Source organism: Tympanuchus pallidicinctus, unplaced genomic scaffold, assembly GCF_026119805.1.
Source record: "Tympanuchus pallidicinctus isolate F22 unplaced genomic scaffold, pur_lepc_1.0 scaffold31, whole genome shotgun sequence".
NCBI classification, from domain to species: Eukaryota; Metazoa; Chordata; class Aves; order Galliformes; family Phasianidae; genus Tympanuchus; species Tympanuchus pallidicinctus.
This window is the reverse complement of record NW_026294749.1, coordinates 668,492-956,849: the sequence shown is the minus strand read 5'-3', so window position 1 is coordinate 956,849 and position 288,358 is coordinate 668,492. Positions and strand designations below refer to the sequence as shown.

The following is a 288,358-nucleotide window of genomic DNA, read 5'->3' as shown; positions in this document are numbered from 1 at the left end:
TAAGGATCTCTTCCAATGCGGGATATTCTATGGTAACATGATGTGGGAAATAACATTCAAGGAAAGGGAAAAATAAATCTTCCTATAAATTTCAAGTGAGTGCTGCAGTACCTCTCAGATTTTGTCTATGCACAAAAGTTCGTACCACATCAATTCAGAGTGGAGAGTTTTAAGCATTGATTTAAACTGGAATAAATCCCTACAAAAGCATCGTTTAAAACTGGAATGTAATGCTTCTGTTTAATTCAGTGAGCTACGGAGCTCAGCTTAGTCAATATTTTATTTATTTTGATTTAAATACCTAAAGACACCTCTCCAGCATGTTCAGAGCCTAATATACTAATAATGGCACATTTTAAAATTCAGCAGCATGAAACAATCAGTTCAGGGGAACTTACCCTGCCTATTGAAAACTGCTTTTTCCTTTTTGTCAGTTCAGAAGGAGACCGCAGCACGCCTTAAGAGCCACTTTCTGAAAGGGATTTTGCAGCAGGTCAGAAGCTCACAGAGAAACGCAATCTAAGACAGATGTGTCAGCAGCAATTTAATTCCAGTTAATTAGAAGCTGCAAAAATGAAACGGTCTCGGCTGAACTTGTTAAACTTGTATATTTGGCTTTTGAGAGCAAATGTATCTAGAGTAGGATAATACACCAACTTTTTACCAAAATGTGAGTGGCTTTTAGATAGTGTGCAGCCAGCTAATGAATAATCGAGCTTATCAGAGAATTTAAATTGGCTTTAGTGATATCATTCAAACTAAATAGATAATTCGCTTTACGTGTGAGCTTGATATTGTAAGACACCATAGTGACATATTCATGCAATAGTAAGTTGGAAGCGCAAGGTTTGTAATTACCCATCTTAATTATGTCTTCATAATCAAAGTGAATGTGTAAGTTATACAAATGAATTAAAAACCTGCAGTTTTATCTCTTTGCCTATTAATAATGAAATATGAGCACTTGTTTTAACATTTGTTATATATCTTGAAGACAACAGCATATAAAGAAAAAATGTTAATGCTATCTTAAGTCTTCTCAGCATCTTGAAACAGAAGGAATAACTTCTCAGTAGTCATGGCAGTGAGAGGACAGTGTTTATGCTATGAGGTCTGGCACCCAAAACTCAGCTATTGCTTGAAGAGATTATTTCTCCCCCTGCACAACTGCCCTACATTATCATCTCAGTGTCTTCTGCAGATTCCAGAGGAGTGAAGCTTCTCATCCTAACATCAAATGTTAAGTGCTGCAAGTCTGGTTTTTTTGTTTTTTTTTTTTCTTATTAGGAAAGCAGAGATGCAGGTGGGCCAAAGCTGAAGTTTTCAATCTCACCTTAAGGATCTGCAAGCCCAAATACCATTTACTTTTGATAAAAATCACATCTTCAAGCCCCTCAGGCAGCTATGAACCAATTCCAGCCTACATAGCAGAAGCATCAACACCTATTCCTGTTCTGCAGAAATAAACAGGTCATGAACTCACCAGAAATCAATCTTTTTCCTATTGTCACATGAGTTAACTGCGATCTTGCTGTCTGAGTCACACAAAAAGCAGTTCATGTTTGTAGCACAGAGGGATCACAGCAATAACCAACATGTTACTCAGACAATTTAGTTGTTTTTTTTCACAGCTCAGTGGGGTAAGCAACCAGCAACACCCATTGTGCATTGCTGGAGGAAGGCCAATGCTTTTCAATCATATTATTTATATCGAAGAAGTATCCCAATAGAGTTAGTTTTCTTCCAGAATGTTATTTATCACTCTTCTACCTCATCAACATGCAATATTTAACTTTGGCTAAATCCAGATCTCCCTCTCACGGTGGGTTGAAAGATACTCACTTTAAGAAACACGCTCAATAATCAATAAACCATTCTGAGCACACAGTTCTCACAGTTCTCTACATCACATTAAATGTTGAGTTCCTTTTGCAGCTCCCACCTCCATCATGTAACTCTTCTTGTCACTCAATGCAACACATCTCCCTAGGGCTTCCTGGTTCAAACCTCATAGTACAGTGCTATTACTAAGAAAAAAGTAAAACAACATTCCCCAAATCCTGGACTCAGAGTTAAGCCTGAAGGGGAAAATCAGCTGTGGTCATTTCACACTCAGATTTTCCACCAAACATTACCTACTCCTCCTGGTGGAGTTTAACATTATGCTGTATTTTAACTGGCAGGGTTTACCTTTGGTTTGTCAACCTTTCAAGCCATCAGCTCATCTTTTATTCTGAAATCTTTGAGATTTGGTGCACAGAAGCCTTTTACTTCTTTTTTGCATTCTGTATTTCTTCTAACCATCTCTTATGAGTCCTAATTCTTTTTCATTAGAACCAGTCATAGAACATACGTCTCTTCCATTAAGATGCATTCTAAACTTCCACAGGTTAGACTGGTTACATCAATATATTGCCCACTTTCAATGCACTTTATTTCAGAGAGTTTTGTGGTTTTGAACCGGACAAACACAAACTGAAATGTTCATTATTGATTTAATGTTGATGTGGTAAAGGAAAAGGGCATACTAATGAAAAATGTACTCCTAGCAAGTGCTTTGCAGAGCTGGATTCTTTGAAGACATGAGTACCATGGCAGCAGGATGCACTGGACTCTTGGGAAATTAATGTGATATCTATGCACACCTCCTACGTGCTCTTTTAAAACAGCAGCCCGAGTTCATTTGTGGGACAAATTAAAATTTTCTATGCTATACCAACAAATAAGTTTATGAGTTATGACTCACTCCTATTACATGCCCCAGATTCTTCAATTTTAAGCTAACTTCACTTTTCTAGTATTTTAATGAAGAATATAAGCTATGGAAAGCATTATTTTGCTGTTGAATAACAAACATTCACTGGCCATTTTGGACTTGTATCTTTTCTAATCAAAATATACCACACGTCAGAAAACTGTTAAGATGGGCAGTAGAAGTGATTTGTGACAAAGCCATTAGCTTTAGAGAAGGCCTCATTAGGCATGAGCACTGAGTGAAAACTGGACGGTCTTTACTGAGACCACGTAAAAAGGAGTGGCGCAGTTAGATCCCTTCCTTTTACAGTGCTGGGCAAATATAAGTAAGTTGTTAACCTTGAATTACATTTACAGAAGTTAAAACAGATTTTTTTTTTTTTTTTTTACATAGCTCATGTGTGGTTACAAAACTCTTTTAGGTAGTAGTACTCCGTGAGGATGTTAAGAGACACTTGATAATTAGGTGATCTCATTAATGCTGTACACAAGTTTGCAAACAAAATTATTTCCTACCACGGTTGAAAGCATCAGTAGATTGCCTCCTGAGACAACAAAGAATGCTGCTTCTTGTCTTCAGAAAGCATAAGCAGGTTCAGTTTTTTTTTTCTTAAAGCATTCACCAAAGGTAATGAGAAGTTATAACATGTGACTTGACAAAACAACTCAAGAGAATATATGGGCCAACTTCAGGTATTCCCCTTTTAGAGAAGACCAACACATCATCAGGATGGTCAATCACTACAACAGCAACAAAAAATCTTTTTCTTCCGTCATTTAGCAGAGCTCCTTAATTGAGCAGAACCACTGAAAACAATGTTTGCTACAGTGGTGAAGTCACTTTTCTGAAGTGACAATGCTCAATATGATAGCTGGTAAGAAGATGAGATGTAAGCAAGTATTATCACTTGTTTTGGTCAGATCTTATCTCACTGGCAGACTCATCAGTGGAAGTTTTTCTACAGGAAGAACTTAAGCAGTAGCTAGTGCAGAAGGTATCACTACTGTCATGCTATCAATTTTGAGAAGTCTTCCAGAGCTCCTCTTAAACTGCCACCTTTTTTCTCCCCTCCAATTTCTTAAGTTTTTTCCTTAGTTCCTCACATGACCTAGTCAACCCGGTAAGAAATACACGCAATTTCACTAGTTTTGATAGGGACTTAAAGCCCAGCTTAAAGGATGATTCAACAGGTATAGATGAAAAAGATTAGGTCAATTTGATGTGATAAAGAGTATAACCTGATAGCAGTCTGAATATTTTGTAAGTTGGGTAGATTATATAGTTTATACCAAAATTCTGGAGCGCACAAACACAATAAGAATAAGCCAATAATTTCTTTCATAATTATCTACTTAACAGCAAAAAAAAAAAAAAAAAAAAAAAAAAAAAAAAAAAAAAAACTTCCCAAAACTCCCACTGAATTCGCATTCACATATCTCTGAAATAAAAAACTTTCATTAATCAAAGGAAAGTATGAGAAATTACATGCATAAATCTGAAAACATCTCCAACTCCCAAAAACCAAACCAAATGCCAACTAAGACAGACAGATCAACAGTGATTGAAAGTGTCAGATATTTTCTTATGCTATCAGCCAAGGTGGCATTTTAAACAGCATTTTTTGCCTCTAAAGTCAAGTTTCTTTGTTGTTGAAAAGAAATTTGAAATGCTGAGGCATCTAAATATCCTAGTTTTGAATTGTACAGGCATAAAAGATTGCGTTTAACAGTTATTGTAATCTCAAAGTCACCAAAATTTCAGGAAATCTCACCTGCCCTGGTTGTGTTATTTATCAAGCAGCAGTTTCCATGTTTGCATGCAAAAGCTAAAATGGGATATATAAATCAAACACATTGCATATCTAATCTTCAGAAGTTTACATACAGAGAACCACAGAGATGTAGGTATCCCAGAGAAATTGCAGCCATAGGAGAGCATAAACCTATAAGGAGCAAATTAACTAGTCATGCTGCAGTGCTAAATAGTAAATAATGCCAGACTGCTGGATAAAGAGAAAAAAGGACTAAGACATTCAGCTGGAAGACCACCAAATGGAAGAGAAGACAATTTAAATACTAACTTGAAGAATGACAAGTAAAAGTACAAACATAATATATGAGTAAGGAAGTGAAAAAAGACATGAATATTTCATCTGCAATCAAGGAAAGAAATTAGACAATCTTGGCATAAAGAGACCTTTTAAAGGCAACGGATATCAACTAGAGCTGTTCGAAGGAAGGGCATGCACCGTTAAAGAGTACTAAGCAAGTGAATGGTAATATAGGGAGTATACTATGCTTTGATTTTGTTATAGAACAAAAAGAAAGATGAGAGACTAATAAAAAAAACAAATATAAGAACAGAATTAAAAAAGATTGTGAAGTGGAAAAAAAAAAAATTGACAATATATGCAAATGCAAATTAAGAAGAAATAAAGAATTTCTAAAGTCCTAAGATATTTCAAAGTGAAGTCAGGTTATTAGTATAAGCAAATTAGAGGATATATTGTACTTCAACAGGTATATTTGTATAGATCTGCTTTCCTGAAAGAAGCAGAGACAACATACACAGAAATATTTTAGTAATTCTCCACTAATTACAAAGTCTCTTCATAATAAAGGAAAAGGAATAATTATTTGGCTATGAGTACATCTAGAGCAGTTGTTCAATTAGATCAGCAGCTGAACAAACTACATGGGTGAAGTGTCTCCTCTACTGTGGGAAAGGGAAGGGAAAATGCATTCTAACCTTGTTCGATATCTCTGACACACAGCCATGTAAATAAGCAGTAATTGACATCTCCTCCCCAAAAATCAACTAGAAAAAGAGAAGCTGCTTTTCTGAAACCAAACATAATCATCTCAGGATAAGTGATCATTTTCTGTTTTCTTTCATTATTTACAATAGCATGTGGTAATAGTTAGTTATGGAATATGCTTCCATAGGAAACCTTGCAGAAAAATCCATTCGAAGTGATGCAAGGTTTTGTTCATTGATGTAGCTTTTCCAAGTCAAATCCACTCAGATCAGATTCCTGCGTTGTTGTTCTCCACCTTATACCTTCCTTCCAGAAGCTGCTTCAATTAGATGAATAAATCATCAGCAGCAACTTACCGCTGTTCAAATGTTTGTTTCCTAAGAAGCCTCAAGCAGCTGCTAATTTAAAATATAAATTCCTGCTTCAAAAGAGTAGCACAACTTCTGTGCAACTTCTCCATGCTCAGTACATTTGTCTTGTCCTGTCCACAGCAACAAAACTCCCTATCAATTTATCTATCAGACTTCCTGAGTTACACATCAGGTAGATTCAGTTCAAGTTTCTTCCCGTATGAGATGGTTCTAATATCAAACACTCATCCCTTCTGCAAGTTTTGTGCTACACTTGAGGAAAATGCTAGTGCTGGCATTTCACATTGCAAACCTGATCAACACTTGATGCCTCTTTGCTAATAACATCCCAACTTCATGATAGACACAGCTACTTGAAAAATCCTACATCCCACTCCTTATTTGTGAATTTTCTTAACGTAGTGCAAAGTTTGTGCCTGTTCTTCATCAGCTTCATTATTAATAGACATACCCATGGTCACTGAAGAAATAACGTTATGAAATGCTAATCCTGCTTTTTCTTCCTTAATTTAAACAAGGATTAAATTAGTCCAAGTTTAGCTTCCGTCCCCCATGAAACAGAACAGTTAAACATTCAATACTTTCTACTTCACACTGATCTGATAATTGGCCTAGACCCCATTTAATGGAGCTGCAAGTTTTAAAGATATTTTTATTTTCCAATGTAGTAACCCCAAATTTCTAAGAAGTTAGAAAATATCTTAAAGCATGCGTGACATTTGATATTTTAATGATTGATTTGTTAACTCTTTGAGACTTGAGAAGCAAAAAACAATGAATCTGGTAGGAAGGAAATGCCTCTGATGCTTGCTGTAGTAGATGACATAGACATTTTCTCCCCATTTTTCATGTCATCAGAGGCATGAAAGGCCAATCAAAAACATAGGAGGTATATGCTGGCAATGAATGCAACAGAATTTTAAGAGGCTGATGCAAATGGAAGAAAAAAACAACTCAAGGGAAAAGGTTATGACATTTTTTGTGATACTGCATTCTATAGCCAATGGAACCAAGCCATGAACTGATTTAAAATGATGTAAGGTAACTTCATAGGTAGCTTGGACTTCTTTCAGACTCATTAGAGGAAAAAAAAGAAGGTAAAATCTTCTTAAAGCAGAGAAGTAGTATAATCTCAGGACAAAAAAATGCCAGATTAAAATATATATGTATCAATAGCCAATGCAACTAAGATAATAAAATGTTATCTAGAACTAATTAAAGAATGGGTGGGACCAACTGGACATTTTGGTCACTTTCAGATTCTGAAACTTTTTTTTCAAGTTGTTGATTATAAGATGCCATTTCTAGAGGTGGAAAGAATTGGTTGACAAAAATTTATATTGCAGAATATGGTAGCAGATGAGTTTCATTCCTGGAGGGGGATTGATGGAACGTTTGACATAGCTCCCTTCACAGATTACCTGGGTTAAACACATCAGGGAAATTGTTCCTGTGGTTAGTGGCCATACAAAGAAGGTGTTTATTTTTTCCAATCTCTGTGCTAAAACACTTCAGCAATTCTCTCTGCAGAACAACCTGCTTTTATTTTTTGTTTTGTAGCAGCTGAATAAGAAGTAACACACTAGTTTGGTAAAATAAAAAAATCCTTTACGTAAGGTATACTGCAGTTCATTTTAAAAAGAGATAAACATGTAACAATTTCATTACTTGCAGTAATTTATAATTTATTATGGTACTGTGTGGTCAGTTGAGGTGAAAATGCAATATAGAAAGCATAATAATATTAGTTATTCTTAAACATTAAGTCCCCTTATACTTAATGTATACTTTCTATTGTATTTTGCACAGTAAATTATTTTATCACAGTAAAATATTTTTTGTGTGTATGTATGCAAATAGAACAGTTAGAGGCAACAGAAGATTTGCTGTCTGCACGGTGTAACATTTTTGTTAAAACTTTGAGATACCATTTTGAATATACTTTGAAATTAAGCAAAATGTAGCATAATGCAGAGATTAAAATGCATTTTCAATTGATTCACATTTCCCATTAAATTTATGGGCAGCAAAAACATAATGACATTATCCACAAAATTGTACCAGATATGATAATAGCACCCAACTGCATCTGTGCAGTAAAAAGTGAAACTATAGTGCAATATCCCTGGTTCTAATTACCTCCTACTCTTGAGAGAGTGGCAGGTGGCCAATGAAATGTAGAAATAAAACCAGAATATAATCAGATGAAGGAAGATGAAGCTGTTATTGACTTTTAGTTATGTAAATTAAGGATTTTACTCAACAAGTTATTTAGTCATTCTGATGAGTGGAAAACATTCATTCGGAAGACTAATTATACAGTAGTTACTATGATTAGAACACCCAGTTGTACTTTATACTTTTAGCAATGAAATCATCTTGAATTATATTAAGTTTATGGTGAGAATTAATGCTATTTAATTCCTCCCTCCCCCACCCCAGGAAATCTCCAAAGAAAACAGAGTACAGACAAAAAATAGTTGTTGTAGTGGTGAACTTGTAGGAAATGCACTCCTTTTTAAATTCAATCTCTTTTACTCTGCCTTTCAGAGCTAGTCTGAGTCAACATCTTACATGCAGACATGCTCAACTATTATTAAGTCTTTCAAATGAAGCATACAAGTGATCAAGACCTCTGATGTCTTGAAATGGCACATCTGCAAGGACAGCAACATTATCATGTATCATACTAAGATTTCTTCTTGGATATTTGCTCAGCCTCTATTTCCACAATAAATACTTGAGTGATGCATAAAATAAACTTGTACTGTGCCAGTGACCATATCATGTTTACTTTATATGAACATGATTGTTTCCTACCAGAAATACTCACTGATAGGACAATTTTCACTCAGATTGCACCAAAGGGGAAAAAGACTATATTTTGCTCATTTCTAAAAAATTTTGGTATGTGCCACTGACCTTGCCATCTTCTTATTGGATTTCAAGTATCCCTATCTGCATTCAAGACTGGCTGTAGCCCTTTGCAGCCACACACCTCCAAGCACTCAGGCTGCTTTCTAGCCATTGCCTTGCACCCCATTACTTTGTCACTCCTACTGCTTGAGAGGCAGAGATGAGGTTTGCAATTCTATAGTATGTCTTATATCTATGCTATCGGCCCATAACAAGCCACAGTCAGAAGGGAGAAAGAAGGAAAGCTAAAGAGGGCTATCTTACTGCATGTACAGTTAACACAGTAGTGTGAGCAAAGAGTGAATACAGGGTAGGAGTACAATCACTAGTTTCTGACTTACAGGAGATCTCTCACAGAGTCCCAGGGAACAGCTTTAGAAAGTACTATAGCTCTAGCAGTCAACAGACTGATAATATATATATACTCACATGCGTCCCGTGTTTCTTCCATTATGCATTTAAAGAATAGCATTTTTGCTACCAAGATAGCAATGCAGAAGTTCTCCACAGGAAGCACGCAGCATCGATTGGAGAAGAAACTAAACCAGAAGACTGTTCCTGCATGTATCTGCACAGCGGTCTTCTACCAGGTTCCACAACATGCTGGCTCTTCTGAACTGACCAATAGAAAAGCTCTGGGATCCAGAGAGGCCAAGTAGGTTAGGCAGCACATGTCCATCTAAACAGCAGTTGAAGGTCTCTGTAATGGAGCACACCTACTGCATCTCACACGTCAGCATAGCTAACACAGGCATCTAAATGGTCTTCACCTCCTCACACCCCTGGCATTGCTTGCAATTCCTCTTCCACCTAGTAGCAACTGTAAAATTAAGAGCATTCTGACTCTTCCACAGAGTTCTCTACCACTGGAGAGACTTCTCATTCAAAATGTTTTTGAAATTCTCAAGAGTAGCAAGAGACAAACAAGTACTTTTACAGGGTAGCCTAGGCCAGGACTAATTGCCTCCAGCTGAGTTGAAATGGGGCTGCTGGTCTCAGGTGTAGGCCCCAGGTGAAACTAGTCACAGCATTAAGGTCCATCAGTGTTCTCAAGGCCCTGACAAAGGGGATTAACCCCAAAACCAAACCACTGCCTTGAAACAAAACACTAATGTAAACACAGGTGTTATGGATAGTTGCAGAGCTATATATAGAAGAAGGGCAAAACAAGATAGCTGCAATCTGCCTTGCAGCTCTGTAAAAAAAAAAAAAAAAAAAAAAAAGTATATATATATACATTTAGCGTTTTCCTTTTTTAAATAGAAGTAGAAAAAAAACAAAACAAAACAAAACTCAGAAAACCCTCTATTGAATCATGTCATTTAACAGTAATTTCATCAGACACAACAAGTGTGATACTTGTCTATTGAACTCACATTCTGCCTTAAAAAATAACTTTAGGGTGAATAGGCTAAAACTAAATCTCAAAGATTTTCCAGTTCAGTGGCACAAGACTTGCACTGAGATTACATCCCTTAACTTTCATGTTGCTCTGTACAATAAGTACCAGGCCATCTGCTTGCTAGAACTTTTCTTTGTTTCGTAACACGAGAAAACATTTTTGAAGATGCATAAAAATCACGTCCTTTTTGAATCAAAAATACAAAAGACACAAATAAGTTGACTTATCTTTTTTTTGCCATGCATTTCTTTCTTGTCAGTTTATTCATTTTTTGTATAGCAAAGAGGGGAATCTGAAGCCAACCTAAGAAATTATTTCATTTTCCAAGTTGAAAGTTATTTAAATGATGAGTCAGAATAAGATTTTGCTTCTGAAGTCTCAAAATCCATGATAAAGCCCAGAGTCAGACCCCATACTTGCAGGAGGTCTCCAGACATGACAGAAAAAATCTAATATTACCTAATTGAACATTGGGATTTTTTTATTCAAATCAAGACCAAAATGTTGTAGTGTAGGTTACAGTCTAACAATCACTTAGGAAGACTATTTTTATCTACTAAATCTTAGAAATATCTTTTGTAGCCAACAGGACAACACATTCCTTTTCTGAAGTTCCCTCTATTTAAAATACTATTCCACTCTCCCTTTCAGGTTGGCAAAATGAGTGTTCTACTGACATCAGCAGGTAAAAATAAGAAAGAAACCACATGTCTTTGCAGAGAACAGGAAAACAATCTGCAACCTGCTTCTTAATAATATATTTGTTTAAATCTCTGTGCATAGTTTGTGCTTTGTTGGTAGGAAGAAGAGGAGAAAAATAAGAATAAGCATTCAGTAGGTCAACTATTGATATAGGAGTCTGAGCAAGCAGCTGCAAACTTCAGTGCGGTAGTTTATCTGCACGGGTCAATGGCCATTGACTGACTGAAAATAAAGGTTGATCGCAGTGATAGATTTCAATGCCATTACTATGAGCATATATTAATAAGCACAGCACGGAAGTGATTTTTGGCTCTGTGGTGGGAAGGACAGGTAATCAATATTTTTGTGTCCTTGATGAGGCTGAACTTTGTATTTGGATTATGCTAATTAAAGATTAAATAAAGTTCTGATGTTTTCATATAATTAAGAGATGGTGGAAAATAAAAAAATGGTAAATGGCTTCTGTTGGCAATTTCACTCTGAAACAAGCAAACGAAACACTGAAGCCATCAGAGAAAAGCAACATTTGTTGTTTCCAAGTATTCCCTTCTGTCTTAGATATTATTTACCCTACATGTTTGTCACAAGAGCAGGTACAACATTTTATGCTGCAAGCAGACGTGGACTAGTGGTGTGGATGTTATTTTATGCAAGAACCCAGCAGATCTGGGCCACTTTTTGTTCAGATAGGCGGCCACGCTGTATAGCTCCACTCAGCCCTGCATGTTTCAGCCAGACCAAGCACTGTTTCTCAGACACGTGAAGTTCTTCTCCATGTGGGAGCAATTAAGAGGATTCCTGGCAGCGCGTGAATGCTGTGGTCCCCTTTGCTTTGCTCATATCCCCTTACTTCCAGCACAGCTGAGCAGAACCTCACCATGTGACTTGTCAGGACTGGATGCTGCTGGAGCAACTGTCCTCTCCCCACGAGTGCTCACCAAATTCACGAGGCTGACAGTGGGACTGGAAAACTGGGGCAGAGCTCAGCAGGTTAGGCATAAGCAAGCATGAAATATGGTGGATCCACCTTTGCAAATTGCAAAGGTCTGAAGATAAACATGCATCTTGTCATGTGTAACCCGTTGTTCTGTGAAATTATTGAGTTTCGATCACTCAGCACAATGACTGACACAACAGGTATCCTGCAGAATCGTTTGCTCTATCTGGGCCTTATGTGAAATGCCTACATTATTCAGGTATTTCATGAAATACCTGGCATTGTTATTACAGTCATGCTGTGAAACCAGTCACTGAGTGAAATGACTAAAATTTCCATTCATTTGGAGTACAGATCCACTGTAGAAATCAGTCCTAATTTTCTGAAATGGTATATAGCATTCAAGGAGGATAGGAGTGTAAAAGACTACAGATCATTTTAAACATGTATAGTAGAAATAGTTTTACTTTTCTTTTTCTACTTTGAAATTCAAAATAATCAGAAACTTGATGTTTTACACAATACCTACTAATTCTTTTCAATATTTCCTTGATACATAATTACAAAGTTTTGGCAATTCTCAAAATGCTTAGGCTTACAGATGAACAGTAACATAATTCTTTTTCTTCTTCTTCTTTTTTTAAATTGGTATCCTATATATATGTCCTAAAATTACCTTTCATGCAAAATAAGCAGTTTGATTACATATGGATACCTATGGCAAAAACTGGAGGATCCTAGGTGATCCTGGATGAACCTGTCTTTCAAAGTACATAAAAGCACACAGAAAGTGGCAACTGCTATTAAACTTTGGCATCCCTTAAAACAAGATGTTTGAAATGTGGATGCACTTGGATAAGCTGCACCTAGGCAGCAGCAATAACCAAGCAGTCAATGTGGCAATAACCACGTGCTCAAAGTGCCATCCCTTACACAGAACAAGGTCATTTTGTATTTGCATTGTGCTCCGTCTTGTTTTTTTTCTTCGCTTACTCTTTCACTGTGCACAGAACAATGCCTATGCTATACTGCCATTTCAAAAACACTGACAGAGATGTGACAACAATATTGGCCACAAAATAAATCGGAAGCAAATCCATTACCTATTTCTCCCTTAATCCTTTTCTTTTCTGACACCTCTCTACACTGAAGTTCTAAACTTTTTTTTCCCTTTTTTTTCCTCTGAACAGAACCACAGTATCAGGCTGATAGGCTTCCTAGTGGCCATTGCTGAGTTTTAATTCAGTTGCTGAACGAAAAAGAAATTCTTAGCAATGTACTGAGGATACTCCTCTACTTCAGAAAAGATTGAATTTTTCCTGAATTTTAGTCTTCATATTATCGGATAAGTTGAATGCAACATTTCAATATCTCTTCTGCTTTTAATTTCTGTGGTAAATTTAGCTGTGTTTGAACTTCAAGCTCTTAATTTAACATTTAAAAATCTGCATTTTCCAAATGTTTTTCAACTCTCTTTTTCACTGAAACTAAAGGTCAAATTTTTACTGATTTAATGAACAGTTTTCGTTGTTTTTTTTAGGGAACTTAGTAGTCTCAAAAAAAAACCACCTCACAAAAAAAACCTCAAAACAAACAAACAGAAAAAACCAGACCCTTTTCCTTGCATGAGCAGAAATGTCTACTTTGAAATGAACATTTTAATCCTTGCTACTTGGTAACTGATCATTTCCCCCAAAGCACTCCCAATAGTTGAATGAGGTTTTGTGAACAGCTGCATTGCACAAGTTATAAAACATTTATCTCCTCTGCATTAGCCAGTGAGGTTGGATTTAAACCTGTGCTTAGAGACTTGATTTTTGTCTTTACATTTACCCTGAATTAAAAATTCAAAGTCTGTGGTAGGTGCTCTTTAATATTTGCGGTTTCTTCTCCTGTCAAGTGACTGCCTATGTATCAGCTTACACTATAAAGCCTGAATACAATATGACATTGTCTTTCTGTGTACTAAGGACCCTGTATTTGATAATTTCTATACTTCAATCGAGTAAACTGATTCACATCAAGTAAACTGATCCACATCTGTTAAAGCTGCATAAAGCAAGTGAGATTTCTCAGTTCTCAAAACAGTTTTCTCACCTAGTCACTGTGGAAAACAAGGCCTCTTACCAGCTGAACCACTTACATCTCTCACTTTCCCACCCTCCTGCTGCTTCTGTGGACACTCAGGAAGGAGAGTTTAAAGCACAGAATCATTAAGGCTGGAAAGACCAATAAGACAGTCGATTCCAACCATCAACCCATAAACCCCTGCCTATAAATGCCTTAGGCCATGTCCCTCAGTGTCACATCTTCAAGTTTCTTGAACATCTCCAGGGATGATGACTCCACCATCTTCTTGGACAGCCTGCTCCAATGCCTCACCACTCTTTCTGAGAAGAATATTTTCCTACTATCCAACCTGAACCTCCCCTGGCACAACTTATATCCATTTCCTCTCAATAGAGGAATAGAAATTGGTGTAACCTGGGAGAAGAGGTCAACTCCCACCTTGCCACAATCTCCTTTCAGGTCATTGTAGAGAGTGATAAGGTCTCTCCTGAGCCTCCTCTTCTCCAGACTGAACAATCCCAGTTCCTCAACTGTTCCCCATAAGATTGTGCTTCAGACTCTTCACAGTTTCACTGCCCTTCTCTAGATATGGTCCTGGGTAGTTGAACTATTTAATTTAACTGCAAATAAAGGTTTTCAGTTGTCTTAATATCTGTTTCCTTTCACTCCTCTGCCCTTCTGCATAGCTTTCCCAAATTTCCCTCTGAAGGTGACAAAGTAAGAGTTGAACCCTTTCAAGGATTTTTACCTTTAAACACCCAGACTATCTTTCAGCTGTTACATCAATCTGTGCGTTGCTCTCACTCCCTGGTAATTGCAGTAAGCATATACATATCTTTCATTTAAATAAACTTATACTGAATATAGCATAGTTACTATATAGTGTAAAATCATATTAAAACAATATTCTCCTGTCTTCTCTCATTGGTGGAAGTGCCACCAGAAAATATTTAGTTGTCATAGTAGTATCAAGAAGAGCAGTTGTGTAAAGTCTAGCACCAACCTGCTACCCTTTTAGGTCATGCGCCGGACCACAGAGCACCCTGAGGCTCTTCTGGCCCACTAACCTGTACCTCCTCTTCATGTGTGAAGCACTCTGGAGAGCACTCTGTTCTCTTGGACTACTTCAGTTCAGAAAAAAGTTAACTTTGATTAATTTACATTTCTTGACAGCTCAAACCCAGGTCCACAAGTGAATTATACATGTCATAAAATGTGAACAGTGATTCAACTTGCCTCTGTCATGATGACTCCAAACAAAACAATGTTGTCCGGACTCTAATTGCTACATTCACCACAAGGGTAATTCCAGACATTTTAGTTGCATATACAGAAACTCAGGAGACCACCATTACAGCCTTAGTATTCTCTTATGAAAACCTTCCAATTGTTTAATACTGAGTTCTTTGTTTCAGAAGGCACAGTGGATCTCATCGGTTTTGTTAGTCTACCATAAACTCATGCTGGAAGCACGACTCAAGCCAACACCACAAAGCACTGCTGTTTTCACAATCTCTTAATTAATTTCCACAGTAGCAAGTGGATTAAAAATTACTGAGAGTGGTTACACGGTATCTCTTGAAATCTCCTCAAGATGAAGTAGAAAGCATCGAGAGCTGTAATTTCATTTCACAGATGCTGTCTCCAACCCTATCAGTCTCAGCAGGAAAACAGTAACACTGGCAGCACTTTTCCACAAGGGCACTTCAGGAACCAGAGGAGGCTGAACAGGTTATCTTGATGTTAGAGACTTGCTTCAGGCTTAGTGGGCAAACCTCTTCACACCTGCTCACAGTTTATGGATTATTTTCTTTGAATTCTTCAGATTTTTTGAGTGCATCCCAGGGGAATACCCAACATGCGGGATGAGAGTTCAACCACATTTAGGGTTATTATTTGCCACATTAGGGTTATATTATCTGCCAGCCTGTGATGGAAGCAGACCTGCTTCTTGGGGCTGTGCATCCAGAGGCAGATCATTTTCAAGGGTTCCTTCACTCTGATTTCTGGAGGCAAACTTATGTCCACGAAAGTTCAAGGGGGTGTAATTTTTATTGTGCATCATGATGGGCAAAGTGAGGAAATCCAGGGAATTCCTTCCCATTTATCAAGCACTACTGTGTCTCTATAAAGAGGATACATGTCATAATTCATCAGTTCACCAGTCAAAAAATGAAGCTTGGCACACATGTCCAGGTAAGTCGTAATTGCTTCTGGGTACCAATGTGTTGGGCAGAACAGCATGCTCTGGAGGTGCAACATATCCCACACGCAGAGAGGTGCCAGAAACATCTGTTCTTGTTAAGGTTCTGTGAGGATCAGAAATACAAGGAAATCTTGAATTAACTCAGTGTCAGTTAAGAAGAGCTGGTCAGATGTCTGCTACCAAAACATTTTAAATAAAATTGTCAGAATTAGTTATGAGAAAAAGATGACATTTAATAAGTTCGTTTAATAAGATTAAACAGTTGTGTTTACTTTCTTTAAAGAAAAAAAATATAGCGTGTTACTATAGCTCAGTTTCAAAAGGAAATTTTTTATTTTCCTGTCTTCTTATCTATAGAAGTTTCAGTGCACTCATATGGGGGGGAAAAAAAAAAAGAGTAACAAAAATATTTCAAAATGAGAGCACTTTGATTGATTCATCTATTTGTGTGTTAGCAGTTAAAAAAAACACTTTCAAGTTCTTAACCCTTAAACGCCTCTTCCAGAAGGAAAAATGACCCATTAGCCACCAATATTTCACATTATTAGGCTCATTAACATTTCATGGCTGAAACAAGAATGATGATATTTTCTAGCTGCTCTATGTTTTCTTCGATGTCTGGTGTCATATAGCATTTTATATACATACATACATGCATACATACATATATTTATATCATCATAACAATTATCCTCTGCTTTTCTCTACCTTAGTAAATAGTTTCATCTCCAGACATGAGTTCTACTTTGCTTCCTCCCCCCACTCCCCTCCAAATTATCTCCTCTATCCACTGGGAGCTGGAGAGTGAGCAAACAACTGTGTGGTGCTCAGCCACCTGCCAGATTAAATCACAACCAACCACTTTAAGAAGGAGATGCACAAACTCATCTATGTGGAAACCAAGAACACTTTTTGAAACCCAGTTTTCCTCAAGAAAGTTAGCATCTGTATGCTGAATCTGCAAGTAGAAATTGGAGTATCCAGAAAGCACAGGCAGAGATTCAACAGGCATGCCCCCTGTACACCTTCCAGTCCCATGGCTATTTCGTAAGATTTGCCAGAACTAAACTTACCAGGTTTTCTTCCTCCCGCAGCCCATCGCAGAGGTTTGCAAGAGTGAACCGTCTGTGCCTCCATGTGGAAGCTTGCAAGAAGCGCAGCACCCAGTCTTCGGAGCATTTCTGTGCCGAGCCTTCCCTTAAGTAAAGGCAGCGGTACGTGCTCTGTCGCCCCTTTCTGGCTCCAGGAAATCATCCCAAATGATACACTGTCAAGGTAGACGCTTAAAATTCTTCAGTCTGATTTACCGGTGAATTAGTATTTAAAACAAACAACCAACCACAGGAATAGATGTAGGTGGAATTACAGAAATAAAATACGCATACTAAAATAAATAGATCGTTCTGCATAGACTATAATACCAATGCAGAACAGAAATGAGCATCTTGGCCCTGGGTACACTGTGAATCTTTTCAGTTGCTTATGTCTTATGATTGTAATGGGCATGGAATCTTTGCTAGACAATGTACTGAGCATTGGCTAAAACATGATACGGGACAGAGAACTTGTCATGAATACCTTTCCAAAATTATTTGGTTGCCATATGTTTAAGCTACCAGGAAGTTTTATGCATCTATCACACACACACACAAATTAAAAAAAAAAAAAAAAAAAAAAAAAAAGGAGCTAGGTGGAAAACAAATGAGCATAGATCAGAGATGCATGCATACATAACCATCATTCCTTTCTCATTTTATCCTCCAATCTACCCAAAACGTAGGTTATTTTAATGCACCGAAACAAAGCAAAGAAAATCCAAAGCTCTTCGTGGACATTAATGTAATTATGTAAAACGTTGGGGGAAAAAAATCCCCAGTTTTGTTAATAAGTGGTCCTTGTTCCTTATACTCACACACACGTACAGATTTCATGTGTATACACATGAGTACACATTTATATCCACTGTTCTTTACACACAGAAGAAAGGGAAACAATACAAGATCTTCTTAGCTCTCTGTGAGAAGAACTGTCATTCTAATATCTGCTAATAGGAGTACTGAAACGCATTCCCATGCAGCCAGAGGGCAAACACCGTTGACAGTATTGTCTGACAGAGGTGAAGTCTTCAGCACCCAACCTGGTCATGCAGAAGGCAAGGGAAGATGGAGACACAATGACACTGTCCTGATGTTTTCCATCAGTTTTATCCAGACTCGGGTTAAATGAGAAAATCAAATTGAATTTCACAGAATAACTGAAATCACTGTCTCCATATGAGTCATATATGTATTGCAAAATTTTAGATGTGCACGAATATCACCACACTGTAGCTATCATTATGTCTCACTTAATTTAGGTGACTTTTAAATAATTCCATTAACCTTCTTCTAAGTCTGACTTCTTATGCAATAGCCCATCTTTGTCTGGCTAACCTTTATGTGCTGACTGAGCTCATTCTGTGAAGCATTTGAAAATATCTCATTAGCTACAGACATAAAGATCAGAATTAAAAATCAGCTGTAGGAGTCAACAGCTTTAAGCACCTTGCATAGAAAATAGAGCATTTTGCAGGACTGTGATCCTGGAGGTTCTCCAGTATGAACACAGGTTTTCCTCATCAACAATCACCATGGGATGCTACTGCAATGTAGCAATGGCAGAATTATGGGACCGTGCAGGTGTACTGAGCTTTGGGTGCCTGTTGCAATGAGCTGGAGGTCAGGAAGATCCAGACTTCATTACATGATCCACTGAAGGCTGTTACTGGTCTTGCATCCCACACTTCTTACCACCTAAAGAAGTCCCTGAAATCTCTGGGCTCGCACAGAAACAGGCAAATGTGGATCTCATCGGTTTTGTTAGTGTCATGCCTAGTCACACTTATTCAATGCAATGACAAGTGAGTCACCTATGTAGCACGGGAGCCATCAGTCACTGCTATCATCCTTTCTGACTGCAGTGAAGGACAAAGAGGTCCTTAGTCTCCCTGCATGCAGAAGTTGGCCACTGCAGCTCCACATAACGTGCCACAATGGAACAGGGAAGGACCTAATTAATGGCTCAGTCATGCCCTCAATGAGCTGGGAATCTGACAGAAGCAACAGTTGCTAAATGAGGAGAGCAAAATAATGTCTGCACATGCAGCAATAGACTAGGGAGTTCATAGAGCTGTCCCTTTTCTTTTCAAGATAATTCTATCAAGGATGAAATAAAGTAGAAGACATTTACAGCTATGGAAGCTAATTACACTGCTTTTTATTATTATTTAAACAACACATCTACTAGAACAGACTCATTGAAAGTTAAACAAACTCACTAACAGCTTCATTTCATTTGGTAATACAAGGCCTTTCTGGAGACATATGAGAAACACCAGAGAAAAGTTCTCTATCTCCATTAATGTTTTATGTCACAGTTATAATTTTATTCCAGAACTGCCTTGTTTCAGCCTCTGAGAGTAGTATTGTAACATCTTAGAGACTGCTATGTAGAGTAATTTAATTACTATCAGATGGTTAGATCAACAGTGTGAAAACATAGACTCATTACTGATGAACAAGCCAGCAAAATTAAACCACTCACTGGAAATTGTTCCTTAACTACTTTACAAGAGCAGAGAAAATTGTATTCCTATATTAAAACTTCAAGTCAAAACTTCAAGCTTACTATCTTTCTTTAAAAAAAAATAATCATTAGAAACAATAGGTGGGATTTTCAGAATTGCTTCAGCAACTACAGTTCCTACACTCCATTTCCAGAAAGACCCCTAAATGCCAGGAAGCCTGTAATTAATAAAGTCAGGTATAAGTTTACTCCAGAAACATTAGAAGGTACAAGAATCTCAGCAGAGAAAAGATGCATTAAACTTCTAATTAGTTTTCCAGAAATTATGAAACAGGGGAAAGTTCTTCTCAAAAAGTAATTTGGAAAGCCAAGATATACAAATGTAGTTTCTAATAAAGTCCCTGGGATTTCCTGTTTGTCAGCTATAAGAGCATAAGTTTGAGGCAGGTGAAACCTAGAGAGCTCAATGCTTACATGGGAACAATTGCCATAAGACAGTTGAATGAAAGGACATAGAGCTGATTGATCTTTCTAATCTTATTTTCTATGTTTCTGAGGAATAAAACACAGTTTCCATAATTGCAAGCTCTCTCCCTGCAACTCAGCAGAAACTGCTGTGAAAGACAAGAGATGAGAGCCTGAATGTGATGAAGAACTGAGGAATGACTGCTTGTTGGCTAGTCCAGTGGAAGAAAGAGTTTATTGCTTAGTTAAAATTGCCTCTAGTCAGCTTTACATCATGACAATGTCGTTTTGGGAAACAGGATGACTTACATTTGACAGCCAATATCCCCTACTTCCCCACACCTGCTTGTAGCCTTCTATCTTCACATCCCTTGGCACTGCCCACAAGAAGAAGCAGGAATTCTCTTGGCAGTTAATTGCTAGAAAACTTGTCCCTTGATAATGTAAGCATACATTTCCTAGAATCATTAGTAATGCAAGACACTTCCACATACAGAGTATCAAAGTTGATATGTTTTAAAACTCATTTCCAAATGTGCTAAGAATTAAACTTCAAAGATATCCCAAATCAAAAGTATCTAAAACAGTCATTTACTTTTGAAATCTGAGATTCAATCTATTTTTATGACTGCTTTCAGTGACTGAAAACAAGTATTTCTATTCATCTGAAGTCATAGCATGCATTCTGTACTCTGCTCAAATTACTTTTTTCTTCCTTTTTCTTTTTCTTTTTTTTTTCCCCACTGGAAATGAGTATTAAATTACATGTTCCCATTTTATTGCTAGACTAATTTAACTAAGCAGAAAATCATAGCATAAACTTTAGATATTACTGACAATACAGGGTTTTGGAAAAAAAAAAATTAGATTCAATGCGCTGAATTACAGGAGAGCTGAGGTAGTGATCCTACAAGAAGCATTGCAACATTTCACATAAATGAACCAAAAGAATAATTATGCTAAGACTCTCAGTGAGTAGACAAAATCTTCCACTGGTTTTTAAACAGTATGTATTACTCTTTTAAACAGGGCATTTCTTAGTCCTACCCCGCTGGAATTAATGAGCCTACTTAGAGTCAGAGATTAAATGGGATCCACTTATTGTTTTCCAATTGGTATTTGGGAACAAATGAAATCTACTTGGATGCTAATTCAAGGAATAAAGTAACAGTTTGCCAGCTTTTCACATCTTAGTAATGTACAGTAATAAAATCTGCTATGGTGATGACAGCACACATTGGGTAGTTCTTTGAATAGTAAATTTTGTCTTGCATATTCTAGAGCGCCAAACAGTGATAACTAATGCCACTCAGAATAATCTCTAAGTATGGGAAGGTCTTAAAAACATTAAACAGCTTTTCAAAGGCAGAATACAAATGTGCACGGTACAATAAACACCCTTTAATACGGCAATCTCCCTCTAGACCATGATGGTGCCTAAAAGGAGATGGACTTTTCAAAGCAGTGAGATAAGAGGATCTTTCTCCGCTCAGAAGCGTTATTGGGCAGTTGGGGTCTGCCTTCACTGAGAACAGAAAGTGGCACTGGGGTTCAACTGACACACAAACACTTGTGTCGGACAGGAGTATCAGGTGGAGAAAGCAGGAAGGAAAAGACAGAAACAGGAGGCAAAGAGGGAAGGAAATAGTGATGCAGAGGGGCAGATGCTACTACTGCAGAGGAAATACTAAAAGAGAAAGAAAGCTGATAGCATCCTGACAGAGATGAAGCTGGGTCAAGATATGAGTAACATTAAAAGAGCATACAATTCTCTCTATACACAGTATTAAAAATTGCCATGAGGCTATAAAGCTTCTCTTCTTTTCGTTTTACGATTCACTACTGCAGTTTGAATAACATAAGAATGACAGATGAAAGGGTACTAAAAGACTTTGCTTAATACTATTACCCTTTGCTACAATTTTCACAAATCATCACACATTTTTAAGAGAGTCAGCAGTTTTAAAATAACTTCAGTGATCTTTCATTACCGTTGCTAACCCACATCACACAAACGATACTTTGCTTTCTGAATATACAAATTAATGAGCAAATAGTCCTGCAGAAATTGCAGTGACCCCTAAAAAACCCTTTACCTCTCTTTGTGAAGAGATGTGATAATATTTTTCCAGTTCTTGAGTGATCAGTCTCCTTGAGCTTTCAGGCATCTCTTATTAAGGAATCTAACTTAAATTAGCTTTGTTTTGCATGTTTACTTCAGTAAATTGAATTTGTTCTCTTGCTGTTAAAGTGCAAATAAATAGATAAGTAAAAAGAAGGTAGGGATAGTACCAGAAGTTGCCAATCTCAAGAAGCTAAAAAAAAAAAAAAAAAAAAAAATAGCACCTGCTGGGTGAGAACCACATTGTGCTGGTATCATGTCCCAAAGGATGCAGTAAAAAACATTAATGAAACAAAGTGAGCCTAGAAAACCAATGTGAAGAATAGTTACAACAGTGCTCGGGGGATGGAGTAGGTTATTCCAGGTTGTAATTGTTACCATCATGTTATTCAGTTTTACTGGTTGTTTACAGAACATTTTGTAATTTAAAAAGTGTCTGCATTCTACAGGATCATACACATACCACTGCTTAAGAGAATGGAAGCAAGTTTGAAAGAGAAACAAAGCATTTTTAATAACTTTAGTATTAGAAGATTCAAAGCAGCAATCCAATAGTCACATCTCTGTACAGTAGAAGGCACTGTACTCCAATACTTATCATCAGATTTCATGAGAAATAACAATTTGCATCTCTTTGGAGAGATAACACTAGAAATATATGGAATGCTCTATAGTATTCTTCTCTGAAGAGCATAAAGCAGTGAGATATACAAGCTTGAAGAGAAATATTCAGATATAAATTGCAAGATAAATTTATTTTTTCCTCTTACCTTCACTGAATTGCCCCCAGGTGGCCCACATCTGTCTTGAAAAGAAATACAGAAAAGGAGACTAGAAGCCACCGTTGGCCTTTCTAATGCTACATTAATAGTAATATCCATAATCCCAGTGGAATAAGTCCCATCTCCCTTAGGAGCTTTAAAATGGCATACTTTTGCTCATCTCCATGATAGACAAAGCAGAGACCTACTGGAAAATGAACAACAAATTGAATAACCACAGGGATGTCTGAAGACTTTTCATGCAGGAACGCACATATACAACAAAAAACAGAACTCAGTACTGCAGACATAAAATGCAAATGAGAGCATATGAATATATCACAAAACACAGCAGAAGTACTCAAACTACTAAGGAGGTCCAACAACATTTCCCACAAAGAGGTGATGCAGTGTAGCAGGAAGCAACAAAGAGCACTAAAACCATCAGACTGTCAAGCATAGCTTCAAAGCTTCCTCTTGACCATTAAAAAAGAAAGCTGCAAGTCAAGACCTCTCAGGCTATGACTCTGTTCTACCTTCTTCGCTGACAGAAGAGAGAATGCCATTTCTAGAGCACTCTGTTCCAAATACCGGACCCAAATAAAACAATAACTGAAATCTCAGTCCAAAGTAGAATCATAGAATGACTTAGTTTGGAGGAGAACTTAAAAGCCCACTCAGTTCCAACCTCCTGACCTGGGCAGGGCTGCCTCCCACCAGCTCAGGCTGCCCGGTGCCCAAACCCAATCTGGACTTGATGGGACATCCACAGCCTCTCTGGGCAGCCTGTGCTGGTGCCTCACCACTCTCTGAGTGAAAAATTTCTTCCGAACATCTAACCTGAATTTCCTCTCTTTAAGTTTAAAGCCATTCCCACTTATCCTATTACTCTCAGACTGCGTAAAAAGTCTGTTTCTCTCCTGTTTATAAGCTCCCTTCAGGTACTGAAAGGCCACAAAGATGTCTCCCCAGAGACTTCTTTTCTCTAGACTGAACAAGTCCAGCTTGTTGAGAGGTGCTCCAGCCCTCTGATCATATTCGTGGGCCCTCCTCTGGATCCACTCCAACAGCTCTGCATCCTTCCTGTACTGGGGACCCAGTCTTGGACACAGTATCCCAGATGGGACTTCAAGAGGGTAGAGTAAAGGGAGACAATCACCTCCTTCTCCTTGCTGGCCATCCCTCTTCTGGTGCAATCCAGGAATATTGTCGGCCTTCTGGACTGCAGGAACACGCTGCTGGGTAGGCTTTAAACTTTAATTCTTTTGAACTGATAGAAGTCCTCTCCTAAAATGGGAAAACTCAGTCAAGGAGGCAACATGCAACAAGTTTTGGGCTTTGCGAAGTATTATAGAATTTCACACATAAACCAATGCTGTGAAAGTCTCAGTGCTTCTTCCAGCATATACAAATAGCAACTTCTAATCTTAAAATGAGATTTATCATTTTAAGATTAGCTAAGATAGGAATCTTCTATATTTAGATGCTTTAATATCAAAAGACTAATTATTGGACATCTTACAAAATATCTCAGTTTCTTTAAGGAAGAAGTCATAATCTGTTTTCCTCATTGCTGGTTTGCAGAAAACCACTCTAAAAAAATCAGCTTTATGATCCTGAGGCCAGTAGCTAGCCATTGCCATTCGTTCTTCAATTACCTGTGGTTTGATCTTGGGAGCAATCTTAATACAGAATTGGAATGAGTGTGTTTAATGCCTTTTCCCCAAAAACCAACAACAACAACAACAACAAAAAAAAGAACAACCAAAAGTTTCCTTCTCCCTCTGTTCTGTATCTAGCTTCACAATAAAATCTAGCATAGATTTCAACCCAGATCAGAATATTTCATAGGAAAGTGTCCAATTGAAGAAAGGATTTGTTGGGAGAAGATCAGTGCATTACTTTGACTGTAGTTACCAATGTCATGTGGTCTTTACTGAAGCCAGAAAGACTTCTGTTTGAAGGAAGTGGGAGAAAGGGTGGAATAATCATGACACAGAAAGACAGCAAGCCCCTGGATTTGAAATCATTTGATAAAGGATTAATGCAAGTGCTTCATTCTGAGGATTATCTGATGAACATTTGATGTGACTAACGTTTTCAGTAGTAATATTTCAATATTACAGTCCTATGACGAATCAGATTAATGTTATTTCCTTATTAGTTCCAAACACCAATAAGAAGTTTTCATATTGGCTTAATGAATGAGGTACCACAGAAATAGGGATGCTATCCCACCTGCTGCAGTAAGAGATCACTTTCTCCAGTACAACCTCTACTTCCCTGCCTAGTCTTACAGACTCCTCCTGATCCCATCAATGTAGAAGCTATGAAAGCCCTTCCATTCCTTCCTGACTCTACCAAAGTACCATAGATCGCCTTCATCCTGCATTTGCAAACCGCTGCAGGGGGATATAGCTCATTCAGGCATCATTGTGACTGCTCTGGGAGTGATGGAGTGCCACAATCTCAGCATGGTAATGGCTAGGTGTCTTAGGCAGCAACGCAGAACAACTTACAGAAGACTACTTGTATCAACACATCACAATTTTGTTAATGTTGATATAACACACACTCGGATTTGTGCTACATCTGTGGTATTAAACCAAATCGCTCCACTATCATAAAAACTTTGAAAGCTGTTTTATCATTTTATTTAGAATACAAGTGTAGGAGTTTTTTATTTAAATTGACTTTGGATTTGCCTATCCTGCTTCTGACACTGTTACTCTTCATATTTAACTCAAATGCTTACATTTGAAGGCTGGTTACATTCAAGCAAAAAGAAGCAATTCTGTTTAGAAATACCACTAACTGCCTTAGCATCCTCCAGATTGACGGACTAATGTTAGAAACATTACCTGATGAAGTAATTTATTCTGTTCTTGTCCATTTGGCCTTCCTTTCAGATCTGTTGTGATGTACTGGAGGCACACATTAGTGAGCTCAGGCTTCAAAAAGTAAAGCAGTTTCTTTCTATGCTTAGGAAAGCCCAAATCATATAAAAAAAAACTTCTGCTCTTGAGTTTGAACTCAGAGATTCGACCATATGTTGAGTAGTACCTACATGATTCACACTCTGATTAACATGCATTTTCCAGCAATTCTATTCTGTATCTAGAGAACTTATGTACTGACCAAACCTAATAATTACAACAGATCATTACTACCTGTTACTCTTACTGTGCTTGCTTTCTACAGATTGTTTTCTTCTATTAGAACTTCATCCTGGAAAATACTGAGAACAATAATCCTTACATAGAAGAATATTAAAGCAGATGTTCAGCTGATCTGTCATTACCTGCCCTGAGGTTTTAGGCCCCAGAGCACAATGCCACACAGAAAGCAGTCAATCTCCATTATTTATTCAGTGCCAGCAGTCTAAAAACAAATCATTCAGAACACCAATGAAAACAAGACCATATTTTTAAGTTTGCTTGTCAATTCAGTCCTTTCCAAAATAAGTAAACACTTAACAAATTATTTGGTTTTATACTGCTTTGACAGATAACTAAAAGAGGTTCTAAGTCTAGCCTTATCAGATTAATTCCTAAGCTGCACTCAATGAACTCTCTTCTCCCACTAAAAGCAATTAATATTCTAGTCTAGTTTGCTACCCGTAGTTGCAATTCTAAGGATGTTTGCTGAAAAAAAGAAAGGGTTAACAATATTTTGTTTCTTCAAGAAATACATGCTACCAGCAGGAGTCTTCTCAATGGTACAACATGGCTTATGTTAACTGGAAAATTCCTGCTTCAATTAAACAAGAAATAAGAAAGTAATACAGCTAGTTATACAAGTTGCACTCCCAACAAAAATTACTGAATATATGAGAAGTAAGAAGATGACATGTAGAGTGCAGAGATTAGAATGATATTCAGTTAATCCATATTTTCCTTTCATTAAATATAAGCTCCAAATTCTCTTGAATGTGGATCCCAGTAAAGGAACAAAGCAAGTTCAATGAATCTGTTGATAAGACTCTCAAAGCCCACTGCTCCCTCTTGAGTATCAACACATTTAGTAGAGTGGCTAGAGCAATGAAAAATATTCACTGTATATTACACAGAGATAAATATGTTGATAGTAAATTATAGGTTAGACTGATCTGAGTTGTGCAGAATATGCCAGGCTAGAATATGCCAGGCTAGAATATGCCAGCCATAGCTTTATGATAGTATAAAGCTGTTCTGAAATAATATCATTTCTTTAATAATCATTGCTTTTTTAATTGAAACAGCACAAAAATCATAAGGAATCTAGCTACCCTGGATTGCCAGTGATGTATATCCACTTGTTTTTGCCTTTAAAATGGATAATTTCCCATTTAGTGATTAATACAGGTCTACTTCATTTGCTAATACAGTACTGTTAGATTTTAGGGTTTTAGAACTTGGTCTTATTCCGTACTTGAAGGATTTCTTGTTTCTTCTACATATCTAACTTGTTTTCATGAAAAATAAATCAAAAAACAGGAAATTTCAAAGTAACTTGATCTTACTATATATCACAATACAACATGATAGCTTGTCTCTTCAGTGTAGAAAAAGGAAGATTAGATCAGAACTACATTTTTTTTTTTTTAACGTACTTTGTCACAACAGTTGTCATTGTGATTAAGTACAAAAAAGCAAGCATGTACATTTTACATCTTACATTTACTATGTCAGCCTCTTTGTAAGTGTACACTACTTAATATCTGACATGTATTTATCTAATTTGAAAAGAGTAGCTACTGCATTCTAAATAAAATACAAATTCCATACAGAGACAGAATGATTTGGAAAAGGAAAACCAGCAACACCTTGTCAGGGAAGGGAACACGTTTTAAACTTTAGAAGCTAGAAATGTTTGGAAAACAAAGCTATACAACTAGAAATGTGTACTATTGCTGACATAAAGCTGAGAAAAATAGAAGCTGAGAGAACTCAGCAACACTCACATGAACTTATATGGGTGCTACAAAGTAATGGCAATGCAGGTTTTAAAGAGCATTTACTAACAAAGTTCACATGCCTGTCACAGATAGCATATTAGTCAGCACTAAGTCAATTAAAGCAAAGGACACTATTTTAATGTAAAAATCACAGCAAGATAATACAGCAGTTGATGGGCATCACCTTGATTTGCAGATCTGGGACAGCAGTATTTTTCACCTTCATTGCTATCTGCAGTTCCTCCTTTTCCCCCCTCACCATAGAATGACAGAGTCATTAAGGTTGAAAAAGATCTCTTGATTATTTAATCCAGCCATCCACCTTCACCAATATTTCTTACTCAACCTTGTTACTCATTGCCAAACTATACATTTCTTTAACACCTCCAACGGACAGTGAGTCCTTGTCCCTGTGCAGCCTGTTCCAATGCCCCATCACTTTATTGGAGAAGAAAATTTTCCTGCTATCCAACCTGAACCTCCCTTGGTGCAACTTCAGACCATTCCTTCTCAGCCCATAGCTGGATGAGAAGAGGAGGAGGTCTCACCCAGAAGAGGAGACCAACCCCCATATCACCACAACCTCCTTTCAGACAGTTGTAGAGAAATTTGAAGTCTCCCCTGAGCCTCCTCTTCTCCAGACTGATCAATCCCAATTTCCTCAGCTGCTCCTCATAAGACATGCTCCAAATCCTCCACCAGTTTTGTTACTGTTCTCTGAAAACTTCTCAGGGGCTCACTGCCCTCTGTTCAGTGCTCACTAGAACGCAGTACTTGACCTGTGGCCTCACTAGAGCTCAGGATCATCTAGGATCTCCCTGGTCCTGCTGTTCACTATTTTGGATATAAAAATGTGTATAAAGAGGCATTTGGATGACGTATTGGTATTTATAGCCAACATACACATATGTACGTTCTGTCTGGAACAAATAGCCTGTGCACATCTGCTTACAAGACCATAGAAGACCTTAGTAAAACAATGCGTACTTTATATATAATTATATATATATATATATATATATATAATTTTGTAATCATATATGTGTAAATAACTAGCAATAGTCATTGTCTTTCCTTTCAACTGGAACTTTAAAGAGAGAAAACAAAACTTAATGAAACAATGAGAGAAGCTCTCTGGCTCAAAAACTATAAAAACTATAAAAATTAATAAACAAACATGAATAAAAATAATGTGCTGTTAGAAACAATCACTTTCTCATATCAGTTTTTCAGGCATTTAATTTTAGCTTTAAGATATCAGCTTTCCTATCGCTCCTATGGCTAAGAATTACAGTCTCTACCTTGATAAATCTAACCCCTAAATAAGCAAACCAGTTTATGTCTCACAACAGCTTCTCATAGATATGTTGAGTGCCTTTGCCATAGAATATTAATGTTGAAAATAAATACTTGTCTTCCAAAACAGAATCAAAACAAAAATACATGGCAGTTTATCTCCAGGACTGACAAAGTAGCATCCATAGGACACAATTCAAGTATTATCCACCAGGAAACTTCCATTATTGTTATTATTTTATTATTATTTTTACCAGAAGCTATTAAAAAAAAAAACAAAAAAAAAAAAAAACAAAAAAAAAAAAAAACCAAAACAACATAAGTTGTTAAGTATTTTTGCAAATGCAGATCCTATTCCTGCTGTGGTGGTAACATAACCGAAAAGCTTATTCTGACTTTTCTTGGCTCTTCTTCAAACACATATGGAGATACTTCAATAACAGGAAAAAATCTATTGAATAATAACAACTGAAGTCCTCATTTCAGATCTACATGAAATGAAATGTTTAAGCATCAATTAATGTAATAATTTTTAAGCCATTTTTTGAAATAGTTCAGCTGTAAGCCAGAGTCAAAATAGTTAAAAAAAAAAAAAAAAAATAAAATAAAATAAAATAAAATAAAATAAAAAAAAAAAGCACTAAACTATAAAAGTGAAATATTTCTTGTTTTCTTCTATTTGGAGAAAAATGGCTAAAACATAGGCCAGAATTTGACATGAATTAGCAGATAGTACACACTGCCTTCAAAAATAGATATTCAGCTATTTTATTATTTCCTGGGGGAATGTATATGTACGTACATATATCCTGCCTTGTCTTTTAGAATCATTATCAATGACAATTTGATGTGAGTTAACACTGTCAGATCTCAGATAGTATTGCCAGAGTCAACTCAACATTAACATTAAAAATAAGTGAAAGCAACAACCTGTCTTATGATTTTCAATATTCCTGTCTCAAAATCAGATGGAATAATTTTTGCTTTCTATCAAATGTTGATATGAAAGATAAAGAACAGGGAATAGAATTGCGATTTATTCTTCTGATTGCTCTTTAAATATACCAAAGATAAAGCATCAGATTCTACCTCTAGGTACCTACTTCTACTTCTAAGCCTTCCAAACAGTACAGCAGATGTCCAAAATGACAGTCATTCAAACAAACTGAAAATGATAGTGTATGCTTGGACAGAAGTTCAGATGATAAATTCCAGCCACAGCCATCCAAGAGGCCATTTCCCATCATCTGCTCCAGGGTACCCAGATCCCTTTGCTTGGGCTGAGGTGGCTGGGGAAGCAGAGACAAGTCTTGCACTCCCATCTGCACAGCATGGAGGAAGCCTGTGATATAATCAATGGCCTCTCATCCCACCTCAAGTTCTTGGGCTTCTTCCATCTCTCAAAACCAATGTGCTGCAGGTAGGAGAAGCTAGAAAATTATCAGAGCTCTGGAAAGTCTGGAGCAAGAAAAGAGAAATCTCTTCTCTCACGTTTTCTTCTTCACATTTCCTGAAATGGCTGAGAAATCTATTACTCTTTTCACAGAAGAAGATGGGAAGAACACCAAAACCTTTTAATCCCAAATATTTTCTTCCACCTTGACTCACATGAAAGATCATAGGCTCCTACAGCAAATAATGTGACTGGGGAATCCGTTCTAGAAGTGTTTAATGCCTTTTTCCCCGTTTTCCCGCAGGTGAAACGGTCACTTTATTATTTATTTAATCTTAACTGGATAGGGTAAAACCCACATAAAACCTATTATTTTGGATAGTGAACTTTGATTCAAGACAGCCAAAGTTCATTTTATAAAGGGAGATTCCCACTATGAAACAGAACCAAAGACATACTGTATCAGAGATCGTTAATGCAACAAAGCATTTGTGATAGGCAGTGACCTACAGAAGCAATCCAACTTTCATAGTACATTCAGTTGAGGCACACTGTACTACGCCACATAGGAAGCTAACTGGTTTTCCTCAGACAGTTTCATATTGAGTTTTGATTAAAAAGCCTTGTGCATATATACACATACTTAATGATGATTAGATAAAAGTATGGTACTCAGAAATTTACTAACCAATTTCAGTAATTCAGAAGGCAGGAGCAATTTTGTAATGTTACTTGTTATTTATTATGATATAACGGATCAAGACTATCATCTAACCGCTGAATATCATTAAACATTAATTTGTAGCAGCAATACAACATCTGCATCATGGTTTCCTACTGTATGTTTGACTGAGCTTTGGTTAGTCCCAAAGCCTTAGATGAGAGCACTGAGATGTATAACTGGTTATCATTTCTCACATCAAACATTTGGGGGTCTGTGTAAGACAAACAAATTTATCTGAACTATTCTCCATTGCTTTTGTTTGGTTATTAATATCCTTGACCATAAAGAGGAAAAGCTTCTCATATTTGAGGACACACTGTCACCTTTTACACACACAGAAAGTATTGCTATATTGCACAAATCCCTCCATGCCCTTACCATCAACGAAGGCCAGGCCCTGGCAGCTCAAGTGGGAGCAGCTTGCTTTTGTGCTAACCTGCTTTCCTGACACAGATGAGCTGTGCATTCCAAATTTCTCCATCACAAAGAGCTGAGTGCTTCTCTTGCCAAACAAGCTGAGAAGAGGTGTTTGTTTTCGGTTTTTTTTTTTTTTTTTTTTTGTTTTTAATTAACAAAGGACAAAAAAAAAAAAAGACTAAGTGATATGACAGGGTGGTATCAGAACAGTCCTATCTGTTCCTTGTTATTTGCATGGAAAAAAAAAATTGAAGACAAAATTCTTACTCAATACTGCCATTAATTCTTTTGGTTGAAAACTATTTTAGTTTAGAAAGGACCTTTAGATCTTTGAGCTGGAACAGAAAATAAAATTATTAGCTGTTCTGTCTTATAGGAATGAAATGTTTAATTCAAACAAAAGGCTACTTAATGACATTCTCATTTGTAAAGAAAGGAGACATACTTGGTTTTGTCTGAAGGATAACTGTTCTGCTTAACTGCTCCTTCAAAATGTCAAAGTTACACTGAGGTGGGGAAAAAAAACAGCAACAAACAAGAACTCTGTGTGCTCCTTGAGCCCAGCTTGCTCATTGAAAGGGACAGTGGAATAGTATTGCTCCTTCAATTTCTTACAATAGTAAGCAGAAAGATGCTCAATTCAGGGGTCTGCCCTCGGAAACACTGGTTTCTAGATTAAGTGTTTACACAGACCATTCTCTCTCATACACTATATGATATAATCTAAGCATCACGTTAAATACCTTATCCTTTATGTCCACATCTACATCCTGCAAACATCACAATCTGAGAGACTAAGAAGCACACAGCTGGCTCAAATGTAGGATAGAAGTTCCTTCATCATTAAGAATATTTTTCCCTTGCAATTGTATTTGGTGTTTTTTGGATGTCACAGGCTGTACTCTGGCACTCACGGCACTCCTCACTGACACTGCATCGCAGACAGGGAGATTCTGAAGTCTTCCTGTGGTGAAATACATGCTCAGAAGCAAACAGCACAACTCATGGCAGCTCAGCAATGCCTGTATTTTTGACCTCAGGGAAAGACTTGCACAGAGCCAGTAAGACACTGGAGAGATTTGGTATGATCCTTATTCTGGCTGCAGCTGGTTCAGAATTGATTTTCTTCAGTGTCTGGTATAATGCTATGTTTTGTCTTTAGGAGAGAAACAATACTGATAACAAGCTGATATTTCAGTTGTTGCTGAGCAGTGCTGCACAGAGGCATTTCAGCTTCCCATACTGCATGGTACCAAACTGCTGCAAGGTTAAACAACAACAATCCTACCTAATGGCACAGAAGTTTTACAAAGTTTTAAGTTTCTGTAGTTCACTCCTCTCCAGAATCTGAGTATCATGTCCTCAATCTTGGGCCAAATTGAGGACATTATACTCAGATCTCTAGACATACATGGATTCTTTGAGAGGTCTCACACTGCCTGCTGGCTGCTTGTATCACCTACCAGCTGACCTCAGAGCACAGCATTTCCTCTTTGCTGTTAAGCATGTTCTCTACCTTCTCAGTTTTGATAATATGAGAAAACATAGGTAAAAAAGAATTGGGAAAGCTGTGGAGGAGGACTACTCTGCATCCCCCTCCTCCACAAACTGCATCATGCCTTCAATTCATGTCTTTTTCCACAGTTTACTAGTTTGGATTTCGTTGTTTGTTTTACTGAGGTTGCTTCCCTAATAATTATTCTGGATAAACATTTAATTCTAGTACCCCCAAACCTGGAAATGTTTCTGATATAGATATTATATATAGATATTATATATATAGATATATATAGGGTGATATTATCATTTTACCATATTTTCTGGTATGCTTCAATTGTCACAATTTAGGTGTTAAAATAAGCCACATTTTTGAAAATGTATAATCTGAATTATTTGACATAAACACAGTTCCATTGCTGTTTGTATTGGGATTAAGATTAAAGTTCAAGATACTGTATATTTATCTTGATACAACCTCTTTTGCTCTCTCCAAAGACATATCCTCCTCAAGAACCTGATTCAAGTTAAAAGAGTTGGTTCAGTAGGGCTGGAAGACCTCACAGGTCGACACAACCTACAAACAGGATAATTACTTAGCTCTATTTACCAGCAAAAAATATGCATCTGCTTCAAATCCCCTCCATCCAACATTTTCATTCCTTTTCTCCAAAATAATCCATTCCATGTTAGGGAGCAGAGGAGCTATTTCACATGTAAATATAAACATACAAACATTTTGAGAAAGGAATAGCTTATGTTAAAAATATTCCCTCATGCAGAAGAAAATTAAATGGAGATTTTAAAGACCTGGAGCATTAGCATTTGCTTTTCAGTAGAAAGGCAAACATGCTGCATTTCTGACAGCTAAAAATACAAAGTTTTTACTGTCCAGTCAGTGATGTACATATTGTTTCCAAAAATTGTAGTTCATGTTCTGAGTTTTGTTACTAGATTTACTTGATTTGTGCATGAGTAAACTCTATACTACAGCACCATGAACATCCCACAGTTTCATCATACCTGAAGTTATACGTGCTGTAAGTTAACACTGGACAGTGTAGCACAGTATTTGTTCTACACCACTGCATTCAAGACATTCTGAATGGATTACTGTGATACTTCATAGATATTATATCCCTGAAGCATCAGTTGGTGATCTAAAGAAAAAATTGCAATCCTGACGAATTATGTGAAGCTAAGGCATTTAACAGCTACCTGATGCCTCTTACAGAGAGAGTTATGAATTCTGTAACCAGAACTGATTTGTGGGACAGGCAGGACCAACAGAGCCCATTTCAAATGTGGGCAATGCTGTACAGTAGAAGCCCACTTCACCATAGAATTCTAAACAAGCTGGCTCAGTCACATAGGTACACAACAGAGAAAAGCTTATAGGCAGCTTTCTGACTCTTTTAAAGGAATGTACAATACACCACACTGAATTAAATTTGTAGGACTGTTGTATTACGGTCTTTGGTTTAACCAGAAAAAAAACGAGTGTGTCACGCCTTCTAAATTTGTATTAAATAAATTTGTTACACTGGGTTGACTGTAGCCATATATTTTAAAATGATTGGAAGTTAGAAACCTTATAGGAAAGTTCAAGCAGAAAAGATTCCCTTGGGCTCTAGTACTAAGCAAAAATGCATAGCTATACCTTATAAGCATCTTTGTCATTGATTTGTTTTCAGTCAAGGATCTGTATGTTTTTCTCACCTGATAGAGCAGTGTGGGCCATGTAAAGAGGATGAACATTGCATGCCAGCTCATATGATGCAAAGTTTTTACATGTTGGATAACTCACTTTTGCCCAAAGTCGATTATCATAATCTCACCAGGTTTGGTTAATATATTGGACCACCTCCTACACTGAAAATCAGGCCAGAGTAATCCCAACCCATAGGTAACAAGAAGCAATAAGATTTTTTCTTGGAGAGCAGAAATCAGAAGACGATTTTTAATTTAAAAACAAACTCTGAAACTGCAGACAGAATTCTGGGTGATTGTATGCTCCCCATCTGCCCCGAGCTCCATGGCCAAATTTGACTACACTGCAAAAATATAGGCTAATATGCGATAAAACGTGTTTGTATGTCAGACTGTCCAAATGGTCCTCAAATGAATTATAAAGAATAGCTCCACTACCCCGATGAAGCTAAAAACATGTTGAATTTAATCACAAACATCAGGAATGAAAAATGTGGGTTCACACACCATATGACACTACTCACATTTTTCCCCTGCAAATTATAGCACAGCTTAGCAAAGGAGGCTGACAGACATTTTCAGTGTCCACCCTCCCCCCCTAAAAAAAAACCAAAAAAACATAAAAGCAAAACAACAAAGTGACCAAGACACTGTATTAAAGAAAGAGTTATCGTTGATAACTGCTCACTTTTTTTTCCCCACCTACCCAAATAGAGCAGCTTCTCAGCTCTAATTTATTCCACTTTTCATATACACACTAAAGAGACAGAGGGATTTCCTGGTTAGGGCACAGCAGTGGAAACATTGTTTATCGAAGCCAAAAATCCACCAACTACTTCCACGAAAATACAGCTTTATTCCAGTATCTCCTCACAAGTAAAAATACACTGCCTTCTGCTCCAATACCTTACAAACTAACACTAAGGTAATGTCTGAGAACAGACGATATAATTACAGAACATCCTGAGCTAAGCCTGCAGCCACAGGAAGTTTCCATTAGCAACCACAGAAGCACTTTTTGTTAGCCTCACAATTTCTTTTCTTAAAGACTTCAATTTAATGCTTCCTTTTATATTTGCATTTTAACAGCACTATTTCCTTTTCCTCAAGTACAGCATTTCTGCTAATTCTCTCAAGATCATTCTTGCTCCATTCTTAGCTTTTCCCTGCTTCTCAAAAACTGTGTTTCAGCCCTTAACCCTACCAAGATGTCTTTGGCAAAAAACCACCTTTATTCGTGATCACTCCATGTAGTTAAAAAAAAAAAAAACACAACAATTTCAATTTTACGGCAAATATTTATCAAACCTTGTATTGGAATATTTTTTTTTTCTACTAATTCACTGCATTTATTTTCTACATCACATAAGCATTTGCTAAACACTCATTTTGACTGATGTTGAGAAACATCTTTAGAGGTAGAACTTGAGATGGCCTTGAATTTCTCAAAAAAAAAAAATTCTTTTAGATGCTTTCTTCTACTCCCAGAACAGTCCTGTCCTCTGTAAATATAGTAAAAATCAGCTAAAAGTATAGAAAAAATAATAAAAATTGGAGGTTAGATAAGCATCTCAAATGATGTCTAAATGAAGGAGATGTTGGGAGGGAGCAGGAAAAATAATCCAGTCCTGCAAAATCATTACTGTTTCTAAAAGTGTTGTTATTATGCAGGAATAAGAGGGGCATTTTCTTCCTTCATTTATACATACATACATAATTTATTTAAATAAGAAAATAGTACTTAGATTGCTACTCTAAGAATAGGCTCCTAAAATTAGGAACCCATTTTTCTTCAGTGATCATACCAAGACCACAAATCACACAACTGAGATATGTGCATTTTTTGCTTCATTACTTGTTCTCACTCCACATTTTAAGGCTTACCTACAATCAAAAAGTATTTGTTCCAGGTTCTCTTTCTAGTCAGACAGACCAGGTTGAACCCTTCTAAGCCTTCTGGAAGCTAGTGGATGCAGTGGAAGTGCATGACTTTTTTTCCCCGTTGTAAGCTCTCATTACATAGCTCAAAATCTCTGTCAATTCAAGCAAGAAGTTCTCCGTGGAAGTCCTTGGCGCTCTTCTCAAGTAACAAATCTAAACAGAAGTGAGAAGAAGATGTGAAACTGTAAGACAGAAGCATGTAGGAAGAGTTCAGCTTTATCTGACAGGTTACAGGCTGTTCCAGTGACTGAATGTCTTGCAGAGTTTTTTCCCATTTCACAGACAATCAAATGGGAATGGGGATATAACAAAACAATAAGAAAAAACAAAGGCTGAGCCTTCAAACACAACTGTTTTTGCAACATATATCGGTAGTCTATGCTTCTTGCTTCTGGCATAAGTAGTGCTACAGAATACAATCCTGGACCATGAGTGCTCAGCATCCATCCTCCAGCAAGTGAAGCTAACGGGTGAAAAAGAAAGCAGTAGCTCTCTGCTGGTCTTCCTCCACAGCCAAAGAGAAATTCAGCCAAATTGCAAAGAGCAACAAAGCACAGAAGCTGGGGAAAGAGGTTTTGATGTTTGATGTCCTTCACCCTTCATCTATGGCCAAATGTGTTGCCAGCCACTAAGCAATCTGCCTGAGTAGCTTTACAGTCTGTTATTCATGGCTGGGAGATCTTCCTCAGAGTAAAGACAAAGAAGAAATTCTCAACAACATTCAAGAAATGATGTAATGATAACAAATTAAGATACAACTTAATTTAACCTTACCAGGCACACAGATATTTGAAAAATTCAAAAAGTTTTCTTTGCAAGTCTTTTTTTTTCTTCTCATATTCTTGGCAGAGACTGCAAATATTTTCTTAGTTTCTCTAGGTTTAGAAAGAATTATTTCATATACAGAAATACCACCATGAGAGGGGGGAGGTTAAGAAAAAAAACACTGAACAACATTGTTACTTGGAACATAAGAACTTCAGTACCTTAAGATTAGCTCTTTATATGATCCAAATGAAGATAGGAACTGTTATTTGACTATATTTTTTGGTCTCACACAACACTGATGCTGAAAAGTGCATCACCTATATTTGATGAATCATTCTGAAAAGAAAATTTCTCCTTGAAATGAGACATACATTCATTTCTTTTATCACCTTATAGCACAACACAAGCTGCCCTATGCTTTTAGTTTCTGATTTCCAATTAACTTCTAAAGTTCTATTTGCAAACCATGAAAACTTAGCAACACTAATTGAAAAAAATCAGCCTTTAAAGAGTGCAACCCACAAAAGAGTTTTCAGCACAGAGCATAGAAGTATCTCCCCTAGCAGAGCAGCAGAGCCCATGCTGCTAAGTTTGATATACAACTGCTAGCACTAAGGTTCAAGCATCTAAAGTGTCCCAGATGATTCATCCACAGAGCTATTCAGAGTTACCAGGAAAAATGATCCACTAAGATCTCCCCAGAGCCCAGTCGCGTGGATTTTAGTAACACACACCCGTAGGAAAAAAACACTCAATAACTAAGTCCTGTCTGTTCTAAGATACCTCTTTTTTTTTTTTCTTTTTTTTTTTTTCTTTTTTTTTTTTTTTTTTTTTTTTTTTTTTCCTAAAAGGAAAAAGTTTCTAACCCACTCAGAGCAGAAAAATTGGTGGCATCTTTCCTTCATTTGGTATTTCAGTGAGAGACGGCGGAAGACCCACTTTCAGAGCTTAACTCTGCCTTACAGCCAAGTAAGAGATGAATCATTTGGGAAGGGAAGTCAGAAAAGAAAGATCACACTCTCCAAAATTTCAAATCAAGGAGTGGTCTTCAAAGGGTAGTGAACCAGTGTACTGCTCTTGCAGCTATAACTGTTCAGGCATTTGTTATTAAAATTTATCTTAGCACTCTGCTTTGCCATATTCACTTCATGCCATATCTGAAGGGCATTCTTAAGTGAGAAAACAGATACTACAGATATCCTTATGGACAGCTTAGAAGTCTGTAAGAATAACATAATAGCTGTTGTTTTACATGCATATTTGGCAGCAAGCTTAATTCAAAAATAACAGCCTTTATAGCAGCTAAATTAAACTTGTCAGTTTAATTTAGGATAGAAATATGCCAAGAACCAACACTGTGTCCTACAGGTAGGCAAAGGGCACAGAGAGGTTTCCATAGCAGAAAGACTGGACTACCCTGTTAGCCAATGTTGATAGCTAGCTAAGTAAGCAAACTGCCAATTCTTGCAGCCTGTCATGACAAGCATTCTGGCAGGATTGAAGCAGATATGAACCCAGAGTCAGGTTACCACCAAAGTGGTATCTCTGCCCAGACCATGCTACTCCTCAGACATTGGCTGAACATGTGTCAACATTAGCTATGCTAAGGCCTTGCAGCAAGTCACATCAGATCACTGATACAACAATAAGCCACATTCTTTGAGGGAGAAAACATCAAAAATACAGGGGATGGCAGCTGACTGCTCCCTGCACAACAACACTGCTGAAACACGGGCTGAGGAGAAGATGAAGAAGGCATGCCAATCTTTCAACAGCAGAGATTTTGATCTGCTTTAGTCAAATGTTAACTTGCACTCTTATTGCAGCAGGGAAGAATGCAGAAACAGTTTTCAAGATTAAATATATCAATGAACTTCACCTCAATTCCCTATTATTTCCAACAGTTTTTTTTCTTTCTATGAGCTCTCTACTTAATAACTGAGTAAGATAGTGTCTTTCAGTACTCAGAACTAATCAGGAATAAGAGGTTATCAGTTCACTTTCAAAAGGATTAAACTGGTTTCCTATTGTGAATCTGAAAAAAAATTGAATAGTATTCCTTTTGCTATAAATTACTCAACAGAAATCACAGAAAACCACCCTACAGACTGGCTACTGCATTTGCCAGCTTTCATAAAACATTCTCTTCATAGCATACCCTAGTGGCAAAGCACAGAGTCTAGTTTCTTGCCTTTGTACAGCACAGGGCTTGGTTTACAAGCAGGGTTCCTAGGCTGCACAATGATGGAGGTCACACCGTAATTTACTCATAGTAAATCTTGGCCTTTGTAAAAACACTAGTGATTTGACTTTGAAATATTGAACTCTCACCTGTACTGCTAAAAAAAATCCGGAAGGGCAATATTTTACACAATTTAACCTTAATTCAACTTATTTTCATAATTGAATAAGGCATGTTCTTAAAAGCAGTAGATCTCTCACAACTCAAAGCACCTGAGACACAAAGTTAGGCAGAATCGGTGTACTCTAAAGAAAGGCAGAGTTATGCTCCATATTTTGTTTATCAGTACACCAATTTTACAAATACCTGCTCTTCCAATTTCCTCCACTTCCAATTTCCCTTCCATTGTGTAACTACAGTGATCCTGTGGGAGTTATTAGTGAATTTGCTGGGGAACCACCAGCAGGACCACTGGGGATCTTCTCCATTAAGTGATCTGGAGATCGTAAGGGCATTTCTTACACTGATTCAGAATGACATTCTGTTGTTTGATGAAACTGAGGAATTTTTCAGAGAAATTCAGTTGGTTTTTTTGTTGGTTTTTTGTTTGTTTGTTTTTGTTTTTTTGTTTTTTAAGAGGTGTATTGGCCTTAAACTGAAAATCAAATCTTAAAAACCAAAAAGATGCAGTTTTAGAAAAAGATTGAGTACACAATTGAACCTATTATCTAAACAAACAAACAAAAAAACAACTTGATGAACACAAGGACAGTATTTGGCTTTCTAGAGTTTAGTTTCAAACAATAATCTAGTAAACACAACTTTCAGAAGCACATTTTACTGTAGACATTTTAGTGACTTTCTGCAATAAGGAGATGTACATTTGTTACCAGTTGACTGGTTTCTTGTTTGCTTATAATAGTTTTTTTTTGTTTATTTGTTTTTGACCACAGTAACAAATATATTAAAAACATCACTGAAATATCAAAAACATCACTCACCTGAATTTTATTACCAGCTTGCTCTTGCTACTTCATCTCCATATCCTTTCACCGTATCAGAATGCAGAGAAAAAACTAAGTCCAGAAGAGTTGTTAGTGTTCTATTAACTTAAATGGAGGGAATCACTTTCATTCAAGTAAAATAGATGATGCAAAAATAACCCACTTATCTGCAGACAGTTTAAGTCATTTTAAAAAGTAATAATAAGCCTCATTACTTTCCTACTTGACCTCAAATGCTGTAAATGGTGGTGATTATTTTTTAAAGGGTGTTAAATACTAAGTAGGTTCCAGAAATATTATGGCACTTTTAAACTTCCTCATCTTATTTATAGTTGCCTTGCAATTCAAACCTGTGCTTCTCTGTGTAAAAGTGCAGAGCAGGAAAATATAGGAGTTGTGTTCACAGTTTTAAACAAAGGGCAAAGAGGGAATGAGCTGCAGGCTTGTCTGCACCTGTAGGTACCTTATATGCAGAATTACATTCTTCCAGACCAATGGGAACTCTGAGTCACTGCTGATAGCTAAATGGATTGGGTCTGCTTTTGTGGTTGTTTTTTGTTTGTTTGTTTTTAAACTGTGTTTGAACTCAGCCAGTTTTCACAGGCCCTCTCAGCTGCACACTACTTTCCCCCCAACAATTTTCTTTGGGCAAAAAAGAAATGGTGCTCTCAAGCCTGGCATTAAACCTATATTTGAAAACTCAGCACTCGTATGTGGCTGTAACTGAAGGAATGTTGAGTGCCTTCTATTCCCCATGTGTTCAAGAGGCATTGTTAGTGCTCAGGAACTTTTAGGATCCAGTCCTGCAAAGAGAAAGTCTATAAAACTCACAATAAAACTTCTGTTCTTCCAGGACATCTCAATCTTCAGCATGACCTGTTGGATTAACCACCTCAGTTAATCACCTCACTGCTTCACTTTTTCTCTCTATCCAAAAGCAATCCTCAGAGCTGACTTAGGCACCAAATACCTAATGAACAAGAAAAAGTCTTTATATGTCAGCTGGCATAACCCCCCAAAAAACTAATGATATATAGAAAATCAAATAAAGTAACTAGAAATGGGATGAGAGATCTGAAATACCTCACTTCTCAAACAGGCCTGTCTAGGTAAGAGACAGCATTTTTATCCTTACAATCATCACAAAACATTTATAGACTGAATGAAGAGATGAGACTGAGATTTATATAAGCATCAAAGATAAAACTTCCTTTTCCCTTGAAATTACTTCTGTCCTTATGGCTTTGATGAATCATCTTACATTTGTAAAATATCTGTTGTTTAGTTTTGTTTACAGGACCAATGCCTTTCTACATGCTAGATTTTTAATATATCCACAGCATTAGTAAGATCCATTATCAGGTAGGTATTAATAGAGCTAGATTTACTGCTAAACCATAGAAATATAATGTCAGATACCAGGCGCTGCAATTTAGTAAAAATCACCCTTTGAAAGTCCTTTTTTCAAAGTAAAAAGTAGCAGCTGCATCTTTGATATTAGCAAGGTATAGAATCACATACTGTGCTATTAAAATAAATGTACTGCTGAGAAGGTATGATTAGTATTTCACAAATTCAAAATAAGGATTATATTGGCTAAGCTGTTTCACTTGTTATCCACAAAAATATAAACTGAGACTTGAAAAATAAAAAGGTGTTTTGTTTGTTGGTTTTTTTTTTTTTTTTTTTTTTTTTTTTTTTTTTTCCTATTGTTCAGTCTTCTGGTGAGAAATGTAAATGACAAATGCCTTTTCATATCTCACCGGTTTCTGGATATTTTGTAGATTTATTGTTTACTTTCTCATCAAGTTGAGAAATGTTATCAAGTCCACCTGGAATCAGTGTTTTTCCACAGTGCAGAGAGAAAGGAAGAGAAAAATGTTTGCAGACTTCTACTCTGGCTAAGCAAGTTACAACATATGTACAGAAAAGATCATAGATGTTCCTTCTGCAACCATTTCTTAACTTGTGGAGATATTTGTATGCTGGGGTCATAATGCTTCTGAGGTCCACTTGGGTTTTTCAGTGGAAGATATTCCCACATTGAGCTTTTCTTGTTTTCTTCTCCATTATAATTGGGGAGTACAGAAGCACTGTCCCCCACCCAGCCCAATCACTAGAAATCCCAAAATAAGTCACTAGACTTGTTTCACCAGAGACATCATAGCTATAGCTACCTCCCAAGCAGCACACACACAACTCCTTGAAGCTGCCTTTATTTTAACAATTCACAGGTTGAAAAAGGCAGTGGTAAATCTAGATGTATCTTGAGTAACAAAGGAGCCAGGAGAGGCTGCTTCAGAATAGCATTTGGTGGGGTATGTCTTGCTGATATACCCCCGTTATAGATCAGATTACATTTCCAAACATACTGGAAATGGAACTGAAATCCCCTATTTTGCATAAATTCACCGCAATGTGAGCAATCAGCTTGGTGATAGTCTTACAGCAGTAAGAGACCCTCCAAAAAGAAAGGATATCTACAGCTATGCATTCAGTTGTTTCATCCTAGTATTACATATTAGCAGCAGTTGCTACACACATGCACCTACTCTTTCTTCTTCAAAATGTTGCAGTTTTCCTCTCAAAGTTGACCAGGCAGCAGCCATCTCAAGAAGGTTCAAAACCAAATACAGCTGCAGAGAGGAATTCTGCTTTTTTCTTCTTTTCTGACACAGGAAAAAAACCAAACACCTATATGCTTCTCACAGGCCAGAAAATCACGTTTGGCTCAAATTGTCCATTTCTAAGCCCATGGATCATATAAAGACAGGTTGTATAGAGTTTTCTTTTTAAAATTTCACCCCTCAGCTAGCTCTACCTGATTTCCATTATTTTTAGCAGGAAACAGGTATAAAAATTTAAAGATGAAGCATTTCCCTATAACAGTGATCTAAAATTAAGGTCATTAAAATTTGCTAAACTTTAATGTAGAAAAAGGCCAGTGGTTAACTACACTCTCATAAATTTCTTCTAATTCAAGTTTTATATCATCATAAAGCTGTGCCTTCCTAAATCTCACATTTATATTTTAATTACTGTTTCAGTGAAAAAAAGCCATGAAAAGCCAACTATTCTTTAGCAAGAAATACTATATTAACATTCTGAATGTCAATTTTTATTTTTTATACATGGTTAACCTGAATCAAAAGCATCTGTGAAAAAGGATCTACACATAACAAAGTCTTAAGTTTTAGACACTGATATTAGAAAATGTTTGACTTCTAGTTTAGTTATTGTCAATTTACGGGCTAAATGACTGCAGAGATTATCCATAATTGAAATTGCGTCTCATGCTACTGGGAGTGCAAATATATATATATTTTTTTCTTGCATTTCCAGAGATTTTGGATCTTCCTATTGCTTCTGAAATTTGACAGAACCTCAAGAGGGCAGACCAGAATCTCATAAATCAGCTAACTCACTCTTCTCTGAAAAGTTAGCTTCACTGCATTTGCATTCCTTCTGTCAGCCAATATCTTTTCCAGCCTAGAGAGGCAGCAATATAATCAGTAGTCCACTTAATCCTAAATTGACATGTTGGGTGCTGCACACCCCTTTCTTTACACATCTGGGCAAAACACCAAACAAACAGATGCATTAATTACCCTGAGCACAAGGATTCTGCCAAGTAAGCTCTGCTGGTCAAACATGGGAAAAGAGCAAGGCATAAAAATAGGGATAAAAAGAAACACACTGTACTAACAATGATTGTGTTTGTTTTAAAGTGGGCTGAAGCCTCTTTCATCCACCTCCAACATAAGCCCCTTTTTTCATGGTTTATGAAATCTTGCTCGTTTTTACCAGTCATGTATCAGTATTGCACCTGCATGCAAGAAAGATATGTAAAAACAACAACAAGAAGCTTGATTTCCCCCTGAATTCATTTGTACTGAAAGATCTTGGAGACTTAACATAGAAAAACATTTATAACACTCAGATTAGACATCAACCTTGAGGCACAATCTAGCTTTCCTATTTAGCATAAGGAGAAGGGAAGAGAAAGATGGAAGAGGTTCTAAAGTGGATGCTCACTTTCTATTTCCACACAAAAGCCTGTCACAACAATTTTGGAAGCTGAAAAAACTAAACTTGCCTTTTAAACGACTCTTCTGAGCACATCATGTTCTCAAACAGGGTAATCAAAAGAAAGCTTTTACAGCATCTGAAATGCTTGTTCCTGTTCCCTATTCACACAGATCAAGGACAGTAATAGGGTAACTACTAACTCCCTGGAAATATACAGCCCAAATAAGGCTTGAAAATGAGTAAGAAGATCGTAGAGTAAAAATAAATAAATAAAAACAATTTTAGAAAACGAGTTTTAAAAAAGGAGCCCTTTTCTTATCCTTGCTCTGTTCCTTCATTTGCTGAAATCTACTGAAGAGGGCTCTTCACCTTTGTTGAACATATATTTTGAGAGTTACTTTTTTCCCTTGATCCTCCTTAGCAAATGCACTGCCAAAGTGGGACCTAAAGTTGATGTACTTCAACACCCTTCACTTGGGTGCTTCCTCCATTTTTCCAGAAAGTATTGTAATTTCACCCACATCAGATTTTCCTTGGGCATCAAGGTGACTCTTCCAGCCCCTACACTGCTGCGAGCTTCTGCCTTGAAGATCTTTGTCTTACATAGACAAAAGGTGCCCATGCTGCAAATGGGCCAGTGTGAACCCTAAGGCAATATCCACACTGCTAAGTCAACAGCATCTTTCTGCTTCTCTCCTTATGCTACCACCCCAGGAGATTCTGGACATAAATCACTGCCCAAATCCTGCTCACTTCTTACTGCCAAGGGGGAGATTATGGCAACATGAATGGGTTTCAGTTCCTTTTAGGTACAAAAGATAATACAGGGACAAGACTACTTCCTCAGCTCCAGCAGCAATTTCTGTTGCTTTAATGTGATCATAAAACTACAGCCTAAAGTTCTTAATATTTGTGTGTAAGATCTATCCAGTCAAGGGAGAGGAAGAGGACGTTGACGAGGCCTTCTACAGACAGCAAAAAGTAATCTCACTATCACAGGCACTTGTTCTCATGAGGGACATTAACCACTCTGGTATTTGCTGAAGAAGCAATTCCACAAGGCACGAGGAGGCCAGTAGGGTCTTGCAGTTCATGAAAGAAAACTTCCAGTAGCAGGTGGTGGAAGAGTCAAAAAGGAGAGAGGTGGGATCTTGTTCTTACAAAGGAAGGACTGGTTGTGAATGTGAAAGTTGAGGCAGTCTTGGATGCAGCGAACACGATACAGTGGAATTCAGGATCCTACATGGAAGAAGACAATGCAGTAAGTAGGATCTTATTTAAAATTCACCTGGACACTTTCCTATGCAGCCTACTGCAGGAAAACTGCTTTAGCAGGGTGTTGGACTAGATGACCTTCAAAGGTTCTTTTCAATCTCTACAATTCTGCAATGAGTGTCCATAACTCAGAAATGCCTAGATGGTTATAAGTAACATGATCCACAGCAGGATTTCCTGTGCAGTGATGTCCACACCGTTTAAGATAATGGCTGACTGACACATAGATTAAGAAAGACAATGTGAAATTCAGTCCTATCTTAAAAAAAACTTCAAATCTACCTTGAAAATTTCCAATATTCAGCGTGCTAAAGTAGGTGTGCACACAGCTTCATCTCTGGGGCAAAGGAAGTCATTTCCACATGCATCTAATCTGGGGCTAGAACTGCTGCTAGATAAGAGTAATTCAATCCTCAAGACCTAGTTTTGCAAACATGATTTCTGATTTTCTGCGTTGCAGATTGTAAGTATCAGAAGGGAAAACTTTAGAAAGACCGTTGTGTAGCACACTCATAGCTTTTGTTTGTAAGCATGAATCACAACTGAAACTGCACATAAGATGTTTTGCTATAATTTTACACTAGTATCAATAAAAACCAGTGCCATTAGCAACAAAGTGCAAAAAACACCCAACAACCCAGCAAATAAACCAAGTAATAAAAAGCCACCAAAATTGATAGAAAGGTTCCTTTCATTACTTAAATATGGCCCTCTAGCTTTTATGAGATCAAACCTCTTCACACAATTATGGCCTTGATTAAAAGCACGCATGAGTCTTTTTTTTTTTTTTTTTAAACACTTTACCCTGATATTGGAAATGCAATTTCAGTACATCACAAAAGGGGAGCTTTCATTTCTGTATTACAACAAGCTACTTCAAACCCAGCATACGCCAAAAAACAAGCATTCAGTGAAAGGATGAAATATGGAAAACAAAAAGGAAGCTACAATTATTGATGTTCTTAGCATGAGATTTGCAAGCAATTCCCCAAAGCCACCCCCAAAGCCCCTAGAGAATGCTGAACAGTTCTTAATGCCTTCCTGCTGAGGGCAAGCATTTGTCCCATCTGCATGATGTATTAGTCCTGTGTCAGCTAATAACTATTTGTTTCATCTAGAAATTAAATAGCTTCTGTTGCAATCACTGGGAAATGTTCCAGAAAACAAAATATAAGTTTTCAAAGGAGTAAGGGAGGTGGAAGGGAAGAAATGGAAAACCAGAGTAATTCAGACAAAACTTCCCACCCAAATAATAAGAGTTGAGGTTAGACTGGCAAAATGAAAATGAAAAGACAAGGCAAAGCAGGGGGAACAGGCTGGAATAACGGAAGAACACTCTGTATGTAAGTAATGAAGAAAACAACAGCTTTATAAATGCAAGAGGATCACATCTAGGGCTTAAAGCATGCTGACCACTTCAGAGCACCTGCAGGTTAGTAAAAACAGGCCTCAACTCTGAAAGCATTCTTATGGAGAATAATTACAGTCTGTAGACTAGGAACCAAATGGACTTCCTTGTATCAGCAGTCAAGACTTATGCCCTAGGGACTACTCTTCCCCCTTTTCATTCTGTGTCTGCTTCTCTTCAGGATAAGCCATTGCCCCAACCCTGTGCTGGTGAGTGGGGGCAGAGAACAGTACACGCAGCGGACTGTTTTCACCCAGAGATATGCCTTCCCTGCCTTGTTCCTGGGGTTTTGAGGATCCTGGGACATAGCCCAGCCCTCCCAAAGCCAGATCCCTAGCTGATGCTAAGGGGTCATGCAGAGAAATGAAATCAATAGAGAACTGCTCTTTGACTGAACACCACAAAGCTAAAACACAGCATCGTATCAGACATGAAAAAAATCACTTCTGTCCCAGTTGAACCCAATACAAATTTGGGACAGGGGTACGATGGAGAAAGCACAATTTGTGCAAGTCCATTGGAGAGTGATACAACTAACTTGAAGAATTTGTACTGCTTAGAGACAGTGTGCATCTTGGACAGCAGTGTAGAGCATTTTACTCCTAGGTGCATGAATTAAGTCCATTTCAATCAGCATATACGTACAAGCAGGCAGAAACAAAAAAAAAAAAAACAAAACAAAAAAATCAATGCCATTAATCATGTATTAACAAAAGCTAAATTAAAAAAGAAAAGCAAATTGCATGCCTTATGGTAATACAAAGTTGTAGTGACCACACACCCAAAAAAGAAATTAAACCCTTTTCACAAAAATTTTCCTGGAGGGGTCAGTTTTCAAACGTTTAAGAACGTCTGCAGCATCTCAAAGAAATCATTCATGCCTCCAAATTCTTACAATTCACTGTATACACACACACACACACACACACACACACACACACACACACACACACTGCTCCAAAAGTAATGCCTCCTATTTTATTATGTTGGCCTACAATATCACAGGCAGTTGATGGTGATACGGCTGTAAAGGTTGAACCTTCCCACCATACATTTTACTGCCATTAGACAGGTGGCAACAGAAGGACAGTCCAGAGTCTGACATGGAGATGCATGTGAAGCAAAGGGCTGTAATGCAATTCCTCCACTTGGAAAAGGTGGCACATAGTGACATTCATCAATACTTAGTGAAGGTTTATGGAGACCAAACAGAGGGTGTGAGCACAGTGAGAGGTGCATTTCAGCAGTGGGGACAGTAGGACCCTCCACTGATGCAAGTTTATACAGCTACAAAACGCAAACTTGTGTTTGTCACTGGTGAAAATGCAAAGCTCATGGTAGTGACTGTGCTGAAAAATAGCAGTTTGTAGCTGAGAACTTCCTCTATCAAATGGTGTTATTGTGCCCTTTGTATCTGTTGCAGCTTCCATGGAAATAAAAGGCAGGCTTTACTAACAGAAATATTTACATAGAGATGATATATAAATCAATGGGATGAAGTGAACATACTAACAATTGTAGGTTTGTGGTGAGGAGAAGACCCCACGTTATACTCTTCCTACTTAGAATATAAATGCAAGAATGCCTGTTGGACTCAACTGCCTGACTTTGGAAGGGTGTATATGAAATATTTAACTTTCTATAGTGCAATAGCCAAAACAATTTTACTTGAAATAGGCTCTGAACAGAATCTTGAACTATCTGAGAATCAGGTAGCCTGTGCACACCACCAAATAATGGGTTTCTGAAATAATGCAAGAAAGCAATTAGCTTGAATAAAGAAAAAAAAATTAAAGCAAAACAAAAATACTATATTTAAATAACCACATTTTTAGTTTTACAGCTTATCAAACATACAATTACTTATAAAAACAGCTTAATTGTTTACTTCTTGTTCTCATAGGAAATGAGAAAGATACAATCATTAGTTTTCATCAGGGTTGTTGTTTTCTTTAATATATAAAACAGAAATAATTTCTTATTTAAAAAGACTTATTAACTTAGAGTGAAAATATTGCTCCCTATACCAGGAATGATGTCAGGAAAAAAGAACAGCAGAAAACATATAGCAGAAATCTTTTTTCCATAAACTTTTACTTAATTATCAAAAAACATTCATATATTTCATTATTAAAATACATTGGTACAATATAGATGAATTTTTGAAAACAGCCATTTTAAAAGAAATGTATCTCCTAGCAACATTTTAATAGCTTATTTTTTTTATTTCCCCCACATTAAAAAATGATTATAACGTCTCCTGTTGGTCTTTGATCAACAGCTACAGTCCTCTCATCAGTAAATTCCTACGGAAATATGCTTAAAGAGTGTACATGCACATACCTCTGCAGAGCTGTTGAAACAAAACGTTCAGTTGCTGCTACCAGAGTGTTTCACTCAGTGCTTGAAAAGTAGCTTCCATCATGTTCTCAGACGATATTATTCCTACTGTAAATGCTGACTTAAAAACAAACAAACAAACAAACAAAACACTTCACATTTCATTTCCTGAGCATGACCTTTCGCTTGCTCAGATAGTATTTTTATTAAAAATATATATTGCCTCTGAACTTCCATTGAGATCAGAACCTTTCTTCAGGGCCTTTTGTCTTTGTTAAGTAACAAAATAAATCAGAAGTTAATTATTACAGCCCAAAGCAGGTGACATCTTTACTTTCCTCAGTTATAATGATTCAAGACAAACTAAGGTTTTTGGCCAGTAGTGCAAATGAGCTGACCCAGAATTGCAGTACCACCAAGAAGAATGCTGAGCTGAATAGCCCTGTTCATGCTCCTGCCTCATTCCCCTCTATATGGGAAAAGAAGTTCATGACAGTACCTTCAAATGGAATACAGGAACTACAGAGCAATAACCCATAACAAAAACAAACAGAAAAGCAGTTCACCCCTTCCCATGACCAGTGATAGCTCAAGAGGAGAAGAATCTCTATCCAAAAAAGTATTATCCCCTTAGCTGCTAATGATGGGTGAGGAGGAGAGCATCCTGACTCCACCTCTTCCAATCACTGAGGTGCATTGCTTGCACCTGAGCTCCCTGGATTAACCACACCTTCTCACCTGGTGATCAACCATTGGTTCAGGCTGTGACCTGGCAATTCCCCTGCACCCTCCATCTTAATTGCTGAGCTATAGGCAGGCTGGGAGAGAAGGCATCTCACAGATGATGTCCCACTGGGAATTATTTTAAAAAGTAATATGATGTGCGAAGAAAAGAGAAACAGAGAAAGAAAATTGCAAATCAAAACCAGGAAGTTGCCATTTTATAGATCTTCTTTGATCTCACTTAGAGCCTTTGTGATGCATCTTAAATCATGATTAGAAACAATTTAGGACTTAAAGAAAAATCTTTTCAAGCCTAGATGTTTTTATCTCCATTGTTTTAGATGAGGGCTCCTGGAACCAGAACCTGCTGGGAAGGTTTCTAGGAGTTCAGCTTGCATTTCTCATAAGAACAAGGGACAGAAACATGGCAGGTCCACAAGGGCATTCTTTAGCAACAGCTGTGGATAATGGTGATTCACAGTTTTAGACATAAATAATTTTACCTAAGGTGTTCTGCAGGTATGTATGTACCCAGAGCTGCCTGGTAGGAAAGAGTCATTCTTCCCCTAATGTTCCTTGGGAAATGCACTCTTCATACACAGAAAGCATTCCAAAAGAATATTTAATGATTTTAACTAAAGCATTTTCTTTATGCTGTTGAAAAGCCAATCAATGCCAAAATGCAGCCCACACCTCTCCAGCAGCAAGCTAGACAGCATCTCCAGGCTGGAAAGGTTTTTGTCAGTCATGGTTGCTTTAGTAAGTACAAACCGCATACTACCCATGTGGGTTCCCTCTTATTTACACATTTAGAAAGGAATGAATCTAGAAACGTTTCTGGGCTGAGTGTCCTCATTTTCTGAGAAGTTTACAAAGAACATTTTTCCTCTCATACTGTTTGGCTACTCTAACCTCATAGCACCAAAATGCAAGATTATGACATGAGATGCAGTACACTGTTACATTAAAACAACACTAACTATACAAGCATTTTAATGTCTTCTATGAGCATGAATGGTCTCTTTCCTTTTTTAGAGAGCAAGAGGTATGCCTTACTCATAATACTTGAATTTTCTTCTTTCAGAGTAGCTGTTACACATAATAAATCAGCTGAATTAGAAGGTGGGGGGGGCAGCACTGAGAAAAGTGTAAAAAGAGTTGGATTATACTAAAATTAACTGAAAAGAAGCCAATGGAGTGAAATAATTTGAAATTACCCCAGGAGAGGGGAGTGAAAGAATTTTCTCCAGATATGAGCGTGTTGCAAGGAATTAAATACTTTTCCTCCATCAAGCATGTTCAGAGCATCCAATGCAGATTCTACAAAGCAGATTCTTTGTAGAAAACTTTGGGATATGCTGAATACATTTTGAAGTGAAGAAATGAGTTTACACTACAGTCTGTCCACATCCTTCTCCTCACCAAAATTTCAACCCTATGGCTATTCAAACGTGCACAAAATTTTTTTCTATTGATTGCGATGTAATTTTCTGTCATGCAGTTATTCTACACTGCATTTCCCTTAAGTAACCAAAATAAGAGAGTACTAAGCAAATATTTAGGAGTATGCCTAGTTAGGAGAAACCTTCATAGGCTTCTGAGTGTATCCCAAGAAAAATCAGATTTAATTTTTTGTACATCACCACCTCAGAGATTAGCAGGAAGAGTGTTAATCCCTTTCCTCAGAGCTGTACCAACAGTCAGTTCTCAGAGCCTCAAAGAAAAACAAGAAAATAAAAGAAAAAAAAATTAAAAACAAAACAAAAACCACCAAAACACCAAACCAAAAGCAAACCAGATGGGTTGAAATCAGTCTGGAAGGGTGAATCTGTTCCATTCTGGTTTTGGTCAACACAAAACAGTTTTCCTAGCTCTGACGTGGAAGATGATACAGCACCACCTTGTGAGCTTCCCTGAAAAATACTCTTGAAGAGAAGAACCAGTCAGAAGCACAGGGATCAGACTTGGAGCTTGGTTTGCAAAATGAGTGAGGGCTCCAAAGCATCTTTCCTGTGATTCTTTTTCTCTCTTATTGTTCCAATCCAATTTCACACGTATTTTATAAAAAGGATAAGTGTCTGTATGCCAGACAATATTTTGTCTATGCTAACTCTGTGCTAGACAAAGAGTGTCATATATACATACAGTGTAATACACTTGTGTCCAACCCTTTGGCTTGCCTGGGCCTCATTGAGTGAAGAATTGTCTTGGGCTGCATATACACAGGCCACTCAGTGGGGCAGAGCTGTTCCCAGTGGGTGGCTGCAGTACAAGATGGGCTGGGCCACATGCGGTTCATAGGTTAAACAAGCCAGGTGTAATTCTTAAATTATATTCTGTACAATGTCCACTCTCCATCTAGGCCACATGGTTGCTCCAACCCCTGCAAGAGGCCCTGTGGTTCAACTCTTATACACAAGAATAAAAAAATGGCTGTGAAAGTCAGCTCATTTAGTAAGGAAATAAAGTCCAAATACAATGAGATGGAAGAAGAAGATGAAGGAGGGCCATCATGAGGATAAGTGGAAGAAGAGTCAGTACTCATGAGGAAGACAATAACCATCTTACTATGGACAAGCTGTGAGATATGCTAAAAGACTTCATCTGTCATCCAGATGAGCACATTGTCACCTGACTGCTATGATGCTGGGATAACAGGGCCAGTTGCCTGGACATACATACAGTATGTGCTGCTCCTCACCTGTCTGGACCAGTACCTTAGCTATTAGCAGTAAGAATTTCTCTACTCAAGAGAGCAGATAAAGTAAGTGGGTACACACCCTGCATCTCCATGCAGTTTTACATGTGTACAGAAACCCCACTGGCAGCTTGCTGAGTTAAACCACACTCTGTCTCAGTTATTTATTGGAGCATAAAATGTGAACCTTCATACTTCTATTATCTTAGAGTGTGCAACCTGATGAATTATTCTGCTGTATTGAGGCTATATGGAAGGCTGTATTATCCTGAGGTTCATGGGTTATATGGAGGGGCAAGCACTATACTGAGGTGAGTGTTGTAAGTATTACATCGTGGATTATTTATGAAGCATTATACAAAAGGAGTTGTTATTTGGAGGAAACATTTTATTGAGGTGCACACATAATATGGAGGGATAGGCAATATATTTAGATGGGTGTTACAGTGTCAATAAATGAGAGACATAAATAACAGTTATGGTCTTTTTTTTTAATGATAGAGATTAAATTGGAACATGGAGATACCTTGTTTTTTGTTGGGAGTGAAGCTTTCTTTCAGTTCTTAATTTATATCACTGTAAAATGTGAAACTTTTAAAATGTATATTATCTTAACATCCACTGCCAGAGAATTTATTCTGTGCTACTGAGATTGTATGAAGGCAGTTCTAGGGGAGTTATTATATAAATAGGGTGTTATATGGATCTGTACAGACACCATATGGAGGACAGTTATATTGAAGAGGGCGTCATATAGAGGTGGTGAGGGTTACAAGGAGGTTGGCATTATATGAAATTGCAGGTTTTATAGGGAGGAGTGAGTGTTATGTTGAGGTGAACAATACAAGGTGGATGATTTACAGAATAATGCCTTATATGCATATGAAACTTTTGAGACATTATCTACATGCAGAATAATTATGATCAATTATCTAGGCTAATATAGTGTCATATATACAGACAGTGTAATACTTCTGCAAATCATCCTCCATGTAGTGTCCACCATGTAATGCCTGCACCATTGTATAATGCCCTTCTTCCCTAAAATGTTCACAGACTATGTAATGCACTCTTCAGTGAATTGCAGCCTTTGTTCTGTTTTGCCTGGATTATTGGTTTTCTAGAACTGAGGGAGTTGGCAAGAAGCTTGATTCCACCACATCTTATTTTGTTCACCAAGGCTTTAATTACTCTTCTGATTAATAATTGCTTTTAAACTTCGTGTGCCATTGAGGTCAGATGAAAAGTTGCCCAGAAAATACGTTGTCAGTGATATCACCACCTGACACAGACCACATCAGTGAGGGATGCACTGAGATGCGCTTAAACTCACAGGATGTAGAGGGTGCTGTTGGACTGAGCATCTCACGGTGGTCTGAGCACACCTCAGGAAAGACTGTGCCTTGTCCATATGTTTTTCCTGGCCTCATACAGCTGAAACTCAGGATATTACTATCATTTGCTAAAAGGAAATACGATTAGAAATTATAATTCACTTTCATCCTTGTAAATACGAGGATGAGCTGATGGCAGTGTCAGTTTCAATAGCAGTTACATAAGCCCACAAGCAAAACACTGATTTCACTACCTGACACACATTGTAAGTTTTAAACATTAAGAGAACTGTAAGATCAATTTGTGTTACAGAGAACCTCATGTGGAAATTGTTCGTCCAGTCTCTTTTTTAATCATGAATCATAATGAACAAAGTTTCTCCTTTTTTGTTTCCCTTGCAACGGCCAATACTACCTTTAAAGCAGGAGAATGTGGCAGGGAAAAGCAATCAGGCTCATAGATGGATGAGCTGAAAAGGAACTAACACCCTTCTACATATTTCACCCCAGTTTTCAAGGGAGTCTACTTTTACACTGAGCTTTGAAATAAATGATTTACCCCATTTACCTAGTCTTGCTCATTGCCTCCAGTCTGCCAAAACAGCGTAATACTGCAGAGGTACAAAGAAAGCCTAACTGCTCTTTAAAAGTGGATTTCCTTTGTTGAGGAGGGTATTATCTAAGATTTTGATTCAGGTACTTGGAAGAGCAGATATTTTCTCTACTCACTTAAACAGCACAGGCAAGCTTGGAAGTCACTGAAATGGCAGGCATTGAGCAGGCAGATGTTGCCTTAAGACAGATAGGAAGATCTCTGAGAAGGTACAACAGAATCTTTAATCATTTATTGTTCACAAATCTCAAACTTCCTAGTAGAACCAACTTTCTTGTCCGTATGCTCTTACCTTTGAGATCATCAAACCAGGGACTTTTGTCAGAGACAAGCTTTCCTCAGTTGCTGGAAAGAAATAAATCAACACATGTAATAAATCAACACATGGGGTTGCCATAAGCCAGAGAAACCAGGACCCTGTGACCAACTCCCTCCTGCAGCAGTCATTAAATCAGATTTCCCTCAGAGACAGTTCTGAAGAGAGCACGGGTGACAAGCTTCTACTGCTGTCCTCGTGGCTATTTTCAACTAAAGGCCACAAAACAAAAAGCAGGGGAGAGGTCGTTTCCCAGACATGTCTAGAAATCTACCACACATTTACTTAAAACTAAAGCAGAGGGAGGGGTTGAGGAAGGAAACTGTGCTGGGAGACTATTAATGAACTAGGTTTCAGAAAGCTGAGAGATGCTATTTCACACTGTCACAAGACAATGTGAAATATGTCCCATCTCTCCATATTCTGCTCTTCTTCTACCTGACACTCTTGGCTTGTCTGCCAGGTGACTCCATTGCAGCTTTCAGTAGCATGCAGTTTGAACAGTAGGATTATTTGTGTGTCAGTGTATACCCAATATACCCAGCTGAAATAACAGTAAAGGTTCAATGTTGTTCAGCAGGCATTTGAACAGGAGCTAAGATGAATCACTCAGTCCTACTACTGCCTTTTTTGTTTTCCCCTCCAGTGCCTGATGGTGCCGACCAGTTCTTTGTCTATCTAATTGTTTCAAATCTTTATCTCAAAACTGGAGAGATATGAAGGTGGTGGGCGCCCATGTCAAAGGCCTTGTACAATTCCTGGTAGAAAATATCAATTGTCCTCCCTTTTGTCCACTGATGCTATCATAGAAGGCCACTAGATTGATCAGGTATGATCTGTCCTTGGGGAAGCCATGCTGGCTGTCTTGGATTACCTCCTCGTTGCATGTGTCCTAACATCTCTTCCAGGAGGATCAATTCCATGATCTTTCAAGGTACAGATGGGAGGCTCACTGGCCTGCAGTTCCCTTTGTGTTCCTCTCTCCCTTTCTTAAAAACGGGAGTGATGTTTCCCTTTCTCCAGTCACCACAGACTTCACCTGACAGCCATAAGAATGGCTCAGCAAATATAAGCCAGTTAAATCAGAATCTTGGGATGAATGTCATCTGGCTTCATAGACTTGTATGCATTCAGCCTCATGAGATGGTCTTGTACTTATTCCACTCTTTTATTAGGAGGAATTTTGCTCCCCAGACTCCTGCTTAGAAGGTGAGGGATACAGCAGGCATGAGAAGCCTGACTGGCTGTAAAGATCAAGGCAAAGAACTCATTAAATACCTCAGCCTTTTCCATGTCTGAGAAAGCCAGCTCTTATTTATTAAACAGGGTACACTCTCCTTAACCTATCTCTTATGCCTATGTATCTAAAGAAATCCTTGATTTTCATGTCCTTTGACAAATTCAACATTGATGCCTTGGCTTTCCTGATCTCATCCTTGCAGATCTAGATGGCATCCCTATGTTCTTCCAAGGCCACCCATCCCTGCTTCCACTGCTTATAGTTTTCCTTTCTTTTTCCCCTTAGCCCCTTGCTCAGCCATGCTGGTTTCCATCTTCATCTGCCTAATTTCTTATAGTGGAGGATGAAGAGCTGTTGTGCCCTCACAAAGGTGTCCTTAAAGTGCTGCCAGTTCTGTCCTATTTCTTTGTGCCTAAGGACAGTTTCCCAGAGGACTTAAGGAGTAGTAAGATGTCCTGACTGACAAGCAAACTGAACTACATGAATTGGCTAAAGCAGTCACTGAGGGACTTCAGCAACCATTGTCTTCATATGCTTCTGAACAAAAATTGGAAGTTGGCTTGCCAGCCACCTAGCATGACCTGACCAGAACACAGCAGATTATGCTCTTTTGCACAGTTCTCAGCAGGGTCACACTTCAAGGGCAGAGCACTTTACACTCATTTGTTGATGCCTCACTCAGTTGAATCCCATTGCTTAGATCATAAGCTCTGTGAGAAACGCACCTCCCTCCTCTGAGTACCCAGCCCCTCACAGCCCTCAGCAAGGAGAGAAGTCCTTTGACAAACCATACTGCAAATGTTGGTGAATACAAAAGATATAGTTCAATGAACTCAGAATCAGAGCAGTCAGAGTTCAAAGGCAGTTGCTACTGTGCAAAGGAAATCTTTTAAAGGATTAAGAATTAGATTATTTGACCGGCTCCAACAACATGCTCAGCTTGTTACAAATAAAAGCAAAAGACACTCTGGCAATCAAACCGAAGGCAGACAGCAACTGCCATGACAGCTTCTTGAAGCATCTATTTTGATGCCCATTTTCAGGGAATGAGGTAAGGTAAAAGATGACTCAGCTCCAGAGAACTAGGAGCTTATTCGTTTTTGAGGGGCAGCTGAAGTGGTGAGCCATAAGAAGAGAAAACTGAGATTTGTCTGTCAGGGCAAGGGACCAATTTTCAGCGTAATGGAAGAATACCAGCAGCTGTGCAGATGACAACTCCACATCTGTTTGGTGCGAAGCAAGAGCAGTTCAAGACACGGATACTAACATTTATGCGCTTACAGATACCTTGATTACAGTAAGCTGACTCTCTGCCACCTACAAATTACCATGTAAAACAAATCATCAAGCAAAGGTCAGGCTAATAGAAGGTGCTCCGAAGTTCAACCAAAGACTTTGATTCTTGGCAGAACTGCATTATCCTGCAGGTCTTACTGTGAAAGGGCTGCATTTTCCAAAGTGAACCTTATCTCTCCCAGCTCTTCTCACCAATGCATAATTACATTACAGACAGATTTGTGTACAAATTAGCTCAGCCAGTATGCTCCTTTGGAGTCCAAATGCAAAAAACAGCAGTCTTTTGCTTCTATGGTGAGCTCAGCTTTATTTCTTTGCGCTGTGACAACAGCCAGACTTGCTTGCTGTTCTCTCCTGTTTTGAAGTAGCCCTACCACAGTATCATTCTCTCTCTAAGCTTTTAACTTATTGTCTTTTCCACTTCACTTTGGCAAAAAACCATGTTTCTGCCTGCATACCTCATGTCCTACTGTATTTGAAGAACACCTTGCCAGCACTTCGACTTCCTGTTGAAAAACCATCTGATTGATCCAAGTTTGTTGCATGTAGTCTATAGTCACATCTGAATTAAGGAAAGTAAGTTAGGTTGAAAGTTATGTGAGGTGTTGAATCGGCAGCTGCAGATTTGACCTTGCTAAGCCAGTTTCCTGCTGCTGATAACAGATGCTTTTCTACAGACTTAGACAATTAGTGCAGACAGAAGGTCTCATATTGTTTCCAAAGAACACTGTTAGCTCCCCTATCTCTGGAATGTGAGACAGTAGACTAAAACAGCAAACCACAAATTAACAAAGAAGCAGCGGATTGGTGAGCAGAGTTGTGGCCAACAAGACGACCAACAAGAGCCATCCAAGCGTCCTCCATCCCAAACCAAGTCCAAGAAAATAACAAAATGATCTTCATCAGAAAGACCAGAGAGATACACATGTGTAAAAGAGTGGAGACTTGGGGCGAAGGGGGGAATGTCAATCATTCTGGGGACTCATTGTAAAAATCCAACCTTTTCTTGGACATCTTATGTAAGTAAGTTCCTCTTTAAGTATGTGCCTTTCTTGCCCTCCAGTATGCAGGTTAGGTGAGAATATCCCCCTGCATCTGGCATATGCTGATTAAACATACCTGCTTTATAACTACTCTGTGGTGATAGAGTTTGATTTCCACATGTCACATCCTAGCTCCCCCTCCTGGGGTTTCTATTTCATTTCAGTAGGTTTGTACATATTTATGCTAGGATTATATATGTGTTTAGATTTCTTTAAACCAGTACAGTCATGACCTGCAAAATAGTGTTTAAAGCTAATAACAGAAAGACCTACATTTGAGAAGCAACAAGGCATCATGCAACTGGAACTTTCCCTTCTCCCTGATTCCTATGCTCTGTGTTATGACAAGGGAAAGATATTGTGGATTACTCTTTCACTGGGGTCTGTGGACCGCTATATACATAGGAAATCTGGAAGATCATCTCTGGGGAGTTTTGCAATTTTAGATCGCTTTGGTATATCCCTGTTTCAAGCTGCCATAACAGCAGTCACAGCTTTTTATCCAAGACAGCTCACTACCCTTACACTCACCATTCTTTCTCCCAGAAATTTGACCAGTGCTTCTGTGCTTCTGACCAGAATTCCAAAAATTCAGACCATCATTTAAAAGGCAGTACATGAAGCTGAAACAGGGAGTTCACATTTATTCTACGTGAAATGAGGTATAAAGTGAATTCATGACTTACATATAGAAGACAGACACACAGCACATCAGAGGGCTTCCGCAAGGCACAGAAAGCAATTGCCACACTGCTGAAGCAAGCAGACTTGATACTGTCAGGCAACTACTTCCAACAATGAGGATAAATATGAGAATATATTAGGACAAGAGATTTACCCTTACTAGAAAGGCTTTTACTGAAACGGAATTGTAAGACATACACTGTGATATTGAGTATCACAGTATAGCGAGACCAGTACCAAGCACAATTTTTTATTGGCCCTTGGTTGGAGATTTAAGGTTTATTATCAGCAGTCTGATTATTATGAAGCACTTCATGTTTGTCAACACTAAGAGGAAGGTGTTTGCTCTGCACCTTCAGAAAGTTTCCTCATTCCTTCTCCACCTCAGATACAGAAGGAAAAGACCAGTGTCAGTGTCCTCCCTAAGTGGGAGGAAGCACACTCTATTCTTAAGGGAAGAAGGAGAAAAAAAAGACTCCTGCCTCCTGCTTGCAGCAGGGAATATGCCAAGACACACTCATTTCATCTGAGATAGCACTTCTGTGAGCTTGTGCTGGAAGAGCACATATGGTCCCACCGGAATAGGTTGCTTTCCAGTAAGATGTCTACATCTGCTGCTGCTTCTGCCAACAGTGACAGCTCATTTGCCAGAACATGCAGATTTCATACCCCAGTGACCTCAGGAGCACCCCTAGGCTGAAGATAGCATGTGAATTTTTACAGCTGTGAAGGGAGATATTTTTGTTTTTCCTTACATAAAGATGCTCAGCAAAGGCACCTGGAAATCATCCTTTGTGTTAAGCACCTTCCAGTGGCTCTGTGCATTCTTAAGCTTTATATGCCTTATCTGTACACACATACAAAACACATGTAATTCCCCAGATTAAACCCTCCTCTGACTTTCCAGTGCAGAAAACCATTAGGATAAAAGGAAAGGGAAAGAAATATTAAGGGTAAAAAAAAAGACAACGACAGGAAGGCAGGTATAAGAGAAGAGGCAGCAACTTATGCAGAGAAAACAACTGCCATGACTTCAAAACTCTTATTAACAGCCTTTTATCATCAACTACAGGCACCAGGATAGCTCTGACACTCAGGTCTCCTTGTCTTTCTTCCTTGCAGCTCCTTGCTAGGAACAGACAGCTCACCTGGGGGTGGTGATCTGATTGTACCTTCTTGAACACTATGCTGCTGAGAAGCTAGTACTGCCATACAACCATCAACAGTCACTCAGGCAAGGGATCAGAGATAGTCCAGATCCCTTTCTGAGGGGCAGCAGGGAAAAGCAAGAGAGAAGGTCCTATGTCAGCCAGAGTCACCACATCACCCGAGACCGTATGTTTATCTCAGTCTCCACCAGCACAGGGAGGAAGGGACAGCAGTTACAGTCTTCTTCACTTTAGTAAGAGCAGACCTTCTGAGAAGGAAGATAAAGGTACACAAAAAGCACACTGAGCCTCACGGTGCATCCAAATAGCCTCTGCCTACATTTGGATTAGGGCAATCTCTACTGCTAGTCTTTCCATCCAGCACTGAAATAGATGCTCTCCCCTACAACCCAACAGAGATAAGTACCTCTTCATGCCATTGCCAGACCATTTATAAGCAGGCTAAATCTGTAACCAGGCTGTCATTGCCACATACCTGCAGAGCATGCTGCAATCACCTGAACTGCTGGGAGTCCTACAGGCACTCACCTCCATCCCAATCTCAGGCTGTACCTGCTTTTCTCATTAAGATTCAAAGCAAACAACAAACTAAATCCTGCAAACATTGTTGAGGAGGGAACAAGCAATACCTTACTAAATCCCACCTGTTTTGGGTCTATCAGGGTTATTACTACAATGAGATAATTTTGAGATAATTCAGCCCCCACTCCCCAGGAGTAACACCTAGGGAAACTTGGAGATATCAGAAGTAGTCTGCAGTTCTGCTGCTATCTGCAGTTTACATTCCCATTTACATTACTGCAGTTTGCGCAAGTAAGTGCACACAGCTAAAAATTTTCTCATAAACGTGCATTTCATATCACCCACTCAACAACTCCAGGCAATGTTACTAGGCACAGGGCAGAATGGCTGGAAGCCTGTGTGGAAGAAATGAAACTGTGGATATTGGTTAATGCTCAGCTAAACACTAAGCAGCAATGTGCCCAGGTGGCCAAGAAGGACAATGGCATCCTGGCTTGTCTGAGAAATAGCACTGCCAGCAGGAGCAGAGAGTTGACCATCTCACTGTACTGAGCTCTGATGAAGGCACACCTCAAGTACTATGCTTAGTCTCAGGCCCTTCACTAAATGAAAGGCCAAAGAACATGTTCAGAGAAAGGCAACAAAACTGACAGAGGATCTGGAGCACAACTCTTACGAGGAGCAGCTGAGGGAACCCGGGTTGTTTAATCTGTAAGAGGCTCAGGGGAGACTATATATCTCTCTACAATAGCCTAAAAGGAGCCTGTGTAGGAGCCTCTTTTCCCATGTTTTTAGCAATTGGACAAGAGGGAATGGCCTCAAGTTGTACCAGGGGAGGTTTGGTTTGGATATTAGGAAAAGTTTCTTTTCTGAAAGAGTGATCAGGAGCTGGAAGAAGCTGCTCAAGAAAGTGGTTGAGTCACTGTCCTGGTGGTATTCAAGAAACATTTAGATCTGGTACTAAGGGACATGGTTGAGTGGGGAAATACTGGTGGAAGGTATACAGCTAGACTAAATGATGCTGAAGGACTTCCCAATGTGGTGATCCTAGTGGTGCACATTTTTCATAAACAATGCTTATGCATTCCATCTAAATCAACCCACTTAGGTTTTTGTGCGTTTCTATGCACAAAACCACTTCAATTATTATTATTTTCCTGTGGTGTATCAGCTGGTACAGTAGAGAAATTACCTTCTTCCCCAGAAACTTTTCTTCCTGGCTGTAAGAAAGCCTTTGTTATATTTAGGTACACAAACAAGCAGAAATTGAGCTTTGCCCTACATGCAGCTTTATAGCTCACTAGCAGAGATTACAGAAAACAGCAAAGGCACCTCTGCTTTTCACCCTCATTGCAGCCATCAGACAAGGAAGCACTGTGTGTGATCAGTAGGAAATACTGCAGCACAAAGATAGAATTGAAATACTCTGCCAACAGCTTCAACCTGCTGTCAGCTCTGGCAAGATCAAGTATAATCATCATTAATTTCCAGCAGCACAGGCTGGTTAACTCTCACACTACATATACCTTCCCAAGCAAAAAGAGCATCTGATTGTGTCAGTATAAGGACCCAGGAAGGTGTGAAATGCAGAACTGTGTCTGGAGGATCAAGCACAGTGAGGGACAGATATGCCTTTCACAAGTGAGGTGAAATGCTCCCAACATCTTCCCCCAAAGACAGAAAGTTATTTACAACCGAATTAACTCTCATGGTCTGTTATACGAAATTCACCATTAAACATAGATAAATACTTGCTCCCCTGCAAATTCAAAAGCTATGGTAAAGTCAGAGATGTAGGGTGCACATGCTTTCCTTAATCACAGATTGCTTCAACCATCTCTTACGGTTCTGCTAGGCTGATGATGCACCCTTCCACATCTGCTGTTGGGGTGCTGGAGGTTATGCATAGGTGCATATCAGCCCTAGGTGTAAGTAGATGATCTCCAGCTAGCAGCCAGAGACAGAGTAGTGCAAAGCCAGCTGTACCTACAGCTCCTGGCTGAAATGCACATCAGATCATCAGCTCAGGGTCTTTGCCCCAGCCCACATTTCCCATCCAGTAGCATTGACTTTTTCAGCTTTCACAGAAAGAGCATGCAATGCCACTAGGCTCTTTTTGGCTGTCAGTCTCCAGCTCCATAAAGCTGTCCTGTATTTTACTACAGCATATTATTTGTAAAATGAATATTTTATTTTTGTACCTGACATGAAGCAGATACTACTCCTGTTTTCATTTGAGTTGAATAGGATGTCTATTTCTGTTCTTTAGAAATGTCACAAAAGCTTCTATTACTTTTATATCATGGATAGATTGAGTTTTAATTTCAGTGGATTCTGCATTAAAGCCAAGACATTGGAAAAACATTTTTAATGAAAGTATTTGAGCAGTTTGTTTTGAATCAGATGAGGAAAGGGAACACAGTGTTTTGAGCCACTTACATCTGAGCACACTTAAATAAGAGGAAAGACTAATTGTATTTCCTGAAAAAGTAGAACTGCAAGGAAGAAAACACTTTATGAAGCCTACTATTTCTTTACTTTATATGGAGACCTGAGTTATGATACACTGTAAAGCAAGCATACTTCTAGCATTTTAACTATGTATCTCCTTAATGTTTGTGTAAATGCATTATCTTTATTATATTTCATTACTTCCATTTTCAACTATCTAGACAACTAAAAAAAAGCAAAAGTTGAGTGATGGTAAAGAGTCATCACAGAGGAATCTTGTACTTTTTCAGCTTAATGTGAAAAATCAAGAAGTAGTTTTAATTGCTCAGTACCTAATAAAACAGTAAGAAAACACTAAAGAATTTAGAACAGTAAAAACATTCGAGAGCCTTTAATCTAGCATCAAACACATACAAGCAATAAATGGATTTCAACAGCAGTCATTAAAGCGAAGCTTCAGTGAAGCTGACTGAATAATTTCCTTAAACAACTAATCATGCAGTATAATACAGACAACAGCAAATCTGGCATCCCTTCGTATTTTAACATCAGATGAAATGGCTTCTTCAGAAGTCATTTAATTAAGCAAATTACACCAAGTCCAAGAGTAACCAAATTACATTTTTAGTTGCTTAGAAGCTTGGTGCCTATTTTTTCAATATAAAACAATCAAAAAAACCCAAACAAGAAAAGCAAGGAATCTGAAAAGTATTATAATACTAACATACCATCCATTCACTAGAAGCAAACAGTTCAGATGGAAAAAAAAGAAAGCATCACATTTGTGTTTCTGAGAAGAAAGAAAGGCAAGAAGGTAAGACCTGAGGAACCACAGGCCAATAAGCCTCTTAGAGACGTGGGGCAGGACCATGACAATCTCTAAATTGAAGAGCTAAAAATTTGAAAGCTGGAATATACTCAGTGTTAAAGAATTGGTTGGACAGTTGCAGACAGAAAGTTGTGGTGCACAGGTATATGTTCATGTCAGTCACGAGTGGTGTCCCCCAGGAATCAGTCTTGGGACCAATGTTTTTCATCATCTTTATCAATGGCTTAGATGATGAGATTGAGCATACTCTTGACACTAAGCTGAGTGGTGCAGTTGCCACAGCGGAAGAGAAGGAAACCATCCTGAGAGACCTATATATGCCTCAGAAGTGAGCACATGAGAACCAAATCATGTTCAACAAGACCAAGTACAAGCTATTGCTCTTAGATTGGGGCAGTCCCAGGTATCCGTACAGTCTGGGAGAAGAATTCATTGTGAGCAGCCCTGCAGAAAAGGAACTAAGAGTTCTGGTGAATGAAAAGCCAGACATGAGCCATTGATGTGCTCTTGCAGCCCCAAAGGCTGACAGAATTCAGAGCCACGTTGGAACAGGGGAGATATCCTTTATTCAAAGAAAGGTGAAGCACTGGCACAGGCTGCCTGGAGGAGCTGTGGATGCCCCATCTAGGGATGTTCAAGGCCAGGTTGGATGAGGCCCTGGGCAGTATGATCTTGTTGGTGGCAAACCTCCTCCCTGGGGCAGAGTTGAAACTAGATAATCTTTTGGGTCCCTTCCAACTCAATAAACTATCTTCATATAGCATACATATAACTTTTAAGTTTGTTATTAAACACTGATTTACACCAATACCTGAATCCTTCTGAGTAATGTGCCTGAGTTTTTCCTCCTGAATTTGATGCACCATGTAGACATTTGCAGGCACTGTTACAGTTTTCAGCAAGGAGAAGAAAACAGTGAGAGACTGGCCATGCATCCCACAATTAGACCCCAGGCTTAGTGAGAAAGGAAGCACCCTGTCCCACTCTTGATTCCACCACAGATCTGCTCTGAAAAACGTTTCACTGAATGGGCCAGCTCAAACAAATTTCCCCACTCAGCTTTTAGACTCAGAAAATAGGAATGCAAGATGTGCTTGTTGTCACAGGTCCTGCCTGCAGAGAAGCAAAGGAAGAGCTATTTACGACTTGACTTTCACTTCTGACAGTATCTGTACTTTTTGGACATTAGTGTGCTACTAGAGCATAACAAGAATATTTGGTCAGTACAAGTGCAGTAATCTGGCTAGTAGACAGTTAAGAAATGAGGAAGCAGCCTTGAATGCTTGAATTATGGCTTTTACTTATTTGGGCAGGCTGGACAAGTTTGAGATACTCAAGTTGAGGACACATTCTGGCAAATCCAGGCACAAGGTCTCCTAACATTTCAGCAAACCCAGCAAGATACTTTCAGTGCCAGTTTCCCACATTCTGAACCACATGTTTCCCACAAGTTCTCATTCAACCCATACTTCTGTTATTTTCAGTTCTTCCATCTAATTTGGAGAAACTGCAGTCTTTGGAAACACCAAAAATACTTTCAATGTGGAAATTCTAGATATCAACTGACTTTCCACAACTGCAAGTATTTCTACTCAGTGCTACACAGTCCCGTTCCTGGTTTGAAAGTGTATTTATTCTCAATTCCACTTGCACACAAAGGAAAGAAGAAAGCAGAAAAAAAGCTGGCAACATTCAGTCCATAGAAGAGAGATATGTTATTAGTGAACAAATACATAAAAAGGATGTTATTTACAGAGTGTGGCTACTGCAACTAGTTGCTGCAGGCAGAGCACGAAGTCAAGTTACTGTAGGGGATACTGAAGTTAAATGTTAAGGAGGGAATTTGACTCACTGTAAACAAATGGAGCTACCAAATAAAATAGCAAGCTTGCAATAATTGATTATCGTAGGCAGAGCCAGACATTCAAAGGTGAATGAGGAATAATGAAATTAAGGTCTTCCACCCACAAACAGGAAGAAAGAATAAATCAGCTAATTGAGAATTCAGAACAGCAGAACCAAGGTGAGTAACCCTTTCTCCCCTAAAAAAAAAAAAAAAACCAAAAAAAAACCAAAAACACCAATCTGCCCAAATCAAATTATATAAGTAAGCAACTTTTCCAGAGCAACAAGGGTGAAAAAACACAAACTAGTTATTGTCTGTACTGCTTGTTTACTGAATGCGTTGGTAGTGAAAGATACTTACATAGTTCTCTGGTGAAATATAAGCCTAACTTCTGGTTTGTGAAAGTAATTTTCTCAGTTTTGGTTTGCTTTAACATAAAGCATTAAAAAAAATTGTGATTTATAACACTTTGAACAGGAGATACATCTGCTTTTCTAATATGGCAAAATGTGATATGCAAGCACATTTAAGATTCTCACTTCAAAAAAGAGCCCCAAAAGCCATTCCTTCCAAAACAGTATTTCCAGCTATCAAAATATTCTGATAGCTCCTTGAAGGAATGAACAAATCAGTAATTCCTATGAAGTACTACAATTTCATCAAATCAGCACTTCATGACTTAAACCTTCCCCTGAAAATTTCAGCTTCACTGCAATAGTACCAGAATCCATGGAGATGAATTAATTAGATGAAGAGACAAATTTTTTTTTTTTTGAGTGGGGACAGGGAAAGGGATAGAAGAAAAAAGTAATTTGAAATTGTAAAGTAATCCAAGCTCAGCATATGAGAAAAAAAAAAATCCCTGACAAGGAAAGGAGTTCAAAAACTATTTGGAACTGCCAGCATTAATTGCCTGTGAGGTGTAAGGTGGACAGAGGCAGAAAAGAGCAGATATTAAAATGACAATAAAAGCAAAGGAATAACAGGTTCTGATGCAATATTTGAGACACTGCTTGCAGTTACAGGTGCTGCAGTACGGGAAATATCTCTAAGTAAAAAGTATGTAAAAAATGAGAGCAATCAAGAACTTCACATCTTACTAAAAAGTGATCTACAGACCTTAATAAAGAAAATGTCACCTACAGAGCCTAGCAACAAATTGATGTACTATCAGTGTTAAAACTGTTAATAGAAGCGGACTTCATTTGCAGGCAAGGATCTTTGCTCCTTTGTTATTCGACATGTTTCTTCAGAGACTGCTGCAGATCTCTATTACTTAGCTCAACACTACTTCAGACCTTTTTCTCAAAAAAACCACAACATAATTACACAAAAGCATAGCAGATATACATAAACAGGAGAGATACACGTAGAATGATATGTAGCTTTGCACACAATTTTGATGCACACAGAGCTCATTCTAAATTCAACCTCATATTCTCAAGACACATTTGCTTTAAGACTCCCCTTTAGAGGATTAGCAAAGCAATTAGAAGTATTCATCAGTAAAACCCTGTAGTGATTCCACTTGTCTGAACTAACACTGGTTCAGAATACTTGACAGTGCCAGACAGATTTTGCATTGTGAGTGCCTTCCTCTGGTGATGAAATTCTGAGATTCTGACATTTCTTTTTCACAGCCTTCAATAAGGCTTTTAATTCTCTATAACTCTTGCTGTTAACTTGAATGCACATGGGTGATCCTATTGGCAGAACACTTCCATTAACAAATTTGACCCAAGGAAAAAGTAAAATTGAAGGCACATTAATTTTCAAATGATTTTCAAAGACAGGTGACACTTTCCTAGTCTCCAGGCAAACCTTACTGCTCTTTATTGTATAAGCAGCACAATGATTTGGAAATAATTCAGGACAAAAGTTCCATGGTATTGCTCGACTCTCCACAACAGTTTGGTCAGTCACAGAGCTTTTGAACGCTTTTGCTTACAATCATAAACAGGATTTTTAAGGTCATAAACAGGATTTTTAAGGCAATATCAGCTACCTCAAGTGGAAGAGAGCAGAATTATGGGAGTTAGTCTCTACAATTAAGCTAAATGTTTCCTTCTCACTGATAATGTTGATGTATATTTTTACCTGCAGCAGCAGCAGAGCATGACTGTAGTCCTGAGAACATCAGTTCTGCACAGGAAGTCATTTTGAAGAGCAGCCTGACATGCTGAAGGTTGAGCAGCATGCATCTGTAGCAAAGATGGGCAGTTCCTGGAACTGCAGAATCAGGAGATAATTAGAAAAAGACTGAGTAAATCAAGGAAAGAGGGTCAGACAACAAACACATTGTCAGTCACTCTGACAGAGGAAAGCAATTAAACTCAAGCAGGCAAGTAATGAGTCAAGACTACCCTTTCTGAATTTCTTCATAGACTTCCAGGTGCTAGCTCACTACTGTGTAATCACACTCATATTGATTCTGGGTATGTTCAATTGGGCTCTGCAATAACCTTCAGACACATTCATAAAATGATATTTCTATTGCAGTTTATGACAGTACTGACACAAGCTCTTGGAAAAGAAACAATAAAAGTAGTCTGCCTAGAAATTCTTCAAATCTGACAGGGATTAAAACACTTTTTTTTTCATTAGAAATCATTCATTCATTCATTCATTCAATTCTGACAGGCAGGCTTTTCCAGAGAGGCACTCAAGGAATGAGCTGGCTTCATTGGGATTTGTGATCGTTTCTAAACCACAGCAACAACTGAAACACACTCCTAATCTTGGGGAACTCCTATCCAAGTAAACTGACACAGCACAAACTGGACTGCATAAGCACTCCAGTTGCAGCGGTTTCCCACAGTAAAGCAGCTGTGCTGGTAAGGACCTTGGGGCTGTCCCTCAGTAAGCTGACAACGGAGATCCTGCAAAGGGTAAAATGAAGCACAGTGACAAAAATGCATAGAAAAGCATTACTGTATTGGCCAGTGTTTCGCAAAGGATGCAAATGGCAGAGAACGCAGAGAGCTGCTTTTGTTGGAAATACATTCTGCAATAGTCTGGCATCAGAGAGATAGGGAAAACAAATTGAGAACCAACGGAAATGCAAAAATACTCTTTGGAGAAGAAACATGGGGCGATAGTGGTTCCTGCTCTGGGTATCCTCTCAGAGGGGCCAAGGGCAAAGAAAAACATGCTTAATTCTCTTGTAAGTCCTTAGGAGTTAGCTACAGCATGACAGAAACACACCAGATCTGAAAGTCCAAGGCCTGTTCAACCTGAGAAGCTATTAGATACCTCTAGAGAAGACTGGATTTCAATTCTTCTGAAAATATAACCTTCGCTGTATGACATGTTCTAGCAGTTCCCAGAGCACAGACCTGTCCACTAACACCTGGCTATCTCACACCCAAATCTTAACAGAGAAATGCAGAGTGAGGTGCCTCTGACAGAAGATCAATTGCACTGGAGCTTCTGTACGACATGAAAGTGTTCTCAGTATAAATAGCTGAACACAGTTGACTTCTATGACATTCACTTAAACATCATTCAGAAAGCACAGTTCCTTCTTTTGCTCACTTAGGAGCAGAGTCAGCTATGGATAAAGAAAGAAAAATGTGATAGGAAGTGATACTTAATAAGCAACTTGTATGCAAGCAGAGATCCTTTAGAAGGCTGTAAAGTCCATGTGGAGTTTCAATTAACATGAACCAAAGCAGAATTTATTCAGGTAGAAGTAAAAAGTAATCATTTACAATCAGTAATAGACTTATGCAGTGTTACAAGTTCAGAAGGTTAATCGCAAGTGATTGCTGGATGTTAAGAATGCAGAGCCAAACACATGTCTGGCAGGAAAAATGAGGGGATTAAAAGTAGTTGGAACACTCTTGATTTTACACGAAGTCCATCAGTAAAAGAAATTTAACTTTAGGTGCTTTTGTGAGTATGCTGAGAGCAATGTGCAACTGTAATGCCATTCTCTACCTAGTATTTCTCCTGTTAGTTCCACCAGCAGAGAGGCTAAGAGGATACTAGGCAAGAAGCAAACAGAAACGGGGGATTCTGAGCACCATGCCATGCAGGCACAACTATCACTGCAGCCAGGCTCAGCCTCAGCAATAGCAATAGACACAAAGAACAATTTCATAGGTGCCATAGGTAACATTAAGTATAGATTCAGGTTGTAACTGGTAGGCTTCCTAAATTATTCCTCCTTTGATTCTGTAATCCCACAAGTGCCTCTGCCACTTAAGCCAATGACAGCTTGATTCTCACAAGGATCAATTCCCCAAAAAGCTTTCAAAGCTTCCACAAGCTTGTCTGACACACAGATGAATCCTTTCTTTCCTGTCCCAAATTACATAAATCACAGTGGCTCAAACAAAAAGAACATAAGGCTTTTTCTTCTTCAGAGTGCCCTCATTATTTCTCCAAGTTGGCTTCTTTTGTCTTTCCCAGCACCACCACTCCCTGCCCTTACTAAGTTGTTCCTTAAACAACAGGGATCACTGTAGCAACAGAAAGCCTGGCAGAAGTTTGCATGGCAGCAAGCTCAGTGAGCATCTTGCTGTCTAGGTCCTGCCCTGGCTTCTTTTCTTCCTTAGTCTGTATTTGAAATCCCACTTCACAAAGCCCTCTGAGGAAATCAGAAATAGCACTGCCCACCACATAAAGCATTTGTTGTCTTCCGTGTGCTGAGCACAGGAAGGGACTGTTCCATAACTTCTACTGTTCAACTGCTGAATTCCTCCTCTTTATTCAGGACAGGCCTAGCAAGCGGGCATGGTAACGAATACAAGATGCTGCTAAAACAATTCATGTATATATTCAATATCCAGGTAGGCTTGCCAGTGTAGACCGAGAAAACAACCTACCTCTTTAATTTGGAAATAAATGATAGGAGATGGTGACAAAATAGCAACAAAGAGACACAATGAATAGTTTTGAATCAACATCAAATCCAACCAATAAAAATCAGGTTTGGAACATGGCAAACAAAAGCCTATTGAGGCTGCACGGAGAAGGACTCCAGATGAGATGGCAGAAAGCTCTCTGAGTGAACAGAAAGAGATACAAACAGCTCTCTTAGAGTCCCAGATACAAACATTTCTCAGAAACAGCCATTAGATTCCAACCCTCTGCTCAGGCAAACCAGCACGTGATTCTGTGCTCCAGGGATGGTGAAACAATTGGGTGAAGCAGCAGAGTAAACTCAGGCTTTACAAAAAGGAGATGTCAGTACCTGGTAATCCAACCACGCTCAAAAGCCAGGCCAGGCTGCCTGTATTAAGTCTTATAAAAACAGATTTCCATGCATAGATTTTTCAGTTTGTTAGAGATAGAGCTTACTCTTTGAAAGTGCAGAAGTCGATTGAGAAAAACAGAAAAAGGAGATGTAAATTCAAATTAGCAAAGCCTCTGCTAAACTCGTAGGTACTCTTATAAACTCAGTGTGGTTTAGTTAAGCATTACGCATATGCGTTTAAGAGTCTGATTAAGTTCTTTTAAATAATATCTTTAATTATCAAATTTAAAATTTTTTAAATTTCCTTTTAAATTTGCTATTTTGAATGCTCATAAAAGCTAGCATTATTTTACACCAGAACTCTTACAAAGTTTATTGTACTTTGGAGTACTGCTCTTTCTTTTCTCTGATCAATTCTAATGATCCTTTCCAGATTCTTTTCCCAGCTTCAGGTATGTTTTATGTAATTCATGTATTTAAGCACATACTTTCATTTAAAAACAGCAATTTAAATTTTGTAAATGAAAAATTACTTGTGTTTTTAGCTTACAAGCAGAAGCAGCAATGCCAGGAAAATCTTGTTTCTAATCACCTTTTTCTGCAAGCAGACTTATGAAACCTAATATTTTATCAGATTTTGGCTACATTAACTGAAATGAGGTCATATCAAGCTAGATTAGCATGAAATCAGGCCTGTAGCATTGCAGCAAACTTAACAGCCACAGTGGCATATCTCATTTACCGTCAGGTTTTGCAGTCTCTCGGGCTGAACTGAGTTTATTAGAGAAGAATGTTGGATTGATATCTCAGGTGTTCCTATATGGAGACATAGCTTTTTATACTTAAGTAGCTATGTAAAGCCTGTATACCCATCATTTTCACTCTTCAAATTATCCTTTATGTCACTGGCAGGGATTCATTCATTGTTATTTTCAAAAATAAATACTGTATCCATCTCAAAGAGAGAATGAAACCAAGACATGGTCAGCCTTAAGACATCTGCAGAAGTTTGACTGAGGCTTTAGCTAGTATATGATGAAGATGACAGAGAAGTTTAGCTGCCTGCTTAAGATAAGCCATGTACATCAATGAGCCACCCAACTGCCAGAGAGGGAAACATTCTATCTGTGATTTGGAAGGTCAGCTGGAAAGTAGGCCTAAAAACATACAACACACAAGAGCCATTTAACACATTCAGGGACAGAGTTCTCAGTCACTGGACTGAGTGGCTCCTGCTTTGTCCTTTATGCTCACTTACACTCGATACAACATTTCACACATATGCCAAAGGGCCTGCAGAAAGAACACTACGTGCCCCATCTCATGGCAAAGCGAGCTCTGTAAGCAGGCTGGGTGCTGGAAGGAGAACAGTGCTAGACAGAGAGCCAGGAATGGTGATCTGTAGGCAGCAGGCACCTGGTGTCACATAGAGGATCACACAGGGGGTCAGAACCATAGCCCCAGGACAGCATCCGGTGGCAAGTTGTCATGGTTCTATGGTTTTTTTTGTTTTTGGGTTTCAGTATTCCACATCAAGTTTGCACAAGTGAGGATGATCCATCAGTTAGTTTGGGAGATGCTGAAAGCAGCAGCCATCAGTACTCCACAATTCCCTCTGCAAGAAAAAAAAATGAGTTGGAAGGACAAAATGTACTCAGAATTGAAAGAATTGTAATAGGGCACAAGTGGAAGGTCTAGAGAGAGAGGTTTTTTCTTGTTTTGTTGCATCCAGAAGCAGCCAAGCAACAAGCCTCTTTCAGAGAAAGGCAATAGAAAATACTTTCATCATAATTTCTCTGAGTTCCCTTTGCAAACTATCTCTGTGTGTCATTCATTTTGAAATACATCAGTCTCTTTTTATACCAGGAACTCCAGGCCAATTGCCATAGCATGTTACATCTATTTTTGTTGAGGACCAATGGTCCTTCCACAATCAGTGGATTATAGCGGGGTACTTCTTTGATACCTTCTCTTCTGTTTAGCAGGACATGATACAAGGCAGATGTTGCTAATTCCAACACATTTTACCAAGAGAATTTTTCCCAATTTCTGTTCCATTTGGAGATAAAACTATTTCGCTAATGCAACCTGATAAGTAAAGTTAATTAACCTTTCTTTTCAGTCATGTGAAACCTTCTTAGAAGTCCCATATGATTTTTTTTCCTCTAAAAGATAGATGATGTGAATGAAAACTTAATTACACAATAAAATCCCTTCTTTTCATAAAACTATCTTTGTAGGTCTTTATTCATTCTAAAGAATTATTATACTAATATTTCAAGGCCGATAGGAAAGTACTAATTTATAATCTTCAAATACATCTTTCATGAGAGTTGTAAAGTCATGAAATGAGTAATTAAAGTTGTAGCATGACTAGCACAATTTATTTTCAAACTCTATTGCTCATATTCCAAAAGTAGTATATTTTCCTGACTTTTATGTGTAATTCTTTGAAAATCCCAAGGAAGGGAGGGAATACAGTTCTGTAGTGCATTCTTCTCCAAATTTCCCTTTTTCTTTTGTGTTTGTGCATGTCTTCTGAAGCTGTTGTCACTAACATAAGTAAGAGGAAACCTTTTTTGAAGGGTTTTCTATAGTGAATGGAGCCATTTATTAGTATTTTTAAAAGTCCAGACATGTTTGCTAAAACATGCAGCTTACTTATAAAGTGGACAAAACTATTCGGTAGCCCTTGTTTTTTTAAAAACACAAAAATCTGCAGTGTGGGTGTGGGTGAGGCATGTGATATATTGAAAAAAAATATCAGCATAAAGACTGTCATTTCATTTTTTCTCATTCATGTTCTTTTAAAAACCTGACTGATCCCTTTAAATAAATAGGAATAAATTTGTGAATATTAATTAAGCAGAAATTACCAAAACAGATAAGCAGCAGGATACACATAACTGGCCTACAGAAAATTAGCAGAGATAATTTCTGCTATCGCATCTCAGAAGCATTAGAAAATTAGGCAGTCAGTGATGTGAAGCACTAATGCTATGAGATTTATTCATTCCTAAAGTTCTACTCTATGGTGATTTTTCAGTGTTGTCCTGACTGTAAAGTTTCACCACCCTGTCTTGACTATTTCTGATTTAGTTTTCACTGTTCCCATTCCAGACCTATTGCTCATACTAAGGGTAGAGAAGTGAAAGAGAAGAATGAGTCTTTTTGCACAGAGTGCTTGCAGAGGAAAACAAAACAACAACAACAAAAAAAAAACAAAACCAAAACAATTTAGAGATTTGGTATGAAGTGAGGTGATCTAAGGAAAAACTAAGGCTTCCTGATTTTTGTCTGCTCAAACTTCCTGGTGGCTTTAACCAGCAGAAGCTCTGCCCAGTGATACATCTTAATGGGCCATACTAGCCCTGAGCACCCTGACCACTGTCTCTGCTTTTGCACAGCACTGACAGGTGTGGGACATCTGGCTAAAAAGCCCCTTTATCCACTCCTTAGGGATACTAATGTCTTTTGAAAATTGTTAGGGTAGCAATATTACCAGTGGAAAGAAAGAGGAATGTGGAGCTGAATCAGTACCTTTGTATATTGATGGAGACTAGAATTATCCCCAAACTGATTTTGAAATCTACAGCTACAAATTTGTTTTAATGCAGAGGATATTAGCCATTAATCATAATGACTTTGCATATCAGAGTGAGTCTCACCCTGTTCCCTTCAAGATAAGAAAGTAGCTCTATATCTCTGCCAAGATGTTTCACTCTCTCACAGCAATTTTGCAGCTCAGTCCGCAGATGAGAGCAACAGTGCATCCAAAATAATCCTGCTAGCCACCACGCAGTATCCAGAACACTTTTTTTAACCCACATTTATCCACTATTTTTACCCACACTTATACAAGCCAGAAAATTTTAGATAAAAATGAAAAATCAATTGAAAGACACAACAAGTGTTACGTTAGCATAAAAACCTTTCATCCAGCATCAGCATTTCCAGATGATTCAAAATAAAAACAGTGGATTTGCTGCCCTGGCGCAGGATGGGACATGCCAGTAGATAAGCAAAAGGCTGGAGCCATAGGGACAGAAAAATCCCCAGGCAAGACGAGAGGAAAGGCCCTGTAAGAGCAGGGATGAGACAAACTCACCCATCCTGCCTTCCAGAGTATCTCTCAGAAAGTGAGAAATGATGAGGCAGTGACTGCATTAGCAAGCACAAGGAGGAGTGGAGCCATCTGAAGGTTTTAACAAAACAGTCACTTCCTGTCAAACTTGGAGAGATATGCACCTGCCAGAAGTACCATCAGCAAGCCCAAAACAAACAGCTGCAGCACTCCAGTAAAGCAGGAAGCACAGGCATACATGAAGTATCAGAACAGAAACTGAAGATAAACTTCCAATCAGTTTCTTTTCTGGTCCCACTCTCAAAAAGCTTTGCTATTTTGGAAGTGCGGGGCTTAAACAAATGGTTCAATATAATGCTTTCAAGTAGAAGAGAGCTAAAAACAAAATAAAAACATGCTAGAATTTTTATTTTTTAAGGGTGCTCATGGTCATATTTTTCCCATTTGTCTCCATAAAGTATTTCCAGCTTTCGTCTTCAGAACCTCTCCACAACCATTTGCTGTTTCTCTCCAATGGTCTGTGTCACCAGGATTTCAAACTTATTCATGTTTATAAAAAACTGATTATGCAATAGCTTCTGGATGTACTTCTTGCCATCTAGCCAACAGGAAAAGCAACTTGATTAGTTTAGAGATCTCTTTTCACAGATGAAGAAACCAGCAGGAAAGGAAAACTAAGTTACCTTTATTTTACATTTAGGTCTGTAAATACTTAGCTCAAAGATTATTCTTAATCTTTCCATGGAAAATGTTACAGTTTACATAAACATTTTCTGCCTTCTGCACTGAGTGTATCCTTACTTCAGGTTATTGAAATAAGACTTGGTGACCAAAAAACACTCTGGGGCACAGACTTCTTTAGTAATTCATAACGGTGCCAGGAGTTTTCACAGCAAATGCCTTAAGATAATTCTGCTTCCAGAGAGGTACCAGTGCAAAACTTTCCTGTAGGATCTGACCAAAGCAAACAACTTTCTGCTCTATTTTGGACCAAAGAGTGCTCTGTTAAAGGATGTTTTTTTAACACCACACAAAGCAATCTTAAATGCATCCATGCCTATGCACTGTAACCATTAGGTTGAATGTTTCTAGCAGAGCTACCCCATTCTCAAAATACAGAGATACTCTACTACTTCACTATCACATTTTGTTATTTTCTTTAGTGCATCTTCCACTCTGGTCTGAAGAGTGAGCATGCATTGTGCTTTTACTTTTCCACCAGTAAATAAGTAATCATTCCTCCCTGTTTGGTCGTTAGCCAAATTCTATATAAATCCAAGCCACCAGTGAGAAACTGTGCAAATATTCTGGTTTACTTTTTTTGCCCATATATATTGGGTACATAAGCACTTTCACTGAAACACAGACTAAATTTTCAGTGACACAAGCTTTTGTTTATTTACTGGTAATGATGTTCAGATGATATCAAGATCTGCTTCCTGTTCCATGTGACATAATATGTCTGAACTCAAAAGCTGATGAGAAAAATAAAAATAATTCTTGTGTTATTTCACTCTCACTAATTGCATCTGGGAGGCTTTGATAAGTACAGAGCATCTAGTTTGATTCTTCTGTTCCTTTACTGCACAGGGAACATTCTCAATTAAATTCCACTCATTTGAAAGCTTATGAAGCTCAGGCTGGGCTGTGCAGTGCAGATAATTCAGACTCCAGCAGTTCCTTAGGGATCAATACAGCAGAGGACTAAAATGTAAAATCCCAAACTCCAAAGTCATATTATTTGGCTACATGCACAGCTCACGAGGAGACCTAGGCCATGTAAAACACAGGCCCAGTGTCCTGAAAGCAGAGCAAGGCAACACGTAGACTTCCATCTAGACAAAACAACAACTACACCCTATTTCTGCTCCTTCACATAACCCTCTGACAGAGTGTATGGGAACTGCTGAGGCATGGCCTGAACCTCTGATTGATCATCTGAGGCGAGCCATGAGTCAGCCAGAGGAGCACAGGTGAAGGCAATTCTCCTGTGCTGCCAGAAGGGGTGGAGCCTGGCTCCAGCCCTCCTAGACCTATTTAAGAGCTGGCTACCAGTGGGGAAGGATCTCTGCTGGAGATTACCTCTTCCGGTGTTTTGTAGGTGAGCCCAGCATAAGGGTAAGCTTTCCATTTATTCTCTTTTGTTATCATTGTCCGCTTTGCCTAACTCTCTTGATTATATTGTGATTGTAACATCTTGATATCCATTGATTATACACATTGATTATCATTTGTGCTTTGTAATGCAGCCAGAATTCCCTCTAGACAACTCATTTTCAGACCTTGCCTGCATTTCAGGTGACCAGTTCTGAATTCCAAAAACTATGATTATCACAACATACCTCACACACACTTCCACTGATACCTATCCATCTGGCTTGCTGGAGCTAAGACATCCAGGATGTCTGCTTTCAGGAAAATTGACTACAGCGGGAGCCTGAGACTAGGTAATGGGGTAAGATGGGGATTTCTAGATAATACCTGCAGAAATCTCTTAAAAAGGAGATCAGTTAACCTTCAGAGGCATGTTTCTCTCTTTGTTCTGCCTTAAGAGCAAATCTTAGAAGAGTAGTTAGTCTAGAGCTAAGACAGCTGAATCTCCACCAGTAGTTATTAATTTTGCACCCTGTGAAAGTGCCCTCTGGTTTACTTTTGCTCGTTAAAAGAAATATTATAGACAGTAGAGCAGATAACTAAGAATTCAGCAGACTGATAACTGATCTGAAAACTTGAAGGTATATAATTATTAAGATAGCAAAGGACAAATATTTATGAAAAGATTTGCCTTGATTTCAGTCCTTTCCCTAGGAATTTGATATTATTCATCTGTAGTCTTTTGTTCTCTAAAATGCTTCCCGATGTATTCAGCAGATGATTTGGAGTTCCCCCTTCAAACATCTCCAGACAGATCTCTGCTTAACACCATAGTTGCTGTGCAGCCAGTCCCATTGCTCCATGTTCTTACATCCCTATGAAATGCTAGGTGCCCTTAGAATACAAAGTAGCACCATTTCCTATGCAGGAAAGCTTCAGAGAGCATGCATGAAACTTAGAGCAGCTGTCTTCTCAGTTTGAGATTTAAGAAACAGCCATCAAAGCCACTTGAAAGATAACATACAAAGTCACAGAAAAGGAAAACTTTCATCTAAGAGGAGGATCAGGAAAATAATACATAAGATCAGCTCTGGAAAAAAGGCAAGTCAAAAAAGATATAAATCTAAGAAAGCTTCAAAGGCTGGATAAAGAAGATTGAAACAAATTTCTGCAACATGCTTAACGTCACCCAGGAGCACCTATAACACCACTATTCCATCTTGATTTGTCTTTTGTTCAATAACCAGTCCCTATGTCTGTGAATTCAGAATATAGAATAATTGCCAGACTTCTACAGTAAGTTAATGAATCTTTATCAGCCTGAAGTCCTCTTTCAAAGCAAATGTGTCTCCAACACCCCAGTTACACAGAGAAAGATTTTAGTATCCAGTCCTAAGTTCTAGCAACACCAGTGACCTTTCTTATTGATGCAGTAGAAGAACTGTTAATGTCACAGGAAGAACAAAAACATCCTTGGGACTGCATTTCACATATGTAGAGCTATATGTACTTTTAAAGTATAAACTGAAGTCTTTGAATTCTTATTTTCCTTCTAGTTTAATTTTTTTTACTTTCAAAATCTCAGAGTATTTAGTTTTCAATAAGTAAAACTTTATGCACAAGAGAAATCCATCTAAGACAGAAATTGCCAGTCTTTCCAAAGTGTTGTGTTACCGAAGGCTCATTCTGGCTTTTCGCATTTATCTGAAGTTTAGTACTATAGACATCTCTTTTAACAGGAGCAGCTCTGAGAACTCATTTTGCCCACTGAAGATGGGCTTTGCCTGTTCGTAGTTGCACAGCAAAATCCTAATAACAGTGTTTTAAATGACTGCTAACAGAATCATAGACTTGCTCAGATTGGAAAAGACCTTAAAGATCATCAAGTCCAACCACAACCTAACCATACTACCCTAACTCTAACAACCCTCCGCTAAATCACATCCCTGTCCACCACATCCAAACGGCTTTTAAACACATTCAGGGATGGTGACTCCTCCACCTCCCTGAGGAGCCTATTTCAGTGCTTAACAACCCTTTCCGAAAAAAAAAATTCTTTTTCAATATACAGATTCAAAGTAAGATTACCTCTAGTAAAGACAGCATATTCAAATCAAACTGGACCTTATGCCATTCATGAGAAATCCAGATATTTTTAGAATAAAAGGTTCTAAATTACATATCAAGATAACGTAACACAGGATTTTGTTAATATGTTCAAAATTCAATAACTTGTCTGTTTGAAATAATAATGCCATCTGAAAGGACTTCCCAATTGCATGAACAGGGTCTGCATTTGTGCTGCTTAACAATTTGTGATTAATCTTTCTAAAGATTCAGTCTTAAATTCTGAAACCCCATTTAATGGTTGGTTTTGTGTTTGTTTTTTTTTTTTTTCCCCTCTAATCTCATAAGAAAATCTGCTTTGAAAAATAGAAAATATGCTTATGGTTTTTTGGAAGCACAAGATCTTTCTTCAGTAAAGCTCAGAAAGACTTAAAGTAAAACATTAATCTACTTACAGAAGTTGGCAGAGTAAAACATTTATTTTTAAACTGTAAAACAAGAATTCTTAAACAAAATCAGCTAGTTTAAAGTGCGTCAATTTCTGCCCACATTTGGGCCCACCGACCTGCAAGTAGGCCTTCATGGGCAGCTTTGCTTGGGCAGTTAGCCAGAGTTTTGATGTGATGCTGTCTGCACCTTCCTGTATGGGGAGGATGTGGAAACAATAAAGCGGCTTTCATTCACAGTATGTAGTACTTCACTGCACTTTCAGATGATAAGTGTTTGGCATAGAGCTCTTGCTGGATGAGAAGCATTAAAACAAAAGAATATGCAAGGAAATACCTTCTCCTTTTCCCATGCTTGCTTTAATTTCCAGCAACTTTCAGTACCTCCTTAAGATGCAACGCTGTTTATGCTTTTCTTTTTCCAAAAGGGAAAAAGAATGGAAAAAATAAAGAGAGGAAAAAAAAAAAGAGCATAAAAAATGCTTCCTTCACATCTGACCTACATCAGATCCCCTTCCTATGGCACTCCCCTAGCCACGATGCATCCCTCTTGGCATCACACTGCACTTTCCATCTGAGCACTCTCGCTTCTTTCCCAGTAAGGAATACTACTGGGAAAATGGGAGGAAATATTAGAGGAACAATTTTAGAGTAAAGAACAACATACAGCCTACATTGCTGGGGAAGAATAAATTATGTGAAGAAAAAGAAAGGAAGATCAAGGCAGAGCTTTCTGATGAGTTTCTAGAATCAGAATTGTACGATTACAAAGAAACTTGTACAAATAATCCCTGGTCTTTGGGGCCATTAAGTGGTCACTCTGATATTGGGGAAAAAAGAAAAAAGTGGAACATAATCAGATCGTATTGCAAGTGGGATAAAAACTCTTGGTGCAAGGTTTATTTTCATTTCATAGCATGCCGCCTGCAATCCCAGCAACTCTGTACTTGAACAACAATGGCATTTAAATGTCAGAGGTGAAATCCAGAGTTTACTGCAGTCAGCTCAGGTTTGCTGTCCATTTCAGAGAGACTGGACCAGAGAGTTTCATGAGGAGGAATACACTGGCATTTCTACCACTGCTCCTCTATTAGTATTGCATACATTTTTCTCAAAAAAATAGTATAAGCAGAGAGCAGTGTTTCTTCTCATTAATTTCCACAACGCTTTGGAATGAAGAAAAAAAAAAAAAAAAGGCATTCTAACTCACATTAGATAACAAAGAAATCTTCATAGACTCTCCCTCCCAAGAACCACTCCCACCTCTGGAGCCACAGAGATTCCTGAAGGAAGGAAGAAGGGATGTGAGGAAGATATTCACCTAAGAGAGAAATAACTTTCATTTCTTGGAAAATTATTGCAATAGCATAATATGTACAAAAGAAATTCAGCTTCCACTCTTCCACCAACTGTAATAACAGCTGCTTTGCATTTATATAGAATCTTTCACCAAATGATCTAGGTATTATTTACTCCAGAAACTCTTTCAAGTAGTCCCTGTCTATCATACATTCGTAAAGCACTTAGCACAGCAGGATCCAATACAGTTGCAGGATTTAGGAGATAACGTAACATAAATATTTCCTCTTTAAATTATATCAAAATAAGTTGCTTCTTAGTTTTGTTTTCCAGCAAAGGATACAGGACAGAAGGAGTGCCAAGCTACTTGACAGAGTTCATCATGGTTCAGTGGGAGCATTTAAGGAATTTGCTGATTTGTTAGGAAAGTTTTTGAAAAGCTCAGTTTTCTGGGGCTTTATATTAAAGAAAATGTGCTCAGAAATAATAAAAGATGCTATTACCTCAAGATGGCTGAGAACAGGTTTAAATTATTGGAGTTCTGGAACAACTCGTACTTCATGCAATATATTAAAAATAATCTTTGCAGAACTACTCCAGTTATCAACACAGTTCTATAGAAATACTGTAGCAAAGTTCCAAATTTCATTGATTTTTTGGCCAAAAAAATCTAAGAAATAACACGCGTCTTTCGCCTTTGAGTTGAAATGCATTTTGTACTCTCACACTTTTTACTTTATTGCTATTTTTGTATCATGCACCTGGGAGCATATCAGGAGAGCTTAACACTGAAGTGCACATACAAAATCCCTACTCTGAAGTGCTATGGATCTAGTAACAAAACAAACATGGACACCAGAGACAGCCAAGTGAATTAATCTGTAGAAACATGGCAAATTACGTCCTAAAAAATGGGGTATATAATCAGTGAATATTAAGATGTTATAATTATGAAATAAACAAGAGAGTTAGGCAAAGCAGATTATGATAACAAAAAGAGTATAGATAGAAAGCTTATCCATATCCTGGGCTTACTTACAAAACTCCAGCAGAGCAGATCTCCAGAAGAGATCCTTCCCTACTGGTAGCCAGCTCTTAAATAGGTCTAGGAGGCAGCACAGGTGAATTGCATCCACCTGTGCTCCTCTGACTGACTCATTTCTCGCTTCAGGTGATCAATCAGAGGTTCAGGCCGTGACTCAGCAGTTCCCATACATGGGGATAGTCAAGTGGCATCCTTATCCTTCTCTTAAAATTCTTTTTGAGGGCAAATTTCAGTGAAGAATATTTTTAGCATGATTAGAAGCCAGGTTCAGGTATTAAGGGATTGTTAAAGTATCTGTAGATAAAAATTATGCTGATTTTCTCCTTATTTCTAATACTCATTTTCTGCATCTATCAAAGCTAGCGCCACTTAAGTATAAGTACTTTTTTTAACAGGAAACTCTAAGTATACTCCTTTAAATTGATTCTGAGCTTAGCTAGGATGAGAGATTAAAGTCTCCCTGTGCATCCTGCCTTAATTGTTTAAGATAATCATCTATCTTCCCTTTCAGAAGCTGCAATTCGGAAAGCTAAATTCTGGGCATTTATTCTTAGAATCCCCTTTGGAGTTAAAATTTCTCTGCATTCCAGTGATAGAGCAACAATAAATGGAAGCTCAGAAGCTCATATTAAATTATTTGGGTGGGTAATACCACAGCACTATGACCTCTGAAGCATTGTAACAACCTAGATGAACTACTGAAAGGCCCCTCAAGTGCTGATAAACCTACCCAATTTCAGAGACAAATACTATGTGTATTATACTTCATGAGATAGGAAGCTATGAGAATAGTTCATTGCCTAAACCACAGAACTGCAGTTCTGTTCTGTTGCTTAGAGATGTCTGCTCAGGTAGCTAAAAGCAGCACATTTTTGGGAGGAACTGCACAGTCTCTTCTAGAAGGATTGCTTTAAGGCTAGCCTACTCCTTTCGCTGCTGAGATATAAAAGAGGAAGCACCTTAGCATATATTCTGTCTTAACTGGTCTTAAAAATCAGCTTCTTTCCTATGAGATGCTGCTACTTCTCTTTATTTCTTATGAACTGTGATGTTAAAGTTGAAGGAGAAACTAGCATTCGTCATAAACTGCAAATCCACGAAAACCATTTATCTGTGATGTCTAACACTTAAAGAGTCATGTTTGAGAAGTTTTCCATTGCGAGTCAGGAAACACAGCAGAGACACACACACACTCTTTGCAGGGTTACCTACTGAGGAGGAGGACACCTTTCCTTTCCTAAAAGAAGTAGTGCTCAGAGAAGGGAGTGCAACCCGAATGTTGAACAAGTCTGGAGATTTCACCTAAGAAATTAAGCATATGAAGCAAAGGACACGCTGTCCTTTGAGACCTTTTGGAAGTCCAGCTGTTCAGTATTACCAAATTAAATTCTTCACTTAGCATAAAATACAAGAAATGCTTTCCTTACTCTGGCATTAGCACCTCTTAGTAATTGAAACCCTGAACATGCGTGGCAAAAAATTGAAACATGGAACTGCATGCTTAGCAGATGGGATTTGCTTTCTAGTTTTCTCTTAGTAGATGCTATGTCTGCTAAGTGGAAGGAATTTATGAGTAATAAACCTTTATATTCCCACAGTCAAAGAATAGCTTCTCTCCTGTTTGTCAGGCATTGAAGTAAATTCACTAGACAATTTTCAGTAGCCACATTCTTCACATTCAGCTGCCTTAGAGGTGCATCATATGTTACAGTTAAAATCTAACATAAAAATATATTGCATTTCTAAAATATTTCCTTCCTATGAGATTGAAGGAAAAAGAGAGAAAAAGCAAATAGTGCCATACATGCATTCTTCAGTCCCAGCATCTAATATGGGAAAAAAATCAGTATCTCTGTTTTGAAACATATACCAAGTATATACTTTAATTTTTTCCTGAAGCTGCACCTCATCTTTTTGAGGCTGACCTTTGTTTATAAAAAGAGGCTTTAAAACCTGAACGACAAGAAGATGTCTGATGTCTTCAAATGAGAGACTAAGAATGAAAAAGCAGATGCAAATGGGTCCTTTCCTGTTCTTGTTGTCATCATTAGAAAGTTAATGTTTACCATTGAGATTTCCCTGACATCAGTAAAGGCACTGCAACAGAAGAGAGGTATGCCAAAGACACATCATTAGATTGCAGATACAGGAAATCAGGAAGTTTCAGTGATGTTCTTTAGGGGAAGGAGGATAAGAAAGTATCATGAATGCAACATTCAGGTTAAGAATGCTAAATATCAGACTATGAGAAATACCGTCTCGAATTTCCTCTATTTTAAATACATTCTTAATTATTTTGTAGTTAATGATTATTTCTACAGGAAATCTCATTCCTTATTTGCAACACAGAAAGACAAGAAAGATGTGAATGAGCTTCATCTTTTCTTCCTGTGGCTTTCAGAAAAATTGAGGCCCTCGGAAGCCACACTTCACGATGTCTGGCAATGAACTCACTGGCAACGCTGCTGTGTGAGGGAGGGAAAGGCTATACCTCAGGAGACAAAGTCAAAACATTGCTTTTCTTTGTATAACCAGATGCATAGAGAAGTACTCATCTCCCTGAGCATTTCTCCTTGGGATTTCCTGAGCACAGACAATCCTTCTAAATGACAGCTAAAAACCAAGATGATTTTGGAATAAACTAAACTTTTCCACTGAGTTACTAAAGCAATATCCCTTGGGCATCTGAATAGCAATTTCAAGGTTTAAGAAAAGATGGATGGAAATGGCAGGTGAGGTGAGCATAGCGCTTAAGATCAAGCGCTATGATCGATTACACAACAGAATTAATAAGAAAACAATTAATTCAGTGATGGATGGCTATCCTGACAGTGTTTGAATATAAAAATTTGGAGTGGTAACTCTTCCCAGTGTATTGCTGTGGCTGCAAACTCAAATGCCCAAAGACAATACAGAAAAAAGAAAGTGTAACTAACTGCTGTAGTATTTCCAGCACATAAAACAGGACCAATATAGTTCTGAACCATTTACTGGGAAATGACAGCTAATTTGGGTCAGAAGTCAATGTCAGAGAAGTGATGTGGATACATCCTGGTCAGGAAGGAGGTAAGTCTGGAGATCAGGAGGTCTGGCAAAAGGACAAAAATCAGGCAGCCTAGGAGAGCTCTTGCCAGGAACAAAGATGCCCAGAGAGAAGAACAGAGGCACCCGTGAATCTGGATGTGGCTGGAGTGAAGGCAGCAATGGAAGAAACCCATGCTTTGGGCATCTCCTGACTTACGGTAGTATTGCTTATTCCAGAAGAAGCTAGTGGTGACAGACAGAACTACCTAAAAAAGAGAAGAGAAAGAGTTTGTTCTTTACCAATTCTTTCCTTGATATACATCTTTTTACGGACTTAAACTCTTAAATTGTTAGGGACTAGGTTAACTCATCAGTCATTGTATTCAAAAAGTATGAGAAAGCAGAACTCATGTTCAGCACAAGATTTGGAAGTTACTTGTATCCATTGATTTTATAGTAAAACAGAACAAATTGTTTGCTTTCAAACATATTATTGCTCTATGACCTATTTGTGCTTTTTTCAGTCTGAGAAATTGGCTGTTCTTCAGAAATCGATGTTTTTTTCATTAAAACTAAAATAATAATCCTACATTCTGCCTCAAAAAAGCCTCTTTCTGAAGAAATTTAATTAAAAAAGGCATGCTATTCACCTCATTGACTACTCTCACGGACAAATTAAGAAGTAACAGTTATTAGAAAGACAAAAAAATAAACTTGTAGTTCTATTAATGTAGAGGGTCTTGTTTTTCAGAATCTATATGCATTAAACACATATGATTTTAAGCATTATAACCATTTTTTAGTTTTGTGCAGTCAATCATGAATTTCAGAACTGGAATAGATGAGATCCAAGGAATCTTCAAAGCAGGGAATGTATTGGTGCACCATTTATAATCCCTGGATTTGACAATTAAGGCACTACATGTGACGAAGGTGCCTGAGATTTCATAAAGTGACTGCAGGATTAAAATTTTAAAGGAATGTAAATATTCATGCTCTTCAGATAAACAAAGGATTTTTGTGGCATCCAAAGCCAGAGAGGTGAAATTTCGCCTGGCTGGTATCCAATGCCTTCTGAAAACGTAGCTAAAATTTGTTAAAAAAAATATGTATAATATAGTGTATAAAATGCCATACTTCTGCATATTTTAGATACTTTACGACTGACCAAGCTCTGAGAGGAAAAACAGCTCTGTCAGTATCAGTATAAAGATGCAGTTGAAACCTGGCTCATAGTAAGACCTGTGAGGGCAACACACTCTAGTATATAACTTGAGTTAATTAATGTCAGTCTAGGTTGCTTAGATTTTACCTTTTATTTTTTTATCCATGTCCTGTTCTCCTGAACCAGATGAGGTTTAGCTTCTACTTTCACAGAACAGAATAGCCTGGGATACCTGCAGCTTTTCCACAAAGATAGTAAGAAAAATGGTGCATTCCTACAGGAATGATGGAAGATAAAGCTTCCGTAGGTAAAGCATCCTGCTTGAAGCCAGAACCAAAAATGCAGTCCAAACTCAGTTAAATTTCCTTTACCACCTGTCTGTTGGGTACTGTATTCTTGGCATCACCAGAAGCTCTTCCATGTTCAAGAGGAGTTGTTTGAAATGCAATGAGGCTGGATCATCTCTCAGTTCAGCTGACCCCTTACAGATTTGCTGTCTCAGCTCTCTGCCTTAGGCAATTGGCAGGAACAGGTGATAAATAGTCCCGAACTACTGTGAACAACATTTCACAGGCAAGGTACCTTTAATATAGCATGAGAAGAAATACCATCCTATTTGGCCTATAACCAATCCTTACTGGGAAACAGAATCTTTGTCTTCGAGGAGAAAATTAGATTGTCTATGTTACTTATGAGCATTATATTTCCATGAGTGAAGCATAAGGCAATAATCATAAGAAAGCAAAAACACCCACCTCATCTCTCCATTAAAAAAATTCAGGATAATAAGTAAAGATTATTTTTTATCAAACAAGCATATATTTAGGTCAACATCATGCAGAGCCAGGCTTTTTTTCCAATTTTACTGTGACAATGTGTATCTAGATAATGAGAAGATAAAGTATGCATTATGCACACTGTAAGATGACTGTAAGGGACTGGAGCACCTCTTCTACGAAGACAGGCTGAGGGAGCTGGGCTTGTTCAACCTGGAGAAAAGAAGGTTGCGGGGTGACCTCATTGCAGCCTTTCAGTACTTAAAAGGAGCCTACAAACAGGAGGGAAATCAGCTCTTTCAAAGGGCAGATAACAGCAGAACAAGGGGAAATTATTTTAAGTTGAGGGAGGGAAGATTTAGGTTGGATGTCAGGGGGAATTTCTTTACAGAGAGAGTGGTGAGGTGCTGGAACAGGCTGCCCAGAGAGGTTGTGGATGCCCCATCTCTAAAGCTGTTCAAAGCCAGATTGGATGGGGCCCTGGGCAGCCTGGTCTAGTTTTAAATGGGGAGGTTGGTAGCCCTGCATGTGGCAAGGGGGATAGAGATTCGTGATCCTTGAGATCTCTTCCAACTCTGGCCATTCCATGATTCTGTGATTCTGTGACATTCAGTGCTTTAATGCCCTACTCAGTCAGAACTTGGTCGGTTTATACATGGGTAATTATATCAATGGACAGATAACTTCACAATTCTTCCTTTCCAGAAAGCTTTTGGGTTCCCTCAAAACAGTCAAGATAAGGGTAGAAAGTGACTAACTCAGTAACAGGAATATAATTTTTCTTCTTTTTATTTTTTTCTAATTCGGACCTCTCATTTTGTTTCCTATTATAGGGGAAAAACAAGGTGTTTTTTTTTTTTGTAGTATAGTAGCCTTCACAATGTACTCAACACAAGAACATTAGAAAGCCTGCTCGTAACATTTTTTTGTTCTTTATGATGTCCTTGAGACTGAATGTTGAACTGTACATGACCTGTGCTAGCATGAGAAAAAATCTCAGAACAATTGCACAGAGATGCTATCTCAAGAGAAAATACTGCTATAGCAAGTATTTTCTTTGCAGATTGTTGCATAAATAAAGTGTTTTGTTTATTCTCTACGGCTTCCAAATTAATTCATCTTTTTCTTTGCTTACCTGCTTCCTTTTACAAGAAAAAAAGCTCTAATAAGCTCTAAGGTTTTTGTTTCAAAAGCAGTTAAGTATCTCATATTGCACACATGTATGAATTTCAGCTCTCTTTTTGCCACCTGCAAAACAAGGTAAATTACATTTTATTGACACTTGGCACAATATAGGCAAGATTTACGATGGGTCCCTGCTCATCAGAGCCTGAAGCCTGAGCCTGCTCTGCGGGTCCCACAGGCTGTGTCAACAGAGATGTGCCAGGGTCACATCTCAGTGGCAAAAGGCTGACTGCAATTTCCACAGAAAAGACTATCTGAAAATCAGTTAGCAAAAGCGGATCATTCAGAAGACTGAAATAATAGAAATAGGATGGGATTCTGCTGTACAGTGTTCAGAGTCATTAATTCAGGATAATAACAGTATCTGAAGCTCTACAGAGAAAGCTTTTCAGCAGGAAAGAGCCTGAGAGAGGAACGTTTCAGACCGATTCGCTCATCGCAGGAAAAAAAGAAATGTTTGAGCCACTCCAAAGCTGTGGTTGTGAAAGAAGCAAATAATTTAAGTGAGAAGCCTTCTGTGGAACTGAAACAAAACACCAATGTATGGAGCAATAGGATTTCACCTGAAATGTTGCTTACAACATTGTGCTCTGCTGCATTTAGTGTGAGGATGCCAGGCATCATCCCTGGGTGCTGTGGGGTTGTTGTGTGAGGAGAGGCCAGGGCTGCTCCACTGCAGGCCATGACTGGGACCAGTAGCCATGGGAGAGCGCATTGCTGAGCATCTGGGGAAGAAAGGACAAAACGCTGCCTGGCTACAAAGATAGAGGTTGAATCTCTGTCTTTGCCTTCACCACAAGCTTTCTTCTTTCTGTTCTTTTTACTTTCTCCCCTCTGTTTGCTGGGCTGGGGAGTGAGCAGCTGGATGGGAGATTTGGACAAGGCCAACCCAACCTGGAGAAGATGGAGTCGAGTTCTGTACAAATTCAAAAATACATCCAGCATGGAGGAAAGCCGCTGAAACAAATGAACAATGTTTGGAAGAGAACAAATATGTGAGAAGTACAATCAATGAAAGGTTTATATTACACATTTGAAAAGAATGACATATAATCCTCAGACTTGAAAATCTCTTCTAGAAATAGTGGGTAAAACTACAAATAACCAGCAAGAACAACAGAACTAATAAGCAAGAGAAGCACTTCATCTAAAGAGAAAGCCTTAGAATACTTAATATTTAGAATACCTAATACTTAGGTGTGATTTCAAGTATTGGAATATTAATTTAAAATCTGAGGTAATTTCTGGACAAACAATTAAGATTTGTCCCTAAAGATACATTTTCTGAGAGTTCCTTCTGATGAGATTGAGACTGCAGTAAGCAATACAATGCATTAACAATTAAATCAGCTCCAAAATCCTTATTCACCAGAATTTCAGCTTGAGAAAGAAAGACCCCTAGATAAACATGTTGAGGAATAGGATTAGCCTTAACAACAACTAAGTCATTACAGAATTACATGAATAACAAGCACAATACACATTTATTAAGAGTATGACTGCAGAGATTGCTGTTGCTGCACATTTAATACCCCACGAGCTCATAATTGCATTTCTCCTTACTTCCATCTGACAGCATGGTTCTATTGCAAAGGAGATGTCAGAGCACCATTCAAAATCCACTATACCGAGTCAACTGCAGCCTCTTCGGTGTGCTTTAGAGTTATGTGCTTTGCTGAAAAGCTACTTCAAAGCTAAAGAAATGTCCCACTTATAGAAAGTCATTTGCTTCAATACTCAAAGTTTTTATGTTATGTTATAGACATTTATTGGGAAAGGACAAAGAACACAACCATCAGTCTCCAGCTCAGCAATAGACTACATTCTTGGAGGCTAAGAAAATACATTAGCCCCTCCTCCAGAAGTGAAAACGTAAGTATTTGCAACTGTAAAGTGGAGACAAAACCTTTTCTTTGCCAAAGAGGAATGTCTCATGGTTACCCAACATAGCTAAACTGTGACATGCTAAGGGATTAGGATCCCAGATATTTAAAGAAAGAAAATTAATTTTCTTAGAACATTTTGAAATAGAAAGACAAAGCTCCAGAAAACTGAACGTGAAAAATCATCTTCCACTTTCATCACTCTCCAGCAAAGTAGATTAATGTATTTACTTTTTGCAACACTAATTTCTATGACTCCCTACTGGATAGCTGCCAGATCTATAGGCAAACAGAAACTGATGCAGCTACTTAAAAGGAAAAAACACTCTGAGAATAGAAAAATTATCTATATAGCAGGTTTGCCAGCAATTTCAATACATTACACTCTAGAGATAATACCACGAACTAAAAAAGTCTTTAATTAAATCAAAGTCCATTAAAAAGTAGGTATATTCATTCAGCTTTATGTAACAAAGACAGAAGAGATGTCAAGCAGTCTCAAAGATGATAAAACTCTGCAATAAACTAGTTTTTAAACATATAATTCTAAATGAAATTTAGAGATTAAAGGGGTCAAAATTCTCTTGATTATCTTAGTCCAAATAAATGAAGATGAGATGTAGAAGGTATTTGGACACTACAAGAATACCACTGGTGAAAACCCCCAACTGGCATGATAAAAATAAAGTTAATTCTCTTCTCTTTGCATTGCACAAAGAAATCATTATTTTTTTAAGAATCAACTGAGATTTCAGGAAATAATTTACAGAAGCATAGCCTCTTCAGCATTCAGATTTGTTTACATTAGGTATCAAGTCCTCATATAGCAAAAGCAGAAAAAGAGGGACTTTCAAGGTAATTTTTTTAGCACCTAAAGTAACATCTTTCTCTTGTTCCACTTTCTGCTGAACTGTGAATGCATCCATAGACTACAAAACAAATCTCTGGCACCAACTGTCATAATTTACAGCCCTAAAATAGCTAAAGAGCAGAAGGCAGAACAAAGATCAAGGGAGATTTTTCAAATAGGGAGCAGAAATTTCTCGCGCTGTTGCCAGAGCATTTCTGCATAGCTAGCATCACGTCTTCTGGGAGAAGGAAGTGCTTTTAATAAAGTCCAAGAGAATTCCAGAAGATTTCTGGATTGCCTATTAATTTTAATACATTCACATGTTCCCCCTCACTGAGCATTAATCTTCCTACTTTGGTATCTTTTATTCCCTACCAAGTAGAACCAGGTAGAGCTGTATTACTGAAAATTTATAGTTCCTCCCTCCCCCCCCCAAAAAAAAGTAGTCTTAATGTATGTAGATCACTTCAAATGTAATGCCTCCTATTTATTTCCATGGAAACTACAATAGTTACAAAGAGCACAGTAACACTATTTAATAGAGCAAATTCTCAGCTACAAAACACAATTTTTCAACATAGTCATCACCATTAGGCAATCTGGGCAGATGAATTGATTGAGGCACTCTTCATTTTGTGGTGTGACAGCTGTGCATGGCCACATGGAATGTGGCTTGTCTTTCATATCACTTTTATACTGCTATTTCCACTGCTGAAATGCACCACCCTCCTTCTCACTGTCACATTCACCATTTGGTCTCCATAAATGTTCAGTAAGCAACAATGAATATCAACGTGTGAAATTTTTTTCCTCACGGAGAAATTCAGTTTCACCTCTTTGATTCATATGCACTTCTGCACCAGACACCATTCAGTCAGATATCAACTAAATGCAATGGAATATTGGTTGGAAAGTTCAACCTCTGTTACCATAACATCAACATCTGCCTCTAATGTCTTGGGCTAACCTAATGAAACAGGAATTATAACTGCCATCTCACTAATATACCGTTTATCTTGGTGGAATAAAGCACTCAGGCTAAAAACGTGAATTATTCTTTACATTAAAGTTTAACTTTCTATATCAAAACTTTCCAGGTCTTTTGCAGTTACCACTCTATTTTTATACTTACCAAGAATAAATAAGTTTATTTTCCTATGCTCTTACATAGAAGATGCTGTTGTCAAGGTGTTAAAGGATGTCTTCCATGGGCTCTTGTGTACTTCCATCTGCACTTTAAACATTTTCAAGGTGCTAAAGTCAGAGACCTGCTTATTAAACATCTAAATTAGATGTCTGAAAAGGTGAATCGTCCTCAAGCAGCACTAACACACAGGGCTGCCAGATACAAAGCATAGATACAGACAATTCTCAGACTGCTGACCTTCTTGCCCAGACAAGATCACATGGTCCGCAGTAGTGCCTGAGGTGGTCACAACAAGTTGATTCCTGCTTTCATTTCTCTGTAAGGATCCAGGCAGTGGATCTCATCTAATAATGCTTCAGATCAGAAAGCAGCTGGTTCTAGAAAAGTTGTATTTTCTTCTGATGTTCACCAGAGAACATCAGAATAAGAATTGAATGTTAAGACTGATATCCCTTCTTCATTATCATCAGCTGAACCTCACTGCAAAGCTTTACACAGGTGCCAGCACTGTCAGTGTTAGTACTGCACCTGCTTCATGAGGGAACAGAGGGTGACAGCCTGTTTATTAAATTTATCCAGTGCTAACTGGTGCTCCAGGGAACATTCAATTTCAATTTCAAATTCAATTTTAATTTTAATTTTGTGAAAAAGTACTTTCAAACACACAGCAATCATCATATTGAAAACCAGAATAAAGCAAACTTTCAATTGTCTGGCTAGCAAGTATTTGAAAAAATCTTGTTGTAGGCAGTAGCTGTAACAAAGAACAGGATTGCTGGTTTTAGAGTACATGGAAAAGCATATAAAATAAATGAACACGACCCTTTGATTCCAGTAATTCTCATGACAAATTTGCCTCCTAATTCTAGTGAACCTCTAATCCACTAATAGAGAAGCATAAGCTCTATTTTAAGTTGTACACAGCATAATGAATAGCTATAATTACTTCAGCAGAATAAGGAACATTATCAACCAATATGCACTGTGACTCAGGCAAGTTTTTTATTTTGTCAGCAGTTGGAACATACAGCTGCTCATATTTGTTAGTATTTCACAATCAGCATTACATTTATTTACTCACTTACAAACTGCTATGAAGTGCTACTTCCTAGCCAAATAAATTACAAACTGTAGACATCACAAACACTACACAGAAATATGAATTACATATAAATGGGATACAAAGATGGGAAGGAAGGGAAAGAAGTGTTTGCTCTTAAACGTGTAACCCAAGTTCTGATGAAAAAAGATTCTAATGGCTTAAAAGGCTGTGCTGTATGCTGAATACACAGTAACATATCCACTTCAGTCTAATACTTGCCAGGCAAATCACAAAGCCCTCTCAAGCTACAGCAGCATATAATTTCTTTGAATGTTTTCCTGAGCTCCTGACTCCGAAATGCATAGATGAGAGGATCAATGATGGAATTGCACATGATGAGGATGAGGTAGAAGTTAAAGTGGGACATGAAGCACACACAGTAAGGGTTGTAGGGGCAGGAGATGTAGAAAATGAGGTGCAGAAAAAACGGGGCCCAGCACACAACAAAAACTCCAATCAGTATAGTGAGAGTGATGGCCCCTTTCATGTTGGCCCCTTGGCGAATGGGGCCAGTCCCTGGTAGAACTGCTATCTTCTTGATATGCATCCGAGCCATCATGAACATGTGAACATAAAGGGATGCCATGAGAATGAGCATGGTGAAGAACATGCTGATAAGGCAGATGATGACGACACTGCTGTCAGAGTAAATAATGAACAAAATGCCTGAGACAGTACAAGCAGCCCAGATGCATGTGATGATGACCCCTACGCGCTTGACCGTCATGATATTATGGTACTGGAGGGCATAAAAGATAGTAAAATACCTGTCCACTGCTATTGAGAGGAGGCTGCAAATTGATGCAAGCAGGGAACTGCAAATCACTGAGTCAATGACATTGTCAATGTTTATGGTAAAGCTCTGTGCATCTGTATCTGTGTTGTTTAGCAGCGTGATGACAATAGTTTCTGATCCATTAGATACACTCACTAGCATGTCAGCCACTGCCAAGCTACAGATGAAGAAGTACATGGGTGAATGGAGGTTCTTGTTCTTGGCTATTGCCACAATGACCAAGACGTTCTCCAGCAAGCTGATAATGCCCAGAGTCACAAACACTTCAGGGGATACAAAGAGTTGTTCGTAGCAGCCTCCCGAGGAGTGGCCCTTTGCACTGGGCTCGCTGGCACCCCTGTGCAGTCCGTTGCTGTGGTTCCAGAAATGGAGAGGCTGGAGTGTCCCACGATGCTGGGTGAAATTCATCTTATGGAGAAACCCTCTCAGCTTCCTGCTTTTAAAACCGTCCTTTTTGTATTCCTCTGAAATCCTCCTTTTGCTTTTCAGTTTGGGAAGAAAAGAAAAATGAGGCAGCACTGAGGCAGTAGTTCAGAGCACTTTGCTGTTGTAAAATAAGGTTTCAAACTCAGAGATGCTGGTTTGCTCTCTCACAGATGCAGATTCTGATCATCGTCACATTTCATCTTGGTGATCTGTATCACTGAGTCCCAACAGTATGGAAGTTTGCATCAGATTCTCCCCTAAATTCACTTCTTGCTTAGTTCACTATTATGCTGCAGGTCTTTTTTTTTTTTAACTCTTCCATTGAGAGAGGTAAATGTAGAATGTTTAGGTGACTGCTGCCGAGCAGAAACTAATTTCAAACTCCAAGCACCAGTCTCGCTGTCAGGCAGTGCATGCTGACTGCCTGCTTTATGGTGTGTGGAGGAGAAAAATACTGTGCACTCTCCGCCTCTGCCTTGCCTTCCAGCCAATGGGACTCGGCGCTGCAGAAAGTCAAGGGGCTGCTAATTCTGAGTCTCTCTGAAACATCACACAGTACTGCAGACTTGGATGCTGCACGAGCTTCCAGTAGCAACAGGCAAGCAGAGGGGCTACAAGAGATCTATTTTCCCTCTTTAGTTTTCAGAATAATATATTAGCAGTGATTTTGTATGAACAACGTTATAGCTGCATACTACCAGTCTTACAGAATTTCCTGAGATGAACAGATGGGTTTTTATTTTTCAAATGGTGATCTGCCTCTTCTGTGGCATATAGTTGCTCTGCTTTGTGTATCGGGCAAAATAGAAAAGGGATTAGGAAGCAAGAAAATATTTATCTCCTATTGCTCCTTTCTTTCTGACCTCCCACCCATTGTTAATTTTTCTATGCCTCAGTTGTCCACTTGCAAGACACACTGTTGTAAGGCTGCATTATACTGGCTAAGCTGGTTGTAATTTTCAAGGAATGGAGACCATCCAGTGACCAAAAATAGGGGAAGGAGTCCAAAGACTTAATTAGTTTAATAAATTTTCCTAAAGAAAATAATTTTATTCCAGATAATACTCTTCTTCATCATCCTATTTCCATGAGGGAAAAGATAATAGAGTTGAATTCTGAAGCCTTGCCACCATCAGGAATTAGGATGCTGCACAGGAAAAAAAAAAAAAAAAAAAAGAGGCAGTACTTAGAACAGATGTAGGAAAGCAACAGGGGATAATGTTGGAGCCTGTGGGAAATGTGGCTCAGACACAAATAATGACAACAAGTCATGAATAAATCTAGTAAAATCCAACCAAATGTCTGTCCCTGTGTTTACCTGACATGAGCTGAAAGTCAGCTTGAGTGCAGCCTGATGAGGAAAGCCCTTGAGAAGAAGCAGTAGAATATCAAATAAATACGAAGAAGTAGAGACAAAAGTAATTTCAGTGTTTGAAAAAGTGCAATTAAAGACTAAAAACCAAATATATGAAAAGAAGCCTAAATTATAGGTGGATTTTAAAGTTACAAAAGCTCTGTGAGAGTCAGTTGTTACACCTGAGTGTAATTTTTGCAGTGATGTGGTTTGAATGATTATTTCCAGTAGCCTAAGAGAAAGGCTATGGAAGCATTTGTATCTGGTGCAGAAGTCTGTTTTCCTCAAAATATTTTTCATCTTCTATGCATTAGCCATTTTCCAAATGAAAGCTGAAGAGACACAGGAACATAGCATGCTTGTGGAAGCACAGCTATCTGTACTCAACATCCCAGCATCAGGATGAAGCACAGTTTTACTTTCATATTTGAATTTGATTCAATGGTTATGAAGATCTGTATCAGAAGAAAAGCCTCAGCCAATTGTGAGCCTCCTCCCGGACAGATTACTTCACAGAGCTGAAACATAAACTCAAGACGAACAAAATAACTTGAGGCAGAGGAAACCTCATCTTTATAGTTTGGAAATATCGTTCACCAGCAACATCCTTGCAACTAGGACTCAAAAAGATGCATTATCTATCTACTGGTTCCTGGGCCAGAAGCTGTAACTCCTGCTACAGATGGGACTTGTGTACCTAACCCTTAAAGGCATAGCTACACTGGGAGAACAGAGACAACAATTTATAGATGTGAGAGCAGCATCTTCCCAGACAATGTATTTTTTTTTGCACCTGCAGCCAGAAGTGTGTCAACTGCAAGGCACATCAGGCAAGCAGTTGTTCAGCATCCACTGCTCCTTGCATTGCACACAGCACAGGGACTTCTACCTTTGGCTTACTTTGGTGGACCCAGAGCAGTAGAGACTGGCAAGAGAAGCTGCTTCCAGGAGTCACTGTTCTGTTTCCTTCATCTGGATTTTCCTTTTCTCTTCACATTGCCTATTTTCATCTCCAGCTATAGCCAGTGAGTAAAGGTAAAGATAAATCATTAGCTTTCTCTGGCTAGAAGGTAAAATGTGTCATATGAATACTTCTTTAGATGAGAAAAGATGTATGCACGTCTAAATATTTCTATGGTAGAAGATGGATATCTGCCTCTGGCTCCCACTTAACAAAACTGAAACCACACAATCCTAAAATAGCACAAAGGAACTTTGTCATGCCTGAAAGTATACTAATATGTAAGATTTTTTTAATGATGGATAACAGGAGTAATATACTAAAACTGTTTCTTAAATTTTTAAAAATAAAGTTGAGGTAATATTTCTTGAATGCATTGTAAGTGAAGAGATTTTCAGTACCATAAGAAAACTGCAGTGTCTGAAGAAAATTGATAAATTAATTATAGTGATATATCAACACAAGCTGCAGTGCTTAGAAGAAACTTCAGTGGAGATTTGATACTAGCCTCCCCTTTCAATATAATGAGGAATCATACGATAAAAGATACTATTTTAACTAGTATTACAAAATGTCAATTTTAATAATTCTTCCTACATAGTTTACCCTTGTCCTGTGTTTCATTTCCAGCTATCCTTCAACATCCACTCTTCAGATAGGGTTTCCATCATCTCCTCTTCACAACATTTTGAAATGTCAAGTGATTGTATAACAGTTGCTTAAGAAAGTCAGAAAAAAGCTTTCACTGGAGCCATCAAGTATATAAAATACCAATGAAGATACAGGAAGACAAGATGAGTCAGAATCAGGCTGCATTGGCCTGGAGAAGAAAAAGGTAGTTATTTAGCACAGTCACATTCATGCTTAAGGCCTGTGAATATTTGAATCCCATATCCATGTTGCTCAAGAACAGAGATGAGATTTACTATTTCAATGTCTGTCTGTAGAAACAGAGGAGAAATTGTAAGAAACTCATTAGAAGGAAGATCCAAGCGAGTAGATTATCAGAACAGTATTATTTTCCATTGAGTCTGACACAAGTGTGAAAACATATCAATACAGAAAAGGCTATCACAAACTTCAGATGCTATCCTAGAACACAAGAAATGCAGAGAACTAATACTGGTTTGGATGTAATAGAGGTGATGCCTGTTGCATACAACAAAGAAAATTCTCACAGTAGGTCACCAGTTCTGCAGCATAGAACTTGAGAAGTTTGTGTGCAATGTTACTATCCAGAAAAAAAATAGAAAAAAAAAAAAGTACTATAAGAAATAAATTATTATTATTTGTGTTTGTACAAATTCAAACAACAATTTAGCCAATCTGGCCACCGAAAAGCAGTGAAATGTATATTCTGCTAGCAAATGAAACATTTCCTACTTGAATATGCTGTGAATGTGTGAGTGGAAAATTTCCCATTAAAATTCCATGAGTTCTGAGGCTTTGAGTGCTTAAATATTTAAATCTGATCTCATTTCAGCTTTAGGCAATTACTGTTGTGATCATGGAGATCGTTTTTATAATATCAGTGCAGTAGTCACTATCCTTGACCAAGTTTTTCCCCTCCCAAATATTCTCTCCCAAATAATCAATATTCTCTTATTTGCTTTTACATTCAAATGGTTGTCTGCTCATACTCATCAGAAGCACTCTGTATAAATAACTCTAGAATAAGCTTAGTGTTGGTATCCATCTCCAAATAACTCTCCATGGACCAGCATGCAGGATTAAGTATAAAATAAGCATTGCTCTTCATCCAGTTCAGCAAATAATCCTGAAATTGTCATTTCCTCATTTTTCCTCATTTTGTTTTATGCCAAAAAAATAAGCTGCTAATCTGGCCTTTTCCTTTCTCTTTTTTTCCATGGTCTTTTGTACAAGTACAACAAAGGAAATATTCATAACAATTACATGCTCTTCTTCACTGCCTATATCATCCCAAACAGAGCAGCTTTCAGCACTGCCATTGCTTCTCTCACTTCAGATCATTATATAATTTTATATTATGAACTTAAGAATTATCTTTGCTTTTTTGGTTTCACATTCAGTTTTCTTCTGTAATGATATTCAGTGTTTTTCAGTGTGAGAGGTGCAGTAGCATTTTATGCTTTCAAAAAAACTATTTAGTCAGTTCAGCTGTCTAGCCATGAAAGCTTGGAAATGCTATGTCTCATTATAGTCTAATGAGAAGCAGAGAACTAAGACAGAAAAAAATTACAGAACATCATTTAGTGATAGCTGAAGATTGCATAGTGGCAAAAAAAAACACAAAAAACAAAAAAAAACAAAAACCACAAAATCTGCTGTTTTGGATGACACTAGGTTAGCTCAGCCTTTCAGAAAAGTCCTCAGAGTGGGGTTATAACCTACAGTTAATGTGATATGCAAAGGTACTAACAGCTTAAGTTCTCTATTTTGGCCTGTTTTCTTCAGAGGGTGGCAGTGCTGTTACATACCAATGAAAAAGCCGTGCCAGCTACTTCTTAAATTCATACCAGAAAGTTATTGGTGAGACAAATGTAAAAAGATGAACAGTCAGTTGATTAGAACCTCTATAAATCAGGATTATTTATTGATGGAATTTAGGAAGATATCAGCAGCTGTGGTCAGGGCCCTGACACCAATCATTCAGTACTACAGGATGGCGTGTGTCCTATAAGGCTTCTGCTTCCAGTGTTTGGGGGACTAAAACCCTTTGGTGTTGAGGATTGGGGCAGAGAAAATAACATGCAGTTAGGTCTGGAAAAGTCTGGTCTGATCAAAGAGAACATTAATTCTACAGAAACCAGACTTTGTGAGCAACTTGATGCAGAAGAACTATTTTTCAGTGATTCTGTACTATAAATTCACATTTCCAATGGTTTATAGTTATGGGACAAATGTTTTCATCCATCTGGTTTGCATTTAATCTACATAGCCATAAAAATGTCAGTCTTTACTTGCAAACCAAATTCCTTATATTGTTCTATTTATATCATTATTATACATCTTGTGCATATGACAAGTTCACAATTACTAGGCTACAGCTGTTACCATGGCATAATTTCTTTTGTACCTTTGCAAAGAGAGCAAAATGCTAGTACCCACTGCTAAGATGCCTAATTTATGGAGGTGAGGGCGGTGTTATATATATACAGTTACTGAAAAACAGATTATTTTAACTCTTCCTGAATGTTCTGAATACGTACATAAAAATGCTTACTCCTGTCTCAGTTCCACATCATGTAGTCGCATGCTGCATTCCCTCATTCTTTTCCATATAATTCCATGTACAGAAAGTAAGAGCTAGTCCTCAAGAATACCTAAAATCACTTTAGCTTTGCTAACAGAGTTAGGCTCCAAATGAGTAGCTGCATGGTGGACTTTCACAGCCTCCTGCCATCCTGAGATACCCTCAAAGCACAGCTGTGTTTTTTTTATAGCAGAAGTACTGAACAATCTCTGGACAGTCTGCCAGTACAGCAGGGAGTATGTGTGAATTGTTTTCCTCCATAGGAATTAATTAAAAAAAAATAATTATTAAAGTTATAATCTGCTATAAGGTACAAAGTAGACTCCACAAGCCGCATGACAGATGAGTGAATTAGGCAGCAGTTGTGACAGTAGAGAACAGTAGATGCAAGGGCAAGCCTAAAGCTGTCTTGAGGTAAGCGCATCTTCACCGTCATGTATTTGTCACAGTTTTGTCTAAGAACTGGACAAAAAGAGGAAGAGTATTTTAGAATACCGAACAAAATGTTTAACCTCTTAAAGAGCTATAATACATCTGCAGTTATTTGGTTTCTTGTCAATTTCTTTGCATCAGTCATCAAAATATAGTGATAAGAACACTCTGTTCCATCTTTCCACAACTGCTGCAATTGCTGGCACTCTTTCAAAGATCCTTGATATTCAGAGAAGTCCAAATTAGAAGACTGTATTGATACTGAATCTTAACCTCTGGAAAGTAGAAATTTTTTCATTTCCATTGCCTACACAGAAAAAAAGATTCTTTGAAATTCGGGAGAATTAACCAATTATTTTTCTGAATAGAAAAATGATCTGGGACAGGTCATTATTCTGAACTAGCCCTTGATAAGGTTCAGTTTTATTAAACCTTTTCCCCTTCCCTTTCCCTTTCTCTTCCCTTTCGTTTATGAGACAGCATGCACTATGAATTCTTTTTCTCACTACTACTGGAGTAGATTTTAGGGTTATGGCTGCCTGTGACAAAGGGTAATAATTTGGTAATTTTCTGTCAGAGCAGACTTGCTTGAAAAGGATAAATGGGTATGTGAGAACAGTGCAGTAAATTAAATGCTGTAGCTCTTGCCCTTGTGGGGTTCAAAACTCCATATTCTAAAACTACTAGAAAAGGAACAGGAAACAGAAGAGGTATCAGTGGTAGAAGAGTAACATGTGAATTACCTTATTATGGTCTGGTGCAGAAAAGAATGGCTGAGAAATCAGTCCAGGCTAGAAAATACATTTTTGTCCACAAAATATGTTGATTACCGAAGGTCTTAATCTTTAAAGTAAATAAAAGGTTTAGAAGGTCTCAGAGGCAGAGTCCTTTATCTAGATAAATTGCATTTTCTTTGAGAAATGATCAAGGAAATACCTAGAGGCTCCAAGTTAGACTCAAAATTCTTAAAATATTAGTAATATTTCATTTGCCTGAACTGTACTGAAAAGAAAAAAAAAACACCAAACTGGAGCTGAATGGTTAGTAGAGAGCATAGAAGGTTAAATAAGAACTCTGAGAATTAAAAGGGAATGACCAAAGTAGTGAATGCTGTTTTTCAGGTGCAGTTATCTATGTGTGGCTCTCGTGTATTAGCAAAAGCAAGCACTGCCATGTCCTGTATATCTTTTATTTATAAAAAGCTCCCATATGCATCTTCCTATGCAGGTAACAGTATGAAAAAATCACCTTAAATGAAGCATAGCAAGCTACTTATGAGGGCCATCAGCTTCTTTTCCACCTCAACTAGCATAACGTCTGTACAAAAAGGTCAGTTAGTAAGATTATTAAAATTCACACTAGTTATTTTCTTCATGAAAGAGATTCAAATCACTCTGAGCCAAAAAGGGGTAGTTTTCTGTGCTAGATCCATGGAAACCATACAATTATATTCTGATTGATATAAGGAACAGAAAAGAGAAAACAAGGATGAAATGTTACCAATCAGTTTTAACTGTCAAATATGAGGATATGCTCCCAGTGCTTGTCATATGAGAATATTTAATATTTTCTATTAAGTAAGCAAGCAATTTAATGCCAACAGTGTTGTAGTTCAGCTCATGAGCAGAAATCTCATTGTGCAAACATTTGAGAAAAGATATTGTTTTCTGTGCATTTTCCCTACCTTCTCAGTGACTATTTTCCATACTTGCACTGGAAGTAGCAAGTTGAAACTTTTCTAATCTTTTTAGAAAGTCAATGATATGAAAGGCAATTTTGTTTAAGGGCATGTGATTTCCAAACATGCATTTTTATCTGGAGAGTAACTGCCTGCAGAACTAGTGGGTTGTCACTTCAAATCACTAAAATTAATGTCAGGTATTTGATAGTAATGTAAAGGGATCGAACAAGCATGAGACCCTATTGTTCTAGACATTGAAAAATGCAGTCTGTCGCTTGTTCACCGGACAACTGGCATCTCTGTAGACCTTTTTTCACTCAAGAGGGTAATCCTTAACTGACATCTACAATCTCCACCTAAACCACAACTGCATACAGGGCCTAGTCTCACAAAATACTCAATATGGTGTAGTTCTCACTATTTTTCTTAATTCAGAGCAGTATATTCTGTTCAACATATTACTAAAGATCATTTCATATAAGACAAACACATTGTAAATGTACAAGTACTAAGTTATTCCTTAACTTTCTTGAAATTGATGGCAAAATTCTTACTAATTCATTACGAGTCTATCATTAGAAGTCTGTCTTAATTATGAATTAATTGCTCAACCTCTGCCTTTGACAACTGCCTTTTCTTTGAGATAGAACATACAGAATAAAAAAGAGAGAGAAAGTAAGGAGCATTTTAGGCTAACTGCAATTCTTTTTTCTGCTCTGAAGATTGAGTTCAGCCAAAAATGCCACCAAAAAATTATAAATATTCACTGTGTTCCTTTGAACTAATCAGGAAAAGTGGTGAAAAAGAGTATAATATACCTGCATGTTGGGATTTCTTAATTTTTTGTGTTTGAGTGTGTAACATTAGATATATTCTTTTAACAAAGGAAATTGCACGTAAAGATCATGCTTCCAGAAATGCAACCTGATGTAAAACAACCGACATTTTATTGTACTAAAACAATAAGCTGAATATACAGTGACAGAGGATCCTCAAGTTTTTCATTGGATGTATATCTACAAGCTGAATGCTCTCTTTCTTTTTCAAGTATTTGACTTTCAAAGACAGCAGAACTGGTTACAGCTCAGGAAAAAGACTGAGAAAATGATCAAAATTCATTCCTCGCATGGAAACGAACAAAATCAATAGTGTTGGTTTTTTGTTTTTTTTTTTTTTAAACAGGATTAAGGAGTTTCTCAGATAACTGCCCTCACAGGCAAACATGTATGCCAATCACAGGGTTGAATACAGAGTATAATGGAAAAAATTGTAAAATGCATCAGAGCAGAAAGATGTTCAAATAGCCAAGCATGGACATTACTGTCAGACTGTGTCTTGTTCTAGAAAGGTGTTGAAATGAGGAGAGCACAGTAGGCAGCCCTTTCAGAGAATGGCCTGCTTTCTCAGTAAGATGACTCACCTCTGTGCCTCAGATCTGCAGTGTGTTGTCCTTTGATCACAGGACTTACTACCCTGACAACAGCAATAAAGACCCGTAGAAGAATTTGACTGTCACCTTACTCTTACAGCCAATTTACTTCTTCATTTGAGTACTATGGTTTCCCTATCTGTGTGCAACTGTGCAAGTGGTGCACAAAATATGAAATTGAGGTGAAAAACTTCAAACAAGTAACACAGTTAAAGAAACAGAGAGGAGGGAAGCATCAAAATGTAATATTTTCTGATTTCAGCCTAGCTTTTTTTCCACTTTAAACACGTATCAACAACAAACAGTCAAAGTTCTCTGTATGATTTGATAATTTAATACAGGAGGTGCTGATACTCTCACTGCTTTCTTTCCATTTTTAACTTGAAAAACAATTATTTTGTATCCCTTGCAATTGCTCAGTATGTATTATGTTTACCTACTGAATTCATATTCCACATTAGCCTTTCTTCTTTAGTTAATTCATTCAACCTTTCCCTGGTTCATGTTTGCTAGACCTCCTGTCCTTCTCATTGCTGTCTTCCTGACTTTTTCCCACCATTCTACATCTCCTCTGTAGTATAGGTCAGGAAGGTTAATGAAATTTGAATTTGTGCTATTGCATAACCAATGTACGGTCCTGTGAGCTTATTTTGTTAGTGCTATTACTTTCTGCACTATTCATAATAAAATGAGAGCTCTGTATAAAAAGCTCACCTTCCTTTTATTTTTGTACAGTGAATTTTCTGCATAGTGCTCAGCAGTTATCTACAACTGCTATAGGAAAGGGCCAGTCATTAAAAATTAATCAGGACAATTGTTTTTGCTGCTGCAAAATTTGGTAGTTTGCACAAGTGGTTACTTACTTCCTATACACTTTCAGACAGACAGCAAAACAGAAAAATCATTCTGACTTTTGACATATTTCATCTGTGCATAACACATTGCTACATGCCAACAAAAAAATAATAAGTCTCGGAATATCTTCCCAGATCTCTCTTTCCAGTGTCCCTGTTCCCAGAGGCCTCAATTGAAAACATTTTTCGGTAAAACCATAGCTGTTTTCACAGCCTCTGGTAGCACTAATTTGCCTGCTTTGAGCTGTGTGACTTCAGTAGGACAGCAGTTTTATATCACATCACAAAAACACACATTTCACAATGGCAACTTTACCCTGCACATATGCTGCATATATGCTATATATGCTACATGCCTGGCTGAATCTCACTGAAAATGTACAAGTGCTTGTTTACCCTTGCAAACCCTGTAGGTTCCAGATGCTTCCTGTAGCAGTGAGTTTTCCTTCAACTACAAGACAAAAATGCAGATTTGTTCTGATCTGAAGTTGGACTTATAAGCTCTTGTATAATATAATAATTCATTACATCAGTCACACTCTTTTTTTCAAATGTGAAGACAGCAGGAGGGAACCCTCTCATGGAAGTTTCTGTATGTTATTTAAAGAAATTAAATGAATTCTTAGCACATTAAACTCTTCATCAGATTGAAATAATGCCTTTTTGATTTTTGCTTTGTTTTGTTTATTGTGTTTTTGTCCAGGCTTTCTTAAATTTTCTCCATCCTAGTTTTAAACTAACATGTTCTTGGTTCCACCGATATTCCTTATAATTTAAAATTCCTTAATGTCTGCTTGTTTGATGAAAATCTAACTAAAAAGAGGATTAAGTCCATCTGAGGCGCATTAAGCTCCCTACTAGTTCAAGCACCAGGGATGAACATGGACAAAAACAAGTAATCTGTCAGTAGGTATAGATAAAATAGGGATCTATTTTTCTTTGAAGAGGTTCTTTCCAAGTAAATATTCATAGAAACATAGAATGATTTGGGTCGAAAGAGACCTCAAAGATCATTTAGTTTCAACACTCCTGCTATGGGCAAGGTTACCACTCACTAGATCAAACCGCCCAGGGCTCCATCCAACATCCTGCAAAGGGGCATCCACAACTTCTCTGGGCTGCCTCTTCCAGCTCATGTGTACTGCTGCTAATTGCTCAATGAGTTGTGCTAGACAGAACTGCACAAATAATGTTACAGAGTGAGAATAAGGCACAGTTGGATCTCCACTGGATGATGGGCCCCCTGCTATAGTTCTTCTTACTTCTTCTCTGTTTATGCTGTGGTTAAGCATTGCTTAAAAGTTAAATGCCAGCTGGCTGCATCCTAGCTGTATTTCCCCACAGGATGTTTCAGTAAAAGCAAAGGAGAAAAAAGTGATAAAATATCCTGAGGACAGCACAGTGGTACGCTAGGAAAAGAAATATTATGCTTCCTGCAAGGCTGTTCCTCCAAATCATAGCAACATCATCTCTCACTGCTCTGCTATATCTCCAAAAGGAAGGATGTGTCCTACCACTCTAAATATCACATTCAACCTTCTGACAGCCAAGAAACTGTTCTAGATGCTATCATACAAGCAGATGCCTACAATTTCCAAATGCAGGCTCTGAAAAAGAAGGCTTTTAAGTAAGGAGGAGGGATGTTGAGTTCTGGTTTTCTTATTTTCTTAAATTCTACTTTTCTGCAGCTAGATAGCTCTCTGTAATAAATTTCCTATGCTCATTGGCATAGATGGGTTGCCTCTTTCGTCTCTCCAATCACTTTCATAGGGATGGGTGAGGAACTTCCCTTTTTTTTCTGTTAGACATGCTGGACTAGTTTCTCAAATTAACACTTTCAAACACCTGAGTAAACAAAGAATGAGGTGACTGTGTTCCCACTGACTGACATACAACAGAAGGAGAAACATCCCCATCCTCTTCCAGGTCCATATTTATTGCAGAGACAGTGAGTAAGGACAGCAGAAAAACAAAATAATTTGGGTTCTGACTCTCTTCCTCACAAAATAAACAGCAGTTTTGTCACTCAACTCAGGAAGATCAAATCCTGCACTCAAAAACTTACCTCTCTTTCAGTCTTAACACAAAAACTTAGACTATTTCTTTTTTACTGTTTAATTCTTGTGTGCCTTCATTTCTTGTAGCACATTATGTGGATTTAATGTTGCCTAGGAGAAGAGCGGAAAGAGAGAATCATATTTCCTTCACAAAAGGACCAGCTCAGCCCTGTGAGCACAGCACTACCACTGGGGAAAGGTCTCTGTTTGGAGATCCCTCCCTTGTGGAGTTTTTCCCAGTGAGCCTAGATCCTTGGAGATGGATGAGCATTCCTTTCCAGTTTGTCCTTTTGCCGTTCTACTCCTATATTGCCTTTCCACTGTGCTAATCTTTCTGACTGTAACAAAAGGAACCATGCTCATTAATGAGAATATTTTACAATCTTAAATACTCATGAAGAATTTGAGATTAAGCTGTACCCTTACTCCTTTCCTGAGTAAAAGAATTAGATATCTGTGAAATCTTCCAAATTTTTAGCATACTTCCAGATTTTCAACATACTGAGAAACTGATGCCAGACTGGTTTGTTTCATTCATTCACACAGAGCATTTCCAATGTACTTAACAGACACAAGCCAGAAGCTTTTGGACAAACAAACAATTTCAGAAATACCATGCTCACTCCCTCAGTAGAAACAATTAACTTCCTCTCTGCTCTTTGGAGAATAGTATTACAGAACCATTTCCTTCTTCCTTTTACTGTGGTTAATAAAAGATTTGTCAAGGTTTAGGATCTTTGAAGTTGCTTTAACAAAATTCAAAAAATTCTTATACTTTAACATTCTGAGTTAAGAAAGAAAGGAAAACTGCCTCATCCTTCACATTCACTCCTTCCTGCAGGCAAAAATACCCAGACATGTTAACAAATGGATTCAAGATTTCACTATAAATACTATCTTGTAATGCAAAGCACTTTTATTACATACAGAGCCACTGGTGCCTGCAACCTGTACAGCTGAGAGGGAATTTGTCAGCCTCATGGAAACAGACAACACCAGATGTGGGGAATGCATGTGGGATTTAAGCCACTGGAATATAACTATAATTATTCAGGGCCTTGAAAGAGGACACACATACTGGAGAAGAGATAAGAGCATACAATTGATAAATAACTGCATCTTGTTGCTTCACATTCTGCTTCAGAATTTGATGTTAGGAGTGCAGTGCAGTGGATCAACACAGGCAAAAGGCTCACAGAAATGTAGCTCCTCCAGAGTTCAACTACTGTTCACTTCAACAACTCAGTAAAGTCTTTTGGATTATTTCTGTTTCTAATTGAAGTACAGTCAAAGCAGTTGAGTCATTCAGTGTAAATGACACTAATTTATAAGAACCTTACAGAGGAAATATTAATATTACGTATTACCACTGTGCACAGAGAGAAATTCACAAAGACAATTACTGGCAGGCATTAATACATACATATTCAAAACGTGCACTCTTGCAATAAAAATTGTACGTCTTGTCCCTCCAGGCCCAATTCTCCCTTCTACAGTCAGAATTCAAGGAGTTGAACAGAAGCATAATATTAAAAGCCTATGAAATTCAAGCTCCTAAGGAGCAAATTTATTATGATATCAGGAAGCAGCTGCAGGTGGAATTATTAAGATGCAAGTTCAAGGTGTGAAGGAAACTTACTCCTCTGTATTAAGTAAATTTCCTAGGTTGTTATAGAGAAAAGAAATATAGCTGTAATAGCTATAATAAAGGCTGAATGCTGGATAAACATTTTAACCACTGTTTATCTGAGTATCTCAGTTTGGTATTAAGCAGATCATTTTGTGAACATAAGAAGTTATCTCTCCGGGCTGCAGAGTCTGAGGCCAACACGTGTGAGTTGTCTATTTCTTAGTCTTAACACCCACTGATCCCTATGCACTAAAGCCTCCTGATGCAGTCTTGGCCAGTTCAAAAAGGTCCCTGTTTGACACACTGTAACAGATGCTCAGCTTTTCTAAGTTAGACAAGCTTCATCAGCTTCATTGGAATTACTCCGCTATCAAAGATGTATGCTTGCCTTTAAGGTCCAGATAGAAAAAAAACTCGAGAAAAGCTGAGCTTAGTTATGCATATCATCAGTCTTTTAAACCTCAATGGAATATGTAGTTCTCAGGGGTAACGATGACATTTATGAGCTGCGTGAGATGTTTTTAGACTAAAAACTGAGGTATCTTCAATGTTAAAATGTAGAAGATTTTGAGGAGGCAGTTTCAGAAGTAGCTCTAGTACCCTGCTGTGAGTGTGGCTACCTTGCAATTCCCACCTGTTTGCCTAGCAGTAATAATTTAATGTATTGTTCATAAAATGCCTTCATATTTCTCACAAAGCTCAAGTATTGCATTTAAGTAGTCTTTTTGTTGTTTTTTAGTTTTTTCCTAATTTCAGTGTAATAAGAAAACCATTATGTGTGTCCTCATAGCATCTGTCAGCACTGCAGCTCCTGGGAGAAAGAGATTGGAACTACACATCTCCAATACTTTTCAACCTGACATATCTTTTCAACAGCTAAAATTCAAGTTTGCTCTTTAGGGACATTACATTAGCCTTATAGCAACACTAATTAAAATGCTTAGAATTCCTCTCTGTACTTACCAGAGATATCCCACTGGCATCACTGAGAATTGTCTTCTCTCACTGCAGCAGAACTCACAGCTTCTCTCTGAGCTGCTAAGGCTTGGGTACTGCATCCATGCTTCAGGTAACGAGCCAGCTTCCTGGACGCTGCATCCATTTACTGTGGATGGGGTGAATAAAAAATAGAAAAGAAAAAGAAAAAGAATCATATCAGTAAACTTTTAAAAGAATTATTCTCTATCTGTATAAAAAAAAAAAACAAGCAACAACAACAAAAAATAAAAAAAAACCCAACACTTATTTCAAAGAGACACTGAAAACATATTCACATTGTCATTCACAGGTCAGAGAATCATGGAACATAACTACCGAGGATTTATGTAAGAGAGCAGAAAGCATGCAAATCACTGCACAAGCAGTAACCTGCCATCCAAACATTAATGTTGAGAAAGCTCAAACTTTTAGCTGTAAAATCTTGATAATGACCTGTCATATCCTGACAGAATGCTATAGGAAACTATCTACCAACGAGTCATATCAGTGATTCTGAATCTCTCTTTTAAAAATAGAATTTTTTTTATTAATAGAAGTATTTTCCTCAAGTAATGATTTTCTTTTTTTTTTCTTTTTTTTTCTTTCTTTTTTTTTTTTTTGTGTGTGTAAATTATCTGTCAAAAGACATCCAAGAGGTCATACTGGAGCATCAACATCAAGATTATTCTGGCCTCAAGAACTGTAACTGAGAGCTTAAGGATTAACTTTGTGGTATTCATGCCATTAAATTCTGTGAACACCCCCAAAGGGTTCAGTAGTTATTCCCCAAAGATATTTCTAGCACCACAGAACTAACAGGAGGAGCCATAAAGGCATGGGAGCACTTCTGAAATAACTGTCCCATCGACAGAGAAGCAGCCATCTAACTTTAGACATATTCCATCATTCTTAGGATTTGCAGCCTCTTTCATGTGGATCCTGTCATTACTCCAATTTTCATGAGCAATTAATTTCAGGAAGTACTTCAAAAGGAAGAATCTATCCATTTTACAGAATTGAGACAACTTACCCTTTCTGATGCTTTTAAGTAAGTGGCTTCAAAAAAATGCGTTCATCATTTAGGAATTTGTTCGTTTCATATTCGACCATGTTTTACAGAATCACTTTGGACAGAAATTTCAGTACATAAACAATGTAAAAAACCCAACACTGTAGGGCAACATCCCCTAGACTATCTCAGTGTTAACTGTGGCTTCAAATAAGCTGAATATATCAGCAAGATCAAGTACTATAAGCAAAACCACTATACTTTAGATATCTAGACTACAAAAAAAGCATGCAAGAATGACCTTGATACACTAAATAAAAGCACATAAGTCAGGCTTACAGTTATTCAGAAACATTGTTTGGAATCAGTTAAAGAATAAATGTGTTACTGGAATATTGCATTGTGTTTTGTTTTTTTTTTCTGAATATTAAGGAATGATATAAATTCAAAATGTAATCAAAGTTGGATACTCACTAGATAATGTATCTTCACTGCAGTTTTATCTTTACCTTTAGATGTCATTTAGACAGACATGTTTTCTGTTTGTCACTGATGAAAAATACCTTCTTTTAATGGCTAAGCATAAATGGGCTTAGGTGATCAGCTTGAAATTAAGCGGAACATTCTTCCCTAAGCAATCATGTATTAGAAAATTCATTAATGCTTTTATCAAATAATTCTTCCCTAGACATCTGTTAACTCTTGGTTTAGCAACCTTTCTAGATCTAGTGTGTACAATTACATGGCAGTGACAGAAGCTTCACTGTAGAGGGAGAATAATTAATCCTGATTGGAAACCTAAAAGGTTGAGAGATTTCAGGGGAAATGGGAACCTTTCTTTCATTTCAATATATAAATTCTTTGTTTTCTGCTCAAGACAACCGCAGAAAGTAATTTTCGTGGTTAATAAAACACATTAGGAGAACCTTTGCTGAGAGCACACTGAAAATTCAGCTACACATACATTGCTTCTCCTTTGATTTCCCTGGAGGTTTTAAAATAAAGGTCCCATAGAATGAGCATCCATAACTTTTTTATGTTGTTTGACTGATAGCACTTGATTCCTATGAAATGAATATTAAAAGAGTGCTCAGGTTTATAGTATATAAAATTATGTTACATTATATAGGTCACTCTAAGAGTAATGTCTCCTATTTATTTCCATGGATACTACAATAGATACAAAGAGCAGAATAACACTATTTGATAGAGAACATTGTCAACTACAAAACACTACTTTTCAATATTGTAATCACTACCATTAGTTATGCATTTTTGCCAGCAATGAACAAGAGCCTGCGTGCTGCACTTGTAAAACTCTGTACTAGCAGAGGTCATGCACTGTCACTGTCACCACTACTGAAATGCACCACTTATTGCCTCGCTGTATTCACATCAACTACTTGATCTCCATCAATGTACAGCAAGCATCAATGAATGTGAGTGGATGCCATTTTTTCCGTAAAGAGGAATTCAATTCCACCCCTTTGCTTCAAATGCACTTCTGAGTCAGATGCTATTCTGTCATATTGCATTTCTGCTGCCATCTGTCATGCAGCAACAGAACGTAATGGAATATTGGTGGGAATATTCAACCTCTGCTATCATACCACCAACATTCATTTCTGACATTCACTTCTGACATGGGCCAATATAATAAAATAGAAGGCATTACTTTCAGAACAGCCTATGTTATTATATTGTATTTACTATATTATATTGCCTTGTAATATATCCTATCCTTTTCAAAATAATCAGTTAATTGAATCACATAATTTCTCCTAGAAGTATTCTAGTACTCATTTGTGCAGGACTTTGTACGCAGTTACTAAGCATTCAGCTTACTGTCTTTCCGTCATTACTCCACCATGTTTTAAAAATGGGGCCATTTACCCTTCAGTCCATTATGATTATCAGATATAAATCTCTTTCACCTCTTCATTGGATTAAAACAGATTTGATATCTTTGAACACCTGATACGTTCTCAAACAAACAAACAAACAAACAAAAACCCCATAAATGTAATGGAATAAACCTGGGGGGGACTAGGGGGGATTGGGGGGAGGGAGGGGGGGAAGGAGAAGTGTTGTTTTAATTGAGGCTACTTCCTTAATAGTAACTCACAGAAATATGAATCTCAGAAAATGTGAACCTTCTTTCGAAATGTTTCCGAAATTCCGAAATTGTGGAATCACAGAGTGGTTGAGTTTGGTAAGAACCTCTGGAGGCCATTTTGCCCAACCTCCTGCACAGCCACCCAGAGCAGCTGCTCAGAACCTTGTCCAGACAGGGTTTTGAATATCTCCAAAGAGAGAGACTCCATAACCTCTCTGCATCCTCTCACAGTTCTTGGTCACCCTCACAATAAAAACAAAGTGTTTCATTATGTTCAGATGGACAGTAATTCCAGTGGCTTATGTTTTCTGATTGACTGTACACTTACTTTAAAAATTGAAATAAGTTTAAGGAAAATTAAAGAAATATCTGTTAGTAGGGTGATTTTTGTTGCTCTTTTCTCTTTCTCCTCTATTTCCCTGTTTTGTTTTTTAAAAAAGTATTTTATGCTCTAATTATGGAAGAAAAAATACATTTGGATTTATTTTGATAACATCCATTGAAGCCTATTCCCACTATGATAAACAAATCTCCTTCTAGTAACAAGATGGTTATGACATTTATGGAAATCGTTTATTCATTGGACCTTTCTATGCTGTTGAAGTATTTCAGAGACATTTGTGTTCCTCTCAAAGCTCAGTGCTCTGTTTTCTTTACTTCTGATCTGTCTCCAACAGTTTCAGTCATTACTGCCTTAGAAATTAGCCAAATGAGGTGTGTGAAAAATACTGTATTTCATGTTTCCTGACTAAAGATACACTGGTTTGTTATTCTCCATCTGACTCAGTTTACCCAGATGGCCCAAAGTTTGCCTGCCTTGAATGACGTTTGTGTTTATAAACAAATTAGATTATATAAGCAGAGTAAACAGCAGTATGTTCTCAACTGCAAAAATAAATAGAATATTTGAAAATATTGTGTTTTTAAAAAAATGCAAGTGGTACTGATTTTTCTGAGCATTAAACTTAACTGCCATCACAGTCTTGCCTGCGTTTCTGAACTTGCTTTTTGCTTCCATGAACCAGAATTTGTAGAATGAATGTTGTTTACCAGAAGCTATCAAGAAAAGCCATACTTCTCATGAAATTTTCAGCACTTTTTTACTTCAGTTAGTACTGTTCAGATTCGTCTACATTCCTGATTTGGGTACTTCTGGTACAATTCTAGATCTCTTTTGTCATTTCACCTGAGTCATCATTTCCATGAAAAATTCTCTTCCTTTCTCAGAGCTCTAAACTCCAGACAAGAGTTACAGTGAGTATCAGTTAAAGGTTAAGCAGCTGCACTGTTTATTATGCTTCTGACAACACAAAACCAAAGGAACTTGTTGTTTTAAAGTCAAAATAAATCTTTCCATAGCTTTAGGTGACTGGAGAGCATGTAAGTACTCAGTGTGCTGCCTAGAATGTACAGTATTTCAACAGGCAAAACAAACTGAAAACACAAAGCAGGAGTACACATGAAGCTATTTATGTCAAGCAGCTCCATTTTCCCTCTTTGTTAAGCCATTTCACATATCCTCCACTCACTTCTTTAAATGAAGACAGCGCAGTGAACGATTTTATTTGAACCCAAATTGCTTGAAGCATGTTACAGCTTCTAAGAAATCAGTAAGAAAGAACACTTAGAGCATGATATTCAGTCATAATTCCTTTTGGTCATGCTTATTTCCAGCTCTCATTATGACTGTAAACAGCTGGTTAAAAAGATGCAGACCAGACTGTGTAATAAACTTTATAAAAGCCAATGTAAATAGATAAACAAAGGAAAGGAAAATTTCAGGAAATCAATTTGTTCTGTTGAAGAGAAAAGGGAATAACAATTTCAGTAGAGACAAAGCACCTCGGCTTACTTTTAGCAGTTGCATAGGAGAATTATATTTGCTCATTTATTTGCAGAACAGTGGTCACTAATGCCTGGTAGGGATGCAGAGGCATTAGTGAGAAGGGGATCTGTGTCCAAGATGAGAAATAATTTCTTAACCAACAAAAATGCAAAGAATGATGGAAAGGTATGCGAAAATAATAATAATAATAATAAAACGACAGTGATCCCAAAAAAAAGGTAAGAAAGAAACAATACATTTTTTGCCATAGAGCTCTTCTGCAACACAGATAAATAAATTCGGTCATATTTACAATATTAAGTTTTCTTTCTTTTTTTTTGCTCCTTTCTTATCATGTGAAAATTAATATGTCTTATAGCAGGAATTCCCAATGCTTGCAAGAAAACATCTAGGGGCGATAATCTGCTTCTGATTACCCTGGAGATTTCTAAAAAATTATCCAATTCTACAAGGCACGGAAACACGTTTTCTAAAACAGATGCCCTTTTTCTTCCATTATTTAGCTTTACAATTTAAATCACAGGAGTAACACAGAGGTATTCAAGACTTGTCTAGACACCTACCTTCGTGACCAACTGTAAGCAACCTGCTTTAGCAGGCAGTTGGACTCAATGAACTCTTGAGGTCCTTTCCAACGCCTGCAATTCAGTGTTTCTGTGTTAACTATACGAAGCCAATGAAATTCCTACTGCAAAACAAAACACAACTGAAAAGTCATAAGCAACTTTATTATGAACATGGCAAAGTTCAGTTTGTGCATGTTCCCACCATTCTGTTGTTTCATTTTTTTTCTTTGACTGAATTACATTTCATTTTTTATCAGATAATTTAGCTAAATTAGACTTTACAAAAAAAGTAAGAAAAAAAAAGAGTTTCTCCCTTCCTAAAGATCACAGATGAATTCATTTTAAATAAACATGAATTTTAAAGAGCTCTTTTTCTAAAGTTTACACTGGGATAGATGAAAAAAAGAATAATTTGATGATAGAAGAATGTAATGCTTCCTGATTATAATTCAATGATCTAGTATTTTCTGTTTTCATTGAAGACACCATAAAAAGCAAAATTAAAGGAGTCCTGCCTGGCTTTGCTCTACTGATTTTCTTCTTGAAATGTATGAAGTGCCTTTCTCTTACTCTGGAGGTTAGTGCTTTCTCTTTATTTAAAATGCAAAATAACTTCTGCTCTCCTTGATCTTCAAGATACACATGAGTGAGTAATCCAATACAAGTCTCAAGTTTCAGAGTGATTAAGTATAGACATAACACAGAAGTTGTTTACAAAGGAAATGTATCAAAAATTTAAATGGCACTTAGCTTTGCCTATAGTTCACATACAAATAGAGGCCAAAATATTATATGACATTAAAAAGCAAGAGTGGAGTATTCATTTTCTTGCACTGTGAGGGGAAGAGTAGAGCTTTTCAGGCATGGACTCTATTTATAGCTCCTGTCTATACTATTTTTTAGGCAAATTATTCAATTTTTATTTCCCCCTAATATTTTACCAGTCCTCTCTATTCTGATTATATGGGTTTTATGAAGTGAATGCCATCACTTATGTTTGGCACATGGCCTAAAACAGTTGTTTCTTGAGTACTTTTTTTATAATAAAAATATTTCATATTCTGTGCAATGTGCTAACAAAGCTGTCATTTTTTTTGTTTGTTCACCCCTCTCCTATGTTTCCTTTATTGTTTGGGTGGACGAACAAAGGTACAGAAACATAAGCAGAAGGAAAGTTTTGTTTAAAGCATTACTTCATAGCTACTTCCATCTAACTTCTAAATGGTGAATCAATTTGCTGAACAACAGCAATATGAAGAAACTCTTTCTTCCTCCTTGTGGCCCTGCATCTCAGCTGTGGAAAAACTTTCCCAAGAAGTATACAGCAACTCAGAGGCAGTATATCTTTCTCCCCACCTGTACTGACCAGCATTTTAGTTATTAGAAGTGTTCTTCTGTCCAAGAGAGAGGACACAGTGAGTACAAATCACATGCCATCCCATGTTTTTACCTGTGTGATCACGGAAAGGAAGGGGAAATGGGATGGAAAATCTATCTCAAGACTAGAGACAAGGATACATGAGCTGCAACCAAAAAACACATGTATATGAAAGGATTTTCTTTCCATATATATATATATGTATATGTATATATATATATGTAAATGATGATTTGAATATGGCATGATTGTGAAGTGAGCAATATACCTCTCTGCTAAGACGGGGCTTATAAAAGTCTGGTAGAGAGGCATGATCAGATTTTTGAGTTGAATATCTGATTGTAACCCTATACAGTCCAGCTGAAAATTTGCAGGTAATGTATTTACAGTGACTGAAAGTGAAGCCACAAGTATAACACCGCACTGCACCCTGTGCTTAGCATTCAGTTTTAATTATGCACCGACATTTGGTCATGGCTGAGTGATAGTAGCACACCTGGGGCAGGGCAGAGCCACCACCAAGATGGCATGGCAACAAAGGACAGGACACAGAGCAAGCTGTGCCAGCTTGCATGTGTCCTGAAGACCATGGGTTGGACATGCCTAAGATAGAGGCTACGGCAGTTCCAGGAATACTAACAAGTGCTTCTGGTACTATTTAGAAAAAAGAGTTGCAGTAATAAGTGCTTCCTACATTAATTAAAAAGAAGTGTTTCTTGGCTATCAGTACCTCTAACGAAGTGAATGTGAGGTCTGGAAATCTTGCTCTCCCAGACAAAGGAAGGACATTCAGCTCGCCTTTTAGAGCCAATCCATGCTACCTAGAGGCTGAACCTGGTATAATACTGAGTGTGAACGCAAGATTATCCTAGGGCAGATGTACTTTCAGCATCAGGAAATGACTCAGAACACTTTCTGAGTCATTCTCACAGCTGGATTATGTCTGGATCGTGTTGTCAGTAGCAATTTTAAATTACTGTACACACACATACCTCTCACAAATGACGTGAGAGTTCGAACAAAATGCAAACAGATCTGGCTGATCTGGCTTTGTACATTTTTCTACCTTCACTTTCAAAACACACAAGAAGTATGAGTGCTAAGTGGCTTAATATTTGTTATTATTATTTTTATTATTTGACTTTTTTTTAAGAAGAATGAAAGTAATTTGAAAACAGGCACCTGAAATCAAGCAAGAAATCTAAGATGTAAGTTTATCTTTGTATTAAAAAAAAGAAAGAAGAAGGAAAAAAAAATCTCTGCTTATGAAAATGAAAAAGTAAATGTTGCCCATGATAAGTGAGTTTTCTTGGGATAGCTTCATAGCTTGCTCTAGCACTGAGGCTTGACATGAGCTCAGGGCTGTCGCTGTTGAACAGTTCTGTTGGTTGAACAGTTCTGTTGGTTCATAAAACATTTTTATAGACCTCAAGCACATTTACAACATCCACATCATCAGAAGGGAGCTGGATCTTCTTTTAAGACTAGTTCAGCAGCACAGTCAGCACAAAAGCAGAGGACTGCAAATCTATCATTAGAGATACAACACATGTGTTTGTAAAGAATATTGTCTGTAGCCTTTAAGTCTGTAAAGAACATTGCTAGGCTTGACTGATCTTCCTGTATAACATCTCCTCTTGTTACTACTGAACACAGGCAGCTGGGCTAGATGGACAGTTGATCTGACCCAGCATGCACTTTTTCAGTTCCTCAATTTTCATGAAATGTAGGAAATGATGTGAAAAATTTAAAATGCCATCATGTTCCAATTATCTTCCAAAATATTTTTAGTAGGAGGGTCCCAGAAGTAGATTAATGCAATTTTCCTCTGTAGAGTATTCAGATAGTCATCCACGGAAGCAAGGAGACTGGGAAGGTAGATTTCAGAATAATGGAGACCTGGCATTTCATAAAGGGGATTAATGTATATGTACAGGCAGATCTGTCTATTGTCATTATTAAATATTCTTAGGTATAATTTTGAAGTGCACAACTTGTTTTTTTTTTTTTCTGTGAGGTATTTTCTAAAATTTGGAATCCAAAACTGGAATCAAACAAATGAATCAGAAAAAAGTTCCAAAGTTTATGTTCTGCAAAAATGTTAGAATTGCTCCAAGTACACTTTGTTCAGTGAAATACACATAGCAAGTTTTGAAAATTAAATAATTTTTAAAATTCTTACTTTAAAGACATAAACACACCCTGAGTGTTGAGATGATTACTATTTTAGACAAAAACAATCCCATTCAAATTGATTGCAGACAAAAAAAATCTGACTTGAAATTAATAGAACCACATGATTTTCTACAATGTTTATCTTCCACAGGAGAGCTACAGGTATTATATAAAAGGACAGCTGGATTATGACTTTGCTCAAAGGACAAATGGCCTTTGATGGATTGGAATTTAGAAAGGAAAGTCATAGATAAGATGGAATTTCACAGTGCGAGTTGCTGTTACTGCAAGTAACCAGCTATGAATACTGAAACAAATTGTCATGGCTATAAAAATGCCCTGAAGGGCCAATTTGCTTTGTAATAAAATTAGTCTATCCTTTGCAATAAATTTCAACTATTGTTCTCTTAGTGGCATGTAATTAAGCAAAGATTTTTTCAAAACCTCTTTGTATAGGTACATGAATGAAGTATTCCTTTATGTGGTGCTGTATTAAAATGAAAGCAACAAATTCAACTTTTTCAGCAATTAGATACAGGATAAAACTTGCTGGTGAGTTCCATAATGTGAATCATTAATCATTTGCACCAAACATAGATTTGGAATATATCCTTTGGGATTTCTCTTACATAACCTACAGATTTGATGCAATCAAACAATTAATTACACAAGTAAATTTTTCAAGTTGAAAATGTGAATATATGAAGCACAAACAAACCCTATGAACTCTTAATGACATGGACTTGCAAGCTCAGGATTTGAGCCGGAAGTCTTTTCATCAGCTTCAGCAACTGGAACAGATTCAGAAGCTGTAACCTCTTTAAGTCAAAGAGAAGCATGGGTGAGTTTTACCAGCTTTGCTATACAGCAGAGTACAGATCTTGCTAAATGCCTCTCTCACCTTCCCATCCCAAGACTGCTGGGAGCCCTAGGAACTCTGCTGTTAATTTTGCCTGCTCATTTTCCAGTTAGGAGTGCAACTGGCATGCTCTTTAAGGTGGAAGAAAATGGTTGCATCAGCCCTGTTGACTTGCTAATTCCAGGCATCAGTGGAGTGCAGTTAACCAGGTTTTGACTAGCATTCATAGCAAACAACACAGTTCAGCAGCATTGCTTAATTTGCCTCTCAAGACCTTGATGTTATTTAGTGCATCATCCACTGTGGCCAAGCTGCTAACTTTTCTTGATTTTCTTCCTCTTCATGTTATTGCTTATTCTTTTCTTGGCACTGCTTTTCTCAAATGCACCTTTCATGCAAATATCACAGTTTAAGTACTGAGAAAACATGTGTTTCATCTGATTTAACAACTTTGCTTTGGTGTTGCTACTTAATCCTACTTGCCATCTTCTTATATGCAAGTAATCTTAGGAGATATGCATTTTTTTTCTTGGAGAGGACAAATTTTCAAGTATTTTCTCATGGACTTCCACACTTGAAAACTCATGAAAAGGTAATTCAATTGAAAAACATGAAGAGAACCCCATGATGTGCAGTCACTGTTAGAATTTCAAGTATCAAGCTGCAAAAGATGTTAGTTAAACTGACAACACAACTGAAGTCAAGTATTTCTGAGCAGAAAACTATAAAAAACATCATAATAAGAAAAGTTTCAGAAAAAATATTACTGTAAAGATGTGGGTTTTGAATTGTTTTTTTAAATCCCAATAATCTTGGCCCTTCCTGTATGGCCTTAGCCGACTTAAGGCACATTGCTCCATCAGTGTTTCTAAGAGCCTAAACTACCTCCTCACTAGGAACTGCTATGTGAGCCATATGCTGTGCTCAAGCTAGAAATCCCAGTTTTGAAGCTGAGCTTGGGCAGAGCACCTTGTTAGCACAACTAATAATTAACAACTTATACCAGATCACTTTGTACTGCTGACAGAAAAATTAGAGGTGACCACTTGTGTCTGTGCAGAAATAACTCTTCGCTCCCTTTGCCTTCTTTTCCTATGCATTTGGAATGGTTAATATTACATTATCCCACTACACTAAAGAGGTTGGGGAGTTTCTCCTTAATGTCTGTATGTAGCATATCTATTCCAGAGATTCAGGAACAGTGTTTTATATCACAAGGTGGTCTGTATGCAAGAAGCATTGATCCCAACTTGTCCGCAGCAGGAGCAAGTAACAAGCTGTGAGTTGAGATTGGAAGGAGGAAAGGGATGTGGGAGTTTGAGATGAGTTCCCTTTGAACAGGGAAAAACGAGCAGTCCAGACAGAACTCATTCTTTAGGGAGTCTCTGTGTGGCTTTAGCAGAGTTGAGTGTTTCTGGCCTTAACCTACACAGCTGGTAACCTAGGTGTCTCATACACTTTTGCAATGCCATTGAGATTATAAGGCAGAATAACTCATAATTCTTGTGAATAGTTGTAGTAGTGTTCCTCTTTGAGCACGAGCCCTTTTAACTGATTCTGAAGACTTATTCCTATTTATTATTTAAAAGACTAGGGATGATGGGATATGGAGATGATTTCTTTTCAGTTTACTCATTACTCTTTGCCTACACATATAGATTGTGGTTGCCTATTTATTTTGCTGGAAGGTAGCTTGGACAGTAGCCTTGTGAAATTAAGACATTTTAATTACCTCACATTTCTTTTCCCATTATGAATATTTCAAGCATTATTGAACCTAAGCCGCTTTTAATTTATTCCACACACATTCAAATGCTGTTTTCTTGGAAATCAATATTTGATACCATTACCCTATTTAATGGTTCTTGGACATTCAAAATTGTATACCGCAAAAGAAGTATAAACATGAATGCCAGAGCCACTCTTCTTTCTTTAAATGAGCACCAGACAAGTCTTAAGATGAAGCTTAGGATTTTGACAGGTTTCCAATGCAGGGAACTGCTAGGCAGACTCAAAGCTATGTAGTAAAGCTACTTAAATGTAATGTGTTGAAGCACTGTTAATGCCATAATCCTCCATATTTTTCAGTTCATGAATTTTCAGTCCCAGTTTGGACTTGAGTTTAAAAATATATATAAATAAAAAATAAAATTAAGCTGAATTCGGACTAATTTTTGGTCATGTTAAGAGCTTTTTTCCTTACTGCATCCATCTGAGGTGGTCTCTTTTGTTCTACAACAGGTAAATTCTGAGTAGTTACTATAATAGATAGCTGTTGTTCTCTTGGCTGTTAGTAACACAACTGTTGAGATGAAAAACACAAAGAGGAAAGAAGCCTCTCCACTTTTCACCAACATTTTCAAAGGCTTTCTCTGCTTCACTTTATCAGCAGTGTGAGCTCCACAATTTAACACCATACTTGATATTAAAGCTTTTCTTTTCCTTTTTCTGTCTCTTTTTTTTTTTCCTCTCCAGTAAAGAGTACCATCTTACATTCATTTACCTTGAGGCAATGCAATTTAACAATAGATCATAGGGCAGAGTAAATCCTTGCTGTTGCAATGACCTGCTGCTATTGTGCCCAGATCCAGGCAGCGTTTTCAGCACCAGTGCATAAGTCTGAACAGCAAGGAAAGAAGTGCCCTTTTCCTTCTGGATCTCTGGGACTGTTACCACTGTCTCTGAATCACAGTCTTGCAGGCAAAGGTAGCATAGGGAAAGAAGAGGTAAAAGAAGAATCATCTGTCTTCTTCTGTTTATCTGTGCACTCTAAAGAGGCTTGAAGATACATGGATGGAATTATTAGAATAAGATTTCTTATCAGCTCCCACTTGAATAGTATGAGACAAACAAACCAGAACAATCTGTGCTGTTCATACCAAGGACTAGATCTCAGCTTAACATAAAATAATAATTTAAAAAAAAATCTATAGTTTTTGCCTGAGAACATTTGAGCTACTTTTTCAGAAAGCAGAAGTTTGGATTGTTTGAGACTTTCAACAACCACAAAAAAAAAAAAAAAAAAGCAAAATGATTTTCAATAAATGTCAAGAAGGGTACAATCTGAAGCCAGTAGCCTTTGATTCTACACAATTAAAGTAGAATTTTAAAATTTAAGCAAGATAATATTTCATTTGACACTCTACCCATCCTGACTTTGATAGTTATATACAAATACTGTATGAAAAAGATGAATAGCAAATATTTGTACTGTAACCTTGAATCTTACTAGAAGAGAATTTCCAATTATTTTCACAGAGACTAGTAACAATGTATTTAAGCATCATTTTAAATCTGTTTGGACTGTGTTAGAAGAGTACCTTGTCTGGTCACCCTTAAAATGTGTTGGTGCAGTCACTGTTTTATTTCCTCACATTTTTTAAATGTCCTTTTTCATTTCTCTTGTTGCTGAAATTCGTAGCTTCCCAAAGCCACGAGAATCATTTTTGTATGTCAGCAACAAACTGTTTGTTTGCAAAAAGCAAAAAGTTGTTTTTGCTTCTGAAGATGAAAGTTTTAAATCCACTTCTTCATAAATGTCAGAGTTATGAATTAAAAGCAGAATAGACATGATTCTCTGTGGAAGCCTCAGGAGGCAGAGCTGCTAGACAGAGGAATCCCATAGCAATGACTGTTAGCCTGCTTTTGGAAACCCTCTGCAATTCCTTGCAGCAAGAAATATTTAAAGTAAATAGGAGCAAAACTCTTGGATGCCTTCCAGTAATAGAGAAACATATTGCTGATTTCATTTGGAACTGAGAAGCCTGTTACATAAAACTAATTTTTTAAAAAAGTTTTCCTCTTTATTTGCAGTTTCAGCAGATCATTTATGCTGTGACAGTCTACCACTTTTCGTTTGGCTAAATAAATTGATGTGCATGCCTTTCATATTTCTCCATTTGCAAAAGATCATTCTTTCTTTTTCTACCTCTGGATATTACATGTGATTGAATTAAAAATTTGCTGGAACCATTCTTAAGGTATCAAGAACATTTTCTGGAGCAGAAAATACAAATTTTTGGTGATATACATTTTACTGGTGTGCAAGACAGTTCCTGTCACTGTTTTGAAGAATATGTTTCTGAAAGAGAAGCCCAAAAAATTTCTTGCACTAAGACGACACTATTTTTCAAAAGATATAGTTACTCATCAGTAAATTGTCTCTCCTTTGGTGGGGAAAATGACCCTATAATCATGGATAAAACTCAAGGAGTATTAACTTTAATACTCTTATCCTTGGCAAGATTGTATTTCTTTGAATATCACATTTTGTCCTTCTTTGTAATGGTGGAAAGAGAGTTCCAGAGTTCCCTAAATACTTGCAAAAATCTCATTAGTTATTGAAGTTCTTGAGCTCAGCTGAATGATGAAAGAACAGAAAACCCAAGAACTACAAAGAACCAGTCAAAGGAAGCATTGCAAATAAATAAATAAAGTCTTGATTTTAGGTAAGTGATCCACCATTGTCTGTCATTACTATTTGAAAAGCTCTAGTAAGAGGAACAGAAGTGACAAATATAAATATTCAAATATTTTCTTCAGTAATGTGAAAAAAATCCCACTCCAAATTAGGCTAAGCATCTCTACAGAAATTCTTCTCCAAAAACAAAAGCACACCACAGAACATCCCGAAGGATAAAATTACATGATGGCATTTGTTGTAGCTGCATATGTGAGTGTTCTTTGGTCATGGTTAGTTTTCTAGAAGCTTGAATAAGATTAAAAATCAAAACAACAGATTTATTGCTCTAAACCTCTACTCCACTTATCACACTAGTGAGTTTGTAATGGGATTCTGAGAAGAATAGGTAGAAGTTAATTCACTCACATTGTTACACAATGGTTTGGTATGATGGTCTAAAATGAGCCCATTTTTTAGTCTTCTCACACATATGAAACTATTCAGGGAATTGTCTTTTAAATAAATGTTGTTGCAAGGACGAGTTACTTCATGTATCCAATCAGCATTCAATATGCAATCATTCCAAACATTCTCAGCATTCAGTGGGAAAGATATTCATGTAAAATAGTTTTGATAGGCTTCAGAAACTTAGAATCACAGAATATCCGGAGTTGCAAGGGAACAAAAAGGATCTCTGAGTCCAAATTTTGGCTTCACAGAAGACTAACTAAAATTAAACCTTATGTCTTATGAGCATTTTCCAAAAGTTTCTTGAATTTGGCAGCCCACTCAGTAGAAAAACTTGTTAGTTGTAAAAACAAACCAAAAAACAATACCTGCTAAATAATATCTTATTCAGCACTGCTATGGTCTTTTAAAAAACAATATTTATCCTTGGAGTTACTGGAAGCTGTGATATCTGCATAAAAATAAAACCAAGCTAAAGTTGTCCGTATATGAATTTAGTACAAACCAAGTTGTAGATATTGACATATCATCAAATGCACTCGATTAATGAGTACTATTTATACTGCATTATCTATGTCTGTAATTGCACAGTATCTCTAAATGCTATTGAAGATATGTTAGCGTGGGCAAAACAGTGTATAAAATGCATGCTAGCTCAGGTGCTTTACAGAACATTTTTATGCATTCTTACACAAATGTACTTTTTATTTTTTACATAGCATTCTGCAGCAGTGATTTAGTGTCAACTTGTCTGAAAAAAGGCACTTATTCGATTATATGTTATTAAATTGGCATTTATTTTTTTTAATTGATTGAGTTTAAGAGCTTAATGAGATTCTAAAGTGTTCCCCATGTCCTCAGTCATCTGTTCTCTTTAATCGTTAGTCATTTTCACAGTACTCAAAACAAGGCATAGCATTTGAATTCTTGAAAATTACCTGCAGCTTGAAAACACTGAATCTATTATTTTGATACACAGAAAATTCTTTTCAAAGCTGACTTCAGTTTCTTTAGTGCCTTGCTTTTAAAAAATCTCTTTAAAAGAAAGTGTCTTAGAAGTCCATACATATGTTTGTTGCACAGTTTTAGAAAACAACTGTTTACATGTCAAAATGAAAATGAAAACCACATTAAATCATAGTGCTTCTTATCTCTTTCTGCGTATTAAAGGAGGTTCACATAATAGGAGCAGATTGCATTTAATTTATGAGAAACCACTCTGCAGTCATTGTCCATTATCACCTTACACCAGAAATAATACAGTAGGAATAGCACTTAATACTTGTACAATAGACCTTCTTGAAGAAAATTCTTCCCATAACTCAAAATTTCGACATGTTTTGTGCCTTCAAATGTTTCTCTGCAAGTTCTCAATTTTTAGCTTTTTTACTTCTGTATAAGTCTATATATATATATACTTATACATATATATATATATGTGTGTGTGTGTATGTATGTATACTGTCTGTATACTGTCTATAGCACCTAATACTGCACTGGTGCCTGGTAAATAAAACTGCTAAATGTAACAGACTACTGTAACGAAAAATAAATTAACTGTTCTTTAGAACTGTTCAGAACTAACTATGCTTCACAGTTCAAATAAATTAATTTATAGTTTCAGAACAGTGTATGTGTTTCAACAAGGAATACTAGGCTCTGTCAAATCCATGCAATACCTCCTGACCCTCATTTCTACTATTTTTTTTTTTTTTAAAGTTTTTTACAGTCTTCACTGAAAATATCTACACAATTGTTGGTCAACCTGAGTCCAAATATATATTACGTCAGACCCAGACATGTGACCTTGATCCTGTCTTACTAGAAAAAAATGCTATTGAGCTATTGCTATCCCTGTTAGTTTGTAAGTGAGAGCCCAGAGGGTACTACATCAGGCAATAAAGAAGAGAAGAACACAGGGTACAGGAGTGAGTGTGCTGAATTAATAACAAGCTCGTATTTCAAGGATTCAGAAGTGGAATACCTGCTGGAAAAGACATAAAACCTAAAAAGAAAGTGGGAAATCAGGAGATAGCAACTGGGGAAGATCAAGGGTCAGCTTGTTCCCAGGAACTAAGGCTAAAACATCTCCATCTGCTCGGTGAGGGCTTGGATAGCAGATAATGGAGAAAGTGAGCAAACATGTACCTGGGCGTGAGGTACGCTGCTTCCAGCTCACTACTGTGAACATTAAACATGAAAAAGAAAATTGTTGGGTATTAATATGTTATGTATAGGATTTTGATTTAGGTCTCCACGCATAGTAAACAGATGCTGAAGCAAAACTGACTGAGAAATACGTGTATTAAAATATTTTTCATAAACAGCCTTTGCCCCTTGATTGCATACAAAATCCCGAGACAGGAGCGATGCTCAACAATCTAAATAGAAATTCATACCATGGAAACAAGAAAAAAACAAAAACACTTGAAGTCAGAATAATCAACCATATTAATCTTTTAAGAACCAATTTAGAGCATTACAAATTCAACAAAAGTGTTCTCTATTAATTCACCTAGAATTTTTTCAGGACCTACTCACATATGTAACAACATATTATACAGGTAATGCTATATGTGAAGCACTGAGCTGGTGTGAATTTGGGCTATGAATGGGTATGATGACCTTGCAGCTAACAGAAAACTTGAGTCCTAGGAGCATTAATATAACTACATGTAAGATTCAGTTTTCCTATTGATATATTTATAAAGTGGTGTTGTAGTTACTCAGAGGGAGACATTAAGGAAAAACACAGAAGTATATTTTTTAACAGTGCTGCATAGAAACCATCTCTCGATAGACATATGCTCTCAGCAGATCTACCTAGTTGAGATATACTGTATGTTAAATTACCTGTTTCTTATAATTTTAAAAGTAATGAAAGTGAAGAAGATGGCAGAGTTATATGGATTAAGAATAAATTGAAGCTCGAGAAATCATAAAAACACTTGTACAGCACTGAATGCATCTTGTAAACTTTATTTATCTATGTCACTTGTTTCTCACCACTATTGTAGAAATGTACACAGGTATGTGGCAGAGAGGGAATAAAATATAGGCATAAAACAGACTAGGTCATTATGGAGTCAAAAGAAAAGCTCACCAGAAATTAAGCAGGCTCAGCCTGCTTAGGTCAAATAAATCTATCTCCTCTAAAATGTCACAAAATAAGCTTCAAGAGAACTGGGACTTATTTGTTTCTTTTAAAGCAGAGAAATATGGCATTCACAGCCAAATTAAATGGACACTGATCCTGTAGGACTCCGCTCTTACAGAAAAACCAAGATTATCATTAGGCCATTCTTGATTTTGTGAAAATGAGCAAATATATTGGTTTTGATTAAAAAAATAAAATAAAGATTTTTTAAAAAGTCGATCTCTTATAATTTCTGTTTCTGATGCTGAGGTGGCTTTTTCTTGTGCTGTGTTACCATAATTTCATTATGAGGGAGCATTCATCTGAAAGATTTCAGCTGCCAGAAATAGCTTTGTGAATGAGAAATGCTGGTGCTGAGAACAGTGTAAAAGATCACTGTCTCCTTCACCTTCACCAGCCAGTGTGGAAGCTTAAAAAGCCAATGCAGCTACTAGCCTATTGGTGATGGAAAAGACAACTCTTAATATGGAAGGCAGTGAAAAACAGAGGCAGATGTAATTTGCATCTACAGAATGGACAAGAGAGGATACCTCTCAACAGAAATATGATGAAAGGGTTTTTATAGTTTCTGCTTAAACTGTACGCAGCACTCATGCTGTTTGCTTTGTTGCAGATAAGACTTAGAAATCAGCAGACTGAATGCCATAAACAATAAAGATGTGGTACTGAGGAACATGGTTCAGTGGACAATATGGAGATCAGTGGAAGTTTAGACTAGATGATCTCAGTGGTCTTTTCCAACTTTAATGATTCTATGGGAAAACAGAAAAAGTTATCCTGTAAGACATTCACTCTCCAAAGGAAGTGTCTGGGGAGGAGATGGCTTGTCAGTTCAGTTTTAATTCATACAGTTAAAAGTGCAAAATTCCAGCCACAGACATCTCTCATATCTGTCATTCCACTGCAAACTGAAGGCGAGCTTTTGAAAGGAATCCTTGCTGACAACTCAATATTCCTGCCTGGCTCTTAAAACTTCTATCTGAGCTGTAAAGTGCCATGGGGTGACATTTCAGAAGCAAAGCAAGGGTAAGACGTGCTCATAGGCATTTCAAAACTGTGAAGGAAATACTGAAATCAGAAGAAAGAAAGGGAAGTTACAGTGATTGAGGCTTGATGGGAACAGTTTACGTGCTGTGAGGGAACTACTAGGAGAGAGCATTCCTCTGTCACTTGGATTCAAATGGCACTTTGCAAGGAAGGAACTTAGTCATTAAGGTAGGTAGTAATAAAGTTGTAAATAAGGGAGAGGCATAATTCACTTGAGAAGGGATTCTTTCATGCAGTGCTACAAGAACACTGACAGGCACTGTTAGAAAAAAAAATACAGCAGCAAAAGTTCTGAGCTGAATCTTAATGTTATGAACACATGAATCTTCAGCTCAAGGAGAGAGAATAAATGTTTAAAAAGTTATTAGTAACTGTGTTTCAAAGAATGTTGATGGCACTTCTGCCACTGCATTAAGAGGCAAATAAGTCTCACAAAAATTGTTCCTCCCTAGTTTTGCAGCACTGAGAACTCAATGCAACTCCTGTTATCACTAACAGATTTGGGAGATCAAATGCCAAGATCAAAATGCATACCATAATATTTGAAATGGGACAGGAAGAGTGAAAGAGAATAAGACAAATAGTGTTAGTGGTTAGCTAGGAAAAAAACCACACTGGAATAGGTCAAAATTAACAAAATAAGATCCATATATAGACAATCTGCTACATTCCTAGAGAATGCATTTTACATATTAACTTATTTCATTTATACAGCGTCAGAAGAATTACAACTACCTATATACTGATTCTGTGCTCTCAGCCTTCCACCCCAAGATAACTATGGTAATAGAATAGGTATAGTTGCCCCTTAATTACAGCAAAAATATAAAAAGCCATTCTGAATCTAAGTGCAACAGGAGAAATAACACCAGAATAAGCTTAACACTTTAAAATAAAATAAACAAGCAACAAAAACAAACCAAAGCCTTAAAAAAAGATGATAAAAATTGAAACCACCATCTCTTTTATGCTGCTGCTGAACCTTCACTGTAAATACACATGTCACTTCAAAAGTAATGCCTCCTATTTATTTCCATAGAAACTACAACAGGTGCAAAGAGCACAATAAAAGCATTAGATACAGCAAACTCTCAACTTCAAAATGCTATTTTTCAATATAGTCATCATTGTTAGACTGTTTGCATGGATGAGCTAAGATGCTCTTCATTTCACAGCATGGCCATCTGGAATGCGACTTGTTTTTCATGTTGCTGTTGCCACTGCTGAAACCCACCACCCACCACCTCACTGCACTCACATCCACTGTTTGGTCTCCATAAATGTTCAGCAAGTGTTGACGAATATCAGTGGATGCCATTTTTCCTCATACAGGAATTCAGTTCTACACCTTTGCTTCGTAAGCATTTCCATGTCAGACACCATTTTGTACATAGTAGGATATTGTCAGGTATGTTACTGCTGCTACTGTCATACCACCATCTGCCTCTGATGTCATGGGCCAACATAATAAAATAGAAGGCATTGCTTTTGGAGCAGCCCTCATATTTTGGCCTTGTATAGCTACAGTTATAATAATTAATCTCACTTTGTCACTTGAGGAGCTAATCCATATGATCGCTTTTTAATCTGAATGTTGCTGTGATTAGATTAGGAATAATGATTCTTTTTTTTTTTACCTCTTTAGTGCACTCTTCCTAATTTACAGATACAAGTAAGCAAGAGATTGATTAATTATAAAGTAGAGAGCGAACTGTGGAGAGGAGGACAAGAAATTGCTAGTGTTTTTATTAGTCTTGATAGAGCTAGATTGCTCCCAGATGGTTTACTGAAGACTCAGATCATGTTCTTGCATTCATTTTACTAAATACAGTAAATAGTTAATCAGAAGCAAATTATGCCACTGCCATAATTTTCCACTATGGAAGCATCCTTTATATGGTAGCCTGAAAACTGATCAATGTAGTATGCAGTAGTTTGAGTACGGAAATATTATTCACACTGAGCTCGTACACAGCTGAGCAAAACCTTTAAATTAAATCTGATTTCTTTTTAAATGCATGTCTCATTTTCTATGTGTTTGCCTTCTATTCCTACCTGGAATTAATAAACTGTTTTCTTTTGTACTCTAACATTCTTTGTATGCTAAACATTACACTGGCTCCGATGACTGCAGAACCAAATGGCCTGAGATGATTTTGTTGAAGAGAGTTTTGATTCAGCGGAGGAAGACCACCCGTTGACCAAGCTCACAGCTACAGCTCTTGAAAAACCTCAAATCAAAAAAGCCTCAAAAAGCATAAGGCTCTGGCAAGCTGGGCTGAAGGAGACTGTTCATTTGCAGGTTTCCCTACTGCTTGCTAGTCAGGTTGTTGGGACATCAGGTAAACATGTTGAAGCGTGTCATAGACTGGGATCTCTTGCTTCTTTCCCTCCCTTCTCTTCAGAATCTGTAAGATTTTGGAATTCCAGCAAGGTGTTTTGGCTTATTTTTTTTAATTGTGATTTAAATTTGTGAAGTAATGATGTTCTAGGGATCTTTTAATATTGCTTGCTGTTTGTCTATACATGGTTGGTCAATCAAGGTTTGCTTTCTATTTCCAGTCCTGAAAATGATAATGGAGCACCTTTTCATTGTAACTGTCTTTCCATTTGGTATAAAGGTGTAATCATGAAGTACCTAAATACCATCAGTTTTCCTTCCTTCTGCCATACAAAGTTTTGCTTCATAAAAAATACCTCTAAATACTGACTGTTCTAAACTATCGATTACAAAATAGAGTTGATTATCTCCTGTTCCATTGATTTCTGTGATTCTGGACATGCTATCAGATTTTTCCCAATTTTGCCATCAAAGCAAGGGAGAAAAAGGACACATTTTAGTTAAGTACAAAGGATATATAAAATCCCCAACAGACTCTGTGCTGCTAATCGCAAAACCTAGCAGGATAGCTGTTATTGCAAGAGGGTCTGTGAAGACTAAAGAAATGTAAAAGTGCAAAGCACAGAAGACCTATTCAGCTTCAGTGCTTCACTACTTCAGTGCCTTTACATTAGTGCATTGGTGCTAAGGACACCTAATTCAGAGGGGAGTTCAAAGTTGGCAAGTAACTTCAGTCAATGAAACCAGTGCTCATTACATTGATTTTTACCCCTGTGACCTTCTGAACATTTTAAATGAAGTCCTTCTGGATGGGAGTCTGTATCACAGGGATGGAGGGGGGTGTAGAGAAAACCTAACATATTTGATCTATAGAATCCATTATTACAGACAGTTGAAACACCTGGGTTCCTGACAAGACTAGATTATATATCACATTTGTTATTTTCTTCCCATAAAATCAGTTTTGCACATTGTAACAGGTATTCTCAGTCATCTTCTGTTTAAATTGATTGCAGTTGGTTTTCTTTTCCTTTGTGACATGTAGAGCTTTTCATTAGGTTTTAGCCCAGGTCTTTAATTCATAGCACCCCAGATCCCTCAGTGGTGGCAAAGAGTAATTACTTGCTTATCAATACAGAGCTAGCCTAGATTACAATCAGTGACCTGAAGTTAAAAGGCCTAGTTAAAAGGCCTTCCAACTTCTTGAGTTCCTCATTTTGCCACTCTTCAGTTATTTAAAAAAATAAAGTTCTCTTTCTGCACTAACATTTTCTTATTTTCCAGTGTAGTGAATCTGCCTGTCAAAAACACTACTTGTCTCCTAAACTCAAATGCTCAGTAAAATTGTATGCCTTCCCTTTTTCTCAGCATATTTCTGTGAAGAAATGATTTAAAGGATGCTCTGAGCTTAAAATTTGCATTTCAAAAGGTTAAATAGTAACATTATGTCTTCAAGGCAGAGAAGGCTCTCAGAACAAAGAAACAAAAAATAGCACTGTTGCCTGTACAATTTGACCACTACAAAGTCTTGGAAGTCTTCAGGGTCTGTCCAGAAGTATATCACATACTTGTATCTTTGGATATTTGATATTTACGAGTCTAACATTTGAAATTGGTTTCTCTAATTGTTACTAAGCTCATTAAGCTTCAAAAATAAATAAATTAGCTATCAAACCAGCAGTTATCTTCCCCAGCAGCAATGTGGCTCTCAGCATATGGCTTAGAAGAAGCTGCAAAGCTTCTTTAAGCAGGATGGTAGTAGTACTTCAATAATTATCCCTCTCAGCTGCAACACTTTAACTAGCATATCAGCTACCCCAAATGTGTTTCAGTAATACATAGAGAGAGATCATAGAGCGATCATAGAGTGGATATACACTTTGTCTTTCAGTTTCAAACATGGTGGAAACAAGATTTTTTTTTTCTTAGATAACAGTATGTATTATAGCAGTAATTGAGACAAGATACAAAAGCATAGAAAAAAAAAATCTAGTCTTTGCATCAAACGCTTTTAGTTCAGACAGCGTATCAAGATTTCAGCTGCCTTATTAGAAGATCATCCAAAACCAACTTCCCAGGAAGAGTCCTTCTTGTAGTACTTAACTCACTTTGATCGAATGCTTTGCTTTCATTGAGAAGCAGAGCCAGAGAAAAGACTGGGCAAACACCAGAGAAATATCTGTTGCTGAAATGCATTCCCTACCTACTGGAAAACAAGAGAATGACCAAGATTAGCCATTCAGCAAAGATGCCAAAATCATCATTAGTTTTATATATTGGTGGCTTTTTTTTTTTTTTTTTTTTGTAGCCCCTGTAGTCTCAAAGTGAACCAACAGTCAAATCAATTCCCAATTCATGTATCCACTTCAGTCTTATAAAAACAAACACTGGCTCTGCTCAGCCTGCAGAAGAGAAGACAGTGGGGATCTGATCAATGTTTAAAAAATTTCTGAAGTGCAGAAAGCAACTGGATGAAGCCAGACTCTTTTTCAGTGGTGTGATAGGACAAGGAACAACGGCCAAGAAAATGGAACATAGGAAGTTCCACACAAATATGTGGAAGAGCTCCTTTCCTGTGAGAGTGACGGAGCCTGGAACAGTCTGCCCAGAGAGTTTGTGGTGTCTCCTCCTACAGAGATATTCAAGACGTGTCCGGATTCCTACTTGCTTATGGTAGGGAACCTGCTTTAGCAGGGGAGTTGAACTCAATCTCAAGAGATCCCTTCCAACCCCTTCAGTTCTGCGATTCTGTGATGAATAACAGCAGACTCATCTCCTACGAGAGAAATGAGCATGAAAGGGGAGCAGCTGCATAATCATAGTTTGAACATGTAGTGAACCTCGGACATCTTGTTTCTTCCAACCAAACTCTTTCCACAGATCTTCTGTAATCACATGAAAGTCCTTCATCAGCAAAAAGCTTACAGAAGCTGTAAAATACTAACTGAAATGATGCATGGAATTCAGCAGTCATAAATCTGATGAAGATACCAGGGCGCTTGTACCCACCTCTAAATGGAGAGTATCTCCAATGTGATTCAAAGGTGCTGTTGAGAGCAAAACTGGACAGCCCCACAAGTAAGCTTGGGAAGTACTTCATACAGCAAACTCATGTATTATATACTAGTGGTACAGACTTCTGCACGAGGTTGCTGACATATTGGATATTGAAATACTTGCTATTAACTCATGTTAGCAAAATTAGAGATTGCTTGAAAATATTTATCCATGCTGCAATTACATTGCTGAAAAGTCACTGTCCTTGCAGAAAAGCCCTTACAAATGCTAGAGTAGTTCTGTCTATAAACAGTGGTATACCATCTTTTTTCTTAGATCTGCTGCAGGTAAAATGAATGACTGCACTGACAGTATATGTATCATCTCAACCCAAGTGATTACTTAATAACAACTTCTTCTGCAGAAGTTGTCAAGTGAAAACCTGATTCCCTCCTTCATATGTTGATTGCTCAGGGTGAGAGAAAATCTTATTCTTTTCACGTTATATAGATAGTTAAACAACAAGAAAACTGAACTCCCACTTCTATTTCTCAACCAGGGTGTCCTAACAATTGTTTTTCTGGATCTAGAATGAAATTTTCAGTACTTCTGAATGTAAATGTGAAACAAGTACGTCAGACAAAGTAGCAAACGCCCTTATCAGTCAGTCATAAAAGAAGCTGAGCTGTTTCATTTGTACATTCACTTCAGAACTGCTTTTATCGTGGATTAAGAATTGAGAAAGCAAGCCAGGCAGCTCTTTAAAGTATGGTGAATTTTCTGGTAAGAACAAAGAACATCCTTTTTCCCCATACATGTATTTATGGCCTCTACATACATCGACACAATGAAGTGAAAAAGCCCCTAATCCAACTAAATCCTAAAAGAGTGTTTTCATTTTTGCTTTAAACTTATGTTGCCTGGAGTTTCAGAGAAGGAATAAGGTATCTACTATTAAATCCAGTCCATGTTTGGTGAAAACGGTGAAAAGATGAAGGGAAGTCAATTCACAAATACTTATGGTACGAAAGAAGGAAAAAGCATTCTGTAGAGAAAATAATCTTTTCTTTCTGCATATTTGTTTCATCTTTGTTTTCATGGATATGTTCAACTGTTTTATTTATGGACATTTTATCACACATTTAATGCCACTGGATTTGCAGGATTTCCTACTAGCATTCTCTTTAGTCATGCACTGCGTCAGGCATGGTGAGTAAGGTAACACCAGGATTTGGAGACTGAGGCTTTTTTCAAATTTAGACAGCACCATTCTAATGATACGGCAGTTGTCTGAATGTGAAGGATGCCTCACCCACCAGTACTTCAAGATGATGTCCCTTCATTCTGTTTTACCCCAGAAGTGGTAAAGTAGAATAGAACAGGATATTTTAGAGCATTTGGGACTGCTCAAATGAACCGCCTATTTTTCCTACCTGCAAACAAACAGAATAAAATGAAACACTTGCAGGTCTGCTTTTTAGCTGCTGTGCTGCAACCTTGTTATCCCAGAAAGGATGATAACATTCCTAATCTCTGCAGATGGAGGATTCCTGACATAGTTTAAAGCACCAATGTCAGCTAATACATGAACTGCTATTATTCCAAGAAGCACAAGGAAAAGCATGGAAAGCTCAGATCTAACGCATGGCTAACCATGAGGCAATAAACAGTAGGAGATAACCTGGCCTCAGCAGCCCCAGAAGCATGGAGCCCCACATCTGAAATGAAAGCCTCCCTCCCTGCTGCTACAGCTTCACAAATCAGCTATAGACACTACACGTGGCTGATGCAGCTTAACTCAAATCAGTCTTCTACATAGCAATCAGTACTCAGTCATATGAGGGTTTCTGTTTTTCTGCTGCTTGCTGCTGTGCATTCAGAGTCATTGCACCTACACAAAGATAAAACTGTAAGAATATATTTCTCTTAAATGCTGATATCTAGATTTGAGACCAGTTATTCTGGTGCTGTAAAAAATTTTTTATGTGGAGTTCAAAGAACTCATTTCTTTTAATGAGGATGGGATCACTTACAAACTTTGTGGTTTAGCTATTACTTCTATTGATTCTGATTTTGACTTGAAGTCACAAGAAGCGAAAGAGGGTAATGTTTTCAACTAATAAAGGCACCTGCAACATCAAGGTCCACTCAAGAGCCTGGTATCTTTGTTCCTGGTAGAATAGCAGAAGTATGATACTAATCAGTCAGAAGCTCTTACCTTTAGCTTTATTTTTGAGCTGAGAGGCCCGAATACTTTCCAAATTGATAGTTTTGATCTCCTCTCTCTGGTCTCTGCAATTGATGCCTTCACCCTCAAGAACTTCTTGTTGATGAGCATTTTAAACAGGAGTGAGGAAAACAATGACTGAGTAATCAACAGATGCTTGTGTTGCTTCTTTTTCTGAACACCACTCCAAGGGAAAATGCTAGACTGAGAAAATTGTGTTCAGGAGTACAGTCAAAATTCTCCCAAACCACCTCAGATATTTCATTTTTCCAGTGAGCCAGACAGACCTGTGTGAAAGCTGCAGAGCACCCTCAGAAGCAAGCTAGGCCAACCCAGAGAAGAAGATTCTGTTGCACAAATAACTCCTGTGAACCATAGCTCCTCCTATGGGGCTGCAAACCTGCTTCTGCTTGGGCTTTTCCAAAATGCAGGATTTTCCCAACAGCAGTTATCTCTGGGTCTCAGTACTAGGCAGCAGCAGAGTCACAGGACTCTTGATTGCCCTGAGTTTGGTAGCACTTACATGCACAGACCCAAGTGGCATAATGTCAAAGGGCCTAGTTTTTTTTTTTTTCCTAGCTTGTCACTGAACAAGAACCAAATCCATCTCCTTCTCCTCCAAAATACAGAGTAATTTAAGAGATGCCAGTGGGAGAAACTAGTGAATTCTTCAATTTGGTTGCCATAGCAATCCACTGAACATTTACACCACTGAGCTGAAGGGAAGATCTGTGAGGTTGTTTATCCCCTTGTACACTGGCCAGCAGTCACAAAGCAATATCTCATTCAATGGCATGTGAAGGAACTAATTTCATTTACTACCTGAAGAGCAAACCACATTTTAGAAAAAGCTGAAGAAGGCTGATATGTTTATGTTCCTCTACATGTAGCAGGTAAGAAAAAACAATGGTGAATATTAACAAAAATTATGTCTATGTACTTAGTTTACATGTATTGTATGGCAAAGGATGACAGACAGTGAAAGTTAATAGCACGGTGCCATACATCTACATAAGCACAGTTTCCACAGACTCGACTGACTTCTACTGAATATAACTTATGCTTTATCTTTGCTGAGGTATGTTTGTTGATAGCTCCTGTTAGTAAAGTTATAGTTGCAAAATCTCATGCAGATCTGCAGACTGTTTGAAAACAATTAGTAATAGAAATTGTTTTACTCCCTTTAGACCTTCTACCTTGCTGAAGAATATTTAAACATAGATGTCATACGTATAATAAAGTGCAGTCATGCACTACGTAGATGCTACTAAAATTATTTAATTTCAGTTCCTGTTATTTATGCAGAGAAATATTTTACTCTGGCTTAAATTTGATTATGAAATTTGGTTGGGAAGTCAGTGGCAAAAACGTGAATCAATACAGAGTATTTGAGAGACAATGAAATGAACACTACTTATATTAGATATTGAAAATAAAGAAGCAGAGGAATTTGTCTCCTGAAAAAAAAATAAAATTCTCAACATCTTTATTTCAGAATATATATTGGAATTTGTTATATCTTTATTGTAAAAAGAGACTTAAATGAAAACTGCTTTGAAAATGAATTGGTTGCTTCTGTGTACCAATAAATAATACATACTGCAAACATCTTTGCAGAATGTTGGAAGTCACTTTACATATAGTCTTTTGGGGAAATATCACCAATTCTAATACTTCATATCTCATTTCCCTTGGTAAGAATAAGCACTCTGTCTACTCCAGTTTGAGAACCCTTGAAAACTCTTTCACAGTACCAGGAAACAGCTTACTTTCAGGTCTAACAACATTGAAGGGCAACTCTGTAGTATGATAACAGCAAAAAATAGCATCCTACTACCCAAAGGTAGGTAATATAACCAGCCATCATTACCATATATCTTTGTTGGGAGTAAGGACTGCAAAGTCACTCTTAGCATACAAGCACATATGAACCCCATGGCCTGATGCTTTTCTGTTATTCATAACAAAAATATCAATGCCTGTAGTTTTAAAAGCAACTGTCTACAGCTGCATTTTATAAGCTGTGTATTCTGGATGAGATCTTAGACTAAAATAATGTGCAAATTGGGTCCCAAGGTGATCCCAGACTTTCCAAGTGAAACTGCAGCTACAAGGCCGTTCTCAAAACAGTCCAGGAAGACAAGGTGGTAAAACAGAATTTGGATCAGCAATGCACAGGGAGGGTATAGACACGCTTGCAAGAAAGCATAAGGAAAGGATGCTGACAGGCAAATGAGTGAGCAGCCCTTTCTGCTAGCACAGATGCAAAAAGAGCTGTTCAAGGTCCCATCCCAAGTCTTGAACTAACCTTGCCCATTGCTCCCAAGCAGAAACAACCTGAAGGAGCCGTATCTTCTTCTCATTAGATAACTCTGATGATGATTAGGTGTATAGAAGAGCATATCTGCATATGTAAAATTGACTTCCATGTGAGAAGACCTTCAAAGATAAATAGCTGACGTGCTGATTGCCCGATCCATTTGACAGTTTGTTTATTTCTGGTTTAATACATGAGCTACTGCTAGATCACAAAGTCCTCCTTCTCACACTGTAAAACCTTAACAGCTCAAGCAATATGTTCCTCATTAAGCCTTTTCATTTAGACAATTTTCATTGGCTTTGATTCTTTCCCCCAACCTAATTCTCACTGCCTCCCCTGCAAGCTGCATCACAGTAAAAAAAAGTTTCCCTTCCAAATTTATTCATTTAGTACAAACTCATTAAAACTAGAAGTACCAAAATCGATTTGGACTCTATGCAATATTTATAGCATTAGATATGGTGCGTGGTTTGTCAGCAGCATTCAGACACATATTTCCAACCCTCTGTATACAGACCATAATCCTTCTGAAAGGAGATGTTTCAGTTTCTATCCCTGAAACACTACCAACACTAGAGGGAAAAAAAAAAAATTAAACAGCCATCTATATCAGTTTCTGAAAAGAAGAGAATAAGAAAAAGGTCTGAGTACTGTTTCACTTGCAGAAAGCTCCTACTGAGTTTTAGCTCATTGCATATACCTTCAGCCTGTACCATTTAGACAAAACCCACTTAAAACCCACTTGCTATTCCTATTCTGCCATATATTCTTTGTTAGTAATGATAAATTACTATCCACTTGTGTGTTCTTCTTCTATTGAAAAAGAACTAACAGACTTCATAAGATCTGGCTCAGATAAATTGTACTCAAAGACAGCAGCTAATTTCAGGGGATACAATACTATCTTCTCTTGCTGGATAGAGTAAAAATTTAAAATCACCCAGTCTTCAGTTGCACCAGGAAGTTGTCAACAAGGCTGCTTCATTTTCACAGAATCACAGAATTGTAGGGGCTGGAAGGGACCTCTAGGGATCGAGTCCAGCCCAACTGCAAAGCAGACTCTCTACAGCAGGCTGCACAGCTATGTATCCAGGTGGGTATTTAATATTTCAAGAGGAGAATCCACAACCTCCCTAGACAGCCCGGTCCAGTATTCCATCACCCTTACTGTGAAGAAGTTCCTTTGCATACTGGTGTGTAATTAGCTAAGCTCCAGTTTATGGCTGTTTCTCTTCTGCCTGTCCCCACAGACTGCTAAAGAGAGGTCAGCCGTGACTATTTGAGTCCCACACTAAAGATATTTATAGAATTGATTAGATCCCCTCCAAGTCTTCTTTTCTCAAGGCTAAGAAAGGCTCAGTTCACTCAACCTTTCCTTATAGGGGAGATGCTCCAGGCCTTTTATCATTGTATGGGAACTGCTGAATCACAGCCTGAACCTCAGATTGACCACTGAGGCAAGCAATGAGTCAGCCACAGGAGCATAGGTGAAAGTAATTCACCTGCACTACCAGAAGGGATAGAGCCTGGTTCTACCTCTCCTAGATCCCATTTAAGGGCTGACTGCCATTGAGGAAGGATCTCTTCCTGGACATCACTCCTCCTGGAGAATATTATGAGCCTACATTGATAAGCACTTTCCATTTAGTATCCTCCTGTTGCAATAACCTTACTTAGCCTAACTTTCCTGGATATTTCTTAATTATAACAACTGTATATTCATTGATTATACAACCATCATCGTAGCCCTCTGCTGAATTCTTTCCAGGAGATCCCTGTCTTTTTTCTACCAGGAAGCTCAGAACTAGAAACAGTACTCTAGGTGACACCTGACCAGGGCAGAGTAGAAGAGGAGGATCACCATCCTTGACCTGCTGGCCACATTCTTTTAATGCATGCCAGGATCCTACTTGCCTTCTTGGCCACCAGGGCACACTGCTTCAATTTTCACTCTTCTCTCTCTTTCACACTTCTATCTCTTTCTCTTCCCCAGTGTCCTGAAGGAGAAGCAGGAGTTCTCTAAATTTCTGATATCACCTCTTTGCTCTCTCTCAATCTTGCCTCATAATTCCCCACTGGAGCCTTTTCGTAAAAGTGATAAAAGATGATGAAACTGTTTCTTGTCCACTCTTACCTCAATTTTTTTGAGTAACCTTCTTTGAAGTGTTTCTTTGTTTTCTTGTCTTAGCATCTACACAAGAGGCTCCTTCTGGCTTTTGTTTGCTTAGACAATATTTTGCATAAAGTTGTCTTGTTTATAATGAAGGTTTTGGCAATAGGAAAAGAAAATATATCTCAGTGACGGGAAACAAAATTTTGCATCTCTGAGTGTCTCCAGTTGTTCTTAGTATAAGATTTCTAACTCTCTATCTCCAAAGTATGAGATTTGATAGAAAAACTTAGTTTCCTTACATTTTCTAAACATGAACTAATAAGCTCAGTGCCATGTACACTATTAACTACAGCTCTTGGCTAGATGTAAATAAAGATTAAAAATGCTCTGCAAACACCTCAAACAGCTCAACACACTGAGTTACCACGCACAAGTACCTCCTTAACATTCAGAAGGCTTCAAGTGGGTGAGTGAGACTATGACAACAGCAATAACAACAACAGAGCAGAATTTGGAACACTTCTGCATTAGAACCTTCCTTGCTGACCCTAGCACTCAGTGGGAGCCAGACTTGTCATATCAAGAACTGCTTATTCAAGTTTTCCTTGGGATAGTTAGCTCTGTAAATACAGATTTGCCAAAGATCTGTGCCAAGAGGGTAGAATATCCTAGAGAAAATTTTCTATGCTTCTTTGTTACAAGAACTCTTGACACTTCAGTACAATGTGGAAAAACAAAGAACACGTATGTTCTGCCAGCACACACATCTCCTGCAGAAACTGTAGGAAGGAGCCATTGTACTTATATGCTAGCATTTAATGAGAGCTTGAGTTTTGTTTTCAATCTCTATCAGCAGGATCTGACACCAAAGATAAAGGCCAAGCATTTATTTATTAAAACAGAATGTAGTACTGTGCCATATTTCTATTCTTCCTGGTTTGAAGGGGCCCTCTGCTCAGCTTTCAAATCTTATCAACTTTCAAGTTAAAAATTAGGAATTTCTTTATTGAAAAAAGTGGAAAAAATACAACTTGCCTATGCAACATCAGTGTTTAAACACTGCATATCCACAAGTTAGACTTGGCTTCTGAAATGTCACAGACCTGAGCGGATTTCTGCCTGGTATAAAATTAGGCATAATGCTGAAGATAAACTATGAAATGAATTATCACACAGCCAAATGTCACATTTTCACATTCCTTCCCCTGCTATTTTTCTGATTATTATTAGTCTTTATGGTGGTCATTTTATCTCTGAGTAGGTAACAAATGTAAGAAAGAATAAAGAGAGGAGGAGAACTTTTTATATATTCTGTTATTTTCAGATAATGCAACATGCCTCACTCTTTCCTTGCAGTCCTCTGCAAGCAAGAAAGTTTACTTGTCAAAAGTGTCTTTCCTCATCCATCATTGCCAGTGATGACTGAATATCTTAGTATCAATTAAAACACAAAAACAAAAAGCCCACAATGCATGGAGATTTCTGACTCAGATGTGTGGCCTTACATCACAAACATTCCTTCACAGGTGTCAAACCTCTCTGTCTCTCCATTTGTTTCTTGTACCAACACCCTAGGAACCCCTATACTGCAGAACCACAACTGTGGCACCAAATGCTATGCAGTTCTCTACCACTGACATACCACTCTTCCTACAAATCTATATTACTCCATCAAGATTTGATTTTACTACTATTTCCAGAAACACTACCCAGGAGAACGCAGAAACAGAATGCCATAAAAAAGACAGCTACTTACAATCACACAGTTTGTGGACTTAATAAAATGACATAATACTAAACACGTTCATTCTAATGGTTGGCTTTCAGGTAATAAAAGCTAAAACTCTCACAATATTTTTTCAGTGTGAGAATGTGTTTACTAACCTTTTTGGTTTGCATGTTCACATTATGAACAGAAGTCTCTGAAGTTAAATAGTAAACCTAGGAAAATTCTTACTGAAGAACTATCAGCAAATCATAGTGAATTCCTTAGTTTCCTCAGTTCCGCTTCATACTTCCCCTGTTCCTTTAACCATTCAACCATCACTCTTCCTCCATCTAGCTGAAACTCCTGCCAAACCCAATCTTCTGTCCCCAAACTGACTTCTCACCTATCATTCACCCAACATTTTTGCAGCTCTTTTCTTGTTATCCACAGCTAGTCTCTTCAGCATCTATTAAATCTAGCATTTGACAAATTAGGCTCTCTTTTCAAACTAGGCAAATTAAACGCTTGACTACATTAGGAAGAGGATAATCAGAAGACTTAAGAGGACTATCATCTCTCCCTACTTTCACTGGTAAGGCTGTCCTTAAATACCACCTCCACTCCTGAATACCTCAGTTGGAAAATTATGTGGAGAATCAAGAGAAGGTTCTGCAGGGAGTTGCAGCACTGATCAGAGTCCATAGGCATGTGGGCTGAGAGGAAGCCAGAGGGAGGTGGTCTGCTGAGGGGAGGCTAAGGAGCATATACAGCTTCTTAAGGATCACAGCAAACACGAATCCAAACTCTTCTTGATAGATCTACATAACCAGATACAGCAGCCACGAATTGTTGCTTGTAAGGTTTAGAGTCAGAAAAAGCTTTTCGGTAGTAAAGTAAGAAAGCAAAGTTGTGCAAAAAGATATGCCTTTGTTGGAAGTTGTGAAGATCTGACTAAACATAACCACAGCCTACTCAGGATCAACAGTAATGCTGGCTTCAAGCAGGAGGTTGCTCTAGATGACCTCCAGTATTTCTAGATATGACCTGGGATTTAATTAAGATATGTCAGTCTCAGCACCGGTGAGCCAGATAGTTCATCCTCAGTTCCAAGAAACAGATAATGCTGTTCTCCACAAGAACCCTTGACACAGCTTTAGTGAGACTCAGTGTCAATGGAATGAAACAGCAGAACAGGGACAAGCTGGGTACAAAGAAATGCATGGAGTTACAAATCACCTCAACTATTGACAGTTATTTTCTTTCATGTGTGTTGCAGAAAGAGAGAAATTTGTGTTTATTATTTTCTTATTTCCTTTTTCCAGTTGCTTATGCTTGTGACTCATTTATCTTTGCCAATGGTTTGCCTAGCTCAGTTGCTGTTAATGAAGATATTGTGATTAAAGACTTCTTTGTAGTGATATAAGCTTCGTTTTTTAGATCAGGCAAGAAAACACATTATAGCATAATTTATAAACAAGAGAAAAATCTTCCAATACACACATTGCTGGGTTTACTGACAACTGTATTTTTCTATCTCCATTAGCACAGACTGATAGAATGTACACTCTTTATTATTTCACGGAAAACAAGCACTTCATTTCAGTCCTTTCCATTAAACTTGCTAGTTTTTAACTGGATTTCAGCTCTGACATACAGCCAGTGGGAATTCATTCACCACATATGAAAACAGGGATAAAAGAGGAGAGTACAAAAAGCTAAACTAACACTGGAAGAACAAGTGGTGTTTAAACATATTCAACATATTCTGCATTTTGTAATCTGTAGGTTAACATATGTAGTAAGTCACAGAATGCCTTTGCACTCTTCCAACAGAACATATTGGAGAGCAATGTACAAGAGGAAATTGTTTCCCTTAAGTGCAGGTTGTTTTCAAGTCCCTTGACTAAGCACTCAGAGAATGGAATTATAGATTTAGAGATTACCAGGTGTCTAGTGTGCCATCTTACAGCAACACTGAAAGATGGATGCTCAGCACTTCCAAAGAGAACTGAATGCGAGTGACACATGAGTAACGGAGTATACCAGTACCCCTCAAAAATGCCTTTTCCAGTAACATCTTTACGGAGTAGCATTTTAGGTATGTCTTAACATTTGAGAGACAGTTACAAAATTCCCTTAAACTAGTAGTGGATCTACCCCAAGGCACCTATAAGCCTAGCTCTTACTGTGCTTTTGAAGAAAAGATTTCAGCTATACATCCTCCTTTATATAAATATATGAAACTCTATCCATTTTTGGTTTAAACTTAAGTATTAGGGCACCTGAAATACCTCTGGGATCAAAGCCAACTGCTTTATGATGAAAAAGTAGACAGAAATAAAAATGACAAAAACACCTTGTGCTTCTCTTCCATGCATGTGTCCATTCCTACCCTTCCTGCACTAAATGTATTGCCAGTTATACTGGCATTCCATGGCTGTTGCTTTTTTCCTTTGTTATTTAGCATTTGAAGTTTCTACTAATCTGGCCTAAATCTGAGCCTCTTCATGAGAACTATCGTATAGCGTGAACTCAATTCTATAGACGGCTGGTGAATTATTGCCTCTCTAATCTGCAAATGAGGCAAATCATGAAATACAGGTCAAGATTTACAGTCTCTGTGTGAATTTTATAAAAGAGGAACGCTATAAAAGTTTACCAAAGGTTTACCATTGTAAAAGTTATCTCCAGCCATGTTGTGAGAGTTGATTCCCTCTCTGCAGCTGAGTTTTTCCATCTCAAACACGCTTCCATGGTAACATACTGACAGCTACTGCAATGCTGAAGTTAATCTCAGAAGTTAAGCTTTCCATTTGCTGATATTCTGCACTGAACCTTAGCTCTTACCAACGAAGTCTCAATCAATAATTCTATTCAGCCCTCCACTCAACCTGGCTGTGACAGTAGATTTTAGTCAATATGCTGCTCTGCTTTACAGGCTGAATAGGAAAGTGAACCCAATATTGTGGTTAATATATAAGAACAAGAAGTAAATTTAAAAAACTTGCACAGCGCAGAGTGTAATTTTAACATTTAAAAAGCTATTACACATTTAGAGACTACAGAGCTCAAGACAGATAAGCAATTTTCCCCTAATGCTTTTAGCAAATAGAAAAGTCAAATTTTCAAAGTGAGCTTATGTCTTAGGTTCTCATAGAGCTGATTTCATGCTCTGAATGCAGTTTTCACTTGAAACATAATTCTTCAGGTACTTTGCTCTGGAAATTGTGTGTAACAGAATGGAAAGCACAACAGGACAGCAGAACAAGACCCCAGGCCACAGAGAGTGAGGATTCAGTCAGAAGAGACAGCAGTGGTCACAGTGATAAGAGAAAAAAACGCCTTACCTTCAGAATACCTGTAAAGTTCTCATATAAGCAGAGATCTCAAGATGAAAAGCCCTCACCTTCACTACCTACCCTTCAATGAGAACTGGGAAAGGGCGCACCCTGGTTCCGTCTCCAGTCCCTCAGCTGCATTACTTGCACCTGAGTTCCCCTGCCTTCCTACCAGGTGCTCAATCACTGGCACAGGCTGTAACTTAGCATTTCTGCAACACTGTGAAAGAAGCTTAGGCTATTTATAGAAACTTTTTGAATATGACTTCTTTTATACATGGTATAACTTCCTCTCTGGCTTGGTCGTGCTGGTATTCTAGCTGACGTTCTCAAAGAGCGCACAGATGCCTTAGCCATGGTGGTTGTTGGCAAAATGAAGGAGCTCCAGAACTGTAGAGATCTTCCCTACCACTCAACAGTAATCTGGAACCACAGGGGCAAATGCATCCTTAAGCCATCATTCGGTCCCTGCTACTTCACTACTCCTGTATCAGGGTCCTTCCTAACCTATGAGGCCCTGTTGCACCTTGGAGTTTCCACGTGGGAAATGCCAAAATCTCTCTGTCTGACTGTTTCCATTGATTCCACATGATATCGTTAGAAGCGTTCCCTTACATTTAATCCAGGTCCCACTTGTCACAAAATGGATTCATTTCTCCTGTCTTGGATTTGTGGACACAGAGAACAGATTTTTTCCAGTGTGACCTGTTTATTTGTCAGCTATGTCACTCCCTAATTGCAACAGCTGTAGCTTTCTTTTACACAGTGGTACAAACAATTGTGGGTAGCACACAAGCTCTCTCTTTTACATACATTTACTTTTTTTTTTTTGCCATAAATAGCCAAAAAATGTCAGTTTGCCCAAGTACATAGAATAAGTTGTAAAATACAACATACAGCATACAATATGTTTACATTTACATTTTCTTGAAAATAATAGCCAAACAGAAACTTTAAAAAAAAATTAAAAAAAAAAAAAAGCAAAAAGCAAGGTTTCTTAGTGGAAAGTTTTCCCTCTGAAAAAAAAATTGAATAGAGGCTAACCTAGCATGATACATTAACATATCCTTGAAGATTTAATGGGAGGGAAAGGTTTTTTTCACTAGTATATTTTTTCACACTACAGTTTTCATTTAGCAGAATTCACACCTGATTTCAAAGGGGAAAAAAATGAAGTACTTTCATGCATTATTAGTAGTACACAACAGAAATAATATTTGGCAGTCGTGTTTCCTTTCTAATTTATTTACTAGTTCTCTTTCATGTAGTTTCCCTATAAAAAGCCATCGTGCAAAAGAGACCAGTATTGAGAAAACCATAGATTTCTAAAGAACATGAACTTAAAGGTAAGTAGGGTATGGAAAATTATAATAAACCATTCTTTAGAGCCAATGCACCACAGAAATTTTAAAAAAAAAAATGTTACAAGGCAGAGGCAGCTGTACCACAATTTTCAAAGGTACCGTAGGTGGATGATATCTTGAAATTGTTTTGTTAATCAATAAGCTTTTAGCATCTTCAATGCCATGCACAATCAAATGTGTTAAAGCATCAGCATCTGTGGATAGCTTCTGTCTACATCTTGTTCCTTACATGAGGATTATTACTTTATATTGGAAATACATCCAAAATTTCTATTGAATAACTGTGATAATAAAGGAGCTATATAATTTTATTATAAAAATATTTGATTAGCATCTGTCAGTGTTGATGAAAAGTATCCAGAAATGACTGAATAGAAAGATAGCTATGAAAAGAATTGGAGATGTTTTATAGCTCTCAGTTAAAAACAAATAATAATTTGTATACAGTTTTCACACTTAAGCAACCCCTAGGTGGAGCCTGCAATCAATTTCAGGTGGCTTCCAGCTAAGGAACTGTATTCCCATTACTAGTATAAACACTGGTACTATGCAAAATATCTTGGGTTCGGTCAAAAACTTCCTAATTCTGGAGAATTTCATGTTGCACTGCTGAACATTGATGAGTTTAGGCATATAGAATATAAGGAAAATATGAGGAAAATAGCTAACATTCACAAAAACCTTGCTCATAAGGAACACAGCACTTTACAGGAACTCTGTGATAGACTCCAGAGGGCCATTTAGCACTTTTTTTTGTTTTTTTTTTAACCCAAAAAGCTTCTTCCCTCTTGCCTTACCGTAGATGAATACCAAAGTAAGCAGTAAGTGAAGAATAAGATGTGCAAGTGACAGATTTTTTTCACTGCAATCCCCTTTTTCATGTTCTAAATGGGCACACGATGAGCTTGCAGCCCTGCTGGAAATCAGATCAGCTTGTTTTAAAAATTAAATCAAGATAAGTTGGACTTGACTGCACAGTTGTATTCCCATTATTCTTAAGATGTAAGCACCTAAAGATATATAATTACTGTCGTAGTGAGAGAGGAAACTACTTGTCTCCTGTGGTTGCAAAGACAGCTTTCCAAATGTGAACAACTGCTAGTTTGTCTTAAGCTGAAAAGTTTGGCTTTGCAGTGTATGAGCAGTTTCCATTAACATCAGTGTGCCACTAACCTGCAAGTGAAGTCCTAGCTAAGGGTCCCATTTGCAAACAAATCAGGCATGCACTTAAGTTACCACTTCAATTTGCAGACAATTTGAGAGTGACTCAGTCAGCAAGCCAAATGAGCAAATGCTAGAAGCCATCCTTCCTATTTTGCCTCCCCAAAGAAAGGTGCTAAATGAAACACTGTGTATTCTAACAGACGAAAATATGCTAATACTTTATCTTATCCAACTTCCCATTAGCAATGACTGAGATCAGCTGTGAATTAAGTTATTGCCATTCATGCTGCTGCTCGTGCCCTTAAGTCTCTGCAAATAGCTTAAGGACTTTAGGGGAGGTAAAAGCCCTGTTCCTATGGCTGAGAACTGTGGAGTCCTTCGAGAACCTTTGTCTATAGTAAAATGTTGATAGATGTATCCCAGAGTCATCCTGTACCGTTATATTTGCTAGAGAATATGCTTTGTAAACTGTTTAAATGGATGTGCAATCCTTCAGCATAATGCTGAGTGCTTTTAAAAGTACATTTTGATGGGTGAAAATAAGGAAAGAAATCAGACTGAAATGTAAGTAAGGCTTGCACCATCCCAAAGGATCAGTTTAGCTTTAGATGGTAAAAGAATTGCATAAAATAGGAAAAGTTCTGCTTTATCCAGTTTGCAGTTTTAAATAAACATTGTTAGTCAGATAAATACTGTTTACAACCATTAGAAAGAAATATTCATAATATTTTTAAAATTGATACAGTATCTTTTTATCATCTTTTAAGTTGCTGTTGTAGGGAAGTAGAATATTAGAGAGGGAGATTACAGAAGACCGCAGGTAGGTCAATGGAAGCAGCTGTACCTTTAAAAAAATCTTTTGACTGTAATCCAGTAAATATCTAGGGATATTTAACTGACATTTACAGAAAAATAAAGGACATGGAACATTGTTTTCCCAAAGTTGCAGTAAATGAGACCCATGCTGCTATCAGCAAGAAATCTCCAATTTTTTATACTTCAGCATCACAAAAAAGAAAGAAAAAAAAGTAGAATAACTGCATGAGTTATCATATCATAGTATATTTTTCTGTGAAGAATAGTAAGCATATGACATTAAAGCAGCAGTACAAACTACAGTTTTTCTCCATAAAGACATAAAAACCAATAGTAAAGAATGAAGGTGATTTTTTTTAAAATTATTATTATTATTAAATAATTGATCTCTTATCCTCTCACTTCAGTTTATCTTTTTTTGCCTTCTTGGATAATCTGAGTTCTACATTAGGATTACAAAGGTAAATAATTTCAAGTATATTTAACATCGAAGCAGAAAAGCAAGTTTTTTTTCTCTTTCTCTATCTTGCTACTAATAGATTTTCATGACCTTAGGTAGAAGTAATTGATTTTCCCAGTACAATTTAGAATTATAATAACCATATCAAAGAATAACTACCTAAAACTGAACAAAAATGCATCATGCACACGCTTCATTTCTTCAGATTTGATTAAACCTTCTGCCTGCCTATCCATTTATTTGGTCACTTAAAATTATATGCTTATGCAAATAAATACATATATTTGTTTACTGTAGTTAAATTTGTGGTAATGATATAAAACTGCTTAATAAATGAAAGCAAAACCATCTTTGTGATGTTATGATGAATTCCAGTATGGAAATACATACATACCATAAATATATATATACATATATGCATATATACATGTATGTATATATATGCATATATACACACACATATATAACATACCCCACTTTTTGCTTCCTTCTTTCCTCACTCCCAACCTTTACTCCAGCAGCAGCACTCCAGAATACATTTCAGATCTGAGAGAAGATATGGCAGTTTCCAGAACCATTGGATATAATAAGCAAAGGTGGGTAGGATAAGAGGAGAAAGAGGAAATCTGACTGGGTTTTGACCTGTGGAGAGGCACAATAGAAACTTGGAGGCTGATTTGTAACATGAGATAGAAGTTCCAAGGATGTTTCTCAGGTAAAGTCATCATGGTATTACAAGGATCCTTATTATGTCTACTGTTTTAAAAGCAAAACAAGTGTATCAGCAAGAGAAAGTAAGTTTAGTGCAGAATAGCTCCAATTCTTCAAGTGTCTCTTCTGCTAATTTTTTTTAGAAGTCTTGAGAGGGTAGGGGGGGAAGGTTTTCCAAACAGTTACTGGAACATTGGTTGAATACTATCCATCAGTTTTCCATTTATTTGCTGTGGCAGAGAGTGCTTGACTTCCTAATCATAATGCTTGAAAAATCAGTATTTTAAGAGAGCCTCAAACAAACAAGCAAACAAAACTAAATATGACCAAAAACCTAACAAAAAGAGACAACAAAAACCCAACGTTCTTATTTTTCAAGAGAAGCCTGCATTCCTACTTGTTGTCTATGATTGCACATGGTGGCACGCACTGATTTTCAGCTAGCCAGCTTAGGAATTTCAGGCTGCAAATTTTGCTGACCAATTCCTTGCCACAAAACACAGCAAAGATTTGGGCAGCCTGCTCTGAGGCAGATTTAGTTCAGCAGTCACAGTGAGCTGTGACTGAGCTGTGTGATGGCTGTCACCTCTCCAGTGATTTGCTTGGTGTGGGAAGATCACAAAAAGGACAGAAGCCTAACAGTGAATTCAAATTTTCATAGATTTAATCTGTTTTCTGAGTGACACTTCACACATACTTATCAATTTGGCCGTTGTGTTTGCTTTAATCTCTCCTCCTGATTTTTGACATAAGTGATAAAGAACTGAGTATTCAATATACCCAAAGGACAATTGACGCCTTGCAGGAGCTGACCATGAAATCATTAACTGTTGTGAACTGACTTATGCTGCTATACAAATGGGTTTATAGAAGCAGAGAGTCTTCTGAGTTGTAAGGAATCCATAAAGATCACCAAGTCCAGCTCCTGGCTTCACATAGGACCACTCAAAATGCAAACCCTATGCTTCAGGACATTCTCCAAACACTCCTTCAATGCCAGCAGCTTGAGGCTGTGACCATTGCCTTGGAGAGCCTATTCCAAGGCCAAAGCCACCAAATAACAGCAAAGGCAAGAGGATTTGTCTGATAGAACTAAACTCCAGCAAATATTGGTTTCAGTAAGAGTAACAGATTTCATTCACAAATATCACCACAGATTGTCACCAACAGCCAGACTAAATTTGCCTGTCAGCAAGAAAAGAAAAAGAATCAATCATGCTGAGGTGCAATGAAAAATTACAGTAATAAACCTGATGGTATCAAAGGTCAGTAAAGGCAGCTCTTGCTCCTAGAGCTTCATTGCTACTAACATGTCTTTACAGTACACCGTTCTACAATGACCAAGATTTGTTTTACAGATTGGTACTAAAATCAAACAATAGCAGGTGTCCTCTGTTTAAACTGATCCCTAGAGCATTTATTTTGAGGTAAATACCATTAAATTGGAGAATCAATGCTGATTTTTATTTTTATTTTACCTTTTATCATTCAGATATTAAAGTTAAGTCCATATTACTGCAAGTCATTTTTTCCACCCACAATGCCTTCTTTCTGGTTTTAGACCTTCGTAGTCTGCATTACCACAGCTGCTGTGTGACTGTCCAGGGTAATTCTTATTCATCATGAGAAAAACTTTATGTCTGCCTGCTGTGTAAAAACCTGCTTCACAGGCTTGAAAAATCCTCAGGGATATTCCTTATCCATTCTGAGGAGGATGGGATACTGGTATCTCAGGTATCTGCTAAAATTTAATTGTTTAAGCTTGAAATTTAGTAGATAACTAGATTACTAGCCAGTACTTTGTAGATGTTTGAAGAACATTCTCATTGCTGAGAATTTAGGGCAGTGTTTGTTGTTTGAATCCAAGGTATTTTCCTCTCTCCTATGTTACAAATCTTTCAGTTCCTCAAATAGGAACACACAGGAAAAAAATAATAGTGATAATTTTCTTTCCTGGGGAGTTAATAAAAAGCATTCCTTAAGTAATGTAAGGGTTTTTAAAATGGAAAAGCTCACATTAAAAAAAAAAAAAAAACAACAGAACTGTCTAGTATTCCCTGCTGTGTTCGATAGTTACAACCTATATTTATTTGCATGTACACATATTAGCTCTACAAAAGGAAAACAGATAGTAGGCTGAGATTAAAGAATTGGATTGACAGTTTTCAGACTTCACTAAACGGCGAGGTTTACACTCAGTGTGGATAGATAGGCAAGCCAGTGTAAATATATAGAGATTACAGAAATTGTAAAAGAGCCCAAGTGTTACACTTACTGGCTTTGACTGTTTGATTTAAAGTTCTTAAGTGTTACGGTTTCGAGACTTTAAGTGATTTTGGCTCAAGTCGGTTTCAGCTATAAACCCATGTTTCCTATAGAATATTTCTTCTAATCAGTCTGTGCCTTTGGACAAGGCAGACAGCTAGAAATTGATAATGACAAGGAGTCCTATAAACTTCTGATGTGTTAAGGTCTGTGAGTTTGTGATACAGAAGACCAGGATTCAGCTAAGAAGGATACATCCTATGGAAGAACTCAGAGGAAGCATTTATGCAGTGGGTATTAACACGAGCACAGCCTACAAGAGGACTCCGAAAGTTATTGTCTCCCATGTTATCCCGTGACTGAGTGCCTCTGTCCTTGGGAAATGACACTTGATGGTAAACTATATTGAAGATTTATGTTTTATCTAGTTCTCTCTGTATGCTATTGCTCATCTCCTTTCACCAACTCTTGCTTTCCAAGTTACTGCCATCACTTTATCTAAAGGGGTATTTAATATTCAACTGGGAGATTTGATGTTGCTTTTCTTGTTATCCTACCCTTCAGCACTCAAAATACATTTTCATTGAAAATAACACTAGCGGTCTCTTTAATTGATGTTGGGGGATGCTAGGTCACTACTGCACTTGTCTTTGCATTGTCTTCTCAGTATGGATTAGCTTTACCTATTAATATAAACTCTTTTTGAGCTGAAGACATGGGGGTTCATAGTTACAGGACGTTAAATGTAACATTTACTGATTTGTTGGGATCATTGAATTCATCTTTTGTCAGTGAAGTAATTTCTAAAGACCTTTATGAAAAACTGCCATCAACAGTTAAAAAGCAAATCTGTATGAAACATGATAACTTCAGTTTAATTCTGCTAAAAAAAAAACAAAACAAGTTCCTGTAGCTGTTTGAAAGGTATCTTTTCAAATATATCAGCACTCAGATTCATCTGAATTTGAGCACACTGTGTTAATTTGTGGTTAAGAAATATTGTAGTCTAAAGCTGAGATGAGTCTTAACAATGAAGATAAACTGCAGAAGCTATTTTTGTAGTAAATTGGCAGTTCTGTATTCAGATCCCTTGGGCTGCTACTTTCCTATTACAGAGGTATGACATTTAAGCACTACTTAAGAGCTTGTTACCTTTCACCACTTTTCTCTCTACTGTCAAAAGAAGGCTGGAAAATTTATTTAGATGAGCAGAATAGACATGCCAAGAAACTTCTTGCTGGTAGAATTAAAATACTGTACTTCGCCATAAAGCACAATCACTTGATTCTTAAGTGGCTATTACTTGTTAAGTAGACAGTCTGTTCATTAGTGGAACTGAGAAAGAGCGAGATGTTAACTGAGTGCTTTACTGCTAGCTTTCAGAACTCAATGCGGAATAGACAGAGGGAAAATAAGCCTTCAGAATCTCCATTCCTCATCATTACAGCTACACACTTAGAAATGCAAAGAAAGCAGAGGAACATCTTTGATGACTTGCCAAAGGCTGCCTTTTTACTGTAAATCATGCCTCAGGTAGTTTAATCACATCATGGTCCTTTTCTTCAGATATCAGTTTGAGAGAAGCTTAGTCACTAGGCTCTTATGCACCTATTTATCCTTGATTTAGTTTGTGATTGCTTCCCATATTGAACAAATTCCAGTCCTTTCAAAAGTGCAGAAGCACGAACATATGTAGAGCTCCTGTCCTCCACTTGTGGTAGCTACGTGTCCTTTTTCCTCAGCCTTCACAGAATTGAACGTGTCATTGCCAGTGAAGAATTGCCAGGTTGCATGAGAAGCAGCCCCTCAGAGGTTTCACCAGCTGAAGTCCACTCTCTCTACTCCTACCTTTCCCTGTCTTTATGCAATGGAATTTCTGATCTCTCCAACATTTTCTTACTTACTGCTGCACAATGAAGGAAGAAGATGCAATAGTCAATGAATTTCAAAGCCATGTGGCAGCTGAGATTAGGCTACACTATTGAAGGGATCCTCTGCTTTATCACACACTTTCATACAGAAACTGCCGTGAATGCAGGGATTGGCCTCCTCTGTACCCAGCCCATGGACTTGAGGCAGCTGTGCCTCGTTCTCCTTAGGGAGGAAGCAGGATGCAGTCACACAAGGACTCTGACAGTGAGCACGCAGGAGGAAATAGAACTGAGGATCCGCAGGAAGTCCAAAGCTTCTTAACTTTCAAGTGTTGGACACTGCAGTTGACACAGTTTTCTCTGCCTTTGAAGTTATATCTTTTATAACTCTCTCATAGTACAGAGATGCAAACAGTACCCTCACTTCATAATAACACCACTGCAATCAGGCTTTTACCTTGAACCTTTAGAGTTATGGTGTGGAGTTTGAAGCTGAAGGTAAGAATCTCTGTCTTTGTGAAGCTGAGAAATGCAAGGAACTGACCTTCTGGAGTGAGGTTTCTTCCCTTGCTGATCAGTGCCTGCTGCGGGAGTGAACTTAGAAAAAGCTGGAACAAAGTTTCAACATTAAAGTCATTATGTAACTGAGCTGCTAAGCTTACAATCTAAACAAAGCTTTCATTTTCAATCCAGGTGTCCCTCCACTCACAGCGGATAGGTTTTAAGCTCTGTTATGACATTTTGACAATCAAAGTCACGTCTTCTGATTACAGCCTCCTGTGAACACGCTGGGGGATGTGCAGAATATACACCATACACCACAAGTAGCACACTTGTCTTCATTAATATTTCAGTTTCTCAGAGAGCATTTGGGGGATACTGCAATCTTAAGAGATGCTATACAAGTATCTCATAAGATTGAAGAAGAATCTCTGCATGCCTAAATGCTATCTCTGGCCATCAGCATTTTAGATACCAGTAGTGAGTTCTGCAGTTTCGCATTTGTTTTGGTTTGTAGCTGCTGTGTGCTGCAGTTTTCTTTAGTTTAATGCCAAGCTGCACTTGTCTGAATTTATTCACATTTTATTAATTATTGATAGAATCTTGGCAAGAGGAGGTGCTTTTATTTTTCCATTCAACAGCGTATTGCAAGCCTTCCCCCTGCTCTTGGAACAGAGAGTTTGAAATGTGAGAATTTGCTTAGTGCTGAACAGTCCCTTCCATTTTCCATTAATGCCCCTTTCCAGTATCTATCCAGAAGTGGTTGTAAAAATACATTACAAGACAAAGCAACCAAGTTCAGAACATTTTTTGTCTGAAGTTGGATATACTCAGTGCATTGCAATAACACCATCTCCCTCTTGATATAGACTGCAATGAAACATATTCAGCAGCTTATGAGCCCTAAACAGTTGAGCAGTGTCAGAGCACTGAAAAATCACTGTGAAAGAGCATTTAAGGCAGCTGCTGGGGGCCCATGTTTTTCTGCAGAAATAATAGGCTGCAGATTCATCAGCTTAATAAGCCTCAGGCTTTTATTTCTAAGTAGTGTCTTTCAGGAAGGAGTCAGCTCATCCATTGCCCAAATACATTGACCTCCAGTTATTACTTCTCTATTAAACAACAAAAAAAAGCAACTCAATAGCATGACCTGCCTCAATCTCTTCACACTGAAGTGTTCTAATATAGAGCATTATTTTTGAATGAATCAATTGTACTGTTGTAGATGAGAATCTCTTGCTGTAGGCTTCTGACTTCTGACTGTAGTAAAGGCAACAGAACATTCTGACAAGGAAAATGGATGGAAAATAAGGTTCCATTATGCATGAGTAGCCAAAACAATTTATCATTTTCTAAAAACAGGCTCCTACATCTATGTGACTGTGGGACAAAACGTTGCTACTCAGTTTGTTTTTAGGATTGTTATTGCTAGGTTTCATTTCTTTCTGGGGCCACACCTTGTGCCCAGTGTTCTGTTTTGGGCCCCTCACTGCAAGAAAGAAACTGAAGCCCTGGTCCACCTCCAGAGAGTGGCAATGAAGCTGAGAAGGGCCTGGAGCACAAGTCTTACTGGGAGCAGCTGAGGGAACTGCAATTGTTTAATGCTCTCTACAACTCCCTGAACAGAGGACGCAGAGAGGTAGGAATTAGTCTCTTCTCCCCGGTAACAGTGAGAGGACAAGAGGTAATGGCCTCAAGTTGCACCAGGGCAGGTTCAGGTTGGATATTAGGAAATCATTCTCAGGAAGAACGGTGAGACACTGGAACATGCTGCCCAGGGAGGCGGTGGAGCCATCATCCCCAGAGGTGTTCAAAAAACGTGTAGATATGGCACTGAGGGGCATGGTTTAGTAGTGGTGGTGATAGGTTGATGGACGGACTGGATGATGTTGGTGGTCTTTTTGAACTTAATAATTCTATGCTTCTACGTGTTGCTACTTCCACAAATCCAGCGTCAGTACCAAATGGCTGGGAGGAACTGCACGTATCAAGGAAACGCTTACTTAAACCAGGGAGGGGCAACACCAGTTCCCCTACAGCCCCTTCTCACCCTTGGTCTTAGCACACCTGCTACCTATGAGCAACAGGACCCTTAACTATCACTGAGGTCTCTTTTCCACCTGGAGGCTTGGAGAGGCCCTTGGTTTAGTCAGCCTCAGGCAGACTCAGAGGCTGGTACTCCATTGCCTCCAAAGTGCAGTGATAACAACAGATAAAATAAAGCTAAAATTGCCATGGTAAGTGATGCTTTAGGGGAATGCCTATCTCCAGGCAGATGCTCTGTAACACAGGAGTCTTGTTTACTGAAATTAGATAGCTGTTCTGCATTTAACGGCATGCTGAAGACTGTACTCCACTGCACCAGAAATCAAATCTGTGTTTAAAGAGAAAACAATTCCATTTTAAGGCATATTATTATTAGCATACAGACAGAAAATAAGAGGTTGTGCAGTGAAGAGACTGCATAAAACACCTTGGTTAGAAAATTATCTTGGTTTCAGCTCAGTAGTTGATTTTTCCTTTCTATTGTCTTGTGTGATGCTGTGTTTTGGCTTTAGGAGGAAAAACAATGTTGATAAATATACTGACATATTTTGGTTGTTGGGAAGTGCTGGACGGAACCAGGACAGCTGACCTAAACTGGCCGTACAGGGACTGGCTGGACACTGGTTAGCAGGTGGTGAATAATTGCATTGTGCATCACCTGTTTGGTACATTTACACGTATCTATAATTACTGTGTCTATCGTTCCTTTTTTCCCTCTTCCATTTCCTGTCTTAGCAAATAGCTTTCGTCTCTGCCCAGGAGTTCCATTCTCTTACTTATGCGGGTTCACCCACCTCCCTTCCTCCCCGATTCTCTCCCAATCCCATAGGGAGGATGGAGTGAGCAAACAACTGTGCAGTGCTGAACTGCCAACGGCATTACACCACAAGTAGAGTTTTCCACTTATCTGATACTGGATCTTCATGATCCATGGATGGATACATAGCATTCTTGTGTTGTTGACAGAAGCAGAAAATAAATAGATTATCCTTTTGATCAACATGTTCCTACAACTTTGGTGGAGGATGTGCTTTGTAGCAGGACTTCAGTCTACAGCTACTGCTGAAATGTACCACGCAGACCAACTGACTGCACTCACACCCACTGCTTGGTCTCCACAAACATTCAGCAACATTCAATGAAGGCCAGTGGGTGCCATTTTTTCCTGCATGGAGGAAGTCAAGGACACACCTTTGCTTCCTACATACTTCCATTTCAGGTGCCATTTAGTCAGACTGCCCCTCTGCTGCCATCTCTTACATGACAAAAGCATGTAATGGAATACTGATGAGAAGGTTCAGCCTCTCCTGCTGTACCACCAACACCTGCCTCTGTCAACATAATGAAAGAGGAAGCGTTACTTTTGAAGCAGCCCTCATATTACGAGTGCAACACGCAGTGTGCTTCAATAATTAGTCACTTTGCTACACTAGAATGCATGCAGAAGCACGCAGCATCAGTTGCCTTTGAAGCTTGAAGCTGTTCTGGCAGAAGCCTAGCCCCTGCTTTCTCCATCTGTACACAGAAGGCTGCTTGGCATCCTTGGCTACGCATTTAAGGAACAACAGCAATCGCTGATCTAGCAGATCTCACTTGGACTCTGATTAAAACTTGTTTAGCAATCCTACATTGATTTGGCTTGGAGTTCTTCTCCAGGGACTAGCGCTGTCACTGCTTACTCTCACCATAATACTTTTCCTGGCCTTGATAGCACATACAGGCATAAAGCCAGCTGAACCACAACATTAATATTTAGATAAAGCCATGCATTTTTTATATTCTTTGTGATCAAGGAAATCCCATGATGATAGAGACATTCTTGTCTGTAATTTCTAGATATGAAAGGATTCTGAATTCTGTTTTAAATTGGAATGAACAGGAGTTTTGACAAATTTGATCATCTCTCTAGCTATACAGAAACATGAAATCCCTTTTAAGCATGCATACTAGGCAATGGAACCTTTCTGATGTGCTTGTACATCAGAAATTTTCCAATGTAAGGAAGGAACTGAAAATTAGCTGGTACAAATCAATTCCTCCCACCACTGTTTCACAGGTATTTTAGCTCCTCTTCAACGTAAACTCTGATGGAACACTTGCAAAGTCAATCTAATGAGAAAAACAGCTTTGCAGAGATTCTGATATTTTTTTTCCAGAAGCCAGAACACATTTTGGGATCATACCCAAAACATCAGTTTTTTTTCCCCATTGCCTCCTCCTACATAATAAAAACCACAACATCCCAAGCGTAGGTAATTTGGCGCAAAGTCCACCATGCAGATGGCTTCTGTAGACACCACAGTTTGGAAAAGATGTTGGTACTCTGTCTCTGCTATGAGGTCTGCCACCTCTCATGAACAACAGCCTGCTTTTAATGTCTGCTTCAAAGCGTTCTCAGGGCTGCAGCACAGCTTTGTTCAGTATTTGAAGAATCTGGTGTAAAAGGTGATTTATTTTTTTCTCCAGATCCGTCTGTTACCATTTACAGTACGTTGTCATGAACTTTAAATGGGAGCATAACAAATTAAACTAGAGGGGTCCCCAGGCATTTATCATGGGAACAGCTGGAGCATTATGGCAAACATTTTTCCAATTTAAAATGCCATCGTTCGTTAAGTGTGAAGAAAAGTTTGTTTCAGATCTTCAGAAGTAACAGGATGCTAAACAGTCAATTAACTGATGAGTCCTTGCAGCCTCTCATGCACGGACTCAGATGTGAATGATCCAAATCGTTTAGCACAAGTTCTCACATCACCTATATACCTTCACAAGTTTTCTTTTCTAGCTTTCCCATCCACCTTCACATGTCAACAGAGCACTTCACAAAACACTCTTCAACCCTTCACACAGGCACTTATCCAATCAGAGCCGAGAGACGTTCGTTCTTCTTCTAGAGGTGTCTTTGGTTCTCATGCTGTTTATTTTGCTCCACAGCTTCTGCTCTGAACAGTTTTTCCTGTACTCCCACAGAGTTCTTCCTACAGGCTCAGCTAGATGCCAAACAAACAAACAGACAAACAAAACACCAAGGAAAAAAACCCTACCATGAACCCACTACCAAAAGATCCCTTCAAATAGCTAGTTGGAAACTGAAAGTCCTGATTATTTATTTTTTTCTCCTCTCCATCTCTAACACCTTACTCCAAACTTAAACACATAAAAGGTAGTTTCACATATTCACACCACAGAGAACTTTTTAAATGCTGGCTTTACAACTGTCAGATATTTGTGCACTGAACAGAAGTGATGTCATAGGTCTAATAAAATCATCAGCAGTAGGGGTAGAAACTGAATCCGTGCCCAATGTAACCTTGTGGTACCACAGGAAGTCACTTACAGGCATTTGAGACCACTGAATGTTTGTGGACTTTGTGCTGCACTGCAACAGAAGTTTTGCTTTCTACCTTATTCAGACACACTGTTTTTCATTCACATTCATTTAAGTGACCCAGAACACACATCCATGCGTTTTCCCACCTTTCCACTCTCAATATGGCTTAGGCATATAGAAGTTCTGTTTCAAACCCCTTTAATTTAGAGCAGCAGGTTCTGATTCACTTCTATATTAACTCATCATTGCTTCTAATTTCCGTGCATTTTCACTTCGTAGAGAATAATTATTTGATACTTCATTCATGTTATACCTCAATAATATTACTTGCTAAAGTTTTACAGCTTGTGGCTTTTTGCATGGAACTGTTTTTCTTATTATGATATGTATTTAACATTAGGTGCTATGTACAGCTAGGAGAAGGTTTTCTCAAGTCTTAAAACTATGCCTTGCATTCTACATGCTACGATTGCCAGCTTTGGCTGAGTAATTGTGCAGAGGCACATGGGATCAAAACACTCATTTGGGAATGTTGTGTATAGTTGGAGAATAAACTGCAGCCACAGCAGTTTAACAGCAGCCTATTCCTGTGCCTCTGTAACTGGATCTTTATTTCACTATGCCCCCAGCTGCTTTGAAAAGGTCTGACAAAGCACATCTCCTGATCAGCACAGAAACTAGCATCATATCTTCTCGTGGCCAACTGAAGCATTTCTTTTGATCCTGTCCTGATCCTCCCTTGTTGCAGAGGGTAGCTCAGGATCACCCATTTTTTCGCTCTGGAGGGAAAGAATACACCTAGAATATTCTCCCACCATCTGCTTTGCCACAGAGACGGCTGTCAAACCACCTTCATTCAAATACTCGACTACACAGAGAGGAAGTCATTCATTTTTTAAATCTTCATTTGAGAGCGGGGAAATTGCAGAGGTTCCTCTATAAACAGCTCATCTCCCAGGATTCCCCTAAATGAATGCATTTCCCTCTCCTTCAGCAGCGCTGAAGAATCCCCGCTGACAGCAGGAGACCAATCTGAGTGCCTGAGACATGGCAACGTTACATGAAGCACCTGGAGACAACATCGCTTTGTAACCTGAAGGAACAGCATTACACAAAGTGCAGTACAGAAGAGTGCAAGGCAAAGAATACTCGTAGAACAGTGTCAAACTTTTATCTATGTGAAACTAGATGAAGCAATTGCTTATGGCACACGGAACCAAATGATATTTTCATGAAAACCAGTGAGTGCCACCCAGTGAGCATGAGCAGGATTTCATGTAACAGTCACATTCACATCTAAATTACTGTAGCATAAAACTGAAGTAGCTTGAGTAACCCCAGTTACTGTAATTACGTATTTCTAATTGAATAACTGACCCTAAGCACGTGATTAGCAATGAGATCCAATGAAAGATACAAACATATTCAGTATCTCTTCAAGTGCTCAAACAGCAGACAGGCTTCCTGGACACCGGGACACCTGCATACAATCTGTACTTCAAAGAAAACATCAGATACAAAATTTCACAAGGGATGAGGCCGCCCTGCTGCCTGCGCTCTGAGTTAAATTACTCATTCCTTGTCAACATCTCCACTGCTACCAGAGATAAATAGTAGCACTTACTGTTCAGGTCAGTGTTTGCAGTTTGCGAAAGTACACTGCTCAGGTAAGTTGTCACCAGCATACAAAATAAAATGAAATAAAATTAAATAAAAAATCCTCCTAACATGGAATTTTCATATAAATCCCACCGTGCTCTGTACTTATCTGAAGTTTATATAACCTTGAGGATATGCCAGTAGAGCATAACATAATTTAGAGTATACTGCATAGCAGAGTAGGAAGTTTTCTTGGCTCCTGCAGTATTACAAGGCAGCAGATTATTTCTTATTGAACACTGGCAGAGATTTCCATAACAAAAGGTGATTTTTTTTTCTGTCTTATCCATCAGATTTTCTGTATCTGTCCTTCAGAGTAGCTTTATTTCTGCCCTTAGCATTTTTTCTTTCTGACATAATTTTGGGCACCTTTATCATCGCTCTCTGCCTGTCCATCGTTCTTCCATGCTGACAGTGTGTATTGGGGCCCTAAGTCCAAATCTCAATTTCCAGTTACCTAACTCATACTCAGGTAGATTGTGCACAAGTTCTTGAAATATATCACATTAAACTTAAAAGCTAAGGACATTTCCCTATGTCCCCTTGCCCTTCGGTGTGCATACGCAGGAAAAAAAATGCTGCTACTGGGCCAAGTAAGTCCAATCACTTTGCTCCACATCTATGCAATAGAAATCTCTTGACATTTTGGGACTCCCAGTTTTGAAGTAAGTAGTTACTTTTTCATTCCTCGTTAAAAGAAAAAAATAATAATAATGTAGGAAGCATTTAGTGCTTGACTTCCACTCATACCCAGCTTCACCCTGGTTGAAAATACAATTCTTTTGTCCTTCAGCCACAGTATTGCAAGCAGAAAATATCTAGTTTTAGTAGCTGTGATGCAGATCTGAAGTGATCTATATTTATTGTTCTATCTCATAACATAGCACTTGCAATATTATGTCTGCACTCATATGGGTTTTGCTCACTTCTCCCCCACTTCGTTGACGTGCTTAATCAACCTCAATTAGTGTCTTAATGCTTCTTCTTCCTACCATTAATATTGTAAAACTCAAAGCTGATCGTTTAGCTTTTTACTCTCTACAGCCCAATTACCTGAAATAAACCTCACCTGGAAGTGGAGTTAAAGATGTTCCTCACCAGTGCTTGCAATACATTCCTTGTGCTTACTCCATTGTTTCTTTGCATTTGTAGTTGTTTTTCTGAAGTGTGTGGTTATTTTTTCCCCTTGTCCTCAGTCTAGAGCAACATCACTACATTTTACGTAAATTCCATGGCCAGTTTGAGTTTTCTAGATACACATGACAATTGAAGTATGTTGAATGATGCAATTGGAATTAAAGCCCACGCTACATCTCTAACTTAACAATATCAAACTTTATTTTGTACTGGAAAGCATAGAGAGCTACGTGTGCTCTTTGGAAATCTATACGTCAGTAGGCTTTGGAAGGGCAAGACTGCTGTGGTTGCTTATGAAATCCATCAGCTGTAATATTCTGAAGTTCTCCAAGAGACTGGCACTGTCTTCTCAACAGAAAAGCTGCCAAATTCCGGTGGATCTGTGTTAGGGTGACAATGCATGAAAGACATAAGGACAATTACTCTTGTTCATTTTCTACTTTTCATACGTATCATTTCAGGAGAACCCTATAAATTCATACTGCTGAAGTAGAGAAAAGACACTGAATGAGAGAGTTCAAAACAGAGCAACATTCTCATGACTAAGAAGAAGGGAAAAACTCCACGCAAAAATCATAGTTGCTTTTTACGTACCACCTCTGTCAACTCAGACCACCCCCAGCCTAGACTGCATTGCACCATGAAGAACTGCCTTCAGCATCAACTCGCTTCTCAGCTTGTCTTCTGAAGCTGTCCCTAACCACGCAGAGTCTAGAAACTAACACTCTTAAGCCTCTGCCTGCACTCCTTGTTGTTGACCTTGAAAATTCAATAATTGAGATTTGTTTGCCTTTGCTCTGTGGCACTGCTGATCACTTGCTTTCTTGAGCTCAGGAAACATTTCTCAAAATGTTCTTCTTGAAGCTTCATCTAGTACAGCATTGACTTATCTAATTCACTTTAATGTGTTGTATTCATCCCTTATGTGCAGGCTGGGGTCTGTGTGCAATGCCAGATGAGGTTGGTTGTGAGCGTGTAGTTAGTTGAATTTAGCTGTACACCATTGCACAGTTGTTCTACTGATCTGCACAAAAATGCAAAAATGAGCTGCGTGTAGAAGAACTCAACATAAAATTTGTTTGTAAATTTGAATAAAACATTACTTTTCAAACACAGGTAATCACTGCTCATATTATCTAGGGTGTGTGAAAGCAAAGTCCATAGGAAAAATTATAATCTATTTAAACTGAAATTACCTTCAACATTCTGATGATTTTCACTAAGGAAAATATTTTCTCCTACTTTAGAAATGAAATTCAAAAAATCCAAACAAAATACGAATAGCAGAAAACAAAAACAAAACAACAAAACCAACAACCTGAAGGCTGTATACAATCCATGCTGAAACACTGCTAACCCCTGTGGCTGGGATGTGACTTAACCGGAAAGACAATCCGAATTCCCTCTGTTTCCTCTCAGTCAGCAAGGTGGCCCCTTCCAACCTCACTCCTTTTGTGCTTGCAGTTGAGGCAAACAGACCTTCTCAACTGCTGACATTAACTGAAGGCAGCAATCTATCTGTTGTCTTTGAATATTTTCTCTTACAAAGAAGTTGGTCTGTCAAAGACAAACCGAAGACTCAGTTTGGAATATCCGAGTCTGAGTGCGCTGATGCTCCAACAGCAGGGCTTTTTAGCTCCTGTATTTATCTCTAAGCTGATTTTCAGCTTAGAAGGTGGGTAACAAATCAGTACCTCCAGTTTTTAGAAGGAAGTCTGTACACAAACCCCACCCGTTGATTTTCTTTTGCTTCCCTCACTGAATATCCCTATGTTGTTGTTGTTGCTCTAGAAATGACAGGGACATCAAATCATTGTCAAAAGAATGGGGAAACTTGTAGTGTCTGAATGACTGACTTGCTAAAATATGCAAACAAACTTATTCTCTTCTTCTAGAAAAAAGGGGAGGAAGTGGCATGAATGCGTGCCCTGGGCTGACACTTCTGGAGTTCTAGTAGGTTTCAGCTGGTACAGATGAAAGAAGTATGGCAGTGAAGAAACTCAAGAAAGAGACAGCTAGTAATATGCATTCATCACTCTGCGACAACCAACCCACCTGTATATTGTTCACACTGTCTCAGCTAGCATTACAATAGTTAATGTTATTTACTAATGTTATCACTGAAATTTATAGAAAGAATATTCTACGCAAAGTAGCACAACTGATACACAACTAAAACAAGCAATGCAGGACAAAAATTGCTGAGACCCCAGTGAAGGGAAGGGAGAAAGGGAGGGAGGGAGGGAGGGAGGGAGGGAGGAAGGGAGGAAGGGAGGAAGGGAGGAAGGGAGGAAGGGAGGAAGGGAGGAAGGGAGGAAGGGAGGAAGGGAGGAAGGGAGGAAGGGAGGAAGGGAAGGGGAAAGGAGAAGGCTGGCAAACACAGCTCTGCTTTCCATAGAACTAACCAGCTCTGATTTGAATCTGAATACAGGCTTCCTAAAATATTTTTTTATTTGTAACAGGTGGCATCTCACCTGCTAGAACTGATATTTAGAAGCTAGAAAAGAAGAGCAAACCCTCTTTGCATGAAATAACGATAGATACGGAGAATTACTGTGCTCTCAAATTGATAACGTGTTTGACATACAACATCTGGTGCTGTAACGATGAAATCACATGGATACGTTTCATTCTGAAATGCTAAAATACATTTAAAATATGTGAATAAAAATCAACATGCGCTGAAGGGAATCATTCCAACTTTTTTTCCCCCTCCATTTAAATACTCAGGACTGAGATTCAGTAATCACTACAGAAGAACGAATGGTGACTTTTACTACTCAGAAAAGAAAACTACACCAAAGCACTGAATGGAGGAGGGGAAACATTTCAAAAGGCACTGCTTCTAGAACTGTCACAGCTTTTTCTGCTTGAAAATATACAGGACTGATAAGATAACCAGACTTGGTCATAGCAAAAGTAGAAAAGATTCCTGAACGATAAGAAAGTTTGAGAATAAGCAGGCAGAATGACTCCATTTTAAGAAATGGGATCTACGTGGTCTTACAGAAGATGACAAGCTAAAGTTCACAATTTGCAAACTGCTCTAATCTTTTTGTTTAGTTTTAGCATTTCAGTTCAAAACTTCAGAGCTCCAGGAGGCTGCATCCAGTGAAACTCACAAAGAATAACATTGGTTATCAACACGAACATAATGAGCTTTTGGGAATCTATTTCAAAAGGTGTAACTGAGGCCACAAGCTTAAAGGATTAAAAATGCTAAAAAAAAATCCTAAAGCAAATGGAAATAGAGAATGAATGAATCCAGAATCACAGCAGCAACTTATGTGTGGTGATTTCATAACTGCAAGGAATATTTCATCTTTTACAAGCATGTGACATTGGTCACTTCCTGATAATAATTCCCACATAAACAGAAAACCAACATTGCCCTTGTTTATGTGAGGAGGAAATGGTAAACCCAACATTTAAAATCCAACAAAAAACAGAAATAAAACCCACATTGCTGCTATGTGTTGAAGTGTAACAGGAGCCTCAATGCCGATGAAGATGTGAATTAACAGTCAGGAAGATTTCCCAAAAAATCCCAAGGCAGAGATCCCTGGGCAAGATCCCTGTTCTCTGATGTGCATGACATCAGATTAAATGAACAAAACGATCCCCACCTGGAGTTAAAAACCCATCAATAGCTCTAATTTAACGATCCATTATGGCTTCATAAACATACATGGGAGGACAACAGCAAGGGTTTTGCCTTCCCAAATCCCAGCACATCCTAGTACAGACGAACAAGAAACAGATTTTTTCTCCTCCCACTCATCTTTTGCTGTATGTGCGGGCAGGAGGATGTAAGAGGAAGTCCTGTCTGACTTTCGACAGGCAGTTACCATGAAATGTTTGAGAGGATAAGTGCCAAGTACAACAGCGCTGGAAGAACGCTTACTAAGCTTAGTTCAGAAAACATTCCTGTTCCATCCATACATCAGATAAATGAGAAGCATTAGGCAGGATGAGTCGACATCTTCAGAAGGGACCTAGTTTGGAATGCGATTTCTTTTTTATGCATTTGGCAAACCAACCAACTCTTTTTCTTAATTATTCTTTTTAAAGATATCGAGGACATTAGGCAAGAGACACAAGAGCTCAGTACCGATGTCTGGACTTCTGCAGCTTCTAATTCACTTTCATTATCTAATAAGAGCTACCAGTGAATTCAATCACAGTTCCAAAAACTGAAAACAAAGCAATGATGAAGAACAGCCAGGTTGCAGCCTCTGCAGTTCTACGGCTGCTCCAGCAACTGTGACGGGCTCTGCTGCTGCTCCAACCCTTGCAACACGTCCTGCAGCTGCTCCAGTCCCTGCAAGAGGCCCTGCAATTGCTTCAGTCCTTGTAATGGACCTGTGGGTACTGTAAGCCTTCTCAAGGGCCCCACAGCTGCCATGACCCTCACAGCTAGCCCTGTGGTCACTCCAATCCCTATGAGAAGTCCCACAGTTCAACCAAAGAACCAACCAGTGCCTGTAACTCTTCTCCCTTCAAAGTGGGAAGAAAAAAAATATCCCAAAAAGCCAGAACGTTTAACAAGGAGAGAAGCTCATAAGATGAAGGTGGAACAGAGCCACTACTAAAATGGGAGAAGAAAGAGAAAGAAACTGACTCTAACATTAAATGAACCATGAGGTGTGCAAAAAGATTACAGCTTAGCCAGCCAAGCACCACACGCACACAACGCTGGTAGCAACCTCTGGATGGATGGAAACAAAACCCCATGCACATGGCTGCTGCCCAAATGCCTGAAAAGCAAGCCTTCTGGTGACACAGCACCCCAGAAGGAACTGAGTCAGACAACAGGACTCACTTCTGAAACAATCTCATCATCACCTGGGCAAAAGAACACAGCTTTCAGTTGCTATATCACATCCCCTACCACACACAGCATCTGGAAAAATCAGCTGATACACTGGCCTATTAAAGACTACCTTAGGAACCGTAGGTGCATTCCATTTAAACACCGGGACAAATATTTAGCAAAAGCCACCTGGTTAGTCAACGCTCAGGGATCTGCCAGTGGGGCTGGTCCTGTCCAATGAAACATCCTGTGTACCATAGAAGGGGGATAAAGATGCAGTGGAGCATGTAAAGAACATGCTGAGCAAGACAGTCTGGATTATTCCCGCCTCAAAGGCAAGCCTATTTGTGGGATTACTTCTCCTAAAGGACCTGCAAACACGTGGTGGGAAAAGCAGGATGGTGGGTGGGTGTTGCGTACCTCAAAGGGATTTGATGGTGCGTAAGAATAAACAGTTGGTAGACAATACTGCATGCCATCATCACCGCAGTTGTTACAGGCCTCACTAACATTGTTACCATAAGAACCACCTCACCGAAAGAGGAACCAAATCTGTTGAAGTAAAGCTAGCTTAGCAAGAAGTAATCTGACAACCTCTCTTGTACTGAAGGGCTGCTGTAACAGATACAGCCCAAAATCATGAACTAAATGACCTTCACGGACAGAAAATTTACATGGACGGGCCACAGGGAGTTGGAATTAGATGTGTGTAAACATCACAAAGTAAGACAGGAGACAATAAACAATTAGGATGTATAAGATCGTTACAAGATCTAACCATAACCTAAATGAGACAGGACAAGGGGGGGATATGGCTCTAGTTTCAGCAGGGACAGAGTAGCTTTTCCTCACAGTGGATGGCATGATGCTACGTTTCAGAGAAGTACGATACCATAACTCACCAGTGTTTCCAGTTCTTACGGAGCAGTTCTGAACAGAGTGAACGATGTTTGTTTTGTCACTCTCCTACTGTACAGGAAGAGGGCTGGGAGCAGCACAGGGAGCGGGGACAGAAACAGGACGGGTGACCTAAACCTGGCCAAGGCAATATTCCATACCCCATGCCATGACACGTAAGGAAAACTTGGAATGTCACCACTACTCACCACTACACGCCAAAGACAGCCGACCAAAATCCTCCGTAAAGATAAAAGGATTTTACTTATGGGTAGAGAAAAGAAACAAATGGCAGAAGAGCAATTCAACAAGAAAACGCTTTATGCTGAGGCAGACCTTAATACCAAAATACAGTGCAGGAAAGAAACGGAAACAGGATATCCATTGCAACAACAACATACAAATAAAATTTATTCTCAAAGGTCTCTAGTGGGAACTGGGAAGTAACAACAGCAATACACACATTTCAACTGTGGCTTCAAAAGACAAGTTAATACAAAGAGATTGACAATAAAAAGAATCTCCTTCATGGTCGCTCCTGCCTCCCGTGTCCCCACACCGCTTCTTCTTCTTCCTCCTCCTCCTCCTCCTCCTGCAGCAGCTCCTGAAACATCAGCGAGGACACCATTAGACCTGCACAGCAACAAGCCCCCCACCGGAAGGGAAAAGGAAACCCAACAGCACAAAAGAACCCGGCACGCCCCCACCAGGCCAAGGAAGGCCTAGCATCCCCCCTCCCCAGTTCATCCCAGCAAAAACTACCTTGAGCAGCTTTTCTCACCTCACTGGCGCACGGCGCGCTTCCAGCCGGTGCTGCGGGGGATCACAGAGGCGGGCAGACTGGGCAAATGGAGCTGGGCACACAACAAGCAGCGGCCAAAGAGTCATCTTCCCTGATTACAGGGGACCCCCGCCACTGCATCCATTGCAAAGGGCCTGGGATTGCGAGGCACTGGCGCTCCCCGCCTTACAGGGCAGCCCCCATCCCTACCGGCCGCGGGAGGCTCCTTCTCTCCCACTCAGGGGGCACCTTGACCCGCACCCCGCTAACGGGGCGGTCACCCCACACAGGCTGCCAGCTGAGCACAAGCGCTCGCGCACCCAGACCCTGATTACAGGCGGGTGGACAACACCCCTGGAGCCACAGAGCTCGGTTTCCCCCCCAGCGGCGGGAGCGACTCTCAGCTGCCAGGCAGCGGGGCAACACGGCCAAATGCCGCGCTCGGGGTCCCAGCCCTGATTCCTGGTCCCAGGGAGGGCGCAAGCCCAACCCCGCATCTCGCGGCCCCGTGCCTCTGAAAGGCCGGGGCCACATGCCCGCCTGACTACAGGGGGTCTCTCTCAACGCAGCTCACCAAGCACACAGCGGGGGCACGCACAGCCCTGCCTACAGGACGGTACCCCCACACCCCACCCTCACCAAGAAGCCCCGCGGAGCACGAGGCTCCCGCCAACGCCTGAGCTACAGGCTGGCCCGCCCGGCAGCAGCACAACATCACCAAGCTCTCGTCTTTGGGAACCCGGGGAGCAACCTCGACCCACTCAGCGGGGAGGTCACCCCACACACAAAACCAGCACCTCAACCTGCACCCTCTGACGGGACAGGGAGGGGTCAATCCCACCAGCTGGATGGCTAGAGCAGCCGGCTGCAATGCTGCAGCCTCCCCACACCTGATTACAGGCAGGGCGGGCCGCTCGCGGGACAGAGGCCTCCGCAGCTTAGGACACACGCCCCGACTACGGGGCTGTCACACCGCCAGCGGAGCAGGCGCCCACTCAAGGACAGCCAAGAGCCTGGGAACTCTCTCTAGCCTGCACGGAGGCCGCAGACCTCAACGTGCCAAGGGGCTTCCCAGCTAAAGCCAAAGCCGGCCAGATGCCGTGACGCGCACCCCGAGTACGGGGCCGTCGCATTTACGGGCCACCACCAGGCAACGATGCCGAGGGGCCGGAGGAGGAAGAGGGACGGGCAAACGGCACTACCCTGCTTACAGGGCGGCCTCGGGGTCCGGCGAGCTCCATTTCCCACTCAGGTGCGGAGAGGTGGCTCTCGCCCTCCGTTACAGGGGGCCACGCTCCCCAGGCAGCCTAAGGAGCAGCAAGGCAAAAGCCCAACTACAGCAAAAGCAAAGACCCGAGCCCTGCTTACAGGGAGGTCGCCCAGCACAAAGCCGGCCTAGGCACCGGCAACGCTCAAACTCTCATGTGACTGCAGCCCCTCTATAATGGAAAACCTGCTTTGCCCAGCCTGCCTCTCTCCTTCCCCCCCGCGTCGGCACGCTTCGGCATCCTCTTCTTGCTCGCTCCTGCCTCCCGTGTTCCCACGCCGCTTCTTCTTCCTCCTCCTCCTCCTGCAGCAGCTCCTGAAACATCAGCGAGGACACCATTAGACCTGCACAGCAACAAGCCCCCCACCGGAAGGGAAAAGGAAACCCAACAGCACAAAAGAACCCGGCACGCCCCCACCAGGCCAAGGAAGGCCTAGCATCCCCCCTCCCCAGTTCATCCCAGCAAAAACTACCTTGAGCAGCTTTTCTCACCTCACTGGCGCACGGCGCGCTTCCAGCCGGTGCTGCGGGGGATCACAGAGGCGGGCAGACTGGGCAAATGGAGCTGGGCACACAACAAGCAGCGGCCAAAGAGTCATCTTCCCTGATTACAGGGGACCCCCGCCACTGCATCCATTGCAAAGGGCCTGGGATTGCGAGGCACTGGCGCTCCCCGCCTTACAGGGCAGCCCCCATCCCTACCGGCCGCGGGAGGCTCCTTCTCTCCCACTCAGGGGGCACCTTGACCCGCACCCCGCTAACGGGGCGGTCACCCCACACAGGCTGCCAGCTGAGCACAAGCGCTCGCGCACCCAGACCCTGATTACAGGCGGGTGGACAACACCCCTGGAGCCACAGAGCTCGGTTTCCCCCCCAGCGGCGGGAGCGACTCTCAGCTGCCAGGCAGCGGGGCAACACGGCCAAATGCCGCGCTCGGGGTCCCAGCCCTGATTCCTGGTCCCAGGGAGGGCGCAAGCCCAACCCCGCATCTCGCGGCCCCGTGCCTCTGAAAGGCCGGGGCCACATGCCCGCCTGACTACAGGGGGTCTCTCTCAACGCAGCTCACCAAGCACACAGCGGGGGCACGCACAGCCCTGCCTACAGGACGGTACCCCCACACCCCACCCTCACCAAGAAGCCCCGCGGAGCACGAGGCTCCCGCCAACGCCTGAGCTACAGGCTGGCCCGCCCGGCAGCAGCACAACATCACCAAGCTCTCGTCTTTGGGAACCCGGGGAGCAACCTCGACCCACCCAGCGGGGAGGTCACCCCACACACAAAACCAGCACCTCAACCTGCACCCTCTGACGGGACAGGGAGGGGTCAATCCCACCAGCTGGATGGCTAGAGCAGCCGGCTGCAATGCTGCAGCCTCCCCACACCTGATTACAGGCAGGGCGGGCCGCTCGCGGGACAGAGGCCTCCGCAGCTTAGGACACACGCCCCGACTACGGGGCTGTCACACCGCCAGCGGAGCAGGCGCCCACTCAAGGACAGCCAAGAGCCTGGGAACTCTCTCTAGCCTGCACGGAGGCCGCAGACCTCAACGTGCCAAGGGGCTTCCCAGCTAAAGCCAAAGCCGGCCAGATGCCGTGACGCGCACCCCGAGTACGGGGCCGTCGCATTTACGGGCCACCACCAGGCAACGATGCCGAGGGGCCGGAGGAGGAAGAGGGACGGGCAAACGGCACTACCCTGCTTACAGGGCGGCCTCGGGGTCCGGCGAGCTCCATTTCCCACTCAGGTGCGGAGAGGTGGCTCTCGCCCTCCGTTACAGGGGGCCACGCTCCCCAGGCAGCCTAAGGAGCAGCAAGGCAAAAGCCCAACTACAGCAAAAGCAAAGACCCGAGCCCTGCTTACAGGGAGGTCGCCCAGCACAAAGCCGGCCTAGGCACCGGCAACGCTCAAACTCTCATGTGACTGCAGCCCCTCTATAATGGAAAACCTGCTTTGCCCAGCCTGCCTCTCTCCTTCCCCCCCGCGTCGGCACGCTTCGGCATCCTCTTCTTGCTCGCTCCTGCCTCCCGTGTTCCCACGCCGCTTCTTCTTCTTCCTCCTCCTCCTCCTCCTCCTGCAGCAGCTCCTGAAACATCAGCGAGGACACCATTAGACCTGCACAGCAACAAGCCCCCCACCGGAAGGGAAAAGGAAACCCAACAGCACAAAAGAACCCGGCACGCCCCCACCAGGCCAAGGAAGGCCTAGCATCCCCCCTCCCCAGTTCATCCCAGCAAAAACTACCTTGAGCAGCTTTTCTCACCTCACTGGCGCACGGCGCGCTTCCAGCCGGTGCTGCGGGGGATCACAGAGGCGGGCAGACTGGGCAAATGGAGCTGGGCACACAACAAGCAGCGGCCAAAGAGTCATCTTCCCTGATTACAGGGGACCCCCGCCACTGCATCCATTGCAAAGGGCCTGGGATTGCGAGGCACTGGCGCTCCCCGCCTTACAGGGCAGCCCCCATCCCTACCGGCCGCGGGAGGCTCCTTCTCTCCCACTCAGGGGGCACCTTGACCCGCACCCCGCTAACGGGGCGGTCACCCCACACAGGCTGCCAGCTGAGCACAAGCGCTCGCGCACCCAGACCCTGATTACAGGCGGGTGGACAACACCCCTGGAGCCACAGAGCTCGGTTTCCCCCCCAGCGGCGGGAGCGACTCTCAGCTGCCAGGCAGCGGGGCAACACGGCCAAATGCCGCGCTCGGGGTCCCAGCCCTGATTCCTGGTCCCAGGGAGGGCGCAAGCCCAACCCCGCATCTCGCGGCCCCGTGCCTCTGAAAGGCCGGGGCCACATGCCCGCCTGACTACAGGGGGTCTCTCTCAACGCAGCTCACCAAGCACACAGCGGGGGCACGCACAGCCCTGCCTACAGGACGGTACCCCCACACCCCACCCTCACCAAGAAGCCCCGCGGAGCACGAGGCTCCCGCCAACGCCTGAGCTACAGGCTGGCCCGCCCGGCAGCAGCACAACATCACCAAGCTCTCGTCTTTGGGAACCCGGGGAGCAACCTCGACCCACCCAGCGGGGAGGTCACCCCACACACAAAACCAGCACCTCAACCTGCACCCTCTGACGGGACAGGGAGGGGTCAATCCCACCAGCTGGATGGCTAGAGCAGCCGGCTGCAATGCTGCAGCCTCCCCACACCTGATTACAGGCAGGGCGGGCCGCTCGCGGGACAGAGGCCTCCGCAGCTTAGGACACACGCCCCGACTACGGGGCTGTCACACCGCCAGCGGAGCAGGCGCCCACTCAAGGACAGCCAAGAGCCTGGGAACTCTCTCTAGCCTGCACGGAGGCCGCAGACCTCAACGTGCCAAGGGGCTTCCCAGCTAAAGCCAAAGCCGGCCAGATGCCGTGACGCGCACCCCGAGTACGGGGCCGTCGCATTTACGGGCCACCACCAGGCAACGATGCCGAGGGGCCGGAGGAGGAAGAGGGACGGGCAAACGGCACTACCCTGCTTACAGGGCGGCCTCGGGGTCCGGCGAGCTCCATTTCCCACTCAGGTGCGGAGAGGTGGCTCTCGCCCTCCGTTACAGGGGGCCACGCTCCCCAGGCAGCCTAAGGAGCAGCAAGGCAAAAGCCCAACTACAGCAAAAGCAAAGACCCGAGCCCTGCTTACAGGGAGGTCGCCCAGCACAAAGCCGGCCTAGGCACCGGCAACGCTCAAACTCTCATGTGACTGCAGCCCCTCTATAATGGAAAACCTGCTTTGCCCAGCCTGCCTCTCTCCTTCCCCCCCGCGTCGGCACGCTTCGGCATCCTCTTCTTGCTCGCTCCTGCCTCCCGTGTTCCCACGCCGCTTCTTCTTCTTCCTCCTCCTCCTCCTCCTCCTGCAGCAGCTCCTGAAACATCAGCGAGGACACCATTAGACCTGCACAGCAACAAGCCCCCCACCGGAAGGGAAAAGGAAACCCAACAGCACAAAAGAACCCGGCACGCCCCCACCAGGCCAAGGAAGGCCTAGCATCCCCCCTCCCCAGTTCATCCCAGCAAAAACTACCTTGAGCAGCTTTTCTCACCTCACTGGCGCACGGCGCGCTTCCAGCCGGTGCTGCGGGGGATCACAGAGGCGGGCAGACTGGGCAAATGGAGCTGGGCACACAACAAGCAGCGGCCAAAGAGTCATCTTCCCTGATTACAGGGGACCCCCGCCACTGCATCCATTGCAAAGGGCCTGGGATTGCGAGGCACTGGCGCTCCCCGCCTTACAGGGCAGCCCCCATCCCTACCGGCCGCGGGAGGCTCCTTCTCTCCCACTCAGGGGGCACCTTGACCCGCACCCCGCTAACGGGGCGGTCACCCCACACAGGCTGCCAGCTGAGCACAAGCGCTCGCGCACCCAGACCTGATTACAGGCGGGTGGACAACACCCCTGGAGCCACAGAGCTCGGTTTCCCCCCCAGCGGCGGGAGCGACTCTCAGCTGCCAGGCAGCGGGGCAACACGGCCAAATGCCGCGCTCGGGGTCCCAGCCCTGATTCCTGGTCCCAGGGAGGGCGCAAGCCCAACCCCGCATCTCGCGGCCCCGTGCCTCTGAAAGGCCGGGGCCACATGCCCGCCTGACTACAGGGGGTCTCTCTCAACGCAGCTCACCAAGCACACAGCGGGGGCACGCACAGCCCTGCCTACAGGACGGTACCCCCACACCCCACCCTCACCAAGAAGCCCCGCGGAGCACGAGGCTCCCGCCAACGCCTGAGCTACAGGCTGGCCCGCCCGGCAGCAGCACAACATCACCAAGCTCTCGTCTTTGGGAACCCGGGGAGCAACCTCGACCCACCCAGCGGGGAGGTCACCCCACACACAAAACCAGCACCTCAACCTGCACCCTCTGACGGGACAGGGAGGGGTCAATCCCACCAGCTGGATGGCTAGAGCAGCCGGCTGCAATGCTGCAGCCTCCCCACACCTGATTACAGGCAGGGCGGGCCGCTCGCGGGACAGAGGCCTCCGCAGCTTAGGACACACGCCCCGACTACGGGGCTGTCACACCGCCAGCGGAGCAGGCGCCCACTCAAGGACAGCCAAGAGCCTGGGAACTCTCTCTAGCCTGCACGGAGGCCGCAGACCTCAACGTGCCAAGGGGCTTCCCAGCTAAAGCCAATTGCCAGATGCCGTGACGCGCACCCCGAGTACGGGGCCGTCGCATTTACGGGCCACCACCAGGCAACGATGCCGAGGGGCCGGAGGAGGAAGAGGGACGGGCAAACGGCACTACCCTGCTTACAGGGCGGCCTCGGGGTCCGGCGAGCTCCATTTCCCACTCAGGTGCGGAGAGGTGGCTCTCGCCCTCCGTTACAGGGGGCCACGCTCCCCAGGCAGCCTAAGGAGCAGCAAGGCAAAAGCCCAACTACAGCAAAAGCAAAGACCCGAGCCCTGCTTACAGGGAGGTCGCCCAGCACAAAGCCGGCCTAGGCACCGGCAACGCTCAAACTCTCATGTGACTGCAGCCCCTCTATAATGGAAAACCTGCTTTGCCCAGCCTGCCTCTCTCCTTCCCCCCCGCGTCGGCACGCTTCGGCATCCTCTTCTTGCTCGCTCCTGCCTCCCGTGTTCCCACGCCGCTTCTTCTTCTTCCTCCTCCTCCTCCTCCTCCTGCAGCAGCTCCTGAAACATCAGCGAGGACACCATTAGACCTGCACAGCAACAAGCCCCCCACCGGAAGGGAAAAGGAAACCCAACAGCACAAAAGAACCCGGCACGCCCCCACCAGGCCAAGGAAGGCCTAGCATCCCCCCTCCCCAGTTCATCCCAGCAAAAACTACCTTGAGCAGCTTTTCTCACCTCACTGGCGCACGGCGCGCTTCCAGCCGGTGCTGCGGGGGATCACAGAGGCGGGCAGACTGGGCAAATGGAGCTGGGCACACAACAAGCAGCGGCCAAAGAGTCATCTTCCCTGATTACAGGGGACCCCCGCCACTGCATCCATTGCAAAGGGCCTGGGATTGCGAGGCACTGGCGCTCCCCGCCTTACAGGGCAGCCCCCATCCCTACCGGCCGCGGGAGGCTCCTTCTCTCCCACTCAGGGGGCACCTTGACCCGCACCCCGCTAACGGGGCGGTCACCCCACACAGGCTGCCAGCTGAGCACAAGCGCTCGCGCACCCAGACCCTGATTACAGGCGGGTGGACAACACCCCTGGAGCCACAGAGCTCGGTTTCCCCCCCAGCGGCGGGAGCGACTCTCAGCTGCCAGGCAGCGGGGCAACACGGCCAAATGCCGCGCTCGGGGTCCCAGCCCTGATTCCTGGTCCCAGGGAGGGCGCAAGCCCAACCCCGCATCTCGCGGCCCCGTGCCTCTGAAAGGCCGGGGCCACATGCCCGCCTGACTACAGGGGGTCTCTCTCAACGCAGCTCACCAAGCACACAGCGGGGGCACGCACAGCCCTGCCTACAGGACGGTACCCCCACACCCCACCCTCACCAAGAAGCCCCGCGGAGCACGAGGCTCCCGCCAACGCCTGAGCTACAGGCTGGCCCGCCCGGCAGCAGCACAACATCACCAAGCTCTCGTCTTTGGGAACCCGGGGAGCAACCTCGACCCACCCAGCGGGGAGGTCACCCCACACACAAAACCAGCACCTCAACCTGCACCCTCTGACGGGACAGGGAGGGGTCAATCCCACCAGCTGGATGGCTAGAGCAGCCGGCTGCAATGCTGCAGCCTCCCCACACCTGATTACAGGCAGGGCGGGCCGCTCGCGGGACAGAGGCCTCCGCAGCTTAGGACACACGCCCCGACTACGGGGCTGTCACACCGCCAGCGGAGCAGGCGCCCACTCAAGGACAGCCAAGAGCCTGGGAACTCTCTCTAGCCTGCACGGAGGCCGCAGACCTCAACGTGCCAAGGGGCTTCCCAGCTAAAGCCAAAGCCGGCCAGATGCCGTGACGCGCACCCCGAGTACGGGGCCGTCGCATTTACGGGCCACCACCAGGCAACGATGCCGAGGGGCCGGAGGAGGAAGAGGGACGGGCAAACGGCACTACCCTGCTTACAGGGCGGCCTCGGGGTCCGGCGAGCTCCATTTCCCACTCAGGTGCGGAGAGGTGGCTCTCGCCCTCCGTTACAGGGGGCCACGCTCCCCAGGCAGCCTAAGGAGCAGCAAGGCAAAAGCCCAACTACAGCAAAAGCAAAGACCCGAGCCCTGCTTACAGGGAGGTCGCCCAGCACAAAGCCGGCCTAGGCACCGGCAACGCTCAAACTCTCATGTGACTGCAGCCCCTCTATAATGGAAAACCTGCTTTGCCCAGCCTGCCTCTCTCCTTCCCCCCCGCGTCGGCACGCTTCGGCATCCTCTTCTTGCTCGCTCCTGCCTCCCGTGTTCCCACGCCGCTTCTTCTTCTTCCTCCTCCTCCTCCTCCTCCTCCTGCAGCAGCTCCTGAAACATCAGCGAGGACACCATTAGACCTGCACAGCAACAAGCCCCCCACCGGAAGGGAAAAGGAAACCCAACAGCACAAAAGAACCCGGCACGCCCCCACCAGGCCAAGGAAGGCCTAGCATCCCCCCTCCCCAGTTCATCCCAGCAAAAACTACCTTGAGCAGCTTTTCTCACCTCACTGGCGCACGGCGCGCTTCCAGCCGGTGCTGCGGGGGATCACAGAGGCGGGCAGACTGGGCAAATGGAGCTGGGCACACAACAAGCAGCGGCCAAAGAGTCATCTTCCCTGATTACAGGGGACCCCCGCCACTGCATCCATTGCAAAGGGCCTGGGATTGCGAGGCACTGGCGCTCCCCGCCTTACAGGGCAGCCCCCATCCCTACCGGCCGCGGGAGGCTCCTTCTCTCCCACTCAGGGGGCACCTTGACCCGCACCCCGCTAACGGGGCGGTCACCCCACACAGGCTGCCAGCTGAGCACAAGCGCTCGCGCACCCAGACCCTGATTACAGGCGGGTGGACAACACCCCTGGAGCCACAGAGCTCGGTTTCCCCCCCAGCGGCGGGAGCGACTCTCAGCTGCCAGGCAGCGGGGCAACACGGCCAAATGCCGCGCTCGGGGTCCCAGCCCTGATTCCTGGTCCCAGGGAGGGCGCAAGCCCAACCCCGCATCTCGCGGCCCCGTGCCTCTGAAAGGCCGGGGCCACATGCCCGCCTGACTACAGGGGGTCTCTCTCAACGCAGCTCACCAAGCACACAGCGGGGGCACGCACAGCCCTGCCTACAGGACGGTACCCCCACACCCCACCCTCACCAAGAAGCCCCGCGGAGCACGAGGCTCCCGCCAACGCCTGAGCTACAGGCTGGCCCGCCCGGCAGCAGCACAACATCACCAAGCTCTCGTCTTTGGGAACCCGGGGAGCAACCTCGACCCACCCAGCGGGGAGGTCACCCCACACACAAAACCAGCACCTCAACCTGCACCCTCTGACGGGACAGGGAGGGGTCAATCCCACCAGCTGGATGGCTAGAGCAGCCGGCTGCAATGCTGCAGCCTCCCCACACCTGATTACAGGCAGGGCGGGCCGCTCGCGGGACAGAGGCCTCCGCAGCTTAGGACACACGCCCCGACTACGGGGCTGTCACACCGCCAGCGGAGCAGGCGCCCACTCAAGGACAGCCAAGAGCCTGGGAACTCTCTCTAGCCTGCACGGAGGCCGCAGACCTCAACGTGCCAAGGGGCTTCCCAGCTAAAGCCAATTGCCAGATGCCGTGACACGCACCCCACTAAAGGACTGGCCCAAGCCCTGGCTACAGGGCGGCCTCAGCCACACAGCTACCACGTGGCTCTGATCTATGCTAAGTAATTTAGAGGAAGACAGGACACTCGCTGCGCTCGCGGGACTGAGAGGGAACACCCCTTGTGTGGCATGCACCAAAGTCCTCCATTCCCCCCTGGGAAGTCGAAGCTAGGCTGCAGCCATTTTTGTGGGAGCCTAAAGGGAAAGCTCACTCACTCCGTCACACCACAGACACAAACATGGAAAGGAAGGGGAACACACGCACACAGATGCGACTTTCCAGAAGGGAGGGACAACACAGCACAGCCAAACCCTGGGAATAAACCCACAACCGCGGGCAACAGACAAGAGCCTGCAACCTGTCCCTAGCCTGCACGGAGGCCGCAGACCTCAACGTGCCAAGGGGCTTCCCAGCTAAAGCCAAAGCCGGCCAGATGCCGTGACGCGCACCCCGAGTACGGGGCCGTCGCATTTACGGGCCACCACCAGGCAACGATGCCGAGGGGCCGGAGGAGGAAGAGGGACGGGCAAACGGCACTACCCTGCTTACAGGGCGGCCTCGGGGTCCGGCGAGCTCCATTTCCCACTCAGGTGCGGAGAGGTGGCTCTCGCCCTCCGTTACAGGGGGCCACGCTCCCCAGGCAGCCTAAGGAGCAGCAAGGCAAAAGCCCAACTACAGCAAAAGCAAAGACCCGAGCCCTGCTTACAGGGAGGTCGCCCAGCACAAAGCCGGCCTAGGCACCGGCAACGCTCAAACTCTCATGTGACTGCAGCCCCTCTATAATGGAAAACCTGCTTTGCCCAGCCTGCCTCTCTCCTTCCCCCCCGCGTTGGCATCCTCTTCTTGCTCGCTTCTGCCTCCTGCGTCCCCACACTGCTTCTTGCAAAAATAACAGTTTTCATTATAGTAATTGTTCTCCATAAAGTTAACCACTGTACCATCTTGCACTTCCGTATTGTCAGCGTGGCCCACCGATTAGGGAGGTTTTTTTGCCTTGTTTTACTCCCCTCACCTGCAACATTTCAGATTGCAGCTCCTATAAATTCTTTTCATTTCTCATTCTCCTGTTCGTAGCAATAATGGGCCGTGAAGTTACAAGGGACATTTACAATTTGTAACATCTATTGCCATGGATTGTCTTTTAGAAGAATACAATATTTCACATTGAAGCCTTTATTTTTCTGAGCATCCACCTGTTCCTCTTATAGAGCTTCTTTAACACACTTCCATTTTTAAACAGCACAATGATACTTTATGTCTCCCCCCTTTTCATCAGCAGTGCCACTCTCGCGTCCTCCCCCATTCCCACCACCTCGTTCGTGAGAAGAGAAACAAAACCGCTTGTTTCAGCACTGCGATAGCAGTTGCTATTGCTTTATTGTTGCTGCTCGCCGTTGCCTCGGAGCGTCTTCTTGCACGTGGCAGCTCGCCCCGCTTGTCGCGCCTCCTCTGGTAGCGCGCTCAGAGCTCCCTGCTCTCGCAGCCCGCTCGGAGGCCCCGGCTCCGCCCGCCCGCCATCGGAGCCCAGCAGGCGACTCCAGCCCCGGCTCCTTCCTCCCGCCACCGGAGCGCAACTAGCAGCTCCAACCCCGGTTCGGCCCGGCCGCCATCGGGGCCTGCGACTTCGACTGCCATCCGCCGGAGCCCGCGCGCAGCGGCAGCAGCAGAGGCCCGTGCCCCGCCCCGCCCAACCCACCTCGACCCGGTCCCAGCCTCGCCGCACCCCCGCGCCGGCCCCGCTACGCCTTGCCTCGGATCCGCCGCACCCCGGCCCCGCCGCACCTCGGCTCTGGAGACCGCTTGCTGTCGCTGTCGCTGCTACCGCCGGCGTCTTTCCGTCACAGCACCCCAGTGCTCTTCACAACGCTATGGACAACGTCTCACTCACCTGCCCGCGCGCGCACCTTTTATAGCTGTCCCTTCAGCCCGCCAGCCAATAGGAGCGCTGGGCGCCGCTGTCGCTTCCCGCGCTTTTCTTCCCGCCGTTCTCTCTCCAAGCCCCTGGATGTTCCCGCCCTTTCTTCCTCACGGAGGCCGGGCCGGGGTCATCTGGAGGTCACGGCCGGGGTCACCTGTCGGTCACGGCCCGCTCACAGGTGTTGCCATCCATCCCCTCAGGGCTGAGCCGCGGCTCAGGTGATCTCAGCTCACAGCCCCAGAGCCTGGCAGAGCTGTGGGGAACTCCGTGCTTTCATTTCAGGGTTTCTTTTAACAGTGATACACATATGAGGTATTCCTTCCTGAGTTAAGATGCCCACAAACATAATTAAAAAATGTATTCATATCTTTTAAGGAATTCTTCCCAGTGACGTCTCCCATCTCTGCCCCTACTGCAAAAATCCCTCAGAAATGCCATTGCTAAGGGAAAAGAAATGCCATTACTAAGGGAAAAGGGTGAAACAAGCTGGCAGCTGGTGTATGAAGGGTATCATTGATTTGTCAACTCAGGATGCTCCTGTTTTGTACAGCTGCTTGTATTTTATAACTCACTTACACACCGTGGTTGGAAACGCTCACCTAAAGGCTTTGTGCTGCAGAGTTTGCCCAATTCCTTTCCTTCTGTGCTCAGCTACGTTGTTGCTCATTGCAGCAATGGCACAAACTACGACTATGGAAGAGACAAATCGGTGGATACAGAATAACTGCTGCTCCCCCCTAAGCCAAAACAGAATGTAGCAGCAGCAGCAATGACTCAGCCGTGAGTAAGAGGTTCCCTCCAGGGAATCTTTTCCTGGCATGTAAGCCAGGCAAATGGAGCACCCTGAAGGAGAAAGGCACCCAGGACCTGAGCGAACTGGCTGTGGTACAGATGGTGTACAGCACCAGTGTCCAGCCTGCTGGTTTGCTTCGGCTGCACTGAGTGAAGACCAATAGTCCTGGGCCACCTATATTTGCTCCAAAAGCAATGCCTCCTATTTATTTTCGTGGAAACGGGTAAAATGAGCACAGTCATTTGAATTTGCTCTGATAGAGCAAATCCTCAGCTGCAAAGCAACTGTTCTCCAATATAGCCATCACCATTAGCTATGCATTTTTGCCTGCAATAAGCATGAGACTGCATGCTGTGCTCTCCAAAATCTGTGCCAGCACAGGTGACCCACAGTCACAGACATCACTGCTCAAGTACACTGCACACTGCCCCTCTGTGCTCACACCCACAAGCATTCTGCAAACACCTGGTGGCTGCCATTTTCTCCACACAGAGGAATTCAGCGACACACCTTTGCTTCATACAGACTTCCTGGATGTCAGGTGCCATTCTGTCAGAGTGCTTTTCTGCTGCCATCTGTCACATGGCAACAGACAGACTATTCCTGGTGCCATTAAATCCATTTGATCAGTGTGAACAGGGTGTGTTTTTCCTCATCTACTTCATTTCATATCCAATTGAAAACATTCACAGAAATTCTGCATAGCCTGAGACAAGAGTGTATATACATAACAGCCAAACATTACTTTGTGTTTGTGAAATAAGTTGTAAAGGAAGGCTTGCAACAGACAGCATTTGACTAGAGCAACATCACTGTGTATTTCCTCTATCCATAAATTCAAATAGAAGTTGTCTATCTCCAGCTCACGAGGCCACACCAAACAAGGCCACCTATTCTGTATTTCAAACCAGTTGTAGATAAAGGCAGTTTTCAGAGGCTTTTTTTCTTAGAACTTGAAGAAAGGCCTGGATTGCAAACAAGATCATTTATGTGACTCCTGTCTCATTGTCTCAAAAAAGAGAATAAAGCATCTGTAGCTGCAAAGCTGAGAAATGTCTGTGTTATTCCATTTCTTAACATAGAAGAAAATCAGCACTAATGGATTTAAGAATTAAAATGAAAATGAAATGCGATTTTTAAACAGTAATTTAAGTTCTAATTGTGAGAGAAACACCACACATTCTAAGACTTGTGCTTCATTGTAATACGCTGCTGTCATTCCAGGCTAATAATTGCTAGTCACTTAGCTAATTATGATGAATGATGAATATCATCAGGTGTTCAAGAGGTCATGTCTAACTAGAATGAAAGTCAGAGCAAATACTTGGTCTGAGAGTCAGCCATCTTGAAGTGCAAATATCTTGATGAGTGCTTGTAAGATACTACTCTGTAAGTTATTATTCTGTTAACTTCTGTGTCTCAAAGTTTGCTGGGAACACCGATGGACTTGTTCAAGTCCAGACAAGTCCCGAGCAAGGACGGTGAAAACCTTTGTTTTAAGGAGACAGATGGACAAGTCCAGGCAAGCCCTAGGCAGAGGTTGTGAAATCCTTTGTCTGGGGGAACGCAGATGGGCAAGGCCAGGGGCAACGAGAGCGAGATGAACTGCAGCTAAATAGCTGTGAAGTGGTCCTTTGTGTGGACCTATCTCAGGATGATGGGCCATCTTAGAGGGTACTCAATGACTCTTGCTCGAAGCCCATCCTTGTCACGTAGGCAGGAGAACAAGGAGGATAAAAAGGGGAACTGAAAACCACGAGAGTGGAGAGAGAGAGGAATTCCTGAAGATAGAGGGATTCCCGAAGATTGAGGTGATTCCTGCATACTGTTGAATTCTCCTGAGCCTGCTGCCTGACCGCTGTTGCTACTTCAAGAATTGGCTCCTCGACTTCCTCGTCTACCTGCCTGCTGCCCAGTGCCGGCCACGCTGCTGCTCCCCGTCTTCTGCTGCGTTCTGCCCGGGACCTTCAAACACCGTGCAACGGGACCGCTGCTGGATCCTGCTGGTGACTATCCCCGCTTTACGCAACTCCTGCTTCTTTTCCATCTTTTCTATTGCACTCCTTCCCTTCCCCGTCTCCCTTCCCGTCTTAGTAATAAATTGGATGGAACAACATATGAACCGTTGTTTCTTAATCTCACACCGGGTATACAGAACCTCATCTCCCTCCTATAAATTGGAGCGAGACAGTGCTTAATTTAAATTAACTTTCTAGGTACTTTCAGTTCTTTTCCCAGAGTCACCTTGGAGATGTGTTGGATCAGGTCAATAAATTGAAAGAATTGACAAATAGTCATCAAATAGCAGATGAAGGTGCAGAAATCTGTTCTAATCGTAGTAACTTGTGCCCCAATGAAGGGATTTATACAGAGGGCAGAGTGGAAAACTTCAATCTTTTCACTATTACCACTTCTTCTGCAGTAAAGGCTGGAGATTTCATGGGTTGCTCTGTATGCAGGAAATCTCTCTTAGCACTCTCAGATCTCACAGGTGGATGGACAAATGAACAGGGAGGCAGCCCTACCTATAGCAGAGGGTTGGAACTGGATGGGTTTTCTTTCCATCTGACCTCTTCAGGAGAAGGCAGTGAGTTAATCTTTTCATCCTAGGCCAGTAGCCTACCTGTTAATTTATTTCAGCATTCCAAAATTAAATAGTTTCTACACCACTTCTATTAGTTAAATTTTACATTCTTACTGGAGTACTATATGTACCAGAACCTCAATTATCTCTCATCCCAGGATTACCGAGACCAGGAATAGAACATGAACCCCAGTTTGAGCATGGATGCCTGATGAACACAAATCTGTAGGCAGCACCCAAAGTAAAACTGCTTTTAGGATGTGATTTTCATGGGAGATGCAAATCAACTCTACAACAACAACCTAATGAGTTGGAAGTGTATTTTAAACTTTGTCGTCTTTTCCATCTCCTTTAATTTTTTAATATTTCCATCTCACTCATGTCAAAGGTAGTAGTGCATGATATTTTCATTGTCTTCCATTCAGTAAATTTTTATTGAGCTCTGGAAACTGCTGTGTCCAATAACTGCTTTGCCTGCCCTTTTGTCCTCTCAGGTGCATTACCCAGTTTTGCACATGAATACATAAAAAAGTACATAATCCACCTTGCTTTCTATGAACTAGCATGTATATTAGACTATTAGATAATATTCAACTCTCCAGTCCTAACACGCTTTAGAATAAAATCAATTTTAAAAGCCTCAGTTATGGGAAGAAAACAATCTTTATTAAAAACTAGCTACCCTTCAGACAAGGGAACAAAACCTCCTGCACTACATCAGTACTGAGAAATGCTAGATTTATTTAGTTACTTGAGAGAAAAAAAGAGGTTACTTAAAATTACCTAGAGTATAAGTTTAAGGCACAGATGTTTTAAGTACTTATGAAATCCCACAGCAGAGCTGGGCAGCAATAGCAGCAGGTCCCACTGGTGGTCCTGTAATTACCAGGTGTTAGCTCAGAAACAAGCCAGGTGTGTGGTCAATCCATACAGCAGCACAGAGACAAGGCTGGGCATTAGGACTCCACAATGGGCACAGGCTGGGTGGGTGGGGGTTCGCCCCAGGCAAGGGCAGGAGCAATGAAGGCTGATGGCTCCCCCAGTACCCAAACATAGACTAACAAAAACACCTGCACCTTCCACTGACAGTCCTGCAACTCAGCAGCCCTTAAAGAAGATGCTTGGCTATGGTCATGAGAATAGGAAAGTGTAATGTTATGTCATTTTGTGCTTACCCTTCCCCTTTCTCCCAACACATGCTCTGCCCAGTGCCTCTGCTGGCTCCGAAGTCTGGTCACTTCTTTTTTTTATGCCTTTTTGGCAGGACTGATTATTTACTTTCTGATTACAAGTTCCTTTTAAAAATAGCTATTTCAATATTGTGCCTCTGTTTAGTAATCAGTTCAACGTAGTAAATAGGTTAAGGAAGCTTTCAGTAGCATTGATATTGCCTTCAAAGAAAACAAAGCGCATAGTACGTTTACTTACCAGATTATATTAATGAGCTATGGTGCTTTTCTTGTTCCATCACAGGACTCAGTATAACAAAGGGAAGGTATTCCCAGCCTACACTGTGGCAGTAATACAAAGCTTAACATCACAAAAATGGACATTTATTCCTTGGCAGAATCTTAAGATCCAGAACAGCTGAATCTGGACAGTGAGGTATTTCCCCAAGAGAGGGCAATAACCTTCCTGGCTTCATGGTATGGACCCTTGCATCATCTCGGGCTGCTGAGCTGGTACAGATGCCAACTGCTCAGCCTATCAAGACAAGTAAATTACACACCATGAAAAGCAATCAACTCACATGCATCTCAAATCTTGTAACGTAATTAGGGCCAATTTTTCTGAAACTGTTTCTTCATTACACAACTTTTAAGAGAAGTGCCCTAAACAGCTCCAGTAAGAGGAACTCCCTTGAATTATAGGCAGTGTTACCTCCTCAGTTTGCATTCGGAGAGGCTGAGAAATCATCCAGCATTTCTACTAAGAGATGGATTCTTGGGGAAGAGTTCTGCAAGGGTTACCCTGTGGAATAGCAGCCAAGTAACAAGGATTCTGATTGAGAATCCTGATCCAAGAAATTGACTCAATTTGATTAAGTCCAAATAGCTTTATCTAAATCTAGATCAGGTGGTGGTGTTTATCTAGATGTAGGTGTGGGAAACACACAGAAAAGAAAGGCATTAAATCACCTCAGTCAAGCATGTATAAAAAAAAAAAATAAAAAAAAAAAGCGTGTTTTTCTACTAAAGATTCTTAAATAATTTTTGGAAGCGTTGTGGTTGTCTTTAATAATTGAGAATAATTTCACTTTCGTTCTTAACGCGCCAATCTGCATTGGAGCCTCATGCTGAGAACACCATTTATATGTGGAAAACTGCTTGCTCTCAGACAACTGATCTCTAACAGCTGTAACTGAAATTCTGCAATAGGCCTTTAATCCTTGCAGCACTGAAGTACCAGTTACTTGTGTAAGTTCCCATTCATAAAACTACGTCCCGGTTTCAGCCGAAACAGAGTTAACCTTCTTCGTAGCTGGTAATGGTGCTGGGCTTTGGAACTAGGATGAGAATGATGCTGATAACACAACAATGTGTTAGCTGCTGCTGAGCAGTGCTTACAGTAAATCAGAGACTTCTCAGCTTTTCATACTGCTAGAAAGGAAGCTATTCTGAACAGTGAAACTGGGGGGAGCTGGCTGGGGGCTGCTGCTGCTGCTCAGAAACTGGCTAGACATTACTTGCTTTTTTGTATATTCTTTTATCACTGTTATTTTCCCTTCCTTTCCTGTCCTACAAAACCATCCTTATCTCAGCCTCAGGTGCAGTGAGCTAACAACTGTGTGGCTCTTGGCTGCCTGTTGTGTTAAACCACAACAACCTCAGCTGAGTGTTCAAGAAAAACTTTTTGCATTCAGCACCTACCTCAGGCTCATTTTACACACTTGTATTTTTTTTTTTCCGCCCAACTCAGGCACATTTCACTAGTTTATCTGCATGATAAATCTTAAGGACAAACACTGATGCAGAGTTCTGTGTGAGCAGGAATTTTTTATTACATTTAAGAGGCTTATTCTGTTCTTCTTTTATTTCCAAAGGATAAACGGAGTTTAATCTCAGTGTGAGAGCAGAAATGTGTTTGCTTCCTTTCAGATCATTGGGACAGCAGAAACAGTAACACATCTATCTCTCCACCTAGTGGAAAACATGCAAGACATTTCTAGCTGCACTAGAGAAGCCTCTGGCTCCATCAGAACTGACACCTGTGGCAAGAACACAGGCATTTAAAAACTCCTCCAGGCAAAGCAGAAGTTTCTCTTGTAGCTGCATCCTTAAAACTACACAGATTTACATCTAGCCATAGGTAGCACTATGAGGCAATGAATGCTCTAAATTGGGATTCCTACCAAAAAAATGTAAAGGTTTACATGGCATGTGAAGGGGAGGACATTTTATAAGCAGAGGTCAGTGCGACTGCATCACAAGGATAACTGATAAGAAAAATTAAATAGATAACTCTCCAAGTAGAACAAAAATCACCACAGTTTAAAATATTCACTTGAATTCCAGATCAGTGAAACAATGTTTAAAACTGGGCATGGTCCACTTGTTACATTTTCTATTAAGAACATTTTCTAAGGTAAATATTCATTTCCATAATGAAATATTTGAAAATGGAAGTCGAATTGACTGAACGTCACCCTGAAACCATGTTAATCTCCCCCTCTATTTCTTCAGTACAGAATATTCTGAGATCAAGTTGACAACTTTCAGCACACTAATGAAAAGTAACCAGACAAAAACCAGAAACTGCAAATTTTGCACAGAATGCTGATATTTTGTCTTCATGTTCATAGATAATGCAGAGTGACTTCTATACCTCCTTTGTCTAAATTTGCTGCAAGATTCGTACAGATGCTGCAGCTGTATCTAAAAAGTACATACATACTGAGAGGTCAACCTGAGAAAGTATATGGAAAGGCTACAAAGCTGCTTTTTCCAGAAAAAAAAATAATTTCTTTTTTCATTACTATTTTTCCACACACAGTAAAGATAGCTGGCTGTTGACACAGACCACACCAGTACTACAAGGTATCAGCACATAAAACACACAACAGACTCTAAATACGCTTCCCAATGCCTATTTTAACACTACAATGTGATAGAAAGTACAGTGATAATAGCAAGGTAGCAAAGTCCCTAGCTACAACAAATGAGAACAAGCCCAAATGCTGCGGCCAGGGACACAGAAATGGAAGAAAGATTGCTTACCTTTAGAAGGCCTCAGATACACACAGACATCTATGGAGACACTCTTGCCTTCACCGTCATAGAATGTCCCAAGTTGGAAGAGATCCATGAGGATCACTGAGTCCAACTGCTGCCTCCCTACAGAACCACTCAAAAATCAGACAGTAAATCTGTGAGCAGTGCCCAGACGCTCCTTGAATTCCAGCACTTGGGGTTGGACCACTGCCCTGGGCAGCCTGTTCCATGCCTACCACCCTCTGCTGAAGAACCTTTCCCAGCACCCAGTCTGACCCTCCTCTGTCACCAGAGAGCAGAAATCAGTGCCTGCTCTTCTATTCCCCCTCATGAGGAAGCCCTAGGCCACAATGAGGTCTTTCCTCAGCCTCCTCTTCTTCATGCTGAACAAACCAGGGGACCCTCTATGGCACTCAAAATTGAACACAGTGCTTGAGCTGAGGCCATGCTAGTGAAGTGCAGAGTGGAACAGTCACTTCCCTCAACTAGCTGGCAGTGCTATGCCCAAGATATGACTGCCTTCCTGGCTACCAGGGCACACTGCTGGCTTATTTTCAATTTGCTGTTGACCAGGCCCCCCGGATCTCTTTCAGCAGGGCTGTTCTCCGGCATCTTATCCTGCAGTCTGCATGCATAACAAGGATTGCCCCTTCCCAGGCGCAGAATCAGGCACTTGCTCTTCTTCAACTTCATGCAAATGGTGATTGCCCAGCTCTCTATTTTGTCTACATCTCTCTGCTACGCCTCCCCATCCTTGTCATCAGCTCCTCCCAATTTCGTATTGTCAGCAAACTTGCTCAAAACAGCTCCTAGCCCTACATCTATAGGATCATAGAATGGCTTAGGTTGGAGGGGCCCTTACATATCATCTCATTCCAACACTCTAAACACCAAAGTAATTTACGAAAATGTAAATGCTTCATAAAACTCATGTATATATGTATTTTTTTTGCATATAATTATTTTATTTAAAGGTTTTGGAACTAAACAGTAATATTTTTTTTCCTACCTGCTCTGTATCTCTTTAAGAAACTTGAAATTTTCAGTCCTCTGCATGTATTCAAAAAGACTAAAATAACTCTTCGGAGAGATTGTTAGGATCCAAATTAAAAGCCTAATTGGTGCCTATCTTTCACAACTAATTATTTCTTCAAGCTATGTCACTACAAGATAACCATAATTAGATCTTAGATGTAAGATATTAAAATTTAGTGTGAAAACTACTCCAACCTTACTGCTTATCTATGTGAAAACATCAGTCTTCCCAAATAAAAACCACTTGGTTTAAGAAAAAACAAATTTTTTTAAATTATCTATACTTAGCATCTAGAACACGCAACTACCAAGCTGGTTTTAAGTATCTCACAATTTAACTCCAGTTTAAATTCATTCATGGTGGACAATCTATTACCTGATTTAGTGTGTGCACAATTATGTTTTCTCGCTCCAAAACCTTACTGATCCTTCTCAGTAGTGTTTTAACATGGCAATCCAAAACAACGCCAACTTTTTTTACATGGCTCTACATTTCCTAAGTCTCCATCTCAACCTTATTCTATATGAAATGAGATATCCAGAAACTGTAGAACTCAGAAAATTCTCAGTTATGAAATATGAACTTCTTCATGTTTTGGAAGCATTAGAACCCTAAGAACACTTTTCTAGTTTTGTCTGCCAGAATCCAGCAATTCTCTGACAAAATTTAGATAGCATTTAACAATATAATCAGTGCTAAAACGTTAGCCAGACACAGGTCAAGATCTATTTCTCCTTCATCTTCCTGGCATTGTTTTTGTTTGTTTTTCCCCAGATATTGTAACCACTTTGATTTATTTAACAATAATGACATTATTTATAGTGTTTTAGGAGAAAGGGCAATAACATCAGCACGAATTACTGCATACCAAAGTTTCATGGAACGATTTAGGTGTATCAGGCCTGCAATTCAGTATTCGTCTATGCCTTAGCAAATAAATTAATATACCTGTGCATTATCTTACACTGCTTCTCCTACTGTTACTTCACAGTTGTTGAGAACAATTAAGAAAAGTGAAAATATGGAATATTAGCAGATGCGTAGCTTCCAACTGCTGTTTCACTCTACTTTCCAGGTTTAGCTTTTGTCATTAACTTTTTCCAATCGTTTTCACATCATCTCTGTATCTGCGAACTCTTGAAGTCAGGAACTTAACAGTGTGAAAAAGGCAGACTAAGCAAAAGCTGTTTAGTATTTTCTATTTATGAGTAGAGTCCATCAATCAAATTTTAGCCGTCGAATGAAGAACCTAAAAACAGGAGAACTGTCTTCCTTAACACTTTACTAAAAGAGAAAACAAGACACATTAGAAAAGTTCTTCAACTCAAATCAGGCACCTAAATTATCCTGTGGGGATCTGTCTCTTTTTACTCACTTTCAAGGGTGTACACAGTCTTTGAGGACAGAGAAGTGTAATATAGAAAAATACAGCAGGATAGTATTATTTCAGGCATTAGTCAATAGGTCCAATAATTCTAATCCTTTCAAAGATCTCCAGGGATCTTCAACAGGAATCTGAACAAGCTCCTGGGTGACCTGCTTCAGTGGGGCAGGGTATTTGGAGGAGATGACTTCCAGAGTTCTTTTCCAGCTTCAGCCATTCACTGAATTAGTTAATCAATAACGGAGCAGGTTAAGACAGTCAAGGGTTGAAAAAGCCAACAGACATCAGAGAGTTTACCAAGAAGCAGCAATCATATTGAAAAGTTGTTTTCCATAACTGAAGGATGTGTGCAATAGACCTTTTATCTGATGTTTTAATCTTCCTTATACCTCACATCTTCTTCCGTAGATACTGATTTATTTTCTGGGCCTTTCTGTGCTCTCAGAGAAGTCAGCAGATGGTGAAATTAAGTTCAACAGTAAAGAGGCATTACTTCTATCAGGTAAAGTGAGAAAACCTTTCTTCTTTTAGTTTGTTGGCTTTTACTTATGTGATACATACGGTGTAACAGTTTTTTTACTGATTCTTTCTCTCCTTCTCACTCCTTTCTTCTGTCTTCTTTTTTCCATACTTTTTCTAACTATCTCATTATCATCATATCATGAAATCTGTTACTCGCTGAATTTCATCAAAACGTTTAACTACAGAAAATAAATCAATTTATTTTTAAAATGTCCTTTTCTAAACACACTTAAAGAAATTAGTTTAAAAAATACATTCTGTGGACAAAGAATAGTTCCTCATGCATCTGTGTTAAGAATAAGCAAGACAGAAAAACAAGAATCACAGAATCATCAACAATCCTATATTGGAAATAGTTCAGATGCAGCTGGTTTGGAAAACAGTGTAATTTAAACTCTTGGTAAGCTTGGATTCTAGTGCCACCTGCTGAAATAACAGCCAATACACAATTTAAATTCATCCACAGCATTAGAAAGCAGTGCATGAAGAAAGATCACAAAGAAGACGAATTGCTTGAGTAATCTAAATGCACATCCAGAGTGCCATACACGAAACCAAGTAAACTGAGAACCTTCTCTTGAATGATGTCAACCTGCTCTGAAGGGCAATAGTCATCCAGACTTGATCTGTAACAAAGATTTGAAAAAAGAATGAGAGAGTGTACTAGTTTGCATTCAAGCAAATGATTATTTAAAGCACCGGTAGAAAAAAATGGAAAACACGCAAAAACAAAAAAAATTCAATTGCTGCCAGTTAAAATAGGAAAACTAAAATAAATGGGAAAAATAAAAGAAAGGCATAATATTTTAGCCCGTGCAGGCTCTACCATAGCAGCAGCAGCAAAGATAATATGAACCACAATGTCAGCTATCTTCTGCGCCACATGAGGCTATACAAAGCCTTTATATAGCCTACAATGAAGGTTAAATCATCATGTCTTCACTACTGTTGACATCTGTGCTGGACATTCTGAAGCCCAGTAAGACTGGATATAGGCACAGAACCCTCCCTCAGCAGTACAGGTACTGTCACTGTCTAATGATTCATGCTTCCAAACACCAATTTTTACTACGCTAAGATATTTTCTCTTGGATACAGAATTTCTTTAGAAGATAAGTTAACTGATGCCACAGTCATAGAATCATTTAGTTTTGCAAGCACAATCTGAATTTTTTTTGAGTAAAAAAGAACCGATAGTCTTACCGAGCTACTGTCACAAGCGTGGGCTTTGGCATGTTTATCAGCAGAATCTTCATGGACTGTAAGAGGCCTTCAATCTCTTCTTTGGTGCTAACATGGTGGGGAAGTTCAACATAATCACAGGTCAGACCAGCCTGATGGACCTGCAGACAAATTAAACAGATTTTCATTTCTGTTGACAAATTGGTAATATAGCTTATCTGTGTAATAAATCCCTAAACTACTCCAGCCCAGCAGGTAACTTTCACATCTTCAGGCAGGAAGCTTTTCTTCAGTTAGTAGTTAAAAATAAAATAACCAGACCCTGGTGAAGTGAAACCTTACTTCACAGGAAACAGATTGAGACATGAGAGTCCTGAAAGATCTTATTAATGTTGCAGAAGTATAGACAAGCAGAGTAAAATTTCAGAAGCTTTTAAAAAAGCTTGCCTAAGCAATAAGATTAAAAACAACAACAAAAAAAAAAACAAACAAAAACTTAAAATGTTTGAGTCAAGAAGCAAATCTAAAATTAAGCATGTCTTTTTCCCTGCTTGAGGAAGCTATACTTTTGAAATTAATTACTTTCTACCCCTTTACCCAGTGACCTACCATTTCATAGTCTGGGCTCTCCATTCTGCTTTTCAAACTGTGTACTAGTTGAACAAGTGGTTTCAATCTGGAGTTAAAAACACAACCAAAACTCATGTTAGCAGTTGGAAACATACATGTGCAAATTAAAAAAAAATAACGTAGAAGTTAACATGTTGCTCCTCTGTCATCTTGCACTTGAGAAAAATGGAGTACCAGTATCATGTGCTGTTTTAACAGATTTTCCTCAAGAAATCTCTATATTCTTATCTATGCCACATACAACTTCTTTGCCTTTCTTTTATGGCAACCTAGAGAAAAGCTATTGCAACTCAAAAGTAGTGTACTATGGTAAGAAATGCTCCTGGTCATTGTTACATGGGTCTGGCAATAACTGATGTATGATTCTGTTTGCACTGCTGACTCTGCAAAGACAATTCAGTGGGTTAAGTCTGGAAGTCTCTTTGCAGCTCTACTTCTGCAACAGGTCAGGAATGAGAGCCTCATCTTCTGTGCTCCAGAAAGGCTCCCAGGGAAGGAGAGGTGGCACGAAAAATCTCACTGGTACTGGTAAGTGGTTTCTCTTATTGCAGTAAAGAGCTGAATCTTAGAAAGGGAAGGAAGGTAGTAACAGCGAGTTCCACAGGAAAATCAAAACCTACCCCTACTAGTATAGAAATGGTAAAGGTCTTTCATGAGAGCTGACTGTTCTAATAGTATTAGCAGGAAAGAATCAACAAGAGGCTTATTTATTTGAAATGTCGTAATCTCAAAACTTACTTAAGCTGACCACGAAGGGTTCCAATATGATGGTAATAAGGAAGAACACTTTACTGCTAACTGTGTCATCAGTTCAGGAAGATTCTTCTCCAAAGGCTACAGGAATAAACCAACGACGGGAGTGTTTAAGCCATTTAGAGATCTCCTACCCAGGATATGAAGCCCACTTCTGCAAGGTCTCTTCATCATCATTGTCACAAAAATCTGCAAACGCTGCTTCTAGATCTTCTAGCTGATGGACACGGTTTTCAACACAGTCCAGCAAATCCTCCTTTAAATATGCATGTAAAAAACAAAAGAGGTAAGAATGATTCTCCTAGCTAAATCATGGATTACATTACCAGTCAAGCTTTTAAATGGTTCATCTCGTGTAAAATGGGAAAACAACTAGTTCTTTGCTACAGGGCATCTCTCTTCAAGATGATCTGAATGACTGCCTGCAGAAATGAATTAGGTACCTTCTGAAACAACAACAACACAAAACACCACTTCTTTCTGCTCTGACTTTCCTATGAAAGACCACATCTATGTTCTAACAGAATACGTTAAAGAGAACAAAAAAACTATATGATTAATTGCTGGATTTGTTTGTATAGCACTGAAATGCTGCCATATTTGATTAATTTATTATGAACATGCAGAAACTCAGATGAATGCAAGCTTTACACTCTTGTAATAAAATGAGTTTTTTTAAACCTGAAATTATATTTCAGGTTTAAAAAAGAATTAGAAGAATTAGCTGAGGTTTTAAAGTTCTTTCAGGCCTGAAAGAATTTGGGATTAATTTAAAATGGTTGTTACAGCTGTGATCCAGCAAAAGTTTAGGCACTGCTGTAAAACACTCTGAGCACATGAAGAGGCTGTCTTCATTAAGAAGAGTTATCTACATGCATGCATACAGTTGTGCATGTAAATATTGCAGGATACACAGCATATCAAGCAATGCTTAGCCTATTTGGTATAACAGATGCTCAGTGCAGTGGTATATGAAGGAAAATGATTAAAAAGCACATTGGTATAAATATAACAATTAAGAACATAGTTGTTCTCACTTTAGAGGCTGCTGCTTTTTGCCAGTGATGTCAACTTCATGTTAAATTTAAAGAAAAGCTAAGGGTGTTAACCATTCCTGAAGTACACCTTATGATCCTGGGGTATGACATCTTTCTATGCTGCACCAGTAATCAACCTTAAAGAGCCAATCCCTACGCTACTTGAGACAAAAACACAACAGTATTTTCTCTGACTGTCATAGTATGACAGAAATATAGATCCAATTGTACTACTAAATAAATAAAATGCCAACTAGGCATTTAGCACAACTCTGTCTATAAAAGAGCAACCTGGGCAAGGAAAGGCAGACCCACAAAAGGGAGGGGGGAACAGAACACCAAAAAACCCTGTTGAACCTTGCAAAGAAACACAGTACATTATATGTTTTCATTTCTGCCTTGTCAATTACCATTTGTTTGCAATAATTAATTTTTACATTTGTGTTAAATATTTACACATATGTTAAAACAGTGTTTAATACAAAAGAATTACTAAGACACTGCTGATTTGTGTTCAGCATACGGCATAGCTTAATTAAAGACTAATTCATTAAGCATCTTTCATACCTTCCTTCTTCATGCTAAGTCATTTTTACTGTGTAAATCAAAAGAATAATTCCCTCATGTATCTCACAAGAAGTATCATACCTCTGTTGCATTTCTGTGAGGTTTCTTGAACTTGTACAACTCCTGTAAGAGCTCATATTCTGTCTTTGAAACAGGAGAAAAAAAAAATTAGTTTCTTCAAGTGGAAATCAAAAACTTCAGAGCACTGCACCTTTGAAAATCAGAACAAACTTGAACATAATAATTTCTCTACTCCAATACTGCAGATAAACAAATGTTATTATTCATTCAACAGCACTGAAAAGACAAACAGAAGACTTTTTCAGGAGTAGAAGAGGAAAGAAAGGGCAAACTAAGAGGTCATTGAATTTTACAGAAATATAAAGCATCTGTAGCAAAATATTTTGGATTTTTTTTTATGTGTGTGTAAAGAGAACAGCCTTCCGAATTCACAAGCCATATTTGCTTTTTAGTTTTTCCTTGGGTTCTTATATTCCAAGTGTGAACTTGAGCAACATGCTCTGATAGAATGACTGCATTTTACAATAGAGGGAACACAGTTAAGAAATGTTAATGGTAAATTAAATTCTTATCAGTAAAGGTATACTTGGTGTTCTGTGCAAGCCCACTTCCAAAAGTGGTTCCTAGAACTGAGAAATTAGCACAGTACAAGAAAATAAAAACCACTTCCCAAATAAACAAATCTACCAACAAAAATCTTTCTATGGCTTTATGCAGAACGATTTGTAAGGCCTCAGAGGGGTCTTATATGACAAGATCCCCATGGTGCTTCTGCTTTGCTTTATGCTTCCTTTGTGATTCTAAATCCTAAATGATTAGTGTTGCTGATAGTCTGATGGTAACACGAGTAAAGACTCAATGTCAGAAGCTAACAGAGATGAGGACTGCTGTATTTATTTCTACACAGTGAACAAGGAAGTGGTGTGGTATTCTAGCTGAAGCTCAGAGACGTCAGATGTTCCTCAGCATAGACTGAGATTAAAGTACCATTAAAGAAAAGCTCAGCCACCACAAACAGTTGTGATATTGCAGAAGAATTTGTAAATTGTAAATCTTTAAAAAAGAATTTGCATTTAGTGCTACATGCAATCTTCAGGGCAAATTAGCTAGTTCCTAAAAATCATGTTCACATCATGAAAGCTTCCTAACTGCTCAGCAACTCTGAGAATCTACATATTTATAACACTGTACAAGACAGGTATCTTTTGTGTACAGTCAAGTTATAAACTGAACATAAGGCATAGTTTTGAGCTCAGAGCCATGGCACCAGAGACAAAAGCTGCTTGTTCATTAGCCCAGTCAAAGGAAATGATGTACAGTCTCTGGTTGAGAGGAGTCACCACTCTTTGAATAATCAGCACTGTTATATCCTTTGTACAGTAAGCCTCTGATACCATTGTGGCCTTCTAAAAGCATGTTATGGGAAAGGGTGAAGAGTACAATCTCTCACCTCTCCCTGATTAATCCCGATGCAAGTATTTGGAACATTACCTGTAGAAAACCAAGCATGGCTTTTATGTTCTATACAACACACAGGGGTATGCCATGTATCTCTAAGCTTGAATGTGCACTGAATATCCATTTCAAATGTAAGGACCTAGTCCTGCTAGGTTGCTTTGCAGTATATGTTCCCTTTCTACTGTCTCCCTCTCAAATATTAGCATGATTCATTAGTTATGACCAGTTGATCCACTAATTTATCTTAGAAGAGAGTTCCTCCATAGACATCAAGTGCTAGAAAGATGAGTACTCTTCTATGAATGGTAAGGGAAGTCTCCACTGTCATACTTACCTTTGTGTACATTTCTTTAAATGGATTCTTAACTGAAAAAAAATCTAAGTCAATGTCTAAAACAAATGCATCCCCATTCTGAAGAACTTGGGAGATATCTTTAGCAACCTCCCTTACTGGACATTCATTGTTTCTTAGGGAGCTTGAAGCTGAGCATTCTGGCAACATTTTTGCTCTGTTCAGGGCACTTGCATGTTGTACTTCCTTGTCCTTCACACTTGAGAAGTTGTTATCGTGGTCACCAGGAGCCACTGATGAAGAGGTAGCAGCAGTGCTTGCTGTGTCATCTGTATTTAGCTTCAGTCTCTTAGCGGATGCTTCTTTGTCATGTTCTTCCTGGCTGTTTGATGCTTCAGTAGGATTAATGAGGATGACATGTAAATTTAAAGGCTTTGGATTTTCTAGCTGATCAGCGGGGACAAAAAGACCATCACTTAAAAAGTAATGATCTGTACCTGTAACCCTACAATAGACAATAACTCACAGTTAATACACATCTTTGTAAAAAGCTTTGCAAATAAGTCACCAAAAGAAAAATTAATTCACGTTTGATAGGTAGCAAAAGCAATAAAACTGTGTATACAAAATTATTTACTTTAATCTGCAAGTGTTTAAATGGGATTTTTTTCTATCTCTTCAATGCTAAATCAATGTATTAAAATTCATTCTGGAATTTTGATAGTAGTCCTGTAAGATTTTTAGTGAGTAAGAAAGATTTATGTTATGCTCTATTAAGATTAACGTGCCAATGAATTGTATCTTACATCAAGAATTTGACAAGACACAATCAGTTTTATGGGATAATAATGCAAATCACTGGATATTTTGCCTTCAATCACTTTTTTCTTTGTGAGGAAAATCGTTACGGTTGCATTTGAGAAGTGCTCTGGAACCCACAGATGTCAATAAAACATGGATTAATACACAGCATTTAACTGCTTTTTACCCTGAAATATGAATCCTTATTCTAAGTGTGAGGAGAGCAGGTAACAAGGATGAATAGCTACATATCCACAGAATCCACTTAATTTATAAACAGAAACAACAACAAAAACAACCCAAAACCTAGAGTTCACTTATAGCAAAAAAAAATAAAATAAAATACTGTTTTCAAGCCATATTTCACCACATTAAGCCTTACATGCCATAAATTCACAGAATCACGGAATGGCCAGGGTTGGAAGGGACCTCAAGGATCATGAATCTCCAACCCCCTGCCACATGCAGGGCCACCAACCTCCCCATTTAAATCTAGACAAGGCTGCCCAGGGCCCCATCCAATCTGGCCTTGAACATCTCTAAGGATGGGGCATCCACAACCTCTCTGGGCAGCCTGTTCCAGCACCTCACCACTCTCTCTGTAAAGAACTTCCCCCTGACATCCAACCTAAATCTTCCCTCCCTCAACTTAAAACCATTTCCCCTTGTCCTGCAGTTATCAACCCTTTCAAAGAGTTGATTCCCCTCCTCTTTGTAGGCTCCCTTTAGGTACTGAAAGGCTGGAGTGAGGTCACCCTGCAGGCTTCTTTTCTCCAGGCTGAACAAGCCCAGCTCCCTCAGCCTGTCGTTGTAGGGGAGGTGCTCCAGTCCCCTGATCATCTTTGTGGCCCTCCTCTGGACCCTCTCCAACAGCTCCCTGTCTATTTTGTACTGGGGGCTCCAGACCTGGACACAGTACTCCAGATGGCGCCTCACAAGAGCAGAGTAGAGGGGGACAATCACCTCCCTGTCCCTGCTGGCCACCCCACTCTTCTGATGGAGCCCAGGATACCATTTGCTTTCCGAGCTGCAAGAGCACACTGCTGGCTCATGTTAAGCTTTTCATTCGTCAAGACCCCAAGGTCCTTCTCTGCAGGGCTGCTCCCAAGGACTACCCCTTCCAGTCTCTATGAATGCTTGGGATTCTTCTGGCCCAAGTGCAAAACCTTCAATTCAGATTAAAGAAATAATGTTGAGAGGAAATGTGAACTTCTATGCACTTGTGTTAAGGCCCCTATCAATTACAGGGTATCACCATCCATCTGCCACATTTAAATAATTTCAGATACAGCAGAAACCTGAAGTTCAGTTCCCCAGTGTTGGCATCCTGAGGGGCCTAAGGCAACCCAGAGAAATAGCCTACAGGAACCTCATTACACTGAACTAAGATAAAGAAAAGGTCTTGCATTTGGGACAGAATAACATCATGCAGCAGTACCAGCTTGGCACACACCAGCAGGATGCTACAGAAGAGGAATGGTCAGTCGAAGTATAAAGCAAAGTGAGTGCAACCAATCCATACAAGCCTACAATGATAAAGACTAATTGCAAAATTTCATGTACTAGCAAACCCATAACGAAAAGAGAGATTTCATCTTGTATTTAGCACCACTGAGGTCTCATTGGACATATTCCGCCAAGATCTGGACCCCCAGAACATGTGAGATGTCAACAAACTGAGAGGATCTAACAGAGAATGGCTAAGGAAGTTAGAGGGCTGGATGGAGCATATGACAAGGGGAAGTTGAACAAGTGGGCTTGTTTCATCTTGATAAGGGACGTCTGAGGAGAATCTAAGTGCTGTTCTGTTACTCCAATCCTCCAAAGAAAAACCTTTTTTCTAAGATTTTCATTTTATCAAAGAGAATTAATTGAAAACTTGGCTGAATGCAAAGAAGTGTAAATAACTTGAATTACCTTTCAGAGACTAAGAGACTAAGGCACAACTTAAGCTGTACCTCTTAAAACAAACAATCACATGACACCCCAAAACATTAACAAATACAAACTGAATTTTCATTGAGAAAAGAAGATGTATCACTATATTAATTCGAGAATATAAAATACATGGCACATAGCTTTTATGTTCCCAGAACTGGATAACAAACAATTTACCTGATTGTAGTTGTTGATATGTCTTTCCCAACTAAAAAATTGTGTTTTCCCTCTGAGATCTGCTGAGCCCACGGCGGGTGAAGCCACACCACTTGAGAAATATGGCCAGCATAAACAGCAGGCATAATCCAGTTCTCAATACTTAGCTCACTGTAATGATGAGAGAAAGACTGGCAATAACACTTACTTTACCAGCAAGTAAAACATTGTCAAGAACAGCACAAACACCCCCATGCAAATCATCCGAAGTTAACATTCTGTGTACAGGTCGTACCAGCAAAGAAAAGAGAAAGGATTGAAATCTTGATTTGTAAGAAGAACCAAAAATGTATATGATAAAATTTTAAAAATATTAATCAATTGGATTATGAAGTGCAGTCAGCTTCACTCTTAGCATGGTTCTTTATTAACTACATGGACTTCTTGTCTTTCTCTCTGAATATACCTGACAGAGTAGAACTGCAAGGTGCATCATGAACTCCATTCCACATAATTGACCCCAAGGGAGTATCTTATGGCGTGTTGCTCTAAGCAGACTTCAAATATAACCTCAGTGGTGAATGTGAGCCAATCAGCACCTACAGAATAGCATCTGTTCTTATCATCCTATTTTTTCATGTATAGTCCACAAGGCTTCTCATTCATCCAGCAAGGAAAACTAAATATGGACCATGGGCAGGGTGACACAATTGCTAATATATTGATTATCTCCTCTTCTCACTGCTGTGTACGAGTGTAACACAGGAACAATCAATATTTTAAAATAGGAAATAATAGACAAAAACAGATCACCCCTGTTCCCCACTTGAGCAGATCGGGATAAACATTGGTCCTAATTATCATATTCAACTTCACAGATGCACCAGGTCAGCAAAAGAAATGTTATTTTAATCTCAGTCAATTTGTCACCATTAAGAGAGAAAAGCTGTTCTAAAACCTGCAGTTCACTGAAAAGCATCCATTTGGAGTGCTGTCCTGCCACTCAGAGGAACTGCCCAGTCTGATAATGTGAACTAAAAGTAAATTAATTAAGCTTTAACATCTTCCTAATATGCAACATAAACATTTGACCACATTCAAAAAAGAAACATAACTTCTTCTTCTATCCACAGCTATGAAGTTTTGAACAGAAAATAAAGAAAATACAACATGAGGCTGATTTACACACCTGTTGCTCATATTTCATATGCAGTTGTATCAATATTCAACATAAAGCAAGTATAGCCAGAAGTGGACAATGTATTCTGATGCAGCACAAGAGACTTACTTAAAAAGTGCTTCTTTGTCAAACACGGTATCTGCAGGCATATTCACAGGGATAAGGAGGTCTGGGTGGGAATCAAGGTGAACAAAGCTGATGTTACTGGCAGGCAGATGCTTTGAACCAATCGCACGATAGATGAAAGGCAGCACCTAAAAGAGCACATATTTCCACTGTAACCAATGAGACAGGTATAAGAGCAGAAACACCAGTCCCACTCACGCTCCCTTAGAATTTGGGTTATATGTTGAAAGAGAAAGGAGACAGCAAACCATACAGAGAGGCAGCAATTTTAGTTCACGAGGCACAATCATTGAGCCCTGGAGCTCTACACACGTGAAGCTGTCAGATTATGCTTCTACTTCCTTTCCTTCTTTATAAGGCACTGTGTTTGCAGCAACTCTTCTCAATAATCAGCTCCATAACTAGACGCTTGCTGTTGTTGGGTTTTATCATAGTCATAGAACGGGTTGAGTTGGAATGGTCCCAGCCACAAGCCTGTGCTGTGGTCAGGGCTGCCAGCACCAGCTCAGCTGCTCTGGGCCCCATTCAACCTTGAGCACCGGCAGGGATGGGGCACCACAGCTTCTCCGGGCAGCTGTGCCAGCACCTCACTGCCCTGTGAGAGAAGAAAACTGAACAACAGATAATTTAACCTATCCACCTTCAAAGAAGAGGTTTAACTCCTGATGCCCACACGACTTGACTTGGACGTGCTTTTCCCACTGCCCAACCTCATCCTTTGCTGGAAGTCTCCACTCAAGAGCTGCAGCCAGTGGAGCTTCCCTCTGTTCAAGGGCAACGACTTTCCCGGCCGCCAGAACAAAGCCACAAACAGGCTGGCTAAGAAAACGACACGCTGTCTCCACATATCTCTAGACGAAAACAGAACGCGAGCTGACTGCACCACCGCCACCTCCCCCCGCAAGCCCGGCGCTCTGCCTGACGCCGCCACTCACGTCCTGGTGGTCCTCCACCACCCACACCGGCAGCGCAGGGTACGACCGCAGCCCCCCGCCGCGGGGCCGGGGCCCGCATGCAGCCGCAGCGCCGCTCATGGCGGGCGGGGCGGTGCTTCCTGCGGCATTGCGCCCGCCCCGCGCTTTCCTCTTCCGGAGCAGCGGGCAGGGCTGGCCGCGGCCGTGCGGCGGTAGGTGGGATGGGTTGCGTGCCGGGGGTCTGAGAGTGGGCAGAGAGCTTGGATAGCGGGCTGTGATCCGAGTTCGGGTATTGAGCTGCCCTGCTGTCTGTGGGCCTGGGGGAGGGGAAGGCTGTGCTTTGGTGCTCTGTGTGGTAGGAGGAAAGGGGCTCTATCTGTTATTCTGGGTATTTAGCAGCTATGGAAGTACTGGAGTCAAAATGGTTCTCTGGCTGTCCGGGGAAACCTCGTTATGGCCTTCCAGTATTTGAAGGGAGCGTATAAAGAGGATTGGAAATGGCTGTTTTACAAGGGTGAATAGTGATAGGACGAAGGGGAATGGTTTTAAATTGACACGAGGAGGTTTGGGTTAGATATTAGGAGGAAGTTTTTCACTCAGAGGGTGGTGATGCACTGGAACAGGTTGCCCAAGAAGGCTGTGGATGCCCCATCCCTGGAGGCATTCAGGGCCAGGCTGGATGTGGCTCTGGGCAGCCTGGTCTGCTGGTTGGTGACCCTGCACATAGCAGGGGGGTCAACACAGACCATTCTATGATTCTATGAACTGTGGGTTTTCTTGAGAGCCTTTATAGAAGCAAGGATGCTGGAGAGGCACTGCTGACTGGAAGGGAAAAATAGATTTACCACTGTGGCTGCTGCTTCCTAGAAATTCAGCTTTCCCTTGGCCTCTGTTCCATTTGAAAAAGGAACAAATCCCATCACCAGGACCAATTGATAGGCCAAGGGGGAAAGGCTTTAAACCTAAAGAGAGAAGATTTATGTTGGGTCTTAGGGAGGAAATGCTTCACTCCTAGGGCAGTGAGGCACTGCCACAGCTGCCCAGAGAAGCTGTGGGCGTCTCATGTTTGGAGATGTTCAAACCGGGTTGGATGGGGCCCTGGGCAGCCGGGCTGGTATTGGCAGCCCTGTCCATAGTAGAGGGTTGGACCTAGGCAGTCTTTGAGGATACTTCCAACCCAAGCCGTTCTTTGATCTTTTATGAAAACAAGGCTTGACTTATGCGACTACTTAACTGTTTAACTTTTCTCTCCTTTTCAAGGAAAACATCATGACATCTGCTCATAGGCATGATTTAATGGAGGGTTGTTAGGGTAGTTTGATTAGGTTGTGGTTGGACTTGAAGACTTTAAGGTCTATTCCAACCTGAGCAATTCTGTGATTCTATGAGTGTTTTGTTTTTTTTTTTTTTTTTTAAAAAAAAAACTTTATTTTACTTTCTTCTTTTTTTTTCCTCTGCAGGTTTTAAACTTAGGAATTTTAATTAAAGAATGAACTTTAACTTTTATGAAGCAAAGTAGTTTTCATTTGTCAGTTAATACAGTGCATTACATATGTGCATAGTTTTGAACACAACTTCAGCCTACTTGAAGCAGTGGCAATTACTGGTAAGATAAGAATTGAATTTACGAACTTTTGGAACTGTTTATTTCAATTACATTAGAGTAACAATGCAGCCTACACTGAAATTTTTTTGGTGACTGTTAGATTCTCATCTTACAAAAAGACCTTTGCCTAACTTAAAGTATTGCAAAACATCTGTTGAATTTGTCCCTGTGATAAACTGGGGTGAAAATCATGAATGTTAGTTGCTGCTTAGCTTATTTAAAATGTGTATGATTTGTAGGACCGGGTGACTTGTGATGAGATATCAGAAAAGTCTTCCTACCTGAACTCTAGAATGGTGTGCTAGAAAGATCTCCTCATTTTAGGACCTGGGTGACTGTTGAAGATGCTAACATGATTGGTTTTTATGGTGATACAGGGTATCTGAAGTCTTTATACTGATGTATCTGGTATATACTAGTGGAGCTGCTCGCAACCATAGCCTGTCCTTGCAGTAACCTGTTAAAATTAACTTTGTCCTAAGTCAGAGACCATGTCTAATTGGAGTGCTGGATTAAAGACTATTGGTAAACTACTGTAGTGGATTAAAGACTTAAGGAAATCAGAGGGCCATAATGACCTGTACTAGAGCTCTGAAAAGTTACAGCTCCCACTGAAAGACTGCCATCTTCTGCTTCTATTAAAGGAAATGTCAGAAACTAATTTTGCTATTTCAGGAACAGTTCTTGCAAATATACTGAGGGCCTTCTACAAAGGTTTGTACAATTAACTTTTATATTTTCCTCATTAAAGGTGAACCATGTCTTTTCATTCTGGACGAGGATGTCCCCGTGGACAGGGGGGACCAGGAGCAAGAACTTCAGCACAGACTTATCGTCCTCAGAACCTGCGGCAGCTTCACCCCCAACAGCCCTCTGTACAGTACCAGTATGACCAACAAGCTGCACCTTCAGCTACCTATTCAAACCCTTCAGCCACCAGTTACATGCCTCCCAGGCCAGACTTTGTTCCATATCCCCCACCGGTTCCCCCTTCCACACAAAATCCCATTAACCAATGTCCCATGAGGCCACCATTTCCAAACCATCAGATGAGGCAGAGCTTCCCAGTGCCTCCATGCTTCCCTCCCGCTCCTCCACCAGTGCCAGCCCCTAGCAGTGCTCCTGTACCAGCAACTCCTACTGGACAGAGCACCTTTCCATACATGATGCCTCCTCCCGCAGTACCCCATCCTCCCCCACCACCAGTCATACCACAGCAAGTCAACTACCAACCTGTGTATTCCACAGGGTATTCCCAACAGTCGTTCCCACCACCTAACTTTAATAGCTATCAGCACAACTCTGGCTCCTTTCAGAGCAGCACTACCAGTAGCAGCAGCAGCAGCAGCAGCCATTTTCGGCACACGGGTCAGTACCAGGGAGAAAAATCACAAAGTGATCGACGATCTCCGGAGAGGAGCAAGCACTACGATGAGCACCGGCATCGTGAGCACAGTCACATCCACGGTGACAGGCATCGGTCCAATAACCACGGGGATCGTCGGGATCGAGGCCGCAGTCCTGACAGGAGGAGGCAGGAAAGCAGTCGGCACCGGACAGAGTATGACAGAGGAAGAATGTCACCTCATCATAGAAGTTATGAGCGTAGCAGGTAGAGAGATACTTTCTGCTTGCAGTGGGAGAGGTGTGGTTGTTGTTCTGTGGTTTATGAATCTGTGTTCTTCGCTCCCCCTTGCTTTCCCTTACACTGTGGGACATAGCCAGTGCTCGGCTCTGATGGAAGGAGCTGCTCTTGTGCTGTGTTTCAGATATGTTCTTTCTGCTTTACCTTTGCAGACTGGCACACTTGGTCCCTTATCCTTGAAAAAAGTGGATTGCTGAGCAGTACTCTGACCTCATTGGGATTTACCTAGAAGTTTATGTTTATGTGGCTTGATTCAGGTAGATGAGTGCAGAGTGCTCATTATGGGATGTATTTTGAAGTTTCTGTCCCTCTGCTTTACAGATAGAATCAGACTGAGAGCTATGAGCTGACCTTGCACAGTTTGCTGTGTGGTATTCTAGAGCAAACCATCAATTCATTTGCTCTTTTTGTCTATGATCTGTGTGAGAGTTCACAGAGATACTTGCAAGTAGAATTTATCGGGGCAGCTGGATCACATGCTTCTAATTTTGGAAGACCTGGTGTTTTCAAGTGTAATATGAATTTATACTTAGTGTCTGTCATAATGAAACTACTTGGATTTTGAAATGCAGAAATTTTACAACACCTGTATTTAAAATACAAAGACAGCAGCAACAAACAGACAGAAAAAAGCACGCGCATGTACTAAGTGTAGTTCAATTTGGTTGATCTTAATCTGATTTCCAAAAACAAAAAAAGGATTTTCCCTAAGACTTTTTTGTATGATGAGCATGTGGAATTTTCAGTGTTTTATGGATGACCCAGATACCCAGATGTTTGCCACATAATTTCACAGTTTACATTTGGATTGAAAAATTCAGTTTTAAGTTTTGAAAGTATGTATTTCCAGCAGCTTCCTTCTCAGAGGTTGGCCTGTTATTTATTAAAGACCACAGTTTCTAGATCTAATCTACAATGTATCTGTTTATTGTAAAGGCAGTTCTTTCCCTGCCTTGGTTTTTCTTTTTGCGCAGCATCAATCTCTCAAGCAAATCAGAGGGCAGTAGGATATACAGTATACCTACACTTGAGCAAGAATTCGCGAGTGTAGGGAAGACCAGTAGATAAATTGTATGAACTCTGTGCTTTGTAAAATTGCATGTTATTTCATGCATATGCATATGGAAACATGCATATATTCATAAATGATTCATCATTACAACAGCCCACGGAACTACCTGAGGTATGTATGTATGATCCCTTGTATATCGGCAGACTCTTTTACTAGGAAGTGTGACAGTTACACATATGATTGTAGAGTAACAAATTGTCAGCTGTTAGTCTGGAAACGTGCCAGAGTGTGATATCTCTGACACTTAACGTACCCAGTAATTCCTGCTAAACTTCAGAGAATCACAGAACGGCTTGGGTTTGGAGGGACCCCAAGGATCCTGAAGCTCCAACCCCAGTTCATTGTGTTATGTGCAAGCTGAGTCTTGTAGGTGAGAGTCATGGTTTTGTTGTGATGCAGACCTAGTGTGTACCTTTTTTTTTTTTTTTTGTATCTGTGTGTGTGTCTGTCAGGAGAAAAGGGCTTGCCTGAAATACTTGAGTTACTGCTGTACTTCCAAAGTTGTGTGTGGAATAGGATTTTGTTCCATGCCTTGAGGCATGAAGAGTGGTTAAAGGTGTAATAATCTTACCCTTCTCTGTTTGTCACCAAAGAACAGGAAGAATGACAACAAGTGCTGTGGTGAATGTCTCGAAGATACCTCTGTGTTGTTTGAATTTACGTATTGTTGAGATGGATGACTTTATTAACTGTCATGTCATTCAGAATAACATGATTTCAGTTTGCTTCTATATCCCTTTCAGGCGTGCAACGTATGAAAGTGCCAGATTTCTCATTTAATTTGTTTTTGAATTCTTCAAGGGAGCGTGAGAGGGACAGGCATAGGCACCGTGACAGCAGAAGATCACCATCACCAGACAGGTCCTACAAAAAAGATTATAAAAGAACAGGAAGGTAAGGAGGACATGTTTGGTTTCCCTTGTTTTTATGAGGCTCTGAAAGTACGAATATGTGCATACATACCTGGTTTGAAACTCAGAGATGAATCTTAGATTTATAACCATTCTTCACAAATTTACAAATGTCGTGCTTATATAAAGGCCTTGTAGAATTAGAAGCAGGATCAGTCTCTGGGTACTCTGCTGCATACCATACTCTCTTTTACATCTGCTCCAAGTGTATGTAAAGTACCAAGTTTTCTTAGAGTCATTTAATTTTTAGATCATGATTTAGGAGCTTTTCTTGTGTTGATGCTCCTTTCCTTTTAAATCTTGGCAAGTTGAATTCACTGCGACATTATGGGCTTTGTAGACAGAGAAGTTTAAAAAAGAAAAGAAAAAATCACAACTGGTGTTGATCAAACTGCAAGAATTAGAGTTACACAAGCAGTTTGCTTTCTATATAATCCAGTAAAAACTTAGATATTTTCTTATACAAATAGTCTGCGGGCTATATATTTAAACTTAATAGCACTCTAAGTTTTAGTTGATGGTATAATAGAAGTGCTAAGTCAGGGCTTGAAACATTGATTGAGCAACTGGTGGGAAGGCAGGCGAATCCAGGGGAGCTCAGGTGCTTGCAATGCAGCTGAAGGACTGGAAGGGTGGAGCCAGGATCCACCCCTTCCCAAACCCCATTCAAGGGTTGACAGTGGAGGCAAGGCTATCTTGCTGGAGATCCCTGCCTATCTGAGGCTTTCTAATGGTAAGCAGATTTTTTTTCTTAGTTTCTGTGCCCACAGCTGCTGCATTGAGCATATCCTCACTTGCTGCATCCTGGGACTTCGCTACTCCACTATCATTACTGTGCTTTCCATCACATTATGGAATTGCAGATGGACTTCAAATATGGGGGAAAAATTAAAAAGCTCTTCTCAAATTTAAGTAAAGCTTTTAATCTAACCTAACATTTTTTTTCTGTTTTAATTCTTGAATAAGGTTTCAGAATATGAAAGCACTTGTAATTTTAACTCCTTTTGTAATACATCTAAACTTCAAAGTATTTATTACAGTGGAAAGTTAAAAGCTGGAAAAGGCGATTAGACTTTGATGTAATTCATCTAGTAGAACTGTATGCTTATTGGAAGCTACCTAGTTGTCTTTATAATAAAAAACTAATTGGTTTTGTCTGTTTTCTCCTATTAAGCCGCTCTCCAAGCAGAGAAAGGAAAAGGCCCCGATGGGAGGAAGAAAGAGAAAGGTGGTCTGAGAGCCAGAGTGGCAACAAAGAAAAAAATTACACTAGTATCAAAGACAAAGAGTCAGAGGAGAACGCATCTGAAAAAAATGAAGATGAAGATGATGAATTACTTAAACCAGTCTGGGTTCGCTGTACCCATTCGGAAAGCTATTATTCCAATGACCCTATGGATCAAGTGGTACATTCCTGACATCTCTGAAATTACTGCACACTGTCTATTTTTGATTATTTGATTGCTTGGCTCATGTGAACTCTTTGGTAGAACTGTGTTTTGTGTCATTCAGTGTTGAATCCTCCCAAGCATCTCAGTCTTCAACAAAAGAAAAAACCTTAGAGATCTATTCTCTATTTTCATCAGTTTCTTTTATGTCTTTTTATTTGGATTATTGGTACATGGAAGAGGGGCTTTGTCTCACTTTGCTCTTTTTGAGCAAAACTACCTAAATTGCCCCATCTTCCCTTAAATACTGACAAAATTTTTATGCAGAAGGAGGAAATTTTTTTTCTTTTTCTCTGCCAGTAGTGGTTACTGGCACGGCGGGGAAGTAGTGTTTGAGTGAGGAGGTTTATCTTCATTTTTTTCTTTTTTTTTTTTTTTGAGAATTAAATGGAGGGTGAAATCACTAATTCAAAGTAGGCAGCAAAATGGGCTAAGTTCTGTGTTTCTAGGGCATGATATGGTTCTTGTGAATTGCAAAATTGTTTGCACAGAAGGTCTTTTGTTTCTTCTGAATCTGAGCTGTTAGATATTAGTATGCAGCTTTATTAAATATGCTTAGCTGTAATTCTCCTTGGCTTGGCCAATGGTTTGATGATCATTCTCCAAGAAATGAAATTCTCTGCTCATTCACCTAATGGAGCAATGTAGTTATACACTTAAGCCTTATCAAATATTTCTGTACTTCATTTAAACTACAGCACTGAGATTTGTCTTTTTGCCCACACTTCTTACTTTGAAACATTGATACACGTTGTTCTCTTGTGTCACCACTGCCTTTGCTTTTTTCCTGTTCTTTAATTAACAGGGGGACTCTACTGTGGTAGGCACAAGCAAGCTCCGAGATCTGTATGAAAAGTTTGAGGAGGAGCTAGGAAAACGACAGGCAAAAGCCAAGGCAGCCAGGCCGCCATGGGAGCCACCGAAGACCAAGCTGGATGAAGATCTTGGTAGGCAGAGATGATAGCAAAGCTTTGAAATGGAGCAACCTATAGATCACCTGTTATTTGGAAGTTGCGTGGTTTTGGTGATATCAGTGGGCTAATACCTGTTTTTAAAATCATCATTTATAGTGCAGTTCGTGGAGTTTTATTTTGACTGAAGTAGAGCTACATGCTTTATCTAGAAAGCTTAAGGGAAGGGAGAGTATCCAGCACTGCCGTAGGCTGAAGTCTCTTCCACGGCATGGAAGTGCCCTTTGTATGATCAGCTAAGCCAAAGTGTAGTGCTCGAGGCTTTGAGGAGCTTGCACTCTCTGTATTTATAAAAAAGAAGCAGGGGCAGGGATGATAAACTCATATAACTGCCTGTTATGGCACTGTATTTATTTTCCTTCTGCACTGTGTTTTTGTTCTGTAACTCTGTTTATTATCATCCTGTGCAGAAGTGTTAATTTTCAAAAGAGTTTATCTGCATTATCATGGTTCTTATATGGCTCTTCTGCAGTGAAATGAATTTGCTAGCTGTATGAGTTATTGGGGGAAATACTGGTTGAAATAGCAGGGCATGCTTTTTTATAACACTTTGAAGTCACTGAAAGCTGTTTTTCTGATTCTGTTTACTGGGAATTGTTTAGTTGTTAGTGTATTTCCAGCCCTTCAGCATTACATAGTATGATTTTTCTTAACAGCTCTTTATGAGGGTAGATGGTGATAGGACAAAGGGAATGGTTTTAAACAACAACAGGGAGGTTTAAGTTAGATACTAGAGGGAAGTTTTTTCACTCAGAAGGTGGTGATGCACTGGAACAGGTTGCCCAAGGAGGTTGTGGATGCCCCATCCCTGGAGGCCTTCAAGACCAGGCTGGATGTGGCTCTGGGCAGCCTGGTCTACTGGTTGGTGACCCTGCTCATAGCAGGGGGGTTGAAACTAGATGATCATTATGGTTCTTTTCAACCCAGGCCATTCTAGGATTCTATGGCTGTGAAAGTAATTTAAGAAATTCTTAAGCATATCACACTGTCTTAGATATTCTGTTGGGCTTGCTTTCTAAGTGATACTTCATATTTGGTTGTTTAGCTGCATATTCTTTCAGATCTGAGCATAGCAATCCTAGCAATCAAATACCTAAAATTCTTAAGTTGAAATATGGGTGTGTATAATGCACATTTTAAACTGCCACCACGTAACTGACTGATAAGAGAAAGATGAAAGGACAAAAAACAAACAATAACAGATTTCTATTTTATTTAAGCTGTGTAGAGAAAACTCTTCTGAACAGCAGATTTGCATGTGTGAATTCAATCAGGAATCACCAGCAAAGTCTACTGCACGTTTAGCAGATATATTTTCGTGTAAACGATTGAGAGGCAACACTACTACATCCAGTTTACCTCTCTAAGCTTTGCTTGGATCTTCACTGAAAGTGTTGGTTCTCTGTTCCAGGATAACAGTGACGGGGCCAAGAGCAATGTTAGCTGTTTTTCTTTTTCCATAGCTCCCCATCTGCACTGTACCCTGGGCCTGTGGCACTGTGCCTGTGCAATCTTCTCTCACAACAATGCTTCTGTTGAGGCTAATAGTTTATCTTATTATGTAGCTAGGCAAATACCCCTGTTGCGCCTTTCATTAGCAGTAGTTGTGCATTTTAGTGAGAGTAATGTGCTCCAAAGTAATTTTTGATTGTGAAGGGCTGATTTTCATACATGAAGTTCAAAATTCTCCACTGAACTTTCAGAACTCCAGTTCACTCTCACAAGTCCCACGCTGTTTTCGCGCTTTAAGTTAGACTTACACAGCTTGTTAGTGTTTATCAGAGAAGCAGTCCAGGAGGTTTCTGCAGTGTTTGAAAGATAACTTCCTGACACAGCTGTTAAGAGAGCCTACTGGGGAGGTGTGTCACTAGACCTGCTGTTCACAGAGAAGGACTGGGGGGAGATAGTGAGGTTGGGAGCTGTCTTGCGCAGAGCAGCCATGAAATGGTAGAATATTCTTGGTGAAGTCGGGGTGGTGGGGGGGCAGTCAGTAAAACTGCTGCCTTGAACATCTGGTGGGCAGACTTTGAACTGTTTGAAACGCTGTTAGGAAGAATCTGTGTGAGATTCAGGCCCTTAAGTTTTCGGATTAAGTCCATTACTTTGTACCATCACTTTGACAGCAGTGCAAAGGAGATATTTTAGCAAGTGTGAGACCTGTGATTTTTTTTCTTCAGCATTTTTCTCTGCTTTGATATATTGGAGGAATTGTTTCAGTAAATACAAAGAAAATGTCGAAAAATCCCAAACAACTGAGGAAAGCTCATTTAACAGGGCTTCTGTGGAAGTTAAGACTGAATTCGTTCAGGTTTCATCAGCAGCTTTTTTCAGTCATTTCGAGACTTCTCATCTGTTTTTTTTTTTTTTAATGCGATAACTGATTTATTAGAGATACTTGATTTTAAAAATGACTAACAGCATGCATCCTTTAATAGCTGTATCCGTACGTGCTGTTTTGAAAGTTGTGACTAGACCTTCCTGTCCTGCTACAGACAGGAAGCATTTTGTAGGTAAAATGAAACTGAATGTGAACACTTAAAGCAATCTTTTTTTTTTTTTTTTTTTCTTAAAAAGCAAGAGGTTCTGTTTAGCTCATTCTTGTGAATTTGTCTTATTTCTCTTTTCTATATCTTGTTTTTCATAGAATCATAGAATGGTCTGGGTTGAGAAGGACCATAATGATCATCCAATTTCCCACCCCCTGCTATGTGTAAGGTCTCCAACCAGTGGACCAGGCTGCCCTGTTTTTGTTTAACTTTAGAATAATATTTGTATTGGTCTATAGTCTTGTTTTATTAAGCATTTTAAAGTCATTTAACTGAAATTCCTCATCAGCAACTGATGAGTGGTACCACTGGACAGCCAAACTGCAAACAGATGACATGGATGTAGGTCTTCTAATATCCATAGCATGTGCTATCACTTTTAATGAAAATGACAGCAACTGCATTTTTAGTTGGGGTGAATGTCATGCACTACTTAAACTTTTGTTCTGCCACTATGAGCTATGATCTGTTAGAGAATTCTGAAAAGAGAATATGTGGAAGTGTTTTTGAACTAACTTTATTTTCCCTGCTTATATCAGAGAGCTCCAGTGAGTCAGAATGTGACTCTGATGATGACAGCAGCTGCTCTAGCAGTTCGGATTCAGAAGTTTTTGATGTCATTGCAGAAATTAAGCGTAAAAAAGCACACCCCGATCGTCTTCATGAGGAACTGTGGTACAATGATCCAGGACAGGTATGGTGAGAGGAGGAAGTTTTGTTTCTGAAAGTCTTTCTCCCCTGTGGACTTAAAGTTCTGCATTGTTCTCAGATATGCTGAGACATCTATTTCAATATACTTCCCCGCTTTTTCCCTTTTCTATTTCAACTTCTTCATAACACTTAACTTTTGATTCCAAATGTGTGGTTCCAGATCATGACTCTTGTGGAGTATTTGGCTGGAATCACATCTGACAGCGTTAATAAAACCTGAACTGCTAGCAGTGTGCTAATTCTGGCCTATTATTGCTGAGATAAAGGTTCACAGATGAGTTCTGGGATCGAGAGAAGGCAGTATGTTTATCTCCATTACAAATTATTCACCTAAAAGCTCTCAGCTCGTAATGATAAATAATATTTTAAATATGCTGTTAATGCTCCTAATTTCTTGTCTAATGGTTCTTTTGTAATTGTGTGGAGATTATAGTTCTCATTAAATGTAATTGCTGAGTTCACAAAATGTTGTTTTGAATGTATACATTGCACAGAAGACTAGTTTTTGTTAGTGAATTTGCCATCTTCATCTTTCTTTGTTAAATATTTCATGGTGTATTCTAACTCCTTGTCAAATGGCAACCCAGTAAATTTGTTTTTCTGGCACTTTGTATGATTCATGAGTCCAGAATGCAGCAAATCATAATGCTGAGAGATACTGCAATGCTTATTGCCTCTGTGGTAATTCAGAGGTCTGTTGAATATTCTATTGCCAACTCGTATTTATGCTTCTAGTTTAAAAAATAATAATAATAATAATTTGAGTAAGTTATCTGCTTTTATGTATGTGGAAAACAAAATTAGCAAACTGTTTAGGCATTTAAGTGGAAAAAAACTGTGTGTTGCTCTTGGGCATATTTCAAAGTAGTGTGCTAGCCCATAACATGAAGTAGCATAACTTGCATGAATAGTTCCAGGAACGTGTGGTTTATGAATTTCCTGCTGAGAAACTTTCCTTCCTAAATTTTCTTGAGATTTGGTCCTGTGTATCTGACTTGCTTCTCAAGCCCTGGGTGTTATGGGTACCTTGCATGTACATCAGTCTCATTCTGTGTATTTAATGTAACAGAGCCAATGTTCATGCTGAACAGTTCTAAGAACGAAGGAGTTTTTTTTTCAGAAGTTATGGCTATTTTCATAGCTTTAGTAGGCCCTTGTTTTTCAAGGAGTACTGAGCGATTCTTTATTGACTGAGTTATTTAAGTTAGCTGCTCTGTGACTATATAAGCCAGTGTGGAAGTATGTATTTACCTATAAACATCAATCAGTTTTGTGAAACCTCTGCTTTCCTCAATGGTTTCAGTGTGGGATATAGGAAATTAACAAAATGCATTGTGTCACTTTAATAACACTGCGTAAGTTCGCAGAGGAATAAATGGGTGCTCTGCTTCTGATGTTTCTTTGCACACATTATGCATCTACTGTGGCAGTCTGAAGAAACCAGACTGAGATGAACCTTCAGGGAATTAACACCGCAAGCTGAAAGTTGTGTTCCTTTCCCAATAGTCTAAAGGCTACAGTAGCAGCAGTTTGCTGGTTCTTACTTCCTGGAGTGTCTTCACATCCTGTCTATTGTCTGATGACATTTAGTCCTGCTGGGGTTTACATTTTCAGCCTTCTTATACTGGTATGGAAAGTCCTGCTGGCTCTTGTGCTGCATTCCTATATTAGGTCTAAAAATCTTCTTCGCTTCTTGGATTCAAACTTTCAAATTCTCCGTTAAAGCCTGAGGTACAGAACTTAGCTCATTTCTCTGGCTTGGTTCTGTGTTTTGTTGGATTTCAGCAATGGATGTGATGTTAGGAGCAGAAAGCCTTAGTGCATTGCAGCAATTGACAGTTTGCATTGAGTGCCTTAAAGGTGAAAAGACCGACACTAGCTTTGTACTTTGTGCTGTGGCTCTCTTAAATTATAGGTACTTCATGCACCCACGTGGAATACTGAAATGGATGTTTTCCCATTTTCTCTTCTTTACCAATCTGTTCACAGGATGCGTTTGAGTTTTCCCTGATACTTTAAAGTACCACGTAAAATTTTCAAATGGTCTTCTTTATGTACCTTGTTTGAAGGCCTTACTGTGTTATAGATGGGTTAATCAGGACCAGGCTTCAGTGTGTGAACTGAGTGGGACTGTTTGAACACAGAGATTTCAGCATGTATTTACATGTGCATTTTTAAGGCCTGATTTTTACTTTAGACAGACGTGCTGTTTCTGTGTATATGATATGGAAAAATGCATGTGACAGCAGAATTGTATAGTACTGCTGACACTGTTTTCCCATTTTTGTGCTTCTGAAACAGTCGTGGAGTTATAATGCTATTGTGTGTTTTTCTTACATTAGTCTATACTGTTTCCATTTTTACTGGCTTAAGAGCATCCACTTAATCTAAGCATGACAGGCTTTTAGAAGCATCAGCACTCTTGGCATTAAAACCAACATACTTTTCCAGACACAATCACCTACTGTCTTTCAATAAAAACAGAATCCTATTTTGTTTTTGACAGATGAATGATGGACCGCTGTGCAAGTGCAGCGCTAAAGCTCGACGAACAGGGATAAGACATGGCATTTATCCTGGTGAAGAGGTAAGTAGTTCTAAGGATTGTAGTTTTGAATACAGACTTACTGCAGTGAACTTGTACTTGGGTTCGTAAGTTTTGCTTGTTTGTTGTTTTTTTGTTGTTTTTTTTTTTTTTCCATGGCATACGGGCTTAGTAACAGCTTCTCTGCAAAATCAAATCACGTTGTGTAACCTCACATTTAAAAATGGAATACTGGTAATTAAATCACGTGAGAACTACAGAAAACTTTTGCGCATTGGTGCTTGGCTGTAGGTTTTTAAAATAAAAGGAGAATGTAGGAAAAATCTCCCGTTGTCAAGAGGATGAGTATGTTATAAGAACCCTCTTTTACTTTAAAAATAAATGAATCCATAGATCTGCTTCTGGAGGAGCAGCAGGCTTTTCAGGAGATGGTGTTGCTTTGGTGATGAAAGCACGTCTGCACTACAAAATGTCAAACGGTTTAAGTTTTTAATTAGTACTCAATTAGAGAAAAATTGAGCCCATCAGCTTCCTGAAACATTTGTAACAGTAGTGCCCTTCATTTGGAAAATGTTGTCAAAATACTGGTGGTTTTCCATAGGAATATTCATTTGCTCTGTGGGCTGTGTTTCTGGAAATAGACCACCTCAAGGTTTTTATTGAAAACAAACAAACAAACAAAAACAAACAACAACAACAACAAAAAAACCCAGCAGCGTGGTTGTAAACATTTAAGAAAAGTAGCATGTAGTTTTACACTTCACCTACGTAGATTTCCTTTAAGGATTTAGTTTTTCAGTATGCCTTCCAAAACATTTAGTGAAACATTCTTTTATTTCTTTGCAGTTGAGGGTTTGTGAATGTTACTGTTGCAAGGGATAAATTATTCCATTTCAGAAAAATGGCTTTGGTCTGAAGCTCTCCATAAATCACTTGAGGATCAATTCCTCCCCACATTGTCTTGAGTATTTTTCTTGCAAGCAAGGAGGAAGAGAACTTTACCAGGAGAAAACTAATAAATAAAACTTGCTGCATGAAGGAGTGAGACCAACTAAGAATGTGAGGCTTCAGAAAATCTAGTATATATTAATTTTTCTCCTATCCTTCAGGTAATCCTGGCTAGCTTCTAAACAATGTGGTTTGTAACTGTCTTGTCACAGCGGTGAGGAGCATAGCCTGCATCTGAGCAGAGTAACCGCTGTGTTTTGTGGATGAGTTCTGCAAATGGCACAGAATTGTGCAGTGGTGTCGCAGGCCAACTTTATAGGGCTGTCTTGTATAGCACCCCTCTTGTCACAGGTGTTTTCCCTGCAGATAGCCATATCTTCACAGATTGATAGCAGCCCATCAGACATGAGAAATGGGTTTTGTCAAACTGCTAAGGGGTTTTTAGATCTTTAGGTCTTAAACTGGACTGCTTCAGAAGAAGCTGGAGCAGGTCACAAGTCCCCAGCAGTTCAGTGCAGAGGAGAGCTGCCTCCTAGTGTACCATTCTCACAGGCAGGCGTTATGAGCTGACAGAGCAAAATTACATTTGCCAGGGATGGACCCTTCTCTTCAGGGCCCAGGTTTACCACCAGCAGGTGAGTGAGTACTTGTCTCTTGATAATGTACTCGGATCTTCTTATGCATGGCCTAAGTTTGTTTCTGTAAAGTTTTAAAATCAGCTTCTTGAAACAATTTAGTATAAAAGAAGAAGTCAGTCTGCTGTGTAAATGGCTAACTGCTTTGTAGAAAACATGAAGAGTCAGATGGGAAATAAAAAAATTACAGCAATGTTTTTCACTTCTTTGGTTTGAATATCACTAGAACTATTTTTAGAAGTGACTATATAGATATAGCCAGTTTCTCTTTTCCTGGAATCCTTAATTATGACAACCTTCTTTATTTAATTTTTCCTAGTGTACATTTCATGGCTATTAGAAATGCTTTATTCTCTCTTTTAATCTAAATTTGCCTTGGCTTTGCATATAATTCTACTTATCTCTTTCTTTAAGCCCATTAAACCATGTCGCCCCATGACCAACAATGCTGGAAGACTGTACCACTATCGAATTACGGTGTCACCTCCCACAAACTTCTTAGTAAGTCCTTTAAAAATAATTCTAACCAGAACTCTAATTTTGTTTTCAGAGTGGAAGTAGTACTGCTTCTTGTTCACTCCATGCTGTTTTTGCTTACCTTTTTAGACAGACAGACCTACGGTTATTGAGTATGATGACCACGAATATATATTTGAAGGATTCTCCATGTTTTCACATGCTCCACTAACAAACGTAAGTATACTCCTTGCAGTGTATGCAGGATTTGTCTGGGAGGCAAACTATTTTTGCCCTGAAGTAGAACTTCACTCCAACGGGTGTTACAAACTTTTTGCCAGCATTGGAGACAGGAGGAGAACATTTGAGCTGATGAGTGTCAGGTTTTGTCTTATGCAATGGTGGTAGGCATTGCCTTCGAACTGTGACAGACTGTGACATGCATCACAGTCATATTTTTACATTTTGCAGTTTGAAAGTGTAAAATCATGGAATAACTTGCTAAAACTGTTAATTGGCTTCAAATTGGATGAGGAGCTTTGTTAAATTGAAAAAGTTTGTTTAAAAAACAATTAAAACTTTTTCTCTTAGTGACAAATGGATACTGGATTTTTTTTTTTTTTGAGATATCCTCTCTGAAAGGATTTCTTCAAAAAAATTTCTTAGGCATATCTATTACTTTCTAACATCTGTTTGATTTCTTCAGTGACTGAACTCTTTATGATTTCTTATTAAAACTTGTAAGCTTTTAGGGCAATTGATGAAAGCAAATATAACAACAAAAAAGGTTTGATACCAGACAACTCTGCTCTTGCAGTATAAACCATATCAGAACAAAATAATATACAAATAATTAAAAATATCTGTACCTTTTTTTTTTTATATCTTGATATTTTGAGAATTTTTTTCAAATGCTCTGGGATACTATTTCTTTGTTTTTTATACCTGTTATTACCTTCCCCATCCATGTCAAAGCTCAGTACAAAAATGGTCACAATACAGGACTGCAATCTAAGAATACTGGAATTAAGAGACACTGGGGAGAAAAAAAAAAAAGGGATTTTTGACTGATAGTTTGCTTATCTTATGAATATGACAATGCTTTAGCTCTGGTGAGTAGAAAGGTCTGTTGTTGACAAGAGCTCTGCAAATCAGTGGTAGTCAGCTAGTGGGGGGGTAGCACTGTGTTGCACTCCTGCCCTGCAGCATTACTCAGCCTTGGGGTTCAAGACAGGTTTAGCCCAAGGCCTTATTTTCATTTTGCAAATGAGCAAATAGGAACAGTTATGTTGTTTTATCTTATTAAAAGGATAAAGAGGCCACCTTATCTTTATCATACACTGCCTGCTATGTGACAAGAATGCAAAGTGTTAGGAAAACAAAAAAGCAAACAAAAAACAAGGAAACCTCTTCTCGTGTGACATAAGCAATGCAGATGTTAAACTGATTCTTATTGGGAAGTACACGTGTTGAGGCAAGGATCAGATAGCAATTTCTGATAGTAATTTCTCATTCCCATTGGGGGAAATGGTCAGCAGCAAATGATTACCTTTCTACAGACTGGAATACAACATGATACTGTAGCCTGTTCTTGTTTCAAATAGGCATAGAACCTTTGGGAGAGAGATTACCTGGCTCTAAGAAGATTTTGGTGTACATAACTTTCAGTATAGCTGCCATAACAAAATTCTAGTTAATGGAGATCTTGTCCATAGTCATATCTCCAAAGCATTCATTTTCTACATGGGAGCAAGAAAAAAAAAACAACTCAGGCTATTGAGTCTCTGTATGAAAACATTTTATCCTGTTTGAACTTGTGTATTAAAAAGAAAACACTCCCTGTATACTTTTTTTTTTTTAAAGCATCACTGATTTGAATGGGACAGGTTTCCCTCTCACATTCTAGATGAAACTAGCATACTTTTTTTTTTTCTCTACTATTCTATTTACAACATTTAATAATTTAGTGGCTGAAATCTTTGTATAAAATCTAATGCAGTTTTTATATTTGGTTGTTTGGTATAAATCCTTCTGTCATCGGAGGGTGTATGTAGACAAAACAGGTAAGTGTTTAACTGTTTGCTTCAAGAAGATGCAAGTAGAATGCTTGGGCTCTAGGTTCATTGATTCCAGTGCAACTCTCACACTATTTGAATCTCTGTATGTATATCAGTGCAAAATAAACAAATTTTCTCGCTTTCATGAGTGATTGAGATTGTCTCTTACACTCACAAGGGCAGTGGATAGCAGGATTAAGCATCTTAGTTTTTTAGAAATGTAGCTTTTTGGCTTAAAAATGTAAATCCAAGAAGATGCACAAATCAGCAGCCACAGAACAGCCTTCAGCAGTTTGTGGACTTTGCCAGCGTAGGCAAAGAAGTGAACTGTGTGTTTATCTTACTAATTCGGTGAGTGCACTTGTAGAAATATTTATTTACTGAATGAAATTATGCACATCTTTTACATTTATCCTGAAAGTTCCTGGATTGTGTTTTCATCACTTGGAGCAGTGTTTTAGAATTGCGTAGCTAACAGAAGTGTCAACATACTAAAAACAGCTTTCCTGTTAGTGCATCTGTCTGACATGTTGTGTCACCAAAAATAAGTTCACTTCCAAATATGCAAGTGAGAGCAAGTGTGGAAACTTTTGACTGAACTTTGCTTTTTCTTCTAAAGAAACCTTTATCTCCAGTAGATGGCATTATTTTATCTTACTTTACTATTCTTTAGTCCTGTGTAATCAAAGGTGGAGGTTAAAATTGGCATTTCTCTTGCAAATGCTTGCTTTCCTGTCTTTGTATGATCCCACTAAGCAGCTGTTTTAGTAAGTTCCCTTTTCAGCAGACAGTAATACCCCTGCATACAAAATTGTATTAACTGTACGTTTGTCACTATGTAGCTTTTCATGCTGAATCTCTTTTCCTTCCAGATTCCTCTGTGTAAAGTAATCAGATTTAACATTGACTATACAATTCATTTCATTGAAGAGATGATGCCTGAGGTAAGAAGGATAATTAGTCAAAAAAGTCAGAGTGGGTTAAGAGTTGTTGACATTGTTAATGGATTAAACTCTTCACAATCCCTTCTTGTAGAGAAGATGGTAAGAGACAGGCTATGTTCTGAAAGAATGTCTGAAAAGGAATTTTCTTTCAGAAGTACTAGCATAAATCCATCCACCCAGGCTATCATATATTAAAATCAAATAGTGAGAAGTGCTTTTATTCATTTTAAGTTACGTAAGTTATGCCAGATACTCTATCTGTGAACCAACTTAGGCATTATCATTCTTTTACAAATGACAAAACTAATGTATGTGGAGGTGCTGGTTTTCCAGACCCACGAGTCAATGCCAAGCTGAAAATTAATCTTGAATACGAAGCTCTAAGTATCACTTATCAGTACTTACTATAAGTTGTTGCCAAAACAAGTTTCTGGTGGATACAAACAAAGCACATTCAGTTCTTAATCTATTGTGTTTTGGTTTTTTTTTTTAAATTACAAATTTATCTCTGGTAAAGTCAGTTTGTGAATTAAATTGCATTAGAACAGCAGATGTAGGTACAGAAATACCCCTGCATATTAACTACAAAGATGGGATCAGTATTTTAGTCTGATAGTTGCATCTTTCTTTCTAGTTATCTCCTTTTTTGTTGTTCAGCACAATCTGAAATATATGCAAGATCTCTGAAATTCCTCAGCAAGACTGATGTGATCAGTGCAGGTCGTTTCTTGTTACTGAATCTGGTGTGTTGTCTTTTTGGACTCCTGGTCTGACACCCAGTAGCTAAATCCTACTTTAAAGCCATCTTTACTGATGCATTGTTGTGAAAGATTGAGTTGTTCAACTTGGCAGTTATGGCCATTTTCATACATGTATTACTTATGTTGTCCTGTCCTGATCTGATCTGGTCTTGTTTGTTCAGGAAGACTTTGTAAAGTCACTTCTGATTGAAAGCTCCTTGCTATGGAGGATCTACTTCCCTATCTGATGAGCAAGAGTTGGATTTTTTTGTTCTTTTTTCTCCCCCCCTTCAACCCCACTGCCTTTTAAGGTCATAATCCTCTGTTTATATTGAACTGTCTTGGTGTAATGGAAGAAGTGATCATAATGCTACAGCTGATAACTTCTGAATTTTTATTATAAACATGAAGGAAAAAGGGAATATTAAAAATGTTTCTCAGAAATATGAGCTTACTAAGGAGGAAGTGTTGAGATATGTGGTGGATTACCATGTTTGTAATTTCTGCCTATATGGTGGATGTAGGCATTACATACAGAATCTTCATTATGGTGCTTTCCTAATAGTGCTTTTCTGATTAGACCACTGTGCTGCAGTAAATGATTAAAGATGCATCAATGCTGTTTCCAAAACCTCATTTCTAGCAGTTGACAAATACGAAGACAATGGTAGCATTATCTGTATTACAATATTATGTAATCATAAACCTGTTTGTTTTTATTCCACAGAATTTTTGTGTGAAAGGTCTTGAGCTGTTCTCTTCTTACCTATTCAAAGATATTCTGGAGCTGTATGACTGGAATCTTAAAGGTAACTTTCATTTCCAAAAGAAAAAAATTTCCAAAAAGAAAAAAAAAACTTGGAAAGTTGACCTCTGTTTTGCTATGTTTTTATATTTTAAACATTAATAAAAAGCTGGGGAGTGGCCTCAAAATAATAGTCAAATGCTGTATTAAGTGAGAGGAGCAATCTTGCACTTTGTTCTTTAAGAGGGTGAAGTTTATTGAGGTTGTTAGTGGGGATTATAGCAATTAAAATACAAAAATCTTGCATTATTTTCCTACAGATAAACTAAATTTCTTCTTTAATCCAAAAACTGTCTGTTGTAATGGAACTTACTGTTTGTTATTAGACAGTATTGTGGGCAGAGTATTGTCATGTACAAGGCATCAGGTAAAATATCCTCTGTTTTTACAAGCTAAAAAACAAGTATTCATGCAGTTTTTCTCAACAGTCAGCTCACAAAGCAGTATCATGCAGACAGCTTTAGAAGGGTGAGTTATAGCACAATGTTTTTAACTTGCTGAGATGAAAATGTGTGTTCCTGTGAAGGCTATGGCAGAGGAGAATTTCAGGAATGATCCTTCCCTTGGTCTAAAAGAAAACAAAGAGAAATTCAAAGGAATTTTAATTCAGCATGTGTAGCTATTTTCCTGTCCTCTCTTTATAGAGATATACTGTACACTTGTAGTTAAACAGAGGAGCACACAAATATACATTTTGTGTAGTAATTTTTGGCTAAATGTCTTCAGATATTAATGTTATTTTGTACCACTGGTTCTGATTGCTTTTTTTAATGGCAGGTGCCTACTGTTTTTGTTTTTATTTTTGTGCAAGGCTTTGGATGATGAAACAGGAAAGGAAAAAAAAAAAAGAAAAAAAAAAAACAGAAAACACTGTCTTTTGATATTTCCTTACTATTTTTATTACTATAACAGGAAAAAACAAACAAACAAACCACTAACTGGAACTAACTAATCAAATACTGGTGGTTTGCCTCTGAAACTGAAGTGGATAAAATTTATAAGACATTTTTTTTTGCAGTTTTAAATAGAATACTGTGGTTTTTAGATTCTTCAGTTTTTAAGCTACTTGAATTTCCTTTGAAATTGTCTACGTGGAAGCATTTATTAAAAGTTGCTTTTCTGTTGCATGCTTTTTGCTACTCTTCTGTATGAAATTAGTGCCAAATGTAATCACTGGTCACTGACTTTATAAGGGACAGGATTTCCTTCTTTTTTCTTCTTTTGCAAATATGCTGCTATTCATAAATTCTCCATGTTTTTTTTTTTTCCCTTTATATTTAAGGTCCTTCACTTGAAAATGATTCTGTTTCCTGCCCCAGATTTCACTTCATGCCGCGATTTGTGAGATTTCTTCCAGGTAACGTAATAAGAGCTTAAACTCATTGCAGGTCAAGTAGTTCAGTTGTGAAGAACTGATGTCTCCATCTGAAGTCTTTCTTGCTCACTGATAGCTTGTGTATCTTACTCAGCACCAGAATTCTGATGGACAGGCCAGGTATTGTTCTCAGCTTTTGTCTGTTGTGTGGTAACTGCAGGAAGTGTTGGGTAATTCTTCACTTGTCCTGTGATGGAGCTGTGGGATTTGAGCAGTGTTGTCTATTCTCACACATAAAACTGAATTTCATATTCCATCGTGCCATGTGATTACATAGAAATTATTGATGTGCAGTTTTCAGAATCAGCAAGATTGTCACCCCTGAGCACAGGTTGCTCTGCTGCTTTCTTCTTTTATCTTTAATGTAAGTTTAGCCCTTGCAAGGAACAGTGAAAGAAAGAAAAACACCATTGTAGTACAATTCAGCCCTAGCCTGCCAGCCAAGGACAAGCTTGAGTGCAGAGAGCTATGCTCAGTTTGAGTGAACAGCTTACAAAAGCATTTAACACATTCTAAGATAGTAGAACAGACTTCAAGTTGATATAAATGTCATGTCTCCATTGAAAATGTGTCCTGCTGAGATGCTGCCTGATGATTGTTCTGAAAGGGTTGCGTGGAAAGGAAGATGTGCTCAGCTGCTGGACTGAGAGCACAGATTAGATGTGAAACAGACTTCATCAAGAAGGCTGTGGCCTGAAGGTGTTCTCTGCTTTGGGTTTTGGAAACTTAGTTGTTATATTAATTATAGCTGGAGCTAAATGAGGTTTGGCTCACTACTGTGGAGAGTACTGAAGGCTAGATGACTGTATTTCTAATTGTTGTTCCTTCCTGAATACACAACACAGTTCAGTCAGAAGCTGAGCTGTGCGGCTTGCTAGCAAACATTGATTTGGTTCTACTGAAGCAATTTACAAAATAAGCTATCAAGCCACATGTGGCTGATTAACTTGACCTCATCACAAAATGAGAGCAAGTTTGACCTGCCTGGACTGTGTAGCTTGAGGGTGTTTTCCAGTTACTTACAAGTTTTTATATTCTGGTTTGTTTAGCTTTAGTTAGGAAGTCACCTCTTCCTGTGTTGTTAGATTTATTGGCAGGGAGAGATTAGTCTGTCTCACACGTATTCCTTTGTGCTTCTCTTCTAACACTCCTAGTTCTCTAACTCTATAAAGATGGCTTTTTCTTGCTATTTCTGCATATATAGTTTGTTTCTAGCATCTTTATGATGATAAATTTCTAATTACATATACATTTTTTTTTGTTCTCCAGAGTGGGAATTCATGTCCTTCAGATACTGTTGCAAAACATTATTTCTGTCTATTAAAAGAAGATACGCAGTTGCAACAGATCCCCACGGATCTATCAACTGCTTCTTTAAAGACAGAAATCAATTGATTTCTCATTCTTTCTACTTTTTTTTCTTATTTTCCTACCATGGTCTGAAAATTCAAGGTTTAAGATGTCAGATTTTCATAGAATCATTGAGTAACTTAGGTTGGAAGGGACCTTAAAGATCATCTAGTTCTAACCCCCCTGCTGTGGGTAGATCAGGCTGCCTAGGAACCCATTCAGCCTGCCCTCAAACACGTCCACAGCTTCTCTGAGCAACCTGTCTCACAGCCCACGTTTTCAGTGTTTTGATACTTACAGAGACAGATCTTGAGAGTAGCTTTGAGTGAATCATGTCAGGTTTGCTGAGTGCCAGAGATGCATGGCATGCAGAATAGTTGCTGTATTGTAATGATGGAAAATGTATTAAGGAATGAAAGGCTGTAAAACTATTATAAGTTTCCAGTTATGGCATGTTTTGACTCAAGAGGTCCAGTCTCTGAACTGTTCTGTAGCAAATGGCTACAACTTGTGCCCTTCCTGTAGAATCTTCAGTATGTAAGGCTGTGCATTGTTTCAGAAGTTGGATGTGGTGTGCTTCTTGCAGAGCAGTCTGAACCAGTTGACAAAGCCAAAAGTCTTGCAAATAGAATTCCTCTTTAATTTGAAGGGAAAAGTAACTTTTAAAATGTCTCTAACTCTTCAGAAGTATTTTCTGTTTCCATTGAACTTTGGGGTTAGTTTTCCCCATTTTATATTCTCTCTTGGTGCTTTTTGAAATCTATGAACTCTATGTCATACCCATGGACAGCCTGTTGCATGCCCACCATTCTGAAGAACTTTTTCCTAACCCCCAACCTGATGCAGCCCCTCGGACCCTGTTGCTGTCACAGAGAGCAGAGCTCAGTTCTGCCCCTCCGCTCCCTGTGAGGAGCTGCAGCCACCATGAGGCCTCCCCTCAGCTCCTCTGCTCTGCACTGAGCAAACCCAGGGACCTCAGCTGCTCCTCACACAGCTTGCCCTCCAGACCTTTTACCATTTCTGTAAGCCCCCACCTCCTTTGCAAGCTCTAATAGTTTACACGTTCTTCTTATACTGTGACACCCAAACCTGCCCTCAGCGCTGGAGGTGCAGCCACAGAGCGCAGTGGGACAACCTCTCCCCTTGCCTGGTGGCAGTGCTGGACCTGGTGCATTCCAGGGTCCAGTTGGTCCTTTGGGCTGTCGTGGTAAATTGCTGAATGAGGTTAATTGTTTTAGGAGGCTGAGTTGCGTTATTCCCTTACATCTTTCCTGTTACCGAGTAGTGCTGCAATCCCAGTTGGAACAGAAGTGTTTGTTTCCTCAAGTGTCTTGTGAAAGGCGGCGCTGCTGTGACATTGAGATTCTGCGAGACTCTCTACGTGTGCTGGGGTTATGTTCCCTATGCTGTGGCATTATCCTTCATAGCACTTGAAGGCTTTACTTTTTCTCTGTTCTTTGTTGTGTGTTTAGTGATAGAGTGTGTACTCTATGGCTCTCTTGGAAGGGAGATGGACGTTTTTACTTCTCTCGGGGATGAAACTTTAAGATGCCTCTATAACTGTAGATAAACTCTCCATTGCTGGCACAAATCTCTCTGACTTCCTCCTTCAGAGTTAAAGCACTGTAGCAACATATCCGTATTCTTACTCAGATGAGCAGACATACTGAATTTGAATAGTCGGTGTCTTCTGAGTGGTATTTTGTCAGGACTATCACTCATCTTTTGCTGTCTGTATGTTGACTGGCTCCCTGGAACTGATCAGATGTTTATTACACTGCCTTAATTCCCTGCAAGAAGTCTTTGCTGTGTGTGTTTTCAGAGGTCTCGGAAGTATTTAACAGTTTTCACGTGCTCTCAATTCATTTGGTGACAGAAGACAGCACGAGGCTCTTTAGTCTTCATTACTGCAGGTGCAGCATGTAAGCACCGCAGATGAATTCAAAATGCAAGGATAACTTACCACATTCATCCAGAAGTATCCAGTAAAATCTTGAGTGGTCCTTAAAAAGCTGCTTGGGCGCCTAAAGGCTTTTTAACTTCTGTTGTAAAAGGAATGGTAGAAATGTGAAAAGGAAGGCATAACCGGACTACGTAACTGATTTGTTCTGCCTACTCATTTAGAAATTTTTCAGGCAAGTTAGAAACCTCAGCATTACAGAACTATGAAACTGTTTTTCTTGCTACTGTTACCATTATTGCTTCCAGTTTAGCAAAGAAGTGTGTTTTATGTATGTGCACTATTCATCAGTAAAACATTTGCTTCCTTATTTGTCAAATTGCTTAAACGTTTTGCATTTTATTTTGCTCATCTGAATATTTTATGTGCTGCGTATTTTCCTTGTGCTTTAGGAGTGAATATCTGAAATGCATTTTGTTTATTATGTTTTTAAGATGGAGGGAAGGAAGTATTGTCGATGCATCAGATTCTTCTCTACTTGTTACGATGCAATAAAGCTTTGGTGCCTGAAGAAGAGATTGCCAACATGCTTCAGTGGGAAGAGCTGGAATGGCAGAAATATGCAGAGGAATGCAAAGGGATGATCGTTACCAGCCCTGGCATGGTAGAACAAATAATTAAAACAAATTAATAACTCAATAGCATGTACATATCTTGTTTCAGAGAATCTTTTGGAGTCTGAATTGCAGAGGGTGAAGATGATCAGAGACAGTTGCAGATTGCTATAGGAACAGTTTATTGCATTATTCCAACCCTGGAAAGAGTTTTAGTTTTATCTTTTGCTGTCCTACCCAAGGGCACATTTCCAGAGAAGCATGGTTTCAATGTGCACATTGAATGGAATAGCTGTACTTTAAGTATAAGAAAATGTTATTTGCTCCTCTGCAATCATATTTTTTCTGATGGTTTTTATGTACGTGATCTTATTCTATTTTCACTGACATACGACCAGAGAATTAGTAATTATTTGCTATGCTATTTCATGTTTCTGTTTTGACACTCTACCTCTATGTAATGTGCTCTCTATAGATTCTGCCCTGAATATAGAGAATGTTCTGCCTTTCTGTGAGGTATCTTTTCCCCACAACATTTCTCAAACTGCTCTTGCTTACACTGAAGAATTTCATGTACATAAATGAATACGTGCTTCCAGTGTCACATATCCAGTGTCCAACTTGAAACTAATATTGTTTTATAATTTTTGGAACAGTTAGTATTTAGAGCATTAATTCTTGGCTTCTTTCAGCGTATGTGGAGATTTAGCTGTTTTTTTTCTGAATTTCACACTTAAGAATTGTGTGAAAGATTAAAAAGTGCCTCCAAAAATCTGCAAAATTCTGTCCACGTGGTTTGGCCAGCGTCACAGAGATGGTATCTCGGTAATAGCAGCACGTTTTGGACCTCAGTTTGGAGTTTCGTGCAGCTTTCTCTGTTACAAGACCTTTCTTCCTCCGACTTCATTTTCTACTTTTAACTATTACACAACTTCTCAGCTTCTTCATAAAAAAATATTGTGGTGTAATCTTGCCTAAAAGGGAATTTAATTAAAGAACCTCTCCCCAAACTGAAGCCGTGTCACCTTTCTAGATAGGTATCTCAAACTCCTATTTTTAAATATGGTAGTATTACATGTAGTAAATTAGTTAATCATAACTAGTCAGATTAATTTCTTTTTCCCTTGATTTCATTCAGTGTTTTTGTTCTGAGTAAAACTTCCTACACCAAAAGGAAAATAAGGCCATGTGTGGGAACGTGAAATACAGAGTACATGTGAACTCTCAGTGTGGAAAATTCTACATGAGGTGGTTAAAACTAAGGTAGACTCTTACAATAGAAATTGTTAGCCTTAATTGCTTAACTTAATTTTGCCAGTGGTTTATGTGATACAAATTGTTCGGTAGTGTGTAGTCATCAGCATTTGAATGGTACTCACTAATTTAATTTTTGCCAAAGGTACACTGACTTCAGCTAGCTGAAAACTTGGTGGTCTTTAACATGAGGGTATGCATATGCACTCCTTTGTGGCATCCCTCAAAGAACTGCAAATGTCTTTGTGCACAAGGCAACACGTTTTGAGTGGCAGTGTTAATTCTGAGGTTTTGTGTGATTTTTACTGACAAACTTTCTATTCTACAAAGTGTTCTCAAAGATGCACGGGCCTCAAAATACATAAACATAAAAGAAATCTGCAACACTTTGAAAAGTTGTCATGTTATAATGCCATCCTTAGTACGTACTTGTATCTGGAGACAAACGTGATGATATTTTTCTTAGTTTGTGGATTTTTTTTTCATTGCCATATATTCAGTTGAATATGAAAGTAAGTGAAAAATGAGGTTTAAAATATTTTCTGTGCATTTTATAGGGTTAGAAGATAAAACAGTTCTATTAGAGAGACAATGTGAAACTTTTAGAAAATGACAGCTTTTCAATTCAATTTTATCCACTTGACACAACAAAGTAAAAACACTAAATTTTATTTTGCTGCTTTCTTCCACAATGTCACTTCAGAAGTAATTTCTCTTTTGAACAGATCCAATTTTTCTATAAAATGTGAAGTGAATCTTATGCATGTTAAAGGGGAAAAAAATTGATAGGCATATGTCCCACTTAACCACTAACAATAGTTCAGCTGTATTTATAACTTTTTAATTTATTCATCGTGTTTCATTAGTTCAGTGAAGAATTTTTATAAGAGATTTAAAGTTTCAGATTTTAATCCTTTTAAATACTTCACTCTTTTCAAAATGCTGCTGCTTTTTCTGCCAGTACAAATCCATATATTTGTAACATGCTTTTGTGCTACATCTGCATGCAGTCCCAACCTTGCCTTCTGCTGAGCAAAGCTTTGACTGATGAGGTTTGCAATAGGAAACAAAGATAATGGGGCACTGTTCTGTTAGATTTTCTTGGGTTTGGGGGAGATGTTAAAAACAGGATTCTGAATGTGATTATTAAGTGCTCTCTGACAGCCCTTTTTAAAGAAGGGAGGGATAAACATCTTGACAAAAACCATCTAATTTGCTTATGTCCTGTTTGCTGCTACGCACTTTATACTGTGTATTTCTTTGATGCTGCTTATACAGTACCATAGGTAAGCTGGTGTTCATCGTAATCTGGGAGTGATGGGGCACACAGAGTGGTTATACCTCTCATAACGTTCACCATTTTGAAGCAACAATTGTGATCAAGATATAAGTTCTTCTGTCCTAGTAGTTAAGAACATATTAACAACTGCATAATTGAGTGGCTCTTGTTGGAGTGCATCCAGAGGAGGGCCACCAAAGTGATTCAAGGGATGGAACACTTCTCCTACAAGGACAGGCGAAAGGAGCTGGGGCTGTTCAGCCTGGAGAAGACTCTACGGAGACCTAATAGTGGCCTTTCAGTATCAAAAAGGAGACAGACTCTAGAAGGGTGTGTTGTGATAGCATAAGGGGAAATGGTTTCAAACTAAAAGTGGGAGATTTATATTGGATATAAGGAAGAATTTTTTGTACAATAAGGATGGTGAGGCACTGGAGCAGGTTGCCCAGAGGTAGTGGATGCCCCATCCCTGGAAGACGCTCAAGGACAGGCTGGACAGGGCTCTGAGCAACTTGATCTCACTGTAGGTGTCCCTGTTCATTGCAGGGGAGTTGGACTAGATGGCCTTTAAGGGTCCCTTCCAACTCAAATGATTCTATGATTCTATGATAATTTAAAACAGCTTGATTTAAGTGGTCCTGAGCCCACATGTTTTACACACAGAGCTTGCTACAGGTGTGCACCCTGCAACAGATGTGTTGAAATCTCTTCACATTTGCTTTTCAGGATCAGGTTACTTGTCTGTACATGTCTAAAATGTGAAGTATTTCAATACAAAAGCATTGTATTGTACCTTAATGTAGTGTTTTTTAGTCCGTGTAGATAGTATAATTATTGTTGACGTGTTCTGTTAATAATACTGTCTTTTTGATTCTCAGAGGTGTTGCTGTGAAGTAAAACCATATCTTTTAAAAAACAAGTAGAAAAAAGGAGGGGAAAAAGAAAAAGTTTCACATTTTTAACATTAAGAGGGAGAAAAACAAGCAACTTCTCTGAAGATTAACGCTAATCGACACCCCCCAAATCTTTTCAATTCAACTCTGGAAAAGAAAAGCCCACAAAACTAGACACACTTAAACTTCAAGAATTTAAGTTCTGGCTAAGAGAACTTCTTTATGCCTGTTAAAAATCCTCTTTTCATTATGTGTTTTTCATTAGGTTTTGCTGCCCTGTTCCTCCTATTGGAAGTGCTGTGAGAAAAACCTTTATTCCTCTTTGTTTAAAATTTGCTAGCATCAGCGGAGTAACTTAGTTTTTGAGTGGGCAGCTATTTTCTGTCATCGTATCCAAAAGGAAGCTGATAAGCATTTTTCCCTTGGTAAATGTTTCTCTATCTGCAAGTCCCAAGTTTTAGGTAATCATTTTTTCTAGAATAGATTGGAAGTTTTGCCACCTGAGGAGGTTTGCCTTTATTTCTAGAATTGGCTTTGCTTATCCATGCAGAAAATGATTCCTGCAAACAGTTCTCCAAAGGTGGTTTGAAGGGTGAAAGCTTTGTTCTTGATGCACTTCTTACTATTTTGTGAAGAGTATGATGGGAGCTGTTTCTGTAATTCTGAAATTCATTTTTGAGAAGTTTACGATGCTCAATTAGAAGTTTTGAGATGCAGGTAACTAGAAGTAATGTCCTTTTTCTGAAAGCTTAGACAAGCAGAAAATATTGGCCTCAAACAGCTGATTGTGAAGTAGGGAGTAAACAGGCATATAACAAAGCACGTTGGAAGGTAATGGGGAAAAATACTTACTTGGAGACAAACTGCAACTTCAACAGAGTTTTTTAAATGCTAGATAAGTTATCAAGAGCTCTGTAAGCAGAATGTCTTCTGCGATGACATGTAATTACTCTTTCTGCATTCTTAAAGATGAAATGAGAATCACTTCCTTTTACACTGTCCTTTTTAACTATAGAAAAATGTATGTTTTGAAGCATAAGAAGGATGGCAGTCTTCTCATTATACAAAACCATATTCCTCATTGTATGAATCAATCTAGCATTCCACTTTAAATTTTTCTTATGCTGTTCAGTCTGTGTGATTGAATGGATCTAATAATGACTTTGCTTACATTGGGAAATCAGGAAGAGAACTAAAATTAGAGAAGTGACCTAATCTTAGTGAAGTGCTCAGGCATGTGGGAGCTTGGATGCCAGAATTCTAGTCCTGATGCTCAACCAAAGAAAGCTGCATTGGGTTCTCAGAAGTGATCAAACTGTATATTTCTTAACTTTCAAAATGAAGATAGACTTCTCTTTTTTCTCTGAGAGAGCTAAGTCAATTAACTTTATTTCAATCATTGCCATTGAAAAATAGTATTGTACAAAGGATTATTTTTATGTGTATTTTAATAAGCTTAAATGTTGTTATTTCATAGTGCCTGGACAATGTAGGCTGGAGACAAAAAAAATTTCCATAGAGCTGTTGTCAATTAGGTATATTTTGTTTTTCTCCTAGAAACCCAGCTCAGTTCGTATTGATCAACTGGACCGTGAACAATTCAATCCTGATGTAATTACTTTCCCCATTATTGTCCACTTTGGGATACGACCTGCTCAACTCAGCTATGCTGGAGATCCTCAGTAAGATGCTTTTCTTCCTATCTTCTGCTCAGAAACTCAGTGTCATCTATGACTTAAATATGCTTATCAATCTGACATAAAGCATAGTGCTTATGGCATAGAATAGCAGCTTTTGTAAATTTGAGAATGAGATACAAGTTTTTCTCGTTTAGTTCAAGAACTTCTGATGCATGTGCAATAGCAAACTTCTTATCCAGAGCATAACTCTTCTAGGTGAGACCAAAGGTTCCTGTAGCTCTGTTTTATTTCCTTGAGCAGCCAGTTCTCTTTTTTTTTTTTTTTTTTTTTAGGGAGACTATTGTAACAGGAGAAGGGGAAAACCATTCTCCAGGCAGTGTAGAATATGGAGTTCTGAGCTAGAGGATGCATTATTTAGATCATTTTGTTTAACAGCCCTGAGTGAATCTACCTTCACTAAATTTCTCAAATTGCTGCTTGAACCTTTTTAGTCTACTGACAAGGAAATACTGTAATAACTGTTCTGCTGCGCATTATATTAAAAATGACTGATTTCTTTTGTTTCAGAGCAGCTGAACTTAATTTGACTTAATTAGATGCTCTTCAGCTCTTACGTTTAGTAATGTGTAATGTATCCATTTCATTTTTGCTTTCTTCATGGAATTTGGTTTCTCTGCACCTTGTTGTTTTCTTCTTCGTTGTCTCTTTTTATGACTTGCAAAGTTGAGTCTACTATTTTTAAAGCTTTTGCATCCATGGTAATTTTGCCTGTATCTTTTTCTGTCTCTTTAGAGATATGAACATAAGTGAAGGAGTGGAGAAGAAACTAGAAGTTCAGACATAGCAGATAATTGTGTCACTCTAGATTTGTGTAGTGGTGTAGAAGTGCTTTCTGGGTTTTGTTCACAATTTTTTTTGGTGACAATTTGACAATTTCAGGGAACTTTTCCAATAATTCACAGGTATTTTTTTTTCTGACTGGTGACAGAAAATACAGAGCCCATCTCTTGTGCAAGTATAGTTAAGATTGTCATTTTCCTCTTGATTTTCTTCCAGTGTCACTTAATGACATTGAATTTCACTTGCACTTTTGAGGCCTAGACACTCTCATGTGAATGTATGACATGCGTTATTCTAGAACTCAGAGAATTTTAGATTTAATATCTGGAATAGTTCTAAATCACCAGCAGATGTTTATTTCAGTGTTTTTCCATTTATATGAGGAAAATACCACATTAATCTGAAAGGATTCTAACTTAGCAATACAATAGATATTGCTAAATTCTGCATGCTGTTGACATCTTTTAATTAGCTTTGATATGTTGATAATGACGAAAAAACGATATGTGAAATTAAACCTGCGTGTTAACACCAGATAAGTCACAGGAGTGGGGAGACTGAGTGCTTATCTAAACAGCAACATACTTTCTCTTTAACTATGGGTATAACTTTTAATTTATTAATTTCTTGATTTATTTTTATTTTTTTTTTAACCTATGAGAAAATTAAATGAGAATGTGCAAACTATCTCTGTTTTGATGCTAAATTTCTTAATGGAAAATATTAGAATATCACATAAATTACTTTTCCAGCATCTTGTATTTTGACTTTCTTAAAAGGAAAGGCCACAGAAATTTTAAGCTTTTTTTTTTTTCCCCTCACTAGACCTGTCTGGAGAATTTTGATGTGCTTCTTTAATCAAAGTAACAAAGTTGTGTCATGATAAATCTCAGCCTTAACTCTGGTGTTTGTGTGAAATATATAATGCTCAGAAAAGAATTTCCCATAGTATGTTTTTTGTGACATTCTAATACAGAATTTTTGTTACTTTTTCATATTGTCATCAGTTCATTATTTCTCAAAAGTAAGTGCAATGACACAGTTGTTTCTGCCCATATTAGTAGTAAAATGTATGTTGTACATCAAAATGTCAAGTTCATTTTGAGGCTGAAATATCCTCATCTTAGTTTGTGAAAATCAGTGTTAGGTTAGTAGAGGGCTTCTACAGATGAGCTGTTATATAAATACATGTGTAATTAGATGTTGCTGAATGATGAACAGGCAAGGTGTTTGGATAAAACTAGAAAGTATTGCAAATACATATATGGTAGCCATAGAAAACTTGGCTTTCAGTTTTCACAGGGTATAAAACTTCACTGTCATAAAATAAATGTGTGCAGCTCACAGCTGGTAGACCTTTTTGTTGTGCACTTCATTGGAATGTGTCGGCCGATGTAATGACAGACACCTTGCAAAATGTAACTGCTTTTCAGTGAGTGATAGGAAGTGAAGAGGGAACCTTCACCTGCATGAATTGAGATGTCACACTGTAGGAAAGTCTTTTCAGTGAGCAGAGTGTCCTTCAGTGAGGGTGGGTGGGTATCTGAGACTTTGTCTTCTGCCCTGAGCATTGCAGTTCACCTCACAGTGCACACTGCTGTTGCGATCGTGTCACTCTAGCAACTGCAGAGGCACTGCCACCTTTCTTGGAAAATGCATTGAGATTTTTCTGGAGTAAAATGATGCCATAGATCTGTGTATTTTAGTTCAGAAGGCCAAACTACAAGAGGCTTCTACTGTACTGACTAAAATGCTTGTTTTCTGTTTTTGTCCTTCAGATATCAAAAACTGTGGAAGAGTTATGTGAAACTGCGTCACCTGCTAGCTAACAGTCCCAAAGTCAAACAAGCTGATAAACAAAAATTATCACAGAGAGAGGTATGCTGGGCCTTCCTGTGTCTGATAATTGAGTACAGTAATTCAGGATGGAGTAAAGCTGTGTGACTGCCCTTTTTATGGAAACAATAGAAATCCTTCACAAAAGGTTTTCTTTTCGGGCTGTTAATACAGATTTTATTTTTATCCTTGCTTGCTAGTGAATGGATTTTTTTTTTTTTTTTTTCCTTTTTTCAACTCCCAGACTACTGCAAGTTTTAACCAATTACAGAAAATGATCCTTGTGGAACCATAACTTCTTTATAACCCTTGCCTTTAGTGGTTTCAGGAATTAGCATAGAGAGGGACTTTTCATTTCAGAATGCTCTTTTAAGTGTCTCATAATTTTAAACATTTCTCTTTTGAGATTAGAAACTGCCATGGTTGTGCATAGTTTTAAGCCCAAATTTAATAGGCAGTCTTAGTGAATTCCTTAAGATCTTCAAGTAATAGAACATCTAAAAAAAACCAAAAAAAATTGGAATAATCTGATTGCTCTTATTTTCAGTAGAACTTAATGACAAATGAGGTGTGTTTTGAGTTTTTGTCTTTTTCATTTTTCTCCTCAGTGCACTGAGAAATAAAGAATTCTTAAGTGTATATTCTCAGCCAATAGGGAATTAAAATTAGAGTAATAGTCACCCAAAGAGAGACTAAAGTATTCTGTCCTAAGGCATCCATCACTTAAGATCATGGACTACGATCTTTGATTTATCTGGTGGTTTCTCTACCAGGCACTCATAATTGACTGACTGACTTAAAAAATCTGTATGGGGAGAAATGAACTTCTTTGGTAGATGATGGAATTAACTGCTGTCGTGGTTTTATTTATTAAAAAGCTTTTTTATTTTAATTATCTTTAGTTTGATAATGCTGTGGATGTGGAAGCTGTTTGGTATATTAGACAGTATGCCTGTACTATGCTATTGCGTGAGGAAGACTGGGTTAACATTTACTTTATATGGGTACTAAGTAAGTCCTTAGCTTCCTTTCCTGTAAATGTGGGGGAGAAGAACCACTCAGGATTAAAAACTCAGCAGTGGCAAAAATTTTAAGGAGAAATTGGTCTTGACCCTATAGAAGATAGAATTATCTTTACTACAGCTTTCCCCTCACAGAGAAGAGCAAGTGAAAGGGAGACTGTTGTGTTATGGGCATCTTTTTATTAGGGGTTAATGAATGACTTATACATAAAATTGTAGTAGATTCGTTGTAGGGGGGTGATAATTTAGCTTCAAAAGATAAAATGCTTCTTTTGGTGTTTATCACTGACTGTATGGTGTTATGGTCTGTGTCTGTAGACTACCCTCTAGGATGGCTGATTTCTCAAGTAGTTGTCTGCAATCAGATAGATGTGTGGGGCTGAAGCAGGAGCTTCATGTGAGGATAAGTAATACATTTTGCCAATTGGGTGTCAATAAACATGAGAGCAGTGGTAGGAGCTGTAGGGCTGCACCTAAATTGTACCAATGCTTTTAAGGATAGTCGCGTATTATGAATAATGCTGGAGTGCTCCTGAACTAGTCAGCCTGAAAGTACAGCAAGCACTGCAGCACCTATTGGAGAACACCCAATGGCACAGTCTTGAAAGGCAAGTTGTAGGTGATGCTCAAGGGGTTGAAGTAATGTAGGCACTTGTCTTCCCTTTGTCCTCACCACTGCATGTAATTGCATGATGTTGTTTGTGATAAGGTGGTGCTTAGAAGCTTTATACCTACCTTCTAGTACTTACAGTAGGAGCATAAGTTGAGACTCTAAGGCTTGCTTTGAAGTTAGTGGAGAGAGAAATGCATTTTTTGAGGCAGTTTATCATCCCTCATTGATTATGAAAGGGTAACTAGCCTCCTATTCTAGACATCTCAGTTCTGTCTAGAAATATCTTTGATGAAGCTGTCTGGATAAATGTGCCTCTTGGAGCCATTCCATGGGTCTCTGAGGAGTAGAAGGCAGAGCTGTTCTTGTCCAGAGATGTTCACAGGCTTCAGACTGGGAATTGAGAATAGATGGCTTTGAGCAGGTGCTCTGCAGGGAAAAGGAGGAGAAGGAGGATGGATTGCAGCTTTGAGAAATTTTGTATGCTAAGGAGAAAAGAAGACTTTACTTAAGTGCATGCTATGTGAAGAGCTTCCATACTCCAGAGACTTGGTAATATTACAAAGAGGAGATCCTGATCTGGAGGTGATTTATTTCAGCTATTTTTCTTTCATCCATTTTTACAGAAAGTGCTTCTTAAAAATGGTTCTGTCAAAGAAGCCAAGCATCCACTTCATGGTGTATACAGACAAAACCACTGTTGACACAACACTGAACAAACTGTGGTCAAAGCAAAGCAGATTTTTAAAAATTTTAGTTCTTTCGTTGTAATAGTATTGAAAGATTGTAATAGGCTCCAGGATAAGTGAATGCTAATCAATTTCCCAAACTGGTGATACTGACAGTAGTGAACAGGAACTGTTCTGTAGTAGCTGGCATTCTTTAACAAGATGTTTCTTTTACTCAATTTATTGATTACCTTATTCCTACTGAATGCTTCTAACTAGAAATATATATGGATGTAGACTTGAATTAAGAGATTGTTTTCATTATAAGGATCTTAACTTGCTTGTGTATGCATCATTTTGAACGTACAAGTAGAACTGGTTTGTTTTGTTATCTACAAGAAAAACTGTAGTCATCTTCTTTCTCACTCACTCTAACAAAATCCTCTATCTGTGCTATTCTCAGGCACATCCATCACAGTCTGTGGCTGGCAGTTACAAGGTTTGGACTAGTTTTAGAAACTGTTTGTCAAAAGTGAACTTCAAATATTGTGAATGTATATATGTTCTTTAATGTTGCTTTGCTGTAGAAAGTTCTTTGCAAGAACTCTATTTTCTTCCTGTGTAGGAAGCACTGCAGAAAATCCGGCAGAAGAACACAATGAGACGTGAAGTGACTGTCGAGTTGAGCAGCCAGGGATTCTGGAAAACAGGAATACGCTCTGATGTCTGCCAGGTGACTGGATTGTAGAGATGCCTGATGTGTTGTTTTTCTTGATAGCTGCCACTTACTTTGTGTAAGAGCTTGTTATGATTATATGCTGAGGAACCAACCACTGGAAGTTACTACTTTTGCCTCAACATGGTTTGTTGCTTTAGGGAACTATTCTAGCCTCCTCTCCTTTCCTTTCCTTATAAAAAGCTATTTTATAGGTTTAATTTTCTAGCAGAGGCTTGCTGCTTTTGAGTGACATGAAGCAGAAAGTGGTGTGGGGGGGGGGTTGCAAGAGTGGCCAGTTTGAGACTGGGAAGTCTGAAATGCAGCAGCCTTGACTTATATCAGCTGTGTCTTGGTTCTAGTGCCAAACATCAAGAGTTTCTGCATCCATCAGTTGGGTTGGTATTATGTTTTTAGTTTAAGATATTTTTCTGTTTAAGCATTTCTAATTTATTTTTTTTCACTGAAACATGAAAAGAGGTTAAAAAAACAAAAAACCAAAAAAACCAAACATGGATTATAAAAAGATAACCTTCAGTAGGAAGGTGTATTTCAGATAAGTTAATGTCCCATATGTGAGACATTTTCAAGGTACAGATCTCTGCTGGATCCTGTTTCAAAGCAGATGACAGCTACCAGCATTTTTTGGTCTAATATTGTACTAGCAAAACTCAAATAAGTGTAACAGCCAAATAAATATACTGGTAGTATAATTAGGTCATTTTTGGTGTTTGGGAGGTGTTGATTAAGAATTGAAGACTAAAAATTTAATCAATATTAACTTAGGGTTGATTTAGTAAAGGTGTAATTAGAAATTGCGTTGATGTATTGAAACCTCCCTAAGGCTGGAGGGGAAACTTGTTTAAGAGAAAAAAACTAATAACTAAAATAGCTTTTTTTTCCTGTCTGGAATGTTTGTTTTGATTTACTATTGCTTCTGAAGCCAAAGAATAAATAGTAGCAGAGAAAAGTTACCGTGTTGTTTTTTTTTTGTGGTTTTTTTTTTTTTTGTGTTTTTTTTTTCATAGTAAACTGTGTCTATTTTTATAGGTTAAGGAAACAATATCAAGTTCTAATTTAGGAGAGAATTGAGATAGTTATTTGTTATTCATATCATCTTAAAATTAATTTTTTAATGTATCATTGGATGTTTCGGTTTTCGTTTTGCTGTTGAAGGACAACAAATCAGTAAAGGATGATGGGAATGAAGCTATTTTGTGGTTTTGAGCACACTTGCAAACAGAATATCTAAATCAGGCCGTTCTACTAGAAAAGTCCTTTGATTTTATTTCTTGGAGAGGTCAAGAGTAGGTAAAAAGTATATCTGTAAAAAATGAAAGGCTGCTATTGTTACTACATGCTTTTTTCCATGTTAAAACTAAATAGATGTAAATCAACTCTGTGGGCAGAGTGAATCTGTAGCGAGTTATAAACAGCTCGTTTTCCTTACCTTTTTAAGGCATTGTGGATAGAAGATGAAAGCTATTACAATAACTTAAAAGTTTCAAAGTTGCTCTAAGTTCTACATAGCTGTAACATTGGTCTTTGTGATTTTTCAAAATGAAATACTTAGAGGGAGAGGGGAAGAAAGGTGAGCGTGATGGTTTGAAAATGTGCAGTGACAATCTTCCAGGCTTATTTAAAATTATCCAGTAGGTGAAGTGCAATTCTTGGCCAGTGTTGAGATGGGACCCTTGGTGCAGACTGGTCCCACCAAAAAGATACCCACTCTTCACATCCTGTATTGCTGCTGACATGCCTTCAACAGCTGAGTATTCAGGATAAGGAGAGAAATGATTTAATGTGAAACTATGTTGGCTTGCTGGATTTCTTGGTAATTTCAGGTCAGAAGCACCCACCCAGAGACTGGCAGCTTGCCTCCTAGCAGCCTTGGGGAGGATGTCACTGCTGACTAGCTGGGGCATCTCTGAGAGTCTGCTGCTTGCCATGGCAGCTGCAGCAGGAAAAAAAATGCAGCACAGCTAGAATCCTACACATAACGATTACAAGTATGTTTATAACCTGATTCAAGTATAAAGGTTATGGGGCAACTTCTGTACCCGTACTGTTTCAGTGGAAATTTTTTGTAATCACTAGCTGTTCTTTTAGACTAATGCAACTTTAAAAGCCTCCACTTTATTTTCTTATGGAGATAAATAAAACATCAGAAACATCAAATAGCTATAATCTAACATGACACACATTAATTGAATCAATCAAGTATTTAGTGCTGTGAAAGCAGCACTTTGTCAATATAACTGCAGGAGTCAAATCAGAGACCTCCTCTCTGAGTGTACCTCTCAGGAGATATTTATTCCTCGTTCACTTCACCATGGCTGATATAGTTGAAAACTTCATATTCCAATTCTCAAACTTTGGGCCACGTGTGCTGGTTGCTAAGTGTAAAGAAAACCAAGGGACTTGGCTTGAGAGACTTTATTGTCTGGCAGTCTGTGCAGTGGAACATACGGGCAGGGAAGCAAGCTTTTTATTGTAAATAATTTCTTCCATGAAGGAAAACATAGGAAGCACTTCTGAAGAGTTTATGTGGAGATGAGAGGAATATTCCCACGGCTTGTGCATCACCCTAAGTGGCTCTAAATGAGTAACAGGGAAACAATTTCAGAATAACTTATTCATTTTGGTTATGTTTTTTTTTCTGCCATTCAGAGATCCAGAGAGCTGCTTTCTTACTGTTAACCAGTTACTGTACATTGCTGCCTTTTAGCTATGTATTCAGTACTAAAGAACCGAACTGACTTTCTTTTACTTAAGTGGAAATCTTTGCTAATGGTTATTCTCTTCTTAGTATTTCAAACTTCTCAAGATTTTTTTTCTGCTGTCCCTTCTTTAATGACATGCAGAAATCCTTTGTGTCACGTTATAAATCACACATCACCTTCTTTGTATTTTTGCTCTTTTTTCAGCTCTCCACACGATATATGTAATCAGATACATTCTTTTTTTTCCTGAAATTAATGTGGGTGGCTCTTGGATTTATATTGCCTTAAGACACATTGTTATTTTGAATATATTCACATAATGCCACTAACAGAAATGAAATGAGATTTGACATCAGTGCCACAGAAGTGGTTTCATTCATAAAGTTCTTGTAGCGCTCTCACTTTTCACTCCTATACAAGACTTCTGATGTCTGTAGTTATACTTGCTGTACTGCTGTACTGGTAAACTGATACTACTTATTTAAATACAAATTCATTCACAAACAGTAAAATTGTACAGTGTGTACAAATACTGCTTTAAAACGTTGAAAGAGGGAGACTTTGGTTGATGCAACATAGCTTAATTTTAATTTAAATTTTCCTCCAACAGAAAAGATTATCTGTGTCCTACATACAACAATCTTTCCTCGATTGCTACCACGTTATCTCAGAAATTGCCAGACTGTGACATTTCAAAAAGCTCTTAATTCTTCCTCAAAGTGAAGAAGCACCTAGCATTGTATTCAGTCACAGCTTATTGAAAATGGATTTTTCCATTGACTAGACATTTTTAAAACTCATTCAGAGTGCTTTGGTAATAGGCTGTTATTATGTATCTATTATTCTATTTGTCTTGATACAGGTCATCACTGTGATTATGTAGATGGGCAAATGTTTGACGATGGGGATTGGGAAACTCCAATTCTCTTGTTCTGTCGTTTAAACCAAAATCAGTGGGTCACGTGAATGGAATGTGTTTCTGTTTATAACTTACTCAACAATGTCTTCTGTACACTGAAGTTGAAAGCTTCTTTTTGTGGTTTGTTTTAGCACGCAATGATGCTTCCTGTCCTCACCCACCATATTCGCTACCATCAGTGTCTGATGCATTTGGACAAGTTGATAGGCTACACTTTTCGAGATAGGTGCTTGCTGCAGGTAAGATGTGCAAAAAATAAATTGCTTGCTGTTTTGTCTTCCTCAAATTATTTTGTCTGTAATCCCATCTTCTATATAAAGTCACAGAAATGAACTGCTTTGATATGGCTTGAAAATAGTCAGTCATTTGCACTGCAGATCTTTCAAAGTATTAGTTATCCCAACAGTTCTTTTGAATAAATTAGAGGCATCTAGGCATACCCCTATCTTTGCTCAGTGATAGGCCTGAATTTGAATGAATGTTAGAATGATCCATCTGGACACTTACCTGTGCAATCTGCTTTAAGCAAGGGTGTTGGACTCGATCTCTAGAATCCTTTCTAACTCTTGCAATTTTGTAATGTATTTTTAAATAATCAAACGCAGTTGCATTTAAAGGAAGTCAGCAAAGCTGGTAAGCAAAAAAGTTAGGGCAAATTGGCAATTCATGCTTTCTTCTTCAAAGCTAATTTATTTCTTTTTTAAAAAAACTCACAACCTTACTGAAAGTTAATTAGGTAAAGTGATGATTGAGCGTGTCACTTCTTTCTGACATCTGAAATCATACATCCTACATTTAAATTGCTGGAACCAAGCTAATAATTTATGACTTCACTCTGTAGCCTTTCTTCAGACTAAAAAATAACAATTATTAGGTACCAATCTAATATGTTGGTTTTTTTTTATGCCTAAGACATTTTTGTGTGTGTTATGTTATAGCTTGCCATGACTCATCCAAGTCATCACTTAAACTTTGGAATGAATCCAGACCATGCCAGAAATTCCTTATCCAACTGTGGGATTCGACAGCCGAAGTATGGAGACAGGAAAGTTCACCATATGCATATGAGAAAAAAAGGTATGGATTACACCACTACCACTTCCTATCACTTCATCCTTAGTCAGTAAAAAGAAGTTCCGTTATTGTTTCATTGGCCATTGCTCTTCTGAGCTCACTTCAGTGAAGTCTTTCAATGGTTCTGCACAGAAACCAGTGAAACCTTTCTAAATGATTAAATTTTGGAGATTAGTTAACAAATGATTAGCTGTGAAAAAGCAAAGGTGATAAATGATGTATTTTCTTTAATTTTTGGCAAGTATTGTTTTCTTAGTTTGCTTTTCAATACGGTAAACATCCTGGAGGTGATTTCAGTACAAGTATTTTCCTAATGTGAGAATACATGGTCTGTGCTGCCGAGTACTCTTTACCACTTAAAAATACATTCAGATGTAATTAACTTAATTGTTTACTGTTTACATAATGTTTGGCATGTCCTTCCTTGCTGGCTTTCTGTCTTACTCTCTGAACACAAACATATAAAAGCATCTCGTAGTGAGTCTATGGTCAGTTAGGCAGAGTGCCTCTGTGAAGACAGTACTCACTGTAAGTAAGCTCTATAAATAATAGAAATAATAGGAAGATCTTGTGTTACAGGTATTACAAGGCAACATTTTGAGTAATTACTTTCTAAGTCTATTTGAATTGCATTAGAGGTGTTTTGTTTAATAGCACGTTGTTTATATTTCTAGGAATAAACACCCTGATAAATATTATGTCCCGTTTGGGACAGGATGATCCAGCTCCTTCCAGGTAATAATAATTATTGATTTTAGATTTGTAGAGGATATTAATTACATTCTATGTTTGCAAGGAGAGAAACTGTTTTAAAAAGACGTTTTTAGAAAAATCTATGAACTTATTGTTAGTAAGAGCCTTGGAAAATAATTTTAGTGGAAAATCCTTTTGAATTAACTTTTTGGGGATATGCTGAATTTTGTATAGCAGTGATATAGTAAATGTTTGGTGATACCTGCAGAGACCTCCTGAGGAAGGTTTTAACAGCTAGTTCTACAATTTCTCTTTATCCTTGAGGTGAGGAAAACTAAAATGCTATCTTTTGCTTTCTGCAGAATGAAAAATAAGATTTGTTGCTATTGTTATCATTGCTATAAATTGGATTCTCTATCACGTTTCCTCATAGCAGTACTTTCCTGGCATGGCATCTTGTTAACATGAGTGTGATGTCCAGTCTGGGCTTCACTGGTGTACTGTTCCAATTTAAAGACATGCATAAACAGATAACGACAAAAAGCTGAGTCATTGGCATTATTTAATAACGTTTAAACAACCACTAAGAATTCTGTGCAAATAAATAGCCACAGACACCATATGTAGCCAAACTGAATAAACAAAGCTGACAGAGATAATGCAAGAAGCAGTTGTTGGCACGTTTAGATTTCACATACTAAAGGATAGAGGGTATATTGGTTAACTAATGTTATAACTTGGTCTTTAAATAGTCATCGTTTTGGAGGAAGCTGGGGAGTGGGAGAAGTTGAATTTTGAATAAAGGATTGTTGTAGTCTTCTCCAAATGCTGTTTCAGCTAGACCGTGCCCTTTTCTTTGGGAGTCAATCTCAAGCTTCTTTCATCTCTTTTAGAGCAAAGTGAGATAAGGCTAAATTGCATTGATTCTCATGAAATAATACCAGATATAAAATCCTGCATCGGAAAGATGTATTTTCTGCTGTGGTGCAATGTGATGTAATTGCTGTATTCATCACACTTTGTTGTTAACAGCATAGGTACTTGAATTCTTTCAGCCCATAACAAAGGCCTGCTGTTTCAGAAGGCACATAAACTATGTAATTGTTGAGGGGATGCAAATTATTGTCAAAGCTGTCAAACACTTGAGAAATATTAAATTTTTTAAAAAAGTGAAATCCTGTGGCTGTGGCTTTGATTCACTTACAATCACGTGTGTAGTCCATATGATGCTGCTTACATGCTTAAAGATATAGAGCAGAAATTTGTTTATATTTGGAGACAAAGTTGAATTCTTTTTCAGTTGTTGTGTCCTGTTTGTTTTATAAGTAAATGAAACTTCATGTCAAACAAAGGAAAAACATGGGCAGACATAAAAGAAAGGAAGAACATAGGGAATATAAAGTTCTACTAGCTTTGTAGCATCTATGAATGCATCTTCTTGTCCAGTAGTTTTTCCTCTTGAGCTCAAAGGAAATTACAGAAAGCGGGATAGTGTGCGTGTCTGTATGGTATTTTAAAGTACCTTGAAAAATGAAAGCATTTTTACTCGCTGGTAGCTCACCCATACCAACAGATCTGCTGCAGAATCATCACACCCTGCAGGTGTTGATGTTAATTACGTTTGCTTCCCTAGTTGCACATAGAAAACTGAAGGTGGTCATTTGTTTCAATTGCCTGATGTCCTCTGCTGGACAAGGCAGCTCAATCTCAGTAGGGTACTGCAGAATGCCAATCAACAGAATGCCAATGCTGTTTCCTCTCTATGTTTCTTAAGCTCTGACGCTGTCTTAGAATAAAATGTAGGAAAATTTCAAAGACACTGGAGTCACTCATCAGTTTCATGATTCGTGTGGTTTTCCTGCTTTGGAAAAGATTGTGCATGCTTGAAGTGTGGCAGAAGGCTGTAAGAGTGGTTATTCATATCCGGCTAGCAAGGAACTCAACGTTGTTCTAGTTATACTATGTAAATAACCAGCATATGATATTTAACTGATAGTAAAAATACCTAAAAAATACTTTTTTCAGGATTAACCACAACGAGCGTTTAGAATTTCTGGGAGATGCTGTGGTGGAGTTCTTAACAAGGTAAATGGGGAATTCTTGAATAGCCCTCATTTTTGTATGTTATTCTCCTACCATTTGATTTATTCAGCTTTGTAGTGCGTGCTTCACTACTGTCCATGTTGGCAGTCCCTTGATGTTCTAGCTGCACATCTACAAACTCCTGTCGAAAATGCTTCTAGTGCTGCTGATGGAAAAACCATTTCCGTTTCATGGAGTGTGCTTTAAATTTTAGGTTATTAAAAATTAGTATTTCACCTGCAGACAAGTTGAAGTTCTTAAAATTTCTTACAAAAAAGATTTTTTAAGATGTGTTTTTAAGATTTTTGTTTTCATGTGTTCTTTTTCTCTAGCTGCTAGTGAGGAACATTTACTGCTAATATTGAATGTGTTGCAGTTCTTAGTTTCTAGCTATTAGGATTTTGTTGAGGACAAATCTAAATTACTTAGAAGTAATAGCAAAAAATCATGGTTCATCAAAATTGCTCCAGTTTGGGTCCATCCCAAGTACTCAGAAATTAGTGAATAATACAGAGATAATGTAAAAGTTGCCTTCACTGTGTTTTTTTTTTTGGTTTTTTTTTGTTTTTTTTTAGTGCAACCAATTTGCACAAAATAAAGATTATTATCCATTTTGACTGCTTTGTTTTACCATTGTTAATAAGGGAATAGTCTTGTTTGCATAAAGAAAAGCTTTACAGTAAGTCTGTGATAAAAATAACCAAATTGCTCATATCTCCATTCACTATTAGACTCCACTAGCCATTAGCTACTCAGTATTAAAAGCTTCTACTCTATAAAGGTCTTTGCTGCCCTTAAAACCCATGGCCTTTTCTCTCACAGAAAAGTACAGGCTGATAAGATGGAAGACTTACTAAATGAATTGTCTTACATTTTTCATTGTCTTTCTTCATCAACCATCACTTCACTTTGGGCTAACTTTTGTCTCAATTAAGAAAAGCTGCATTTCTATTCAATAAAGCATGTAAGCAGCTATTTAAATTTGAGGCTTTGTTCCCCAACACAACGTCAGGATTCTGCTTTTGTGAGTTATGATCCTTGATAAGATTGCCTCTAAGTTCCACGGTAATTTTTGTTCTTAAATTTTGTACCCTTTTGCAGATTCTTCCTTTTCTCGTGGATTAATGAAACATCCATAGGGGAACACTAATTATTCATCCAGTTGTGGGATGCTATCTCTAACTTTTCTGACATCGGTTAGATAGCCGTACAATGAGAGTCAGAATCAGTTATTCTTTAATCAGGTCTTGTTTGTATCACTGCATTTGTTTTGTTTTTGTTCTATGAAGTATCTTACTTTTATGATGATAAATGTTGTTAAAGGCAATTGGAAGCCTGTGATTTTTCACTCATTTTTCTGTTTATGATGTTAATGACTTTACAGATATGGTAAATACAGACTGTTGATTTCTGTTTTTTAGTGTCATTAGCATCTGTTCAATGCTGTTGTTTTTAAGCAACCTGTTTTTGCTGGCATTTAAGAGCAGTTATTTGCTAATAATATCCTATATGTAGGATATCATAGTATCCTATGATACTGTATCTTAAGTATCATCAGTAAAGCACTGTAGTCATGGTCTTCAACCTGCACTGTACCCATCTGCTTTGCTCCTCAACATTCTCTGTCTGTCAGCCTTGCTGGGCCCACTGCTGCTAGAGCTTCAGATGATGATGTTGCTTGTCATTGCAGGGGTTTGGAAATTATATGCTGTCTGGTAAAGAATCAGAACTCTTCCTTCCCTACTCTCTCTGCTATTCAGTCAGTATTATTGAGAAATGTTTTAATATTTGATTTCCTTTACCTTCAAGTGGTGTTTCTACCTAGGAACTGATGGGAAAGCAGTTTTCTGTAAAGACATATGTGAATCATCTTTAACCGAGTGCTGCCAGCGTCTGATTTGATTTTGTTTTGCCAGTGTCCACTTGTACTACCTGTTTCCCACTCTGGAGGAGGGAGGATTAGCTACGTACCGCACTGCTATAGTTCAGAACCAACATCTGGCCATGTTGGCTAAGGTATGCTCCTGTAATTCACATGTATGTATTTGATACCTTTATACAAGATTATTAGTGCTTGAGTTGCTTCTCGAAGGATCTGTCGTCTTCAAGAATCAATCTTTGCAATTTTTTGTGCACAAGGTTTGGGATACAAGAGCTTTATTCAATGTGGAAGTACTCTAAAAGCAGGTTTTTAGGAAGAGTAATTGAGTAATTTTTTGCTAGCAGAATAGGTTTTTAGGATGTTTAGCTGAAGTTGTCTCTTTATTTAACTACTTCAGCACAAATGGCAAAACTGATAACAGAAAAGTAGTGGGAGTGAAAGGGAAACCCTAACAAACTGGCTGACTGTGAAGGAACTGCCTGATAGAATATGGCAGTAGGCAGTAGTAACAGTGTAAAGATTGAGAGAAAGGGATTGTTTTTTCCACTCCACAACTTAGGACTTTACCTTCAAATTTACTGTGAACTGTGAAATAGTGATATGTTAGGAAGTGTTCTAGTAGAAAGTAAAGAAAATCATGGAAGAAACTGAGTAGCCCCTGAATTTCATTTCATTCTGTGAATGACGGAAGCTTTTCTTTACATTTCTGCATGATACTGGTGTGTGGAAATTTGGCATATGAAGCTGAATAGGTCTGTGTTTGTAGACAGTTTGGTAGCATTTTTATAAAGGCTAGACTGAGGCTTAGTGGTATAATATATTACTCTATGCATATGTGCACACATCTTCCCACCCCCCAACTACTCCGCTGTGTATTGCAGATGGTTTTCAAGTCTCTTTTAATCTTGTCTGTTCATACTCACATAATAATTTAAACAAGCTTAATACAGTCTTGAGATTTTGGCAAAAAAAACTGCATGATTTCTATCATGCCTTTTTGCTGAAACCTCAAGAGAAATGCAAAGTAGGGAATGAACACAATCATTTTCCTCCAAAGCTTTCTTTAATGATTTAGATAGACATGAATTGATTGAAAAACAGTTCAATTGGGGCTTTGTTTTTAAAAATGGTATTAAACTGTCTGACAGTTGAATTTATTTTTTAAAACTAACATCAAGCGAGTTCATATATTCTTCAAGCTCTGTTCACAGTATTTGTCATTCTAAATGGTCTACCTCTGAAAATTTGTGACATTTTTCAAACTCTATTTGTATTAGATAGAACTGGAAGTATTTGAAAAATCTGTATGTTCATGTGCATTTTATGTGACCTTGATTTCTTGCCCTTTAACCCAAGGAGTATCATGTTGTGTTCCGTTTACTTCCTCAATAACATTCTCAATTCCTTAAGTTCTCATAAGTCTATGGAATGCTATTTTAATTGAAGGTCAGAAGATAAATTTTTGTAGCTTCTAAGGGAAGTTGTAGCAGAAATGTTAAAAAATGATCTGAGCCCTTTGTCTTAATCAGAAATAGCAGATAAAACATGCAAAATGTGCTGAATGCAATCTCTGAAACTGGAGCTAGGGTATTGGAAGAAAGAGTTAATACAAACAAATGAAAATAGTTTTTAAATAGTTTAAATTCATTATAAAGAAGCTAATATTCCACTTTGGTGCTGTCTGTGCTGCAAGTGCTTCCTGCACTGTATAAAGTGGTAAATGGTGGTTCCTTCTGTTCAGGAGCAGTGAAAAGGCAATTGCTCACTGAAAATGGAAGACTTCTTTTTTTTCAAATTGAAGTGTGTCTAAAACTACACATCCCAAAACCTTAGCTTGTTCACTTTTACCTCTTAGATATGCTCTGGAAAGACAAAGTTCAAAGTTAATGAGGAATCAATCAGTAGCAACTTGCACCCATTTGAGAAGTACCTATTCTCATACAAATTTTGCAAGATGCGTGATTCTCCTCCTTAAAAATCTCAATAATGGGCTTGTGTCAAAAAGATGAATACAGAAAGAGGAGCTAGTAGCTCTGGCCTGCATTTCTATAGCAGAATTATCATATATTATATAAGGTATCTTACTTACTACCTAAGATTCTGACTGGCAAGCAGAATTATGGCTTATGAAACATGAATGTTAATGATGTTCAGTTGAAGGGAAAAAGAAAGCTAGGTGGCACTGTGGATTAAAATATCATTTTTCACCTTTCAATGCCCAGAGGCTTTTGGTATTACCTCCTGTTGAAATTCATAAAGGAATAAGTCAGATGTTTACTGGATTGTATCTACCAGAGTTCCCATTCTCTCATCCTCTTCCTGTAGGAGCATAAAGTCCCGTTCTCTTGAATGCCCCCTTGGCATTTCTGAAAGCAAAGCCTGCAGGGGCTAACTAATAGCAAGAAACATGGCATGTTTTAACATCTGTCTGGTATCAGATGTTTTTTTGTCACACTCTTAGCCTTCCTTATGAACTCCTTCCTAAATCTAACTAGTAACATGCTTTGCTCTGGAGTCCCTTGAAACTTTGGTTGGGCAATTCCTGGCTTTCTCCCAGTATTGCAGTGTTTGCCTCTTGTAAACAAAGTGTTCTAATTTTATCTTTAAAGTCTATGTCCGAGCTGAAACTATGGAGAACAGCTTTAATGTTCCCTCAAATCCAGGTGCTATGTAATAGCATTGTAAATGAGCTCTAGTGACTAGCACTTATACTCTTGGGTATTTATAACCATCTATTTGACTCTTTTACATGTTCTGCAGAAGCTGGAACTAGATCGATTTATGCTTTATGCTCACGGTCCAGACCTTTGCAGGGAATCGGATCTCCGCCATGCCATGGCCAACTGCTTTGAAGCCCTAATAGGTAAAGCACATGTTTCTGTGTATGCAAATAGCTCTGTTTTGTTATGTCTGCATAGCATGTAGGTCTGTCCTGAGTTGTGATTGTAAGAGTAGGTAACAGTAAAGCCTAAATTTGTCATCTCTTCTCATTTCTTGTGCATATACCATGTGTGTAACACTATGAACGTGCAGTATTATAAAGGAGAATCTCATCTTCAGTGTTCTGCTTCCCACATACAGAATATGCACTCATTTCATGATGTTGTGGTGTGGCATTTCCACCTGTCGCTGTAGGACTCCACCACTCATGCACCACTGAGGACTGGCATGTGCAGTTTTCTGGGAGGAAGCAGTTTGTCCACCATCACCTGTCAGGATGGAATCTTACTGCTTCCATTAGTATTTGCACAGGCCTGCAAGCAGGGAGTCCTGCTTCAGCCCTGACATTTAATCTGTGGTTTGCTTTCAGAATACAGCAGTCCACCATTTCCTCTGTGCCCTGATCACCTGTGGGTTAAGCGTGACATTTGTCCAGTAATTGTTTTGGTTTTTTGTCTTTCCGTTTTCAATTTTTCTTACATACAAAAAAGCATGGCAATATGTCATTAAGCTACTAAAACCCACTAGCTGAGGATGAAGGGGAATTGGGTCAAATTTGATGCTGGTCAGGAGGATGTTGATCAGTGACTGTCTGTGATAAATTTACATGGGAGAAGTCAGGGGTGCCTGAACACAGTTACTGAAACCAGGAAAAAGAAAGGGAGAAATCTGCTTATGTCCACACAAATTCTATTTTAAGTAGCTTTTTTTAATAAATGCATTCAATTGTATGAAACAACTCAAACTTGACTATGAGTATGATTTATTTTCTTATTCGTACAGATGTACTGTATGTGATACTAACTATGGTAAAGGCTTAACTATGTTCTAGGTCTTTACATTCTATCCAGGCTCTCAAAGCTTTTTGTTCTGCTTTGAAAAAAAGATCACAGCAGGCTTAGATGGCAAGTTTTGTGTGTTTTGCCTTGGGCCAAATTGTATTTCATCTTATCAAGAAATGAGAGTTGTCGTTTTAACTCTTTTGCTTTCTCTGGGGTGCTTTGATCTTTAATTTAAAAATAAAAAATGGAAAAAAGAATAAACAACATAATAAAAAAACCACAGAAAATGAGGTCTAGATATGTATCTTTGGCTTCATTTATATCCTTCAGTCTGTTTGGGACATGGTAAAGAGAACTATTGGACAAGCATTGAGATTCTATGAGAATTCTGTGAGAGGATAGGCTTGCTGTTTAACATCCAATATGAAATCATTCATGAAGCTGGTTGAGCAGTAAGCTTTTGTCAGGATCATAGCAAAAATCTGGCCACCTTGCAAAAGGACTGTAAAAATGGATGTGGGGCTTGAATCACCTACTTGAGAACCCTTCTAGAAGTCTGATAGTTTTTCCTTGTGATGAAAATTGTAAGCAAAAATGTAAGTGTACTGTCTAGGGCCTGCTTGAAATTCAGTGGTTTCATAAAGTGCCTTAGGTAAGATGCTCTTATAAACTCCCAAGCCATGCTCCAGAGTCTAAAGAAAGTGGCTGACCTACTGAGAGCATTAAAAAGGAGGGAAGGGATGGAAGCACAGTAATACAGTGTTCTCACTTTGTGGGAACAGTGACTCTGTTGCTGTGCTTCACATAGCTGTATATTTCCTTTGCTTTTAAGCAGGTGTGCTTGCAAAGACTAGGTAGAGATTTTCCGAAGCCCTTCTGTAAAATATAATCAGAGGACCAAGTGTTGTTACTAAATTTTAAAAGCTCTTGTGCAGATACAGAGTGCATGTGATACACACAAAAGGCGTTATTTGCTAGCACAAGTCACACAGTTTGTTATAAACATGCCACTGGAGGGATAGCAAGGACTGAATATGCAGTAAATATTTATATCTGCAAGTAGTCTCTAAAAATTGCGAGAGATGCTGTTTCCATTTCAGATAATGTATTGTGATACTGGGGAGGCACTGAAATTTGGAATACTCCTGACATGTTTATGTGTAGAATATAACGTTGAAAGTGCAGAGCAAATAAAAACTATTTGCTGCATATTGAAATGTATTTAATGCCTGTCACTGTCTACACATACGGTATAGACAGCTGGAAAAGTGCAGACTACTTCTAGAAATAGATTGCTTCTGGCCTAATTTGCTTAAACTTTGCTCTTTGGATGTATCTTTTTCTCTCAAAGACTTAACTGTGTCAGCTTTTTCTGTGCGTTTTACAGCCATTGATTTATGCTGGTGTCTAATGTGTTTCAGATTTCTCAAAAAATTTGATATTCTGTTTCGATTATTACCACAGCATGCTGTTACAAAATGTTTGTGGTTAGTATTTTCTAGGTACTAAGTGTGTTATTGGACTTTAACATATTGATCTCCTTATATAGGAGCAGTTTATCTGGAGGGTAGTCTTGAAGAAGCCAAACAATTATTTGGACGTTTGCTCTTCAATGACAAGGTATTTATGTATTTTTATGACTCTGCTTTCATTAAAAAAAAATAAAAATAAAAAAATAAATTATCTGGGAATCACAAATGAAGAAGACAGCTGGGACTTAATTCCTAGAAATTAAATTTAATATAGCATGTTTATGACAGCAAGTTGTATTGGTTCAGGCACAGAAATTCATGGTGTTCCCTCAGGGATGCTGTGTGTTGGTTGGCTTAGAGAGGGAAGGGTGTGTGGTGTGGGAAACCTGCAGGCTTCCATGCAGTGCTGCTCTGACAAGTGTTTGGTGCTGTGGATCCATTCGGATAGCATAGTTTGGAGAAAGGATGCACATGTTGAGTAATTGTTCTGTTTCATAAGTTAAGGGAATCATACAACCCCAATAGTTTTAGGTGTATCTTTGAAAAAGGTATTCTGGAATAGGTTAAACACCCTGTTAGTCAGATTCTTTTTTGCACATTTTGTCTTTGGTCACTTTTAGTTGGAATTTTCCCCATATAATGACTAAGGGAAATAACCTGTACATTCTGCTGGGACAATACATGAGGCAGTAATTAGGGGATTAATTACACCATCTTTTCCATCTTGAAAATCTGAAATAACAAACTGTAGTTGAAATTTTGAAGCCTGCTGTCACTCAGTGTTTACAGGCACTTAGTAACGAAGGAAACCTGTATGAAAGACAAGAGCGAAGAGGGTTTTGTCTTCTTTAATTCCCACTTCAGGTTAAATCAACCTTGCTTCTAAAGAATGCAAATAAAGTTAAACTCATGCCTGAAAAATTATTTCTTTTTTTTTATTATTTCCTTTAACCACTTTCTATTTGGTTCAAGGATTCTTCCTCCTCTTTGACACAAGCTAATTGGGAGAACTACAGGCAGTTTGAACAGCAAATACACGATTTTAAAAATTAGTTTGCCAGCACTATTGAATTTGCAATAAGCAGTGTCAGCATCTGAAATAGTTCAGTATTTCAAGTAATGACATTTTATTTAGTGCTGTGGAATTTGTTAAATGACTCCCTTGAGCATTAAAGGCATCTCTCAATGTTTGCAGGACCTGCGGGATGTATGGCTTAATTATCCACTACACCCACTCCAAGTAAGTGTATTCCTTTCTTTAATAAATTTCATAGCTCTGTTCTATTTTCAGGGATGCTTCTCCATAGGTTTTCAGCATAGTGACATCTCAGAAAATTTTCTAAAAAGTGACCAGAGTAGTGTATGTATTTGCCTTTGTGATCTTTTTGGATAAGGAACAATCTCTGCCTTTCTTTGGGTTAATCATCCACCTTTCCTTGGCTCACGTTTGATATATAACTGCACTTCTCATATGATAAATCTAGTGAGATGTAACATCTTGGCATCTGCCTGTTCATCTTCTGCAAGCTGATGGAAGGGTACAAAAACAGTCTGTGTATGTATTTTGTTAACCTGAAATTAAGACCAAAACTTTAGCAATAGAAAGGCACAATATTTAGAAGTCTCAAGATTGTGGTGCTGGATTTTTTTTGTTGTTCATTGTTTCTATGATTTTAATACCTGTAATTTCAAAGGTATCTGAAAGCTGATGTATCTTCCATTCATTTATGAAGTGCTCAAGCAGTTTGCTTACAAGGCCAGAAGCTGGGACAACTCTTTCTCACTCTGTGCCCCCTGTGTGAATTCTGGATGAGAACTAAAGCAAGTCACAGAACCTCTCTGCACTGTGGCTCCCCATCTTCACATTTTCCAAGCGTGCAGGAGTGCCACCAGAATATCTGTATTCACACTGTGATCCAGTCAGTAAGGTTTTCAGGATCACACAGACATCTAAGAGTGTTTCTTTTGTCCAAACAAATCTCTGATGTTTTTTGCAGTCAGTTTGAGTCCTTTGAAACATTTTTTGTAAGCACACTCCTCAGCAGGACGCTTTGAGTCCTTCATCTAAAGAATTGCATATAGCTATATGGTTATTGCTGTAGTTACATAGATTAGATTAGTAGTAACAAATCTTTTGCAGCAAATCAGTGCACTTGCTGAAGCATTTTAAAATCAACTCTATGCTGGGTATAAGACAAAACTAAACAGAAAAGAGTGTTAGTGAGAAGATAAACTCCCAAAAATACAGCACCAGCAATGCTAAATGGTGACACCGGTTCCCAACAAAACTTTTATTATTCTGAATTTCTTTATTTTTTTGTTTTATCTTCTTTGCCTCAGTTTTCATGAGGAAGGCTTAGATGCTTTTTTAGAGATTGGATATAGCATATGCAGCTTGTCATTTCTTACTCCTGCCTTCTGAATGATGAAAGCGTATTTTCTTCCATGTCCCAGAAGCCATCCTAGTTCTTTATGTGTCGGGAAATGATATGTAGTCTCCTCAGGCTGGCCTTTGAATAGAGCTATCCTGAAAAATTCTTAAAGTGTCTATTACAATATGGCAAATAAGATTCAAATTAAATAATAGTAATTCCAAATGAGATATATAGGACTGTAGGCCTGTAACCTTATCTTGATGAAGCAGTCAAATCAGTGGAAACTGTGATTAGGAAAATAGTAAGTAAAACAGAAGCAACAACAAAATAGTGAGTTGGTCACTCGTTAGGCAGATTTAAAGGAATGGCTGAAACATAAGAAACGGGTAGATTACAATGACCACGTCATACAAGGAATGGAGATCAGCATCAGATTTCCCCAGGTATCTTTGTTGAAATACAAGCAGTTCCCATCCACGCTTTAGGGACAAGGAGGAGTGGTGAGGTGGCAGTTGGTTAACAGTACCAAATTATTCAGGGTAGCAGGGATGTCGTGTGGCTGATGAATTGCAGCCTGACAGTCAGGATACAAAAGTCAGTAGCTGTTCTATGAAAAAGAGGATGAAATTCTGCGTAGCCTATGAAAAACAGAGTAGAAGTTCAGTGGTGTTTAAATAAAAAAGCAAACTGAATGTTATCAATTAATTCAAAAGGGACAGAGAACAGACCAAAAAAAACCTAACACCACTTCAAAGAAGTGGTGATAACAGTGTGGCTTGTGTACACTTGGGTATTATCAGGTGTTCTGCTTCACATTTTGAGAAAAGACTATAGTGGAAATGTAAAACATAAAAGATGCTGGGAAGAAAGAACTAGTGAGGCAGCAAAGGTATCCTAAAAAGGATCAAAGGTATGGATGAGCTTCTCTTTGAAAAAAGCAAGTTAAGATTGTGATCTTCAAGCTGGGGAAAGAGATGATGGGAAGGGAGGGCCTGGAAGAGACATATACAAAACATGAGTAGATGAGCAGTTAGCCATTTGCTCACTGCCTGTTTCAGTACAGGCAGCAGTAGTTCAAAATTGAGTAAGCTGTTTTTTTTAGGAAAAAGTAGTGGATCTGGAATATGTTGCTGAACATTTCTGGGAATGCCAAAAGCTTTCATGTGGCAATGATCAAGCTTGTGAAAGAGATTTGCACAAACTACTGTAGATCACTAAGTATGCTTAACAGAAAACTTGGCAGTCCTTTGCAGTTGATAGCTGGAGAATTAGATAGTTATCAGGAAAGTCCTTAATATGCTTGCACACTTATTACAAGAATCCTCATCAGAGTGCCTTCTCCTTTAAGGCACTGGTATACAAGACAAATGCCTAGGGTGGCTGGAGGAAATGCCTAAGTAACTTACCAGTCCTGGGAAGTTATTTAACAATGTCACACACCAGGGACATCGGACAAGAAAATGATAAGAACACTTAGTGACCTAAAGTGATCATTTTAATTTTCTTGTTTTTGTGATTTTTATATACTTTATTTTTAATACTAAAGTGAGAGAAATAGATTTGTTTTTCCTTGTCTTGCTTCATTGTCACACTATGAGGTAAGACTATATAAGCAATATCTTATAAATACCTCAAGTGTTGCTTTAAAAAAAACCACACACACAACAAATGACAAAACCAGCAAGCAAAAAAATCTCAAGCAAGTTCATCAGACTTTGCAATTTCTTTTAGTGCTAATTATGAATGATAGTACCCCAGAGAAAACTGGGTTTTCTCTGTTAAACTATAACTGAGAAAATGCGTTGTTCACTGTGTTCTTTGACCTTGTTTTACAGAAGATTTGTTTTTCTTTTGAAAATTCTTGAAATACTTTGAAATATCTAGAAGTACGAGTTTGTCATTACTTGCTTTTCATCTTATTTACAGCTGCAGGAGTCTAATACTGACAGGCAACTCATTGAGACCTCTCCAGTTCTTCAAAAGCTTACAGAGTTTGAGGAGGCAATTGGAGTCATCTTTACTCATGTTCGACTTCTAGCTCGTGCATTCACTTTGAGGACAGTAGGCTTTAACCACCTGACTCTGTGAGTATGTGGCAAGGGCCCTCTTAGAGCTCAGTGCCTCTACTGTTAGTAGACCAAATTGCTTTATTTATTGACAAACTCTAGGTGATCTGTCTGTTCTCCAGAAGAGAAAGAATAGAAATGTTCACCAGCTTTCTGTGGCTCAGTATCCTGTCTCTGATAATAATCAGTAGTGGAAAATTTGAGAATTCTAAGGGTGTTAAGGCAACAATCCTGATGTGTCTTCTGAGCTTCCTGGACTGTTGACTTTGGGACATTATTCCTGACACTGTATCAGAACATGCTTGAAGTTACACTTGATCAGAGGCAAAAAGTAAAGTCATGCTTTTTGGGATAACTACAGCCCTTTATTATATTGTGTGTACAGCTCATAATGTGCAGCAGGCTTTGGGTGTCTGACTAGAGCTGCTAGACCCTGTTGTAAAGAAAACAGTCATACCAGCAGATACCTAGTCCAAGCTCTCACATGGGTTTAAATGCTGATCCTTCTTTTTCTTGTGAAGACGTAGACCTTTTTTCTCTACTGAAGTCATTGCATTAGTTGCATTGCATTTGCATGCATTGATTCGCTTTCTTATAAGAAGTTACAGTTAGAGACTTCATCCCATCACAAACCTGATGTCAGTGGCTGCCCTAGACTGTAATCTAATAACTGTGTTTATCTATAGCTGCTCTGATTTGCTGTCCAACTCAAAGTCAGTGTAACAGCAGTTTCTGTTGTGTTTGCATCTCATCAGCGTTAACACTGGAAATTTGTCTTAAACGCGTTTAAAAATAAGTAAGGCACGCTTTCAGATCTTTCTTTATTTTAATTTGTATATGCATGCTGCTTTTGTTTTTTCCTCCCTGAGTACTTATTGATTTTGCTGCATTGATGTCTCATTTTTCAGAGGCCACAATCAGAGGATGGAATTCCTGGGTGACTCCATAATGCAGTTGGTAGCCACAGAGTACTTATTCATACATTTCCCTGATCATCATGAAGGGCACTTAACGGTGAGACTGCCATCAATCATGCTCTCCGGGAAAGCAAGTGTGGGATGGAGTCTGAAATTATGGAAGTGGCAAGTGAATTATTCTAGATTTGATTAATAAAAGAAGCCCCAGCAACCACTGTTCTTAATAAAACTTGGTTAATTTTAAGTCGTGAGTTGTGCAGTGAGTAGGAAATGGTGATTTATGAGCTCAGCGCAATAATTTCTGTTGTCTGTGGAATCAATAATTTTAAGGATGTCAGTTATAAAATTGAGAAATATGACTGGGTTGTATTTAAAGACGTGTTTAAAACCATTTATTTAAATACACACGTTATGAACAGAATTTTTTTCATTTTCCATTGAACCTGTAACAAGGTAGCAGGGTTACCTTTCCGGACAAGAAATTCTTACTATCTGTTTTACTATGTTTTACCTATTGCTTTTAATCTGTATCCCCCATAGTAACTTTGGAATTTGGTTTTAGTATTACAATAATATACACTACTGTAAATGTAGGGTTGTAAGATAGGTTGCTTTTTCTCCTGATTAACTGAATCCTTTAGTACTGCAGCTCATATTGAGTACTATGAGAAGATGATGCTCTCCTTAGTCTTTCTAACTTTTTCTTATTGATACATGTATTGTGGATATAAGTCAAGTTCTTTAGTTAAAATTAGGGAGTAACATTTTAGATGTCTTTGCTAGCGTAAGTGGTTTTCTGAAGTCAAGAAAGGGAAAGAAACAGAAAGTGTGTGTGCTCTCATTTTCATTTTTCCTTACCATTTCTTAACTTTCATTTACATTTGTATGAATTGTTCTGCACTGTTTCAGAGAAGGATTTGATTAAGCCTGATCTTTTGATGTAAAAATTAAAAGGGAAAGAGGCTTGTCATTAATTTTTCACAGAGGAAACAAAAACATAAGGCAGAAATCCAGATTTTCTGTTTTTTTTTTTTTCCTTTGTAGGTGACTTTTAAGAACGTAGGCATCAGTGTTGTTATAGTAAGATAAATCTTTCAAGAATTGCTTGGCAGGAAGGACATAGTGTTGCTGTTAATGGGAGTAAATACTCGAACAGCAATCAGAATGTCTCTGTGTTGCTTAATTTAATGATAAGTGAATTGGCAAGTAGAACAAGCTGTACATTGCCCAAGATTTAGGGGAAACTACAAAGAGTAGAATGAATGCTGAAAGTACATAACAGTACAGAGAGGTAGGCAGTGCCTAGAACAGAAATTTAATTTTGTGGATTCTTACAGTAGAAAAGAAAATAGTCTTTTGAAAGTCTTTTAAGTATGAGGACAAATGAAGTGAGGCTTGTGAAGTAAGAGCACACGAATTATGTGGGACCTGAAGAGAAACAGCAAACATGAGGTTCCTTCCTCCAGGAGAGATTTGAAGTAATGAAACATCAGATGGATGTAGTGTAGAAAACAGTGTCAGTAAAGGATGGGAAGATACTGCTTGATTGGCTATGCAGTGTCTTTCTGATGTGCAGTGATAACTTGTGATGAAAAATCGAAGTTAATTGTATATAAGAAAAAGGGGATTGTAATCTTACATGTGTATTTTGAGACAGCTAAATGATCTTTAAAAAGAAAAAAATCTGTTGAGTATTAGAAGCTACTTCAGCACTGTGCTGCAGTCATGGGTGGTAGTGCAACTGGCTCTTGTCATCTCTAATGCTCTGTGTAATGTGTATGTGGTTATTTTATGATAGTACTAATCATGGGTTTGGGTCACGTTGAAGTAAATATTCTGTGAATGCAGCAAAAGAAATCGTGATTCTCTCATTGCATGGAACCAATAATTGTCACTTGATTTTTGGTGCACTTCTTTCTCATAGGTTGTATAGTGTAGTTAGGATTTGGTTGGGAGGAATATTGATTGTTTGTCTTAAGGATGTGAAAAGGAATGATTTTGGAAAGGAACAAACAGAAGATGAGTTTTAGCACAGGTTAGGAAGAATGATATTAATCCTTTCTGCAGTCTGCCTAGTTTATGAAGATCAGGTTGTGAATATCTGCTTCATACATCATTGCCAAACAAATTATGAACATACTGTTCTTTACTTATCTGTTGTCAGAGATGAAGTATCAAGTGTAGAGAATAAATCTTTATTTTCATAAGCTCAGTTGACATTCTGGAGCCAGGTAGAATATAACTTGGATCTAATAAGCTGTGCAAATGTGACATGGAAGACAAAGAGGTAAAAATGTTATATGCAGCTCCAGGACTCTAAATTATATATAAGTGGTGGAAAGGAGAGGTATGCTTCTCAGAAATCCCCTATTTTTTAAACGACACTATCTAATTTAAAAAAAAAAAAAAAGAAAAAAAAGAAAAGAAAAAACTCATCTTTATTAGGCATTCAGAAAATTGAATGGAAACCTGAAAGTCAAAAATTCTCCTTTCAGCTATCTGAGATTTTATCTTTGACAGATTTCTGTTTATTTAAGCAATCTGCCTAAAGTCAGAGGTAAGCACTTCAGAGGCTGCTAGAGAATCAGATATCCTGGGCATTGTCACACATTGGAAATGTTAGAGCCTGATCTACATCGAGGATGCATTAGTTCAGCTATGCTGCCTTGAGTAGAACAGTGTAATAGTGCAAATGGGCTATCCAGATAAGCATTTTCTTCTCTGCCCAGATGAATGGAGCATCTTTCTCATCTGCTGGTTCTGAAACTAAACAGTTTTCCTTCGATGTGTGTTTCATTACTGCCCATTTGTTATTTGGTGGATGCTTGGGACTGTGCTACAGCCTCTAGAATATTGTTTGTTTATATTTTGTGTGGGATAAAGTTTATATAACTTTGTGTACTATTTACAGTAGAAAAATGCAGAAAGTATAGAACTGATGAAGAGATGATATGTGAATGCAAAGAAACTCTCAAACCAGCATTTTAAATGTAAGACTTGTCTGTAGAAGGCATGCATTTTGAGATAGAAAGAATTAAAATCTGATGAGAAGTGAAGCATAAGGGAAAAATCAGCAGTAGAAAGAATGAGGATTTGGATGTGGAGAAGTGTGTGTGTGTGTGTGTCTACCTAAATAATTTAGGATGTGCTGAAACAAACTACAATAGACTGGGAATTGAGAGGCAGCAAGAATAAAAACGAATAATTTCCCCCAGGTCTTTCTACCTTTTATATTTTGGCATTGCTAATTGTTACCATTGGGTGGAATTCTTTCTATTGCAGTTGTTGAGAAGCTCTTTGGTGAACAACAGGACACAGGCCAAAGTGGCGGAAGAGCTAGGAATGCAAGAGTTTGCCATCACTAATGACAAGACAAAAAGACCCGTAGCTCTTCGAACTAAAACTCTGGCTGATCTCTTGGAATGTGAGTCAGTGTGGTTTTTATAACCACACTTACGTAACTTCATTTTTTTCCTCAGGGCTTATTTAAGAAAGCCATCAGAAAACTTACAAGTTACTATTAAAAAGGAATGTTGAGATTTTCTAATCACTTCTCTCTATATCTCTGCTTACCAAATTTTGAAACATCAACCTAAATTTGTGAAGTCTGTATGTGAGCATATGAGGGAAGTGTACCTGCAGATATAAAACTGTAGTCTTAGAAGTGATGACCATGGTAATAACGTTGCCTCGATCAGAAGAATGTCTTAGAAGTTGAAACTTGCCATTGAGTCAAGCTGTTTTAACAGTAGTTTCAGTGTTTGTGATAGGTTCTTGTCACTATTAGAAGATAAAGTAATGCCATCAGCTGTGAGTATTTCTGTGGTTTATTTAACTACATTTTACAAGATCATTCTCTTAGAAGGAAAGCTATGTGGAAATTAAATGCTCCATTTATGAAAGTGTGTGCTAAGTTATTTCCAGACAAAGTGGAAATAGTGATAGATATCGTGCAAAGAAAGTTAATCTGTATTTTGTGTGTTTTGATATATTTTGTGAGCCATTCAAGCTCCTTGGCTTTTTCCAAATCCTCTTAGCAAATGGAAATTGCGTACAAACAGTAGTGATTTATATCTAAAACTTCTTTTATGGTACCTAGTAGTGATTTATTAGTAAGTAGCCATGGTCTGCTGGTTAAAATGTGAGATTAGGAGCTGAGTGTTGCTTCTAACTCCTTAAGTGACTGAGTGGATTTGAGTAAGTCATTTAATCTCTTGGTCAACTTTGTTTTTTCCTGTGTATGCAAGATAATAATCCCCTCATCAGATTGCTGCTGTGAAACATAATTGAATGTGGCTTTAGAGTACTGAGAGAGATGCTCTTTTCTAAAAGTGCAAGCCATTAACATTCTCCTTGGATGAATGACAGTGCCTATTTTTTTTCCTCCTTCCCCCCAGCCTTTATTGCTGCCCTGTACATTGATAAAGATTTGGAATATGTTCACACTTTCATGAATGTATGTTTTTTTCCACGACTAAAGGTAAGACCAGTCAGTTTCTTACTTGGCTGTCACTACTGTGTTTTAACACGTTATCATATTTTGGACTCCTATCACATTCTCTCAACTGCAAAAACATTTTTTGTGAACTTCTTATAGGAATTCATTTTAAATCAAGATTGGAATGACCCTAAATCTCAGCTTCAGCAGTGCTGCTTGACTCTCAGGACAGAAGGAAAGGAACCAGATATTCCTCTTTACAAGTAAGAGCCAGTGTCTCACAGATACCAACTCCTTATCAATCTTTATTTTATTTTATAAGGAGGAAGGTGATATCAATTATCCTATGTTTTTTCCCAAAGCTTAGTTTTACTGTAGTTATCCAAGCCCTCCAGTCTCTGTCTGAAGATAGAAAATGTTGAACGATTGTTTTCCAAGCTTTAGATGACCTAAACCATGACAGAATTAGCATGTGATTGTAACTTTTACAGGCTCAGGGGAAAAGGTTTTGTGTGATGGACAGATAGAATTATTTCACTGGCATAATTCTTTATTTTTTATTTCTTCAGTGTAAGGAATTGGAATATTTTATATGGAATGATTACAACAGTGGCTATTTGGATATGAAGACAAATGGGATGGAGGTATCTTGACAGTAATAGTATGAAGTTTCTCTGCATCCCTGCAGAAGCACAACAAATGTTTTGTTACATATTCTGCTTGTGGGCCGCAGAGTCAGATGCATTTGAAGGGCAGTAATGATCCTGGATATTTTTGGTGTGCAATTTACCCTGTATCTGTCTTCCTGTATAGTAACAGAAGAGCTCAGGGCAATGAATTTTAGCTAGGACGCCTCAGTTAGATACCTAAATCTGGATTAGATGGATTTCCCTTCTCTTTCAGTCTTAAAATAGATAATAGCTGCTTTAGTGGCAATAATAAAATTTAAGAATTGTATGCTTTGTTCACATCTACTCAGTTATGTAGGAATGTGTGCAGTATTAATCTCCAAAAGAAGAGTTAAAGGCTAAGAAAGTTCAAGATTTTTGCTGTTGGGATTATTTGATCAAAAATACATGAAGAATGAAAGTCTGAGTGCATTTGTCACATTTACTGAAGAAAAGTTCTCAATGAATTGTAGCAATTCGGTTAGTGAGAAACAATACTCTTCAGACATATGATCGTTTCAACACTGTAACTGATGCTTTGCAAGCATCACTTCTCAGTGTCATGGTGTGAGGGCTTACACCTTCATCTTGAGTGAGGGAAATGAATACAAAAGATGCGATTCCTGATTCTTGTAAAACCCACTGAGTATCAAGTACCAAATGTTTGTTTTGTTTTTGCTATGGCAATAAATTGATTTCTGTCTTACAGCTTAGAGCTAGTAATATGCTGTTATCTTCCTATTATCTTGTTAAATTCTTTTTCTTGTGGTTATGTGTTTTGCTGCACTTAGTGCTGCACCCCAGTCAGCCACACTGGGGTGACTTTTATTTGCTCGTGTTTATTCTTACACAGCACACAGAGTACTATAGTTAGATGCTTAAAAAATTGATGTGAAATTGTTGCTTCTTCCAAAAAGAAACAAGGTAATGGACAGAACTCAAGCTGACAGCAGGGAGAGATTTGGGACAGAAGGAAGAGACAGCCGAAGAAGCAAATTCATTGCATGTCTAGGGAATTATCTTTTTCCCCTGTAGGTGGTTGTTGATGCATGTCCTAGACGTTCCTAGTTCAAAAGGAGAGTTTGTTTTGTGGCAGAAACTCAAACTTTACAAAGCTGATGGAAAAATACTGTGACAATTCATGGTGTAGTGAGGTACCTTATCCTGTATGAAGTCTTTGCTAGATGAACAACTCTCTGTGATTAAAATTATAGAGTGCACAATCATATTGGTGTGTTTATTTGCAATTGCACAGATTCATGTAATTTAAGTGATTTTATTCCAAGTGTATTCAGTGTTTCAGCACTTCGTGCATACTATGCATTTTTTCCTACAAGTGAAAGTTTTGTTTTCACAGAGTGCTCCTGACTAAACATTGAAGAATAAGTACATTCGATATGAATGAGATGCATTTTATATAAATTACTTCTCTTTGTTGCACACGCACCATATGGGTGATCTGTGGGTTAATGTAGTTTATAAAGCCATCCTTCAACTCTTGCTCCATGCTATGCATTAGTTCCACTAAATGTATTTACCGGACTGAAAGCTTGGTGATGTATGTGCCACTGACAGATTCTGCTTTTTAATACTTCCTGCCTGAATAAATCATGTCTCTCATTTCAGGACTCTACAGACAGTGGGACCATCTCATGCCAGAACGTACACAGTAGCTGTTTATTTCAAAGGGGAAAGAATAGGATGTGGTAAAGGCCCAAGGTATAGTGGAAAAAATTAATCCTGTGTTGTTAAAGTTTGTCTGACTGTGACAGCGTCCAAAACGACCCACCGTGATGAAGATAGGGAATAATCTGATTGGCCTTGGAGATTAACGCTATGGGGCATTCCTCTGGTCAGAGTTTCTGCCTCAGGAATACCTGAAGAGCTCAGTGTTTGTATACTTCTGGATCTTAAACTTCATTTTCTGGTGAACTGAAGAACAAGATGGCCAGCAGTAATCTCCCATTTGTGACTCTTAGAGTTGAAACTGCAGAACAGAGTGCTGGAAATAACAGCTTTATCTTTGGCCTTACTGCTAGATTATTTTTCAGCTTAGGCTGGCAAAGTTGGGGTGCGAGATTGTTAATTTTCATCAGATGTTATCACATCTAGGAATTTTGGAAAGACTTCTAAAATTGCAAAGTTTTCAACCACGCACACACAAAATACATCATCTTATTTTGTGCTACCAAAACTGGTAGTGTTTATAAAAATATCTTTGTCTTTCGAGACTTCATACCTCTGATTTTGTTCCATTTTTCCTCACAGCTCAAAAGCTTCAACAAAGGATAAAGTAGAATATTTTGTTAACGTTATTGATCTAAGTTATAAAATGTTCTATTGGAGCTGTACTGCTATTGCTCTCATAATTATAGAAAGGGTGATGGATACTCTGGAAATTTCTGGCTAAGGGTTATCCAAAGAGTTTTGTAACAAAACTCTGTCTTGTAATAACTTTTTAAAATAGATACTTCAGTTTATTCTGTACAAGTTAAATCATATTTAACATGTTTTTGTTTGGCTTTCACAGTATCCAACAAGCAGAAATGGGAGCTGCAATGGATGCACTTGAAAAATGTAAGATATTTGAGCAACAAACAAAATTGCTTTTAGTTCGGACTTCAGTGTGAGGTGCAGGTTTTATGTGGGAGCAAAATCGAACACAAAATGTACTGAATACTTTCAGCTTCTGGGTAACAGATTTTCTTGTTACTACTTGTAAGCAATTTTATAAAAACTTACAGATATCATTCGTCATTTTAAAGAGAGTTGATATGTTACAGCAAATGTATTTAGATTTTATTTCATCCTTAAAAATGCAGTGGGATAAACCTTCTAAGTCTCACAGTGAGGCTATCTATCTCATGATGTAATTCAGAAGAGGAGGAAAGTTAATTTTAAGTTGCCAATTTGATCATACGTTTTACAGAAGATAGGTTAAAATCCAACAGGCTGGTCCCCATCCAATGTAAGTTGATACTTTTCTGTTAACAACAGCTTATATCAGCTGAAGGTACAGTGATCCTTGCTTGCATCTTTCAAAATTGTGCAAAGGAATGCCAGCATGTGAGCAGTTGCAATGAAATCTGAAGTGAAAGAAGTGAGCACATGCAGACATTTTAGATGAAAACCAGTCACTTGAGTTAAAATGCCAGGTGTGCAGGTGTTGCAAACAAATAGATGACATGTTCTGTGCAGCAAAAGAAGCTCTCTATATAGAAAGGCTAAAGGTTCATTTTTATGATTGATTGAAATATCTGCAGTTTCTCAAATGCCAGAGGTTTTTAATCTATTATGTCTGCATATGGAAATTGCAGGACTTAAATTTTCAGAAGACAGTGAATCCCTGTCATTCCAGGGATTTCAGACTTTCATATTCACCTGCTAGGCATAGACATCGCACCACCAGTAAATTTGACAAGTAGAAAACACAACTTCTCCAGCAAATAACTGCAGAATCTCCCTGAAGTTTTTTTTGTTTTTTCTTGTGAGTGTTGCCTCTCAAAGAGCTGTGAACTTCATCCCCTATTTTAGTGTAAGACTTCTCACTGCTGTTTTCTGAAGTGTGTTTCTGTTTGGGTACCATAGAATAATCTAGGTAGAGGGGACTTCTTGAGGACTCTATTCCATCTATCCCTCATAGCAAGCTCTACTTTGAAGTTTGATTATATTTCTCAGGTCCTTGTACAGTCAAATCTTGAGTCTCTTTAAGAGACAGAGACTCCATAGGCCTTACAGACACCTTTTCTGGTATGAAGATTTATGGAGAGGTTTCAGGTTTTTTGTTTTGTTTTAAGGAATATACATGTAGTTTATTTCAAGTAAACTTCATTTTTGTGTACTTGTTTATACATGGGTTGCTCTGAAGTTAATGCCTCCTACTTATTTCCATGGAAACTACAAAGATCAGAGAAACACTATTTGACAGAGCAAATTCTCAGCTACAAAACACTATTTTTGAGCCACTTACCGCCGTCAGCTATGCACTTTGGCCAGCAATGAACAAGAGCCTGCATGCCATGCTCTTAAACATCAATGGAGGTGATTAGTTGTCGCCACTACTGAAACACACCACCCACTGCCTCACTGTGCTTAATCTACTGTTTGGTCATAAATTTTTTGCAAGCTTCAATGAATGTCAGTGGTGGCATTGTTTCTTCATGGGAGAAATCAATAATGCACCATTGCTTCGTATGCACTTCCATGTCAAATGGTATTCTGTCCAACTGCCCCTCTGCTGCCGTCTATCACATGGCAACAGGATGTAACAGAATAGTGGTGGGAAGGTTCAACTTCTACTGCCATATCATCAACATCTGCTTCTGACCTCATGGGCCAACAAAACAAAATAGGAGGCATTACTTTTGGAGCAGTGCTCGTATGTCTGATAGTTGTGATATGTTTATTACATAAATTTATTTCTCTACATCATAAATGGGTTATAAATGAAACAGGTTGCTACCAAGCTGAATTCTGCAGGTTCTTAAAGAATCACATTACAGGCACAGCACTGAAAATGCAATTTCTGTTTTATGGTGCATATGAGCAACACAATCTCCCAGAACTCCATTAAACAAAGTACTGAAGTTTTAAATACAACAACAATTTAAAAACAATTTACTTTAGTTTAGGTGGTTTTATATTTTAAATAAATATACCCTCCTGTACCCAAGTTGTGAATAACTGATGAGTAAACTTTGTATTCCAGTAGTATTACTAAAAAAACAAAACAAAACAAAACAAAAAAAACCTACAAAAAAACCAACCCATTTCACCAGCCAGTAAAATGCAGTAGTAGAAAGTCATTCTGCTCTACCACAAACTGCAAATTAGATGGCTTCTGCACTGTGTTCTCGCTTTGAAAAAAAAAACAGTGCTGCCTGGGACTCAGAAAGAAGAGGGAAACTCTCCTGGGGAAAAGCCCACCCAGAACCTAGATCTCTCTTGGTGCCTAGGCACTTCTTCCTGAGCAGCCTCAGCTAAATTCTCTTGTGTTCTCTAGCTAGTGAGGAAGACATTTGCCAAGACATTTCCCAGACTTGGTTATGGCTTTAAAGGTCAGTGCAGCAGCCTGTTGCGTTTATCTCAGACACGGCAGCCAGCACTGATCCCAGAGCTCAGCTGCTGTATGCCCCTGGCAGGACTTGCTGCCAATCACAAGCTTCCACCTTTTGCTTTCAGGCTGGCTGGAGATAGAAGTCTAAGCACTACTCTGCAGAACAGATACTGATGAATGTCATCACCCATGTGATGCCATTTTCTGCCAGGTGTGCACTAAATGGAGAGCAGTTCTGATCAATCACATAAGCTAATTTTACAGCCTTTGTTTTACTCATGTACCTGTGTATCAGCCAGGTTTCAAATGTCTGAAATCAGAAGTATCTTCCTCCCTAGCTATCTCTCCATCACCTTAGCTGTGTCTAATCTGTTTTAGCCAGTCTTCACCCATCTATGCCCCTAGACTGCACTAAGCCTATGTACTGGCACATAGCTAAACACCAACTTTTTCAAGAATGGATTTTACTGCAATTTATTCTGCTACACTATTACTTTTCCATTAGGAGCTTTGCCATAATGTGGGGCATCTAGTGGATTCCTCCTGGTCTAAAGTAATAATAAAAGGAATGCCTGTGCAATGCTTGGAAACAGTGGTTTATACTTTTTGGAGTGAGAACAAGGCAAAAAAAGCTTGCAGCCTTGACAGTAGAATCGCATTCATATTTCAAAATTGACCACCTGTTGCTAAGGGAACTGAATGTAAAATCTAAGCAACACCTGGCCATGTTGCTAGACTAGAGTTTTATATTTTGTTTTTCTGAGAGTATTAGATTTGTCAGTGTTTTGTTGCAGGAGAAATGTGGAAATCGTAAAGAAACCAGTGTTATGACAGCGTTTTGTTTCTATGGATTATTAGAAATGAGTAAAAATTGTAATAATATTATTCATCCCACCTTGATCTCATGAAAGCTTAAAAAAAAAATAATGAAATTTTCCCTGTGTTATCGGTTTGTTTATTAATGTAAAATATTTTTTCTCGTGTCAGATAACTTTCCCCAGATGGCCCATCAGAAACGGTTCATTGAACGGAAATACAGACAAGAGTTGAAAGAAATGAGGTGGGAAAGAGAGCATCAAGAGAGAGAGACGGATGAGACCGAAGAAGCAAGGAAATAAAAGGAGGGCACGGAAGCAGTGGCATATTTACTTACCTAATAACTCTGACTGTGGCCTATGGAGACCTAACCTAGTTTTTTGCAGATGATGAATGGGGAGCGACTGTTGATATCAAATAGAAAATCATAATCTCTACTTTGAAGTGTGTATATAGTGTTTCTTTAGTTTGGTTTTAAGTATCAGGTGGTAGTTTGTTTTTTTTTTTCTTCTGATAAGATTAGTTTTTAACTTTTAATTTTTATGAAAAGTTGTGGGATTATTTTTATTCTTTTTGCTATCTTGTATGAAATAATAAAGTATTAATTTCAAAAGTCTTTAGGAGAAGATGCTGTTTAGCAAGTCTCCTGTGTTGCATTGTTTTGTCAATTATTGCATGAAGTTAATTGTGGAGGAAGGAAAAGGGATGGCATACAGCATCAGCAGAGAAATTAAGTATGTACCCAACTCCACTTTTGAAGCTAAATGTAATTTTAGACTCTTCTAAACCACAACTGTAAACTTTTGGTCATTTTACATAGACTGGTACAGTAATCTAGGCCAAAGAGATGTTTGCTTATGTTTTAAACATTTTGAACTGACCATTCCACACCTTCGCAGTGGCATAGATATGTGGAAGGTGTTCTTTTAAATCAATATTGTAAAAGTCTGGGGAGGGGGGGAGGGTGGAGAAGAAAGCAGAGTAATCTTGAAACAAAAGAATACCAGGTTTGTTTGTTTGTTTTTGTAGAGAATATACATAATTTACATTTGCAAGGTTAATTTTGTTCTCATCTTACTGCTTGGTCAATTTCATTTCTAAAAGTAGGGCAGAATTTGTTCCAGAAATGTAGTTTGTAGGTGGTTTTAAGACCAGAACAACCAAGTCTGCTGACTTGCCTTTATGTCATCCAGTTTCTCAGTTTTGAAGTCGGAGGCTTGTGTAAGATACTTTTTTTTTTTTTTTTTTTTTTTTTTTTTTTTAAAGGAAGCCTTTGCATGGTCCCAAATAATGAAACAGCTACTATGGCTACTGATGCTTTTCCAACCAAATATTGCCTTCATTGTGGATGTTTGTGTTTCTGTTTTTAACTTGCTTGCTTCACGCCATTCATTTCTGTTCTGTTGATTTGTGAGCTAAAAGTGTCATCTAGTACCTGTTGTGTAGTCAAGTCATCTCTGCATCTTCCTTTCAAGGGAGGAAAAAAAAAAAAAAAAAAAAGATTAAATTTGAGCTCTGCATTTTCTACCTTCTACAGATCTTTTTTTTTTTTTTTTTTTTTGACAATTCACTTATTCACCTTACCTAGTGTGAATAACAAATGCATTGGATAAAGTAACCTGGCAGATTCTTGACTATGGATACGTGAATGTGGCCCAGAGGATTCATGCAGGGGTTCTGAAAAAAAAACAAAAACCCTTTGCCCAAATCGCCATGTTACTCTGAGCAATGTTTTTTAGCACTGGTTTTCAGTGCTAATTCTTCATTTGTCTGAAGCACCTTTCTGTAGGTGTGTGACAGGGATCACTGGAAGCACTTTATTGAAGGGGACAAAGATCAGACTATTCAAATGTCTTCCAAAAGTTTCACTTCTGAGCTAATCAGTGTGCTTTTTTTTTTTTTGTGAGCATAATTTTTTGTACTCATGCAACGTGACGTGTGCTTAAAGTGTTTTTAAAACTTGACCCCAGAGCACTACCTCACTTCTTCCAGCTTGGATGATTGTATTTTCTTAATGGATTGGTGCTTTAAATCCTCTGGTCCGTTTCAGAGGACCAGAGAAAAAAAACATTCAGTAATAAACCATTAAAGCATAAAGGAAGGGATAATAACAATAGCAAGATAAAGGCGAGGAGCTGCTCCCTGCTGGATGCTGCTGTTCTTTGACTTTTTAGAAGTGATTGCAGCTCCTTATCACTTCTATCTGTAAATTAAAAGCTGAAATGTCTCTGAACAGCTACAGACTTAGAAAGCAAGAAGCAACAACCCCTCTGCCCCCAAGTCTTGTATTTCAATTTCTTCTGTAGAATTGCCCCTCTGCTTCTAGCAATAAGTTGAAGTGGTGCATTGGTAGAAGGTTATGGGTAATCGTGTGCACTGTTACTTTCTTTTAACAGAGACCAGATTCAAGTGTTTGACAAATAGAAGGTGCACCTTTGTTTTTGTGTGGTTGCTTTGCTAATTTCATCTTGCCTTATATCACTAATGGAAGTGTCAGCTTGTACTTAAACATCACTTGTGTTCTTCCCATACATCATTCCTTACATTTTTCCTGTACACTTCATTTTTTCATCTGTAAGAAGACTGTTTCCTTTACATCAAAGCTGCAGTAATCTTTCTGAGTAAAAAGTGACTGTGAGCATGTTTGGCAACATGAGGAAATGCATAGAATACTTACAGTGAACGCAGTCCACGTAACAAAGAAATGAGGTGAAGTTTGACTTAAATTTTGGAAAAATAATTGCTGAGCTCAGGTGGATCAACAGAACTGTTGTCATATATGACCGGACCATTTTCCTTCCTTTTTGGAGATGTGAATATATCTCTGGCTTCTTGATAGAGGAAAGTTCCTTTTTGTTTGCTCCAGAGCTTGATCTGTTCTGACCTAGAGGTGCCGGTGCAAAATTCTTTGACTTGTTTTGGGTACAAGTAGATGTCTGAAGAACAAGACTGAGGTCTGTGTGGATCCAGCAGGTCCTGTGAAATAACGTTTTCTTTTTTATTTGTTTTAATATGCATAACCTACAGATGATTGAATAATAACACAAACAAAACAGATAATTTGATTAGGAATATTAGTTGAAATTGCCTAAAATATGCCATTCTTTGCAGAGCTGCAGTTCACTTTGTGATATTTCAGTTTCAGTAAGACACTAAAAGAACCTTCATTTCTAAGACTGTTGTAAACATTGCTGCTAATAAAATTTTCCAGAAGAGACTTCAGGCATGGTTGTTACTCACTAAAACAATTTGGAAAGATCAAAAGGCAAGTCCTGATCATCTGTCTTCCTACTTCAAAGACGATTCGATTATGCAGGCTGAGTATTTAAATGAAGTGATTCACTTGTGAAAAGTTTGTTTAGTGGAAGTTTATAAAGCCTGCTAGGTCTTAGGGAGTTGATCATCTACACAGTGTTTTATCTTTAGTGGAGATGGTATCACGATAAAAAGATGGTATTGTGATAAAAATTTCTGAGACTCATATGTCCCACCCTGCATTTTTCTCACCCTGCCCCTGACAGGTTTTCTGTTTGGCGTCCAGCATTTGAAACAGTTTTGCATGGGAAATAGTAAATCAGAAGGTGGTCCTGTTTTGTCTCTTTGGCGCGTTGTCTAAGCTATAGTGAAAATGTTCAGTTGAAGATACCACTGCCCTCTGCAGACCTCAGTTTAACTCTTGGAATGGCCAAAATCTTACTGTGTGTAGACTCAGAAAAAGATGTTTCTGGTAATTATTCTGGTAATTATTACTGGTCATCAGTGTTTCTGGTAATTATTCTTCCCTGGTAAGCCTAGGTTAGTGTGCTGTCTGGCAGCTATTCTGGATTCTGTCTGTTTATGTGATTCTTTGTTGGGATATGCAGTGAATGACCTGGAAAGCAGCTATATAACAAACTGATGATGGCTGCGTAATGAACTTGTATTACTATGCTAAAAAAGAAAAAAGTCCATGATCCCTATCTGTCATTCTCACATGTCGGTCTTTAAGCATCATACAGAGCTGCCTGTTAGACCATCTACCACTAATCTCAAATGGATTTTGCTTAAAAAAAATTGGTTACCTCCTTATATTTTGAAGATATAATGTCTCCTTGATATATGAACACTAATTAAAATGGACTACCAGTCTAGGGGTGTGCTGGTCATTTCATGTTGCAGGGAAGATGGAGATTTTAGTTTAGTGAGGCTTTTAAAAAATATTTCACAGCTTTCTTCCCTTGTATCCTGATGTATGCCCCGTTTGAATTACAGATGGTGTGTTTTGCAGCAAATTTTTCATCAACAGAGTACAGCTGCCTAGCAGTGAAATGCTAGGTAGGACCATCCATCACAACAACTTGTTAGTTGTTAGCTGGATTCCTCCTTTAAAATACTTCTCTGTAAGATGAAGCAAGGATAGATGAATTTGCACTTGTCTTATTTTCCTTACTTTATTTTCTTTGTGGTAGCCTACTACATTGCTGTTGGAGTGAGTTGCTCAGCCAGAGGAACTCTCTGAAGCTTGCAGAAAAAAAGACCTTAGTCTCTTTTGTCTGCATTTTCTGTTTGTAGGGACATTCTTGATCTGGAAGGTAATGAGCTAAGGGAAAGAAGCGTTGCTGCCTGGAGTGCATTGGCAGGTATCAGCATGCTGGAAGATCTGCCGGAAGTGCAGAGAGGCTGATCTTACAGCCGCAGCCAAGTGTACTGGCCAGAACAGGTAGGCTGAGCCTGGAAAGATTTCCGCTGTTGAGAAAAGAAAAAGAGCTGCTTGAAAACAAGGAAGAAAAGAGAGTCACTATCTTCTCCAGCTCACCTGGATATTTCATTCTCATGCCTGGTATTTCAGGTGCCCTCAAATTTCAGGTTTTTTCTGGGGTCCTAAAATGAAGTAGGTTATACACTCTAGCTGTTCTGATCTCCCACCCTTCAGAGAGAAAGTTCATCTCAGAGGCACTTTCCTTCACCTGTTTGCTGTCGATAACAGAGTCCCAAATAAATACACTCAAACACACTCTAAGTACGTTGTCCTTTGTCTAAATCATCTTTGCATTTCCTGAAAGGATTTTAAAATCTTTCAGGAATAGAGGTATAAATGATATACCCATGATTTCCATTACAGTCCTTTCTGAATGCCCCCAAAATGTGTCTTTGTTGCTCTTCACAGTACCTGTGTTGAGAGAATAAAGAACTATTTATACGATTGCTAAGAAATGAAAATGAGGACATAATTGGCTTTTGGGCCCAGGCCTCAAAGGATCTGCAATTGAGCAATGATGCTTCATCCAGGGGTTAAGCATCTTTTCGAAAGCCTACATTACTCTTCATGTGCCTGAAAGCCTGTCTGAGGGAGAAAAAGAGAATATTACCATGCAGCCTCGATGATGTCACTCCTGCCTTTCCCAAGGGATGAGTCTTGGGGAAACAATGACCAAGAAAGTCTCTAAAGTTCGGGACCCTGCTATAAGAAGCCAGGGCTTCTTGTGTTGCTTCTCAGTATGTTGCTTGTACTCTTTTAGGAAATAAGAAAATATTTTTTTCCCTTCTAGCAGATGTTTCAAAAGTAATCCATTAACAAGAGACAGACTCTTGACCTGACAAACTGTGGGCTTTTACCAGTGGCAGAAGCAGCTCCTGCGCTGGTGGTGCAGAAGTGATGCGACAGTGATGGGTGAGTGTTTGTCATTGGCGGTAGCTTCTTACTTTAAATGAAGATGGGCATGGTGGTCATAGGAACCCATGGGACCCTGCTGCAGCCAGCTGAGCCAACATTTCTAACAAAATTTACTTCCCCGCGGACTTCCTCCTGTCATTACTTCAACCATTTACTGTGTCAGAACAGTCCTGACATGCTGACCAGCCAAGAAATGTTTTTGCTGCCAACTAGAATTACAATTCAAATGTTGTGGCTCTGTTTCCAGAGGGATACTTGAACTGGCAAACAAAAAGCAACCATTTCCTAATCCAACAGTGCTTTAAAATGCTAGTGTTGTTCAATATCCCATTATAAATCAGTGGGTTTCTCTTGAAGAAAAAAAAAAAAATCCATAAGAATTATTTGTAATGGCCATAGTAGACAAGTCATCCAAAATTACTGCTCTTCTTGCTTTCTTTTATTGGTTAATTAGTGTTATCAAACACACAAGAATCTGTTAGCTTTGTCAATACTTTTCATAGGAAAAAAACCTAGTAAAAAACTGTTTTCGTTTTTTGTGTTTAAGATTTTTAACGTTCAGTACTATTGTGTCTTTCAAGAATCCAAGCCATGTGTTTTAAATATATTTTCCACTTGTCAGAATGTGTCAGGTTTTACAACCAACATAAGTCTATATACACTAAAAGACTAAAACAATCTATGTACTTTGTGTAGTTTTTTTGAATAAGAGCTTGACCAGAAATCAAAAATGATGGGAAACCAAGAAGTACCAACTTTATAAGCCCTCAATCTTTTAAAAAACTCATGGTTTTACTCCACAATTCGGTTTTCAAGACTTCCCATTCCTTGTTTTGTTTTGTTTTGTTTTATATGTTTGTTTGTTTAACTCAGTCTGTATAGTATGCTCTTCTACTTCAAAGCTGCCTTTTGTCTAGGAGGTACATTAACAATTCCTTGCAGTGACCTTGACCTTGGAAGTGACACTTCAGCATTTATATTGGAAATAAAGTACTAACAGCAGGATCGAAAGCTTCTCTGCACCTACACAAATAAAATACTGAATCTTTCCAGTGTATTTTTATGAGAGACTTTAGAGAGTGTGAGATCTTTATGCGCACAGTGATATACTTTTTGCAATTAGATCATTTGGCATTTATTTCAGCTTATAAATGGACATTTGTACATGTAAGCAAAAATGAAAAGGTAAGAAAAGACAGAACTGTTACCTAAAACAGTAGAAAAAAAAAAAAAAATTCATCATTGGCTGCTGAGAAGCAGATTGGCTTGGACAGAAAAAAATGTTAACCACTTTGAAATATATGCCAAAAATACCAGATTTCAATGTAACATAAATACAATTGGGCCCTCTTTTTGGGATAATGGTAGTTTAAAAAAAATGCATGAGGAATTCAGTTTTATGCAAAACTAGAGTATAAATTTAAAGGGTGAGATATAGCAATCAATACTTTTTATGAGAAATGGAAAAGGGGCAATGAAAGTTCGGTATCTTAAGTGATAGAAGTGGGAAATATTCTAGAAATTGTCTAATAGATTTCTGGAGTTTAGTTAGGAACATATTTGAGTATGTTTTTGGGGTTAAGATAAATATATCCTGTGCTTCATGAATAGTACGCATAAAGTTTTCACTCATTACAATGTGAAAGCTTTTTACCAAATAACAAAAATATTTTCTCTGTGCTCCTTGTTTAACAGGTATTAAAACGTTGTTTGTATTGTAGTGGTATCCAGAGATCATTGCTACAGCTAGCGCTTTTCATGCCAGCTGCTGCATGAACACAAAATGACAGGCAGTCCCTGACCCAGAAAGAAATAGAAAGAAAGCAGTGACTTGCACAAAGTCATGGAGTAGGTCAAGGGTAGAAATGAGAACAAAACCTGAGTCTTCCAAGCACCAGCTGAGGTTCGTTTTCTCTCCATACCATGTAGCTCTTTATTTACAGCATTTAACTTTAGAGGTGGGAGTTATTTTATTTCTACATTAATGCCAACATTTTAAATTTCTTGCACAGCCGAGTAGAATGTGGTTTTCTATCACCTCTTTCAAACTGAAAGCTTGTGGAAGTAATTAGAAAAAGTTAGAAAACAGATCAATGGAAAAGAAAATCCAAGCAGTCGGTGCATGTGTGTAGTCTCCCTCTGCAGCCAGTGTGTCGGCACTTCCCTGTCTTTGGTGTTCAGCTCCTGCTGGGCAGCTCTGGCTTGTGACTCTGGGACCCACCTATCAGTCTTGGTGACAGGCTATGGGACAAGCAGCATGCAAGTAGAACGCAACCTATTTGAGGTTAGAGAGGCTCTAAGCATGTGCAATATATTTGCATGCTGGTCACAAGGGAAAATCAGTGTGCGAACAGCTGCATTCTCATTTCTGCATAGTACTTGATTGAGGAGTGCCAAAGCAATTTCCTTATTTCCTTGTTTCTGTGTTTTTTAGTGTCCCTGTGACCTAGGCATACTGCGTGCTGGCTCCCAGAAGGGCCAGCAGCCATGCAACAAGCTCATCTTCGCCAGCAACAAGGTAGGGGGGAACACGTGAGGCTTTTAGCCCAGCCTTTTACTGACAGACATCAGTGAGAAGCAGAACGTGGAAGCAGAACATCTTTCCTTGCAAATCATACGCTGAAACAGCATGTCTTGAGGGATGGTGAGGAGCAGTAACAGAGGTCCAGAAGGTAGGAGGCACATGGAAGAGGTAATTAACCTCCATGTAATTTAGTATATTATGTTACATCCGCATAATTTAGTGATAGGTTACCTGGTAGTGTCCCATTTTGTTCCCTTGTTCGTTTTGCCCAGCAAGAAGACAGTGACTGTGGCACATTTCACTGACACAGATTAGTGCACCAAAAGCAATGTATTAAATGTGTTCTTTGCAAACTGTTGAACATATGATCTATAATCACAGGTATTGTAAGCAATGTATTAGCCTATGATTAATCAGTATTTCAGTGTTATACAAATTTCAGGGAAGGTGAATTAGGGTAGGAGATTTTGTACGACCTGTCTGGTTGACTTGTCCATCATGTAGTGGAGTCTGGGGGATAGAGGTGTGTGCTGGGGGGTCTCAGGCCAGCTGAGGGGAGCTCCAAAAGCTGTCCTCCAGCATCCTGACCTTTTACCCCTATTACATGTGTTTTGCCATGTTAAGCAAGGAGAGGGCACACTGTTACAAGGTACACAGACTGAGATATAAGCAGGGCTATGAACTGACATGACTTCGCAGAAAAGCAGAGAAACTTCCAGTGGTTCCTTAAGTTTCCAAAAACATGAGGAATTTTTTATACATTAATCATCACACAGTTGTATGGTCTCTGTGCTTTTGAGTATTAGGCTGCACATGGTTAGGCATAGATAAGGTGAGGGCAGTGACAGAGGCATAGCTACAGCCTTATCTGGCCTGCACTGCTAGGGATAGTTCTCATCATTGATCAGAGGATGGCTACTGTACCATGCCTCGTCCTGTTCTCTAGTCTTGCATGACCACTCTCCTTCTTCAGCAGGCAATGCTTGGGCCATACTCCAGAGGTGGCTTCCCACATGTGGGCCCATGTGCATGAACCATACAGGTATATGTATCTACGTGTGTGTATGGAATGAAACAGATGAGTGTGTAAAGAGGTCTGGGACTGTGCAAGTGCAGGAGTGAAGGAGGTTCAGGGAGACAGCTGCGTGACTCCTTCTCCTTCTAGGCAGGTCTGTCATTTCTGGCTATAGGAGTGGTCTGTTTATTCCATTTAACGATACTGACCTTTGTGTGGAATAGGTTGGCTTGTTGCAAAGCTAGGATTTGTGGCCTTTTGGGACTTCAGTTATTCAGAAGACTGTGGATATTTTTCACTGCATCAGACCCAAAGAGAGAGACTTCTGATGACCCAGTTGCCCTTATAACTCGTTTGCCCTTTAACTTTTGTCAGTCTAAGTGACTTTAAATTTAGTCATATGTTAGAGACTCTAAATTTGAAGAAAGTTCTGAGGATAAAAGACATTTTATGACAAAAAGAAACTGAGCAGTTTTGAAAGTTTCTGCCTTTGTATTGCCTGTATTTAATGACAGTCTTGAAGAGATGCTAATTTTAAATTTCTAATGCAAGTTTTAGAAATAACTTCTCTTGAGAAGTTAAAAATATTAGTATTTTGGATCTATTGGAAGACACGTTGCCTCAAATTATATTTTCTTTCGCAAGAGAGAAGATTTTATATATATTACTTATTATAAGATGTTACTTAATTTGTTCCTGAAAGAGCAATGGGTTTCTTTGTTGCAGTGTAAGAAATTGTGCCCAAATCTTATTTGATTTGGTAACACTCAGTCTCGTTACACAATTTATTTTAACTAAATAGAGGGTTAGTACAGGAGATGATCTGAAGGATACTTACAGATAAATACACTTGTTTTTTTTTGTCCCTAGGTTGTTCACTGGAATGGGTTGCCCAGAGAGGTGGTGGGTGCCCCATCCCTGGAGATATTCAGAGCAGGCTGGACAGGGCTCTGAACAACGTGGTGTAGCTGTAGGTGACCCTTTTCACTGCAGGGCAGTTGGTCTAGATGGCCTTTAAGGGTCACTCCCAATTCAAATGATTCTATGAATGAAGTTGGCCTTTATGGATTCCTTTCAACTCAAATGTTTCTATGATTCTGTGACTTGTGGTGGCCCTGATTCTGCAGTGCTTATACCTGCAGGTAATTTTAAGCATGCAGATGTTTATGTTGAGTTGTGCACATCATTTGGATCTTGGGACTCAGGTTGTTTCAACTTGCACATCATCACTGGCATGAGCTCTGAAAGTTTTATTTGTACTTTCATATCTCCATTATCTGCAATGAGAATGTGACTAAAGCCATAATCTGGAGACACAGAGGCTGTGCAGGTGGCCCTGTAATTGAGTGAATAGTTCTGTAAATACACAAGCTCCAAATCCCGTTTGCTTCCCCTTGGTTCTATTGACTCTAAAAAAATAAATGAATAAAAAGAGAGAATTCAGTACTTTTATGGTAAGTTAAACAGTGCTCTTCCTGACTTCATGCAGGAAAGGGATTTGCTGAGTAAGAAAGTTCTAATTTCACATAGTTGTTTTTCACAGTAAAGCTACATGAAGTACCAAGCACGAGAACAATGAGAGCAATGAGAGCGTAGTTGCATTAATGAAAAATAGGTTGTGATAAATTATTCAAGTAGGTGAAATTACTTTGAATTCAGATGAAGTTGAAACTTAAGGGCCAGATCCTTTTCTCATATAAAATGATTCAGTTTCATCATTTTCAGGAAAGCAATGAGAACTTGTATTGTTCAGTTGAGAGACTTGACTCCATAGTATTAACTATGATCGGCAGCATAAGCAGTCATTTAAAACTCTGTGGTACATATTTCATCTACTTTAGGTGACAGCCATAAGGTGAATCTTTTAAATTCTGACATGGCATAGCCTTTCTTTCGAGATCTGTGGTGTGATTTTAAAGCAGGTGAGATAAAAGCTGTGCGTCTCCAAAGGCACCTTTTCTCTGATACTACAGGAAACAATGTAAAAATATGCCCACTAAATAAATCATCAGGGACTTTCAGAATAGATCACATCCTTCTGTCTTAAAACTTGTATTACAGCTCAAGATGTTCACCTGAACTCAGCTTCTTTTGTTCCGCAATTTTTCTGTACAAGGAGGCATATGTAAAGAAGGCAACTCTGGAGGAGACCCCCCATCGGATGCTCTGTGAAGACAGAGAAAAAAGCTCCTCTTGACTTGTGGTGCAGCTCTTTGAGAAGTTGAACGTTCACTGATTCCTCTCTCATCTTCAAGGAGGAGAGGAAAGAGAAGCAATGACTGAGAGCTGTTCCTTTGCTGAAGGTAATTACCAGCAAACTGTAAATGTAGCTGGCTTAGCAGTAGCTTCTGCATTTAAATACCATGGCCAACATATTTCTGTGGAGGAAATGTACGAATCTGGCTTCTGCTTCTCTAGGATAAAAACTGAGTTACCTTTGTCTTTGGCTCAAGTGCAGGACAGCAGAGGGATGCATAGACTGGTGTAATGGGTTTTTAAGAACATTGCTGAAATGACATGGAACTATGACAAGTTACATCTATAGAAAACGTGCCCCAAACTGAAGAACTCCTGTCAAGATTGTCTGCAGTACGAACTCTAATACTAAAACGTGTTCTACCAAGTAGCAGGTACTGAGGCCTACTGCTATAATGAATGGAGGGAGAAGGCAACCCCTCCAGAGGCTGGTTCATGGCTTAGGCAGGATGAGTCACCTAGATGTGCTTCTCTCTTGTCTGAGAACCAAAGGGTGACAGCTCCTTTATCTTTGTGATTAGTCCTGTGCCCATTGTTAGTTAAGCTGAATCTGGACTTTAAAAGTGTGGCGTATAGCTCTAATTAAGACACAAATGCTCAAACTGAGTCAGCCTGGCATAGCCATCTTAACACTGCATAGTCCTTGCTGTGGGGAAGATGCATCTTTATCCCCATATGATCCCCTCCACCATCCCCTTATGTTCGGATGTGAGGAGGAGTGACAGTTTCTCCTAAGTGAGAGTATATTCAAATGTCAAGAAACTTTATTTTTAATGTGTTAAACTATATAAAATCCCCTGATAATATACCTCATAAATGGTATGAGACTAATTAGTAGAAAGTTAATGAGAGTGCATTCACAGAGGTTATGTCCCAGGGGCTCATCAGTGCTATGGAAAACATGGAAGAGGGGTAAAAGCTGCAGCCTGCATTGTTTCTCTAGCACTGGCCATTAATTAACTCAGGAAGGGCAAGTTTAGAATGACAAAATGAGGAGATAACTGTTAAGACACTATGAACTTTGTCTCCCTTTTCAGCCCCTTCTGTCTCCCATTGATGTGCCTGGGCTGGCACATACTTTTTTACTGCTGCATCAGCCTGCCCTGGCATCAACAGCCATGCTATGGCTCCATCCAGCTTTCTCCACTTTATGTCTCCAGCATGCTGAGAAATTTGAGTTCTGATGGTTTTTCCAAGAAAGATGAAGGTCAACTGGAACAATATAAAAGTCCTTTTGACATGGGTCCTCGAGCTTATGTGGGCCCCCAAGTCCTTTCTACCGTAGGGTGTCAATTGCCCATCTGCAAAAGCAGCAAAGAGCACTTCTCTATTGATAGTGCAATATTAGGAATGTAAGTCTGTTTTAGGCTTCTGAGTGCTGGTGTACAAAGGTATCGAGTGCTGTGATGGGGACTGAAGGGAGAACATTGAATTACATTACTATGATAGCTGAAGTGGAAGCTATTGTACTGACTACCTGTGAAGGGATCCAAGTGGCAAATTTGTGTTCTGGGTTACTTAAACTTGAATAGGAGTGTTAGGCCTCATTCTTAAATCTGAGTCATTAGGATCCTTCCCTTGACTTTAATAAGTGTCTATATTGTGCTAAAAGTTGAACCTTGAAATGAAACCTTGGCATTTGAGTAACAGAGACTTTAAAAGTATGAATTTACAGTTCATCAAAATATCAAGGAGATAGAGCTGCTGAAACAACACCTATTCTGTGTACTAAATTATAATGTACTTAGTGAAACACAGATTCCTCTTGAAAGAAAGGAGCTATTGAAAGCCACCCCCATGTTGAACAAGGGTCATCCATTTGCACAGCTTTTAACAGTGGCCACTTACATCTGAACAACTACAGGCTCTCTCGCAACATGACAATTCAAAGTGTTTGGGGCAAATGCAACTGAAGGAACACAGAGTCAAATCAGAGTCAAATTAACGTTTGCTGCAAAAGAGGCATCTCTGTACTGATTGCAGGAGCTGGTTGGAAGAGAGTACAAAATGATCAGATGAGCCAAGGATTTGCGGTGACTGAAGTATAACTGATGAGAAGTCAAATAAGATTAAAAAAAGAAAAAGAAAAAGAATAGCACTGATGTCAGCTGTCACAAAAGAAAAAAGATTATGAACAAGCAGATGTAATGAAACAATAGGGATGTTGCAAGTAACAGAATTTGAACTCCATGCCAATCTGAAGTTGATCAGACCATTGTGAAGAAAAGTCATGGATGGAGTGCCAAGGAGGAAGGTGTTCATTTTTCCTCTCAAATTTTACAGATCTCCTTCCCTTTCTTATTTGTCTAGTGTTCCTAAATGTAGCCATTAATTGTATCTCAGCTATCTTTGAATTTATTTCACTAGCCATATTACCCTTTAATTTTTGCTTATGCTTAGCCCAAACTTTTCCTTCCTTTGCTTACGGCCATTACTTCTTTTTCTGTTATCTTTTGAGACTTGGTGTGATTTCCTGCCTTCATTTACATTGTTACCTTGAAGGTACTTACAGGCTATGTTCATTTTCCTCCTGAGGTTTCACTTTTCCACTGTGCTGCTCTCTTCAGTTTCTTCTCTTTTTTTCTCCCATTGTTTCTCTAATTTGTTTCCTCCCCATCTTTTTTAATCACCACTACAGCTTAGAATCTTGACTAATTTTATATGTGAACTTCTATCCTGTACATTTCAGGCTAATAGGAAGTAGCAGAACTTACCTTGAAAAGGTTTGAGGGGCATTTCCACAAAGTACAGCCTGATGTCACCACTTTGACACGCTGACTTGTGCTTTTAGTGTCCATCAGAAGAAAATATCTTCTTTTGCTATGGCAACTGCTGCAGTGGTGAAAAAGACAAAATCTGTAGCTTTTTTTTTTTTTTTTTTAAATAGGACTTTATATTCTTATTGCTTTGATTCTTTACTGGCGTGTATCTACTTGCAATCAGCATGAGCTTGCATAGTCTGCAGAATTTACAGTCCCTGGCTGTGTCTGATATGTGCACTTAAGCATGGAAAACCTGTGCTCTGCACTTAAAAATACAAGAGTGACATTCAGGTCACATTTTGTGCTTCAGATGCTTTTCCTTTCTGTTTTCCTATCAAGCGCTAGGCAAAGTTGCCAGCTGCATGTAAGCATGTAAAGGTTCTACCAAGATTTAAGTGACTTGGCTGGCTCAGCTTCTAATCCTTAAATTCTTGATTTGTAAGAGTTTATGCCCGAATTCCTTTGGCTACCTGCTACCTGGTTGAGTTAAACTTGCTGGGTGGAAGCTGCCCTTTTGTCCATGCAGCACTAGGAGTGGCGGGGCCCTGCTCTGCACCAGCCTGCAAACAGCCACAAAACAAGATTGAGGCAATACTAAGGAACCGTACAATGTGGATTGCATGCAAAAAAGGCCAAGCAAAACAGATATTGTGCAATCAGCTCATCTCATGAGGAAAGAGTGAATAACTGATAACCCACAACACTTAGCTAGTTGATCCAAGGTGATGCAAACAGTCTGAAAAAATATCATAGAATCATAGACTGGCTTGGGCTGAAAGGGACCTCAAGGATCATTAATCCCCAACCCCCCTGCCACATGCAGGGCCACCAGTCTCCATATCTAATACTAGATCAGGCTGCCCAGGGCCTCATCCAACCTGGCCTTAAACATCTTCAGGGACAGGCATTTGCAATCTCTCTGGGCCGTATCCCCCAACGAAGTAATAGGATGGAACTATAAAGAGTGTAAGAATGCAGTAGTGCAATCTCTGGCCACGTATTTGTCCCCGGTTAAAAAGATCATCTGATAGAGGGATAGCCACATTCTGAAAATGTGCCTGTATAGCAATGCGGGGCCAGAGAGGAGGAAGCTCAAGTTGATCAGGGAAATAAATGTGTGTGGCAGCCCTGAAACTGAAGGCAATGCAGCTCCCAAGCCCCCCCTGTTGCTGTCATCCGCAGGGTTTGGTTTCAGTGTTGTGAGAAACCCTAGGCAATCTTGCACAAAGCAAGTGAGAAAATGACAGCCCTGTGATGATGCAGCCAGTTTTCCGGATCAGCGTGATTGTAGGAGAGCGCTGTACTTAGTTATATCGATTTGTCTCTGAGAGCTCTTTCAGCCATATAAATCTCATAGAAAATCTTTAAAGATCTTGCCCCAGAAGGCCACTATGTTTTCTTTCTCAGTGAAAAGAAGCAGAGCCAGGAATTCATTTCTCAGAGTTTCAACTAGAATGGTCCATTTATGAGGCAGATCTGAATGCATCTCTATTTTACATTTCGAAACGTTTAAAAACGGTGCTGTACTTCATGATCAACCTTTACTTCTGAGCAGTACCACAATGAGCTGCATCCATCTCCTCTCCCTTTCTTTCTTACTTCAAGGAACCTGAATAAAGAAAATCACCTTTCTTTTGCGTGTGGGAATTCGAAGGAGCATTGTGCTTTTTGTAGCTCAGCCATTGAATAGGCACTGTGTTATAGAGATACTGTTTGTGCCACTCTCGTTAAAAAGACTGGTAGTGTTTCCCCAATTAAATTCTTCTTCTAGGGTAACTAAAATGGTTTTAAAAATAAGTATTTGGAATCAAGCATCAAGTTTTTCAGTTCAGCCAGAGATAAGGAAACCCAAAATACAAATACATAGTAATTCTCCATACAACTGTCAACAAGTCTGACTCATAAACTGTCTTTATGCTTGGCAGACTCGTTTGTTCTAGCATATAGAAGAAATAAGAGAAAACACAGGAAGCATAACCTTTTTTGAAAACAAAAATAGCCCTTTGAAAAAATAAATTATTGCATCAGGTTTATCTGTAGCACAGAAAGAACCTGCTTATGTAAACACCTCACGTGTGTGATTTTTAAACTGTTCAGGTACAGAACAGCTTGTATGCTTGGTCTTTAAATGTATCAGTAACACTAAATGTTTGATAACCTTATTACTTTTCCCCATTTGATAGCCTGGTAAAATATTCCTTGCCTTATTCTGTGCTCTGCACAGATGCAGCCGTCTGTCCACATGTGGTAATAGAAGACTGGGGACTTTGTTTCCTTCCTTTTTTCTTCTAAACAAACTAACTCCAGGACCTCTTACTACCAATACATACTAAAGTGTTATTTATTCACCTAAACTATGCAGCTTGAGGCAAATTAAATGTAATTACAATGCAGCAAACAAAGTTAACTTCATAAAATCAGGACATGGCAAAGAACATCTGTTTAGACAGCCTTCCCCATACAGGTGCAGAACCACTGGCAACAGCAGGAGAGCATTGCATTAATCCAGAATGCAATAGGAAATTGAGCAGGGCCCTCATTTTGTCACTTATTCAGGGGAATTCCGGTACATTTGCACAGAGCCAATCTCAAAGAAGTGAGCACCGTCACAGTCCCTCCAAACGCAGCAAGTTTGTGGACAGGACATTAATTGTGTTAATGAACCCTGTCCTAGAGTATGCGCATATGTTGATGAGTTTACTCTCCAAAGGTTCTTTGCACAAGTATGCTTATACTGACTTCATTGTAAATGATGTGAAGCTGTTACAGTAAATAGATGAGAAATCTAATACAGAAAAGGAGCAAGGCTATGAGGACTGTGGCTGACAATTCACAACACCACAGGTGGTAACTTCATCATGAGAGTGAGCTCTCATACCTGCAGCACATCAGCACTTACTCTGATATACCTGGTTCTAGTTATTTGCCCTGCACAACTTCATAACACTTTTCAGTGTGATATGAGTCATAAATGACTGGAAGAGACGATGGGAACTACTGATAACATTCTTTAGAAAGATTTTTCTGTTCTTCACAAGTGCAGAAGTATTTTCTCAAACAACTCTATTTGAATCCTTATTCTGGAGCTGAAGGAAAAAAGGCACCAAAGTTGCCCAGACTTATGCATACTTTTCTTCTTATGCTTCAGGAATAGTCTTTAGCTTTGGTGAAGTGGCAAACTGAAATTAATTATAAAAGTAAAAATCAGACACCTTCTGAACCCCCATTCTAGAAATAAATTCCATTTATTTTGGAACAGGTTTTGGGTTTCTGATTTTTCTTTGCTCAGTTCTTCTGTGCCTGAGCTATTAATGGTGCAGAGTTATAGGAGAAAAGTAAACACGTCCGCTGACAGTCCAACTTACATTTCTGTCAGGGACAGCATTTCTTCAACCTCCCTCAGCACTCCTTTATGTTTCCTGTATTTCTTTTTGGTGAGGCAAGCACAAGCTCTATTCTGTTTCTGTGGTTGGTGCTGTGGGGCTCAGGGCCTGGGAAGAGTACTAGTTGACCACTGTTTTCATCAGAGAAAAAGAGTTTCCAAAAGCTCCTTTCTGGACCATCCCTTCAGTGCTGTACTCAACGCCTGGTACCTGGTGCATGCATAGCACCAGTGGCAGAGTGAGATATGAGCAGTCTGATAACATTGACAGAGGTGTCAGTGAGACGCAGCTATGCCTCCGGCAGGGCTTCAAAACAAGAGGTGGAAAGGATGATGAGACTATGCCATCATTCACAAAACAGCTTGATATGTGTATGGCTAATATATAGTGCACATTGATAAATGTATGTAGGCTACACAGCAGATAGAAGAAAGGAGATGCCAAAACAAGAGACAAATGAAATCAATCTACAGTTCAGCTTTGGTCCCGTTACTGTAGCTGTTGAGTATGCAGGAGGAGCAGCCAGAACCAGCTCAAAATGAGGACCGTCTGCACTGGGGATGTGACCTG

At 39.2% G+C, this 288,358-nt stretch overlaps 3 protein-coding genes and 2 long non-coding RNA genes across 16 annotated transcripts; 1 reads left to right on the top strand and 4 right to left on the bottom strand.

Moving 5' to 3' along the window:
- Positions 1-63,289: 63,289 nt before the first annotated feature.
- LOC128087703 (uncharacterized) lies at positions 63,290-189,468 on the bottom strand. Of its 9 annotated transcripts, XR_008209945.1 has the most exons (6): positions 178,627-179,084; positions 176,856-178,449; positions 175,092-176,678; positions 173,324-174,914; positions 171,226-171,378; positions 63,290-63,300 (listed from the first exon to the last, which is right to left on the bottom strand). It is a non-coding gene; the product is annotated as an uncharacterized LOC128087703 (long non-coding RNA). The 9 variants fall into 9 exon arrangements; XR_008209950.1 differs by lacking the exons at positions 63,290-63,300; positions 178,627-179,084 and adding an exon at positions 189,266-189,468 and having other exon boundaries at positions 170,264-171,378; positions 176,856-178,403; XR_008209948.1 differs by lacking the exons at positions 63,290-63,300; positions 178,627-179,084 and adding an exon at positions 181,536-181,748 and having other exon boundaries at positions 170,264-171,378; positions 176,856-178,406.
- On the bottom strand, positions 93,372-95,798 carry MC4R (melanocortin 4 receptor). Its single transcript, XM_052697560.1, has one exon. It carries the CDS (start codon positions 95,282-95,284, stop codon positions 94,289-94,291), a length of 996 nt encoding a protein of 331 aa, XP_052553520.1. The 5' UTR covers positions 95,285-95,798; the 3' UTR covers positions 93,372-94,288.
- Positions 169,396-170,254, bottom strand: LOC128087704 (uncharacterized). The gene is made up of 2 exons (XR_008209952.1): positions 169,797-170,254; positions 169,396-169,619 (listed from the first exon to the last, which is right to left on the bottom strand). It is a non-coding gene; the product is annotated as an uncharacterized LOC128087704 (long non-coding RNA).
- Positions 189,469-191,466: 1,998 nt separating the features above from the next.
- On the bottom strand, positions 191,467-203,417 carry CUNH5orf22 (chromosome unknown C5orf22 homolog). The gene is made up of 9 exons (XM_052697559.1): positions 203,278-203,417; positions 202,325-202,470; positions 201,058-201,207; positions 198,184-198,646; positions 196,452-196,514; positions 194,901-195,022; positions 193,993-194,059; positions 193,405-193,544; positions 191,467-192,827 (listed from the first exon to the last, which is right to left on the bottom strand). The coding sequence occupies exons 1-9, from the start codon at positions 203,374-203,376 to the stop codon at positions 192,695-192,697; spliced, it is 1,383 nt and encodes a 460-aa protein (XP_052553519.1). The 5' UTR covers positions 203,377-203,417; the 3' UTR covers positions 191,467-192,694.
- On the top strand, positions 203,398-270,811 carry DROSHA (drosha ribonuclease III). 4 transcript variants are annotated; one of them, XM_052697555.1, is made up of 33 exons: positions 203,426-203,468; positions 204,717-204,862; positions 205,614-206,474; positions 208,381-208,473; positions 209,665-209,896; positions 210,744-210,885; positions 213,995-214,149; positions 216,673-216,753; positions 218,709-218,795; positions 218,901-218,987; positions 221,680-221,751; positions 223,219-223,300; positions 224,579-224,653; positions 228,416-228,585; positions 233,519-233,643; positions 236,220-236,319; positions 239,203-239,310; positions 243,066-243,173; positions 243,873-244,011; positions 244,683-244,743; positions 246,727-246,786; positions 248,700-248,799; positions 251,426-251,528; positions 253,937-254,007; positions 255,055-255,099; positions 258,161-258,318; positions 259,209-259,314; positions 262,500-262,641; positions 263,615-263,697; positions 263,815-263,918; positions 265,950-266,042; positions 266,854-266,900; positions 270,367-270,811. In XM_052697555.1, the coding sequence occupies exons 3-33, from the start codon at positions 205,621-205,623 to the stop codon at positions 270,495-270,497; spliced, it is 4,014 nt and encodes a 1,337-aa protein (XP_052553515.1). In that variant the 5' UTR covers positions 203,426-203,468; positions 204,717-204,862; positions 205,614-205,620; the 3' UTR covers positions 270,498-270,811. The 4 variants fall into 4 exon arrangements, with proteins under 4 accessions (XP_052553517.1, XP_052553515.1, XP_052553518.1 ...); XM_052697556.1 differs by having other exon boundaries at positions 203,441-203,472; XM_052697557.1 differs by lacking the exon at positions 204,717-204,862 and having other exon boundaries at positions 203,398-203,468.
- Positions 270,812-288,358: the final 17,547 nt, after the last annotated feature.

Excerpts from the sequence above, each read along its gene's own strand:
- DROSHA (XM_052697557.1), top strand. The coding sequence starts at position 205,621 with ATGTCTTTTCATTCTGGACGAGGATGTCCCCGTGGACAGGGGGGACCA. Across the intron at positions 262,642-263,614 it reads TCTGGCTGATCTCTTGGAAT|CCTTTATTGCTGCCCTGTAC; the intron begins GTGAGTCAGTGT and ends CCTTCCCCCCAG. Across the intron at positions 263,919-265,949 it reads CCAGATATTCCTCTTTACAA|GACTCTACAGACAGTGGGAC; the intron begins GTAAGAGCCAGT and ends CTCTCATTTCAG.
- CUNH5orf22 (XM_052697559.1), bottom strand. The coding sequence starts at position 203,376 with ATGAGCGGCGCTGCGGCTGCATGCGGGCCCCGGCCCCGCGGCGGGGGG. Across the intron at positions 201,208-202,324 it reads GACAAAGAAGCACTTTTTAA|TGAGCTAAGTATTGAGAACT; the intron begins GTAAGTCTCTTG and ends TCATCATTACAG. Across the intron at positions 192,828-193,404 it reads ACGCTTGTGACAGTAGCTCG|ATCAAGTCTGGATGACTATT; the intron begins GTAAGACTATCG and ends TCTTTGTTACAG.
- MC4R (XM_052697560.1), bottom strand. The coding sequence starts at position 95,284 with ATGAATTTCACCCAGCATCGTGGGACACTCCAGCCTCTCCATTTCTGG.